General features: G+C 36.5%; 13 protein-coding genes and 2 long non-coding RNA genes across 16 annotated transcripts; 5 read left to right on the top strand and 10 right to left on the bottom strand.

Annotated features, from left to right (window-relative positions):
• Positions 1–11076: 11076 nt before the first annotated feature.
• LOC106160971 (beta-1,4-galactosyltransferase galt-1-like) lies at positions 11077–15094 on the bottom strand. Its single transcript, XM_086994427.1, has 3 exons — positions 14548–15094; positions 13701–14029; positions 11077–11855 (listed from the first exon to the last, which is right to left on the bottom strand). The coding sequence occupies exons 1-3, from the start codon at positions 15057–15059 to the stop codon at positions 11227–11229; spliced, it is 1470 nt and encodes a 489-aa protein (XP_086850553.1). The 5' UTR covers positions 15060–15094; the 3' UTR covers positions 11077–11226.
• A 10619-nt stretch (positions 15095–25713) lies between these two features.
• LOC147760246 (uncharacterized) lies at positions 25714–27985 on the top strand. The gene has a single exon (XM_086994415.1). It carries the CDS (start codon positions 25795–25797, stop codon positions 27391–27393), a length of 1599 nt encoding a protein of 532 aa, XP_086850541.1. The 5' UTR covers positions 25714–25794; the 3' UTR covers positions 27394–27985.
• Positions 27986–29839: 1854 nt separating this feature from the next.
• On the bottom strand, positions 29840–34613 carry LOC147760245 (uncharacterized; the record flags this gene model as incomplete). The annotated part of the gene is made up of 2 exons (XM_086994119.1): positions 29840–31025; positions 33029–34613. Coding segments are annotated over 2 exons (1764 nt in total), but the record flags the coding sequence as incomplete, so codon positions are not given.
• Positions 34614–46171: 11558 nt separating this feature from the next.
• On the bottom strand, positions 46172–50458 carry LOC147760244 (uncharacterized). The gene is made up of 3 exons (XM_086994417.1): positions 49029–50458; positions 47607–47701; positions 46172–46918 (listed from the first exon to the last, which is right to left on the bottom strand). Exons 1-3 carry the CDS (start codon positions 50299–50301, stop codon positions 46319–46321), a joined length of 1968 nt encoding a protein of 655 aa, XP_086850543.1. The 5' UTR covers positions 50302–50458; the 3' UTR covers positions 46172–46318.
• Positions 50459–55315: 4857 nt separating this feature from the next.
• LOC106165300 (uncharacterized) lies at positions 55316–59775 on the bottom strand. The gene has a single exon (XM_024075315.2). The coding sequence runs from the start codon at positions 59283–59285 to the stop codon at positions 57105–57107; it is 2181 nt and encodes a 726-aa protein (XP_023931083.2). The 5' UTR covers positions 59286–59775; the 3' UTR covers positions 55316–57104.
• A 5915-nt stretch (positions 59776–65690) lies between these two features.
• On the top strand, positions 65691–66790 carry LOC147760243 (uncharacterized). The gene is made up of 2 exons (XM_086994757.1): positions 65691–65924; positions 66136–66790. Exons 1-2 carry the CDS (start codon positions 65832–65834, stop codon positions 66658–66660), a joined length of 618 nt encoding a protein of 205 aa, XP_086850883.1. The 5' UTR covers positions 65691–65831; the 3' UTR covers positions 66661–66790.
• A 3408-nt stretch (positions 66791–70198) lies between these two features.
• LOC106180466 (uncharacterized) lies at positions 70199–174632 on the bottom strand. Its single transcript, XM_086994118.1, has 20 exons — positions 174492–174632; positions 161696–161770; positions 160659–160718; positions 159757–159882; positions 159491–159620; positions 147379–147519; positions 147054–147192; positions 145479–145634; positions 144873–145000; positions 144539–144694; positions 73923–74078; positions 73572–73609; positions 72578–72757; positions 72258–72428; positions 71949–72119; positions 71658–71828; positions 71355–71525; positions 71062–71232; positions 70768–70938; positions 70199–70290 (listed from the first exon to the last, which is right to left on the bottom strand). The coding sequence occupies exons 2-20, from the start codon at positions 161751–161753 to the stop codon at positions 70199–70201; spliced, it is 2586 nt and encodes an 861-aa protein (XP_086850244.1). The 5' UTR covers positions 161754–161770; positions 174492–174632.
• LOC106165301 (coadhesin-like) lies at positions 96396–100224 on the bottom strand. Its single transcript, XM_086994038.1, has 8 exons — positions 100032–100224; positions 99696–99866; positions 99385–99555; positions 99059–99229; positions 98372–98593; positions 97837–97944; positions 97213–97364; positions 96396–97010 (listed from the first exon to the last, which is right to left on the bottom strand). Exons 1-7 carry the CDS (start codon positions 100222–100224, stop codon positions 97216–97218), a joined length of 1185 nt encoding a protein of 394 aa, XP_086850164.1. The 3' UTR covers positions 96396–97010; positions 97213–97215.
• LOC106165302 (uncharacterized) lies at positions 102394–109299 on the bottom strand. Its single transcript, XM_086994037.1, has 11 exons — positions 109242–109299; positions 106843–106968; positions 106577–106709; positions 105987–106127; positions 105678–105816; positions 104933–105088; positions 104286–104413; positions 103895–104050; positions 103515–103552; positions 102495–102674; positions 102394–102398 (listed from the first exon to the last, which is right to left on the bottom strand). Exons 1-11 carry the CDS (start codon positions 109297–109299, stop codon positions 102394–102396), a joined length of 1260 nt encoding a protein of 419 aa, XP_086850163.1.
• Positions 134779–137153, top strand: LOC147760242 (uncharacterized). Its single transcript, XM_086994036.1, has one exon. It carries the CDS (start codon positions 134779–134781, stop codon positions 135892–135894), a length of 1116 nt encoding a protein of 371 aa, XP_086850162.1. The 3' UTR covers positions 135895–137153.
• Positions 174633–179032: 4400 nt separating the features above from the next.
• Positions 179033–193391, bottom strand: LOC147760241 (uncharacterized). Its single transcript, XM_086994117.1, has 6 exons — positions 193257–193391; positions 181850–182045; positions 181386–181607; positions 180915–181013; positions 179800–179951; positions 179033–179677 (listed from the first exon to the last, which is right to left on the bottom strand). The coding sequence occupies exons 1-5, from the start codon at positions 193389–193391 to the stop codon at positions 179803–179805; spliced, it is 801 nt and encodes a 266-aa protein (XP_086850243.1). The 3' UTR covers positions 179033–179677; positions 179800–179802.
• A 10549-nt stretch (positions 193392–203940) lies between these two features.
• LOC106153683 (uncharacterized) lies at positions 203941–205495 on the top strand. Its single transcript, XR_001237442.2, has 2 exons — positions 203941–204013; positions 205066–205495. It is a non-coding gene; the product is annotated as an uncharacterized LOC106153683 (long non-coding RNA).
• A 29853-nt stretch (positions 205496–235348) lies between these two features.
• Positions 235349–238111, top strand: LOC147760240 (uncharacterized). The gene is made up of 4 exons (XR_015335693.1): positions 235349–236401; positions 236824–236915; positions 237333–237436; positions 237619–238111. It is a non-coding gene; the product is annotated as an uncharacterized LOC147760240 (long non-coding RNA).
• Positions 238112–239511: 1400 nt separating this feature from the next.
• LOC106170800 (coadhesin-like) lies at positions 239512–247432 on the bottom strand. Of its 2 annotated transcripts, XM_087019203.1 has the most exons (9): positions 247195–247432; positions 244908–244945; positions 243274–243453; positions 242950–243120; positions 242621–242791; positions 241948–242169; positions 241469–241576; positions 240369–240520; positions 239512–240134 (listed from the first exon to the last, which is right to left on the bottom strand). In XM_087019203.1, the coding sequence occupies exons 1-8, from the start codon at positions 247299–247301 to the stop codon at positions 240372–240374; spliced, it is 1146 nt and encodes a 381-aa protein (XP_086875329.1). In that variant the 5' UTR covers positions 247302–247432; the 3' UTR covers positions 239512–240134; positions 240369–240371. The 2 variants fall into 2 exon arrangements, with proteins under 2 accessions (XP_086875329.1, XP_086875330.1); XM_087019204.1 differs by lacking the exon at positions 242950–243120.
• A 5825-nt stretch (positions 247433–253257) lies between these two features.
• On the bottom strand, positions 253258–282269 carry LOC147760239 (uncharacterized). Its single transcript, XM_086994035.1, has 8 exons — positions 282152–282269; positions 269829–269903; positions 268814–268873; positions 267912–268037; positions 267646–267775; positions 255283–255423; positions 254958–255096; positions 253258–253269 (listed from the first exon to the last, which is right to left on the bottom strand). Exons 2-8 carry the CDS (start codon positions 269884–269886, stop codon positions 253258–253260), a joined length of 666 nt encoding a protein of 221 aa, XP_086850161.1. The 5' UTR covers positions 269887–269903; positions 282152–282269.
• Positions 282270–288358: the final 6089 nt, after the last annotated feature.

The raw sequence follows: 288358 nt of genomic DNA, 5'->3' as shown, positions 1-288358 counted from the left end.
AAGTTTATTTTAAAAGTGACAAAATAGCGAAGAAAAAAAAACAGTTGTGACAGATTTACAAAAAAAAAAAAAAAAAAAAAAAAAAAATGCAAATTTTTAAAAATGGACGTAAAATTCAGCCATGTTTGACTTGTTTGAATGCTGCAATTTATAACATAAAGTGCAATGAGGTCAATAACATAGTAGACACATGGGGTCAATAAACACTTATTAAACAAATATTACAATAATAAAACATATATAAACATTCTGTATTCCACCACCTTTAATAATTTTCATGATAGCATGTAAACATTCCGCCAGTCTTCTTAAACCAGGCGTGCTTCCATTACTACTAGAATTATATTATTGTATATATTCTGTGCAAATCTAGATGAAGAAGTGAACATTTCATGTGGAACGTGAACAGGAAATAATATACACCACAATCATTAATATTTATTTTCGTAGGTAACACCACGCTGATTACATACCTCCATTATTTTGCCGTTTGCTTCTATCATGCAAGCATTATACTGGTAAATGTAGATGGTTTAAACAAAATCCCCACAGAACATGCAAAAAATGTTCAGAAGGTAGTTTTAAAGTGACAAAATGCTGCAATTTACAGATACCAAGAGAAAAAAATGTGACAGTGTTACTTCAAAGATAAACGTGTGCAGACTTTTAAAAATGGACGTAGAAAACTACGTTTGACTATGAATGCCACAATTTGTAACATAAAGAGGAACAAGCTCAATCACATGGTAGGCACATGGGATCAATAAACAATTATAAAAAGAAATATTACAACAACAAAACATAAAAATTCTGTAATCCACCACCTTTCATAATTTTCATGATAATATGTGGACATTCCGTCTCCCTAACCCAGGCGTGCCTCTGTTACTACTACAGTTTTATTATTGTAATACTATTTTGTACACATATATATGAATAAGTGAATATTCCGTGTGAATCGTGAACTGGAAATAATATACACCACCATGATTAACATCTATTTTTCGTAGGTAATCCCACGGTGATTTTATATTACAGGCCTCCATTATGTTGCCGTTTGCTTCTATCATGCAAGCATTAATTATCAACGCTTTAAACAAAATCTCCACAGAATATGCAAAAAATTGTTCAGCAGGTAACGGCAGAGCGTCCCAGGCTTGGGAGCATCCCCATACGCTTTTGACATTTTGTTATAAAGATGCACAGCAAAGGACTATTCGTTTACTTTGCCTTTATCAAGGAAACAATCTCGTGTAACATTAGGCCACTCAAAACGATAAAATGATTGCCGATACAAACGTCTGACGATGCATGACTTATCTTTCGATACATCTTCAAAACTGTTGACGTCACACATCCACTTGCTATGGTTTCTCGCCACACTGGTGAGAATTCGCGGCCCATTTGCCCCCCAACCTCTCTGCTTATAGTTACATGTAAGGAGGTATTCCTTAACCCCATAGAGCCTGGCAGCATCTGACCTAGAAAGTGCCCTTGGTCCTGAGCCCTCTACCCGGATGCACTCAGTTTTACAGGCGGCCTCATTTAATGAATGATAATGTATTCACTTCTTTAGAAAACACCTAAAAACTGTACATTTTTAGAAAGCCAAGAATGTAAGCTTTAAATTCATATCAGTTTTATTCACATTTGTTAACTTAGGTAGAAATAGCAGGAGTTTAAATATGAGACTTGCTTTTCTCGAAGAGAAGTAAAAAACAAAACTTTAATTTCAGCATGCACATTCTTTTTCACTTTACCAAATAATTTGTTGAAATTTTCTCATAAACATCCAAAATATGTTTTTAACAATGTCAGAAAATTTCAGAAAGATACCTTATTTAGTTTTTGAGATATAATAAATTTTCTGGGATGCGTGCTGTACCTAAAAACCTGCATCATGTCAGAGAGTTGCACAATATATATATATACAGGCAGGCTAGCTGACTAGAAGACTTCCACCTAATTACTTTTATAATTACAAATAGATTGTAAATTCAGTGCTTTTTACGATAGCTTTTCATAGTTTTTTAATCAACTGAACCAGGATACTCATAAAATTTTGTTTAGCACTCAAACCATATACAAGAATACAAACATTATCATGAGCAAATATCACACTTTCGTGAATAAAAATTACATCATAAAAATACAAGTAAACATGGCATTTGTACTAATACACAAGCAGGAAAAGATATGTTGATACAGCTCACTAGTATACATATTACATCTGTATTTATACACAAGCAGGAAAAGACATTTGTTGATGTAGCACACAAGTAAACATATGTCATTTGTACTTAGGCATAAGCAGGAAAGGACATGCTGATGCAGTACAACGTAACATATGACATTTGTATTTATGCACAAGCAGGAAAAGACATGTTGATGCAGCACACAAGGCAACATTTAGCCTGACTTGCCACAGTTACAGTCATTTTATCAGCAATATAGCCATTCCAATTACTATTGTCGTCTGCTTGGTGACTGCCGTTAGTATCATCAGCGTTTTTCATAAATCAAGCCCCACGTCCGAATCTGCTCTCTGACAACTCATACTAGGCAAAGGTACATCATCTTTGAAGTTATCGGAGTATCAAAATCTATCAAGGACTCTTCCCCGAAGTCTTAATTTTCTAACAAATCTAAAACATATATCAACCCATAACTTCTGCTGACTTCTCGTCGCCACTATGACTTCATAGCGCCTCGACAATGGTTGAAATTATCTAATTCTCGCTACACGTCTTTCAAAAGCCGGTAGTAAACAAAAAACTAACATTAAGTTAGTCTTGTGATAGAAGCATGAATTGTTACAAAAGACAGGGGACAGTACAAGCATGTAAACACAGAAACCGCGTATATGCGGTTCCCGGCACTGAGGACTTTTTAAAATGAACCGCATATGTGCGGTTCCCGGCGCTATGGGGTTAATACACTCACGAATAAATGGATTATTTTTATCAAATTTGACAACAGCGTTATTTAACACTGAGTTTCCTCTGTTTTCCCATGCAGTTACATTATTCAGAACTTTTTAACTCTTTACCAAAATGACATCAGTGTCCATGTAAACGCCACTGTACAGATATAACAATAGCAACCTGATCAAGTCACTTTCGTGAGCACACCAATTTGGTCCTTTTGAATTAACGGGTATTCTTTTCAAAAACGCTTTCGACCGACCTGCAAAGGTATCTGGTTCCAGATTTTCAATGCACCTTAGTAAATTTTCAAGAGTATAGTTCTCGACCTCTACTTGAAAACCTGCTTCATTGAACTCAGAAAACGCCTTCTGTGTCAAAACATTGCTTAAAATGCGTACTTTCGCGTTTGAATGATGGTAAAATATACTTTCGAGTGAACGGCGGTTCCGCTTTGTCTGATCATTCGTTGTGTACACTTGATAGAACATCGATTCAGCTGTTTCATTTTTGTTTAACTGCCTGAATGTTTTGAAGGGTGCGATCCCTAATGTCATCGCCGTTTCTCGCAATGCGCGGGATTTTCGTATCTCGCAGCACAAGGTGGCTCGAAAGCGCATGTAGATATCACGATTTGGGTTCATTTCCGGTTTGTCCCAATTAAAGTTGTCCAGGCCTAGGTAGGTTTTCATCTTGAGGTCTACGTACAGTAACTGTGTGAAAAAGTTCTGTTAAGCCCTCAGTTCGACGCACTCCACCTCCAGGTAGGCCATCAGTTTCCACAAAAACTACTGGAATCCCCAAGGAAGAGCGCAATCGATACTCGAGGTTATAACTAATTTTGCGCGTGAATATCTTTCCATCAAACTTTTTATGGCCTCGCAGCGTGTAAATCTATCAAATTTCTTCGAAATGGGCAAGTTATGGCTGACGTTTATCGCTGATTTTCCGTATTCGATATGGAACAATCAATTCTAAAGCGCGTTTGTTCACATCAACGACAAATATGCCCTCTCTTTTAATGGTGGGATTGGGATTGCGCATTAAAAGTGTCAAACAGCCCGATTTATATACTGAGAAATTTTTAGATTTTAAGAAATTAAAAGTGACGTCCTCACGAGCACCCACAGGGCCATGGTTCCGAAGGTAATTGCTGCCAGGCTCAGTTAGTAATTTCTCCCAGAAATTTGATCCAAAATGCATTCATAAAATCAAAGGGTTTAAATTAACTTTTGCTGGCCACATCATATTGCCGGCGTTATACCATCCATTAAGAAATATTGTGATTGCTTCTTTGAGATTATCGGTTTCTTTGGAAACAATGAATCCTCTTCTATGCTGATCTTTTGTAACTCTTGTGTAAGATTTGCCATGAGCTGCTGCATTTTGGGTCATGTACAAATACCAATTTGTTGCCTTTCCGTAACTTTCTCTTTTAGTATTTTCTTCCTCAAAATTGTCAGTATTCTCCGACTAAGTAAATGTCTTTACTACTCTGGTGACGTTCCAAGTATCCCTATCCACAAACAGGTCAACTGCTAGTGTTTGAATTTCATCGTTGATGTCTCTCGCCTCCTTCACTCGATTGTCAAAAGTTAGGATCCCAAAGCGTTCATCTTGCAAAAAGGGCAATACAGGATCTGTACTATTTTTTTCAATCTGTCTGTCATCTACCTGGCTTAGAACCTTTGACTTCAGTAAGACTGAAGCAGTGTCCCAATTTTGGATTTGACTTCTGCTGAGACTGCTGTAGGCCAACTGAATCTGGACCATGGCATTTTTGACGAACAACGAATGTCTTTCAAACCTGGACACGAATTGAAGAAAGGTCTCTAGTTTATCCATAAACGTTTGTGGAATTGCGGCATAATGCGACCAGACCATGACAAAATCGGATGTCATGCTGTGCTGCAGTTAGCGATTCCTCTTTATAGGATGTTGATGTAGGGGATTTGGAGCTACCAGTATTGGCTGGCCTGACAACCGACATTGCTTTTGTTAACTGGGAAGGAGAAAATAAGGAGGAAATGACCACCATAATACAGCAGCTGCACAATGAAAGTATGTTAAAATCGATTTACAATACATAAATGTTAGTTTTTTACTTATGTCTGACAGAAGATCGTGTCAAACCCTGAATTGCCGTAACTTCAAAATGCATATTTCCTAAAATAATGTTTGGAATAATTTCTTTCTATAACAGGGGGTACTGTTGCTTTCATGTGGACACTTTGGAGTCACGTAAACTATATTGAAGGTAGAGGCACGCTACTACTGGCCATGCATGACGACCAGCATAAGAAACTGCATAGCTACCTGTGCGTGCCACAAGTGTCAAGTCAATATTAGAAAAGTTAAAAACAGTGCTCCTACCCTCCACCCTATTCCTGTTAGCAGTTGTTAACCATGGGATCAGGTACGATATAACTAACCCTATAGGATTGTTCATGCTGTCAGTGCATCACGTATATCTAAAGAACACCTGACTAAGAAATCAAATAAGAACGACATAAGTGCAAAAATGCAGTTTTCTTACCTTTGGTTTACTCCATTATGGTTTATACCTATAATACTTATAATATGATCATTTTTTTTCTATTAAACATATGCTTTAATACAAAATTTCTATATTACAGAACACTACCAGAAGACGACGAAGATGAACCACAACTATCTACGAGTGGAATAAATGAAAATTAACCCAAGTCAGATTGAATAAAATTAATTGTCGTTCTTTCTTTGTTTTTGTTTACTTACTGTTTACTTTTCTATCCGTATTCAGTAGTTTTCTTTGATGATTCATGTTAATTCACCGTATATATCTTAAGGAAAATATAAGTATTATTACTGATGCATCTCTGAAGATCTACTTTACAGTTGTCAAATATAATCCAAGCTTTCGATGCATCAGTAATAATACTTAAAAGTTGTTTTCTTAACATGTAAAATAACGAACGTTTATTTCCTTATATTTATTCAAAAAGGCATTCAAAACCAATGATTAAGTCTCACGTGATCGATTGTGGACAATAACAACGATCATTTTGAAAGGACTCGGCATTTCAAAGCGGTCCCTCCATTTGAAAACTGGCGGTCCGGGGTCCCTACGTTTCAAAATGCAGTGCCCCCCGGACACTAGGATTCGGAACTTGCAGCCTGTCAGTTTTAAAACGTAGTGTCCGCCGGACCGTAAAAGGGTAGGACTCTCCTTTTCGTTACACCGGTGAGAGAAGCACTGGTGCTGAGACTGCTGATGTCTATGGCTGCGGGGGAAGACCGCTGAGACGAGGGACGGTGAGAGTCACTGCCGCTGCTACCAGGAGCCGCTGATGCTGCCGTTGAGAGTGCAGGCCGAACAGTAGAAAATGCCCAGGGCTCCGTATCTCGAAAGGTTCGCTATGTCGCGCACGTGCGTAAGAGTCTCGATTCCATAACTCGCCCATACTCGTCCCATATAATACATTGTAGCCTCTATTTGATATAGCGATTCGCAATACGCGATGCTTTCGAGATACGGGGCCCAGCTATACTTACATATTGAGCTGGAGCCTAAGACTGCTGCAGAACCGGTTGCAAAATGCCTTTGGTTGCAAAATGCGGATCTACTCCTTCTTTCTACGACCACAGCTATGCCAGTTTCCTGGTTGCAGAAAGGACGCAGACTGGACGCCGTCAAGTGTAAAAGGGGTTTTGTCAGTAGAGAGTTCACATCCTATCAATCAAAATTCCGTTTTATTTCTCTATGTATCTTTTTTATTAATATAGGAAGACACCGCTTTATGCATGCCATTGTGTCTAGATCTCCTCTACCACACTGAAGATAAACGTTACATGTGACAAATTAAGGCCCACGTAAAACAACGATTTCGTAATAATTTTCCCTAAAGACCAGTGAGGAAAAAACGTGCCGTACTCTGAAAATATTGAATTACGATGCTGTTGGAAATTAATATATTAAGTTCAGATTGACAAAGCAACACATATTGTTATGTGTTATTTTCTAAGTTTGATTCGTTTTGACACGTCACACGTCATACGACAAATTCAGGGATCAGTTGATTTTTTGAGATATTGATATTTATACATCTTTAAAAACTACAAGATGTCCTCTGTAAAATGATGTAAATATTTTCCTGTACCTTTTAAATTAAGTTATTAAGGTTTATAGTCAAATGTTTTAGTGGTAGACATTTTGAGAGAACGGCCATTAAAAATCCACTTGTTTTTTGTTATGTTTTAAACCTAGCTTTTGGAGTTTTTAGTAAAAAATTGCAATTAGTCGCCAGATCTCAGTTATTTTGGGTTCATAATGGGCATTATAAAGACTACCATTATTGCCAAACAAAATCACGTGTCAACTCTCCTATAATGTCTGATCCATTAAATAATAAAAGCCTTTGGGAGCATTCACATTGAGAACAGCCGAGGTCTAGTAAGGCCGCGACCTAAATATGGCGGACCTACATAAAAGGAAGACCGCTAATCTTGTTTATCCTCACCAGGCGTCGTCCCTGCAGAAGCACAGTAATTAAATCTCAGCTGAATTCAACCGGTCGATGGACAGCGCATGGGGAAGCGTGTGAGAAGCGGAGAGACCATACAAATATTAGCGGTCTTCCTTTCATGTAGGTCCGCCATATTTAGGTAGTGGTCTTACTAGACCTCCGCTCTTTTCGATGTGAATGCCCCCTTTTAAGGGGTACATGTATTCCACGGTGTCTGGTGTACCCAACCACGGTTATATTCACATGTGCCCAAGAATTAGACCCGATTCCCAGAGATTAGATCGATCCAACTACAGGCCTACCCAACTACCAGACTCGGCACCGAATGATCCTGAATTCACCGGTAGAACAGACCACACTACCCGTTTTCAAGGTGTGAGTCAGTACGCATTACACAGTATCATAACCTGAACAAGTGGTGACGCAATGCTTTTCAACCCCGCTGAGAATCGTCACTATCACATCGCGTACTAGGCAAGAGCGGTGTCGCGTCTGATATTGAAATTGAAATGCATTCGGAATTTTTAGAATGCTCTTCAAATATCCAGCAACGCACAAAGAATTGTCTTTCCGGCGGCTTTCTTGCTCATTCCTCCTCTAGTGTGACGGGGGTATAACAGACCGATGAATAGGCCTACTAGCCTTACGGATTTGCACGCTAAAAACTACCAGACGAGTCGAAGTTGCAAACCGCCCATTTTTTGTGTGATATGCATGGCTCACCGGGAGGATTTCATATACATTTATAATTGTATCATTTAACCGTACGCCTATTATTGGGTAAGGATAGGACTTTCAAATGGCCGGACTTACATTACTGTCATAGGTGTTACAGGAATAAAAGTCCACCAGTAATACAAGTCCTACCTACTTAAATTATGAGCCAGGAACCTAAGTCCCTGTAGGACTATTTTCCCTAGTAATGGTAGTCCCCCTGTGGAGCAGTCATTTTTAAAAAAGGCTCTCAACCTAATATCGCAAATTCGGCTTAACGGAATCGGCTGTCTGATTTTTAGAGACTTTGTAAGCTTAGCTAAAGAGCGAAATGAGCCCAGGTACCAAAATTATACAATTTACTAGTAGGGCATGGTTATGCAGGCGTCACTTAAAGGGGGCGACACAAGCAAGTATTTATTCACCTCCCGACAGATTTGGTGGAGCAAAAAAAAAAAAATAATAATAAAAATAATAATAATAAGATAAATTAAAAATTAAAAAAAAAGATTAATATAATAAATAAATACATAATACCTTATCATGACCGTGGCACAGAAATACATGAAACATGTGAAAGGGAAGAAGGTGGAGTATTAAAAATAGAGTTATAAAATGATTTTTTTCATATTATAGTTATGAAGTGCGACACAACTGGTAATTCGAAATGTTGAAATATATGACTATTTTTTCGAGACGACTTTATTTTTGTTTTCATTTATCTGAAAAAGCAGGTATTTAAAGACGAGTCATGTTTTTCTCTAAGAAAAAAAAAACATACATTTTCAGCGTGCCCCTTTTTTATTTTATCAAATAATTTGTTGACATTTTCTCTTGAGTATTCTAAACATGTTTTAAACAATGTTAGAACATTTTAGAAAGAGATCTTATTTACTTTTTGATTTTTTAAAATTAAATTTCCTGGGATGTATCCTGTACCTAAAAACCTGTAGGGAAAGAAGCATCATCATACTTACAGTGAAACCTCTCCGTCTTCGTCCCTGTTTAATGTATTACCGGCTGTCAAGGTGATGTTTTCTACACATACTCCAATATGACAGCTGCACGGTGATGCTGGTTATAAAATTTTGAACTGATTTATCTGGTTTGGCTTTAAGCATACGCACTGAATTGATTCACAAACAAATGCATATCTATGTTTTCAAGCCTCTACAGCCATTATAAGAATATGGGTATCGTGGTTCGAAATACGAACATTAAAGCCGTTACCGCGTTTCAGAGGAGGGATTACCATGCAATCCGCCTTGGGGGTACCTTGTCAAGGCCACAGTGTCAAGGTCACAGAACCTCTCCTTGCAAAACTAGGCAGTTGGAAAAAAATTGTATTCATTGGAGTTGGTAGACATCGTTATCGTTTCCTGTGTAGATGATTTCAACATGACTGTACAGTATGGTGTTAATCAAAAATTTAAAGGATTTCTATTCATTAGGAAAAATAATCGGATTAGACCTCTTTTGTGAAACGAACACCCACCATTTAAAATTGACTTTACAGATTTGTCCCACTCTTGCCCACGTATTAAACAAATGTATGAAATTAATTTGCCTTTAGTTATAACTCGTGTATCTAGGAATTAACTTCAGTTTGGGAATGGAGGGTGACATTCTTTGACATTGTGCGTTTTGACAGATTAATGGAATTAAGTTGACATCTCTTCATCCATTCTCACCAGCAGCTTATTAAATCGTTTTTTTTTTAATTCCCCAACACATTTATTCAGACACAAACTATATAAAATCCAATATTTGTAAATAAAATTGAACCACCATTCGACCATGTTGATCGGCATTATAACTGGAAGTGTTGTACACTGTCAATTAACATAAACAAGCTGATGACTGTCATTTAGTATAAGAAAGCAAACATATTAACCCTCAAGTGACCGAGTGGGGTCATTTACGACCCCAGCCATATGATTTAATGTGCCATCTCTTTATTTTTTATTCGAATTTTCTTTCCTTGGATGAGTTTGTCAGTCTACTCATCCTACACACTTTCATAGTTTTTTGTAGGGATCAACCAGTTAGTTTGGCGTATACATCAAAAACTCTTGTGGGGTCATTTATGACCCCAAAGAGAAGCATTGGTTTTTACATATTAATTTTTAAATTTTATTCAAATGTTTTGCCCACGCAACACTGACAGGAACATGTCACATGCATGTGCTTCATGCAACCAGCCAGTGTGCCCAAAACATAGGCACAAATAAGTGGTTTGTGGAGATTGTGCTTGAAGTGTTACTAATAGTGCATTGCTGAATCTAATTTCAGTAGCTTTGTTGGAAATTGTTCTCATAACTGGGTCTCTCATTTTGACGGTTACAATTTTCGGGTATTTCGGAAATCTAAAGAATTTTGCCGATATCATATTATACATATATTAACAAATTGTTTGTGTGGATTTTGTTTTATACACAGATGTGGTAGTAACATACATGTAGGTTGATTGAATGTGTTCTGAGTAGTATGACTTCCTTACCAGTATTAGGTATTCCTACTCGGCAAGTCTCAGCTAATTATTCTTATTGAAGTTAGCAGGATGCTATATCAACATAAGTCAAAATATTTTTACTCAAAGTAATTTTGTAATGCACTTTTTTCATTTAGTGTGGCAAATAAAAAGAGAAATATTTCTTCAAGTGGAAACTGGCAACGACTGTCTAAATACCGGTGTAATGTTGTTCTTAAAATCTGTGCTTGGTTATTTCATGCAATAAAAGTATTATTACCAAATACTTATTACATTAGATCCTTATAAAATACTTGTCTTAGATCCTGGGAGTAGTATAGGTGTGATAAACCCTCAACAGCCTTTTATAATAAAGATCCCTGTACAGAGCACAATGGGGTCATAGATGACCCCACTTGGTCATTTCAGTCAGTAAAATAGCTTGGTCTCTTGAGGGTTAAATATTTTCCAGGACATTCATCATGTCATCGCTGCGTAACGCTTTGTTGTCCATCTTACAATGAACTCGAAGGGGTTTTGTTTACCGTCCTATGCGTTCTGAGGGTGACAAAATTAGAAACTAACCACAGCATCATTTACTGTCAGAAAAGACTCAAGTCGTACGCCTCACATACTGAACTGCCCTGTCAATGTTTTCTAGGATATTTTCGCCGAATCTAAACATCGAGGTATCTATTACGATTCTACTCCCTTTTAAGTGTTGTCTAAAGTGATGCAACGACCCTAAGCTTCTATCTACGTTAAATGTGCTTTCCGAGGCGCGTTCGATCCAGTGGATATCCATCATCCATATTTTCTCTGGTTTAACGATAGTTTTGTAACAACACCTTTTTCTGAACGAATGGACCAGACGCGAGCGTCGTGAAGTTAAAAGACAGGCAGGGCGATAACTTAACAGCCTCGTATCCATTTCTCCTTTCACCGCGGGATATGTTTCAAAAGAAGCTCGACTTATTATGAACTCTTTCTTGGCGAATGCATACCCAGCACGGTCCTGCGGAAAACCTTCTAACAAAGAATATAAGTCGTTTTGTATGCTTGGCACGATGAACTCGTCCGTATCGACGAATACGACGTATTTAAAGTCATACATGTTACGGTACAGGCAGTCCTGGATTGAGGATAGTTCGGCGTAGTAGTGCACTCCTTCTGTGGCTTCATTGCCGACCGAATTTACACGAAGTTTTGGTGGTAAGTTCCAGGGAATTATTGTCATTATACCTAAAAGGAATAGTACAGTACAGTTAATTAAACTTAAGGTCATTGAGGCCTATCAGCTCATTAATAATAATAATAATAATAATAATAATAACAATTTTAATAATAACAATAAATAAATAAATAAATAAATCAAGCTTTTTAAAATGAAACAAAATACAACAGATCACATCGTAAGAGCAGAATTAAGAGAGGAAAATATAAATACATGTACGGTCGTAAGTATGGCCATTAGTTGTACCTTATAACATCAGTACCTTGAGATTCCTTTTAAACTCCATTATAGTGTTTTTTCTTATATTAGTTTAACTCTGTGTTATGTGCGCCTCAAGGTATAAAATTTTCCGGAAGCAGTGTTCAACAGTTTAACAGGTGAAGGATGCCAATTGCATTGCACCGTCTGTGTGAATAGTGCGCTAAATGTGACTTGAGGCGCCGTTCGTAAAAGTGCGATTCATGGTTTATTGCTTGCTTAACCAGTGGTAAATTGTCATTCATGTGCACTATAAAGGGTGTCATCGAAGCTGTGATGCTCTGCTGGCTCTCAAGTTGCTACCATGGCGAAGGCGTGAGGGTCAGTGATGAAAGAAAAAAATATCTGAGGGAGATGTCCCCCGGACAGACTGTATACAGGGTTTGCAGAAATGGGGGATATCGGTTATGCTCATAAGTGCCCACCAGAAGAAAACTAGTGCCAGAGACGACAGGGGGCTTTTAGTAATGTCAAGGCTTTGGGAATTTGAATCGTGCAGCGAATTAGCTTTGCAGTGATGGCGTAATTTGCATGTTGAGATTAGCAAAATAACTGTTCTGAGAAAGCTCCATGCTACAGAAATTCACACCAGGGTTGCCAAGAAAATAAAAATTCTAATCAACTTGGTAAACTGTCGAAGAAGAGCAACACGGGCTGCAAGAAGAATTGCATGGACTGTAGGTCAGAACTGTTTTGATGAGGCTTTCCCGTTAAAAACTTGGGCTCGCACATGAGTGTAAGGAGAACATCATCCACTTCTGATATGCCCGAGCATGTACACATTTCCTCACTAGACAGTCAACTTCAATAATGCTGTGGGGGTGCATCAGTCTCTCCGAAACTGTTGGACTGGTGGCGACAAATTGAAAACTGAACCACGAGCGTTACACTGAATTTCTGGATCAGCATCTTTTATATCAGTAGAAAAACATCTTTGGGGACATCTTTGGGGGCAAAAAGTTTCCACTTCAGGATAATATCGCTTCGCTCCGCATGGCTGTACAAAAGTGGCCTTACCGACCCGAAATCTGCAGGGTGGATTGTTCTGCCTAATTACCAGACTAAATTTATACCCCGATGAAAACCTGTGGAACTAGTTTGGATCGCCCCTTTTCTACAAATTCTCTTATCCAAGTTATTTTTAGAGCCTGGGTCAACATAGCCATCAACTGATAGTTGAATATTAAAAAGCCTTTGTCTAAAGGACGGAGGCCATATTGAAATCACGTTGCTATCCTACAAAAGTTTGATACTATCAAGATAATTAACACGCAAAGCAATTGTCTGTAAACTTAATGTTAAGATACTAACTTGACATTCGCTTTTCAATGAAACACTCATTAAAGCCCTTAAGATATCCCACTGTTGTTCAACTCCAAGCAAAATGGTTCGTGCAATACATTTGTTGCCCCATTGTATTTCCATGATATGTGCTTTATAATAATGAGGCTTTAGGAGTCTTTTTCTCATATAACTTTAGGAAAGGTAAAAGAGAATTGGAATACCTGTCAGATTTCTGAAGAAGACGAAAAAAGTAAAAGAAACGAAAAAGAAATGGATAATTATTCAAAGGATGGCCAAAATTATCCCCTCACCTTGTTGAACATACGCCCGGATAACCGGATTCATCACAGGATCACCAGTGTAATTATACAAGATGAAATGCTCCGCTCCAAGTGTCCGATAAACCTCAACAAACTCTATCAACCGCATGAAGTTACTATATTCAAAAAGGGCGGTCTCTACACAAACTCCAATCTTCCGTCTCAGCTTGTTCGCATCCCAATTGCTTGGCCTACTCTTGTCGATCACTTTGAGAATGGGGACGTTGTCTGTGTGAGCAGAGTGCCGGTCTTCCACCAGAGAAACGGCCAGCGGCTTTGGTAATCCTTTCACATCGCAATGGTAAAGAGATGCAGAATATCTAAAATGAATAAATAGAATAAACTGAACAGACCTCACATTGATCCTTTTTTCACACCTTGGTTTTCGAAAACAATAAAAAAGATGAACGAACAACTTAATCGAGGAATACATTGGTAAATGTACACATCTTTATTAAGAATGTCAGAACATGAGGTCAAGCAGATATTTGGTGGATCTTGGTAGAATTCACTAGTCCTGGATCCCCCTCGCAGACGTACACACACAGCCACCTAGAATCCCGGAGTTACCTCCGTCTCTTTATTCTCCCCATACCGCAATAAAGATAAATAAACAAAACTTCAACCCCTCCCCCTTGAAAAAGAAGAAGAAGAAGAAGAAGGCCAGCACTGGCAATTTCAAAGCTGAGGTTCTTTTTTTTTTCTGAAAATTATGAACCTTTTACAGTAGGCCCTATAAGCACAGACCTTGGATCAAATTTTGATTCAAACAGGGCCTTTCCCGTGCAAAAGCAAACTCCCAGACCATCCCTTCTAAATACGTGTCATGTCAGCTTACTTTCCCCTCTTTGGATTTCGCTCAAGCTTTGCCGGTCGCACTACACTTCCATTAGTAGACAGGTCACCACTGAGTCCAGTTTTACCTGCTTCTTGGTACCAAACTCTGCAGAATTTCGGTGGTTTAGTCTCTCTGTCTACAAGTGATACAATTCGAACGTGTCCTCCCTCGCGGTCATCGTAAAATGCTGAGAAAAAGTACTGTTTTCCACCTGGTTGTTCTTTCCACGTTAATTCCTCCTTGTCGGGAAGGCCAGAGGAGAGCATTTTAGGGGCAACGGGAAGTTGCGCAGTCGTGTTTACCGGAAATACAGAGTGCCGTCTGCCATGGGGTAAAATTAAAGAAAGTGGGGGTGTATATTGTAGTGTCAGTTGTTCCCCTAACGAATACGTATGATAGGGGGGATTTATGATTTCATTTCTCCTTCCTTTGAATAATAAGTGGAACACCAGTGCCATGAAAGTCAAAACCACAAAGACATAAAAAATGGACTTATTTTGCGTAGATAACATCCTTCAAAGTGTTGGATCACTCCAAACCGTCTTCTTCTTTTACTTTATAGTTGAACTGAAAAAATATGACGTTTGTTCAATATATATATTATTAGAAATTGTAGCTGTAATTTTAGATATTTGTATTATCCAGTGATTTCATTTTTGGACTTGTGTATTTTGATTTGGTCTAGTAGTTTTCCAAGATCGATTAGCCCAATTTAACTGTATACTGCAAAGCTGGAGGAACTGACTATAATAATAATAATAATAATAATAATAATAATAATAATAACCATGTTAATAACAATGATAATAACAACAACAACACCAACACCAACAACAGCAACAACAACAATAATGATAATATATCTACTTAAATCACAAAAAAGAAAAAAAATAATAATAAATAAATAAAAATAAATAAATCAGCACAGGAGTTTTCAATATTTTCAGTTCTAAAGCATTACACAACTCACTGAAGATTTTTTCTGGGTTGTTATTAAACTACACAGAATTGTGCTGAACAAAAAGTTTATAAAACATTTCATTCTTGGGAGAAAAAAATGCACTGCAAATTGTGATAGTTGTTATTCACAAATGCAAGTCCATAAGACCTCGGAAGAAATAAAAAAAATTTTGAAAGCAAGCCCGAATGTCTCTCCAAGTATCCAAGTATTGCATACTTTTATCTCAAATTCATGACAGTCTGTTTTTTAAATTTATGGATACTATGGTTCACATAAAAATCTTCTATTTCTCAGATTTCATCGTTTCATTTGCAAGAAAAAACTCATCTGCAATCAACAATAAATCAACAAACATAAATCTCTCTGGTCTTTAATATTTTAAACTTCTGCACACTTCTAGGTGGCTAAAGCAGTAACTCATGCTGAGAGATGCCATATAGTCATCTGTAGAGAAATCTTGCCGTGGTAAATTTGTGCAACCACAAAAAAAAAAAAAAAAAAAAAAAAATGTGCTCTGAACTGAAAAGCAAATTTTCATGGATACAACAAGGAAGGTTCTCTAAACTTAACCTCTTTCTGAGTCAACTCAGTGCAATCACACACACACACACACACACACACACACACACACATTTCTTTTTCAACTAAGCTGAAATACTATAGAAGAAATGTTTAAATGTATTCAAGTTATCATTGTCACAAGTAGAACCCATTATGATAGGTAGCGGATAGGATTATGCATTTGTGTATGTCGTAGATTTTAAGGTGTTTGTGTTTTCTTGCCTTGCATTGCATTACGAATTAGGGGAATACAGGGTACATGTAGTTCCACAGGCCCCATAAACTATAATTGCCCTCTTCTTACACGAGCCTTAGATTTTGGAGCACAGGAATTTACTACCTGCGCGTTCAATCAGTGGCGATGTCTCTGTGCTGCTGGAGTGCTCTATACACTATTGAACATGGTTTTAAGAAAAACCGCATGCATGAATTGAGTGTTGATTCAACATTAAACCAAAATGACACGACGATTAATTTCAGTTGCTACAGGTACTTGGTACATAATAAGGAAACTGCCAGTTGACATTAATTAAAGTGGTTGTATTGCCATAGACTGAATATGGGGACATCCACTTGAGACCTGTTTCACAAAAGGGTATTTTGTGCTCTTGGTCGAAGCCTAGGCTGCTGAAATTAGTTAGCCGGTTATGCAGCCAAATGTTATGGTCCTAGTCATTCCCCACTGTTCTTAGACAAAACAATTATTAAAACATCAACACCGAACAACTATTAGACTTGTGAAGATTCTTTTGTCTATAGCTATTTATATTAGTTTGATCTTACCATCCAATATTTCATCTGCTTGCAACACCAGGAACAGACAGGGCATTGTATAACATCAACAACCATAGGAGACATAATGATCTTGGAAAGAGAGCCACGAGATCTACACCGGAAAGTTCTTGAAGCAGTTAACATCCGCTTACATGGGGCCAAGTTGAATCGGAATGATGGGACTGAGCTACCCAACCTCTACCTACCACTCCTAAGGGAGGGGTAGGCAAGGGGGGGGGGGATCTGACCAAATAGCACACCAGAGGGGGTGACAGGTTGTCATACCTGTCACAACCTCATTCCCTGATGAAATCTGACTGCAAGCAGATGAAATATTGGATGGTTAGATCAAACTAATATAAATAGCTATAGACAAAAGAATCTTCACAAGTCTATTATAATAACATAGCTAATGAAACTGTTCTACACGAACAACTATTGCTTTGGCCATAAGGGGATAAAAGAACCTACCTCGATTTATAAGCAGTCCCACCGGTAACTCATCTAGTGAAAGGCTATGCGATATCATAAATAATGTAGTGGCGTACCTTTATGTTGTGCATTATATATGAATGATTTTATATGACTTTTGAAGATGGCGGCGTTATCTTATGATTTGTTTTAAGAGTAAATAAATTTATTTCAGTTAACGGCTAACATTGATATTGCTTACCACCAATATTTCCTTGTCTGTCTTGTACATCTTAGACTGGGTTCCCATAACCTTATCAAGCAGGATCTATCTACCTCAGCGGGGATTCTAGAGCGAGGTGAGAGCGGTCTTCCAAATACCTATATTGATGTTTTTAAAGTACATACCAAACCACGTATTGATACAAGTCCCCACATATCTTTTACCAAATATCAACAATATCAGTTCATTCCAAATTAACGTTATGGCTGTTCACATTGCTGTACGATGGTTCGACAGTGTAAGACGGGTTCTAAACACTATGCATCCTTCAACGGACTGTCAGTATTCATTGTGATAATTTAATTATTTTTATTCAAGAGAGAGAGAGAGAGAGTGAGTGAGCGAGAGAGAGACTCAATCAGCCTTTGTGTACCCTCTTCAATGGCCGCAGATTAATTATGTTTATTTTTCTTCAGCGCCCAAGATTATCAAGTGAAAAATCAACCTGCGGCTCTGGTAGAGGGTTTCCTGAATGTGTATGTTATGATTGTAGAAGTGGGAGCAGTTTTATAGCACAGTTATTTTCACTGGTCATCATTTTGTAAATCCAATTGTTTTCATGGCTGAGTCAGTGTTTATTTTAGCGCATTGTCGCAGTGCAATGTTCTATATATTTTTCACTGGAGTCGGTGACAATGCAGGATGATTGGCAATACATCAACCAACTGAGTAGATCAATGTGGATCAATGTGAAAATATTTCATCAACGGTGTTATGTTACCTGTATTAGAATGTGTTCTTTTCTTCAGTCAACAGCTTAATATTGAAAAAAAGTTTTTACTCCAATATTTCAATGTCTAGCAGGACAAGACAACATTGTCCTAAGACAATAGGTGTGTGTGTGTGTGTGTGTGTGTGTGTGTGTGTGTGTGTGTGTGTGGAGGGGGGGGCGAGTACAACTCCCCTGATTTGAGACTATTCACCTGGATAATTTACAATAATTTTTAATTACATACAACATTGGTCAAAAAGGTTGTCCCACCCCCATTTCCATGTACTTTTATTTACAAATGATCACTTCACAGCTGTAAATTGTTAGAAATAGTACTTTTTATTCCAGATACCGTGTCTTACATGATTAATGGTTCGGAAAATACAAAATAGTGGCGAAAATATGCACATTTTATACCATTTAGTCAACTTTATGACAGGTACCCCTTAAATTCAATGTTTCACTGTGATTTCCACAGATGTAAAGAAATGTCTATTAAATTTAAAAGACGTCATCAAATGTCACCAAATTTACACACAATTAGCATTATGATGTGTTCGTTAAAGGTCACGTGCCTAATAGCGTGTCTGCCTGCCGCGTACTGCAATTATCTCCTGTAGGCGGCGCGACAAGCCTTCAACCAGGGTAACAATTGTGTTTTGTGGGATATTGTCCCATTCATCCTAAAGAGCGTGGCGGTATTGGTCCAGATTATTTAGGAATTGGTTCTTCTCTGCATTGCACATTACAATTAATGCCACAGGTGCTCAGTAGGATTAATATCAGGACTCACAGACGGTTGTCCCATCCAACAAATCGCTTGACAAACGAGAACTGTGAGCAAGTGCGTTGTCACAATGAAGCCAGAAGCATCCCTGAAGTCACCTCTTGCAAATGGAGTGAGATTCTGCTGAGAATGTTACAGTGAAATGCCCCAGTTACGTTTTCTTTAAAAAGGAACAATGTACTAATACCATGGGCTGGGAATGTTCTCCAAATGCGGACTGATCTAACACCTCAGGCGATATTATTCTGCACACACCCTTCCAAGAGGCATTTTTCAACATGTCTACGGACCCTCATTTGACCATCGATGGGATACAAGAAATAACTTGATATTGCGTCAAAACCGACTTCCTTCCAGTGATGGATGGCCAGGTTCAGGTGCCTGTGGGATCACTGAACGTAGCATTCTCAGCTGTTATCTCACTCCATCTACAAGAACTGACTTTTGGATTAACTCCAGGCTTCATCATGACTGCACACTTGCTCACACCTCTCGCCTGGCAAGTGATTTGTTGTAGAAACACAATGCTCTAAGCATGGAACCACCATCTTTGAGCCCTGGTATTAACCTTACTAATCAACTGCGACATGAATTGGAGTGTGCAATGCAGAGGAGAACCAACCCCATAAAAACGAGGACCAACTCCCCAACCTGTTTAAGAAGAATCGGACAATATCACATAAAACAGAATTGTTACCAGTGTTGAAGGCTTGTCGCGCCGTCTACAGGGGGTAATTGCAGTACGCGGTAGACGCACACGCTATTAGGCACGTGACCTTTACCGAGCACACCCTAATGCTAATTGTGTGTGAATTTGATGACATTTGATGGCGCCTTTTTAATTTAATAGACATTTCTTTACATCTGCAGAAATCACAGTGAAACATTGGATTTGAGGGGGTACCTCTTATAAATTTTACTAAATGGTATAAAATGTGTATATTTTCACCACTATTTTGTATTTTTGGAACCATTAATCATGTTTAACATGATATCTGGAATAAAAAGCATCGTTTATAAAAATTTGCATCTGTGAGGTGATCATTTGTAAATATAAGTACATGGAAATGGGGGTGGGACAACCTTTTTGACCAATGTTGTATGGAACAAAGCAACATATACCAATATATTCACTTTTTCTTCACCCATCAAAATACACACACATGCACACACACACACACACACACACACACACACACATAAAGATAAGAAATAACGAAATCATTGTACCTACAGGCCTACGCCTCCATGAATGAAACGAACGTATACTTATTAATTCCAGTTATATATATATATATATATATATATATATATATATATATATATATATATATATATATATATATATATATATATATATATATATATTATTGTTATTTTTGAGTGCTAATTTAAAAAAAATTGGCTTGATTCATCAAAAAAGTATGTCAGTGAGTGATAAAAAATATCCAGTCTTCTATTGTGAGATATTTTGGTCAATAATATCAAATCTGACATAAGATGTCATTCAAAAGAAAGAACACCCCCAGAAAACCATATCAACAGTTTGATGTCAGTTTTAACTTTAACCTAAGATATTAATAAAAATGATAGCCTCCGGACAGTGATACGTTACACAGGCGAAGAACTCATTACAGTAAGTCATGAAAAGTCATCAATAGCGGGTATGACCTCCAGCAGCCGCTTGCAACGCTCTCATCCTACATGGCATACCCTGTGATAAGTTTTTAAGAGTTTGGATGGGGATATCATTCGACGTAGTGATATTTACCTGTCGCAGTCCATCACTATTTACCGGCCGATGACCATAGCTATCACAGTAATTCTGTAAGTTACTTCCGCCAGCAGATTTTCAATTGGGTTCATAGCTGGGGAGTTTGCAGGCCAGGACAGTTGCTGAACCCACCGGTTTTGAAGAAAAACAGTGATTCTGCGAGCTCGATGTGGGTGTGCGTAGTCGTTATGGTACACAAGTTGTTCCTGAAGTTGACACTTTCAAAGGGAAGCACTGTTTGCTGTAGAATGTCTCTGTAGGAATCCTGGTTGAGGTTGCCTCCTAGAAAAACCAACTGGTTCTGGGCACCGGTATGAAATGCTCCCCAAACAGAGACGAAACCACCCCCTGCTTACACCCTAGACAGTACGCAATCATCATTTTATGCCTCTAGTACACGTCGGCGGACACGGATCCGACCGTCAACTCCCAAAAATCCATATCTGGCCTCATCACTGAAAACGACGTGATTCCAGTTTTTTTGGCTGCAAACGCAAGGGGTCTCCAGCCCATTACGGACGTGCCTATATATGACTTGCTGTTAACAGTGGTTTCCCAACTGGTATACATGCAAAATAACGGTCTTGCAGTAATCTCTTTACACGATGGACCTTGAAACGGGCGTTTGAATGATATTCTGCCACTCTTTTTTTAGGACAATGGTTGTCTTTGTACGACCAGCACGGCACACTCTAAGGAGAAGGCGATCCCATCTTCTTGGGGTGATACGCGGACAACCCGATCGAGGTACTGAAGTAGGCGCCCCTGTTGTAGCATTTCTATGGAGTACTTTAGTAACGCTTCCTGATAAATGTTGAATTGCCTGACAATGGCTGTCCGTTTCTGGTCATTTTCTCTGAGAGCAAGAATCCGATGGTAAGCTGCGTTGCTTATCTGTCGAACCATATCTTCTCTAAGGTACCTGTTAAGGTTCAGAGCGATCCCTTTGTTGCTTCTCTAAACACACTCTAAAGATTGACCAAACGCATGCGTTCTTATACAAGGGCAAAAATTGCCGAAAAGACCACCCCTCACATATCTGACTTTAGAACATGTAATTGCATGCATCAATTGTTTCGAGAGTTGTGTGGTAATTAGGTAACACACCTGGCTACACATGGAGTGACACCTCAGTTTTGGATTTAATATAGTTAGAGAGAAAACAAATATTTCGTAGAAAACTTACTTGCCAAAAATTAATATTCCATATTAAGTAGTAACCCTGTATATATGTTTATTGTGCTTACTGGCATTTTACTATTTCTATTTAACGCTTTAAAATGTAACATAAGTAAAAATGCAATGTATTTTCTACCATATTGTCAGTAATACATTGTACGAACATTAAACTGAAAACGCTCACCGCATTGTGTTCATTAAAGACCACGTGCATGCCTGAAGTCATTTGTTCCACTCTATCACAATCATGAAAATCCACATAATGCAAACCGTGGCCAAGTTAATTGTTTGAATGTGTGTGCTAATAAGAAAAAAATCACAAGCTAAACAATTAAATAAAATTGAAACTATAAAAAAAAAAAACACAATGTAACGTATGCAGTGCATTGGAAAATGGATTGTTTTATCAGCTACATGTATTTTCCTTCAATCTTTTCTTTTAGTACCCCAAGAACAAAAGTAATTTCCAAATTGACTGAGATCTTAAGAATAAGTTGTCTTTATGTAACCTGTTCTTATATAAAAAAGTAAAACCAAGCAGTGGTGGATTTAGAGGGGTGTCGGGGAGGAGGGGGGGGGGGTCCTGACTCTCCCTTAGATTGCTGAAAACAAAACACACCGATAGTCTCCTCTTCAAATTAAACTTTTGGCTAGCTGAATCATACCAATGTACCAAAATGCACCGTTCACCCTCTAAAAAATATATTTTTTCGGAGGCCCAAACCTCACGCCAAGGAGGGAAAGGGGGAGGGAGGGTCGACTTTGCATCCACAGACACCCCCCCCCCCTTCAAATAATCCTGGATCCGCACCTGCGTAGTTAGTTGGACTAAGATAAACTCAAGCGACTGATACAAAGACACCAGTCCTCATAACGTTTTGATTAAACGGTTTGATAACATTGAAGATATCCAATAACTTATATTAGGTCTCTTTCTCATATTGCACTGGAATTTTCTAATCGATTTTTTTAATATTTTCAAATCGTTGGACATCGAGTATCTTTCATTTGCCACATGTAATGTTTATCTTCAGTGTGGTAGAGGAGTAATAGACACAATGGCATACATAAAGCGGTGTCTTCCTGTATTGATAAAAAGATGTAAAGAAGAATAAAACGGAATTTTGACAGAGAGGAAGTGAACTCTCTATTGACAAAACAATGGATGGCGTCCTTTGCGCGTTCTTTGTGCGACCATGAAACTGGCATAGCTTTGGTCGTAGAAAGAAGGAGTAGATCCGCATTTTGCAAGCAAACACATTTTACAACCGGTTCTACAGCAGTTTAAGGCTCCAGCCCAATTGTAAATATGTAGCTGGGCATTTTCTACTGTTCGGCCTGCACTCTCAACGGTAGCATCAGTGGGTCCTGACAGCATGCAGCGGCAGTGACTCTCGCCGACCCTCGTCTCAGCGGTCTACCTGGCAGCCTTACACTTCAGCAGTATCTCCAGCAGTGGTTCTCTCACCGGCTCTCCTCACAGCGGTCTACCCAGCAGCGGTATACCCGGCTACCTTCTGCGCCAGCTGTCTCACCAGCAGCGGTTTTCCAATTTGTATCGTTTTATTTTAATCGAGATTTTGTATTATTTTTTCTTTACTTTCAGAAGTGTATTATTTATTTTATTTATTTTTTTCTTATCTTCTTTAATATTTGATCCGAGCACCTGCTTTGCATACATGTGACCAAAAGCTAAGACAACTGGAGGCTTACTATGGTTACCGCCCATGCATCAGCGCTTGAACATGTTTTAAAATTTAGTATTTTTCTCCACAGGTCATGGGAAGCTATGGTAATAGTGTTGGAGCCTGCTAGGTTAACATCTAGTTTTTTTTTTTACTTATTCCAGCTATACATGTGTTTCAGTTTTATTTTATGCTCTATAAAATGTACATTTTTAATGTGTTTCGTTCTTTTTTCTTGTGGTTCAAAAATAATTAATTCATGAATTATACCACAAGTAGAGCGCCGTCTACTGTTACGTCTCCGTTTCACAGTTTTTCTTATTATTAGAACATGAATTGCTTTTCAACGTTTATTATTAATTGTACACATCATACTAGCAGCTACGACGTGCGCGAGACACGTCATTTAATCTGAGGATCTTGTCTCTAGGAGTTATCACTCCGGCAGCCTGCATGGTATATTGTCAGATGAGATCTACGGTGATGAGACTTCGCAGATGTCTTGGTCGGAGGCGGACAGCCCGTCTACCTGTACTGTTGTTAATAATATGGGCATTGGTTTACATCTTCGAATTCATGAACGGTTTTAAAAGTAAGCATTATTCGCCATTAAAGAGAGTACAGCTCATTCATAGCATGTATATATAAATCCTGTTTTTGGAGTCCTTAATCAAAATTTAATTTATAATTCTAATTATGTTTCTTGTAGATTTATCAACATTCAAGCATTGTGTGCAATCGGGCATATTTGAAAATACTTTTATTTATATATTAAAGAATACATTTTCAAGTTTCAATATTATTCATGTATTGAGGGACTAATCTTCATATATTTTAATGTCACTATCATATTATTATATATATTTATTGGTAATTCAGTCCTGTCGTCAGCAGTGGCGGGAGTTAACACGAGTGGGAAATTAGTGGCTATGAACAGGACTGTTACCTCCGGAGAAACCATCTACCGGGAGAATAAGAAGGGCCATCTTTCCCAGTTAACAAAAGTAATGCCGGCTGTCAGACCAGACAATACTGGTAGTTTCAAATCTCCTACGTCAGCATCCTACAAAGAGGAATCGTTAACTGCAGCACAACATCACTTGGGTCAACATCAGAATACGACATCAGACTTTGTCTTGGTCTGGTCGCATTATACCGCAATTCCACAAACGTTTATGGATAAAATTGAGACCCTTCTCCAGTTGCATCCAGGAAAACGCGTTGTAATTTTATGCGGAAGCAGTGGATGTATAGATCAAACAGACGCCAAGTCATGGAAACACGTAACAGTACTTCGTTTACTAATATCTGAGTTGACTCAGGGCACACCACTAGACGATTTTGTGTCTAAATCTGCCATTCTAAAATTGCTCATGGGTCGTAAATTTATGGCAGTCGTACATGAAATAAGTGTTTTACTTGCAATATGGAGATTTGGTGGACTTTACATGGATGTAAAAAGAACAGTGCCGTCAAATTTACCAGTTGAATATTTCACAGGGGAATGGATGTCCACTGAAGGCATCTTTTTCGTATCCAGGTTTGAACGACATTCGTTGTTCGTCAAAAATGCTATGGTCGAGATTCAGTCGGCCTACAGCAGTCTCAGTAGAAGTCAAATCCAAAATTGGGACACTGCTTCAGTCTTACTAAAATCAAAAGTTCTAAGTCAGGTAGATAAGAGACAAGTTGAAAAGGACGGTGCAGATTCTGTTACACCCTTTTTGCAAGATGAACTCTTTGGGATCCTAACATTTGACCATCGAGTGAAGGTGGCGAGGGACATCAACGATGAAATTCAAACGTTAGCAGGGCTACAATTTCTTCCCTTTGTTGACCTGTTTGTGGACGGGGATACTTGGAACGTCACCAGTGTAGTAAAGACATTTGCTCAGTCGGAGAATCCTGACACTTTTTGGGAAGAAAACACTAAAACACAAAGTCATGGAAAGGCAACAAATCCGTCCTTGTACATGACCCAAAATGATGCAGGTAATTCAATATCTAAAACAAGAGATACAAAAGATCAGCATAGAAGTGGGTCCATTGTTTCCAACGAAAGAGATAATCTCAAAGAAGCAATCACAATATTTCTTAATGGATGGTATAACGCCGGCAACATGATGTGGCCACCAAAAGTTAATTTAAACCCTTTGATTTTATCGATACATTTTGGATCAAATTTCTGGGAGAAATTACTAGCTGAGCCTGGCAGAAATTACCTTCGGAATCACGGCCCTGTGGGGGCTCGAGATGACGTCACTTTTAATTTCTTAAAATTCCAAAATATTTCAGTATATAAATCGGGCTGTTTGACACTTTTAATGCGCAATCCCAATCCAACCATTAAAACAGAGGATATATTTGTCGTTGATGTGAACAAAAGCGCTCTAGAATTAATTGCTCCATATCAAATACGAAAATCAGCGATATACGTCACCCATAACTTGCCCAGTTCGAAGGAATTTGATAGATTAACACGTTACGAAGCGACAAAAAGTTTGATGGAAAGATATTCACGCGCAAAATTAGTTATAACCTCGAGTATCCATTGCGCGCTTCCTTGCGTTGCCATGGGAATTCCAGTAGTTTTTGTAGAAACTGATGTCCTACCTGGAGGTGAAAAGCGTCGAACTGAGGGCTTAACAGAACTTTTTCACACAGTTACTGTAGACCGTATGATGAAAACCTACCGAGGCCTGGAGAGCTTTAATTGGGACAAACCGGAAATGAACCCAAATCGAGAAATCTACATGCGCTTTCGAGCCACCTTGTGGTACGAGATACGAAAATTCCGCGCATTACGGGAAACGGCGATAACATTTGGAATCGCACCCTTCAAAACTTTCAGGCAGTTCAACGAAAATGAAAAAACTGAATCGGTATTCTATCAAGTGTACACAACGAATGATCAGACAAAGTGGAACCGCCGTTCACTCGAGAGTATATTTTACCACTATCCAAATACGAAAGTATGCATTTTAAGCAATGTTTTGACACAGAAAGCGTTTTCTGAGTTCAGTGAGGCAGGTTTCCAAGTAGAGGTCGAGAACTATACTCTCGAAAATTTACTAAGTCGAATTGAAAATCTGGAACCAGACACTTTCGCAGGTCGCTCGACAGCGTTTTTGAAAAGAATACCCGTTATTTCAAAAGGACCAAATTGGTATGCCCATGAAAGTGATTTGATCAGGTTGATATTGTTATATCTGTACGGTGGCGTTTACATGGACACTGACGTTATTTTGGTGAAGAGTTTACATTTTTTGAATAATGTAACTGCCTGGGAAAATAGAGAAAATTCCAAGTTAAATAACGCTGTTCTAAAATTTGATAAACACAATCCATTTATCCGTGAGTGTATTAAAGAATACCTCCTTAACTATACGGAGATAGGTTGGGCGGCAAATGGACCGCATCTCCTCACCCGCGTGGCGAGAAACCATAGCACGTGGATGTGTGACGTGAACAATTTTGAAGACGTATTGAAAAATGAGTCATGCATTGTCAGACGTTTGTATCGGCAATCGTTTTATCCTATTGAGTGGCCTAATGTTATACGAGAATGTTTCCTTGATAAAGGCAAAGTCAGCGAAGATTCCTTTTCTGTGCATCTATATAACAAATTGTCAAAAGCGTATGGGAACGCTACCAAACCTGGGACGCTCTGCCGTTACCTGCTAAACAATTTTTGCATTTTCTGTGGAGATTTTGTTTAAACCGTCTGTAATGCTTGCGTGATAGAACAAAACGGCAAAATAATGGAGGCCTGTTATATAAAATCAGCTTGGTATTACCTACGAAAGTTAATATTAATGACGATGGTGTATATTATTCCCAGTTCACGTTTCACATGGATTATTCACTTATTTAAATAGATTTGAACAAAAGATTTACTTTAATAAAAGTGTAGTAGTAACAAAAGCATGCCTGGGTTAGAAAGACAGGTGGAATGTCTACATATTATGATGAAAATTATGAAAGGTGGTAGATTACAGAATGTTTATGATTTGTTTTAATATTTATTCTAATAATCGTTTATTGATCCCATGTGCTTACCATGTGATTGAATTTGTTAATCTTTATAGTATAAATTGCGCCAATCAATGTCAAACATCGCAATTTTCTGCGTCCATTTTTAAAAGTCTTCATACTTTTATATTTTAAGTAAACCTGTCACTTCTTTCTCTTCGTATCTGTAAAGGCAGCATTTTGTTACTTTCAAACTACCTTCTGAACAATTTTTGCATGTTCTGTAGAGATTTATTTTAAACCATCTACCAGTATAATGATTGCATGATAGAAGCAAACGGTAAAATAATGGAGGTCTGTAATATAAAATCAGAGTGGTATTACATACAAAAGTAAATGTGTATCATGATGGTGTATATTATTTCCTGTTCACGTTTTACATGAAATATTCATCTTTTCATGTAGATTTGCACACAAGATTTACAGCAATAAATTTCTAGTAGTAATGGAAGCAGGCCTGGTTAAAGAAGACCGGCGGAATGTCTACAAGTCTTCATGAAAATTATTGAAAATGGTGGAATACAGAATGTTTATATATTATTGTAATATTTCTTTATAAGTGTATATTGACACCATGTGTCTACTATCCGATTGACCCTGTTGCATTTTATGTTATAAATTGTAGTATTCATAGTCAAACATGGCAGTATTTTTCGTCCATTAAAAAAATCTGCCTATTTTTCTGATGCATGGATACAGGGGATATTTTAATGTGACTTGGGGTGTAATGAAACTGATACCCTTGGTTATACCTAATTGAGAGCCGCCGCAGAGTTGGACCGACCCAGCTAGTACGATGTGTGAATCTGAAGGCAGACTTCGAGTTTAATAAGAACACCAAATGCAGATGAAGCAGCAGACAGCACTTAAAAGCAGACCCTCAGCCGTATGCTTGAATATAGGTCAAGTTAATTAAAAACCCATTCAAGACTCTATACTCTCTGGAATCCAAGGGCCGAAGCCATGTTGTTCTTTAACATAAAACAAACATGTTATTTACTATTTTAGGACAATATATTTTTGTGTGTGTGTGTGTGTGTATAAAGACACAACAATTTAGTTGAACCTAAGTATGTGGGGCATTGAATGAGTTTTTAATTGGCTTCCTTAGCTTAAAGCCATGCATATGGCTGGAAGTGTTGTGTGCGCTGCTGCTGTTATGTTCCTTACTCTTAGGCTAGATAGTAGATCAAGAGCCGTACACTTTTCCGGTATCAAAAACGGAATCATTCTTAAAGTGATTTAAGTAAGACCTTTTTCTCTAGTGTCCAAATATGTGTGATAGCATTCTCAATATACTAGCTTTTAATGTGTTATCACACCTTATATAAACCTTCCCCGTCAGCAGCAAGTGCTTTTTTCAGAGGGGGAAGAAAATACAATGGGCTGTATCACAATCAGGGATACAAAACAGCAGTCACATTGAGAGAAAAAATGAACTCTGATGCATCTGTTTAATTTTGTAACAGATAAAAAGAATTACATCTTAACTATGACATCCACATTTTTAGAACACAATATTGATTACTTTTTGTGCTACGCTCAAATTAAAAGAACGCCCCTTAGGCTAAATATATGATCTGGGGGTACGGACACTACACATTCAAGTAACTGATACTTTTGTAACTGAAATATCATGTTGTTTACCAGTTATTTTTGCCAACATTCTAAAAAAATATCAAAATAAAGATATAACAGCAGTACTTTAACCAAAATAATACAAGTACATGTATTAATCAAAAAGTTTTTTGGAGAAACACTCAGCACGTTTTTCAGTGGATGCTGGAGCTTGGTTGTGTGCCATTCAGTTTGACTTTCATTCACCAGACTTTAATATAAACTTTTCTTTCTGTTGCTTGACCTTTTTTATTTATTCATTTTTGTTTGTTTGTTTGTTTGGTTTTTTTGTTTCAGTATTGATTCCTGTTTTTTGAGTCTTTTCTTCTTTTTTATTTCTCGTTAATTTGCACCTCTTGTTCTACTGTTTTCAGGATTGTTGGGTTTCTGCTTTTACTTGACTCTCTGTCAGTATACCCTAATTTCTTCTCTTTACTTTAGTCTTTCTTGCTGGGCCAGCCTATAGTGATTCTTCATTTTTTTTTTTTTTTTGCTTATCTGCTATGTTATGTGTGTTGCCGTGACCGTACCGTTAAAAACTCAAAAAGCGTTCTTGGTTTGAATAGATTGTATTTCGCTGAATAAACTGATGAAAACTGATGAAAACTTATGAAAACTAATGAAAACATAAAACTATATGATCCCGGAGACCCGTGTTGCTGAAACTGAAAATGTAAGGGCGGGATCTAAACTATATACCCGAGTGTCATGTGACATGAACACATCTCACTGACTACTCGCACTAATCACTGCTCCACGTGTTGCAGTTACATGGCTCCCCAAAAAATAACTATTTTTTTACATTAATATTACTTAAACATACATTATATTAGTGGCGTTTTAAATCAAATTGAATTGATAAGCACTAATAACCTTACACCATGGAATCCATTTACTAAATCACTAATGATTTTATATACCAGAAATATCTTTACCCTTAACCGTATTTGTAACCGTATATAAATTATAATAAACCGTAAATATAATTAATAAACTGTTTATAAAGTATGATAAACCGTATATATAATTAATAATCATATACCGTATGATATCATTGATATACAATAACATTTATTGACCTTTGACCGTTAGGATACCATAGAAATAGACATTAATAATGCTTTACAACTTCTACATTATTTAAGCATTGACCCTTTAACTGTGTGCACCAACATTACCTTATCTTCTAAAGAAGACGCCACAACTGTTAACTGTTCTATTATCTGAAAAGTTCTAATGATGATATGAATATAGATACATACTTTAACAAAAAACAAACGTCAAATATAGATAACCAATTAAGTATGTACAGTGTGTCCTTAAGACATAGCAATTACAATTTAAATTTGTTCATGCATGACATCCATATAAAATGATGATGATGCTTTGTAACAACTGAATTCCTTACTACTATACCATCAAACTAATTTATTAATCCAGCAAAATGCTATACTTAATTTGCAACGTATGCATTTAGGTTAACAATTGGCTCTTTGACGGGGATTAAACCCTGCAATAAATCATTAATTATTATCAGTGCTTGGAACTAAAAGTACCAACTTCTGAATTGGTCTGTCTAAAAACACACTTGGATCTAACCTTCGACCAGCAGAATCTAATGCATGAGTACTCATTGCTACTTTGACTTTTCTGACATTTCTGACATGCTCATCATCACTGGGATAAACATTTTCAACTCTTGCTAATGACCAAAGATTTCTTGGTAAATTCTCATCTTTAATCAAAACAATATCTCCAACACAGAAATTGCGTCTAGGCCTTAACCATTTTTGTCTCACTTGTAAGGTTTGCAAATATTCTTTGCGCCATCTTAACCAAAACTGATTGCATAAATACTGAACTCTTCTCCAGTGTTTTCTACAATACATGTCTGCTTTCTGGAATTCACCAGGAGGCGGGAGAATAACATTTGTTTTGGTGGTTAACAAGTGGTTGGGGGTTAATGGCTCAAGGGAACATGGGTCATTTAGGTTGTCAGAGGTAAGAGGTCTGCAATTAACAATTGCGGTCACTTCATGCATCAATGTCCGTAACGACTCGTCGTTCAATTGAGACTGTGACTGCTCAAGCAGAGAAGACAAAACATTTCTCACAGTTCGGATTTGACGTTCCCAGACTCCTCCTGCATGGCTGGACGACGGTGCATTAAACTCAAATTGAATGTAATCGCATTGTCGTTCCCTCAAAAATTCTGACAAAGTATGCTGATCCATTTCACCGAGTGCTCTTTTAAGCTCGTTGTTTGCTCCAATAAAATTTGTACCACAATCTGAACGCAGCAATCGGATCGGTCCACGTATTGCTTGAAATCGACGCAATGCGTTTATGAAGGAGTCCGTTGTCAACGCGGTTGCCACCTCAATGTGAATAGCCCGTGATACAAGACATGTGAACAGCACACCGTAACGTTTGACCTCCTTTCTTCCTTCCTTCACGGTGAACGGACCAAAACAATCAACGCCGACGTATGTGAACGGGGGGCTTTCTGTCAAGCGATCTGCGGGTAAATTTGCCATCCTCTGCTCTCCCACTGAACCTCTCGTCTTTTTACATGCAACGCAGTTGGATATCAGTTTCGACGCGGCTGAGCTAGCTGAAATGATCCATATGCCAGTTGACCTAAGGTAGTTAACTGTCATTCCTCTGCCTTGATGACCGCATGATCGGTGCGCGTGCTGTAAACATGGCGATGTAATATGATGAGATTTGGGTAATATAATAGGATGACGAATGTCGTAAGCAGCATAGGTGACATGCGAATTCGTCCTCCAACCCTCAGAAGTCCTTCCTTATCAAAGAAAGGGTTGAGCTTTCTCAGAGACTGTTCCTTATCTCCATTCGGGAATGCCTCGGCCTGCACGTGTTTGAAAATTTAATTTCGCGCTCCTTTTATATCGTCAACAGTGATTGGCGAGTGTGCCTTCTGACCCTCTCGACGCAAAATTCGGCGATAGCGTAGGCAGACGGCGATGGCCCGTTGCGCCTTGTACCAATCCGAGAAACGTTCAAGTCGATCCAGAATTGACACGTGGGATGACGTAGACAACGCTGATACTGCTTGCCTCACTTCTGGGTCGTCTTGGAGAAGAGAAAAATCATTTTGTTCCGTAGAAGCGATCGTTGTTTCCCATAAAAAGGAAGGTCCGTGAAACCAATGCTCATGATTAGCCAGATCGATGGCAGATAAACCTCGCGAGGCAACATCAGCCGGGTTGATCTCTGATGAAACGTACAACCACTGGTTTGGCTCGGTGAAGTCCCTAATCACTTGTACTCTGTTGGCTACGTAAGTGTGGAATCGTCGTGCCTCGTTATTGATGTACCCGAGTACTATCCGACTATCTGTCCAAAAGTATTCAGTCAGTTTCTCAAATTCCAGCTCGGAGCGTAGGAGAGACGCTACTTTCACAGATACGGTGGCTGCTGTCAGCTCAAGTCTCGGAATGGAAACGGCCTTAAGCGGTGCTACCCTGCTTTTACCCATGAGTAAACAACAGTGTATTTGTCCTCTTTCGTTCACGAGCCGTACATACGAACACTCTCCATAGCCTCCTGCGCTGGCGTCACAGAAATGGTGCATTTCAGCAATTGACACTGAACCAAACTCAGGCGGCTTGTAACAGCGTTTCAAACTGATAGATTCCAATGAGCGAAGACCAAGCCTCCATTGCTCCCACCGTGATCAAAAGTTGTCGGGTATGGGGTCGTCCCAGTCTAAATTCTCAGCACACAGTTCCTGTAGAATGCGCTTGCCGACCATGACAACTGGAGCAACAAATCCAAGTGGGTCAAAGATCGAGCTGATCGTAGACAATACACCACGTCGAGTTAATGGCCTATCCTTGAGTAGTATTCGGAACTGAAGCTGGTCAACTTCTACACACCATTGAACACCAAGGGCTCTCTCAGGTGAGTACTTGTCTGCATTCATATCAATGACATCACAGTCGTGTGCTCGATCACCAAGTGGAACTGATTGGATGACTGCATTAGAGTTCGAGATGACCTTGTGAAGACGAATGCCTCGCTTCCCACAAAGCTGTCTGGATCGGCGCAGAAGTTCTATGGCATCTGATTCAGTAGCAGTCGACTTCAATCCATCGTCCACATAAAAATTTCTGTGAATAAAGTGTTTCACATCGGAGCCGCATTCATGTTCGTGTAAACTGGCCATCTTTTTCAAAGCAAATGATGCGCAGCCGGGAGAAGAGGTTGCTCCAAATAAATGAACACACATGCGGTAGTCAACAGGTTCTGATTCAAAGTCATTGTCTTTAAACCACAGAAATCTCAAATAGTCTCGGTGTTCTTCGTTGACACGAAATTGATAAAACATTTTCTCAATGTCACACGTGAACGCGACCGTTTCATGGCGAAATCTCAGCAGAACACCAATTAGAGAGTTGGTCATGTCAGGTCCTTTCAGTAAATGTTCGTTCAACGACGTGTTCTTGTATCGTGCACTACAATCGAATACAACACGCAGTTTTTGTTTATTGTACACTCCATGGTGGGGAATATACCATGTACATTTACTGACGTCACTCGTGACTCTTTCAGCGTGTCCGTTGTCTATCAGCGTCTGCATGAATTTCGCGTATTCGCGAGCGTAGTTTGGGTCCTTTGTAAAACGCGATTGCAAAGACGACAAGCGTTTCACAGCTAATTCTCGGTCATTGGGTAGAACAGGATTTTCCTTTCTAAACGGCAACGGCATTTCGTAATGTCCGTCGTTCGTGACGTGGATGCCTCTCTCGAGTATGTCTATAAACCGGCAATCTTCACGGGAAGGCGCGACAGTATCAAGCCGTTGATCGTTAAAATCGAGTTCTAGCATTTGCGCAACGTGCTTTGGTACAAATATTTCCTTGATACGATTCGGTTTGCAGAAGATCACTTTCTCGTTCATTTGGTATGACGACTTGACTTCTGGGGACACTTCATGGATCATCACACGATGACTTATGAAACCTGGGTCACCATCGTAGTTAACGAGTCCCGTTCCCACTATACTCCAACCGAGGCTAGTACGAAGAGCGTAAGGGCCGTCATTCATAGGGGGTATGACCTCTCGCGGGAATAAAGCGGATGGGCAGTTGTACCCGATGAGTAAGCCTACTTCAAAGTCGCCTCGAGGAATCAATTTATCAGCAATCGGTTGCAGATGGGGCCACTGGCGGGCGATGCCGGGGGATGGAATATGATCGCGATTGGCTGGTATCACGTCTCTCGTGTAACAGGGTGGTAAGGTAATTCTCTCGAAACCGTCTTATGCACGCACGGATAAACCGGAGATCTTGCTACTGTCCAAAATCTGATTACACGCAGACATGGTTGACAATGACAGTTTAACAGGTGTGCCTTGTAACTGTAGGGAATCGGAAGTGTTTCTCAGAACAAAAGAAATACACTATAGCTAATAAGTCCCCGGTCACTTTAATAGCACACGCTGTCTACATCAGACGCGCTAATGCGCACGTCCCCGACAGTGTTAATGATAGGGGGATTACGATGGACAGCGCATGTTGCTCACAGCAGTAGGCACTGCCGCCGAAGTTAAACCGGTAATTAAGGCTTTAACTTGACTAAACATGTTTTGCTTTGTAACTTGCGTCCTTCAGTCTTGCTGTTGCGGAAGCGCCGGCGGGACATATCTCCACCTTGCCGATATTTATCCCGACTCTCGACTTTAAAAGTATTATTGGTTTTGATTTTATCAAAGTCTTATTATATCAGAAAACCTGCATATTTTCATACGTGAAGAGAATTATAGAAACTGTAGAAAAAGCTACTCGTACATCAGGGATAAAAAACAACACCTTGCAGCACTATTACCTATTATTCATCACCAGAAGTTACTGTTTCACTTTTTTCTCCCAAATTACAAAGTCTGATGACAACTGAAAGCCTTTAGCCCTTTAGGGCAGTGGGAGTAATAAAAGTATATTTTGAAGAATTTTCCTAGCCTTCGGCAATTTCCGCAAAGCTTCGGCATGCGCGGCAATACAGAGCTGTCGATATCTCTATGCGTGAACAATAGAATTGGTGGAACAACGGTTAACGTCGTTGAGTCGTCTGCAACCTACCCGACGGGAGTTCGTGTCCCTGTTGGTACTTTTGAAGATTTTGAAATTGTCATTATTATAAATATCTATTAATATATAAAGCAGTCGTGGCAAATTGTTTTTGCAACGGAAAGCACAGTAGGAAGGTTTGTTGTTATTGTTAAAGTTATTATTACTGGGGACATAAATAAGTATGCTAATCTCTTATCATGGTATAATGATTGATACGATGGGTATCAAATAGTTTTCCTTTGATATAAACAACAAAAGAGCGGCCTTCCAAATATCTTTGCTGAATGTTTATAACGTAGGTACTATTATGCGCAAAAATATTGATACATGACGCAAACGACATTTACTAATTTTGGTAATATCAATTTTAATTAAAATTAAATTTAATTGAAATTAAAATTAAAATTTGTCTAAACGTGCATATTACCATTCACCTTGTTTAAAGGGTTCGCAACACTTTACATTCTAATACATTTTGCCAATTTTCATGTTTGCTAGTTTATTTTGATTTGAGAGAAAGCGAGAGAAGACCCTCTACTAGGGCCGCAAATTAATTATGAGTATTTTTCTTCAGTGCAAGAGACTGTGAAATGAAAAATCAATCTGTAACTCTGGTATAGGGTGGCCTTGTGTGTGTAATAATATACAAGTAGGGGCAGGGGTACAGTTTTATAGTACAAATAGTCATTTTATACATCTTATTGATCTCATCGTCGGGTCATTGTTTACAATAGCGCTTTGTCGCTGTGCGAACCTTTTTGCATTTGAGTTAGACTCAGTCAGTAACAGCTGGTGATTTTGTCTTTTTTGCGTTTCATTGACAATATTTTGGCCACCTAAGTAGGGAAATGTGGCTCTTTGTTTTGAAATGACATTTCCATTGTTCCTTTGAACATGCAAAAGTCAACACACTTACGTCAACATACTTACTTTGTAATACCAACCCAGGGGAAGAAACAAAAGCCTCATAAGGTGTCGTCATTCACACTGTAAAAGGTGTTAATTTCATGCTTCTATTGTTTGCCCATGAATCATTATGACAAATTTGTAGGGTTGCCAGATCACTGGCGCTTCATTCAATTCTCTATATCTGCCCTGCAGCCTGGGATGAGTGATACTTGACTGACCTTTGTTTACATCTGGAGATTTTCTTTATAATTCGATCAGTGTGCATAAATTATGATATTTTCCATCAGGAAAAATACGTGATAATGTTACGATTCTTATTTTACGGATACATAATTACAAAAATTAATTCCTGATTTAATACCCCCTATTTCAGCGCCTATTCCTGGCTGCGTTAATTATGGGGGGTTGGAAAGTAATCCGTTAGAACGCAGGAGTGATGCTTGCTACTCTTACCAACGGTGCATCACCGATCAACTAATCTCAGCCACCTGAAGCAGAATCACCAACAAAAGACAAATTGGACTACATCTGCCTTCTTGTTGAGACATCTTATGTAAAAAAGGCGATAACGGTCAAAACATACGTGCTTCGTGGTTTATTAAATGTTCATCGTATTTTTTCGTTCGTTATTCTTATGAGTTAAGCAGCTTCACCTCCGTGACACCCTTTTTATTTATTTAAACCATTGTTAGATAAACCATGGGTTTCACTCCAGATTTCACGATCGAGCAGCTGATCATGAGGAGAGTGTAGCATGCTATAGTAAACTACCCCAAATAAATATACAACACCTCCAGGGTTTCACGATCGAGCAAGTGATCATGAGGAGAGAGTGTAGCAGAGAACTTCATTAATGGTCGTCATAATTGGTGGTTGCCTTGGGAAAATGAGTTACATGATTACATAATACAGATACATAATAAAATAAGATTAATACTAAAATTTTCCCTGATACAAAAACCCCTATTTGAGCGCTTATTCCTGACTGCGTTAATTACGGGTGATTAGAAAGTAATCTATGAGGACGCAGGAGCGATGATCGCTACTCTTACCAACGGTAAATCACCGATTTACTTGACTCCGCTACTTCGAGCAAAATCACACACCACCAAAAGACAAATTAGACCACGTTCGTCCTCTTATTAAAACAAAGAATGTAAAAATGTGATGTCGGTCAAAGAAGAGGCCTAGACTACGTGCTTCATGGTTTATTAGATAGGCCTATTCATTGGATTTTTTTATTTCATTATTATAGCTTCACCTCGCGAGACCCTTTTTTATATATTTAAAACACAGCACCCCACTGGTTTCGCGATCATGAAGAAAGGGAGTGTAGCAAAGAACCTCATTAATGGTCGTAATAATAGGTGGTTGCATTGTAGGCCTAACCTTGTTCATTTTAGTCGACAGACTAAGCTAGAAGAAAGAAAAGATCATTATCGCCTCTCTTTACTTAGGAACAATAAGGATGGCTAGTGGCAGCATTTATAAGTTCTTTTATTTAGAAACTTTCCGATCCTTTGTCTGGGACTGCGTCCGAGAAACGGCGATAACGACAGGGACGTCCTCGAACATTTTGGACTCAGTGCAAATAAAAAAAAAAATCCGTTAAGAAGTAGCCTTTAAATGTCCTGTCAAATAATTTTGCGATGGCTCAGAGAGTTCTAGAATGAATGACAAGCAACGACATTAGGGTTAATAATAGACTAAAAACTATCAGAGTGTAGGCCTGTCTTACTTCATTTCTAAGGCCATCTTGTGATACGAGTCATGATACACTACAAAAGAGGGGGTAGCAGTGTATGATTTAATACAGGGATACCATCGATAGTATATCAATAGAAAATCCCAATCCTCAAATGTTTTTTAATTCATTAAATATAAACGGTTTTTTCTCGTACAATGGGTCTGGTATAGTTGTATTGGCCTATCAGTTGGAAACACGTGGTTTGCAAATGGCGGAGGTGCCGTGGTAGTTATTGTCGTAAAATTAGCTGGATACGGTGCACGTGAGAAAATTATTCATTAAATTTAGTTTTCGAGCGTCAGCTTAATCTGGTAAAATGCGAGACGAAAAAAATGATAGATAGAGCCTTATGACCCACTGTAGAATGATGCCGAATAATACATCAACGACGTAGTTTATCGGCAGATAAACGTGTTTCCATTCTGGGCTGACTGAGGAAAGGTTTGAGAGAGCATTTAAAGAAGAGGCGGTCGAACCAATAGTGAGTAGGAAGTGTGCTGCAATCAAGACGAACAATACCGATCATAAGTGGACAGCTAATAACCCCTAATTAACCCCGGGTTACGCGCTGCTGTGTTGACTCCTTGCTGGGAAGGGGTAGCGGCCTCCTACTGCTGTGCGTAATCAAACATTGTCTTCTAACATGCGGCTACACGACGGTTGCATTGTATTAATAAAGTAATACCTATTCATAAGGAAGGGGGCGGATGGTAATCTTACGAGAATTAAATCAGTTATCGATCATACGCGTACCAATAGTCGTGTTTTTTTTAGCTATACGGTATCTGACTGAGTGTCAAGCATAGCGTAAATGAGCTGCTCTCTTTCTGGGTTACTTTCATGCGACATCCAAACTGGCACTATCATGGTTGACTGACTGACAGAAGTACTGTTTGAAGTATTGACAGCAGTATTGACCACATTGACCTTAGTAACTGCATTCTGGCGTTGAAAATCAGGGTCATGTAACGATGCAGGGTGTTTTTGTGACATTTTGAACAGGTAAGTTTATTAAAGCACCCTTTAGCAATGTGATTAGGCTCCAAACATGCCATGCAAAGACGTTTGCTGAATAAAAGTTGTTTTCTCTCGGATAAGGGCATTTCTAAGAAAGCACTACATTCATTCAGCTTGTGGGTTTGTTGACAATGGGGACATACCTGATCAGTGATCACAGCGAAACTTGAACCTGGTGGATGTGCACTGGTCCTTGGCGTTGGTGGATGTGACGTGTGAGTTCTCCTCATAGGTGACGTGCGTGCTGTCTTTGTCTGTGGAAAGCGAGTAGTCTGCACACTGGGACCTTCGGATTTAAGTGCCTCCCTTCCGAATACCGGGTCGTTGACTGCCTCCGATTCATGTTCAATAAAGGTGACCAAATCTGAAAACACTACAGACCTTTTTTCATCTCTGACAACCTTTGCAACAATACCCCTCCAACGGTTCTGGGAGTACATGGGAAGCTTTTTAACAATAGCTTGCATGTGTGGGGCATGATTGAGAACTTGTAAATTATGCAAATGAAGCATTGCTGAATGACACTTAACTAAATACACTGAAAGCCCCTTGAGACCAACACTATCCTCCGCTCTAACAGCGGACCATGCTAACAATTTATTCAAGTATGCCATTGAAATTTTGTATTCGTTACCATACTCTTTATGCAACAATTCACGTGCCCTTTTGTACCCATCTGGCATATAGAGACAACCACTTATCAATTCTTTCGGTTCACCATCTGTGTATTGATAAAGGTAGTACAATCTATCAGTGTTTGATGCAACTCTAGATTCTATTCTAGTTTCAAAAGAAATCATGAATGCACTATAAGTCAATACATCACCCTTAAACACTGGAATCTCTGGCTGCGGTAAAGGCGGGATGCACTGCACAAGATAGGGCACATCTTGTTGGCGAGGATAGAAGACGGACGTTCCGTGAGGATCATTTGGAAGGAATGCATTTGGTACCTCTGGTCCGCGAGAAAAGTAGCCGGGTGTACCGCGAAGATAATCTGGAAAGTCACTGGTCACGTCTTGTCGCGACTGGCGAGGAACAAAGTCTGACACACCATAGGTATCCGTATGGAGCATTTCACCTTTGGCACCGTGGGAATCCGCCGTGACAGCTACACCGTGAGGATCCTTGCCGTAAGTCACACCGTGGGGGTCCATTCTGTCAGCTGCACCATGGGGAACCTTGCCGTCAGTCACACTTTGGGGGTCCATTCCGTCAGTCACGCCGTGGGGGTCCATTCCGTCAGTCACGCCGTGGGGGTCCATTCCGCCAGTCACACCGTGGGGGTCCATTACGTCAGTCACACCGTGGGTGTCTGTGTTAACTTGACCTTGAACAGTTTCTACGTATTTTTCAGTCTTTGTTTTATCCATAGGCAGTCTAAAAAGTGATTCTAGATCAGAGTTTGAGCTATCTGAATCTGTGTCAAGGGCGGCGGCTTCTGCCGCAGCAGCTGCTGCATCCTTCTGAGACGAAATTAATTCAAATTCAGCGTCCATCAAAGCTCTTTGGCGTTTAATTTCAGTTTGTTTCTTCACATATTCCAAATTTACCTCTAAAGCTTTCGCCTTGGCCTTGGCTTTTGCATAGGATGAAGTGGACGCTCTTGACCGTGTTTTCAGCGAAGAGATGACAGATTTTTCCGTGTCTCCTTCCATATTCCCCGGGAATAGTTTTATTGTTGCCGTGACCGTACCGTTAAAAACTCAAAAAGCGTTCTTGGTTTGAATAGATTGTATTTCGCTGAATAAACTGATGAAAACTGATGAAAACTTATGAAAACTAATGAAAACATAAAACTATATGATCCCGGAGACCCGTGTTGCTGAAACTGAAAATGTAAGGGCGGGATCTAAACTATATACCAGAGTGTCATGTGACATGAACACATCTCACTGACTACTCGCACTAATCACTGCTCCACGTGTTGCAGTTACAATGTGCATTCAACGTCTTCCTTACGTGCTTCAGCAAGATTATTAGCATCTTTACGGATATTAGCTCTTTGACGTCTTTTTTTTTTCAAATTATTTTTTGCTGACAATAAAATTTTCAGGATCCCTTTTTCTTTTCCTATTTGGCTTTTTGTTTATTGTCATCCATATTGGATACTTCATTCACTGAGAGTATGATAAACGTACTGTTAATTATGCATGTATTGAAGTGTTCGTACCCCCTCAAAATATATCATACACATTAATCATAGAATATTAATCCATATACAGTTTATTATTTTGCAATTAGCTATATTTGGTAATATATTCAAACCAAGATTGCTAATTTTAAATGCAAAGAGTAGCATCCTTACTGATATTATTTCTTTGCAAAATTTCTTGCCTGACTCTAACTAATTAGTATCACTTCATCGAATATATATCAATATACGTTTTTTCTTAACGTCATAAGACATGAATGCATTTTATATAGTCTAGAACAATATTTTGTACCATATTTTGAAGTTTTATCATCATTGATAAGTAGCCAGTTATCCAATGGTTAATGTATAACTTGGGGGTACGGACACTACAGTAGGGGTACGGGCACTACATTTGGCACCAAATTCTTGCATATATTTTCATAATAAGGGGTTATGTGCTATTTTCTTCCTGCAAAATAAATGTCAGTGTGTCAATAAAATTAGACAGAATATGCTGTGATTACTAAATGAAACAGATAGGGGGGGGGACGGAAACTACAAAAAGTAGGAGACACCAAGGGGCTCATGATTATAAATATCATAGCATTATCAATAATGGTTACATATGCACAACTCCCTTGTTATGTTTAAGTTATTGCAAATGAACCAGCGTAACAGCTAAAATAGGTACTTTTTGAACACAGAATTTGCTATATTTTTGTAAATTGTAATCCAATTTTTATAATTCTTTTTTTAGTTTGCTCCTATGAACAGTGTCTTTGATATTAGTCTATCAGCAATCTCCCATAATACATTGTTAATTTATCAGACACTTGTAACATTAACCACATTTAATTGTTCACCCTGATTGTGAAACAGCCGAATGCGTGTATCAGTATGGTTAAAGATATACCGATGTATTACAAATCATTATGAGGGCAAAGGATAGGATATTTAATTTCATAAGTCATAGATGAATGACAATGAGTCAACCCGCACGAAAATGCAGTAGAATCGAAGTAGCAAAGAAGCATTAACGCAGTAGTGGTGTGGAGCATATTTGCAGTAGAAATGCAGTATGGCCTGCTGCAGTTCTACTTCAAAAAAAATACATAGGGTTGTACAGAGGAGGAGCATTAATGCAGTAGATTAGCAGCATGATAGAAGCATGTTTCAAATATGCTAATTAGCTCCCACATCGAAGCAGATTTGAAGCATGTTTGCAGTATGATTGCAGTAGTCTACTGCGCTGGAGTGTCTACTTCGTTTTCGTGCGGGAAGGGTCATTGATAGTGGGTCAGTGGTAAGAAGAGGTCACATTTTATGGATTTTTCATAAATTAAAACAAAAAAAATAACATAGTTTGAAGAAATGCTTTATTTGGTGAATGATTTGTGATCATGCTATTGTGAAACGCTTTATGTATAGATATGAGCTTTCTGCCATAAGTAAATGATACGTCACTAAAGATCATCAAAAGTCCACCTCTTGTCAGTGTATGCAAGCTGTATGGTGACTCCGCCAGGTTTCATTTTAGTTTTCCGTGCGCTGTGAAATCCTCAGAACATAATCTCCCCTTTCAATGTGTGCCTGCCTGATGTATTCGTCAAGTGTCAATGATTAATTTATATGTGATAGATACAATACGAGTCGCAGGGCCGTACGTGAAATAATACGAGTGCATTGGCGAGCCGCAGGCGTCTTTGTTTTGTTATACAGCTTACCTTAAAATGTTTCCAATGCTGCCTTAGAGGTACTGTGCCAGTATTTAGTCTATACGTTGTCATCGTCTCATTTATATTTTATTTCAACTGTTTATGGCCAGTAAGTCTATTTGGGCATGGGCAATATATTCATAGCAAGTTGAACAATATGCATGAACCCTACGTATAAATTCCTAATATATTGAAAGCAAATGTAGACCTGCTCACAACTTAGATATTTCCTTGTTATTTCTGAAATTAATTTTCTGATAAAAGTATGTCATCATATTTATTTATTTATTTATTTATTTATTTATTTATTTATTTATTATTTTTTGTTTTTTTTTTCCTGGATGGACCATCTGCGTGGTTGTCATTGGTAACAATGTAAATGACGCTGAAATTAACACCATAGCGTCCCCATGATGTGTTTTCGAATTTGGAGATTTTGCACAGTACGAGAAAGTTGCAACATTGTGCTGCTTGAAGTTTCAGGTCCTTGGACTTCTTGCATCCTGTTGACACAGGGGTAATTTCGTACTGAAGGGGGAATTGACTTGGCATCCCCATCTCCTTCAAATTATCTTGGATCCGCCCCTGTGAATTTAATTAGACTAAGATGAAGTCACGCGAGTAACACAAAGGGCCAGTCTTGATAAACGGTTTGATAGTATTGAAGATATCCAATTAGTTATATTATGTCTGTTTTGCATATTACACTGGTCTTTACTAATCAAATTTTTGAAATTTTCAAAGGGTTGGACATCGAGCATCTTTAATTTGCCACATGTAATGTTTATCTTCAGTGTGGTAGAGGAGATATAGACACAATGCAAATCTTAGCATGCATAAAGTGGTGGCTCTATTGATAAAAAAATATGTAAGAGATGTACGCAAAGAGGAATGAAACGGAAGTTTGACAGAGAGGGTGTGAACTCTATATTGACAAAACCCTTTAGTGCGTCCATGAAACTGGCATCGCCTTGGTTGTAGAAAGGAGGCACAGGCATCACCTTTGCTGCAGAATGATCGACCAGTTGTCAGCAAGTAACGTATTTATTTTACTCTCAAACGGGTTCGTGCTACGGGACGCAGAAAGGACACCGTCCAGTGTAAAGGGGGCTTAAAGACCATGCTGCTCTGCAATACTTCTCTCTAGTCACCCTTATCCGTAAACGAGGTCATGGTGTTATTGTAGCCTGTTCTACACTAGCTCCATATCTAGTCATCCCGTACCTTATCACCCTCTATTTCCGTTTCAGTGTTGTAAATGTATATATAATTGTTTGTATTGAGTGTACAGGTTCTGTTTTAGCATTTTTTTTAATATTAACTAAAAAACGACAAACTTTGAGGATGTTAATAATAAATATCCAGCATCTATTTACATTGATCCATTTGATCTAAATTCACAACTCATGTCAAAAATAATTTTCGAAAAAAGAAACCATCCGTGTTTTCAACAATCTAGATGCAGGCAACCCTGGGCCTGTCAAATTTGGTTTTACTTGACGAGGTTTATGTTGAAGCAGACGATACATGTGTCAGTGGCAGATTTAGAGGGGGGATCAGGGGGGTCCAGACACCCCCCCCCCCTTCGATTTTTGCTCCCCTCTTGAAATTAGAATTTTGACTAGCTGAATCATAGTCCTGAACCGCACCAAATGGCACTCTTCGCCCTCTAAAATATCAAAAATTTCCGAGGCCCTTCGGCGGGCCCCGAACACCACGCCAAATGGGTGGGTAAGGGGGTGGGGTCAGCTTCGCATCCGCCCCCCCTTCAAATAATCCTGGATCCGCCCCTGTGTGTTCCCTGTTCTAACCGCTTGAAGCTTACCCCCGGGGTAAAAAAAGAAGTGGGTGATATCAAACGTTCGTATTTGTTTTTAATTTACATCAACACGAGCACACAGACTTTAAGATGATCGAAAACTATGGACTTACAAGACAAATGATTATAGTTAAAACATAATTCATCCACCGTACGCTAAGCGACCATTATGACACATTGCTGCTTGTTAAATCTATAATTGATTAAATTCACAGAATGCAGAATATACCAGCTTATTTGTTATTAATTTCAAAAAAAAAAAAAAAATATATATATATATATTCAGACCGCCGTCGTGTTGATATACAGTACTGTTAATTAGCCTACAAAGTATTTATTTAAGCGCAAAAACAAATGTGCACCGAAAATATCGCTGTTACATTTTATTTTCATAATATAAAGCTGATCTTTTAGATTATAAGAACAGCAAACGCGTTTTACTCTCTTTTCACTAGGCAGTAATATTTACTTTTCACTAAAATTGTTTAATTAGTTTTCATCCACCTTTCAAAACCTTATTAATTCTATATTATGCATCGACATTTTCACCGGATACCCAATTTTCCTAATACTGCATTTAATAAGTGGCATTGGATAAATTGATATTTATCTTGAACAACGTTTCTATTCGGTTAAACGATTATGAAGAAATGCATTCTCCAAGGACCAACAGCAAGTTAAGCTACATTTAGCACTGTAACTAACAAGAAGTGGATGACGCAAATTTTATCCGTCATTTTCGTAGACTTCCTGACACAGTCTGCACTTATCTTTGAAAACACTAAGAAGATTGGGAACACCTGCGAAAGAAATCGTCAAATTACCAGGAAAGCTTATCAAATGATTAATCCCTCGTGTGATGAAGATAAAGATCTGCTGTGATTTGGAAGACGACTTATGGAGAAATGAAAGCTGCAGCAACACGTGCCCCATTGTCGCTGTAAGCTGATGTTTTTCTATTTTTGTAATTGCGTGACAGTTCTCGCCACAGCCTTCCATCCTTTGCAATCGGAGATTTGATAACCCGATCACATGTAACTTTGGTTTGAAAAAAAACACAACAACACATGATACAACTTTAGATATTTATTACACTCAGAGAACATGCTGGCAATTGGCGGGAACTGACTCATGGGACCTGGGCCGACCCCGTGACCAGTGAGGGGTATGAGGGGGGTGTCAGGGGGATCCGGACCCCCTTCAATTTCTGAAACAAAAACACAATAATACTCCCCTCTTAAAGGTAGAATTTTGAATAGCTGAATCACAGTTCTAAACCGTACCAAATGGCACCGTTTGACCTATAAAATAGCAACATTTCTCCAGGCCCTTCTGGGGGGGGGGAGGGGGGGGGGGAGGCCAAGGAGAAGGGAAGAGGAGGTTCTTTCCTAAAAAAAAGACCCCCTTCAGAAAAAATAATGGCTCCGCCCCTGGTGACCTCTGGACAACAGGCAGAAACCTTTCCCTGGTTATCTCGTTTTATGTCTGCTCAATTTACCACATTTTGTGTGTTGTCTGTGTAACGCTTTCTAAGACTCCCAGACCATATATTTTCATACTAATTGCACAAAAGCATATCGGATGAGACCCAGAACCGCTGACACAACGTGCACAAGCGCATCACCACTCAGACTACCCCTGGCACATGAGGACGCCGTGCTATTATCCCCGCCATGCACCTCTATCGGTGGTTTCTGTTGTGCCGCCTCGACGTCCACTGGGCAGCGGCCCGCGTCGGAATCCAACAAGATGGCCAGGTATTCTTTGTTGTAAAAGTTGACCGTCTCTCTCCTGGCCTTCAGCGTCCTAGAGAACTCTGCACGGTAGGAAGCAAACAGCTTGGAACCTTCACGATAGCCGCGTACCATTTTGGTTAATCTGACCTGGTAGTTGAAGACTGCCACCAGTGATGGGTTTGTTGCACTGCGGCTCATCTCTTTACAAGTCTTCCGGGGAGGCATATAGCGCCATGCACTGTCGCCAATGGATTTGAAAACCTCGTAAGAGAAGAGATAAGCTAAGTCTACGTCACAAATGGCTTCAGCTGCAGAAGACTTCTGTTCGTGTTCCGACATAAGCGCGATTTGGATGGTAAAATCAGTGTTGACCACATATGGAGTAAAACACTGGTCTTCTTCTTCGTTGCAAAGTGCCTGAAAAGCAAACGTTTCACCCAAGATATACACATTTTTTCAAAAGCGTTCTTGCAACTATAACTTTTTTTGTTTCAACTGGCATATTATTTATTTTCTTTAAAGTCCAGATACCATATGGGGCATGGCTTATTAAGTTTCAATAAGTCTTACCGGTATATGTGTACCGCCAAATCGGATGTTTTACAGGAATATTATTGAGGACAAAATGTTCAAAAAATTGAAAAAGACACCGCCAAATGTCGTTAAACGTTTACACAAGTAGTAATTCAGTAATTGTTTAATGGGGTCGTTGACTATTGGTAAGTACGGGAAAATTGCCGTTTTTTCCAGGAAAATCCAATTTTTGGCCAAAACGAACAGTTATTATGACTTTAATGTATAATCACAACACATTGCGAAGCGGGCATCACATTTTTGCTATCTGCAGCCACGTCTAATGATGTAAAGAAATGAAATACCATTTTTAATCAGCTTAAATGTTTTCCTCTAAAACCCAAATAGTATTTTTTACATGTACGTGATCCATATTGCTTGTGTTAACAATTAATTTTTCTATGTCCTCCAGGATTATGGTCCTGTCTCATCCGAATTCTGCTGGAGAGAAAGTCGGATTGTCACAAGAACATATCTAAAATTATATCTCTAAAACCTTAATTTCCATGGTTTCCTCGAATGAACGACTTACCTGGTCGCTGCTTCGTTCACATGGGTTCTTAAATCGCGCCCCAGAGGTGTCGATCTGGACAGTGTAACCTGGCGGATCGAAGGATTTAGTTGATGCTGGAAAGATAAAAATATACACTGAATAATACGGGAGGTTGCATGATAATAATAATAATAATAATAATAATAATAATAATAATAATAATAATATGCATTGTCTTTTGAGAGACGCAAATATAATAATATTTCCAAAGCAAAAACTTAAAAAAAATTACTAGGGTTTTCTTTCTCTTTAGATATCTGACTATAATCAGGATGGCTCCGTTGTCTTTGTACGAACATGGTGTCCCTACCTGTATGTAATAATCAGGGTGGCCTTAACAGCAAGATATTAAACAGTAAAGATATTGCAGCAAAACGGTAATTTAATTAGGTAACTGTAACCAATCCCGACACGTGCCCCTATAATCAATGTCCACTATCTACGTATTACCATTGTGGTCGATGACACTTCTATCGAGAAAATTTTAATCATGCTTATTTATTTTTTTAAACTTGGACTGATAAAGGTAACTGAAAAGCTTTTTGTATAATCAGTCCATCGACGTCCTTGTTTTCAACTGCATGTTTTTTCTTCAGTCGACGCGTCGAGCCTTGACCTCACCGAATTCGCAAATTTCTGACATTCATTTTTCACTTCATCACATAGTTGAGTGGATACTGTACATGGTTTACATAAAAAGCCTAAGGAGTGATAAATTATTCATTCATCTTGTGTCTGCAGTCAGGAGCGGATTTTCACAAACATTGTATTCAATACACGCATTACAATACAATAATTATAGCACATCCAAAACCATACACACAATACATATTGCTGTAGCAAACACTAGTAAGTAAAAAGCACAAGAATAGGGACTCTCGCACTCTCAGGCACGTCATACTGAAATTAAAAAGGGTTTTTACTAGACCCCCCACCCACCCAGTCATCAATCAACCCCCATTTTACACTGATCATTGTTCTCCTCATTGCTGGATTTTTTGTTCACTCCACAATACAATATATTTTAAATGGCCTTCATTCCCCGTAAGACCTTCGTGGGTGGGTTTTAGGATTTATCCATACACAGAATACAATCGGCGAAAGTCGGTCATAATTTTTGCGCGATTTTTGAGTGCGAGAGAATTGCTTATTTCTCGCCATGTCCTAGCAGTAACATCACATAAGCTTTTGGGTTCTGTAATAGCTTTATAATACACACATCTGGGTAGCTTCAAAATCAGGAACAGTGCTATATTATTATTATTATTATTATTATTATTATTAAATATTGAAGTGTTGAAAATACTTTTGTAGAACATGTTGTAGCTACTGTTTTACTTCTTTTATGTAACCAATGAACGTTTGCAATTTCTTCCAGCGACAAAAAGCAACAAGACTTACCTGGAACAGTACAATTTTTCATTTCTGTCACAATATTATCTGAATAACTACAAAGCCAACAAAAGGCATTCCTTGTGTAATAGTGCCACGACCACCTTTGAACATGAGTGACGGAAATTGGTCCTGTCCAACAAAGTTCTTTGAATTCTGGCTGGGTGTCTCTGTGACACTGCAATGCAGCGATGCGTCGACCCGATACTGAGGCAATTGGCATTAGGTTAGGTGGAATACACGGTCTTCCGGAAGTGTTGACTGGAGGGCGAAATAAGAAGCCACAGCCATCGGTCGATCTTGCCTGTGCCACAATGTCGTCTCCATTGATGATGTTGAAAACACTGTCAATGCCGAACGATAAGGATCTGTGACATGTGAAGTAAAAATCCCATTGTTTGACATCAGATATACCGTGGCACATTGCACAGTGTTCGTTACGAAATGTCAAGTTTGTTGCCAAGTCAGACACAGGAACCATGCGGTCAACTTCACTGGTATTATGCGGATATTCACATTTACTACGAACGGTATCATTGGGCCATTCATCTGGGCATGATGTCACCATCCAAAAGTGTTGAGAATTAAGTCCAAGAAAATGCGAGGTGGTCTGCATGATGCATTCAATATTGTTTGAGTTTAAGCGCGTGACCACCGATGAGGAACGCTTCTTACAATAGTCAGTGGCACAGCAGTCTTGGAACAAACCGCAAAAGTTGTCACAGAAGCACTCAGCTGTCTGAACTACTGTTCTCTTTAAGCAAAATGTTCTGGGTAGGTTAAGAGGGAGTGAAGTGCCATTCCAAAGAGTCACCATTGACTCACCAGCTGTTGGTGGGCTCGAATCGAAAGTTGAATTTGTGGAGTTCTCTTCTTCCCTTCTCGCATCGAACGAGAAAGGGGGTGTAGTTGCGTTCCGAGGGGAGTGCCTTTCGTCTGTGGAGACTTCCTCCAGTGGGGTATGTGTCACCGGTTCTTCCACATCGCCCTTGTCTACACCAGAAGAGGATCCATTGAAACTGGCCGCTGTTAAAGTAGGTTGGAAATGAAGCGGTGGATTCTCTTGGACATCAGCCTGGGGGGAAATTCCCGCTTCCGTTGAATTTTGGCTATCTAAACCAAAGCTAAGCGAGGTGGTGTCGCCGCGGTCGGGGAAGGTATGGGTGCTCGTTACGCTCAACCATGTCCGTGGGCTGACTGTCCCCATGCCTAAGACCCCTCGAATGAATAGATGGAGCAATAAAAAATACCGCTGCTTGTTACTGTACATTCGAGAACCCATTGCAAGAACTGCCGGCTGCAACCGAGATATTCCAAAGACTATTTCAGCATGCTTTGCTTACACTTTTATCTAAGTCGCCCTGCATGCTGTCGATAAGTCTTACCGGGCACTAAGAAGTTTATGGAAAAATTGCATAATCAAAAGCATTGATAATATCTTCGAACCAGAAGACAAAAATAAAACACAGGAAAGTAAGATAAATTACAAATTTTTTCTTACAGTAATATTTTACTGCACAAATCAAATTGTCCGTGTGCGCCAATCGAAATTGGTGGTGAAAAATTCATGGAATCGGTAACCGTAGTTGACGTATTGTTAGACAAGCAGCACGTCACGAGCACATTGTTTGAACGAAATTTTATCATTGCATGCAACACTTGCTGGTCATTGATAGTGTTATTCCAGGTTAATGTAATTGTTAACCTGGATTTAGCAAAGTCGGTCCCTTAATTTACTTTTCACCATGCTCCCGTAATGATATTACTAGGGAAGAAAAGTTAGTAGGTGTAATAAGAGGTCAGTTGGGCGGTATCGAAATGTTAAATTTAGGGATGTATAGAAATTAATTAATTGATAGAAAGGGAAGTATTCTCACAGAAACTACAAGTTAAGTTTGATTTTGATTTTGACCAGTTTTTGTCCATTCTAATTGTTGCTAGATATTAAAATACAAAATGCAATTAACATCATAACGTCATACGTGTGGGATGACCTCGTGCTTCTAGCTAAAATAAAAACAGCCTGTCTCATTTAGCGGGTTAATAATTTGTATTTAATGCATAACAGTTCTTGACACAATTTATTTATTTATTTATTTATTTGTTTTTAATTCAATCGTCCTCGTGTTTGACTATATATATACATATTAACAGTGAATTTATTTATTTATTTATTTATTTATTTATTTATTTATTTATTTACAGTTTATTAATTCATAACTTTATAGTCAATTTAATCTTCGTTCGTGTTTAGCGGGTCGCATGGCGAGTCCTGGTATTACGGGATAGTGGCATTGTTGTTTGTCACGCTTTTCATCCAGTTGCATAAGAGAGGTTAAATTGAGGTTGATTTCTATCCTTGGGGAATAGTTCAATAGATTTCTTTCCTGTGACAATACCAAATATGATACGTGAGATATAAATCGAACAATACAGTATTATTTAAATTCTAAGGGTTTACAAGGTCAGTGGTTTTACCATTAATTATATAATACCTTAGTTCAATCGTCCTCATGTTTGACTCTCTCTCTCTCTCTCTCTCTCTCTCTCTCTCTCTCTCTCTCTCTCTATATATATATATATATATATATATATATATATATTAGGTTACTTGCCTAACTTAAGTTAACAAGCGCTTAAACAGTTGGGCGAACAAAGCCCAAAAAACTTGGCAAAAGGGATATTCTAAATGATTTTGAAAACTTTGAAACTGTTTCCAACGGTCACAAAATTATTGTTCTAGTTATTCTGTATGAAGCGGATGCAGCTGTTATTAACTTCAAGCTAGAATAGATGCTACCTGGATGTCACGTAATTGATGAGTCACTCTAGCCAGACACAAATGAATAATGAAACATGCCGCTTCCCATGGTTATAAGAAGCTTATCTTCGGATTTGTTCCAAGACACAGATGTATTTGTTAATAACGTCGTGTTCATTCGTAAATAGAGCTGAGACGCATCTGTGCGTTTTATAAGAAGTGATTTTTATTTTTTTTAGTCTGAACAACACAAATTTGCAATTTCAAAAATATAAATATATAAATAAATAAATAAAAGATAAATAAACAATTAAAAATCAGAAATCGTCAAGTTATCGTACCCACAGGACTACGCCTTCATGTATGAAACGAACATATACTTATTATTTGGCGTGGTAATTATTATATATATTTTATTTATTTAATTTATATTTAATGAAATACGATCTGCCTAAAGCATGTTCATTTGTAACATTTCCACATTTACGGACCGTATCATATCAAGCATTGGTGGTCGAGGAGATTAGAAATACACAGGTGCTCAGCGTGTAGCTTATTGAAATTAAATATAAATTTCAAGCGACTATGGACTAGCACGCGAGTTTATAGATAAGATATTGAAGGTATATTTATGGCCCCATTCAGAATGAAGGACTCAGTAGTCCGAGGGTCAAATATGGCTACCCACTACAAAGCGTGCAGTCTGATCCGCTTATAGTCATTAAATAGATTTCTCGTTGGAAAGAAGTGGCGGATTTCTATTTCTGAAAAAAAAAAATCACAACAATGGTTTCCTCTTGAAATTGAAATTTTAACTGTCTGAATCTACGTTCTAAAACAGTACCAAATGACACCGTTCGCCTTCTAAAATACGAAAAAAGGTTTCGGCCCTTCAGCAGGCCTAAAACCCCAAGACAAAGGGGGTGGAGGTGGGAAGGGTTGGCTTGGCATCCGCGGCCTGTCATTCCTTAAAACAAGACCCCATTTAAATAATCCTGGATTCGCCCCTGTGAAAGTATCCAAGTGTGTCGGCCATATTTTACCCTCGGAATACTTATTCCCCTATTCTGAATGGGGCCTTAGATGGCAATACATGACACTTAACAAGACATGACCCCGGGATCGACGACAAAATAATAATGGACAGAGTGCTAATTTTATTATTAATACAATATATGCTATTTATTAATTGACCCCAAACACAATGCATTGGTTGGTCAAATCGATAAGACAATTTACGAACGTTAGTTCACATTCATGCTTTATCATGTTGGGGTTTGAAAATAATGTTCACGTTCGTATTTTTATTTCCCTTTTGAATTAAATTAGCCCTAGCTGTGCCTATAAAATAAAGAGACACCAGTGTTTCCTAGTGTGGTATTCATTAACGCACGCAATTGCTGCTATGTTAATTGGGGAAGGAAGATTTTTTTTCACTCATCCCTTTGACAGCTGGACAAGAGCTAAGTTGAACATAATTCAAGTGTATCTAGTTTTTACTTTTTAAATTATCAAACTACCTTACTCAATATCGAATAAACATCATACAGGTATCGAATAAACATTATATATATATATATATATATATATATATATATATATATATATATATATATATATATATATATATATATCGCCTCGGCGCTTTCTGAGAGCATTCCTTGTTTATTAGTTTTGTTTAACCTATATCCTGTTACATGTTATATCACAAAAAAAATATGTTTTTCAATTTTTAACCGGCATTGTAAAAAAAAAAAAAAAAAAAAAAAAAAAAAAAAAAAGGGCTCAAGCTGTTTAATTACACATAGGAGAGCGGTCACCTGTAAATGTGCTTGAGGAGCCGGGAGACCCAGCACATCTGATGCAACCTACATTTGCATAAGTGATAGCTTTTAGGTTAAGGGATACACCCATTAGTTTGGACGTTTCATGTCATTTAACTCAGTGTCTTCCGTAGGAAGAACACATAGTATATTCTTTCTTTTTGATCAGTTGTTTTCAGTAATGTTACTTCGAATTTATACTTTGAGGAATGGCAGAAATGTTTCAAGCTTCTTGTGCATTCCTACGTGAAATAAAATCAAGCTCTGTATAGCCCTTGCGTGCACTGTGAAGTAAAAAAACAAATGTATGTATATAATTTCAATTTGGACTTTAACGCCAACGCCTTCAGGACCTCGACATAAACAAAATATATTGTATTTTTGCGATTTTTAAAGAAGAGTAAACACGTAATCAAGGCGGAAAAGTAAAAATCCCTAAAATTATGTTTTGGGGTTTTACATGGGTTGACATTGATCAAAAACGAATCTTACAATGGCTATGTTTTTCAGCATAGACCAAAGAGTATGTATTTTGATGAGTTATTCAGCCTGCACATTCTGGCGAATGAGCCATGCCTCCGTTGTTAAGGGTCGTTGCCGTGAGGGGGCGGCCCAAAGTGAAAGAGCTTTAAGCCGATTGCATGTGCGGTAAGAGGCCGTAAGAATTACATCAGCTGAGCAGGAAGAAATCAATAGAGGGTACTGGAGGGTACAGGGGTCGTACGATCCAAAAATCCGTGCGTCCGGTTTTGACCGTGGCTTCAGCCAGGGAAAAAAGTTCGTGTTAAAAGTTCCTGGACGAGTTCGTTGTTGCGATGATCCCGGCTTCTAACCCTTTTATTTCGTTACCATGGTTTGATGATGGCTTCGAGTTTTTTTTTTCAACTGTACACGCTTTCGACTGGCCAGTCACCCTCCACAGGCATGCGTTTCCTCTTACAGTAATTAAACGCATTAAAAATATATATATATATTCTAGGAAAAGAAATTTACATCTTCGTGGTTCAAAGAAGTACTTTCTTTTGTGACTTACATATATTAGATGATCATATAGCATGTGTCAAAGATAACAGACATGCTTAATAGTAGCGTACACTTCTCGTTAGTACACTTTTCGTTCTTTTTAAAGTCATGAATATAAACAAATTTTTTATAAACACATTTCATCTTTTTGCCTTTTTTTCGATTTTTCCTCCGTACATACATTTTAGAAGAGCGGGGATTTTGTTTGTTTCACTTATTACAGTTGTAAGAGCGGGGAGTGGTGTTCGGGGACTCCAAATGTTTCAATTACCTCCGTCCTAAGCGTAGGACAGAAGTAATTGAACATTTGGAGTCCCCGAACACCACTACCCGATACCACTCCCTCTCACGACCCCTCCCTCTTGGGGTCCTGACAGTCTTGTACATATTAAAATATTACCGCACTGTCCTGAGGGCACTACGAAGATCAGTGCCCATGCAGTGAGAGAAAGCTCGGATCATGTTCGTGCTGTATTTTTCTAACTTGGCATCATATCTCGTAGTCCCCTCAAACCTCAAATTTGTGCAATATTTGTTTAGTTATGGCCAGAGCAACTCCACAGTCAAAAAAAAAAAAAAAAAAAAAAAAAAAAGGAAAAGACTACTGGAAACAAAACTTGTTCTGCTCGCGTACGCTTTTGTTTAGCTAAATTTCATTGCTTAGCAAAACAATAAAGAAAATTGGCATATTCAAGTCTCATTTGGCTTTATTTCAAATTGTATTTTAGAGTAGTACCTATAACAGACAAAGTCTTATCTTTATAGTTCTTGCTATATGCCATATTTATTATATGCCTGTAAACATTATTCACAAGGAAATAAAAAAAGAAGATAATGCCAACTAGTTCCATTAACAGACAAAAAAGGAGTCCACTGTAAAATTTAATTCTATTAAAGGGATAGTAACTCTTCGTATGAGATTTATATTTCACAATAAAAACATTGTGAATAACTCACAGTAATATAATATATTCTGTTTTACCACAAAAACGGCAGTTGTAGCTATTATTCTGATATCTGAGCTGGTCTTCAGACCACGTGACCTCCATTGACGGCTATACTCTGTTATAATCTCTTAAGAGATTTTAACAAAAAAACAAATTTTTAGAAAAAAAAAACAGGGACTAACTTTGAATGTAAAAATGGATTCATTAACCATTGGTAAGTATGGGAAAATTGTTGTTTACTCCAGGAAAATTCATTTTTTGGCCAAAACAAAGAGTTATTATCCCTTTAAGTAAAAAAAAAGTATATGTTTATTATATAAATTACATGTTGACCGCAGAGGGTAAAAACACTAAAAGCGATGAAACTGATAAAGACATACTGTATATGTCTTTACGCTGATATTTACCCATCCCCAGAAATGCACTGCATGTTCACTGCGCATGCGTGCATTTTTAACGAGTTGCTAGATTGCCATAGGGAATTGAATGGGTTCGTGATTCGTGGGTATTTCGTGATAATTGACAAACTAACGGCCTGATGCCGATAGTCAGCAACGCTGTGCTATGCTTCAAGCAACTCGTGACCAAATATCGCTAGGGTTTTTTTTAATTCGGTTGTACACACGTACTAAGAAGTTTGCCGTGCATTGCTTAGCCTACCCTCAGCAAAACGCAAATATTGTCAGAAATAGTGATTTTAGACGGTAGATTCAATCAGAAACAAAGGCAAACTAATTCGTTGCCGATAGCACCAGCAGATGGCAGCACAATACAGAGTCTGAATAAAAACTTTCATGGCAATTGAAGGACCATTACCACTGTACAATGGAGTCCAAAAATGATTAAAAAAGCACTTGGCACAAATGTAAAACTGCCCAGTGCAAGGCCAAGAATTTAATCAGTATTCTCAATCATATTATCAGATTCTACATAAATTGACTGACAATATCACTATTTAATTAATCTCTTAATCCAAAATTCCTACCATCATTTAGTAATTACAGTGTATGAAATTCAAGGAAATTACTAGCCAGACCACAGGGCAGGTAACTCTGAAAAGTTGCCAGCCCGGCCAGGTAGTTACCTGCCCTAGCTATGATAACCGCTAGAGTTAAGATAGTTAACATAGGTAGGGGATCTAGAATGCATTCTTGGAATGTAATTTGTCACCTGGGTCTTTTTTTGTGTGTAATCCGATTGCAGGGAATAAATAGGTGGGATTTGCCAGCTTTTGGTAGTCAACTTTGGCTTCTCGAGCACTTATCACAGAGTCTGTGTGAGATGCCATTGTTGTGCTATGATTGGCTGTTGAGTCACGTGAAGCCCTACTGTAGCGCCCTCGCGTATCGCGTATGCTGCGCATTTCTGGCCTTGTTATTCATTTAGAACTGCCGCATTCTTCCTGTTTATATATTAAACAAACATAGTGCTGGATAAATCTAAGACACGTTTGTAGTGTGTTCATTACACTTTTCACAGTGATTAGCATCACAATTCAAACATCATCACAGTGTCAAATCATAGTTCATTTCTAATCTGCATACTTATACGTGGATATTTCACATCCGTCAGTTCCAACGACAAGCTCCCCGTTACTGCTGACATCGACTGACAAAGGAGATCTAAGACCGTTATTCCTAGTCAAAACGTAACGTAGGAATTTCCCGTCTGAACCAAGGACAATCACCCTGTCATTTCGGCTGTCAGCTATGAATATGTGCCCAATATTATCTACGCACACTCCTCGTGGATAATCTAGTTGTCCATCTTCATTTCCACTCTGACATCGTGTTCCGTATTGGAATAAGACATCACCCTGGGGTGTCACTGCATACACACAGTGGGCACTGTAGTCGCTGACTATGATTGCATTGATGCCGTGGTGGTATGCACAGCGCTGTGAACCATCACTGCACATTGGGATACCGATTTTGTTCACAAGTTGAAAAGATTCCATACTGTACACACAGATGCACCGAGTATCACTATCACACACGTACACCTTGCCCTCTGTACGGTCCACCGTGACACCCCAGGGGTCAGACATATCACCCTGACCAAAACACCGTATAACCTGACCTAATGTTGAGTACAGTCTACAGCATTTATCTTCACATGTGACTACGAATCTATCGTTACTAACTGTAGTGATACGCCTTGCCCTTCCCTCTATACTGATCTCACGATTACATTGACCTGTGCTGGAGAATACAGACACTGTAATACCACGCACAACTAAAACACACCTGTCATCTGTCCACTGGACATCCCACGGCCAATCCTTTACTTTAAAACAAGTAACCCGCTCTGGCGTCCCCACCCACTTGGCTTCCATCAGCTGGCGAAGGTGCACTCTCTCTTTTTTCAAACTTCCAAAATATGCATCCAAAGGACCACTGTATGTTTTGGCCTTGATGGACACTGTTTTGATGGTCAGTGGCAGTGGTTCAGGAATTTTAGGAAACTGAAGCACAAGGTCCATGTCTGTTTTTCCTGGTGTAAATGTTATGTTGGTGATCTTAGTATCTACGGCAGGTTCTACTGTATGTAACTCCTGAATTCTAGTTTGGAGTTTTTTAGAGTGGGTCATGACCTCGATGTCGGAACCGGTGTCTGTGAGCTGCTGGGCGAAATCGCGAATGCTCTGAATGGAAATCTTGTTCATTTCTTGCTTGTCTTTTTCAGCCATTAAAGCCTTCACCTGCGTGGAGGTGAATGCCTTAACTTCGGTCGATAGTTCGTTGCTCCTACCATCAACAAATCGTTTCATTTCGGAGTAATTGGACTGCATCTTCTTTCGATATCTTTCAAAATGCTGTTTTACATTAGTCAAATACGTGGTAGTTTGTTCACGTACGTTCTTTTCTATTTCTTGGTAATTATCTTTGAGTTCTCTTTCAAGAATTTTAATGTTTTCATTAATCTCCTTTGCCATTGCCAATTTTTGAGAATCCACCAAACGAAGAACCTTCGACTGATTTTCTTCTAGCCTCTCTTCCGTTTGTACAGTGACCTTTTCTGCCTTCTCAAATCGAGACAATTTCTCGGTTGGGAGACATTTAAGCTTTTCTCGTATTTGCTCCCGTTGATCCCTCACTAGATCCCCTAATTTTTCAAAGTCGTGCTTACTGTGAGTTTCCAAAATACAATCTCTACATGCCACGGTGTCATCCTCTTTACAATAAAATGTCAGCAGTTCTCCGTCGTGTTTATCGCAGAATTGAGCTTTATCCAATACTCGACGTAATTGTTCCCGCATGCTAGCTGAGTTAACTGAGAAGTCGACTTGTGACAGAGCTATAAAGTGATGTCCAGTCAATGCTGGGATGCTGTCATGCAATTCACGACATGTAGCACACAGTTGGTTGGTTTTGGGACAACCTTGGCACAGCAAAGTGGCCTCTTTATGCTTACAGTACTCACAAAGTCTACCCTCGGGCGCTTTCTGGTCTTTTATGAAGTCTGTTATTTTTCTTAAACAGAAGTTTTTCACGAGAGTTTCTAACCCACCTGGTGGTACAGGGGCCTCGTTGCGACATACGGGACAGGAGAACTTGTTCTGGACACCATTCTTGGCAGCATGGTCAGCAATGCATTCCAGGCAGAACGTGTGGTAACAAGGGAGCACTCTCGGGTCTTTATATTCTTCCAGACAGATATGACACGTTAAAAAGTTCTCACTGAAGACGTTGTAAAGCTCTTTGGAAGCCATATCTACGGTAAAAGAGGACAGATAAGAAGCAGCGTCGTTCCCCTACTAGCTGGCTGATAAACTTCACCGTTGCTAAGGGTGTTGTGTGTGTCTATACATCTGTAATGTTAGTTAGTGACAGCATGCCGTGAATAAGAGCGGGGAGTGTTTAGTAGAGTAACTTAAGTTGATTGACATGCTCTTATGGTATTTATACAACTGCGCTTAGTGTAAACAGAGAGAAGGCCGCTACAGATTGCATGAGGTAGGAATAGAAATGAAGGAAGCGGCGCGGGTAATAACTGGACAGTAGTTCAATAAATAATAAGAAAGATAACATCTGAGTTGTATTTGCTACCTCGCGTAACATGACGAAGACAAGCCAACAACTTCGTCACAAATGGTGGAGGATGCAAAATATAAACATAGATGTTTGACATCATGAGTCTTGTCGGAAAGAGAGATAACGATCACCGGACGAAAATACGCAGGTGAACACAAAGTATCTAGATGGGAGATTGGAATTGGACAATGGAAGGTAAGACAATTGCTTTAAACGATTATTTTAGAAAATGCTTTTTGCGATATTTAGATGACTTTATGGTAGCCAGCCACAATTTCAAAAATTGCCTTAGTGAGGTAAACATAGTCTTACGAAGGCTGAGAAATGGAAACTTAGCATTATCTGAATAGTTTCATTGCGTGAGAAGAGGTCAGGTATTAAGGGTACATAGTTTCAGTAACTAATATTCGCGTTGACAAAGGTAATTAAGGCAGGGCCAGAATTCCATGCCCATTTGAATGTAATCGAATTTCTAGAAGTAATGAATTATTGGTTATTGAATTTATCCCCTAACAGATTTCAATTAAGCAGAGTAAAGGTAAACACCTCGCGAATGCAAACACGATTAGCCGCCGCCCTTACCACGAGGGAAACGTTGAAGAATAAGACTTAGAAAAACATATTGACCCTGCACAGTTTTTTAATGATGCATATTTGAACAGAATACATATGTTAGACGCTATCTTGAGACAAGTACTTTACTTTGAATTAAAACAGAGTGGCTACGAATTTAAAGGTCTGGAATGCTTTTAACAGTTAGTGAAAGGTGACAAAAATATGACATTGTCAAAATGTCAAGATTGCGAGGCATTTGTTTTAAAGAGGTATTGTTTTAAAAACTCCAACGTAAAGATAAGAACCTTGCGTCAATTATCACATTCTTGACATCAGACGAACTTCTACATAGTTGCAGAGGCGCTCGGCTTCTTGTTGTTAGAGATTGGAGATGACGTGATAATTGATGGCAGAAAATCACTCCACCCAGGAGCTTCTTTGCAACTTGTTATTTCATACAAGTTAGAGTACAAAGTTTGGTCTAGTTTACACGACAACGCAAGCAGTCATAAGGTTATTCAAAACACGTAGTTACCATTACGCACACGATTTTTTAGAAAAGGTCACTTACAGATGTCATTATGTTCGTTCTTGTGTTGAATGTTTGACAAGGAAAGTTCCTCCAAAATAACTCCAGGGCTTCGTTGCTTATTTGCCCATAAACAAAGAGAGTAAGAAAAAAATAGAAAAATGAAGAAAAACGAGAAAATGAGACTGCCGGACAAGCGAATTTGTCCCAGACCACTGATGAATTATTTGAAGTAGAAGCCTTACGAGGTCGCGTCAGATAAAAAGTTGAAGCACAGTCTCTTATTTAGTGGAAATGGATTCCCTTTTGGTTAGAATATTAGGGATCCAATTAAAAACTAAACGAGGCGAGGGGGATAGGCTCCCCGAAGCCCTGACGTCAGGCGAGGGGGATAGGCTCCCCGAAGCCCTGACGTCAACAGGCGGCAGTGGAGTCGCAAGGCTCTGGGGGCACATTAAAGACGTGCTATAGTGCTGTGGGAGAAGACTGAAGGCCCACTGTGTCTCAAATCCTGAATTAACAGGATACTGTGGTACCGTCTAGTCGGCTCAGTGTTAACGAGTTCACTGAGTGGTACGGGGACGACAGTCCTCACCTAGCCATGCGTAGTTGGTGCGGTTCCAACACGGTGGTGAACAGGCAAGGCTGGTGAAAACGGTCAAAGTTCCGATAACCCATGGCAGTGGGACCGGGATCAGACCGTCGGTTACTCCCTGGGAGCTTGGTAAGCTCTACGGGATTGAGTGATCGCTATCGACTGGGTCACCGGCCGGTTGGGTCGCAAAAGGCAGTAAGGCTTAAGAATAGCAGCCGCGCTCAGCTCAATGTACAGTCAGGCCCTAGCAAACTGAAAACGAATGAGCTAGTAAGTGAGCTAGTGGGAAAGGTACTCAGCCTAGGTTGCGCCCCTGGCAAGGAGGGGAGACTGAAGAGTATAAGCGTATCCATATACAATGAGTGGCAGATGACAATCGCTATGCACTGTCTAGAAGGACTGATTTTACACTATGTGCTAACTGAACTTTCGTGCTAAAATTCAAAATGGAGGATGCAACAGACTATACCAAATGGAACTTTTCATTTGAGTGGATATGAACTTTAAATTTTTACGAGTTAACTTTGAGTTATATGTTATTGCATGTGGTTATAACGACACATTAAGTATTGTGTGTTGAATATTAAATACGTTTAGTATTAATAATACATCTTTGTTCAGTTTGTCGGTCTTATAATTATTAGTTATTGATATTTAACTATACAGTTATTGGTACAGGAACAGTGTACTTAGCTTTTGCAAAGATAAAGACATGAAACTGATCATATGCATTAAGGAAGATTCTTACTTAATTATTTTTTCGGTATGTTTTTTTTTTTTTTTTTTGTTCAATCGTGGATTGGGTTTGATATAAAACGATTGTTTCTCTTATAGCCATCAAAAGAGAGCGCTACAGTGTGGATAAATATGAAGATGAAAAGGTATTTCATCATAGACGATGCGCTGGGCAACGCTGTGGTGAATGCTATTCATCGGACAGGGAGTAGCTAACCCTATTGTCTCACGTAGTGCATACTTTATCTGAAATAACAACTGGAAAAGAGAAACCGTATATGAAAATGTGTCAGAGCCATAATAAGAGAGTAACAGATTTTTAAAACATCTGCGCAGAGAAAACAATTAAAAGTATCTGTACTCTTGGGCCACACATGACAACATGTAAATGCACATCCACGAACATTTGTATTTTCATAAAAATTTATCAATCTATCTTCCTTTAGGTTATATTTGGGGTTTCATGTCAAATGTATTTCTATCTTATCATAGGTTTCTTATAAAATATCTATGTACTTAGTTTTGTTTTGCATGGATTTATGGTAAAAGAAAATGGAGTGTTTAAAATTTATTTCAATGTGAATTTTATTTTAAAATATGCCTAGGGACAGGCATATCGTCCCCGGGAGATAATGTAATGTTAGTTAGTGACAGCATGCCGTGAATAAGAGCGGGGAGTGTTTAGTAGAGTAACTTAAGTTGATTGACATGCTCTTATGGTATTTATACAACTGCGCTTAGTGTAAACAGAGAGAAGGCCGCTACAGATTGCATGAGGTAGGAATAGAAATGAAGGAAGCGGCGCGGGTAATAACTGGACAGTAGTTCAATAAATAATAAGAAAGATAATATCTGAGTTGTATTTGCTACCTCGCGTAACATGACGAAGACAAGCCAACAACTTCGTCACACATCGTTTTGTAGGTTATCTAAAGCTACTTCGCAGTCGTTTACCGATAAATCAAACGATGTTATCAATAACCAGTAAAGTAATATGCGTGGCATATCAGTATTAGTGTAGTGATAGAAATGTAGTACGATCAATTGCTCGAAGATTTGCATTGATAGATTGCGTTTTCGTTTATTAACAGATTTAAAGCGTCCTGAACTTAATATACTGTATGTCGGCCACTTCAAGTATAAACGCTGCGGTTCTCTTTCAGTGATTTCATTGACTGTTTTTTTTTTTTTTTCATATTGTCATCACAGCTAATATTATTCTAATTTTAGAATTTTCTTTTTAAATCTAACCCTTCAACTAGTTTGATTTTTCAAACCTTTTCGGTTGTTCGACATTAATATAACAATTAACGTGCGCGCGCGTGTGTGTGTGTGTGTGTGTGTGTGTGTGAGCGTTTGTAGGTGTGATAAAGATATCAGTAGGAGAGAGAGAGAGAGAGAGAGAGAGAGAGAGAGAGATCTGCCATTTTCCAGTTTCTCGTTCAGAATTTCAATGTCTCCCTCTCCTTGGCTCCCTTGCATGTAAAACTTAGCTAGAGAGCACATTATATTGAATGACTTTGATATCTTGCTGAGTATACCCCCCAGCTTTAATCCCCATATTTGTACCAATTGCTTCCATGACACAAGAGCTTCTGAGGTCGCCGATTATCAGCTGCGATGAAAAATTATACCTCGTTTTATTCCAAAGAAGACTGCATTCTAAGTAATCATGACGACTGAAATCATTTTTTACACTTCTTATCAGAAGGACGTGTATACAGTCTTACGGGGTTTGGATTATTTTAGTAATCGAGATATCCGAAGCCATTGGAATCCCCCTGGCGTTCAGTTTAATACTTTAATGAATCAGTTTATGGTAGGAATGTGGTAGAAGTGAAAAGATTCCTCTGGTTACTCATATAAATGAAGTTCGTACAACTGGCCCTTTTGACTTCACTTTCCTTGCGAAGATTTTGGTGAGAATAATCTGTTTTGCACACGATCAGTAGTATCTAGACAGGATAGAAGCATAATAGAGAAGTAGTGGTGTGGAGCATGTTTGTAGTAGAAATGCGGTATAGTCTACTGCATTTCTGCTACAAAAATCACATAGGTTTGTACAGAGAGGGGCATTAATGCAGTAGATTAGCAGCATAATAGAAGCATATGTTTCAAATATGCTAAATAGCTTCCGAGTTTACTCCGATGAGGTAGAGAAAAAAGCATTATGCTTATGCTGCACTGCACTGGCGCAAATCGAATAATTCAGCTATACTCCACAGAGGTAGTTTTGCAGTAGGCCTATATAGGAAAAAATGCAATGCCCGTGTATTGCTCAACGGAGGTAGTTTTGGAGTATATAAGACGTATGTGTATGTATATCAGTCTGGCCATAACTCTATAAAACTGTTTGGACCGTACCGCGTCACACAATAACCTAGATGACGACGTCGATCTTCTTCGGGCCATTCTGACACAGGTTAACATTTTTGTAAAACATTGCTTAACTCATTTTACGCACTGCGAAACCGACCGTTTGCATGCCAAATTTCAAATTCTTCTATGCAGTAGTTGCTGACATTTGGATGTTGATTTTATAGAACCATGCTTCCCCAACGTCAAGCTTTGACCAGCCCAAAGGAGCACTAACTGATTTAATTAATGCATAATTAAAACACAGTGCAACAAGCGGTCGGTTATCTGGTAGCGACACACCAGATTACACATTTCTCTATTCTTATATCTTTTATGTCGCCTTGATCGAAAAAGTTCAATACGATGTCGGTAAAAAGAAGCATTAAAGTGACAAACACAAGTATGATGTTCGAAACTTGGCCGATGCCGGCCGCTTTTATTGTGAATCCTTCTAATAAAATGAAATTAAGTAATTTTTTGATGCTAAAATTAAATAATTGTGACTGTGCCAAAATACGTAGTTTTTACGCCTGAAAAGACTATTTTATATATAATTCCCAAACAACATAGTGCATACGTTTTATACTATATACACTACACATAAAGCATGGAAACTGTGTTTAAAGGAAAATCAGTTGCACAGTGACTAAATAGGACGATCACTCAAAAACTTTATCCGATTTATAGTTCAGTACAGTCTTCTTTTATGAATAAAATGTTTTGGAAATCAACAGCACGTGCATCTATTCAGTATTGTGTACATTCACAATAGTTGAGATGAGCGCCTGCATGCTGTTTTTAATACCAGCATGTGTTGTTATATAGCTACAATGTTTTACATGTTGACCAGAATCATTTATCATAATTTATTGTTAACAGCATACGGGAAGACCATGTGTATTTGTTACTTAGGCTGTTCACAGCGAATTGCTGTCTCCTTAACCATAAGGCATTATACAGGTTTTTCAATATGGTAGCATTGTATGAAAATGTACAGTAGGTTGTTATCTGATTTTCCAGACACAGGGATCGAGTGTGGGGATAATGGATTAAGCCGATGCCGTAAAAGAGGAACGCCCAGTAATATTATTCGAGGAGTTGTGTCTTGATTCATAAGGTTGTTTTTCAGTAAGATAAAGGTGAATTTAAAATATCTGGATTTCATTCTGGATCTTAGTTTTTGGAAACATTTAAATCTTATCACCTCCTTAAAATGGATTGCTGTTGAGTTGACACTGGTGACACGAGCAGGCACGAATGCCGATTGGATTATCTTTTCCTTCAATCAACATCAACTACGTGTTCAAACCTGATTGGGTATCTTCCACAACATATCTGATGTTCTTGGGGGCCAACTGTCCATTTCAAGCATTAATTCAATCAACAGAACCTGTTTCGCACAGAAAACCGATCTATTTGTGTTGTAGGCCTATTGTTTAGCATACAAGAGAGATGTTTCTTCCACGTGTACTTTGGTTGTTGGCGGCGGTGGTGATTAATGATGTCATGGGAGAAGACGTCCAGTGCGCTTCGAATGGTCCTAAGGTAAGACATATAAGACCATGCACACATTTTATTCAAACTTTAAATAAACATGTACACTTATACTGCTTGTTACTCGGATTTTTACTATTCTTAATCACCTGTTGAGCTTACATAGCTACATTTGATGTTAGCTGATTCCATTCATACAAGGACGCCTTATCTAATTTGCCCTATTGAATTACTATTCCATGACATATTTTATAAACTTCAGAGGAAACTGGTTGCAGGAGATGAATGGCGTGCTAAAATATCCCGCTTTTTCGCTCTATTTGATGCTGACAATGACGGAATTGTGAATCGCCGTGAATATGTTGACGAGACTGTTCAAAGAGCGATAGGTAATTTCGGGGTGGATAAAATCAGCGGTTTCAATGATACTCTCACCAATGGATGGTTTGCATTTTGGTCCACTCTAGAAAACAACAACAAAGAGAACTTGACCGTTGATGAGGCCATTTCGATACATTTGTGTCTGTTCGGATACCATAAACTTGAAGAAACAACTGCTTGGGCATTAGGAGTATTCAAAGCAGCAGATGATGACGAAGATGAGAAGTTGAACGCCCACGAGCACAAAACCTTCCTTGAAGTATTCAGTGTTCAACAAGGCATCGCCGAGTCATTTAGTTATGTCGATAAAAACAGTAATGGCATCATCGAGAAAAAAGAGTTCCGCATTGCCCACTTTGATTTTTTCTACCACCGTAAGAAGGATTCTTTGTTTTTTGGGGCATAATTATTGATGATCAACTCCGTATTCATGATTTACTTTAAATTATATGCGGTTGTGGGAATTGAATTTTTTTTTAATCCTTGCTCAACATGGAACGGGTTTTGGAATATTATATTAAAATAATAAGCAGTTAGCAACGACAGATTGTGTTATTGTAATTATTTATTTATTTATTTATTTATTTATTTATTTATTTATTTATTATTATTATTATTAAGAGTATGGCAGCACATAAAGTGTTGAATAAATACAAAGATGTAGTGAAAAACAGTTAAAAACGACATTACTGATATTGATAAATCATGATATAATAAGTAAAGACAAAGAGAAAAAATGCTATTAACATTTAAACAGTCAACTTTGAAAAGTTTGACCTCTCTGCCAAGAGGGTTATGTTTAAGGTTATTTATTTTAGTTACCGGTAGTTATTTTGTTTATTTTTCTGCTGGCACATAATGCAAAAAAAAAAAAAAAAAATGCATCATTTACCTCACGTTATTTGCGACAAGTGACCTAATTAAACGTACTATTGGCTATTACCTTTAGATTTCAATATGGAAACTAATGTTTGCTAAATGCTCGATAATTATTTTTGTTTCGGATTTTGCTGTGTTTGAAATGGCTGCTATCTTCAGGATAACTCTCCAGAAGACAACGATTTTATAAACAGCTAAGCCCCCTTTATACTGGAAGGCTGTTGTACACGCGTTTCCGTGGCTAACTCATGGACATTAATGAATTCAGTCTTTTTCACCCTGGCCCGTACAGAAATACTATACTGTACTATACTATGGTACTTTTACAGTTAGATAAGAACAAAGGATTAGGGCTACGGAAATGGCAGATTTCAATATTTCTAATATTTACGGTTTTACTTGGCCAGATATCAAGTTTCGCTCTTGGCCAATCAGTTTGCAAGGAAATAATGCTAGTTTTGGACCAATGTCTGTCACTTTACATCAGAGGATGGAAATCTAATATACGTCCCTGTCTCACCATATTTGATTCTTACAGACATTTTATTTTGAATTCAACGAAACCCAGGTGCCTGATCTGGGTTTTCTATGGCGGACTGCATAGAACTTTTTTCGTTTATAACTTGAATTATTTGGATAGAAAAGGCACAAATCGTCAAATGTAAGCACAGGTTCGTGTCGAGCACCGGTCCAAGAGTAGGTGAAAATCAATTACTTTTAAAACTGATGAAGGTATAATATAACTATCAGCTTGCCAAACATACAGTTAGCAATAAGGTATGGAAAACAACCAAACAGAAGCATTTGCGACAGTTTTATTTGCATGACGTAGAATGACTTGTTTACAAGACAGCTAACCACTCCCTTATCACGACAAATGAGTGCATACGAATATTAAAGTGTGTAAATGTAATCTGAAGATCTAATGAGACGGATCAATTAACTAAAATATTAAATAACCGAAATGGTGCCTCTGGAATCTAGCAGGCTTACTTATCATTAAATTAATTAACCAACCCCCTTGTATTATTGGAATTAGGAAAAAAAAAACAATGATTTAAGGCATACTGAAACGACATCAGGCCTTCCTAGCAAATTAAATGTTTCCCATTAGTATTTAAATATTAAAACTAATAAATATATATAAATATTATAATATTTCACCCCATTATAATATTATTAAATTACATAAAGGAAACTAAAATGAGTACGTAATGACCTTTAACACAAGCAAGGTAAATTAAAGTTTTAAGTTAATTTGAGAAGTAAATGATGTTTTAGGAAATTGGTAAATAAGCAAGCTGCAACAGTTTTTCCCCCATGTTTTATAATTTTTTTGTTATTTTCAATCTGCTAACTAATAATCAGTGGGAATAATATACAACTGCATATTTAAATGCAGTCGAGAAATGTCTGCATAAGTCCGTTTTGTCCAGCATTTTTGAAGTCCTGGCGTATCTCTGTAAATATAAAGAAAGACATTTGATAAATACTTAAGCTTGGATTCCAAATGTAATATATCAGGTTCCAAGAGATATACTAAACTATTTGTAAAAATGCAAATTTGTGAAGTACAAGATTCAATGAAGCGTCGAATTCATAATCGTTAGTTTTATTGATCGTTTTGTCTCTAAGAGTCCCTCTATTTCCATAAACACTTACCATTTAATACAAGGTATTGCAACACATGTATTTTATCATCACTTGGCAAGGGCAGCCGGGAGGAGCAGGGATTGTCACTTGACAAACCCGACGTGATTGCTCGGTACATACGTCGGTCACGGCAGTCTGCACGTCAGCAACATAGGTCTCATCTGGAATATTTCCATTAGAGAAAAAGATAATTTAAACAATTTCTTCTGTATGGTCGTTTTTGAAGCTAAGACATATATTTTGAATATCTGTCGTATGGACTGATTTTGATGAAATTTTAAAAATGTGTTAGAAATGCGATTGGGTTTTGATGGTGATTCGGGTTTCCATATGGATCCAAGGCTTACAGCCATATCTTTTTTTTAAATATAATTCACGAGACTGTTAGGACTTATTCCATTGTGAGACAGTGACTGTTGACCTTGACCCAAAATATTCAAGAGAGCTATCTTAACTCGGGGAATGGGTGTGCTACCAAGTGCCAAAATTCATCAATTTGGCGGAGGCCGGCTCTCTACGTGCTTTTCGAGTAAGGATCTAAATAAAAAAATTATGTGATATTTTTATTTTGCTTCAAGTCTGTATACTCATTTATTCTATATCATAAACGGAATACCAATATATAGGAAAAAGAGATATAAAACAAAACAATCTCGACTTACCATAGTTTTGGATACTTTCAATCAATACAATCCCACATCTAAAGGTGACATACTTGTCATTTGTATTAGCTCCCCGGAAATTCACCCGAAGACCGTGAAGCCTATTTCCTAGAAATAACAACAAAGGGAAGAAGGGATCACCTTAAAATCATGCATCATGTACGGTTTTGAAATAGAACATGCCAGCACATAGAGCTTTACACCTTATTATAGCAAAATAAAAAGTGGTCTAAATGACACATTCCTAGGGATTTAAAGCCCTGGAGGTAATTACGTATATACTATGGGTATTGTATAGGGAAGTGTGATATGTAAACCCGGATTAAAATAATGCTTTTTTTTTTAAATTTTGAATCAATCCTGTAATTGAGTTAACAACTGTCTGTCAAATGTTACTGCAAACGGTAATAACAAAGAAAAAATACGTATATACTATGGGCATTGTAGAGGAAAGTGTGATATGTAAACCCGGATTTAAGTAATGCTTTTTTTAAAAACTGTCTGTCAAATGTTACTGCAAACGGTAACAACAAAGAAAAAATACGGGGATGTGAATCAAAAGTGTGCAGTCATACATGGGCCTGCAACAGAATCCGTTATTAGACAAGCTTTTTTGTCATGTTATATCCGAAAGTTACATGAGGATACTAACCTCTGTCGTGTTGGAATGAACCCGGTGATCCACCACTTGTTGTACAACACGGCTTTTGGGTGCAGTTTTCATATTCTTCCGGAAGTTGGCCACAGTCATCACCAGGACAATCTGGGTCGGGATATATACACTCCTTGGTACGTAGCAGAACAAGAAGACCACGGTAACCAATCGCTCAGATAACCATCCACTGGAACATAAGTATTAAAATTTCATCGCCGCCCTCAAAAGGATATAATGTTCCTATTGATATGTTCCGAATATTGGCTTATCACTTGTTTATGATGACGTAAGTTTGTTTGTTCGAAACATAACGCAAAACTTTTTGGACGAACCTTGATGATATTTGCAGGATAGGCCACATATGGACCAAAGAACAAATGAGTAGATTCTTTTGGGGGTGATGTGGACAAAAACCAAAACGGGCCCTGCGTCGAAACTTCACATGTTGTAATATCCACACCTTAATATATCTGCATTGTTTACGTCATGTACATTGCATCACACGTCGTCTGACATGACTTTATTAAAGTCCGAGCTCTAATGGTGTACAGGCTTTAGGCTATGTCTATAAAACATTTAATATATATATATATATATATAGAGAGAGAGAGAGAGAGAGAGAGAGAGAGAGGAGAGAGAGAGAGAGAGAGATGCATATCTTCACCTGGGCAACAGGGGCCACTACAATACTGTGTCTCGGTTGTCGCACCCACACAGGTGGCGCCACCGTAGGCGGGTTCAGGACACTTGCACTCCCTAGAGCGTGTCTGTGTGCCATTTTCACACGTCACTGAGCAATCACTCCAATCGCTGTACGTGCACCATCCGCCGTCAACTGGAGGGCAATAAAAGTACATATAATTAAAGGTTATAATAAGGTTTGATCTATGAATGTCTGTTTTAACTGAGATTTCAGAGAGAGAGAGAGAGAGAGAGAGAGAGAGGGGGGTTTCTTTACCTGGGCAAGGGGGGCCACTACAAGACTGAGTCTCGGTTGTCGCACCCACACAGTTGGCGCCACCGTGAGCGGGAGCAGGACAATTGCACTCCCTAGAGCGTGTCTGTGTGCCGTCTTCACACGTCACTGAGCAATCAGTCCAATCGCTGTACGTGCACCATCCGCCGTCAACTGGAGGGCAATATACATGTAAGTACGTATTGAAATGTTGTTTTAAGGTTTAGTCAATGAAATGTCTGTTTTAACTGCGATTTCAGAGAGAGAGAGAGAGAGAGAGAGAGAGGTTTCTTTACCTGGGCAAGGGGGGCCACTACAAGACTGACTGTCGGTTGTCGCACCCACACAGTTGGCGCCACCGTGAGCGGGAGCAGGACAATTGCACTCCCTAGAGCGTGTCTGTGTGCCGTCTTCACACGTCACTGAGCAATCAGTCCAATCGCTGTACGTGCACCATCCGCCGTCAACTGGAGGGCAATAAAAGTACATAATGAAAGGTTATAATAAGGTTTGGTCTATGAAATATGTTTTAACTGCGATTTCAGAGAGAGAGAGAGAGAGAGAGAGAGAGAGAGAGAGAGAGAGAGATGTTTCTTTACCTGGGCAAGGGGGGCCACTACAAGACTGAGTCTCGGTTGTCGCACCCACACAGTTGGCGCCACCGTGAGCGGGAGCAGGACAATTGCACTCCCTAGAGCGTGTCTGTGTGCCGTCTTCACACGTCACTGAGCAATCAGTCCAACCGCTGTACGTGCACCATCCGCCGTCAACTGGAGAACAATATAAGTACGTATTGAAATGTTGTTTTAAGGTTTAGTCAATGAAATGTCTGTTTTAACTGCGATTTCAGAGAGAGAGAGAGAGAGAGAGAGAGAGATAGGTTTCTTTACCTGGGCAAGGGGGGGCACTGCAAGACTGACTGTCGGTTGTCGCACCCACACAGTTGCCGCCACCGTGAGCGGGCGCAGGACAATTGCACTCCCTAGAGCGTGTCTGTGTGCCGTCTTCACACGTCACTGAGCAATCACTCCAATCGCTGTACGTGCACCATCCGCCGTCAACTGGAGTGCAATATAAGTACGTATTGAAATGTTGTTTTAAGGTTTAGTCAATGAAATGTCTGTTTTAACTGCGATTTCCGAGAGAGAGAGAGAGAGAGAGATGGGGAGGGAGAGAGGAGGAAAGCGTGGGGTCGTTACCTGGGCAAGGAGAGCCACTACAAGACTGAGTCTCGGTTTTGGCACCTACACAGTTGGTGCCACCGTAGGTGGGTTCAGGACATTTACACTCCCTAGAGCGTGTCTGTGTGCCGTCTTCACACGTCACTGAGCAATCAGTCCAATCGCTGTACGTGCACCATCCACCGTCAACTGGAGGGCAATGAAATACATAAACAAATGGTGTTTTTAGGTTTGGCCAATGAAATGTCTGTTTTAACTGCGATTTCAGAGAGAGAAAGAGGGAGAGAGAGAGAGAGGGAGAGATGGGGGGAGAGAGGAGGAAAGAGTGGGGTCGTTACCTGGGCAAGGGGGGGCACTACAATACTGAGTCTCGGTTTTGGCACCTACACAGTTGGTGCCACCGTAGGCGGGTTCAGGACATTTGCACTCCCTAGAGCGTGTCTTTGTACCATTTTCACAAGTCACTGAGCAATCAGTCCAATCGCTGTAGGTGCACCATCCGCCGTCATCTGACGGGTCTGTGAACGTATAATTATATATTTTTATTCCACATTAGCAGGTACAACACCATACGGAATAGTGGAATATTAAACCATTTGAGAAAAAAACGCTAATTTTGTTGTGAAGCAAAACAAATGTGGGAGCTTAATCTGTAGTGCATTACATGTTTAGCAATACAAATGCATTTGAAACGAACTGACATAGCAATCTATTCCACTGATTGAGACGGAGTGTGATCATGTAGTTTGGAAAGACATAATTAAATAAATCCTCAAGGTTAATTTTTTGCGCTTTCCGAAATGTTTATTTTTAACGTTGCGTACTGTGCTGTGATGAACCATCGGTCATTTTTGCCAAACCTCAATTATATAATTATGGTAGTGTCGACGCAGCAGTAATGTGTCATACATAAATATGTCATTCTAGGATAGTAAGCCAGCATATGTTCCACATTGATGTTGGAACCATGGTGACAAACGTTCCTCAACCAACTCCCGTCTGTTAAGATAAGAAAAAAATCCCCAGATGTTTTCCGATGACAGAGCCTCATATTTGACCAAAATCCAAAAGGGCTGCCATTAAATGAGGTGGGTCACTTTAAAAGATGTTTCAGCCTGAAGAAGGTGTGTTTTTAAAGCATTTTTTTATTTTGTCTGACAGAGTGATGAATTTGCTTCTTCCTTTGGTATGTCCTGAGGCTTATAAGTAACTATAAAAGCAACGGTTTAAATGAGGCAGTCCACATATAAATTTGAAACATAATCATGGGCACTGGTGTCCAATCTGGGTCCCCAAGTTGCAAATTACCTAAGTCGAAATATTACACATTACCTACTGTAAGTTTGTCACATAAGTATGGTCCAGAGCATCTGAAAATATAATATAATATAATATAATATAATATAATATAATATAATATAATATAATATAATATGTTGCAAATTCGTATATCATAGTCCTTTCTCTTCCTAATGAATATACAATAAGTTAGATCAATAGAAAAGATAATAAAATTTCTGAACATTCTAATGGTAAACGGTTGTTAATTACCGCCTAACAGCTTTAGTAGGCATGCCAGGCATCAGAGGCACTTAAGCCGACTACAAGTTTGCAATAAACTCCTGTAGTTGCTAGTTCAATTATGAGACATGAGAAGAGGGTATTCGATGAGTGTGAACTTACCTATCACTACCAAAGCCTTGATAACAAACCAAAGTCTGGCCAAGCTGTGCTGTGGTCGGAGTCCAGGTTATGCTTACAGAGGCCGTGGTACCATTTACAGTAACCATTGCACCCACATTAGCACCGGTTGGTGGAATGACGTTGATGGTATTTATTCTACAAGTGTAGAAAGAAGCGAACGTTATAATAATAGATACATTCATTGTCATTTAACGGGTCAACGATGTCGTGGCTATGGAGGAAGGTCATTTGGGCGCTATGCAGGGTTCGCTGGTTAACAAAACAAGTGAGAAAGGTAAACGCTCAATCGATGTCAATCAACGCTCCTTTACGGACACTGCATGGTTCTCCAATTTATTCCCAATAAAAGTGTTTGTATAAAACATTTGTATAAAGCTAAGGGTTTTCTTTTGCGTTGTAAAATTATCAGATTTGTAGAAGTAATAACTGTACCAGAGTTGGAATTGGAATTAGACATGGCTATGAAGATCTTTTGATCTTTTAAAATTGTTATTACTGGTGATGGAGCAAAGGTTTTTATGTAATGTTGTATCATTTGTACACAGGTAGAGGCACATTTTTGATGTTTGAAGATGAAGTGGTGTTGGTCGTTGAGCGTTATAATACATTAAATATATTAATATAAGTTTAAGCATCAGCTAATTAGAATATTTAATACATGGGTGTGGGTATTCGTTGTCAACCAAAGTTTTATCTACATTTAACACACACACACACACACACACACACACACACACACATATGAAAGATAGCCAATTGCTGTTGTCTGATAGAACATGGTTACGAAGTGCATACATGTACATACATACCCACTGGGATAAATGGCTATGAAGTTTTTCGTGAAAGTCTGCCCAACATATATAGTTCTTGTCTCTGGTGTAGTTGTGAAAGTTGGCCTGTTGGCACAGTTGCAATCCTTTATGCGAGCAAGATACTGAAATGTCCAATTTATTTCAGACATTCACATTACCAAAAAAGTTTCCGTTGTGTAACTATCAATACAATTATACTCAAAGGGATGACAACTGTTCATTTTGGCAAAAAAAAAAAAAATAAAAAAAAAAATAAATAAATAAAAGAAAATAAAAATAAAAATAAAAATAAAAATAAAAATAAATAAAACAATAAATAAATAAATAAATAAATAAATAATGATTTTCATGGGGTAAACATCACCTTTCCCATACCTACCAATGGTTAATGAATCCATTTCTACATTCAAATAAAACCCAAGCTTTTTTTCCAAAAAAGTTTCTTTCTTGCTAATAATCTCTTAAGAGATTATTACAGAATATATCTTCCTATGGAGGTCACGTGGTCAGATGGCAAGCATGTATTTCAGAGTTTTTGCTGTAACTGTCTTTTTTGTGGTAAAATAGAATATATCATATTTTTATGAGTTGTTCATAATGTACATATTGTGAAATGTAGATCTCTTATGAAGAGTTGTAATCCCTTTAATTAATAATTCCATGATTTCGTAAACGATCATAGGGTTAAGCATACCATCCTTTACATTTTTTTCTGGTCGTTGATGTTTTATTTATTTATTTTTTATTTCAACCTTAATATTAATAGTACTGACCTGCAGCGGGACCTTTGACAATGGAGTTGTTTCGTCTTTCTGCACTCCACCCTGTGTTATGTTTGTTGCGGGGAAATCTTCCAACATTATTGCTACTGCATAAAACCCACTACCGTAAAGGCTTCGCTTAGAAGACGGGATGATAAGGGTGCAGTTCTGAAATATATCGATTGATATTTTGCCCACTAAAGCGTTGAGTCCAATATGTTAGTTTTACACTACTGGGATGGTTAATTATTTCTGCTGGTTATAAGTGACAGAAAGACTACCCGCACGAAAATGCAGTAGTATCGAAGTAGCAAAGAAGCATTAACGCAGTAGTGGTGTGGAGCATATTTGCAGTAGAAATGCAGCATACCCTCCTGCAATTCTACTTCAAAAATTACATAGGGTTGTACAGAGAAGGAGCATTAATGCAGTAGATTAGCAGCATGATAGAAGCATGTTTCAAATATGCTAATTAGCTCCCAATGCGAAGCAGATTTGAGGCATATTTGCAGTATGATTGCAGTAGTCTACTGCGCTGGAGCATCTACTGCGTTTTCGTGCGGGTAAGTCATTTTGCTATATTTAAAAACATAATAACAGACTTGACATTTAAAATTGACTATTTTAGTTTCAAAGGTACAGTATGTCTAGGTAACATGAGTCATTTATTTTGAAAATGTGTATTTTACTGAACAGATTATTAAAAGTTACTAAAGCAGGAAATAGCAAAAGATAAACGAAAAATGATTTGGAAAGTATTTACCATATTTAATATCAAGTCTGTATTAAACCCCTCCCCCTTCGAAACCGGTGATAAGATAATAATTAGTGTATATAATTTAAAGCAATTTTAAGTTGGATTGACTAACCAAGTGAAAAGACTAAGATTGGGTTCCCTTACGTAGATCGATCGGACGGGATCGATCGATTTCCAAGGGGGTTCTCTCTTAATTGTTTTCATCGAATTCATCTGAAGCTGCTTAACGATAATTAATTACCCGTATAGCAGCTTCAGAATGCGTGTCAGACACCAAAGCCGCCAATTTAGCTAGAATCCACTTAGTCTTAGATCGATCCACAGTTAGTACGATAGGGTCTGGGAATGGTCCCTTACCCGAAAAAAGGTTAAGCAGTGCATATACTTTGTAAGGGAATTGAAAGCTTTAACCAGGTATACGTTATTTTAACTATCGATTACATTTACATTATAGATGATATGGTATTTATATGACGGAGAGAGAGAGAGAGAGAGAGAGAGAGAATTCACGTACTGGATACAAAGTTGACCCCGGAAGTGGCCCACACACGTTGCCGCACTCAGCATATCCAATTGCCCAGCGACATCTTACAATATCCCCATCTGCATCCGCATTCGGGATGTCAAATTGATAGCCACAGGTGATATCCATGCTATTGAAAATAAATATAACGACAACAATCATTTTAATTATAATATATTAACATACAGAACGTTGAACGAACTCTTCAACGGATCGATTACTTGCTTTGAGTTAATATTATACGTAGGTGTCAAAATTTAAGCGATGATCCGCGATAATTTACTTGCACTAAACACGCGCCGCGCCATCAAGTGACTTACTCTTGGATTCAAATTAACCCACTGATCTCCAATAAATGGATTTAAGAAATTGACCGACTGTTGATTCTCGACAAAACTGTGCTCCATGTGTTTTTCATCTAGCTTTTCTATGAAAGTTACAAGACAACATATTGAATTTTTCTTTTAGACGTCAAAAGGTGCAAATCTTGCTACATAATTCAAATACATCTGCTCCAATTCGTACCTTAAAAGTTTCAAACATTATCAGCATATCCAATTGCCCAGCGACATCTTACAATATCCCATCTTTAGACGTCAAAAGGTGCAACTCTTGCTACATAATTCAAATACATCTGCTCCAATTCGTACCTTAAAAGTTTCAAACATTATCAAACATGCGTTCTCAGGAGCAAAATGCGTAAAACCGCCTAAAACCATGTATCCGTATGTAGTATTCCGATAAATTGTTACCAGTCAGTTACATCCTGTGTTATAGTGGCCAAAATGCTGAAATTGAGTCAAACGTGGAAAAGCCTGTATTTACATTTAAGATAAGTAATATATGTAGACAATCATGGGTCTTTATTAGTTTTATCTGCAGTACTTGAACACTGTACTTACTTAACCAGGGGATTAGTTGTGGTTATGGGGCTTGCGTTTGGTTTCCCCGTGTCGTTTCGGATACCAGCATTATATTCGGTTATAACTTTTGTCATTTTACCGGCTCCTGTTTCCAGTGTTACCCAGCAACAGTCGACCATTCTAAAGTGTTAAAAATGGTCACCGTGAGACACAAATGCAAGTACCTGATGGATTCAATAAATAATCTGTCTAAATTAATCGAGTGATATTCTGCATCATTTGTTCATTTGCAGCATGCGTTTATTTGGGGATTTGCCCGAGTCATTTACAGTACAAGGGCTACTATTTATACTTATCGTCAGACGGTCGATTATCATTTCACAAACCTAATGAAAATTTACTATGCGTGGACCTCTAATTCTGGCTACAATGTGGATAGGATTTTTTTTTTTTTTGCAACAACCTTAATTATCGTTTGTTTCTGAGTATCAGGCCACTGTACAGCTTGATTGCTCACTATACCATTACAGGTGTTAGCTTTACAGTGCCCCTGAAGAATAGCGGCAATTTTGAGTATCCGTCAGTCAAATAAACTGTTCAATAGTGAATCTGCATGTTCACTGTTATCTGAAATTTCGTTTTGTCCATATCGAAGCAACAATGCATATCGTAGGGTGGATAAAAAGAAAATGTAACTTGAAAGGGATTTCAGGCACATGTCTTAGCATTCGAAATAAATTCGAAAAAAAAAATGCACACTGCTGCCCGATTCTGACTTATACACACTAAGTTAAAAGTCTTGCCTACGAAATGAAAAAAAAAATACACACATACGCATGCTTCTGTCTGTTTCTGCTAGATACTAGTATATCAATTGATGATGCACTTGTATAGGGAATATTGAACAAGGACTATTTGGGTGGTAGTGGAAGACACACCAAAATAGACTTACCCAAACGTAAACACACCAGAGTGCGGCACATCGTAATTAAACTCATTTCTCCCTTGTTGCCATTTGTCAACAGGGTCTACGCCTGTGACATAGTACTTAAGTTCAGCAACTGATACAACGGGACTGCAACCTGAAATTCAAAATAAGGGGGGATGACTGAATGTGTTATTGCGACGTCACCGCTTAGGAGTCTCCTTTGGCCAAACTCTACTCGGAAATGCAAACGTCATGTGATTAATCTTTCAGCATCAGTGAATTATACTAACCTCCGTAACACCACCAAGCTCCAATATACCTTGTGGCAAGTTGTCCTACGTTAGCCTGCGTGCAGGGGTCTTGGCACGGACCGTCATCTATCCTAAAGGCAGCTCTCCAAGCGCAGGTCACTTAGATGGAGGAAAACAGATCAGAATGATTATTAAAAATAGTATCAAAATTGACAGAGACGATTTAATTTCTAATAAGTTTGGTTGAACAGATTTCTATTCAACGTGATGAAATTGAGGCTGGATGATCCACATCTCTTAATAAACGGCGATTCGGGGTCTCACAATGGAATATACAGTTAATTACAATACGAATTCTGCTATCATTTGTCATTTGTCACAAACAAATAATTTGATTTGTTTATGTTTTGGAGAGCAAACAGTGCCCTTTGGTACGATTTAGAGGGGAGGGGTGTGTTTTATTTTTTCAGAAACCGAAGGAATCTAAATCCGCCACAGTACAGACCCATGTACCCAAGTCCTGAAATGGAACTTAAGGAATTCTGTCGAGAATATATTTGGAAACTATGACTACCCATGTGTGCAACAGTACGATAAATGTCCTTCGCATGCAGCCAATGCAGCTGCTGACTGGTGCTGTGCTAACAGATCCCCAGTGGCCAGCTCAGTTCCTAGATGGGAATCACATTAAAAATGTGTAAGGTGTCCTCAGAATGGATAAATGATAAATACTGCGTACAGAAATGGTCTCTGAACACCATCACTGAACGTTTTGACTCGAGGCAGAGACCGTCAGGTGCATCCTCCACTCCAGAAAGTACTGTTCATAGTACTAAAGTGTAATTTTGATTTTTTTCCTTGTGATTAACTAATTCATTGTTTGTACAATTGTTATTTATTTATGCGTATGATCCTCAATTGTTAACATTTGTACATACCAATCGGTTCGAGGTTTTTCGTCTTTTCTGTTGCAAATTAAAGCACCAAAATCACTAGTGATCACTTCTAAACAAAAAAGGAAGAAAATAATTTGGTACGTGGTTTAAACAAAGTGTTTTATGTCGATGTCAGGTGGTCTTGCTGACCTTGTCCTAATGCACTTGTGTGTCATTTTCAGTGACATTTTCTGAATCATTCTCTGGGGTTTTCATTAATCAATTCTATGTAGATGTGCAACTCAAAATCGCTATATAGACAAGCTTTTTTTAATTCCGCCAGCTTGCCTATCGTATCTTCAATGGTAATTAAATATTTAATGAGGCTCTCACCATTCCTTTTTAGCCAAATGTATGTTATTGTACAAATGTTTGTTACTGAAAACTACAATTTCCAACTTACCAACTGAAGCATTATCCGAAGCTGTCCTACAGCTGATTGTAGCATATCTGAAGTGCTTCCCTGAAATTATATATATATATATATATATATATATATATATATATATATATATATATATATATATATATATATATATATATATATATATATATATATATATATATATATCACCTCATTAACCCGAGTGAAAGTTGTATTCAGAAATAATAAACGATCGTTGACTTTGGCTGAGGCCAATGTGTTGTTTTGTTGACCTCAGAAAAGTTATATTGATAGAAATGTGATAATTCTTTTGACTATTTGAATGCTGAATATCATTTTAATTTGTAAATACTGGTAAATATAATCGACAAACCCTGTATTTTTTATCATTATGGAGTGGTGTAAAAAAAAGCGGGCTTGATGGCCAATTCTCAAACAATACTTCATCAATGTACAATCTTTAAAATATTATAATAATTTTTGGTGGGTACATTGAGTGAAAGTTTTTGGTAAATTATCGACATTTGCTATATCAAAGTCTTTCTTCCTTTGTTTGCTATGAATCATGAATATACATACCTGTCACGGGACTGCCGAACAGAAACAATGCGAAGATGTAGAATTGCAGTGGCCACATCGTAGATGTAATCGTTTCTGGAAAAAAAAAAAAAAAAAAAAAAAACACTTCGGTAGTCATTCATAAATTTAGCTTTACATATAGATTCTCCTATCAGGAAATCTATCAAAAAGGGGTTCATTTTATATTTGGACGGGCATGAGTGAAATGCTCCGGTCGCTTTCGCTATTTTCTCTCTGAAAAAGACTCAGAAACCAGAATATTAAGAAAACACACACATACACACACACACAAAAAAAAAAAAAAAAAAAAAAAAAAAAGAAAAAAAAAGTTAATTGAGGGACGCAGTTTTCGAAAGGTGTTGGATATGGAATACTTTGATGATTATTGAAAGAAAGTGTTAGATTTACACCTGTGTCAATTGAAACGATCCCATATTCCCCACACCCCATTAAACAGCAAGATCTAAGATTTGTCTAAAAGGAAGTGTGCTTTGTATAAAACACCAGCTCCGTTTATAAAGTGTTTAATTTTTTTGGGGGCGGTTTTGATGATTAAGAATTCGAAACACATTTTTTTTTATCCTGAAGGAGGCTAAAGATCCATGCTGTCAATCTGTTTAGTTTCAAGAAACTTTTAAATCTACGGGTATAAAATCAGGCCAAGAAAACAAATTAAATATTACATCGCTTTTGCAAATACATGGGCTATCTTATATATATATATATATATATATATATATATATATATATATATATATATATATATATATATATATATATATATATATATATATGAACTGTATGAAAAGCTTAGGATGCTGCATATTAGTATGCTTGGGTCATTTTAAAATATAACTTATAGTAACAGATCCCTGGGGGGGGGGGGGGATAAATGCAGCGTGTATTGGTGTGCGTTTTTCGAACTAAAAGTATACCAAATAAACTACAAATAAACCGTCAAAAAGTTTGTGATTTCATTAGCCGTTGTTTGAATCGTGAATATGACGGTCACCTCTCAGACCAGAGTTACTATATGCATTTGCTGATATATTCATAGTGCTTGGATGCAAGGTCGGAATCAATCGGTTTTTAAGAGTAGTGAAACTTCAAAAGGCTTTTGACAAAACCTGTAAACAAGTACATGATTTCCCCATCCGATTTAATAAACTCCATTGTGAAAAAGTATGCGTCTTTATATTAATGTGTGCACTGCATTCCACTGACCTTATCAGGTTTTCAAGAAACACGAGATTGTAGAAATGTATCCCGGATGGCAACTGAATATATACATTTTTTTGCGAGCAAGATTATGGAAGGGATTCGAGTTATTATTTACAACATATATGCAACATACACAGAACATTGGCGGTGAATTTAAAAGGTCCATGTAGATTGCATAAACAGACATTCTAAACCAATTTTACTCATGGCACACGGTACGTGGCGCTGAAAAACTGACAGTGCTGACGCATTCGTGATTCCTAATTTCATCTTGCGTTCAGTGCTTGACATTGGTCAAATGCGCTGATATAGCCTATATGATCCGTTGTATTTGAAAGACGAAACATCCGAGAATTAGCTGATTGAGTGTCTAATTAAGTCACAGATTTGTGGACTGAGATAGAGAACCAACTGTAAAAATGATCCGATATGGTGACTGGCATTTGAAGTAATGAGTAGAGAGTAACCAGAATCAAGGACATACAGTATGCTCACCATATTTTAACAGTTATGTCAGTGGTAATCGATGGGAGACGAGAGCCATATATTTTTTAGAAAGTGACGCCATAATTGAAAAAAAAATGTTCATTATGTTCAATGTACGGCAAATTCCTATAAGAAAACCAAAAAATGTTTAGGGGAAGTAATTATGAAATAACTGGACTGGATTATGAAGTACTGTTTCCTTTAATGTTATTATCGCAATAGTGTCCAAATAAAGTTTTGTTTGTAAGAAAACAATCAACATTTGGCTGCAAAACATAAAACACTGCTATATGCAAAGGTTTAGTTTAACTCTCATATGCTCCGTCGTCAACGCCATTTTTCAATTAGTGGTAAAACATTGCGCATGCGTTTTCAACACATTAAAAGTAAACGGCAGACATCGCTTATGGCGAATGTGGGTGGGGGCTTACTGCAGCTTGCCATCTCATATTCAATGCGATTGTCATCATTTACCAAATAAGCTGAAATCATGCGTCAGTAGTAAGATTTGATTATTGTTTGTCCTGGCTGTTGTGCTGGAGTAACAGTATCTCAGTTGCTAGGTTGTTTGATTTGCAACAAACGATGTATACCGAGGCTGCATGATGGATAGAGTTCAGGTCAAAGTAAATCAGCTGATATATTGCCAACAATATACATCGGTAAGGGTTTGATTCGTATCCCTACCTCCCTTCTTTGGCTTTTCCTCCTGTTTTAGTGGTGACCTCTGCAATCTGGCTGGGTTCAAACTGTTGGCATTATTAATAAAATAATTTTAATAATGCAATATCTGAAACATATAGTTCTTCCAAAAGGCTGTTGCAAATCAAGGGAATAAAGAGAAAATCAACAACGTTGAGTGGCCTGCGGTTTACCTACTTTATGTACACCCTCATTAAATACAAACAAACGGCTGAAAATGTAAAATCAATATGTTTCCATTAACTTTTCATTATGAAAATGGCGGTTTCCTCAGCTTACAGTATACTACAGCAGAGAAGAGGGTTTTAAAACTTGTCATAGAAGTTCATTTCTGATATTTTAGTTATTCATCGCCTGGAAGGGTGGGCTTACTGCAAAATAACATTCGATAATACTACGAAGGCAAAAGTTGACAAAAATTAAAAATAATACCATTTGGTACCAAATTCTGGACTTCAATTAAACCAAAAAACCTGTGGACTGAGATAGAGAACAAACTGTGAAAATGGGTCGTTTAGTAACTGGCATTCAACGTTATGGGCAAGAGAGTAGCTAGACACAAGTGTATATCGCACACACAACATATCTTAACAGTTATGCCGGTGGTAATCGATAGAAAGAGGAGGATCAATCTTTTTTAAGTGACGCCCCTTTTTATAGAAGAAAACACCCATCTTCTAATTTTAAACCAAATCCTTTTAAGAAAGAAAAAAAATGGTTGGTGGGAAGACTCGAAAGGGATTTCCCGCCGTCAGTGTTATGTGCATTTATTTATAAATGGTCACATCGCAGGTGAAGATTGCTATTAATACGTCATTCCATCTGCAAGAGGGGTCTTCGGGAGTAATCCAGGCTTCGTTATGACAGCACACTTGCACACAGTTCTCATGTGGTGAGTGATTAGTTGCAGAAACCCAATGTGCTGGAGAAACCATCTTTGAATCCTGATAATAAACCTACTGAGGACTTGTGGCATGAATTGAAGTGTGCAATCCAGAGGAGAACTAAACCCCAAATAGTCTGAACCAATTCCACCAAGCTTTTTTAGGAAACCTGGGGCAATAACCCACAAAACAGAATTGTTAACCTTGTTGAAAGCAGTGGTGCCGTCTACAGGAGATAATTTCAGTGCGCCGTAGCCACACACGCTAAAAGACACGTGACCTTTAACGAGCATCCCCTAATGCGAAATGCGTGTAAATTTGGTGACGTTTAATGGTGTCATTTCAATTTAATGGGTATTTCTTTACCTCCGTGGAGATGACAGTGGAATATCGGATTTAAATATGAATAAATGTATAGATATTGATCGTCTACGACAAAATAAATAAATGAATAAATAAATAATAACAATTAGTTACAACCACCAGCAGAGATTCTGACCATCAATTAAATCGAAATCTGTTGACTTGGATAAAGCACTAACTCCTAAAAGTAGCTAATGTAGTGGCTGGCATTCGGAGTTATGGTCAGGGAATAAACAGACAAAAGTGTGTGCAGTATGATCACCATATCTTAACAGCTATGTCAGTGGTAATCAATACAGAGAGGAGGACCAATATTTATTTTAAGTGACTCCCATTATTAAACAAAAAAGAAAACACACATCTTGCAATTATAAAGTAAAATCATTTACGAAAAAAAAATGGTTGGTGGAAGGAATTGTGTAATCATTACACTCTATAGGGTCATTATGTTATTTATAAACATTAAATGCTCTTGAGGATTTAGACAAGATATAGCGAGGTTCACAATTGTAGTACTTTTCCAATGGCTGAGCAACGTTCGGTAGTCCACCAGGTCACCTTTATTGTGCATTGATCATCTTAAAAAGAACTGGTGTACATATAAGCTTTATGCAATGGCAATATTTATTTATTTATTTATTCATTTATATATTCATTTATTTATTTATTTTAAATTTTCCGTAAAAGTAACAAAGAAAGCAACATTGATTTTAAAGAAATATTGGCATCACAAAAAAAGCTTTTTAATCGAACTGTGAATCTCACTACAACTTTTTTAATTCATTAAGGGCCTTATGTGTTAACAAACTACATAAGGTATAGTCCCATTTTTTTTTACAATTCTTTCAATAAAACATTTTTTATTTTAAAGAAATTTGACTTACACTGAGGACATGAAAGTATTTTCTTCGTTTAAAAAAAAATTAATCCTGTCTCTATCGATCACAAGCGACAGAGCGTGTGAGTACACTGTATACACGTATGTGGATACTGTCTGCCCATAACTTAGAGTACCAGTCACTAAATTGGCTCATTTTCAGATTTGGTGCTCTATCTCAGTTCACATATTTTCAATTTAACTGAAGCCCAGAATCACCGTCTATCTGTCAGTTGTTGCATGAGTGTCATCGAATGTTATTTTGCAGTAAGCCCACCTTTCGATAGGCGATGAATAACTATAAAATATCACAAATGAAGTTATATTTCAACTTTGAAAACCTCTGCTATATTATACTGTAAGCTGAAACCGTTAATGGGAACAGCTGTTTGTTTGTATTGAATGCGGGTGTACATAAAGTTGGAGAACTCAAGGCCACTCAACGTTGTTGATTTTCTCTTTGAACCTTGATCTGCAGAGTAAATCAGATGAGTTATATGTTTTAGGTTCTTAAAATCTGTGAAAAAATCAAATTATCAAAAAAACCTACAGTATCTTGCTGATGAATATCATTGGCAGTATATGACCTTATTCCCTTTGACCTGAACTCTATCCACCATGCAGCTTGGGTATACAGCGTGGGTAGCAAATAAAACAATCTAGAAATGACCTTGATAATGTTGCTCCAACACAGCAGCCTGGGCACACAGTGATAAAATCAGTGAAGTGAAGCAACGTACAAGCTTGTTTGTGGTGCCATTATTTCTTTACAAACAGAGTTGTTTTCTTTGTGACTTTTGTTGTTTGCTTTTCCTTTCTTCGACTACCGCATGACGTGATGATGCTTATATGAAACACTTTTATTAACTCCTCTGTGCTGTACGTGTCATCAACACCATTCTTCAATTTGCGCGAAAGATATGACTCATCCATTTTCAACACATTAAAAACAAATGACAGACAGTGCTCCTTTGGGTGGGGACTTTTTGCAGCTTGCAATTTAACGTTAAATGCGACCGTCATCATTTTTCCTAACGTGCTGTAACCATGCCTTTATAGAAATAGTTTATTACAGTGTGTCCCAGTTGATGTACATGTGCCAGATACTTGTGTGGCTCACTTTTTACTCTAATTCCATGCACTACTGTTCTTATCAGATATTCTGCTGGTAAGAAAACAAAGGAAGACATATAAACAACAACAGCCAAGTATACTATTGACAGCGTATAACTTAGATGAATATTCACGCTTAGATAAAGAAAACAAGTAAATGTGAACGATTTTAAGCTAAAGTTGGTGATGAAGAAGGTACGTGCTACCTTTGTAATTTTAAATATTTAAAGTAAACAAGATTGGTCCAATAGTTCCCAAACTATGGTTAGGGTCATTCAACATTTAACTCTAAAACCTAAAACACTGCTTTATGTAAAGGTTTATATTAACACCCTTATGCCCTGTCATCAAAGCGGTTATTCAATTTGTGAGTAAACAACGTGCATCCATTTTCAACACAATATTCTCCAGGCACTGTTTAAAACACTGCTTACTGCAGCTTGTAATCTTATTTAAACAGCGTTTGTAATAATTTACCAAACAAGCTGAAACCATTGTCTTAAAATAGTAATTTCACTGTGTGTTCTAGTTCCTGTGAGCTAGAGTTGTATGGTGGCCAATTTTTCCTAGAGTAAATGCACTAGTGCCTTTTCTGTTGCAAGAAAATATGCGAGGAACCGCTGGCGGCAACAGTCAAGATCAATGTAATACGTGTATCAGTTGGTTTCAAATTCCACCGGTGAGTCTGGACTTCAATTAAATCGAAAATATGTAGCCTGGGATAGAGCACCATACCATTGATATTGGTCTGACAGTGGTGATGGGGAGGGGGGGTCTTCTGCTATTTACACAATGTATGTATGTTAATAAGATTGGTCCATGGGTACCTACCACTGTAAAACAAGCTTAGGGCAAATTGACATTTGACTGTAAAACCTTCCACATTACTGGGGGGGGGGGGGAGGGGGGGGGAGGGGGTGTGTCACTGCAGCTTGCAATCCTACAGTGCGTGATGGTGGTCCTCATCTACCAACCAACCAATCCCTATAAAAATATTTCATTACTGTATGTCCCGGCTGCTTTGCAAGAAGGACATCATCAAGAGGATTTCTAGATTGTTTTATTTGCTAATCAAGCTGTATGCTAACTTTTTTTAACAGTTATGTCGGTGGTAATCGAAAGGAAGAGGAAGGCCAATCTTTTTTGACGCACATTATTAATAAAAAGACAACACCCATCATGTAATTGTAACGCAAATCCCTTTAAGAAATCAAGAATGGTTGGTGGAAAAAATTGTAATATTATTGGACCCTATATATCTTTATGAAATAGACGAGTTATATATAAATGTACACAGTCCAATAAAAATTGCAATTTAAGTATGTTCCAATAGCTGAACAAAGCGTGATCACGCAAACTGCCCATCCCCCCATAGGCAATGAATAACAATGAAATATCAGAAATACATTTCTATGGCAACTTTTAAAACCTCTGCTATATTATACTGTAAGCTGAGGCAACTCCATTTTCATCATGAAACCGTTAATGAAAACAGCTGTTTGTTTGTATTTAATGCGGGTGCACATAAAGTTGGAGAACTCAAGGCCACTCAACGTTGTTGATTTTCTCTTGATACCTTGATCTGCAGAAGCCAAACTCTTGCTGATAAATATAATTTGCAGCATATAACCTTATTCCCTTTGACCTGAACTCTATCCACCATACAGCTTGGGTATACAGCGTGGGTATCAAATAAAACAATCTAGAAACGACCTTGATAATGTTGCTCCAACATAGCAGCCGGGGCACACAGTGATAAAATCGGTAACGTGTAAGCTTGTTTGTGGTGTCAATATTTCTTTACAGACAATGTTGTTTTCTTTGTGACTTTTATTGTTTGCTTTTCCACACTGACAAAATGACAGACACCGCTCCTTTGGGTGGGGGCTTTCCGCAGCTTGCTATTTATCGTTAAATGTGACCGTCATCATTTATCAAACGAGCTGGTCCAGTTGTCCCCAAACTATGCTCAGGACCATTAGAAATGTAACTGTAAAATCTAGAACACTGCTCTATGTAACGTTTTATATTAACACCCTGATGCTTTGTCAGAGATATTATTTAATTTGTGAGAAACCATTATGCATACTTTTTTAATACAATTATCTCTAGACATTGCTTACTGCAGCTTGTAATCTAATTTGAAAGGCGTTCGTAAAAATTTACCAGACAAGCTGAAACCATGACTTTAAAATAGTGATATCACTGTGTGTTCTAGCTCCTGTGATGGATCAAAGTGTTGGCCAGCTTTTACTAGAGTTACTAGAGTATATATATATATATATATATATATATATATATATATATATATATATATATATATATATATATATATATATATTTTTTTTTTTTTTTTTTTTTTTTTTTTCTGTTTGTTTTTTTTCTTGTAAGAAAAAAATGCAAGGACACCTAGGCAGAAACAGTTGGTTTCAAATTCCACCGGGAGTCTTGACCTCAATTAAAATGAAATGTGTGGCCTGAGCTACAGCACCATATCCGAAAATTAAGCGATTAATATCTGATATTCGAAGTTATGGGCAGACAGCAACCAGAGAAGGAGTTGAAGAAGTGAAATTACTGGACTACAGGTAAATCGTGATGTAGTTGAAAAACATAAACGGTTGAATTAGACAAGTAATAGTGATTTTCACAGTTCAATAGAAATGACATTTTTATTATTTCTAATGGTGGTACAAGGCGTGATTAAGAAGGATAAAAATATTACTTAGTCCATAATATCATTGGATTTTTTTGGTCAGTTTTTTTCATGTTTGTGCAATTTTTTTTTTACCAGAACATTGACTTCATTCTCTTTTTTATTCCCTTCTAAGTATCTGGTTTATCATCAATCTTATCACCAGCTGTATTGCAATCAGGTCGTTTCAGTCCCCAACATGATTTCAAACTTTAAAGTTACCCCAAAATAGTCCCCTTCCCTTAAGGTTTGTTACCTGTAGTAGGTTTGCCTGAAAACTATGTAGTCTCGGAGATTACCCAGTCTTATACTGTATCTAAGTACTGATTTGGGATACTTATTTTGGGTGTACCGCACCATCTAAATTATTGAGCCCAAGCCTTTACACGGTCCTTTGAGTGTTTGATCCAGGAAAACAATTAAGGATAGAAAAAATGTTTGGTGCATGGGACACGCCGACATTTTCGAGTATTACATGATACTACAGAGAGCACAAGAGACCGCTAACAGCCCTGCTATTGAGAAACACTCATGGGCGTTGAGTTGTCTGGTGTTTTCGAATTAAAAGCACCCGCATATAATACCAGTAAACCATTATATATTTAAGGATAGTGTTTCCATTTGTCGTTTTAATGATGAAAATAACGGTCACCCTTCAGTTCGCACCGTGCTTAAGGATATCGTAACCCTGAATGCTGCAATGAGTTTTTCCTGCATCTAATTATTCAGTGGTGAATATTTCTGCATATTTAAACAATAAAGTCTCGAAAATACGAAATGCCGACTTGTATATTTTCGTTGCATAAGCATAGGCAACTCAAAGCTTAAATCGACAATTACCTCTCTATTTTGAATAGAGATTCAATCTCGTGCTGTCAGTTTGGTTTAAATATTTTTGTTATGAAGTTATGAGCCCCTTATTACATATGTATTTTCATTAAACAGAGGTATTATTTTGCTTTATTATTTATCTTTAGGAAAATCGCTTCAAGTTTTTGGAGTGCTAAATTGTGCCAGTAAAATGCTGTTTAAAAGGTGTCGTGGGTGCTTAGGTAAAAGAGAAATTTAAGAACCAATTTTCAGTTTTACCCCAAAATCGCAATGAAGCCGTCACCAGTAAGATGGCATGTGGAAATGTTAAATAATGTAGTCACTGAACACCATCTCTTCTCCAAAACAATGTACATGTGCAGGTAAGGCAAAGACTGTTTAGTTTTCGGAGAAGTGTGACAATACCTTTAACTGTAAAACACAGAACGTGGTTTTAAAATACATCATGGTGTTTAAATATAATTTAAATGTATTTTTGTATATATATTTTACAGCACTTGATTGCAACGTCAGGGTCATTTAGGTTTCACAACTTTTGACATAACTTCACATGTAAGTTACACATTATACATTATCAACATAATGTATGCATAGAAAATGTGCTCTTAAGCCACTGTGCATGCTACCCCTTGGCTTTTTTACACTACTGTGTAGCATACAGTTCTTGCATTTGTTTTTCAAATTTATTATTACAAAATTCCGTAATAGACATATACAAACTACAGGATTTTCAGTACGCTACACATTACTTATATGCATTGAACTAAAATAGATGAAATGCAGTAAATGGAATTATAGTATAATGGGTAATGTTTCCTGCAGGGGTTTACCTAATTACCGTCCACAACCGAGCACAACCGACTACAACCGTCCACTACCGTCCACAAGCACTAATTACCGTCCGCAAGCGTCCTTCCACAGGAATGAGTTTGAAAATCACTTAATAGTTAGAAATTTAACATAAGATGGTGTTTTACTGGACTTGGGCATGTGGACGTTTATAAAACATTTGTTGCACTAAAAAACACGTAAAACTATGTTTACTATTGTATACTAGTCTCCCAAAATACGAAAAAAGGAAACACGTTCATAAATATACAGTAATAAACATCGTATTGGCTAGGTTGCCTTCAGATTCAACAAACGTTTAAGGTAACAGTCGGGCGTTTGGAGAACGCGGGCTCTGCACATGGAAAAGTTACATTAGTGCACTGGGTGCGATTTCAATCAGAATCAAAATCAGATGTAGAATAATAGAAGTGTTTATTGTCAATTCATACCCAACAATGCATAACAATAGCATTAGTCGGTGTTACTTTCCTGTCAAAAGCTCCTTAATTTTCTAACATGTAAAATCTTTGGCACAGGACTAAATATCTTGTTGTAATATTCTTTATTAGCTAAAATATAACCTGAAATTTTGTAAGATGTTTTATTTGATAACTCTAGCAGCACCAATGTTTTTATAGCTCAAAAGTTAGTTTTGGAATTTGATTGCTTAGCAGTGCTCTCATATGCCAGTGTGAGTTTATAACTGAGCATAAAGTGGGAGCCGCAACGAATTAGTTGACAAACTTAACCAAATAGTTAAATTTATGGTTGTGGCAATTTTGAGCTTGCTCCATGGATTCAGAGATTTCGCGATGTGAATGCCGCGTGGTCAACAAGAATTGACACCCAAAATATAGGTTGTACAAAAAATGTATACAACATCGATCCAGCTTTTACGGAATACCATGCGATTGTGTATAGGGACAGAAAGCTGAAAATACTCAACACCCCCACCACAACCAAAACACCAGGGCAGGGAAAGCGACGCTGAAGCAAAAGAGCGCAACCGTAAACATGCACGCGTAAAATAATGACTGTTTCAATAAAAAAATAAACAATAACAACAACAACAACAACAACAACAACAATAATAATAATAATAATAATAATAATAATAATGACACACATAGATTATTTCTTTCTGTTATTTTGTGGGTTACCCTTGGCGTTTCCAAAATAAATAATATAAAATAAATACGTACAAACACGTAAATAGATTTTCCTGCCATTCAGAGCATACTGTGATCTGTTACATAAGACGATTGCTTGTTTTCTATAAAGACAGTCTTTATTCTTTTCTAGTCCATAACTTTTATTTTGTAACTAAAAAGTCATTTAGCCTAATTCACGGACAATTATAACTTAACGCAATAAAAACGCAATTATACCGCAATTATAAAATAGCCACTATATATGTTTATGAAGGGGGTTGAGCTCCTAGGCGGAGGTACAGGTATACTATTCTGTCATTTCATTAAATTTCACCTTAGCAGATACCCAGTTGTAACAACGTAGGTGTACTAGCTAACTGCCTTTGTATTTATTCGTTCTAAATGTCCCAAACATATAGTACATAGTATAAAGCGCATGCATCCGAACAAGCTCAATTCAACCCCCTTTTTTAAGGAGCTCATCAGTTGTCACTTAAAATACAGCAAGACATAGGTGTAGCACAGAATAAAAAAGGTTAAATCTTTCAAGGGTAAAACCAAGAAAACAAAGTAAGTCCAGTAAGGAACGTGTTTACATGAATGGGCTAGCTCTCATTAAAAAAGATTCATTATGTTTATAGTCTCTACTGTAATACAGAAAATAGAGCATATTTAAGCAACAACTTGCTATTGCATGTAGCAAATTTAAGGTCCACACTTACCAAGAGGTAATACCTTGCTCTACTCGGATGATTTGAGTAAATGTTTATTCTTCTTTGGAATGTCTTCTACACTGTGCGTTCTTCGTCTTCTTGGATGGCTAACGGACCCACGGCAGGTTGCGAATAAGTGAGCTGTCTGTGGCAGGTTATGTAATAATTATTCATATTTCAGCGATTGACAGCCCTCTTATTCATCACGTGATATTATCAATTGCGCATCTAGATTAACTGACGTACCCAAGACTGTGTGGTGGATAGTTAAGAGTTCAGGCACAAAGATCATAAGGTGATACAGACTTGACATTTAATATGGGATATTTTAGTTTTGAAGGTATGCCAAGGTAAAAATGCGTTCTTTCTTTTTAAGATATGTGAATGAAGAAGTGTGTAGTCAGGTATGTCGCTACCAATTAACTGACTACCATGCCTGTTGCACTGCTGCATTGTGTAATATACGGTGATTTAACTGGGTAGTGGTACTTTGGGCTGATGAAAGCTTGGGTTTGGCAAAGCATGGTTTTGTCAAAAAAGTATCCATATATCGGCAACTACTGTATGGAAATATTTTAAATTTTGCATACAAGCGGTCGGTTTTGCAGAGCGTAAAATGAGCCAAGCAGTGTATTAAAGAATTGTTAATCAGTGGCAGAATGGCGCAAAAAAAGACAGACATTAGCAAGACAGATTATTGCGCCAAACGGAACGGTCTGCACAGTTTTATAGAGGAATGCCCAGACTGATGTACTTAGACTGAGGTCTCGCCCAATGTATCGAAATCCTACCACCAGGGTACAGGACTCGCTGTCTTTCGGGATGTGCTGCTGCAACCAAACAAAAACCACCAAGTCCGTTCAGAATGAGGGGTAAAATGCCACCAAGACGCGTTTTTAAGGGCCCTTAGCGAATACCAATCTGGTCTTAGCAGGTTAGAATAACAGAACACCTCCGAGGAATCAACAGTAAACAGCAAAACATCGTCGTCTGTTTCTCTAATAAATTGGGGATCATTGCCGTTTCTGGGTAGAACATTGAAACTGCGTAGCTTTCTTTATTGAGGTCAGATTTCACCTGAACCGCTCAACTAGTCAAAACAGAGTTTACTTACATCCAGAAGAGGTTTACGGCGAAGCGTCTGCCGCGTCTAAAGTGACTAGGGTCACTGACAGCGTCACTTATTTGGAGTGGATACCACATTGGTGGCAAAACACCAATGGTCGTCATCGATAAAACCTGAACCAGATCAAATGAAGGAATAACCTGGGAACCATTTGACAATCATTTGATAGGGGGCACCTTAAGAACAATTCTGGGTTCTGCGGTGAGATTGCCGGTTCGCACAGAGCACTTTCAAAAGCAGATGACTTACAGAGCCAAGGGAATGAGCAGCTACCTTGGTCATCAAAATCGCCATATTTGAACCACATAGACAATATGGGTAGGCCATTACTCGCCGAATCAATGGCCTACATGTCCTACAACAAAATTGGACCAAATTGGACAAGATAATTTGATTATATTTATGTAGGGAAAGATTATTCTAATTTTGTTAATAATTTTGTTCCCCTTCAGGGAGCTGACCACATCAAGGTGAAAGCAGATGTTTGCGGCACTGATAGGCACATACATTTATCTGTCATGATCAATGTCATTGGCAGCTGTTTCTAGCGAGCTACATCAGTGAGAAGTCAGTCAGCTTTTAGCTCCAGTAATATTTTCCCGCATTCTTCTCTAGCTCAGTTATAGCAGCTGCACTAGCAATGTATTTATTGACATTAAACAGGTCAACAATGGAGTGTTTTAGGAGGAAGTTCACTCGGAAGTTCGGAAGTTATGCAGAAGGCGGTATAGTCAAACGGTGAACAAATCACGTGAGAAGGGGAAACGATCATTCGGAGTCGATTAGGGCTGGTGTGCAATCACTGGTTCTCCAGTTTATTTAAAGCTTGATTTTCATATCTGAAATTTACAATTTATGATACCAAAATGTTGGACGTAACAAAATAAGACAAAGCGTATGAATCGGACCCTACTGAGAAGAGTTTGAATAGCAAACGGTGAGTTAACCTAGGCTGACATACAGGGTACACGACGTACATTTTTTGTTATTGCAAAGGAATTGCTGTCGACATGAGCAAACAATAACGGGTTATGTTGTATCGATTGCAATAGACGTTCACTTGAATCATTTTAATGAGTCACAATTATTCATTTATTTATTTATTATTAATTAATTTATTTATTATTAATTTTATTATTATTATTATTATTATTATTATTATTAAGAGTATGGCATCACATTAAGTGTTAAATAAATAGAAAAATGTAGTGACACAGTCAAAAACGACATTACTGATATTGATAAATCATGATATAATAAATAAAGACAAAGATAAAAAAAATGTTATAAAAACTTTAAACAGTCAGCTTTGAAAAGTTTGCGCTCTCTGCAAAGAGGGTTATGTTTACGGTAAGTCATGTTAGTTACCGGTAGTTATTTTGTAATTTTTCTGCTCGCACATAATGCAAAAAAAAAAAAAAAAAAAATATATATATATATATATATATATATATATATATATATATATATATATATATATATATATATATATATATAATAATAATAATAATAATAATGAAAAAAATAAAATAATAAATAAATTACCCCACGTTATTTGCGACAAATGACCTAATTAAACATAATATTGGCCCTATCATTAAAACAGACATCACGCCATGTCGGCAATTGAACTGTAAAGTTTACAAGCAAGCCTTCTCCATGTGTCACCAATATAGTAAACATTCACATAACGTGTCATGCGAACAAGTTTCAGTTAAGTAAATTTTCTAAATACTGATTCCACAGATGTTTCAGATTTGACGGAATACTTTTAACAAATATTTCATTAAATCGAAACCAACTACGATGCTATAGGTGAGTGTTAGTAGTATACATAAAAACGAACAACGCGTTTCACTCTTCCGTACAAATGAAGTAGGTCCTGATGTTTTACCTTTAGATTTCAATATGGAAACTAATGTTTGCTAAATGCTCGATAATTATTTTTGTTTCGGATTTTGCTGTGTTTGAAATGGCTGCTATCTTCAGGATAACTCTCCAGAAGACAACGATTTTATAAACAGCTAAGCCCCCTTTATACTGGAAGGCTGTTGTACACGCGTTTCCGCGGCTAACTCATGAACATTAATGAATTCAGTCTATTTCACCCTGGCCCGTACAGAAATACTATACTATACTATGGTACTTTTACAGTTAGATAAGAACATAGGATTAGGGCTACGGGAATGACAGATTTCAATATTTCCAATCTTTACTGTTTTACTTGGCCAGATATCAAGTTTCGCTCTTGGCCAATCAGTTTGCAAGGAAATAATGCTAGTTTTGGACCAATGTCTGTCACTTTACACCAGAGGATGGAAATCTAATATACGTCCCTGTCTCACCATATTTGATTCTTACAGACATTTTATTTTGAATACAACGAAACCCAGGTGCCTGATCTCGGTTTTCTATGGCGGGCTGCATAAAACTTTCTTCGTTTATAACTTGAATTATTTGGATAGAAAAGGCACAAATCGTCAAATGTAAGCACAGGTTCGTGTGGAGCACCGGTCCAAGAGTAGGTGAAAATCAATTACTTTTAAAACTGATGAAGGTATAATATAACTATGAGCTTGCCAAACATACAGTTAGCAATAAGGTATGGAAAACAACCAAACTGAAGCATTTGCGACAGTTTTATTTGCATGACGTAGAATGACTTGTTTACAATACAGCTAACCACTCCCTTATCACGACAATTGCATACGAATATTAAAATATGTAAATGTAATCTGAAGATCTATTGAGACGGATCAATTAACTAAAATATTAAATAGCCGAAATGGTGCCTCTGGAATCTAGCAGGCTTACTTATCATTAAATTAATTAACCAACCACCTTGTATTATTGGAATTAGGAAAAAAAAACAATGATTTAAGGCATACTGAAACGACATCAAGCCTTCCTAGCAAATTAAATGTTTACCATTAGTATTTAAATATTAAAACTAATAAATACATATAAATATCATAATATTTCACCACATTATAATATTATTAAATTACATAAAGGAAACTGAAATGAGTACATAATGACCTTCAACACAAGCAAAGTAAATTTAAGTTTTAAGTTAATTTGAGAAGTAAATGATGTTTTAGGAAACTGGTAAATAAGCAAGCTGCAACAGTTTTTTCCCCATGTTTTATAATTTTTTTGCTATTTTCAATCTGCTAACCAATAATCAGTTGGAATAATATACAACATCATATTTAAATGCAGTCGAGAAATGTCTGCATAAGTCCGTTTTGTCCAGCATTTTTGAAGTCCTGGCGTATCTCTGTAAATATAAAGAAAGACATTTGATAAATACTTAAGCTTGGATTCCAAATGTAATACATCAGGTTCTAAGAGATATACAAAACGATTTGTAAAAATGCAAATTTGTGAAGTACAAGATTCAATGAAGCGTCGAATTCATAATCGTTAGTTTTATTGATCGTTTTGTCTCTAAAAGTCCCTCTATTTCCATAAACACTTACCATTTAATACAAGGTATTGCAACACATGTATTTTATCATCACTCGGCAAGGGCAGCCGGGAGGAGCAGGGATTGTCACTTGACAAACCCGACGTGATTGGTCGGTACATACGTCGGTCACGGCAGCCTGCACGTCAGCAACATAGGTCTCATCTGGAATATTTCCAGTAGAAAAAAATAATTTAAACAATTTCTTCTGTATGGTCGTTTTTGAAGCTAAGACATATATTTTGAATATCTATCGTATGGATTGATTTTGATGACATTTTCAGAAATGCGATTGGGTTTTGATGGTGATTCGGGTTTCCATATGGATCCAAGGCTTACAGCCAAATCTTTTTTTAATATAATTCACGAGACTGTTAGGACTTATTCCATTGTGAGACAGTGAATGTTGACCTTGACCCAAAATATTCAAGAGAGGTATCTTAACTCGGGGAATGGGTGTGCTACCAAGTGCCAAAATTCATCAATTTGGCGGAGGCCGGCTCTCTACGTGCTTTTCGAGTAAGGATCTAAATAAAAAAATTATGTGATATTTTTATTTTGTTTCAAGTCTGTGTACTCATTTATTCTATATCATAAAAGGAAAAAAGAGATATAAAACAAAACAATCTCGACTTACCATAGTTTTGGATACTTTTAATCAGTACAATCCCACATCTAAAGGTGACATTCTTGTCATTTGTGTTAGCTCCCCGGAAATTCACCCGAATATTGTGAAGCCTATTTCCTAGAGATAACAACAAAGGGAAGAAGGGATCACCTTAAAATCATGCATCATGTACGGTTTTGAAATAGAACATGCTAGCACAAAGAGCTTTACACCTTATTATAGCAAAATAAAAAGTGATCTAAATGACACATTCCTAGGGATTTAAAGCCCTTGAGGTAATTACGTATATACTATGGGCATTGTAGAGGAAAGTGTGATATGTAAACCCGGATTTAAGTAATGCTTTTTTTTTAATTTTTAAATCAATCCTGTAATTGAGTTAAAAACTGTCTGTCAAATGTTACTGCAAACGGTAATAACAAAGAAAAAATACGGGGATGTGAATCAAAAGTGTGCAGTTCTACATGGGCCTGCAACAGAACCCGTTATTAGACAAGAAGCTATTTTGTCATGTTATATCCGAAAGTTACAAGAGGATACTAACCTCTGTAGTGTTGGAATGAACCCGGTGATCTACCACTTGTTGTACAACACGGCTTTTGGGTGCAGTTTTCATATTCTTCAGGAAGTTGGCCACAGTCATCACCACGGCAAACTGGGTCGGGATATATACACTCCTTGGTACGTGACCGAGTCACTGTTCCTGGCAGTCCACAGGTAGCAGAACAAGAAGACCACGGTAACCAATTACTCAGATAACCATCCACTGGAACATAAGTATTAAAATGTCATCAAATGTCATCGCCGCCCTCAAAAGGGATATAATGTTCCCATTAGTAGGTTCCGAATATTGCCTTAGCGCCTGTTAAGGATGACGTAAGATTGTTTGTTTGTTCGAAACATAACGCAAAACTTTTTGGACGAACCTTGATGATATTTGCAGGATAGGCCACATATGGACCAAAGAACAAATGAGTAGATTCTTTTGGGGGTGATATGGATAAAAACCGACAACGGACTCCGCGTCGAAGCTTCACATGTTGTAATATTCACACCTTAATATCTCTGATTTGTTTACGTCATGCACATTGTTGTGACGTTACAACCTGATCTCTTGCTAACATTTTGCCTGACATGACTATAATGAAATCCGCGCTCTTGTGGGGTACAAGGTTTAGGCTATGTCTATAAAGCATTTCAGAGAAAGATAGAGATGGATGTATATCTTCACCTGGGCAACAGGGGCCACTACAACACTGTGTATCGGTTGTCGCACCCACACAGGTGGCGCCACCGTGAGCGGGTTCAGGACATTTGCACTCCCTAGAGCGTGTGTTTGCACCATTTCCACACGTTACTGAACAATCAGTCCAATCGCTGTACGTGCACCATCCACCGTCAACTGGAGTGCAATATAACTATATAATGAAATGTTGCTTTTTTGGTTTGGTAAATGAAATGTCCGTTTAAACTGCGATTTCAGAGTGAGAGAGAGAGAGAGAGAGAGAGAGAGAGAGATTGGGGAGGTTGGAGAGGGGGGAAGAGAGGGGTCGTTACCTGGGCAAGGGGGGCCACTACAAGACTGAGTCTCGGTTTCTGCACCCACACAGGTGGCGCCACCGTAGGCGGGTTCAGGACATTTGCACTCCCTAGAGCGCGTCTGTGTACCATTTCCACACGTTACTGAGCAATCACTCCAATCACTGTACGTGCACCATCCGCCGTCAACTGGAGGGCAATAAAAGTACATTATGAAATATTGTTTTCAGGTTTAGTAAATGGAATGTCTGTGTTAACTGCAATTTCAGAGAGATTGAGAGAGAGAGAGAGAGAGAGAGATAGAGAGAAAGAGAGAGGGGTGTCGTTACCTGGACAAGGGGGGGCACTACAAGACTGAGTCTCGGTTTCTGCACCCACACAGGTGGCGCCACCGTAGGCGGGTTCAGGACACTTGCACTCCCTAGAGCGTGTCTGTGTGCCGTTTTCACACGTCACTGAGCAATCAGTCCAATCGCTGTACGTGCACCAGCCGCCGTCAACTGGAGGGCAATATAACTACATAATGAAATGTTGCTTTTTTGGTTTGGTCAATGAAATGTCCGTTTAAGCTGCGATTTCAGAGAGATAGAGAGAGAGAGAATGAGAGAGAGAGAGAGAGAGAGAGATTGGGGAGGTTGGAGAGGGGGGAAGAGAGGGGTCGGTACCTGGGCAAGGGGGGCCACTACAAGACTGAGTCTCGGTTTCTGCACCCACACAGGTGGAGCCACCGTAGGCGGGTTCAGGACATTTGCACTCCCTAGAGCGCGTCTGTGTACTATTTCCACACGTTACTGAGCAATCACTCCAGTCACTGTACGTGCACCATCCGCCGTCAACTGGAGGGCAATAAAAGTACATTATGAAATATTGTTTTCAGGTTTAGTACATGTAAATGGAATGTCTGTGTTAACTGCAATTTCAGAGAGAGAGTGAGAGAGAGAGAGAGAGAAAGAGAGAGGGGTGTCGTTACCTGGGCAAGGGGGGCCACTACAAGACTGAGTCTCGGTTTCTGCACCCACACAGGTGGCGCCACCGTAGGCGGGTTCAGGACACTTGCACTCCCTAGAGCGTGTGTTTGCACCATTTCCACACGTTACTGAGCAATCAGTCCAATCGCTGTACGTGCACCAGCCGCCGTCAACTGGAGGGCAATATACAACATTGGTCAAAGAGGTTGTCCCAGCCCCATTTCCATGTACTTTTATTTACAAATGATCACCTTACAGGTGTAAATTGTTATAAACGGTACTTTTTATTCCAAATACCATGTCTAACATGATTAATGGTTCAAAAAATACAAAATAGTGGTAAAATTGTCAAATTTATAACAGGTACCCCCTCAAATCCAATGTTTCACTGTGATTTCTACAGATGTAAAGGAATGTCTCTTAAATTAAAAAGACCACATTAAATGTCACCAAATTTACACACAATAAGCATTAGGATGTGCTCCTCAATGCCCAGGATATTGTCCTATTCTTCTTAAACAGCTTGGAAAAGTTGGTCCACTTTTTTATGGGGTTGGTTCTCCTCTGCATTGCACACTTTAATTCATGCCACAGGTGATTAGTAAGGTTTGTATCAGGACTCAAATATGGTGGTTTCATCCTTAGAACATTGTGCTCTACAACAAATCACTTGCCAGGCAAGAGGTGTGAGCAAGTGTGCTGTTATGATGAAGCCTGGAGTTAACCCCAAAGTCAGTTCTTGAAGATGGAGTGAAATATCATCTGAGAATGCTACGTTCAGTGATCCCACAGGGACCTGAACCGGGCCATCCATCACTGGAAGGGAATTGGTTTTGCTGCAGAATCAGATTATTTTTGTATCCCATCGATGGTCAAATAAGGGTCCGTAGACATGTTGAAAAATGCCTCTTGGAAGGGTGTATGCAGAATAATATTGCCTGAGGTGTTAGATCAGTCGGCATTTGGACGTAACTGGGTCATTTTACGGTATAATTCTCAACAGATCGCTCACTCCATTTGCAAGAGGTGACTTCAGGGATGATACCGGCTTTATTGTGACAACGCACTTGCTCACAGGTCTCGTCTGGCAAGTTATTTGTTGCAGAAATACAATGTTCCAAGGATGGAACCACCATATTTGAGCCCTGATATTAACCTTACTAATCACCTGAGACAGGAATTGGAGTGTGCAATGCAGAGGAGAACCAATTCTAAAATAATCTGGACAAATTCGGCCACGCTCTTTAGGATGGATGGGGCAATATCCCACAAAACAGAATCATTACCCTTGTTGAAGGCTTGTCGCGCCATCTACAGGAAATAATTGAAGTGCGCGGTAGATGCACATGCTATTAGGCACGTGATCTTTAACAAGCACACCCTAATGCTAATTGTTTGTAAACTTGGTGACATTTGATGGCGTCATTTTAATTTAATAGACATTTCTTTACATCTGTGGAAATCACAGTGAAACATTGGATTTGAGGGGGTACCTGTTATAAATTTGACTAAATGGTATAAAATGTGCATATTCACACCACTATTTTGTATTATTTTGTGTCATTAATCACATTAGACATAGTATCTGGAATAAAAAGCACCGTGTATAACAATTTACACCTGTAAGGTGTTCATTTGTAAATAAAAGTACATGGAAATGGGGGTGGGACAACCTTTTTGACCAATGCTGTAAGTACATAAAGGAAGGTAATACATATAATAAGGTTTTACCTATGAAATTTCTATTTTAACTGCGATTTCAGAGAGAGAGAGAGAGAGAGAGAGAGAGAGAGAGAGAGAGGGAGAAAGAGAGAGAGATCATTACCTGGGCAAGGGGGACCACTACAAGACTGTGTCTCGGTTTCTGCACCCACACAGGTGGCGCCACCGTAGGCGGGTTCAGGACATTTGCACTCCCTAGAGCGTGTCTTTGTACCATTTTCACAAGTCACTGAGCAATCAGTCCAATCGCTGTACGTGCACCATCCGCCGTCAACTGGAGTGCAATATGAGTACATAATGAAATGCTGTTTTTTGGTTTGGTCAATGAAATGTCTGTTTAAACTGCGATTTCAGAGAGAGAGAGAGAGAGAGAGAGAGAGAGAGAGAGAGAGAGAGATTGGGGAGGGGTGAGAGAGGGAGAAAGAGGTGGGTTGTTACCTGGGCAAGGGGGACCACTACAAGACTGAGTCTCGTTTTCTGCACCCACACAGGTGGCGCCACCGTAGGTGGGTTCAGGACACTTGCACTCCCTAGAGCGTGTCTGTGTGCCGTTTTCACACGTCACTGAGCAATCAGTCCAATCGCTGTACGTGCACCATCCGCCGTCAACAGGAGACCCTGTGAATGTATAACTTGATATGTTTATTCCACATTTGCAGTGACAACATTATAAACAATACTGGAATATTAAACCATTAGAGAAAAATACTGATTTTGTTGTGAACCAAAACAAATGTGGGAGTTCAGTTTGCAATGCATTAAATGTCTAGCAATATAAGTATACTGTATACATTTAAACGAACTGACATAGCAGTCTATGCCATTGAACAAGACCGAATGTGGTCATGTAGTTTGAAAAGGCACAATTAGAGTAATCCTCAAGGTTAAATTCTTGCACTTTCCGAAATGTTTATTTTCAACGGGTACTTTCCCCTTGCTTGCTGTGCTATGATGAACCATCGGTCAAATTTTGTCAAATTATATAATTATGGTAATGTGTCATACACATCTATGCCATTCTAGTAATCTATGCCATTCTAGGATTGTAAGCGAGCACATTTTCCCTATCGATGTTGGAACCATGGTGACAAACGTTTCTCAACCAACTCCCGTCTGCTAAGATCAGAAAAAATCCCCAGATGTTTTCCCATGGCAGAGTCTCATATTTGACCAAAATCCAACATGGCCGCCGTTAAATGAGATGACTCACATTAATAGATGTTTCAACCTGAAGAAGGTGGAATTTTAAAGCATTAAAGCATTTATTTATTTTTTTTTTTGTCTGACTGAGCGATAAATTTGTTTTTCCCTTTGGCATGTCTTGAGGCTTATAAGTAACTAGAAGCAATGGTTTTAATGCTGGAGTCCATATATACATTTGGAACATAGTTATGGGCACTGGCGTCCAATTTGGTTCCCCAAGATGCAAATTACCTAAGTCGAATTATTACACATTACCTTCTGTAAGTTTGTCACATAGGTATGGTCCAGGGCATCTGTAAATATAATATAATATAATATAATATAATATAATATAATATAATATAATATAATATAATATAATATAATATAATATAATATAATTCGTTGCAAATTCGTATATAATAGTCCTTTCTCTTCCTCATGAATATACAATACGTTGGATCAGTAGAAGAGATAATAAACTTTCTGAACATCCTAATTACTGGCGCTGCTAAACGGTAGTTTATTACCGCCTAACAGCTTCAGTAGGCATGCCAGGAGCCGCTTAAGCCGACTACAACTTTGCAATAAACTCCTCTAGTTTATAGTTCGATTATGTGATATGAGAGCAGTGTCTTTGATGGGTGTGAACTTACCTATCGCTACCAAAGGCTTGATAACAAACCAAGGCCTGGGCGAGCTGTGCAGCGGTCGGGGTCCAGGTTATGCTTACAGAGGCTGTGCTGTCGTTGACTTTAACCATCGCACTGACATTAGCACCGGGTGGAGGGAAAACGTTGATGGCATTTATTCTACAAGTGTAGAAAGATGCGAACGTTATAAATAAAGATGTATTCATTGTCGTTTATTCTGTATGTGTGGAAAGAAATGGACGTTATGAATATAATATATGCATGGGTGTGGATTATGTGCTGTCATTTCGATACGCAGATCCGTCGTCAACTAAAGTCTTAATTACATGATATTTTAAATTGTTGCCTGTTTTATGCTGATCGAGCAAGGAAGTGCTTACAAGTGCAAACATACCCACTGGGATAAAATGCTATTAAGTCTTTCGTGAAGGTCTGCCCAGCACGTAGGTTTTTTGTCTCTGGTGGAGTTGTGAAAGTTGGCGGGTTGTCGCAATTACAACCATCCTTTATGCGAGCAAGATACTGAAATATCCAAGTTATTTCACACATTATAAAACCCCAATTTATGACAAATGAGAAATTCAGAAACACAATCGTCAATTCAAAAATCAATCAATCAATCAATAAATAAATAAACAGGTCATGTATGCCTGTGACAGTAAAAAGTAAAGTCAATCTATGAATATGTAGCGATATTAAGCAAGTGATATTGTTCATAAAGGGCCTTTAAAATGCGACTTTTCGCCGACCTGTGCTACAAACGGACACGTATAAGCGACGCGCGCTGCCACGTGTGGAAACAAAAGGCAGGTTCATTCTGGTGGATAATTATGGACAAAAAACTACAGGGTGCAGCGTGTTTGTAGAACTTTACTTAGCGAGCTGGCTACGCGTTATGTAAAAAGCATTGCTATTTAAATACTAATGCCATGGGGTCGGCAACTATGATAGGGTTAACCATACCGTCCTTACCGTTTTTTTTTCTGATCGCCAATGTTTTCATTTCTTTTTAATCTAAATACTTATATAAATTTTCCTGACCTGCAGCGGGACCTTTGACAATGGAGTTGTTTCGTCTTTCTGCACTCCACCCTGTGTTATTTTTGTTGCGGGGAAATCTTCCAACATTATTGCTACTGTATAAAACCCACTACCGTACAGGCTTCGCTTAGAAGACGGGATGATAAGGGTACAGTTCTGAAATAAATCAACTGATATTTTACCCACCAAAGCGTTGAGTCGTTTATTTTGAAAACGTGTATTTCACGTGGGCTGATTTCATGTGATTAGATCAATGTGTATTCAGGTGTGTCAGTAATAATAAACCGATTACCTTGTCTGAAGCACTGTTTACTTAAGCAACGTACGGCGATTTCAATGGGTATTACTATATGGGCTGGTCAAACCAGTTGCAAACCATGCAAGCCAGGTTGGTGAACCTGAACAGAGGCCACTCCCAAAACATCCAGAACTTAACACCGGGGAACAGGGCACATTGTTCTTACGCTTTTACTGCTATAAATAAGCAACCTCAAAAAGGTCCCTTCAGAACGAGGGGAAAATTATCACCAAAAAGCGCTTTCCAAGGCCTACTGTCATAGCGAGACTGCTCTTAGCATGTTACTATACCAAACACATCAGTGACCGTTGCTGAATTTAGACGCTGATATTGCAGCGATGATTTCTTTATGAAGTCCCATCTAATGCCATACTGAATGTTAGTATGTTCATGACGATAAAGAAGAAAAAAAAAAAAAAAAAAGAGAGAGAGAGAGAGTTTACGTACTGGATACAAAGTTGACCCCGGAAGTGGCCCACATATGTCGGCGCACTCATCCTCTCCCTTTGCCCAGCGACATCTTACAATATCCCCATCTGCATCAGCATTTGGGATGTCAAATTGATAGCCACATGTGACATCCATGCTATTGAAAAGAAAAATGACAAGAACCGTTATTATAGCGGATCAACGCGTTATTAACGAGTTCCCTAGCAAATTGTATTAACTTGTTTTCACTAATATTATACTTCTGTGATTAAAATCATGTGATGATCCGTAAAAAAAAATCATTTGCACTAAACACTAAGTACTTACTTAACCATGGGGCTACTTGTGGTTACTGGGCTTGCATTTGGTTTTCCCGTGTCGTTTCGGATACCAGCATTATATTCGGTTGTAACATTCCAGCTTTTTCGGTCTCCTCTTTCCATTGCTACCCAGCAACAGTCTTTAAATCTGAGATGTTTAAAAATGTGGAATAATGAGAAACGCAAATACAGGGGTACCCGTTGAATTAATTTGATAATTTGCTTTAAAAACGACCGAGTTATATTTAGGCCACGAGCCGTACACTTTCACTAATGGGCCTGATTTGGTCTTACAGTGCAATTCAAGACTAAAACTATTTTAGTCACCAACTTCACCTGTTGTAGAATACGAAAAAAAATCACATAGATGGGACACTAATATTTCAATACACCAACTAGACACTAGTATACCGATTAGTGATGTACATGCATGAAGGCATTTTGAACAATTTATGGTTGGTTGGTGGTGGAAGACAAACAAAAATAGACTGACCCAAAAGAAAACATCAGTATACCAATTAATGCTGTACACGTACGAAGGCATATTGACCAGGAAGTGGTTGGGTATTGGTGGAGGACAAATAGAAATAGACTTACCCAAACGAAAACACACCAGAGTGTGGCAGAGTGTAACTGAACTCATTTTCCCCTTGTTGCCATTCATCAGTCGGATCTATGGCTGTGACATAGTACCTATGAGGAGCAACCTCAGGGGTCTCGGATCCGCAACCTAAAGTTACAGATAAGGGATAGTTAAATGTGCTTTTGTGATGTCACCACTTAAGACTTTCCTTTGGCCAAACTATACTCGGCAATGTCAAACTCGTGTGAGTGATCTGTGAGAATCAGTGAATTGTACTTACCAGATAAACACTGCCAATAAGGAAACTTCCAAAAAGAAACTGAAAGTTTTTCGAATTTATCGGGCGTACAGGGGTTTCCACAAGGACCATAATCTAATCTCCAGGCCGACCTCCAAGCACAGGTCACTTAAAAAAAGGGAAACGACTCAGATATTAGTATCAACATTTGCAGAATCGATTTTATTTCAATATTCTGCTACTGGTTGACAGGACACACAGAAGAACAGGGCAAAACATGCATGGGGTGTTGTGGCTACTATGGTGTAGGCGAGATGGCAGTGGTCAACAGGAACCTTAACTCAGACCCATGCATCCAAGTACTGGAAAGGAACTTAAGGAAATCTGGTGACAATATATTTGGGAACTACGGCTACTAATTGATGCTTTATTATGACAATTTTACTCCACGCACAGTCAATGCAACAGTGGGCTGTTCATATGCAAACCAGATCCGGACCCACCATGGTCGATCAGCTCCAGCCCTAGATAAAAACCCCATAAGGAATGTGTAGGATATCCTCGGAAATGGATAACTGAGGGATAATCCTACATGCCAAAATTATTTCTTAAACTATCTTTGCATCGTATGTGGAATGCCTCATTGCACAAAGGTAATAATGTTTTTTTTTTTTTTTTTTTTTTGTCTCCACGGACAGACGCTTGCTCATCGTATCTTCATTGATAATAACATATTTAAAGAAACTCTCACCATTCATCAGGCCAACTGAAGCGTTATCCGGAGCGGGCCTACAGCTGATTGTGGCAAATCTGAAGTGCGACCCTGAAATGGTATAGCTAATTTTGTCTCCTCATTAACTCAAAAGAAAGCATAAGTAAAATGCAAACAAAATAACAATCTCTTTTAATTGAAAAATCTCTCTGTTAGAAGAATATTGTAATGTATTGTACATCATTGAATAATGTTGAGTAAATTAAAATCACGTAATTTTACATCATAAATATAAAATAATATCCAAACAAATAGTGCACAACCATGTGTTTTCACTTGCGCGGTTTCTTGTTTCATACTGGCACGTTGTTATATCAAACTAATCTTCACGTTGAGATGAGTCGCACTGTATACAGGAACTGTTAATATGTTCCAGGCGATCATATTGAACACTTCTTATAACAGATTTGTACAATCCATGGACAAGCTTTTCACTTTTTTTAATTAGATCTCATATATCTGTGAATGGAGAAGTGTGAGGTCAGGTGTGTCCCTTCCAATTAACTGAATAGCATTTTCTTTTTCTTTTTCTTTTTGCGCTGCTGCATTATGTTATATGCAGTCATTTAATTGGGTAGTGCTCCTCTGCGCAGGTCAAAGCTTGGCTTTGGCGAAGCATGGTGCTGTCCAAAAAGTATGTTGGCAACTACTGCACAGAAGAATTCGAAATTTTGCACGCAAGCGGTCGGTTTCGCAGTGCGTAAAATGAGACCTCTGAGGAAGCCACTGTAAACAGCAAGCAGCGTAGTCTGTTTCTCTAATGAATTGGGGACCGTTACCGTTTCTGGGTAGAACACTGAAACCGCGTGGCTTTCTTTATTGGGGTCAGACTTCACCTGTACCGCTAAACTGGTCAAAACATAGTTTACAGACATCATGAAGAAGCTTACGACGAAGCGCGTGCCACTTACTAAGTGACTAGGGTCATTGACAGTGTCAGCATTTGGAGTGGATACCACATTGGTGCCAAAACACCAATGGTAGTCATCAATGAAAACCTTAATCAGATCAAATAAAGGCATAATCTGAACACCATTTGACTGTTGTTTGATAGGGGGCACCTAAGAAACAATTTTAGGTCAAGCGTAACAGCGATTGTTGCTGTGACTAGATACTGACATGGGATGCCTTTGTGGGACGTGTAACACTTTTAAAGACAATAATTAGGAGATCCAAAATATCGGTTGTACTATAACTTAAAATAGGCAATGCATATTTGTATGCTTCACTGGCGAATTCAGTGAATGAACTGATGTCACAATGACATCGAATAGATTATCAAAAGTTATTAAAACACGTTTTTAATCCTTATTTTCATTTAGCAGTCAGCAAAATAGAAAAAAAAATGTTGAATTATGATTTGGAAAAAATATTCCCTATTAAGTGTCAAGTCTGTAATTCTTTTGGTTTTTTGAATACTGAATATTTTTTTTTAATTCGTAAATATAAGTAGACCTAGTCCTACAAAGCAAATAATTACCCTTTGTTATTCACTGGTTGTGTAAAAATCGGGATTAATTGTCCAGTTTTCAAACAATAATTCCACAACATATTTTCAATATTAAATTTGGTGTAAATACTTTTGCTAAATTATCACGGAGACATAGATAACATTTGCTATATCAAAGTCTTTCTTCCTTAGTTTGCCATGAGTCATGGGTATACATACCTGTCACTGGACTGTCGAACAGAAACAATGCGATGATGTAGAATTGCAGTGACCACATCGTAGATGACATCGATTCTGCAGCACAAAAGAAGAACAATGATAGTAATTCATAAATCTGAATTTACAGTTAGATTCGCTCTTCAAAATAAAAAAAATCGATCAATGGGATTTTTTTTCCAATTTGGACGGTTATTGTAAAAAAAATTAAAGAAAATAAATAAAATATATGATAGCTAAAGCTGTCTATATGCAGTGCCATTTTAATATCTTAATGTAGAAAGGAACATTCCTTGACATATACCCTGTAAACAACATCTAAAGCAAAACATCTAAACAATTTAAAAGAAAGTGTCTGAGTTTGTATAATACCAGCTCCTTTTTCAACCTACACGTGTTTCATCCTGAACTGTGCTATTGTTAAGGTGGTTTGTAAATGAGTGTTTTTTTTCCTATTTCAACTCACATTAAAATTTTGAAACACATTCCGTTGGTGACAAAGGAAGCTAAAGAACCATGGTGTCTTAATTTGTATAGTTTCAAGAAAGTTTTAGTTCTACGGGTATAAAGATCAGGTCAGGAAAACTTATTAAACAAATGCAAATGCATGTATTATCTGATTAAAAATAATATCGTATGAATAGCTAAGGATGATTTTATTTATATGCAGCATATAAGAATATTTATGTCATTAAAAAATATAGCCATGGTTTTATAATGGCAGGCACCTTGGTGTGGGAACTCCTGCAAATCAGGGAATTAAGACAAAATTATTAGCGTGGATTGGTCTGAAGTATTCGAACCACCTGTAAATAGATACCCGCATAGAATTCAAATAAACCGTCAACTAGTATTGGTTTTAAAGCTGTGTGTTTTCATTAGTCGTTGTTTTAATCTTAAAAAATGACGGTCACATTTTTTCGTCATAGAAATTCATTTCTGATAATTTAATAGTGCTTGGATGTAACGTCACAATCAAATAGTTTTTGGATCTTTAACATAACTTTTAACGGATCTTTTTTGACAAGACTTGGTAATAAATACATAATTTCCCCACCCATTTATTAAACTTCGTCGTGGAAAGGCGCACGTGTTTATATAAATTAGCACACTGTTACAGCAGCAAATGTACATGGACTATAGCATTTGAGTGATGCTATAACGTTTTCGAGAAACACAAGGTTGCAAAAAATACCCCAGCTGTTGGAGCTTACACAAGCGTTCCAGATGCAGGCAAAAAAAAAAATAGTCTGGAGGTCTGGAGGTCCGGAGGACCCCTGGTTTCTGATATGACAGTCTGCTTTGAAATACAGGGTCCCTCCGGACCCTGAATGATCTATGTTTAGAGTGTCTCCCGGACCATCTGTTATACCGGACCCTACGTTCCGTTACATATTAACGTCGACAAAAAAAATGTATTTATGTTAAAGTAATGAATATGCAACTCATAATATACTATTTTTCATTTTAATATACTATATAATGTGTCGTTTTACAGTCGTCATAATAAAGAATGCATATTGCCATTTGCACCAAGAAAATATGTACAAAGTGTGTACATTTTTGTTGCAAATTATTCACATTATTCCAATCAACCAACTCTACCGAAGGACAAGGCCAGAAGTGGTGATACAGTGTGCTATGGGGAGGATGACATAGAAAAACGTGTTCAGCTAGTATATTCTCGCCATGATTTCCATACACCACAGGCACAGGAAAACATACAATTTGCTCAAAAAAAAAATGTTTTGACTCTAGGCATGAAAATGGGATAATTGTGCATTAAATATTCCTCGATGTTCTCTTTTTAACAGCATGACATAATTAACATAAACATTCCAATCTTCAATTCTTTGATTAATTGTTGGAAATGCATCTCATAATATTTCGACATTTATAACGTCAATGCAAGCGATTCTTTCATTTTACAGGAAAAATAACCCCGGTGAAGTTGATTCCTGGTTCCTTATTCCTTATTCGGTTACTTATTCAAATGTGAAGTTGGTTACTTATTCCCGGTTCCTTATTCGGTTACTTATTCAACTTTTTTATGTTTTTTTATGATTTTGATGCTAGAATACCTGTTTCATCATACTAGCACCCCCTCTTCATCTAGATGACACCCTAAAATTGTTAAATATACCAATAAAAACACAAAATATAACCCATTCCTTATTCAAAAGTCCTGTTACTTATTCGGTTACTTATTCCTTATTCGGTTACTTATTCCTTATTCGGTTACTTATTCCTTATTCGGTTACTTATTCAACTTTTTTATGTTTTTTATGATTTTGATGCTAAAATACCTGTTTCATCATACTAGCACCCCCTCTTCATCTAGATGACACCCTAAAATTGTTAAATATACCAATAAAAACACAAAATATAACCCATTCCTTATTCAAAAGTCCTGTTACTTATTCGGTTACTTATTCCTTATTCGGTTACTTATTCCTTATTCGGTTACTTATTCAACTTTTTTATGTTGTTTTATGATTTTGATGCTAGAATACCTGTTTCATCATACTAGCACCCCCTCTTCATCTAGATGACACCCTAAAATTGTTAAATATACCAATAAAAACACAAAATATAACCCATTACTTATTCAAAAGTCCTGTTACTTTATTTTACTATTCTCGAGACAGAGAATTAATCATGAAACGTCATCCATTGCTAGGCTACTTTGTTCTTTTTGACAGATCATCGCCAGCTGTGTTTGTTTACATCTGGGGTCAAGGTCAGTCAGTAAAATTTTACAATCAGGTATTGAATTGTCCGAATGCGGTGTGCCATATTATTGACCTCATACCGCTTGAGAGATATCATGATTAAAATGTTATTTGTGCAATGCCGTTAAGATGGCATGCACGGGGAAGATTAGAGCCGAGAAAATCTACACCGTGCATATTTTCAATGTACGGGCGCCCTTTTGATTTCGCCCATAGGCGGCCGCCATTTAGGTTACTCTTAGGCCTATTCGGTTACTTATTCAAACTTATGCCCATATTTTCTGCTCAACATGCACTCTCCCATTCAAACTCCAATAAAAGTTGAATTTTGAACTTATGATTACATTCATATAGAGTGTTGCGCTTCTAAAGACAGCAAGGTTTCGTCAAACAGACTATAGCCTAGTTAATTTAATCATCAACAGGTTTATACTACCTCTCCTTTCATAGTCACCTGCCATCAATTTCCGTTTTAATCAATAATTAAAACCGGTTTTATGTCTTCCCTTGATTAAATACTGTTTATTTATCAATTTTACTATTGTAACATAGCCTTATTTGCAGTTTATACACTTAATTTCTCACACCCTTCTAATTCATCTACTGCTTGTATATTCTTGTCTCTTCAAAATACTGTTAATCAACCTGAAGTTGAATTACAAACAATTTCCTAAATTCATCTCCTTTTGTCTTTTGGATTTTATTGTGGGTTTATAGTTAGTCATGTGGGTGGGGAATCCCCTTTCAAAGCGAGGTTTGGGCTCTGGCGTCATAGTAAAAATGGGCATCATTGGATTTATATAGTTAGTCTTTAAGTGCTTTTTTGATCTCATATTTTATGGATTTAAATGGGAATCATGTCATAGTGTACCAATCAGCAGGCAGCAAGTCCACGGATGATCATTGTCACAATGACGTCAGAGCCTAAGCTCCTTGGAAAAAAGTAACCGAATAAGGAATAAGTAACCGAATAAGTAACAGGACTTTTGAATAAGGAATGGGTTATATTTTGTGTTTTTATTGGTATATTTAACAATTTAGGGTGTCATCTAGATGAAGAGGGGGTGCTAGTATGATGAAACAGGTATTTTAGCATCAAAATCATAAAAAAACATAAAAAAGTTGAATAAGTAACCGAATAAGGAATAAGTAACCGAATAAGGAATAAGTAACCGAATAAGTAACAGGACTTTTGAATAAGGAATGGGTTATATTTTGTGTTTTTAGTGGTATATTTAACAATTTTAGGGTGTCATCTAGATGAAGAGGGGGTGCTAGTATGATGAAACAGGTATTTTAGCATCAAAATCATAAAAAAACATAAAAAAGTTGAATAAGTAACCGAATAAGGAACCGGGAATAAGTAACCAACTTCACATTTGAATAAGTAACCGAATAAGGAATAAGGAACCAGGAATCAACTTCACAGGGGTGGAAAAATAACGAAAACGCAGTATATACTCCAGCGCAGTAGACTATTGCAATCATACTGCAAACATGCCTCAAATCTGTTTCGATTTGGGAGCTCATTAGCATATTTGAAACATGCTTCTATTATGCTGCTAATCTACTGCATTAATGCTCCTCTCTGTACAAACCTATGTACTTTTTGGAGTAGACTTGCAGTAGGCTATACTGCATTTCTACTGCAGATATGCTCCACACCACTACTGCATTAATGTTTCTTTGCTACTTCGATACCGCTGCATTTTCGTGCGGGTGGCGTTAGAGTGTTAAAACGCAACCTGCGGTAGGAGGATTGGAAGGGTGGAAATGTGCACAACGTTACCTGGGACCATACGTAGTAGTGGGAAAGGGTAAAACGAAGGGAATCTACATGTTGCGAGACAGATGTGGCGGGAAACTTAAGACCCCTGTAAATGATGCTACTCTTAAATTGTACCAAGAGAAAAGGTACTTCACATTGTTATATATATATATATCAGTTTTCCACTGATAACAAAAAAAAAAAAATATATATATATATATATATATATATATATATATATATATATATATATATATATATATATATATTTTTTTTTTTTTTTTTTTTTTGTTATCAGTGGAAAACTTTTCCGTGTTCAACTTCTCAAACGTGCACGTACACTATTCTGGACTATTTTATTTTATCCAACTACACATACAAATACCACTAACTGGCCCCCGCCCCCATAAACAAACACAGCCCTCCTTGCTTTTATTTTGCCGTTTCGAATCACTTGTTGCACACACTGAAGACCTAAGGCAATTATGATACCATTCATTGTATGATAATTTAAGCTTGCCTTCACATTTTACAGACAAAATTCTTCAAACCTTTCAACACTACCGGTGTCCTCGAGAATCTCCTCATTTAGGGACACATCTCCAAATTCCCTGATTCAGCATAAACACCCCCTTATTAATCAGACTTGAACGCATTGCGACAAAATGTGTCGCTAGATCTTGTAAACACTCAGCGAAATGCCCCCAGTGACTATATTCAGTGTGCCGTCACTTAATTGCTTTCTCGGTTTCATGAATTGACGATAGTAATTGGAGTGAAAAAAAGGAGGAAATGTGAAGACAAAACAACGTCGGGTCTTCGTGTGACTTTCTCCCTAAACACTTTCTTTGTTGCTGTCAAAGAAAAAGGAACCGAGATAGCGATCATTTAAACCGCAGCTGCTGCTTTTACAGGTAGACTTCCTCGTTTATCATTGAAATGCCCCCCTCCCCCAGCAGACCAAACTTGAGGAACGTCTTAGTAGCTACAGTGCACAGTATACCAAACCTCGGCCAAGTTATGAAAGGTTTAAGCACAAAACTATAATTTGAGGGTATTTTTTCATTCAAGACAAAATTCAGTATCTATGATGTGTGACGATACGGACTTTACAAAGCTTAACGTGTACTTAAATATATTCCAGTATTATATGGAGTTAGGCTAGCAACGTAATTGTTCCTCAAACTGAGGTATCCCCGATGAAAGCACCAGGATGAACACTGAAAAGCGGAGTACAATAATTAACTTTTTTAAATCCATCCAACATATCTATATTTGTTCTTTTAAAATAAGTGTCAGGTTAACACCAAATCAAAGCAAGACTGGTTTTGTAAAGCTAAAGCTAAATAAAGCCTGTTTCCAGTTCACAGTGTTTATCCCAGCTACATGTATAAAACTGCATGAAGAATATAACAAGACTCAGTAGCGAATTTACTTTCACAATGCTCTGTGCTTCAAGTTTCCAAGAGTACCGTGAAATACGATAACATCGGAGAGTATAGCCTGAGGCCGTGTATGAAAGATTTTACTTTTTAAAATTTCAAGAATTTAAACATGCTAGGTTCGTGCACATCACTGAAGTTATTTCACAAAAATTGCACCTAATTGTTTAGATTAACCTCTACTTTTATCGATGCCAGCGCCTTGTCTGATCCACCTGAAAGACATATAGTGAACATGAGGCAAACTAACACGTTTCCATGTAGGCGAAGGGGGTATACTTCAACATTGATTACAAACAATATCAACAGCGAATCAAGACCGTTGCCTGTCTTTCACACGTTTGTACACGAACACACGAAGGTCGCGTTGCGATATCTCTCTCTCTCCTTCAAACAAGCAAAGGCTGACCCGAAGTAAGCTTTCTAAACTAATTTCCTTTTGATTGTATATTGTAATTACTCCACTTGCTAGCCTCCATTGTCTCGTAAAAGTGACAAAGAATGTGTTGTTTTCACACTCGAGTGGATAGAACTTTACACAACTCCTCAAGGTTATAATCAGCGTAAAGAGGGTGCCTTTCCTCACTTAAAAAAGTCAGTTGATTTTCATACTGGTTGTTGATTAACTTATGCTAACCCACTTTGTACAAAGATTGGTTTCAATAAATCGACAAAATTATGACATTTATAAATGGGCAAGATGGATTACGGTATTAGTTACTATTTACCTTTGGCGTTAACTTCGCCCTGCTATATAAATGAACAGATATTGCAGATTGTAACAAAAGATTATTATACTGTTTTTATGACATATGCTTTACATATTTGATAGTGAAACACTCCTCGGCTTTAATGAATCACCTGACGTTAACTATGTCTCCCTCTCCCATGCCTCCCGAAAAACTGCTTCTTTTAATTTCGAAATAAATTGTTTTTAACCCTTTCACGATGCTGAAGCGGGGAATCAGGAATTTTGTCACTTAATGGGGAGATTCTCGAGGAGACCGGTAGTGTTGAAAGGTCTGAATAATTTTGTCTGTAAAATGTGAAGGCTAGTTTAGATTATCATACAATGGGTGGTATCATACTAGCCTTAGATCTTCAGTGTGTGCAACAAGTGGCACAACAAATGATAATAATAAAAAAACATCAGGAAGAAAACGAAATATAATATTTTGAAATTTAAACAGTCACTCTGGTGGCTTTGCGTCATGTCTATGAATCTGACATCGAATTTAGCCCAAAATCTAAGTAAATTCAGAATTAATAGCTAAAACGTAAATTGACATCTGCCCTTATTTGTCAGGTAACAAAAAACGCCGGTAATCCAAGCGGAGGATACATGTTAGTTACTCAACACAAACATACTGTGTGGATGGAAAGGATGTGGAAAACACTCAGAAACAAACTTGATTTGATAGTGGAAAATTAATCTTTCCAGTTGCCATTAGTGGAATCCCTAAGAATTCCTGTGGCACATGGCAGCCATCTTGGATTTTCCAAAATGCCCAAGAACACTTCGTAGTTACTCACCACAAACACATTATGTTGGTTTACAAAAATCTGAGAAACAGACTTAATTTGATTGTGGACAACGTATCTTTCTAGCTGGCATTAGTTGTGCACTAGTATTCCTACAGTAGAAATAATAATTATGTTTCCGTTGTACGACGTTTTAAAAGCGTCAGAATGTTTTAATCCCTATCCTGTGAATAGAAGGGGGCGGACAAACAATGTTAAGCCGTCTAATCCCTTCAAAATTCGAACGCAAAAACACAATAGTTTAGGCGTAATAACACACAATACCTTATGCGAGTGAACCCCATGACGCCTGTTTCTGTGGTCCAGCGCGAGCGCGACAATCCGCTGTGACTAGGTGTAGTTAACAGCAGGATACATCAGCCAGAAAGTGCCCATTGTTTGTTGCGGCGATAGGATTATAGCTTTAAGATGCTAGAACCCATGCTAACCCGTGCCACTCCCGTGGCCACCTATCCTTATGTTCACTAGCTTGGCACGCGCAGCTGATCATGTTTTAAGTGTTGCAAGATAACTGCTAGTTTAATTTGGTATCAGCTATTTAATTCAATATGAAGTGTTCTGTGGTCAAAAATTGAATTTGATAAACATGCATCAGCATCGTACATCAGCATGATCAACAAATCCCTCCGTCTCAAAAAGTTAAAAGATGCTCCGTACACAAATTTTCATCATCGCGACCTGTGTAAAAATAGATTACTGTTTAGAAATAACAAAGAAAGATACATTATTAAAACAATTTATTCACATTACAAGCTGACATTAAGTTACATTTTATATAAAATAATAGAGCGAATCCGTAAAAGGATAATAATAGAAAATCTTAATAAATAAATAAATAAACAGGCCCGCAGCCAGGGGGAGTTCAAGAGGTTCGAAAGAACCCCCTTTTGCTGAAAAAAGCTCCACTCTGGGTAAAATTTGACATAAGTACATGGGGATTTTTCGGTAAAAGGTCCACTTTTTCAGAAAAAGACCCCCCCCCTTTGAAATTGCTGGCTACGGGCTTGATAAATAAATAGATAAATTATTTAAAGAATTAAGTAAATAATTAGATGACATTAAGAATCAAATAAAAAAGATAAAAATTAGATGGTATAAATCATCAAAAAAAGGTAAATTATTTCAAATAATTTAATAGATATATTATGATTTAATAATTAAATGAATAAATCACTGTGAAGAAATATTCATTGTCGCAACTAACGCAGTGAGTGTCTACCCATTATCAAAGGCCACAGACAGATTTTCACTAGTTACCAGTATAGACAGATGTGTATCTGGTTATTTGATGGGACCTTTTGGCACCGCGTTAGGGGAACGAGCACATTAACTAACTTCTTTTAAGATTAAAGTGAGTGTCCTACCATTTGAATGCCAACAAAATATTTTATTCCACATTAGAGAAATTAGCCTCATAATTACATTTGTAATTTTATAACTGGGTTTATGTAACTCTTCGCTGTTCAGTAAGGAAAGTTAGATTTTGCTTGTATGAAACACACTTTTTATTTTGATAAAAATCGACTGCGCATGCAGCATATTGATATAAGGCTTTCGATGATGATTGTGCATGAAACGTCAAGTCATTTTTCCTTTTCATAATAGTGCTGGGCACCCAGGTGTTGAATCTTTTACTCGACGTGCATCTCCTAATATTGTATAGGCATGATTTCAGGTTGTTCGGCAGCGATGACGATTGCGTTCAAAATGGGTTGTTTGCAGCATAAGGCCGTTATGCTTTGTGATATATGTGAATAAACCTAGCTTACTAAATAACTATTACCAAAGTGAAGCATGGCTTTAGGTTTAACAGTCCAAGATTTATTCAATATGGGCAGTTAACTTGGACCAGTCTTGTTTCATTAACTTTGCGAATGGAAGTCTCCGTCGTCAACGTAAATTTCCAATATGATTTTACATAACTTATCTGATTTAACAATCTTATTGTTTAGGTTTTGTTTAAGGTTGTATGAGAAAAGATAATGATCGCGTTTAACAATAGATTGAGGGCTACAGTAAGTCCCTCCTTTTTGGGCGCTGTCGAAGACTGTTAATTCAACGTACTTTCATAAACATGTAGTGTGACCACACTGTCAGCCATCCACCTTGTTGCACGTTGCAAGCGATTTGTCTCATAACTATGACAAGGCGTTCTTTTTTCTCGTTGTTGTTTAAAAACGGACCACTTTGTCAAGGCTAATTGCTTAGCTCTTTGCGCGTCATATGTACTTAGCTCTTTGCGCGTCATATGTAAACGCTAACCCGCAAGAAAACGCAGTAGATACTCCAGCGCAGTAGACTACTGCAATCATACTGCAAACATGCTTCAAATCTGCTTCGAGTAGGGAGCTCATTAGCATATTTGAAACATGATTCTATCATGCTGCTAATCTACTGCATTAATGCTCCTCCTCTGTACAACCCTATGTAAATTTTGAAGTAGAATTGCAGTAGGCTATACTGCATTTCTACTGCAAATATGCTCCACACCACTACTGCGTTAATGCTTCTTTGCAACTTCGATACTACTGCATTTTCGTGCGGGTAAGATACGAATGTTATACCGGGTAGTTGATTGTTTTGCCCGGGCGCCGCACTTATGCTTTCTTACTAGAGCGATCTAGAACAACTAAGTCGCTAGTTTTCCCTGTTTGTAACTGTAGCAAAATATGTTCGACATGCCGTTTCTGCACGACAGCCGGAGACACAGTAATTGTATAAGGCATGTTTTAAGCTTGTTCGAGAGATAATAACAGTCGCGTTTAACAAAAGATAGTAAGACCCCTTCCTCTTTAACTGATGTCTTACACTGTTAATATTGACCGCACTTTCATATATTATGTAATACACTGTCAGACTTTCCCCTGTTGCACGTTGGCGTTGGATTGTACTTGTGCCTCTGTCAATGCACCTCATTTAGTTTAAATATTTTTACCGCACAAACCTTTGTGGTTTAGAGTTATTAGTTTAGTAGTAGGAATAGGATGCTTGGACAAAAAGCTTCTAGTCAACTCGCTTAGACCTAGGGTGTGATGCTGTTATCATCCGAGGAAACACCTACACTGAATCCTCTACCTGAAGTCCCTAGCTGAAACAAAAAATGCCCCTTCAACCGGTCCATTTTTAAAGCGTCGACTCATTTTCGATATCATTGAGCGTCTTTAAACGAAAGCTTTTAAGTGACAAAAACAGAACCGTGTGGTGATTATTTATTAAAGCGTAGGTTTATTCATCATGATCTATTTTGTAAACAATACTTGCCTAGATTTTACTTGGATTGATCATCGTCACTGTTTGGCTACTCGCCTATAATGCGTGCTGAACGACAGACAACTTATAAATATTATTTGTGTTACAGTGTATATGACCACGTTAAGTTAAAATAGAACGGTGTCGGTGATTTAAACCATCCAACATATTTATATTTCTCCTTTTAAAACCAGTGTTAGGTTAACATCAAGTCAAAGCAAGCCTTGCAGATTGATTTTGTTTAAATTTTCGTAAATTAAGTAAAGCTAAGTAAAGCCTGTTTTTAGTTCATCCACGCTATAAAACTGCATAAAGGATAACAAGTCTCTGTAGCCAATTGACTTTCACAATGTCCTGTGCTTTAGAGTCCCATGTTATACAATAAAATGAGTATGGCCTGAGAGAAATATAAATATGAGACCGTGTATGAAGATGTTTCAAATAATAAAAATCAAGAATTTAAACATGTTCGGTACCTGCACATCACTTAATAAGTCATTTCACAAAAATGGCATCTAATTTTTCAGATAAACCTCCACTTTTATCGATCTCAACGCCTTGTCTGATGTTTACATGTAGGCGGTATACTCCAATATTAATTGCGAACAATATCAACAGCGACTCGAGATCGTTGCCTGTCTTTCACACTTTTACACGAACTCATAAAGGGTTAATAAAAGGATTCGCGTTGCGACATCTATCTCTTTCTTTCGGACAAGCAAATTAAGGGCTGACCTGATGTAAGCTTTCATAACTAATTTCTCTTTGACTGTACAGGGGTATATTGTAATTACCCCACTTGGTCGCCTCCATTGTCTTGTAACAGTGACAAAGAATGTGTTTTCACACGCTAGTTTACATAACTCCTTTACCTTGTGTCTTTATCAAGGTTATAATCAGTTTGAATAGGTTGTCTTGCCTCACTTAAAAAGGGAGTTGTTCTTCACACTGGTTGTTGCCTAACTTATGCTAACCTACTTTGTACAATTATGGTTTTAATACATCGCCAAAATTATGACACTAGTGAACATTGTGTATCAAACGTTTTGATACGATTAAATAAATGTGCAGGAAGGATTACGGAATGAGTTACTATTTACCCCCCCCCCCCCCCACGCGCCCCCCAAAAAATGCTCTTTTGATTTCGAAATGAATTTGTTTTTAACGCAAAGAAGTCCAAAACCCCTTTCACGACTCAGTCATTGTACAGCATGTTGTAATCGATATTTAAAAAAGTTAATTTTTGTACCCCGCCTTTCAGTGTTTATTGTGGTGCTTGCTTTCATCGGGGACACTGCCTGTTGAGGTTACAATTACGTCGCTAGCCTATCTCCATAGGTTACTGGAATATATCTAAGTACACGTAAAGCTTTGTAAAGTCTCTTTTGTCACACATCATAGTTATTGAATTTTGTCTTGAATGAAAAAATACCCTCAAATTATCGTTTTGTGCTTAAACATTTCATAACTTGGACCGAAGTTTGATATACAGTGTACTGTAGCTACAATGGCATTCCTCAAGTTGGGTCTGCTGGGGGAGGGGGGCATTTAAATGGTAAACGAAGAAGTCCACCTGTAAACAGCAGCGGTTTAAATGATCGCTATCTCGGTTCCTTTTTCTTTGACAGCATCATAGAAAATGTTAAGGGAGAAAGTTACACATACCCACGGCGTTGTTTTGTCTTCAGCATTTCCTCCTTCTTGCTTACTGCAATTATTATCGTCAATTAATGAAACCAAGAAAGCAATTAAATGATGGCACATTGAATATAATCACTAGGTGCATTTCGCTGAGTGTTAACAAGATCTAGCGAAACATTTTATTTCAAAATAAATTTATATGTGATTTTACCTCTGTCGTGTGTGTTATTTCAAACAAAACGATTTCCTGAAAGACCAACTTTAAAATGTATGTCTATTCAGCAAAATAATGTAATTAAATACAACTATGAGTAATGTATTTAAACTACGGCCGTATATGCGATGGCCATGTGGGATTATAATTGCATACCTAGATGCAAAACAGTCTATTGTTTCTTCCACCGCGAGTCCCTTTAATTAATGTATTATATTACTCTTTACCCTTTTTATTTGACACTGTCTCCGTTTCTCTCCCCTTTTCCTTTCTCTTGTTAGAAGGAGGGCAAATAATTAAGCATTCGAAATATGCATCACCAATCTTCAGAAAAGAATGAGTGAATGAACCATTGGGCTGGCCCACAACGTCCGACACAGCAGAATAAATTAAGTAACAGCTTTCACAGATTTAACTGCATTTAGCTGTATAGCGTCACTATATACATAATCCACTGCACGCGCGAAGCTGTTGAACAAAAGGATAGTTCTCTATGGAAGACCTTTTGTTTACATAAGTACTCTAAGGGGGCGTGCCTACCCAGGCGACAAGAGGATAAGGCTAGTCACTATATTCCGTCAAAATCGTTTAGCGACCCTATCATTATCACACTCCCTCTATTGTATTTTCTGACGTTATAATTGTATCTAATCTTCTTACGTTAGATGGAATAAATGCACACATACATAATCTTATGACTGTACGGCTGTTTTTATGGCATATGACAGCCATCTTGGATTTTTTCAAAAAGTCCAAGGGAACTTGTATGCTATCTGACATATATGACTAAAATGGGTAATAAGGGTGTGGAGAACTCTGAGAAAACAATTTATTTGATAAAAATAAACATAGGTATGTACATATTTCTATAGAATTCCATAAATTGGCGGCCATCTTGGATTTTTCGACCAAACGGTAAATTGTTTTAGAGGGCTACGGCTCTAATTTGATTTAAACTGTCAACTACATGCCAAAGGTAACTACGAGCCAAATTTGGTGTTTTTATCCGCCATGTCACGATTTTTTCCTTAAGCCAGCGGACTATATTGTTATAAGGGTGTTGTAGTCCCCAGTATGATTCAGACTTTCGGGTCACCACAAACCATCTTTAAGCTTGTTTTATGTTAGCTTGAAAACCATTTAGCCTGGGAGATTATTCATTTTTATACTGTATTTTTGTACTAATCTGGGGTACTTATTTGAGGCGTAGCGTACCGTATTCTTAAACATTGAGCCCCAGCCTATACAGTTGGGGATGGTCAATGTTTGGTGAGTGGAACTCGTCAAAATGTTCGAGTAAAATGCTACGTAATGTTACAGGGAGCCCGAGACAATAATAACCATCCTGCTACTTCAGATAAAGGTAACTAAGAGTCAATCATGATCTTTGAGTTGCCTGCTATTTTTCGAATTAAGAGCACCCGTATAAAATACCAATCAACCATTATACAGTTGTGTGTTTCCATTAGTCGTTGTTTTAATGATAAAAATAACAGTCACGCTCTATTCCACACTATAATTTACTCTAAAGCTCAGGACGTGGTTTTTAAGTTTTTCGTAGAATATGAATATAACAGAAATGCATTTCTGATATTTTATTACGCTTGGTGTATCGTCAGAATCATTAGGTTTCGCAACTCCTGACCGAACTTCACGTGTAAAATGCACATTCTACATTATCATCACGGGTGCGTGCAGATAAACTGTGCGCTTAAGCTACTATGTATGCAACCCACGTCCAGTTTATACAAGGATGCGCAGTTTTACAGGGCCTATATACATGTACATCAAGAGAGTTGAACTCCTAGCCAGAGGTAGATAATTCAGCTGTTTTCACCATAACAGTAACACTATATCACGCTCGGCTGTCACCTTGATTGGATAGTAAACGGTTGTCGTAAAATCACTAAATGGTATTAAAACCGGGTGCATAAACTTGAAAACCACCTAGGACAACATTGGACTGCCACATTAATCCAATACAATGCAAAAATAAACTATAACAAGTGTTTTAAGCCTTCAAACTGAATGTCGTAAAGTCCCCATATACCTCCATAGATACAATAAATTAGAGTAAGCTTTTGAAACAAGATTCCACAATTTTTAACATAATAATCGAAATAAAATACTGCCGGACATCGGAGCGGCCTAAAACTTGGCACGCTTAGCGCAAATTTTTAGGCTGCTCTGATGCCCGGCAGTATTTTATTACGATTATTATGTTTAAATTTGTGGAATCTTGTTTCACAAGCTTACTCTATTTTATTGTCTCTATGAAGGTATATGGGGACTTTACGACATCATAAAATGATAAAATGATAGCCTCCGGACAGTGATATGTTACACACTCAAAGAACTCACTACAGGAAATCATGAAAAGTCAGTAATTGCGGGTATGACCTCCAGCAGCCGCTTGCAGCGCCCTCATCCTACGTGGCATGCCCTGTGACACGTTTTTTAGAGTTTTGGTGGGGATATCATTCCACGCAGTGATATTTGCCTGTCGCAGTTCATCACCATTTACCGGCCGAGGACCATAGCCATTAAGTATGTGAGTTACTTCCGCCCACAGATTTTCAATTGGGTTCATATCTGGATAGTTTGCCGGCCAAGGCAGTTGCTGAACCCATTGGTTTTGAAGAAAAACAGTGATTCTGTGGCCTCGATGTGGGGTTGCGCAGTCGTCTTGGTACACAAAGTTGTTCCTGAAGATGTCTCTTACCAATCGAAGCATTGTTTGCTGTAGAATGTCTCTGTAGGAATCCTGGATGAGGTTGCCTCCTAGAAAAACCAACTGGTTCTGGGCACCGACATGAAATGCTCCCCAAAAAGAGACGTTACCATCCCCTGCTTGCACCCTAGGTAGTACACAATAATCGTTTTATGCCCCTCGTACACGTCGGTGGACACGGATTCGAAGATCTACCCTAAAAATCCATATCTGGTCTCATCACTGAAAACGACGTGATTCCAGTGTTTTGGCTGCAAACGCACGTGGTCCCCAGCCCACTGCAGACGTCGCTGTATATGACCTGCTGTTAACAGTGGTTTCCCTACTGGCCTTCGTGCAAAATAACCGGATTGCAGTAATCTCTTGTTCACGAGGGACCTTGAAACGGGCGTTTGGATGACATTCTGCCTCTCTTTTCTGAGGACACTAGTTGTCTTTGTATGACCAGCACGGCGTCCTCTAAGGAAAAGGCGATCCTGTCTTCTTGGTGTGATACGCGGACGGACAGGTCGAGGTATTGGAGTAGGTGTCCCTGTTGCAGCATTTCTTTGGAGGACATCACAAACGGTTTCTGATAAATGTTGAATTACCTGGCAATGGCTGTCCGTTTCTGGCCATTTTCTCTGACAGCAAGAATCCCATAGTAAGCTGCATTGCTTCGCTGTCGAACCATATCTTCTCTAAGGTACCTGTCAAGTTTCAGAGCGATCTCTTTGTTGCTTCTCTAAACACACTCCAAAGATTGACCAAACCCATGCGTTTTTATACACGGGCAGAAATTGCCGAAAAGACGACCCCTCACATTTCTGACCATAGAACATGCAACTGCATGCCTCAATTGTTTCTAGAGTTGTGTGGTAATTAGGTAACACACCTGGCTACACATGGAGTGACACCTCAGCTTTGGATTTAAAGTAGTAAGAGAGAAATTAAATAGTTTGTAGAGAATTTACTCGCCAAAAAATAATATTCCATACTAAGTGGTAACCCTGTATTAACGACATTAATTTTGCCGAAAAGATGAAGAAAAAAACGACCTTACATTGATTGTTTAAAGTAAATAAAATTGGCCTAGTAGTACCCAGAATATTCTCTGGAGCAAATGAAATATAACTCTTAAATCTTGAACTATGCTACAATTATTTACAAGGGTTATTAAGATTTTTATTACACAGGAAATGCCAAGCACTAACCCTCCACAAATTGAATTGACATCAATTTCTAAACTAGAAAGAAAATAAAAATAAAAAAATCCCTCATCTTTCCATTGTACTAGTAAGCCATCTGCCTCTAAGATATTACACTTACTGTAGTATATGACCTTATTCGAAGCGCCTGTATGCTAATGCGATGGAAATTAAAAGGCAACGGTCGATTAACACCCCTATGCTCTGTCATCAACGGTAGGCTTCTACACCAATTTCTGAGAAAAACCATTTTGCATCCATTTTCAACACATTTAAATAAATGATAGACATCTCATCTGGAGGGGGGGGGGGTGATGCAGCTTTCAATCTAATGTTAAAAAACGCGTCACCATTTACCAAACGAGCTAAAACCATGTCCCAGTAGATAAACATTTACAACTGATTGCCGCGACTGCTGTACTGGAGCTCATAGAAGGACAATCTTTGTAAATATCATGTAGAATTACTATGTGTCCCTTTGTACAATGTTACCTTGCACAGACTTTACCTGAGTTTCATGCACTGCTGATTAAAATATATATATATATATTTCGCTAAGAAAGCATACGAGGACGCCCAGGCAACAAGACTCAAAAAGACCTTAATATTATTGGTTTCAAATTCTTCCAGAGAGACTTCAATTGAATCGAAAATGTGTTGCCTGGGATAGGGCACCAACTTCGTAAATTAGCCGTTTTAGGGACTATCCCCACAGATATTTGGATCAATCTATTTCCCTGGGGAGTCTCACTAAATTGCTATCAACGTAACCGGCTTAAATGTCTGTCACGCCTAGTATAGCTGTTAGGGGGTAATTATCTTTAAATTTGCCCAACCCCCCACAACACAACTATCCTAAAATTATCTGTCGGTATTCAGCATGCAGCTCAGCTGAGTCTCAAAGACGTTTATAGTCTATGTCCACATGCTCCAGATCTGTTGCTTCATTATTGCAAACTGAGGGTTAACTAAAACGCTTTTGTTCTACTAATATGTTGTTTTTTATACTTTTTTAAATGGCTGGGATCGATTAAAACATATCTCTTGTGTATAGATTGTGTGCTAAATCTTCAAAATTCGAGAAATGGATTTTACGTCACCAGAATCCTTTAACACCCCTATGCTCTATCATCAACGCGACTTCCAACAAGCACGACCTCCTCTTCAATTTCCAAGAAAAAACATTGTGCATCTATTTTCAGCACATTAAAAATAAATGATAGACATCGATAAACAAACTTAGAGCAAATTAAGATTTGACTGTAAATCCTTAATACTGTTATATGCAAAGGTTTATATCAACACCCATATACTCTGTCAGCAATGATATTTTTCCAATTTGTGATAATATTATTTCGAACTAGGTTAGTTGTTGCCAACAAAATATATCGGCAAGGAACTGGCTCGTATCTTCTCCCCCTCTCATTGGCCCCTTCCTCCTCTTATAGTTGCGCCCTCTGCAAGCTCCGTTGGTTTTGGATTATTGGTATTATCAATAATATGATAATTTGATTTTTAACAATGCAATATCTGAAACACATAACCCATTCGATCCGCTTCTACAGATGAAAAGAATTTTAATTCTCTTAAAAGAGAAAAGCAACAACGTTGAGTGATCCACGGTTTTCCAACTTTATGTACACCCGCATTAAGTACAAACAAACGACTATAGATGTAAAAGCTATGTGCTTCTATTAACGGTTTCAGGGTGAAAAATGACGGTTGCCTCAGTACAGAGTATACTATAACAGAGAACAGGGTTTTAAAACCTGTAATTGAAATGTATTTCTGACATTTTACAGTTATTCAGCGCCTATGGAGTGATGGGCTCTAAAATAATGAAAATTAGTCCATCAAAACCATTGTTTCCGGAGAAAAAAAGAATGGATGAAACTGTTTTTTTTTTTTTTTAACTCAAACTGTGTTGAAACTCTTTGACTCTTTTCTGTAAGTGTGAGAACCATAAGTAAAATTGTTTGCATTCATTGCAACACTGCCTAAATAAGCTTGTAAAAAAGATTGAATTTGTGAGAAAACATGCCACAAGCAGTATAACATTTATGCTTTCAGCTGTCCCTGGACATCGCTTCCAACCATTTCCGAGTGTAAAATCTTGTTCATAGTTTTGCTAAAAGAAGCGAGAATTGAGAAACGTATACCATTTACCACACTTAATGTGTCAAATTTTCGTATCGCGTGAGGAAAGAATAACGTTAAAGTAACTGTAAAGCGTTAACTTATCTTGGAACGTTGCCATCGGACATCTAACGGTCCAAAGCATTAACAAACCCGCGATAGATGTTGCAATATATTTAGTAAATTCAAAATAAATAATAATAATACATTTTAGTAACATTCAAGATATTATAGCACAATACATTGACAATAGGCACTCTCCAAAGTTCTGTTGATTGTGTTCTCCTTAATCGAGTTTTAGTGGTGCTAGCAGACTTAAGGCAACTTCCGAGGAGGCTAAGCTTCGTGGACTAGCAGATAAGTAAAAACTACGTAAGTGCCCTTTTAGATTTTTTGTGAAACGAGACTAAGTGACTTATGGTCTTTATTGCGCTGGTATCCAAGCTCTTTGGCAGGAAACCAGAGTGTTTATTTTTATTTATTTATTTATTTATTTATTTATTTTATGTGAAGAGGGGACAAGTGGTGTCCAGAATATGCTCAGGAGCAATAAACACTTAACTGTTTAACTTAATACAATGCTATATGCATTTTCAAGGGTTATTTACATTTTCATTGTACGAGAAAAGCTAAGCACTATGCCTTTAAAACTGAAGTGACATCATATTTTGAATGCATTAAATGAAATAATGGTATAATTCTCCTCTAGTCCAAAACTTTAATTTTGTATTCACAAATTCATTTAGCCGAATTCACATATAACCCACACTTTGCAAATTATCATTTCGTTCGAGCAAAATGTACATATGTAGCTATGTTTATCTCTTTTCATAAAAAAACACCATTTCCAACGACCTTTCTATTTCTTTGTTCTACAGTTAAATGTTCAGAAATATAGCACAGGGTACATAGCGCATGCACCTGGACGAGCCCCTATTCTAGGGTGCTCATCAGTTGTCACTTAAAACGACAGCAGCAATTTGGGTAGCACAGATTACATAGGTTAAATCTTTCTAAAGTCAGACCCAGAAATACAAAGTAAGCCCAGTAAGACAAGTCTTTGCCTCAATGGACTCGCTCACGGTTGAAAGAATTCCGAAACCATTCTCTCTATATTTTCTATCACGATACAGAAAACTGAGCAAAGTTAGGCATCGATTTGCTATTGCTTGTAGCAAAATGAAATAAAAATCCACACTTACCGAGAAGAATCTTTCCGTACTTGGGTAACTTGAATAACTGTGTATTCTTCTATAGATTGTCTTTACGCTATCTGTCTTCTTGGATGGCTAATGGACCCACGGCAACTGCCGAATAAGTGAGCAGCGATAAAATATATGTTTATATAACAGTGATTGGCAACCAGCTTATTCATCACGTGACACTGTCAAAGATGTTTCTAGATTAATTTATTTGCTCCCGACGCTGTGTACCCAAAGATGTGTGCTAGAAATTTATGATGGCTTCAGATACAAAGGTCGTTAGGCTATTATTTATTTATTTATTTATTTATTTATTTATTTATTTCTATTTCAAATTTTAAAATTTTAGCTATTCATATATTACCATATTTATAAACATTTATTACCATCTCTTCATTATTACCAGGGTGAAAGACACATATAGTGCATGCATGCAGTCGCACAAGTAATACACATAATAAAATCACGTAATAAAACCGTTAGAAAATACATTATAAAACGATCCTAAAAAGAACAAATAAGATAATTAATTGTATTTATGGAGGGAGTGATTACTAGTGGTTGTAACAATTAAATACATAAACATATTGATAGCGAATAGTCTTTGGAGCATGTATCTGCACATTTCGACCTTTAGGTAGCTGACCAAGCCTTGGTGACAACAGTTGCCCGGGGCACTGACATGTCTTAGCCGCTGTGTATCTAGGTATACACAAGTATTTGGTATGATCAATGCGTTTGGTAACTATTTCTATCGAGCTACATCAGTAAGAATTCATTTATGCAGCAATTTAGCTGCAGTAATAGTTACCCGCATCGTTCTCTATTGCAGTAGTAGCAGCTACACTGGAAGATTACTTTGTTATTTCATCTTTAAATGTGCACCCTCCAACATCTCCTGTCTATCACCTGCTTTCTTACTTTTTTTACACAACACAAGGGAAAAAATGCCGGTTTAATACTTATGTTTGACGGAACTTCGTCTTGTTTAGCCCTTGCAAACGCGAGAAATGAAGTAGCCCGTTTTTGTAAAGAATGGTATCCGTAGACCAGGTCGTTGGCGTCCGCAGCTGATACGGTCATGTAATCTGCGAACTAAGTAAGTACAGTATGTCACAGATATGTCCCGCCTGGAGCTGCTGTCTGTCCCGCCTGGAGCTGACGTCATCTACTGCAGACGAGACAAAGAAACAGAGTGACTGACGCGGAGTTTGAAGTTTGAACTTAGAATATAATCAGTGCCGCAACACAGGCACCTTTCTGGTTTAAAAACTGATTTTTGGTGTAGCCATTGCACAGTCATTTTAGTGGTCTCAGGTATACAGTGTAGCTGTCAAACTTTGCACACGTCAGTTGTGTTTATATCTTCAGGAGCAAATGTTTTGTTGAAAAAAAAAAAAAAAAACATCTGGTATATATATTTTCTTTTAAAACTATATTATTAATTTGTCAAGTTACGTCTCAAATACAGTAAATGAAATTAAATAAAGCAAAAGTGCATGTGCTTTACGTTTGACTTTGGACTAATGACATCTCACTGAAGACTCATTGCAGATCAGTTCCTGTGATTGGCGGATACTCAATATTGCAGCTATTCGTCTGGGGCACTGTAAAGCTACCCCATGAAAAGGTATGCATAGTGAGCAAACTAGCGTTATAGTGCCCTGACACTCAGGGCATGGTTTTGTTATTTACAGCGTAATTGATTATCTGCTTGTGATTCCCAACGTGCCATTTTCAAATTTCCGGGATTGTTAAGTCATGTTGAGAACAAACAAATTGATATGTTGATGTGTTTTTGAGGGCAAAGACTGCGAACTTTTATTATAGCGATGATTTTTTGTCAATGCTAGGTTTACAAGTTAGTTTATACCTTATGTCATTTGCTGCATATTTTTGTTTCTAAAGTAACATTGTTTTTATGCGTTATGTCCGAATGAAACACTCCTCTGCGATTTCAATTCCATAGCAGCCTACATAAATCTTTCCTCGTTTATAACGTAAGTTGTTTGGTTAGAAACGACATAAATCATCAAATGATAGTACAGGGTCGTCCCAAGCACCGGTCCAAGAGAAGGAGAAAATTAGTTACTTTATAAACTGATAACGGTATCGGGGAATTATGTGCTTACCAAACTTACAGTAAGCAATAAGGCAAGGAAAACAACCGAAGTGAAGCATTTGCGGCATTTTTATTTGCATAAAGTGGAATGACTTGTTTACAATACAGCTTACCACTCCCTTATCACACCAAATGAGTGCATACGAATATTAAAATATGTAATTGTAATCTGAATATTTAATAAGATAGATCAATTAACTAAAATATTAAATAACAAAAATGGTGCCTAACAAAGTACCTCTGGCATCTAGCAGGCTTACTTATTATTAAATTAATTAACCAACCCCTTGTATTATTGGAATTTAGAAAAAAAAAAAAAAAAAAAAAAAAAACAATGATTAAAGGCATACTGAAACGACATCAAAACTTCCTAGCAAACTAAATGTTTCCCGTTAATATTTAAATATTAAAACTAATAAATACATATAAATATCATAATATTTCAAACCACCAGAATATTATTAAATTACATAAAGGAAACTGAAATGAGTACATAATGGCCTTTAATACAAGCAAGGTAAATTTAAGTTTTAATTTAATTTCGGAAGTGAATGATTTTTTTATTAAATTGGTAAATAAGCAAGCTGCGACAGTTTTTTTTCCCATATTTTATATTTTTTTTGTCATTTTCAATCTGCTAACTAATAATCATTGGGAATAATATGAAACTGCATATGCAGTCGAGAAATGTCTGCATCAGTCCGTTTTGTCCAGCATTTTTGTCCTGGAGTATCTCTGTAAAATAACGAAATACATTTGATAAAGATTTCAGCTTGGATTCCGAATGCAATATATCATTAAAGGAGACCAAAGCTTCCAAGAGATATACGAAACTTTTTTGTAAAAATGCAAATTTGTGAAGTACTAGATTCAAGGAGTGTTGAAATTCACAATCATTAGTTTAACTGACCCTTTTGTTTCTAACAGTTAACCTCTATTTCCATAAACACTTACCACTTAATATAATTCATCGCAACACGTGTAGTTTATCATCACTTGGCAGGGGCAGCCGGAAGGGGCAGGGATTGTCACGTGACAAACCGGACGAGACTGGTCGGTACATACGTCGGTCACGGCAGCCTGCACGGGAGCAACGTAGGTGTCATCTGGAATATTTCAATTAGCAAAACCATAAATAAAACAATATGGCCCTTTTTTAGGGTAAGGAATGCTTTGCGGATATGTATCTTGAAAATGAAAATATAATAATGATGAAATAAAATTTAATAACATGTCAAAAATCTACGTTATTTAAAAAAAATCTAAAAACTATATAACATGATGAGTACCTACATACGATTCACGTTGGTTTTTAGATGCAATTTAATAATAAAATAAAATATCCATGTATTTTGAGTCTTTATTCCCAAAGTTATGACAATTTGATATTCCAATCGAAGTCCATGTTGGGCGCTTTATTAGTGTCTTTATAATTACCAAACAGCACATAAACATTTCCAACACAACTTCATATTTTGATTCAACTGTTATGCTTAAAATTGTTGTGCTCAGAATCTATTAAGTCACTTCTATTCCCTTAAAAAGTTTGTTCGTTCAGTCTATTTATTGTTTTGGTTGATATATTATTCTTCTCTTCTTTTAATCGGGATATCAATAAAGACCCTTGTGACACCATCTTTTTAGTTTTTATATATTTTGGATTTGGGCAGCTTCCTGATATTTAAGCTGTAATCCAAGTAGTACGTGCATATCAAAATAGTTATTTTTATCGTTTTTATTAGTTTATTTATTTTGTTTTCAATGTGAGATTTGGTTTTAATTTAGATAACAGAGGGATTTTGCCATTGATTCCACTATATATTGTTGATTCCATTTCATATGGTTTCAGTTTTAAAGAGAGAGAAAGAGAGGTTTCTTAGCACGTACAATGGACGTACTTTGGCGGAGGTCTGCCCTCTGAGTGCTAGCAAGTAAGGAACCAAACCAATCCTAAAATCATATTTTTTTTATTATTTTGCTTCAAGTCTGTATACTTTTTTATTTTATACCATAATAGGAAATCCATTATATATGGAAAAAAGTCTCGGCTTACCATAGTTTTGGATACTTTCAATCAATACAATCCCACATCTAAAGGTGACATACTTGTCATTTGTGTTAGCTCCCTGGAAATTCACGCGAAGATCATGAAGCCTATTTCCTAGAAATAACAATGAAAGTCACATTGTGAATACCAATTGTTTTGAAAAAAGGATCATCTTAAAATCATGTCACATGTACGGTTTTAAGATAGTACATGCCAGCACATACAGCTTTACACCTTATATAGCAAAAATAAATTATGATATGTAGAGCCGGATTTAAGTAATACGCTTGTCATTTTTGTATCAATCCTGTAATTGAGTTGAAAACTGTCCAACTTTACTGCAAACTGTAACAACAGAAAAAATACGGGGTTGTGAATCTACTGTGTGCAGGTATATTGTGTATATGGGCCTGCAACAGAATCCGTTATCAGACAAAAACTATTTTTGTCATGCTATATCCGAAGGTTACAATAGGATACTAACCTCTGTCGTGTTGGAATGAACCCGGTGATCCACCACTTGTTGTACAACACGGCTTTTGGGTGCAGTTTTCATATTCTTCCGGAAGTTGGCCACAGTCATCACCAGGACAATCTGGGTCGGGATATATACACTCCTTGGTACGTGACCGAGTCACTGTTCCTGGCAGTCCACAGGTAGCAGAACAAGAAGACCACGGTAACCAATTACTCAAATAACCATCCACTGGAACATAAGTATTAAAATGTCATCGCCGCCCTCAAAAGGATATAATGTTCCTATTGATATGTTCCGAATATAAGCTTATCACTTGTTTATGATGACGTAAGTTTGTTTGTTCGAAACATAACGCAAAACTTTTTGGACGAACCTTGATTATATTTGCAGGATATACCACATATGGACCAAAGAACAAATGAGTAGATTCTTTTGGGGGTGATATGGATAAAAACCAAAACGGGCCCTGCGTCGAAACTTCACATGTTGTAATATTCACACCTTAATATATATGAATTGTTTACGTCATGCACATTGTTGGGAAGTAACAACCTGGTCTCTTGCATCACACGTCGCCTGACATGACTATATTGAAGTGTGCGGTCTTGTGGGGTACATGGTTTAGGCTATGTCTATAAAGCATTTCAGAAAGAGAGAGAGAGAGAGAGAGAGAGAGAGAGAGAGAGAGATGTATATATTTACCTGGGCAACAGGGGCCACTACAAGACTGTGTCTCGGTTGTCGCACCCACACAGGTGGCGCCACCGTGAGCGGGTTCAGGACATTGGCACTCCCTAGAGCGTGTCTGGGTGCCGTTTTCACAAGTCACTGAGCAATCACTCCAATCGCTGTACGTGCACCATCCACCGTCAACTGGAGGGCAATATAAGTACATAATGGAATGTTGTTTTTTGGAAACGAGGCCGAGACAAGCACACACAAGGGTCAAAACCTCTCCGATAAAAGTGAGTTTTGAATACTTTTTGGTTGATCAGAAGGTATTAAAAAATGACTGGGTTACGTATAAATTATAAGTGAACCTTTTTGGAATGTCCTATAACGCTAAAAAGAAGAGGAAAAAAGAATCAAAATCTGGCAGTGAAGAAGAAAGCCTGAGTAGTTGTAACAAGATAGCGGCGATGAGCAATTCTCAAAGCAGTGAGGATTTCACGCTTGCACAGCTTTGTTCAACGCCTGCGGCGCCCAATAAGGTTATGAATAACAACGATACGTTCCGTGTGACGCCGGCAAACCCTCAAACAAAAACGATAAGTACTCAGCAAGCAGTCCATAACTCAAAGATTGAAGACATAGCACAAACTTTAGAAAAAATGTGCCAAAAACTTGAGAAATTAGACGTTATTGAAAGCAAATTTAACGTTTTTGAATTACGGATTCATAAGGTCACAACAGAAGTAGAAGATCTAAGACAACACGTAAATGAACTAGAGAAAAGTGTGAAATTTGCGTGTGACAAACTGGACGAGAATTACTTGAATAACGATGAAACAAACACAGTTTTAAAAGAGATACAAATAAATGAAGTAGAGCTGCAAAAAGAAAATGTACAACTCAGATCTGACATAGTGAATATGACTGAAAAACTGAATGAGTTACGTGATCGCCACGTGATGTTACAGGCGAGGTCGATGCGGGACAATTTAGTTTTCACCGGAATTAAGGAGGAAAACAACGAATTACCGGAAAATTTATTACAGAATTTCCTCAAAAAAGAGATGCGGTTTGACGAGGGCATAAACTTTGATCGAGTGCACAGGATAGGAAAGAAAATAAATGGTAGACATCGACCGATAGTAGCAAAATTTTCATCCTTCCGAGATCGGGAGATGGTGAGGAAAGCCGCGCCGCGCACTTTAGCTGGCAAACCCTTTGGAGAAAACGAACAATTTCTGAAGGAGATCAATGAAAAGAGAAAGCTTTTGATGCCCCATTTGAAAGCAGCAAAAAGGGATGGAAAGAAGGCTGTTTTGGTGATGGATAAACTATTTATTGACGATCGTGAGTTTATCCCACCCGACATGCATCAGAGCACGGCACGTGGAACAAATACTACTCAGCAAGATGTGATTCATGCCACGGGTCAACAACGCGCTCGCAGCCTGTCAGACCGTGCCGAGAGAGGAAGACGAGGGAGACCCCGCTAGTCATTGTTGCAGTATACTCGTCATATGGAATATTAATATAGCTAACAACTTGAAATGGTAGAAATTATCAGCGTAAACTGTCAAAGTATGGGGAGTTTTGAGAAGAGAAAAGATGTCTTTCAATATTTACGAAATTTGAAATGTAATATCCTTTGTTTACAGGATACACATTTTACTTATGAAATAGAAGCTCAGATAAGGAATGAATGGGGTTACGAAGCTTATTTCAGTTCTTATACTTCAAACGCCCGAGGCGTAGCAATTCTACTACAAAGTAACATAAATTTTAAATTGCTACAGGAATTCAAGGACGAATCCGGGAATATACTTATTCTGAAATTTGACGTTGATGATAAAATTGTAACAGTTGCAAATATCTATGGTCCTAACACTGATAACCCCGCATTCTTTGAAAATCTTTTTAAAAAGATCGATGAAATGGACAGTGAATTTCAAATAATTTGTGGAGATTTTAACCTGGTTTTGAATCCAGATACTGATTACTATAATTATTCACGGATAAATAACCCAAAGGCAAGATTAAGTGTTTTAAATATGATAAAAGAAAATGGCTATGTAGACCCATATAGAGAACTATATGGGAATGTGTCTATTTCACTTGGCGAAAAAGAAATCCAGTTAAACAAGCCAGGCTGGATTTTTTTCTCACCTCAGATAATTTAGTTCCAAATCTGGTCTCAGTTAGCACCCTAGTTGGTTATAGATCAGATCACTCACCAATTAAACTTCAAGTAAAATTTGACAGTTTTAAGCGAGGAAGAGGACTTTGGAAATTTAATAATTCCCTCCTATATGACATGACCTATGTCGAAAAAATTAATGAATCCATACGAGATTTTAAAAAAGAATATTGCATTCCTATATATAATCTTGAAAATGTTGACAACATTCCTGACCAGGAATTGCAGTTCATGGTGAATGATCAGATGTTTCTAGAACTTTTGCTTTTACGTTTAAGAGGAACGACTATTTCGTATGCATGTTTTAAAAAGAAAAAAAATACAAGAGGTAGAAAAAGGGCTTATGAAAGAAATAGAACAATTAACAGAAGATTATGAAAATTGTGATGCCCGTCTTCAACTAGAATTAGAAAGGAAAAAACAACAGTTAGTTGAGATGAGAAGTGCAAGGTTAAAAGGTAGTATTATTAGATCACGCGTGAAATGGTTAACTGAGGGAGAAAAACCCACAAAATATTTGTTTAGCCTTGAAAAAAGAAGATTTACAGAAAAAATTATTCCCCGACTACAGATTGGTGAAAATGATTATATTACAAAAAAGTTTTACGAAAAATTGTACTCAGAAAATACACAGTGTGCTAATATTGATTGGCAAACAAATTTAAAAGATTTTAACGTACCAAAACTGACTACAGATGAGAGGGAAAGTCTAGAAGGTCCAATAACTAATGTTGAAGCCAAGACATTCCTCACAAAAATGAGAAGTGATAAAAGTCCAGGTTCGGACGGATTTACTGTGGAATTCTTAAAGTTTTTTTGGGCGAAAGTAGGGACCTTTGTCATACGATCTTTAAATTATGGTCTTACACATGGGCAGCTCTCTGTCACCCAAAGGGAGGGAATCATAACATGCATTCCGAAGGAGGATAGACCAAAACAATTTTTAAAAAAATTGGCGCCCTATTACACTATTGAATACCGTTTACAAGATTGCCTCAGGTGTCGTATCAAGTAGAATAAAAACGGTATTGGATAAACTGATAAGTAAAGAACAGACTGGTTTCTTAAAAGGGAGATACATAGGGGAAAATACTCGTTTAATCTATGATCTCATGCAATATACTGAGGAAAACCATATACCTGGATTATTACTTCTAATAGATTTTGAGAAAGCATTCGATAGTATATCTTGGAACTTTCTAAATCAAGTTCTTATCTTCTTTAATTTTGGCCCAGACATAATGAATTACATTAAAACCTTTTATAAAAACATTACTTCAAGAGTAAATCAAGGCGGTCATTTATCCGAAATGTTTCAACCACAGCGTGGCCTGAGACAAGGTGATCCGATATCACCATATTTATTTTTGTTATGTTCTGAAATTCTTTCAGTAAGCATAAAGAACAACCCTCAAATTAAAGGAATACAAATTGGGGAAAATGAATACAAGATATCGCAATATGCAGATGATACGTCCTTAATCTTAGATGGTTCTGAACAGTCCCTTAACGCCTCCCTACAGGATCTAAGATGGTTTGAAAAAATTTCGAGTTTAAAAATAAATTATGACAAGACTCAGGTTATTTGGATAGGGAGTAAAAAGAATTCAAATGAGAAACTGTGCGAAAATTGGACATTAATATGGGGTGCAACGTCTTTTAAATTATTAGGTATTAAATTCTATGTTGAACTAGATACTATAAGTGAAAGGAATTATCGGGGAAAAATTGAAAGTACTGAACGATTACTTAATTTATGGGAAAGACGAATTTTGACCCCCGTCGGCAGAATTACAGTGATAAAAAGTCTCATAATATCGAAATTTAATCATCTTTTTATTTCACTGCCTAACCCATCTAACCAAATAATTAAGGAGCTAAAAAAGCTAATCTTTGGATTCCTTTGGAAAGGTAAACCGGATAAAGTAAAAAGGGAAATAGTATGTAAAAAAATAAAAGATGGAGGACTAAATATGATAAATGTAGAAGCTTCAATAATGGCATTAAAATTAACTTGGGTGAGACGGTTGATAAATACGGAGGGTATTTGGCAAAATATCATTTTGCATAGATATAAATTAGACTTGATGCTAAACTGTGGTTGTGAATATTTGCGCTTCTGTCAAACAGGCACACATAATTTATTTTGGAAGGATGTTTTTTTAGCTTGGCGGGAATTGTTGAAAAAAAAAAAAAAAGAACAAATGACTAAATTGAATAGAGTCCCGTTATGGTACAATGACTCTTTGAGGATAAATAAAGAGACGCTGTTCCATAAAGAGATGTATGGCAAAGGATATAGACAAGTGAACGATCTTATCAATGAAAAAGGTAGACTATATTCATAAAAGGAATTTTCTGAACTCGCCAATATCAAAATCAATTTTTTACAATACAATGGTATTATCGCAACAATAAAAGATCTATACAGAAAAAATGAAAATCCGCATAAAATCAAAAGGTACGGTCCGTGGCAACCAGAAAGTATACGAGTTATTGTTAGACAAACAAGGGGCTCAAAAGATATGTACGACATATTAAATAGCTCGAATACTAGGCCTACTTTTGAGGAAAAATGGTCAAATATTCTTACTCCTCGGGATCATAATTTTTGGGAAAAGATATATAAGAAAACCAATGTGTCGGTAAAGGACACAAAAATGCTGTGGTTCCAGTTTCGAATTTTCTATAGAATCCTCACCACAAATAACTTTGTATATAAAACTGGCCTATCTCAATCACCTATGTGTACATTTTGCCACGAGGAGGTAGAAACTATATATCATATACTTTGGGATTGCAATATTGTACAAAATTTCTTGCGCCAAGTAGAAGCATGGTTAATTTCTTGTAATATATATTTAAATTTCAGTAATATACAGTTTATTTTAATTGACATTAATGAACGTAATGTATCCAATATAATCATGACTATACATATTAAGTTTTTCATATACAAAACAAAATGTCAGAAAGACACACTGTTACTCACAAAACTTCAAATTTACTTAGAAAATATATACAAAATCTATAAGCAAAAATACATTGTATCTCAAGATGTAGATAAATTCAATGTTATATGGCAGAAATGGATAGGTATATATGGATTTGTCTAGTTGCATGTATACAAATTATTGACTGTAATTTTTTATACGTTAAATCCTTGTGGACTTTGGTATTGTAATGAATATTGTGTGCTTGTAAAATTTATGTACTTGCTTCTTTCTATTGCAATAATAAAAAAAAAAAAATAAAAAAAAAAATAAAAAAATAAATGTTGTTTTTTGGTTTGGTCAATGAAATGTCTGTTTTAACTGCGATTTCCGAGAGAGAAAGAGGGGAGAGAGAGAGAGAGAAGAGAGAGAGGGAGAAAGGGGGGGTTGTTACCTGGGCAAGGGGGGCCACTACAAGACTGAGTCTCGGTTGTCGCACCCACACAGGTGGCGCCACCGTGAGCGGGTTCAGGACATTGGCACTCCCTAGAGCGTGTCTGGGTGCCGTTTTCACAAGTCACTGAGCAATCACTCCAATCGCTGTACGTGCACCATCCACCGTCAACTGGAGGGCAATATAAGTACATAATGGAATGTTGTTTTTTGGTTTGGTCAATGAAATGTCTGTTTTAACTGCGATTTCAGAGAGAGAGGGGGAAGAGAGAGAGAGGGAGAGAGAGAGAGAGAGAAGAGAGAGAAGGAGAAAGGGGGGTTGTTACCTGGGCAAGGGGGGCCACTACAAGACTGAGTCTCGATTTTCGCACCTACACAGTTGGCGCCTCCGTAGGCGGGTTCAGGACACTTGCAATCCCTAGAGCGTGTGTTTGCACCATTTCCACATGTCACTGAGCAATCACTCCATTCACTGTACGTGCACCATCCGCCGTCAACTGGAAGGCAATAAAGGTTCATAATAAAATATTGTTTTTTAGGTTTGGTCAATGAAATGTCTGTTTTAACTGCGATTTCAGAGAGAGAGGGGGAAGAGAGAGAGAGAGGGAGAGAGAGAGAGAGAGAGAGAGAAGAGAGAGAGGGAGAGAGGGGGGTCGTTACCTGGGCAAGGGGGGCCACTACAAGACTGAGTCTCGGTTTTGGCACCTACACAGTCGGCGCCACCGTAGGCGGGTTCAGGGCACCTGCACTCCTCAGAACGTGTCTGTGTACCATTTTCACACGTTACCGAGCAAGCACTCCAATTGCTGTACGGGCACAATCCGCCGTCAACTGAAGAGTCTGTGAACGTTTAATTTTATATTTTATTCCACTTTTGAAGGGACAACATTGTAAGCAATACTTGCATATTAAACAGTTAGATAAATCATTAATTTTGTCAAGCAAACTAAGTGTAAGAGATCAATGTGTAATGAATAAGATGTGTAGCGATTCAATGTTATATCCAACACATGGCTGTCGATTGGTCGCGTCTTGACCGTGGCTACCGCTTGGTGGATGATGTGGTAATGGACGAGTATGAAAGAAGCACATGGCGAGTGAGATCCACGACACCTGGTCACTTAAGTGTTTAATTCTAAATGCAAGTCCATTTGAATGACAAAATGAATATGTTACTAACTGAAATGCAGATTATAAAGAGTAAGAGACAAAGTCCATCACTTAAGCAAATTTTAACCAAAGCAAAATTTGAAAACAATTCCAAATTTGGAAACTTCAACAATACGAGTACAGAAATGTGAGGTATCCAGGTGCAGCACCTGTCCACTAATTAAAGAGGGGAGCCACCTAACATTTAAAAAGGGACTTACATTTAGAATTAAACACCCATTCACCTGCACTAGCTCAAATTTAATTTATGTATTGACTTGCAGTGGATGCGGTGAGAACTATATAGGGTAAACCGGAGACACTCTCCGACACAGAATGACCGTTCACAGACAACAAATAAAACAACCTAAATATCAATGCACGTCTGTGAGTTGGCACATTAGGGAATGTTCTATGAACATTTAAACAAAGACACGGCCCAATGAAGCCAAAGAAAAAAAAAAAAAATCCACAAATATTCTCCCATGGCAGTTACATTTTTTGGCGAAAAAATTCAAAACAGCCACCTTAGAATGGGGTGGGTCACCTAACTTTACATATCTTGGTAACCAAATATACCAAGAACAATTCTACTAAATGAGGCACTACCAATCATTTACAACAGCTTTCAATGTCACCAGAGCTGAGTGGGAATCCTTTGCAACGTCTTTCAAGGTCAAAGGGGTCAATGCCAAGGTCAATGTATAATAAGTGTAACGAAATGTCATCTTCTCTATATTTAAGAGGCCAGGGCCGTGACCCAATTAATTTGACGGAACATTGATTTTACAGAAAACAGCATACAACATTGTTTTAGAATATTCCATAACAGATGGGTATCTGCATTACTGCTTAGTAAGTGCACCACTCCTTTACAATCAATGTATTTCAATTTTTTTTGTATTACTTCTTTCCATATTTGAAGACATTTAAGAAGATAAAACTTCACAAAAACGTGCAAAATGCTTTGGATATTCCACTCTAATATGTTTGTAAACATGGCAGTCTTAATGATTCACGATTCATTTAGAGCTCCATTATAAAATAAAATGAAACAAGACATCCCGTTCAAGTGCAAGCATGATTCTAGCAATGGTTCCCAAGTTCCAAGGTTGCAACCACCAACATCGAAATATTATACATTACCTACTACAATTTTGTCACAAAGGTACGGTCCAGGACATCTGTAAATATAATATAATATAATATAATATAATATAATATAATATAATATAATATAATATAATGTGCTGCTGATTCGAATTTTAATTGTTTCTAATGTTCCTTCTCTTTCTCATGAATATACAGTAAGATCAGCAGACGAGACAATTAATGTTTTGAACAGCCAAACGTCAATTTATGGCAATATGTTTTCATCTTATGTGATTTTGTTTTTCAGTATATACAACATAGGTCAAAAAGGCTGTCCCATCCCCAGTTTCATGTGCTTTTATTTATAAATGATCATATCACAGGAGTTAATTGCTATGAATGGTGATTTTCATTCCAGATACCGTAACTAACATGATTATTGGTACAGAAAATACAAACTAGCAGTTAAGATGTCCACATTTTATATCATTTATTCACATTTATCGCATGTACCTCCTCAGCTCCAACTGTCATTTCCACGGAGATAAAGAAATGCCCATTACATTGAAATGACACTACTAAGAGTCACCAAATTTAAACACATTTATCATTAGGGTGTGCTAGTTAAAGGTCACGTGTCTATTATCATATGTGGCCACTGCGCACTGTATTTATCTCTTGTAGACGGTGCCACTGCCTTCAACAGGGGTAACAATTCTGTTTTGTAAGATAATGCCCCATGTTTCCTAAAAAGCTTGGCGGAATTAGTCCGGACTATTCAGGGTTTGGTTCTCCTCTGGATTGCACATTTCAATGCATGCCAGTAGGTTAATTATCAGGATCCAGCCTCAGAACATTGAGATTCTGCAACGAATCACTCACCACATGATAACTGTGAGCAAGTGTGCTGTCATAATCAAACCTGGATCACCCCCGAAGTCCCCTTTTGCAGAAGGAATGAAGTATCATTTGAGAATGTTAGGTTCAATGACCCCAGTACTACCAGAACTTGGTCAACCATCACTAGGAACAAGTTGTTGTATGCCTTAAATGGTCAAATAAGGGCCCGTAGGCATGTTGCAGAATGCATTTTGGAAGGTTTGTGAAGGATAATATTGCCGAAGTGACACGTTTGGAGAGAATTGCAAGCCCACGGTTTGAGTGCATTGTTCTTTACGGAAAAGAACGTTGTTGGGGGAATTCACTGAAACGTCCTCAACAAATATCTCACTCCATTTGTAAGATGTGACTTCAAGGATACTGCAGGCGTCATCGTCTGCTGAGGGATTTGTTGCTGAAACCCAATGTTCAGAGGATAGAGCAACCACCTTTGAGCCCTGTTATTAACCTTACTAAACATCTGTGACATGAATTGAAATGTGCAATGTAAAGGAGAACCAAACTCCTAATAATCTTGACCAACTCCCCCAAGGTCTTTAGGAAGAATGGGACAATATCTAATCACACAGAATTGTTACCCTTGTTGAAGGCGAGCCCCGCCACCTAGAGAAGATAATTACAGTACGCGGTAAACACAAACACAATTAGACTAGGAGTTTTTAACGAGCACACCCTAATGCAAAATGTTTGTAAATTTGGTGCCATTTGGTGGTGTCATTTCAATTTAATAGACATTTCTTTACCCCTGTGAAAATCACAGTGAAACGTCGGATTTGAGGGGGTACATGTTATACATGTGAATAAATATTGATATCTTCACGGCTAGTTTGTATTTTCTGTCTGACTTATCATGTTAGTTATGGCATCTGGAATGAAAATCACTATTTATAGCAATCTTCACCTGTGATGTGATCATTTATAAATAAAAGCACACGATACCGAAGGTGGGACAACCTTTGTTCTTTACGGAAAAGAACGTTATTGGGGCAATTCACCGAAACGTTCTCAACAAATATCTCACTCCATTTGTAAGAGGTGACCAATATTGTATTGCAGTTTTATCACAATCACCCCCTTTATTCAATAACCCTTAGAGGGGTTTCCTGAATTGGAGCTCCGTCACTGCGCATCTTGATTCAACGTCAGTTTCAGAGCAGGAAGCGGCTGCGCATTCATTCACGAGTATTCTCAGGAAACAGGGAAGAGTATTTAGTACTTGACCATCTCAGTGTTAAGGCTCGGGCATTAATTCGGTAAGAGCCATTACAGACCATTGCCAGCTATCATGTGCAGGTGCTAACACCCTATTGTAATTTTTGACTGAACATAATTTAAACTGTAACGTGACAGAGTTTGGTCAATCCTGCTACGTCGACCTGGGGATGGGAACAGGGTCTTAGATGAGTCTGAACTTACCTATTAGCGCCAAAGGCTTGATAACAAATCAGGTGGTGTCCGTGCTGTGCAGGGGCCGGAGTCCAGGTTATGTTAACCGAGGCCGTGGTACCATTTACAGTAACCATTGCACCCACATTAGCACCGGTTGGTGGAATGACGTTGATGGCAGTTATTCTATATGTGTGGAAAGAAGTGGATGTTATGAATATAATATATGCATGGGTGTGGATTATGTGCTGTCATGTCGATACGCAGATTCTGTTGTCAACTGAAGTCTTAAATACATGGCATTTTAAATTGTTGCCTGTTGTAGGCTGATAGAACAAGGAAGTGCTTACAAGTGCAAACATACCCACTGGGATAAAATGCTATTAAGTCCTTCGTGAAGGTCTGCCCAGCACGTAGGTTTTTTGTCTCTGGTGGAGTTGTGAAAGTGGGCGGGTTGCCGCAATTACAACCATCCTTTATGCGAGCAAGATACTGAAATATCCAAGTTATTTCACACATTATAAAACCCCAAATTATGGCAAATGAGAAATTCAGAAACACAATCGTCAATTCAAACATCAATCAATCAATAAAAAACCTGTCATGTATGCCTGTGGCAGTAAAAAGCAAAGTCATTTTCTGAATACGCAAGTGATATAGTTCATAAAGGGCCTTTTAAAATGCGACTTTTCGCCGATCTGTCCTACAAACGGACACGTGTAAGCGACGCGTGCTGCCACGTGAGGAAACAAAAGGCAGGTTCATTCTGGTGGATAATTATGGACAAAAAACTACAGGGAAGCAGCGTGTGTGCATAACAGCGATCTGGCTACGCGTTGAGTTACTATCAAAACAGTGCTATTTAAATAATAATAATGCCATGGGGTAGGCAACAATGATAGGGTTAACCATACCGTCCTTTCCAAGTTTTTTTTTTTTTTAATTTAAATACTTATTTAATATTCCTGACCTGTAGCGGGACCTTTGACAATGGAGTTGTTTCGTCTTTCTGCACTCCACCCTGTGTTATGTCTGTTGCAGGGAAATCTTCCAACATTATTGCTACTGCATAAAACCCACTACCGTACAGGCTTCGCTTAGAAGACGGGATGATAAGGGAACAGTTCTGAAATAAATCAACTGATATTTTACCCACCAAAGCGTTGAGTCCAATATGTTAGTTTTGCACTGTGGGATGTAAAATATTTCTATTGATAATAACTCACAGACATAGCAAGTTGTTTTGTTATATTAAACACGTAATTACATATATATATATATATATATATATATATATATATATATATATATATATATATATATATATATATATATATATATATATATATATATTTGACCGGCTACGGTCTGCTCCAGTTTGAGAATGATAATTAATATTTTTCATCTTTAAATTGGAGTCCCTAAACAGCATAGAGACGATTGACAAACACCCTCATTGGTCTTTTAATTTAAGTATAAATGTGGACATGTACACATGCAAACTTCATGATTATATTTCATTGGGTAATGGTCATAAAAGTAGATCGTGGATCTTGATCACATTTGTGATTTAAGTCTCACCTCTGTAATTGGCTTGCTACATTGCATTATCTTGTTATCAGATGAGTTTGGATTGCACCTACCTGGCTTTATTAGTCACCATGCTTTTAAACCAATTATATATCAGTTCGACATATATCAATACAATCTTGGAAACGATAACAAGTACAGACAAAGGCCAGAGCCTATTAGGTAACAGAGAAAAGAAACTGAAAACCCAAAACAAATTACCACTTGTTGACGCAAGTCTATGTGATAGCAACTACAAGATGGAGGCAATGCTGTATCATAGCAACCACGAGGGACCGCGAGAAATTGCGTTATCCATGCAATAAAACAAAATAATTTCAATGAGGCACAGCGCGCGCTACCTTGATAATAAGTTGTTCAGGCTCCTGTGGAGCTATCAAAACAGCTTATCTGAGACAATGGGCGAATGTTTACCCAAACGCACATAGCTTCAAAGGAAGATGCCGCGTTTCACGTCCTTCTCTCATTATGTCCATGCCGTAATTCAGCCAGCAATGAAACCACACGTGTATGGCATTCGAAGTGCATTCTAGATGTTCTCACTATATTTAGACAGCATTAACGATATTCCTAATGTGTTCCAACTACTTTCGAGCTGCATTTGAGAGCTAATACAATACAACCGGAATGTGCACGAATCATTCCAGGTGGGTTCGAAGCGCATTGTGAGTTATTCTTACTGGTATTTTGAAAATTCTTCATTATGCCCCCGCCACACTAGAGGAATGAGCAAGAATGCCGCCGGAAAGACAATTCTTTGTGCACTCCTGGATAATCGAAGAGCATTCTAAAAATTCCGTGAGCATTCTAAATATTTTTACCCATTCTTGTGGCATCCCGAATGTTTTTGTCATGTCAAAAACTTTCGAAATGCATTCCAAGTGGAAATTGATTTATATATATATGACGATAAGGAAGAAAAAGAGAGAGAGAGAGAGAGAGAGAGTTTACGTACTGGATACAAAGTTGACCCCGGAAGTGGCCCACACACGTTGCCGCACTCAGCATATCCAATTGCCCAGCGACATCTTACAATATCCCCATCTGCATCAACACTCGGGATGTCAAATTGATAGCCACATGTGATATCCATGCTATTGATAATAAAAATAATGACAAGAACCATTTTAATTATAGTGGATCAATGCGTTATTAGCGAGCTCCCTAGCTAATTATATTAACTTTTTTTGCACTAATCTTATTCATCTGTGATTAAAGTAATATGGTGTTCCGTGAAAATTTACTTGCATTAAACACGTTTTGCGCCACCAAGTACTTACCTAACCAAGGGGTTACTTGTGGTTACAGGGCTTGCATTTGGTTTTCCCGTGTCGTTTCGGATACCAGCATTATATTTAGTTGTAACTTTTATACTTTTTAAAGATCCTGTTTCCAGTGGTACCCAGCAACATTCGGCAAATCTGAGATGTTTAAAAATGTGGAATAATGAGATACGTAAATACAACAGGGGTACCCGTTGAATTGATTTAATAATATGCTTTAAAACGACCGAGTAATATATGCATCATTTAGGCCATGAACCGTACTCTTTCACTAATGGGTCTGATTTGGTCTTACAGTGCATTTTAAGACTAAAACTAGTCTGAGGCGATCTTAAAGAAATAAGGGATAACAACTGTTCATTTTGCCCAAAAAATGAATTTTTCTGGGGTATACAGCAATTTCCCATATTTACCAATGGTTAATGAATCCATTTCTACATTAAAAATTGGTCCCTGTTTTTATTTTATTTATTTTTTTTCTAAAAAATATGTATTTATTGTGAAATTTAGATTTAATACGAATAGTTGTTATCCCTTTAAGTGAGGTGTCTTAATTTGATCTTAAGACTAAAAACAAACTGAAAGTCCAGTGAGTAAGACTGTAACTCGTCTGACTTCAACTGAAGTGGTAAAGCAGTTATCTCCCCTCGCACATTTATCGGAGCCTAAAATATAGCTTCAAAAGCAATAAAAAAGGTACATTTATTTTAAAACAAGATATGCCTTTTTATTTGCCACAAACATTCGAAAAGTCACTTCAATCTACCATAAAAATATTCAGTTTTAATTTTATTTAAAATCTTTTTATACTGTAGGGATCCATTATTAGAATTTCACACTTAAAACAATGTTTTCGTGATTTTTCGCTTTTAAAGTAAGTCAGACCAACTAGCCTCAGACTAGTTTTAGTCTTAAATTGCACTTTAATACCAAATCAGGCCCACTTGTGTTGACATAAAAAAAAAAAAAAAAAAAAAAAAGGACGAATTATCATAGTGATTTTAGTAAGGCCTATGCCTCTATTGTCCAAATATGTGGGATAGCAGTATATTGCACACCTTATATAACTCCAACCCACCAGTGGCAATTGCTTTTTTTTTCAGATGGGGGTAGGGAAAAGGAAATATGAGAACGATAAAGATATATTAATATACCATTAAGGAGTTAGTGTATGAGACATTTAATTCCATAAGTCAAAGATTCGTGACAATTAGTCAGGAGTCATTGATATTGGGTCAGAGGTCACAAGAGGTCACAGTTTATGAGTTTCTTAAAATTCAAACAAAAAAGTTTTAAAAAAACATTGTTTGAATAAATGTTTTAGCATTTGAGGAATGATTTGTGACCACGCTTAAGTGTAATACTTATGACAATTTAGAGCCTCAAGAATTTCATAAAATTATGAAAATGAATGTGAGGAGAACAGTCTTAATATCCCCTATTTGAAAGTTGGGGAAGGGGGGAGAAAGGGCTTACTACATCAACATGGTAAAATATATCAATGAATTATATATAATTACGGCAATTAGTCAAGGGTCAGTGATAATGGGACAAACGTCAGGAGAGGTCATATTTCATTGATTTTTCATATAATTAAGCCAAAAAATATTTTTTAAACATAACTTAAAGAAAAATGGTATAATTGGTATTTTGTCAATGAATCATGAACATGTTATACACCCAAACCCAATATAATGGTGCAATCGATGTCACAGGCATGCTCTTAAGAATATCCAGTGCATATATTGCAAACTATATTTGATTATTTTAGGGTCCCACATGAAGAAGTTTGTATCAAAGTTTCACTCTCCTGTAACAATGAATAATAATAAAGTAAATCATCATCTAACCCCACTTACAGTTTAAATATTTATAGAAACAGCCTCGTCATGTATAGTTTACCATGAGTGAAACACTACAAAATATATTGGAACGCAGTATAAAAATTAAAATTGAGCGACCCGGAACATACGTTAACATACGTTTCTGGAACACATATTACCATTTAGGGCTTTTTTGCAAAATGTAAAGACATGGTGAAAATTCAGATTTAAATTGAAACAGTCGTAGATTTTTGTTCTATACACGTAGATATTTTTAAAAAAGTGAATACAACTTTGAATTAATTCAATTTTATTTATGGACACATGTTTAATGCACCGCAATATTGGGTTTGAGTGCACCGTCCTAATATTATGTATGTGTACATGTATTCCATCTACCATAAGAAGATTAGAGGCGATTATAACGACAGAAAAAACAATAGAGGGAGTGTGATAATTATAGGGTCGCTAAACGGTTTTTGAAGGAATACAGTGACTAGCCTAATCCCCTGGTTGCCTGGGTAGGCACTCCCCCCTTAGAGTACATATGTAAACAAACAGTCTCTCGTAGCGAACTATCCTTTTGTTCAACAGCTTCGCGCGAGCAGCGGATTGTATTTGTAATGATACTATATAGCCAACGGCAGTTGAATCTGTGAAAGCTGTTATTTGATTCATTCTGCTGTGTCGGACGTTGTGGACCAGCCCAATAAATTTACTCTGTGACATGAATTAATTAATAAAACATGCCTGTTGAAAAGGGGGCTTTTCGTAACTAATACAGATTCACAGGTAAGTTGTTCAGAAAAACACCGTCACCGTTCAGCGCCGGTTTATTCAGGAAAGCGTATCCTCCGCTTGGATCACCGGCATTTTTTTTTATCTGACAAATAAGGGCAGGTGTCAATTTACGTTTTAGCTATTAATTCTGAATTTACTAATATTGTGGGCTAAATTCGATGTCAGATTCAAAGACATGACGCAAAGCCACCAGAGTGACTGTTTAAATTTAAAAATATTATATTTCGTTTTCTTCCTGACGTTTTTTTATTATCATTTGTTGCTTCACTTGTTGCACACACTGAAGATCTAAGGCAATTATGATACCATCCATTGTATGATAATCTAAGCTAGCCTTCACATTTAACAGACAAAATTACTCAGACCTTTCAACACTACCGGCCTCCTCGAGAATCTCTTCATTTTTTGACATATCTACTGATTCCCCGATTCAGCATAAACGCCCCCTGATTTATCAGACTAGAACGCAGGGAGATAAAATGTGTCGCTAGATCTTGTAAACACTCAGCGAAATGCACCCTGTGACTATATTCAATGTGCCGTCACTAAATTGCTTTATCCGATGGTTTCATGAATTGACGATAGTAACTGCAGTAAAAAAGAAGAGAAAATGTGAAGACAAAACAACGTCGGTCTTTGTGTGACTGTCAGAAAAAAATAAATAAATACATAAACAAAGGAACCGAGATAGCGATCATTTAAACCGCCGCTGCTGCTTTTACAGGTAGACAACCTCGTTTATCATTTAGATGCTGAGGGATATCATAGTAGCTACAGTAAACTGCATATCAAACCTCGGTCCAAGTCATGAAAGGTTTAAGCACAAAACGAAAAGCTGATGGTATTGTTTTTTTCATTCAAGACAAAATTCAGTATCTATGATGTGTGACAATAGGGACTTTACAAAGCTTTACGTGTACTTAAATGTATTCCAGTAACATATGGATTTAGCCTAGCGACGAAATCGTACCTCAACCTGAGGTATCCCCGATGAAAGCACCAGGATGAACACTGAAAAGCGGAGTACAATATTTTTTTTTTAAATATCGATTACAACATGCTGTACAATGACTGAGTCGTAAAAGGGTTAATGAACTTCTTTGTCTTAAAAACAATTCATTTTGAAATTAAAAGAAGCAGTTTTTCGGGAGGCATGGGAGGGGGAGGCATAGTTAACGTCAGGTGATTCATTTAAGCCGATGAGTGTTTCACTATCAAATATGTAAAGCATATGTCATAAAAGCACTATAATAAAATTTTTGTTACAATCTGCAACATCTGTTCATGTATATAGCAGGGCGAAGTTAACGTCAAAGGTAAAGCACAGAGCATTGTGAAAGTTACATGTATTTCGCTACGGAGTATTGTTATATTCTTCATGCAGTTTTATACAAGTAGCTGGGATAAACACTGTGAACTAGAAACAGGCTTTATTTAGCTTTAGCTTTACAAAACCAGTCTTGCTTTGATTTGGTGTTAACCTGACACTGGTTTTAAAAGAACAAATATAGATATGTTGGATGGATTAAATCACCGGCGTCGTTATATTTTAACTAAATGTGTTCATTTAAACAGTAACACATAATATTTATAAGTTGTCTGTCGTTCAGCTGTATGCTCCCCAGAGAGGTGAGACCGCCAACGGAGTGCACCAGTGCAAAAATAACCAGGCTTCCTTGACTTAAATATTCATATATGTAATTGTATAACTTCAACCTTCGGGTTGCGATTTCTCCAATAAAGATTATTATTATTATAGCTCGCATTATAAGCGAGTAGCCAAACAGTGCCGATGATCAATCCAAGTAAAATCTAGGCAAGTATTGTTTACAAAATAGACCATGATGAATAAACCTACGTTTTAATAAATAATCAGGACAAGGTTCGGTTATTGTCACTTAAAAGCTGTCGATCAAAGACGTTCAATGAAATCACAAATCATTTGACGATTAACAAACGGACAGGTTCAAGGGGCATTTTTGTTTCAGCTAGGGGGACTTCAAGTAGAGGGTTCAGTGAAGGTTTCCTCGGATGTGGTGGCAGTTGAATAGAACAGTTTTGTCCAAGCTTCCTATCCCGAACTACTGAGTTAGAACAAAGGTCTAGTTACACGTACTGTGCAATCACAATTAATAGATCAGTTGCATACTTGATTGTTTTCCACCCATATATCGCATGCATGCATTCTTACTTGAGTGATCTAAAACAAGTCGCTAGAGTTCACTGTTTGTAACTGTAGCAAAATATGTTCGACATGGCGTTTCTGCACGGCAGCCGTAGACACAGTAATTGTATGGGCATGGTTTAAGCTTGTTCGAGAGATACGAAGAGTTGCATTTAACGATAGATAGCGAGCTATGGTAAGACCTCCTCCTCTTTAACTGATGATTTACACTGTAAATTGACCGTACTCTCATGTATTGTGTGATCACAATGTCATAGCCCCCCTGTTGCACGTTGGAGTTGGATTCTCCTTGCGCCTCTGTCAGTGCACCTCATTTTATTTAAATATAATAATATAAATATAGTATAAGTAATATATTTGTCATGTATTGTCCCTTTTTTGAAAATGCCATTCGCTGTTTTTTTTTTTTTTTTTTTTTTTTTCATTATCCTTCATGTTTTATAAATACTTGAATCAGTAAGTATGTAAATAAATTATTCATTTATAAATTAATGCGATAAATTTTTTGAGGTTGATGCTGCCGCTCATGCATGTTAATCAAACAAACAATACTTAGTTCAATTTTTGACTACGGAAAAATTCATATTGAATGGAATACCTGATAACAAATTTAATTAGCAGTTTGTTAGCAACACTAAAAAGATAATGAACTGCGCGTGCCAAACTAGTGAGCAAAAGGACAGTTCGCTACGGAAGACGGTTTGTGGCACGCGGTAGCATGGGTTCAAGCCTCTTACAGCTATAATCCTCTCGCCACAACAAACAATGGGACTTTCTGGCTGATGTATCCTGCTGTTAATTGCACTTTGTTACAGCAGATTGTTGCGCTCGCGCTGGACCACAGATACCGGTGTCATGGGGCTCACTCGCCTAAGGTATTGCGTGTTATTACGCCTAAACTATTGTGTTTTTACGTTCAAATATTGAAGGGATTTGGACGGCTCTCCATTGTTTGTCCGCCCCCTTCTATTCACAGGATAGGGATTAAAACATTTGAAACGTTTTTAAAACGTTGTACAACGGACATATAATTATTATTACTACTGAATAGTGTTATGCTTTTGAACAAAGTTCGGAGCCCCAAGCGTCTTTTTTAGAAAAAAAATGTTTACTTATTGAATGTGAAGATATCAGTCACTCTTGAACGTTAGGGTGTATATACTTTTTCATAAATATTAATTTTAGCACCTTTTAAATGGAACATTTTTGAGGCTATAAAATTATTATTTGATTTGAGAAGCCTTCTTCACAGAGTCTGAAGTCTTAAGTCTCGTACAATTTGGAAGAAGTCAGGTAAATAATTATTGTACAATGTACAATATCTAAAATATATCCATCTATTCCTTTACTATTTATATAGAGCACATATTACCATGCATTTGTCGATCACTGATAATACTGGTAAATCAAGGGTCAACCATGCTCACTTTATAGAATTAAAATCTAAGCATTATTGGTGAATTTTAAGGTGAATTAATGACTTTTAGGTGATACTTCTCATTTACTAAATATATTTGGCTTTAGTTCTAAAAGGTTTTGTAAAGCAAAAAAACAAATTTTGAAATATGTCAGATTGAATACAACACCCTTTATGATTAGCATTGTGCTGCTCAACATCACACAGTATCTGGCCCCCCGTTTCACAAAGAATCTTAAATCCGTAGTCGACTAGCTCGAGCTGGGTGGCCTAGCTAGGTCGACTTATCTGAAGTCGACTAGGAGTGTTTCACAAAGAATCTAACGTCTTAGCTTGGCGTGCTTACCGTAGTCGACGCGCACGAGAAACTCTTCAAGAAAAGGAGGTGTAAAATTGCAAAAGTTTCACAAGACATGACGTTTCATGGCCTCTTTCGGCCGAGAACGATCGTTTATCAACAATAAAAGTCGACCAAAACACAAACAAAGTTTGTTTTTGAACTTAATTGATTAGATTAACTTCAATACAACTTCAAAGTAACAGTTAAACATTAGCTTGTCGTGGGACACTACTGAGGGACGTCTAGCGGTCAAAAACATAAACAAACACGCGATCGGCTGGGTAAAGTGGAATTTTATTTTTTATTTTAATATTCCATAAATGTCAGTGCTATTCAAGGATATTATAACACAATATCTTGAAGGAGGTATGTTCTTTCCAAATTTTTGTTGTTTATGCTCTCATTTACCGAGTTTTAGTTGAGCTTGCCGACTTAAGTCTCCTCCCGAGGAGGCTTGACATCGTCGACTTACAGCTAAGAAAAAAAACGACGTAAGCGACCTTTTAGATTCTTTGTGAAACGGGACTTAGTGACGTAACGACCTAATTACGTTGGTAACCAAGCCCTAAGTCAGGGAAACCGACTTAAGTTTTTTTTGTGAAACAGGGGCCTGATGTCCAGCGCTTTAAGGTGCTTTTTAATTCATTTTACACAACGGATATTTTTTCATCAAAACAAAATGTAGAAATTAGAAAAAAAACATTAATATGAAAATAGCAATTAAAATCAATTATAAATTATGCCAGTCACTGTGTAGTAAATGTGTATTTGAAATAAAATATCAAATTATATCTTATTTTATTGAAAATTTTAAAGACTAGTCTCTTAAGGGTATTGTAATTCTTTATTATCATCCAGATACCGAAATGGAGGATTTCCTGCATCTTATTATTCAAAAATGCATCTATCTTTGTGTTGATTTAAAACAATTAGAAACTCGAAAATATAAAATATCGGCGTTTATATTCCTTTTTGCAATGTATACATGTAAGCATAAGCAACTCTCGTCAATTTAACACCTTTGTGTTTAAAGGCAAGATAACAATTGTTACGGGGTGAGACTGCATCCCTGAGAAAGTATTTCATCACCCAAATTGGCAGAGCTGTCTAGAGTGTGTGGCTACAATCCCGTGCCGTCATTTTGGTTTGAATGTTTTATTATGGGTTTATGAGCTCCTAATTACAGATTTTCATTAAACAAAGGCATTAATTTGCTTTATCATCGATTAAAACTAACTAATACTTTTTTAAAGAAGGGTTTTTGGAGTACTAAATGATGTCATTAAATCGGTTTTGAAATGGTGACTGTGAGTGCTCAGGCAAAATAGACATTAAATGTTAAATTTTAACAAACTGATTTTCAGTTTTTAAGCCAACATTGCGATTAAGACGTTATCCGTAAGAAGACACATGCGTATATGTTAATTAACTTAGTCACTGAACACTGACGACGTATCTGTTACCCGAAGTAATGTATGTAAGGTAGTTTCACAAGGAGTTTTGGACGAAAGGTGGAAATAACCATGAATGCAACCAACAACTTCTACTGCCACCAGTAGATTGTTTTCCACATTATTTTTCCATTTCTTATGTATAAACCTTAATTGACAGATTTAGAATACCGAAACATTGGTTACAGTATAAAAAGTGAAATAGTGAATGTATTTTAATTCAGTATGGAAGAGATTAAAGTATCAATATCACTTATTTATAGTATCCAATGTTCAACCCAATAACTGATAAAAATGACAAAATACATTAAAATATTCAAATTTGTCTTAAGTCAAAGGATGTGGTTATATTTGTTAAGAAGCCTATCTCAATCTTTAGGTCGTGGGCCACATTTCTGCCTTCTTGTAAAGGACAAGGGCTGAATCTACTGAGTGAGAACATGTATGTGTACATGAGCGTGTGTGTGTGCGTGTGTGCAGGGGGTCATTGGGTCCTAGGTTTTCTTGATCGTCCTATGGATAAATCCAGGATATCATGGGTCAGGATGCTTACTGACAAATGGTGTGCCTTCTTTCCTATTATTTTGTACCTCTTCTTTAACCCCAAACCATATTTAGACTCTTATTCAATCAAATTGCCTGGTATTTAAGCCTTCAGTGTATATTTTAAACTTAAAAATTACCTATGTCCACCACATTGACTTATGAAAGTAAATTATCATAAAAATAAAATAAATTTGAATATTAACTAAATTGATCTAATTTACGTGTACACCAATTTCCATATAACCTTTGGAAATAACATGAATTTGGAAAATGTAAAAAAAAAACATAAATATTTTTTATTAAATATTAATATATTTATAAATTATTTCATATCACACAATACTTTCTATAAACACAACCGTTCACAGTCACTGAAAATGAAAATGAAAACTATAGTTTCCAGTCACAACATTTTTCAATAAGGGTGCATGTATGTTATAAAGTAGATATTTGTTAAAATTCTTCTCTAAAGCTCGGTTGCACTTTTCAGGTCTGCATTTGTTTTACCTTTATCTCCTCCTGATATTATATTGAAGCAGATTGAATATTTGTCATTTTCAATGTACAGTGTCAAAATGATACAGAATAAAAAGTACAACAAAATAATTAAGTAAAGTTATGTTCCTGCATGTCAGTGTTAAGAACAATCCCTTTTTCCTTGATTACTGAATCAGAATAAACAATATAGGCTTTTGGGGGAAAAGAGTGACTGAATGTGATATCTAGCCTCGTGTTATTGACCCATAAATCAAAAATTATACATTAAGTAGTAACAAAGATGTAAAAAAAAGATAGGGGTAATTGGTTTACTTGCAAAATATAACCAGTATTTAATCTTACAAATTACAATATAGGATACAGGATTATCTTTCTCCAATACTCCATTTTACAGAAAGACCCCACTGATATGCAAAAACAAAAGGAAAGAAAGAAAGAAAGAAAGAAATAAAAGAAATGATAAAATAAATAATAAATTCTGAAAAAGGTTCATATTCACAAGAAAGCTTTAAATTTGACCTTGGCTGACAATTTGACCTATTTCAAATGAGGCATGACTCTGTTTACAGGTGTCTGAATTATGAAACCTATTGATATATCGTAAAACTGCATAGAAGTTTGCAGTATACACTATATTTTCTTCAAAATTAAATCGAACGCAAAATTACATTCTGCCGACAGCCCGCTGATGTTGCTAGACGCTGATTCTTTATTAATCAAATAAACTGTATTTACCATTTTACCGTAACTACTATACCTCTATGTATATATACTATAACAGTTTTCATCAAGCCCAGAGGAAAAACAGAGATGAAACCCACGGAGTTCCTGGGACAAAATAAATAAATAAATAAATAAATAAATAAATAAATAAATAAATAAATAAATAAATAAATAAAACTGGGCATAATTGAATTTAATATTATTTAATGTAATATTTTAGGGAAAAATAATCCCGCCCTTCTGCAAGCAGGCTAGAAAGTCACCACTATTACCTCTATCCTCCCTTTTATACCACCCACGCCAATCTTCATTGCACGTACATTGAACTATTACTCATAACTGTACCTCATTATGTCATCCACCCAAACATCTCCAGGTACCTTCTTTTTCATCACAAAACGTGAATGCAATGATTTTCCGCTATACTAACGAAACGCAGAAAATATTAATTGTGTTGCTGTATCTTCATCTGTCTTTCAATTATGAGCAGTTTCTTTCCCCTAATCCAAATTCAAGAGGGCGTATTTTGACTAATATTTTCACATTCCATGAGTAAACTCATTCCCCCCCCAAAAAAAATAAAAATGCTTGAGGCTCGTAGTTTTATTCAAAAGCATAACACCATAACGTGTTGATGATCCATTCACCAAATTCTAATTTCTTACTCAATATTTTGATAACAGTTGTTGGCTCAAATTTATGAAAAATACATGACATATGACCTCTTCTGACATTTGCACCATTGTCAATGACCCTTGACTAATTGTCATGTATTTGTGACCAACAGAATTGATTGTCCTATCCCTTACATCTTTTATTATATGTTATCCATTGATATATATTTCTATATATTGATGTAGTAACCACTTTCTTTCCCTACCCCCACTTTCAAATAGGGGATATTTTGACAGTTGGGTTCACGTATAATTGCATAATATTCTGAAATAAGATACTTGAGGTTCCAGATTTTCTTCATAAGCTTTATATTAGAGCATGGTCCCAAACCATTCACCAAATACCAAAAAATATTTGTTTAAACAATGTTTTTTAAAAAACTTTTTTGATTCTAATTTTTGAGAAAACCAAATGTAAACTGTTGTGACCTCTGATCCATTATGAATGACCCCTGACTTATTGTCACGCATCTTTGATTTATAAAATTTAATGCCTCATCCCTTGCGTTCAAAACGATATATAATACATTGATATATCTTTATGGTTCTGATATGTAGTAAGCGTTTTCTTCCCCATACCCTATTCTGAAAAATAAATAAATAAATAAATAAATAAAAAACTTGCTGCTGGCGGGGTGGGGTTATATAAGGTGTGATAGCACATAAAATGCTACCAGACTGAGAATGCTACCTCGCATATTTGGACACTGCAGACATACAGTACCTGTAGGCCTTGCCTTTGCCATATACTATACAAGTGGATCTAATGAAAATGAACGCCAGACGGTCTCTCACTTTTCCATAAGCCTAGTGACTACTTACTTTGCGTCAACCGCTAACCTTGGCTACTTTCTGAACAGGTAGGTTTTTTTTTTTTTTTTTTTTTTTTTTTTACAACAACCTTAATTCCCTTATGTCCACAATATGCTATATTTGATCAATTTGCTAGCATTGTCATACATAAATCGTTATAATAAGAGAAGCACTATGATCAATTCTTATGAAATTTGTGGGTTAAAGGCAACAAAGGTAAAACATTTTTGTACAGCCATTTATTTGATTTGTCACCTTACAGGATCAAGTAATAATGGTTTTGAAACAGCCGAGAAAAAAATTTGAGAACCCACAACAAATCCCCTTTCAACCAATCTAGCTTTACCTATATACAATATATTTTAGTATAAGGCACACTGTTATCTTAACATTTGGTTTGCCCATATTGAAGCAATAATGCATAATGTCTACCAGCATAAGCACCATCAATTTGAATATCATGATGTCAAGATGTCATGAATATCAAGAAAATGTTACTGATACAGGGCTTCGAGGACATGCCTTAGGATACAAAATGAAATATCCCTACAAAAAAGCACAATGTTGACACATTTTTATTTTTAGTCACCAACTTCACCTGTTGTAGAATATCAAAAAAAAAAAAAAAAAAAAAAAAAAAAAAAAAAAAAAAAAAAAACTCACATAGATGACACACTAATATTTTAACTCACCAACTTAACTTGCCATTAATGTTGTATGTGCGCTTCTGTCTGTTTGCTCTAGACACTAGTATACCAATTAGTGATGTACATGCATGAAGGCATTTTGAACATTTTATGGTTGGGTGGTGGTGGAAGACAAACAGAAATAGACCTACCCAAACGAAAATGCACCAGAATGTGGCAGAGTGAAACTGAACTCATTTTCCCCTTGTTGCCAATCGTCAGTCGAATCTATGGCTGTGACATAATACCGATGAGGAGCCATGTTCAAAAAGAAACCGCAGCCTAAAGTTAAAGATAAAGGAGAATTATCGAATGTGTTATTGTGACGTCAAATCTTAGGACTCTCCTTTGACCAAACTATACTCGGCAACGTCAAAATCATGTGAGTGATCCATGAGCATCAGTGAATTGTACTTACCAGAGAAACACTGCCAATCAGCAAAACTCGAAGAAGTAACTGAAAGGTTTCCTACATTAGCCTGCGTACAGGGTTTTTCACAAGGACCAAAATCTAATCTCCAGGCAGATCTCCAAGAACAGGTCACTTAAATCAAAGGAAAGGACTCAGATTAGTTATAAAGATATTAGTACCAACATTTGCAGAGTCGATTTTATTTCTAGAACTGTCTACGTCGAATGGGATGGTGTACCGAAAATGAGACATAGACACCAACTTATAACTTGGCAATAATACTTTTACCAGCTGAGGGAAGTTTAAGCGTTGTCAGAATGTATGGACACGCAATGGTTTAGAGAATAGCAGATAAGCAATTTATTTTCAATTTTCTGCTACTGGTTGACAGGACACACAAAACAACATCGCAAAACATGCATGGGGTGTTGTGGCTACTATGGTGTAGGCCAGCTGGCAGTGGTCAACAGGAACCTTAACACAGACCCATGCATCCAAGTACTGGAAAGGGATTTAAGGAAATCTGTTGACAATATCTTTGGGAACCAAGACTACTTATTGATGCTTCATTATGACAATGTTACTCCACGCACAGTCGATGCAACAGTAGGCTGTTCATATGCAAACCAGATCCGGATCCATATTGGTCGATCGGCTCCAGCCCTAGATGAGAACCCCATTAGGGATGTGTAGGATATCCTTGGAAATTATTTCTTAAACTACATTTGCATCGTATGTGGAATGCCATCACTGCGCAAAGGTAACATTGTTTTTGTCTCCACGAACAGACGCTTGCCCATCGTATCTTCAGTGATCATTACATGTTTAAAGAAACCCACAATTCATCAGGCCAAAATGAGTTTTATTAACAACTGACTAATTCCTGAGAACAAAAACGTCCAACTTACCAACTAAAGCGTTATCCAGAGCGGGCCTACAGCTGACTGTGGCATATCTGAAGTGCGACCCTGGAATGGTATAGCTATTTTTGTCTCCTCATTAACTCAAGCGAAAAGATAAGTAAAATGAAAACAAAATAACTGTCTCTTTAATTGAAAAATCCCTCTGGTAGAAGAATAATGTAAAGTTATTATACAACATTAGATATTATTGAGTAAATTAAAATCACGTAATTTTACAGCATAAATATAAAACAGAATTCCAAACAAATAGTGCACAACCATCTATTTTCATTTGTGCAGTTTCTTGTTTCATACTGGCAAGTTGTTATATCAAACTAATCTTGACGTTGAGATGGGTCGTACTGTATACAGTAACTGTTAATATTTTCCAGGCAATCATCTTGAACACTTTTATAACAGATTTGTACAATCCATGGACACGCTTTTCACTTTTCGTTTGCTGATTTTGTAATAGAAATGGAAAATCATGGATGACGCTCTGATTTTTTTAATTAAACAATACACACAGACCGTTAGAGTGATTGAAAGCGTGTTATAAAATCAAATTGAATGTACAAATGTGGATATCTGTCACCAGAGGACCCAATATGTAGTTTTTCTAACATTAGATAATTGGCAGTCTCGAAACATGATTCTTTTGGCTTGTTGAATACTGATTATATATATATATATATATATATATATATATATATATATATATATATATATATATATATATATATATATATATATATATATGACTAATTCCTGAGATATATATATATACGTAAATATAAGTAGACCTATGCCTACAAAGCAAATGCTTTCCCTATGTTATTCACTGGTGGTGTAAAAAGCGAGATTAATTGGCCAATTCTCAATAATAACAATAACAAACAATAATTCCTCAACATTTTTTAAATTAATTTTTGTGGTTGGTGAAGTAAATAGTTTTGGTAAATTGTCTCGGAGGAGGCATAGATAACCTTTGCTATATCAAAGTTCATTTTCCTTTGTTTGCCATGAATCATGGGTATACATACCGGTTACTGGACTGTCGAACAGAAACAATGCGATGATGTAGAATTGCAGTGACCACATCGTAGATGAAATCAATTCTGCAACACAAAAAAGAACAGAGTCGTAGTAATTCATAAATCTAGATTAACAGTTAGATTCGCTCTTAAAAAAAAATAATAATAATATTTGATGATTGAATGATGATTTTATTTATATGCAGCATATAAGAATGTTTAAATCATTTTAAAATATAGCCATAATTTTATAATCGCAGAGACCAAGGGGAATTAAGACAAAATTATTACTGTGGATTGGTCTGCGGTTTTACCACCTGTAAATTGATACCCGCATAAAATACAAATAAACCGTCAACTAGTATTGATTTTCAAGCTGTGTGTTTCCATTAGTCGCTGTTGTCATTGTAAAAATGACGGTCATCTTTCAGGTCAGGGTATACTATAGAAGAGTACAGTGTACGTGGTGTTTCTTATTGTCATAAAAGTTCATTTCTGATATTGCTTGGATGTAACGTCACAATCAATTGGTTTAAGATTGATTTTTTAAAGAGAAATTCGAATTGTTTTTGACAACACTTGTAAACAAATGCATGATTTCCCCATCCATTTATTAAACTTCATCATGGAAAAGTACATGTGTTTATATAAATGCGCACAATGTGACAGCAGCATATAAACATACATGTAGATTGTAGCATTTGAGTTATCCCATAACGTTTTCGAGAATCAAGAGGGTGTAAAAAGATATCCCAGCAGATATCCTGTTGAACTTACACAAGCGTGTCAGAGGCAGGCAAAAAATTACATTTTTAAGTCAACGGTTTTACTCCACTGCATTTTTACAAGCGCTTTGGCTTAACCAGTCAAGTTTGTACCCATAGAAATCCACAGGGTGACTAGGTAGTCTTCAATGTTTTCAATGGATGAACTAGCATGAGACAACTTTAGGAACATCCCCACGAATAAATAAATAAATAAATAAATAAATAAATAAATAAATAAAAGTATAAACAATATTGGAACAGTCATCTGCAGAGTCAGTGGAAAAAGGAGGTAAAAAGAAAAGGAGGTAAAAAGAAAAAGTTTGTGATCGAAGGATAACTTTCGACAGAAAGTTTAAAAAGCTATAAAGTAAACACCAAAGGGATAAACAGAATGAAATAAGTCGACTCTGCTTTGAAAGTCAACATAATTATTGCGAATTCTGGAAACAAATAGGAAAGTTGGATATAAAGAGCCAGAGGCGCAACAGGGTACCCTGGGAAGTTGTTGATGACAAATAAATAATAACTGACAAAAGGCAAGTGCTTGCTAGAAGGCAAAGAGACTACCAGAAATTCTTTGATAATGTTTCACCCGACAGTTTCGATGATTAATTCTTAATTTTGGTTATCACGCTTATGCTCAAAAATTAAGCAACACCAAAGTTTTTTTCAAAGGATTCTTCTATTACGACAAATAGTGCAGTTGGTATTGAGATTATGCGTATTTTTTATATTTAATAAATACCTAAGTCAAGCTGAGTAGTCTGGTAATGAAATGGGCACCACAGTTTATTGCAATAAGATGTATGCTCACACAGCAAAACGAACGTGCTCATTAAAGTAGCTTATACGGAGGACCTGTTTAAGGACCCTAGCTCTCCAAATGAAATCTGGGATCGGCCAAAAGAGTATACTTTTTCAAAAGCAGTGGGAAATAACATATAAGCAGACACTTGGCTTCAACATTTTCGGTCTTTGTTAGAAATAGCTAAGCACCCTATTGATCCCGTGTTCAAAAATGAAGCTAAACAGCTTATTGATAATCTGGAAACATTTGAAAATGAAGACATTGATAATTTAGAAGATGAAAAATAAAAAAAAAATAAAGAAATAATTGCTGCAATGAGGTAATTGAAAAATAATAAATCGGGAGGACCTGATGGCTTAGTGGTCGAGATGTTTAAACATAGTGACATGCTTGTCCCCTGTTTATGTTCATTATATAACCAAGTTATGCAAACTGGGGTCTTCCCGGCAAAATGGGGAGAGGCTATTATATGCCCAATCTATAAAGAAGGTAACAAAAAAGATCCAAATAATTACAGAGGTATTTCTCTATTAAACGTAGTGGAGAAAATATTTACAAAAGTCCTTAATGAAAGATAAGTAAAATTGGCAGAAGATACAAGTAAGTTTTGTGAAGAACAAAGTGGGTTTAGGAAAGGCTATAGTATAATAGATAATTGCTTCACATTGTAAGCCCTAATACAGAAGCATCTTACAAAAACAGAGAGGAAGATGCTACTGTATTTTCATTGACTTTGCTAAAGCCTTTGATTGCGTTGACCATACATTATTAATATATGTTTTATTGAAAAACTAGGTTAATACAAAGATAGTCAAAGTCATCCAATCTATGTATAAACAATTAAAGACAAGTATACAGATGAAAGATGGTATATCTGATTATTTTGATTGTACCATAGGCACCAAACAAGGCTGCGTGTCAAGTCCATTTATGTTTTCTCTATTTCTTAATGAATTTGTTCATATGTTAAGAAATGATGAAAGCTGCAAAGTCATTTTTGGTAAATGAAGATGCACCTAGCATCTCACATTTTCTCTTTGCGGATGATGCAGTAGAGATAAGTGACACGGTTGGTAGCTTGCAAAAGCTTATGGTAAAATTAGAAAAATTCTGAAAAAAATATGGCATGATGATCAACGAAGATAAAACAAAAATCATCGTATTCAGACGAGGTGGTTATTTAAATAAACATGAAAAATGGTTCCTAAATAATAAGGAGGTAGAAATTGTTAGCCACTATAAGTACTTAGGGCTGGTATGCTCTGCTTTCTAGTCCTGGAGCAAAGCTAAAAGTACCCTAGCACAGCAAGAAGAGAAAACCATGATTATCCTGATATAATAATAATAATAATAATAATAATAATAATAATAATAATAATAATAATAATAATTTATTGAGCACTAAAATGTTTCAGTACATTTTGCAGAGCTTGCTATAATATGTTGCGTACACTACATGAACATGGAAGGACTCACTGGGTGACTAAAGTAAAACAAATAATTTATATGTATGGTTTTGGTTATGCATGGATAGCACATGTGTTTATATCGTGATATAAATACCTTTGTAAGCCAATTTTACTAAACCTGAAGGACTGTGCTAGACAAAATTGGGTTGAAAGTATACAAAATAGTCCAAACTTTTTTTAAAACTATGCATTGTTTAAGAGTTTGTTAGAACCTAAATTGTTTATTTGATGTAAATATTATGAAACACAGAATAGCATTTTCAAGATTCAGAGCTTCAAATCATAGACTTGCAATAGAAACCAGTAGACATGAAAATTTACAAAAAAATAGATAGGTTGTGTAAATATTGCTTAGAGAAAATTATTTACGAAATTAAAGATAAGAAGCATTTTACTAGTTTGTCCACGTTATGTGCCCTGAGTGTCAGAGTCACTGTGAATCGGTCTTCAACAGTGACTCTAAAGAACAGCAACCGTGTACAATTTCCGTCAATCAAAAAGAGAATCTGCAGTTAAATGTTATTAGACCAAATTGAACCGTAAAACAGATTTAATTCTGCTTTATTTAATTTTATTTGCTATTTTTAAGATGTAAAGTGAACAATAAATAAAGTTTCCAAAAGAAAAATATATATCCAATTTTTTTTTTTTTTTTTTTTTTTTTTTTTTTTTTTTTTTTTTTTTTATATATATACTTTTTGCTTACCAAAAAAATATTTGCTCCTGAAGATGATAAAAACAATACACGTGCTTGCCGTGTGCCAAATTTGACAGCTACACCAGTGTATGCCTGATACCACTATAAGGGCCACGCAATGGCTAGACCAAAATCATTTTTTGAAGCAGAATGTTGCTTGTGTTGTGGTTCTGACTGCAAGATATTCTTAGTTTAAAACTTCAAACTCCGCATCAGCCACTTTACTTCTTGTCTCGTCTGCACGAGATAACGTCAGCGCAAGGCGGGAATGCAGCTCCAGGCGGCACATGGCTGTGACGTACAAAAATTGTGACTTCCAAATATGGAAGCGCCCCAGGAAGAATTTCCCCGTACAACGCCTCCAAGTTGACGGTATTCACTAGAGTCAGTTGATGTATTTGCTATGGGCCGGTGGCCTTTATCAATTGAGTAAAGCATAGGATCATAAAAAAATAAGATTTACGATTCAATCAATTAAGAATTGGTTTAAATAAAAAAAGACTGTAGATAACAGATGATTAATCTTCTATTATGGAGTCAATATCGGGTGTGTCCTCCCTGGTTCTGAACAACAGCTTCACGTCGTCTCCTGCAACTTGCAACCAAATTATGTAAATCTTGCATTGGGAGCCGGTCCCATTCTTCAATCACAGCCTGCTTTAGTTCTCTAATGTTTCTCACTGGAGGTTGTCTCTCATTTACTGCTCTGCCAATCATAAACCAAGCATGTTCTATTACATTGACATCTGGTGAATATGCCATCCAATCCATAACGGAGATGCCATGCTGTTGCAGCGCGTCTTCCATGACCCGTGTTTTGTGAATGGGCGCTTTGACCTGCACCAAAATGCTGGATTTGTTAGAATGTATGGTTGAATGCGCCTCAACAGAATTTCGTCCCCATATCGTTGACCGGTGAACCTCCCTTAAATGACGTACAGTGGCAATTTTTCTTCATATGAGAAACCGCCCCAGACCATGACGTATCCTCTACCACCCTGAACACCTTAACCTTGTCATTCAAATAGACGGACATTTGAATGCTTTTAATGGGTATGAAACGTTTATATTTATTATGCAAAACGACCAAATACAATTTTATACAGCAAGACAAGTACACACAGTGTTGTGGAAAAGAAGCAAAGCTAACAATAAAGTGTGTTTGAAAAGTTTTATATATAATGTCCTTTTTATGTGTTTAATTGATAAGTTGTACTTTTAAAAAAATATATGGATTTTAAATGTAGTACCACAGGTTCTAGTCTCTCATAACCCTTGGTAAGGTGGGTTTTATTTTATTTTATTTTATTAACAAGAGACGTTAATACAATTGTTTTTTATTATTAGTAGTAATAGTAGTAGTGGTATTATTCTAGGGATATCCAAAAACAGACAAAACCAATAACATAAGACAGCTATGGTCAAACATGTCATCACCCACTAAATACAAAAGTCCAACACACGTACTGAGTGACGACGACACAGCACTTCCCCACAAGCTGAATGAATTTTACGCTAGGTACGACATTGCCAACAACTCGGACTTAAGATCGGTTCCACTGAATGCACATCCACATGACCTACCGCCCTTTTCTGTTCAGAAATGGCAGGTTCAGTGTCATTTTATGACATTTAATTTGTAACCCGAATAACAGTCCAATTTCCGTTTTATATGAATTTTTATATTTATATATTAATGGCTGAATAAACTCTTATCTCTTCATCTTGGAGTTCATTGAAAAAAATGTGCGATCTTCTGTGTTATCTTTTGTCACCAAAACAACACCAGAAAATAATCAATTTTCACCCCCCTCCCAAAAGGAAACAATTGATATTGGCGTCCATTTCTCCAAAAATTATATATTATTCTTCATTTTTTTTAAAGCGTCATGCGGTCAACTTTACCAACAGAATGGGAAGCAGTTGTTTAAAACCGTTTCCAGTTTCATGGGTTAAATTCTCTTGATCGGTTTTGCTTAAGGAAGAATATGTTAAGGCTCAGCTTATGGACTAATTGGCACCTTACAGATAAGGTGCGGGAAAACATAATGGCGCTTAGCACCCACATTCAACATAGAGGTGCAATTGAGGTCACAGGCATGCTCTTGAAAACATTTAATGCACAGATTGCAAACTAAGTTTAATTATTTTAGGGTCCCACATGAAAAAGTATGTATCAAAGTATCACTCTGTTGGAAGCATGAAAAAAAAAATTCATCGTCTATCCCCAAAAAGAACTGACAACTGACAAAACGTCCAGCTATGAAACCTTTTATTTACTTTAAATGCAATCATCACTGGTTTTGTTCTTTGATTCAACTCCCTCAAGTATAATGTTGAAAAAGAATAAAATAACCTTCCATATAGAGCAGTTAATTGCTTTTGAGAGACTTTAGTTTGCTTGTCACTGAATGTTAAAAAAGGAAGATGCACTGTACCCACAGTAAAATAAGCAATACCTATTTTCCCTCATGATCCAACTACTATACCAGAAATGCCAAACAATCATGGAATCACATTTTTTTTAAATTTAATTTAATTTTATTTATTTTATTTATTTATTTTTTTTTGCCTTAATCTTTTTTGATATTTTTTACTGGGGAACATACGTAACCTAGTATTTGCCACGACACCAAGCCCCTTGAGTTAAAGTTTAAATACCTATATGAAAAAAAAATCTTACATCACTTGTTTAAATAACCATGACTGAATCACAAAAATATATATCGGAACGCTGCAAAAAAATGACCCTGAACATACATTATCATACAACATTGGTCAAAAAGGTTGTCCCACCCCCATTTCCATGACCTTTTAGTTACAAAAGATCACTTCACAGCCGTAAATTGTTAGAAATAGTGCTTTTTATTCCAGATACCGTGTCTAACATGATTAAGGGTTAAAACAAATACAAAATAGTGATGAAAATATACACATTTTATGCCATTTAGTAAAATTTATAAGAGGCACCCCCTCAAATCCAATGTTTCACTGTGTTTTCTGTCAGATCGCATTACACAGTAGCATATCCTGAACAAATTTTAAGTGGTGATGCAATGCTTTTCAACCCCGCTGAGAATCGTCACTATCACATCGCGTACTAGGCAAGAGCGGTGTCGCGTCTGATACTGTGAAATGCGTACTGATACACACCTTGAAAACGGGTAGTGTGGTCCGATTTGCCGGTGAATTCTGGATCATTCGGTGCCGAGTCTGGTAGTTGGGTAGGCCTGCATGGTTTTAAACTCATTAAAAGCAAATGTCTAAACACTGTTTAAAGGCACTTCTTACTGCAGATTGCAAACTCTTATTAAAAGCGCTCGTTACCATTTGCCAAACAATCTGAAACCATGCCTTAAAATGATTGTTATCAGTGTGTACCCCGCCCCTGTGCTGGAGCGGTATGTTGCCTTAGGCAGCCTTTACCTGAGGTTCATGCACTGGTGACTGTTTAAAATCCTTCTTCTAAGAAAACACACCATGAAACCCAGACAACAACAGTTATGAAGAACATGATATTGATTAGTTTCGAATTATACCGGAGAGCCTTGACTGCAATTAAAGCGAAAACGTGTGGACTGAGATTGGACACCAACTCCGTTAATTGAATTCAATTGAATGGCCGGTATTTGTAGTTTTTGACGAAGGAAAGAACTGAAATAATTGTAGAATTACTGGACTACACTGGACTACATTATAATGTAGTGTATAAACATAAAATGTTCTTAATGAATTAGGCAAAGTTCAATAATCTCAGTTATCATTAATCTTATCGCCAATTGTATTATTATAAGGGTGTTTTAGTCCCTATATGATTCAAACTTTAAACTCCCGTAAACAGTTGAGGATGGTCAATGTTTGGTGCGTGGTACTCGTCAAAATGTTCTACTAAAATCCTACGTAATGTTTCAGGGAGCCCGAGAGAAGACTAACGGTCCTGCTACTGCAGATCAAGGTAACTCAGAGTCAATCATGATCTTTGCGTTGCCTGCTGTTTTTCGAATTAAGAGCACCCGTATAAAATACCAAACAACCATTATAGAGTTGTGTGTTTCTATTAGTCGTTGTTTTAATGGTAAAAATAACAGTCACGCTTTATTTCACAGTATAATATACTCTAAAGCACAGAACTTGGTTTTTAGGTTTCTCATAGAATATGAATATTATATAAATTCATTTCTGATATTTTATAACGCGTGGATGTAACGTCAGGGACATTTTGGTTTCGCAACTCTTGACCGAATTTCACGTGTAAGGTGCACATTCTACATTATCATCATGGTTGCCTGCAGATGGTTGCCATGGTTGACTGTGCGCTTAAGCTACCATGCATGCTACCTTTGTCTTATTTACACTATGATGCAACATACGTTTCTTACATCTGTTTATTATTAATTTATCATAATAAAATTACGTAGTACACATACACAAACTATATGCTTTTGATGTTACGTTTAAGCTCACTACACATAACTTACATGAATTGAACTAATTTAGAGGAAATGCACTAAATGATTAGATGGTAAAATGGGTAATGTGTCCTGCACTATGCTACATTTTGTTCAAAACATGCTCTATCTCGCTGCATAAAATGATTGGTTGTTTTCGATATGAGCACCTTTAATTTTTCCCCATTCCATAAGTGTTATTTTGTATCCTCAAATTCATGTAGCTGAATATACAGGTAAACCACACTTTGCAAATTATCCTTTCAATTGAGCAAATTGTACACATGTAGCTATGTTTATCCCTTCGTACTAAAAAGAAAAAAAAAATACAATTTCTAACATTCGTAAATATTTCCCGAATGTTTAATTATCGTAGATATATAGACATTGATTTGCGATATTTTTGACCCATGAATATTAAAAGTTCTCAAAAGAAAATTCAGCTGTTACGTTCATTATACACAAGGGCCTATATACATGTACATCAAGAGAGTTGAACTCCTAGCCAGAGGTAGATGACTCTGCCATTTCCAACATAACAGTAACAATATACGTGTACGGGGTAACTTCCTTTCTATTTCTTCGTTCTAAATGTTCCAAAATATAGTGAAAGTGTTTGCCGCTGATCGAGCTTTTAGTTACCGGTATTATCCTATCTTCACAGTTGTCATTTAAAACGACAGCAGGACTTAGAGTTGGCAAAGAAAGAAAATATTAAATATTTCTAAAGTCTTATCCAGGACACCAAAAATAAGCCAAGTAGGTGCTTACCGATCCGCACTTCACCGATGACGATTTCTTTGTAAGGTTCCGTTTCTCGAAAGACGGCTTCAGCTACTTTATTTACTTATTACTATTCTTTATCATTTTATCATTATTTATTTATTTATTAGTTGCTTTTTTTGGTAAATTGTCACTTAGATCAATAGATTGGCTTAGATCAAAACATCCACATGCAGTGATAATGTCCATATGCACTGTTGCGTGATTGAAGTTGACCAGTTGACCCCAATTATACAACATTACTGAGGCGTTTATGACGAGGATGGTGTCACAGAGGCCTACTTTAACCAATGAGGAGCTCCTTTATGTCAGTGTCCCTTACCTAAAGGCTGACAAAGTAATTCCTTATACCCCCTTTACACTGGACGGCGTTCTTTCTGCGTCCTTTCTGCGACCATGAAATTTGGCATCGCTGTGGTCTTAATAAGGAGGTACGAGCATTGATTTTGTATCAGAATGAATGCTCAATGATCAGCCAGTTGTCGGGATGTAAAATATTATAATTTTTTAACTCTAAAATGGGGCCGTACTGCTGGACGCAGAAAGGACGCCGTCCAGTGTAAAGGGGGCTTTATCAAAGGAGAGGCTAAAGTGTGGTCTTAGAATACCATTTCGGGGGGGGGGGGGGGGGGGTAGCAAACCCACTCACGCGGGTCAAGGCAATTAAGGCAAAATAAGCGTGGACTGCTCCGCTGTTTTCGAACTAATGGATACCCGCATAAGCCACAAATAATCCGTCAACTAGTATTGAATTTAAAGCTGAGGATTTCCATTAGTCGTTGTCTTAATTGTTAAAATGGCGACACCTTTCAGGTCACAGTATAGTATAGAAGAGTACGTGATGTTTCCGTTTGTTATATATATATATATATACCCCTGTATATATATATATTTCAGTAACATTCAAGATACCCGCACGGAAATGCAGTAGGATCGAAGTTAGCAAAGAAGCATTAACGCAGTAGTGGTGTGGAGCATATTTACAGTATAAATGCATTTTAGCCTACTGCTAGCCTACTGCAAAAAGTACATAGGTTTGTACAGAGAGGAGCATTTATGCAGTAGATTACCAACATAACAGAAGCACGCTTCAAATATGCTAATTAGCTCCCAAATCGAAGCAGGTTTTAGGCATGTTTGGAGTATGATTGCAGTGGTCTACTGCGCTGTAGTATCTACTGCGTTTTCATGCGGGTATTGTAGCACAATACATTGACGGGATGTACTTTCCAAAGTTATGTGATTATGTTCTCCTTTACCGAGTTTTAGTGGTGCTAGCAGACTTAAGGCAACTCCCGAGGAGGCTTAGCTTCGTCGACTAGCAGCTAATTAAAAACAACGTAAGCGCCCTTTTAGATTTTTTGTGAAACGAGACCTAGTGACTTATGGACTTTATGACGCTGGTAAACAAGCTCTTTGGCAGGAAACCAGACTGTTTTTATTTATTTATTTATTTATTTATTTATTTATTTATTTATTTATTTATATGTGAAGAGGGGACAAGTGGTGTCCAGAATATACTCAGGAGCAATTAACACTTAACTGTTTAACTAAATACAATGCTATATTATTGCACGAGAAAAGCTAAGCACTATGCTTTTAAAACTGAAGAGACATAATTTTTTAAACGTCAAAGTGAATAAAACCACCCATCTTCCCATTGTACTTGTAAGGCATATGCCTTTGAGACATTCTATTCACTGTAGTAAAAATCTCTATTAATCAGAGCTAATGTGATTAAAATCCTTAAAATAAATGCAAAGTCCCATTAACACCCCTATCGTTGTCATCAACGCTTGTTTTGTCTTCAGTTTCTCAGAAAAACGTGCATCCATTTTCACAACATTCAAAATAAATGATATACGTCGCTCAAAGGGCGGTGGGGTTGGGTGGGGGGCTCGCTGCGGCTTGCAATGCTAAATTCTATTGTCGTCATTTTTTATTAAGCGTCAAGGCTGCAGTTCTGGAGCTAAAAAAAAAAAGGGGGGGGGGACTACTGCAGCGTGCAATCTAATGTTAAACAATACTTTTATCATTGCTCAAACAGGATGAAATCGTCCTTTAAACCCAATGACGTTCAGCTTAAAAAAACACAAATTAAATTTAATAAATATTACAAAAAATATTGATAGTAATAATTATATATCAACGATATTAATTTAACAGTGATAATGAAGAAGATATGCTTTGCCATCTATACTGATTTTGTTAAGTAAATAAGATTGGTCCGGTGGTACCCAAAACACTCTTAATTGTAAAACCTATTAAAAATACGCTTTATATTAACTCCACTATGCTCTGTCATCAACGCCATTTTCCCTTATGTTCGGAAACCATTGCGTTTCCATTTTCAACACACATATAGCAAATGACAGACATCGCGTATAGGGGTGGGGGGGGGGCTTACTGCAGCTTGCCATCATATCTTAAATGCAATTGTCACCATTTACCATAAGAGCCGAAATAATACTCAAATAGAAAGGTTTATATTAATGTGTGTCCTGGCTGATGTACCGGCTCTTTATGTTACCCAACTTTTATTACAGTTACGTGCACTGCTGAACCTTTCTAAGATTCCGCTAGTAAGAAAACAAACCAAGACAACCGGGAAACAAAAGTCAAGTAAAAAATTGACAGCTTACCTTGTATAATTTAGTGGCATATTCACATAATGGCGCTCAGGTAAAGAAAACCAAATGCATTGTAAAAAGCAAATATGAACGGATTTTATTTAACGGTGGTAAAGAAAAAGAAACGTGCTGCCTTTTAAATCAAATTCTGTTAAGTACAATGCTTGGTGCCTGGGACACGGCAGAATTTTCGAGTAAAACTACTACTTGATGTCACAGGGAGTCCGGTACTGCACTGCAGATCAAGGTAACTAAGAGTCAGTCATGATCTTTGAGTTGCCTGTCGTTTTTCGAAATAAAAGCACCCGCATAATATACCATTTACCCATAATAGATATAGGAGTTGTGCGTTTCCATAAGTCGTTGTTTTAATGAGAAAAATAACAGTCACTATTCAGTTCACACTATACTTTAATTTACAACACAGGACGTGATTTTTAGGTTTGTCGTAGAATATTAATAGATAAGAATTACATTTCATATATATATTTATAACGTTTGGGTGATTTAGGTTTCACAACTCTTGACCGAACTTCACATGTAAGTGTATAAAATACATTATCATCATGAATGCTTGCGTTGAAGCTACTATGTATACATTTCTTACTCAATTTCTTTTTTATTATTACAAAATTACGCAGTACACATACACAGACTACAGGTTCTTAGTTTTAGCTTCAAGCACGCTCCTTATAACTAATGTACATTGAACTAAATTATAGGAAATGCATTAAATGAAATAATGGTTTAATTCTCCTCCAGTCCAAAACTTTAATTTTGTATTCACAAATTCATTTACCCGAACTCACATATAACCCACACTTTGCAAATTATCATTTCGTTCGAGCAAAATGTACATATGAAGCTCTATATATCTCTTTTCATCAAAAGCTTCTCCAACTACCTTCATATTTCTCTGTTCCACAGGTAAATGTTCAGAAATATAGCACAGGGTACATACTGAATGCAGCTGGACGAGCCCAAAGCTATTCCCCTATTTTAAGGTGCTCATCAGTTGTCACTTAAAACGACAGCACCAAAGTAAGCCCACTAAGACAAGTGTTTCCCTCAATGGACTCGCTCAAGGATGAAAGAATTCCGAAACCATTCTCTTTATATTTTCTATAACGATACAGAAAACTGAGCAGAGTTAGGCTTCGATTTGCTATTGCATGTAGAAAAATAAAAAAAATCCACACTTACCAAGAAGAATCTTGCTTTACTTGGATAACTTGAATAACTGTGTATTCTTCTATAGATTGTCTTTACGCTATCAGTCTTCTTGGATGGCTTAATGGACCCACGGCAACTTGCAAATAAGTGAGCAGCGATAAAGTATATGTATATATATAAAAGTGATTGGCAACCAGCTTATTCATCATGTGACACTGTCAAAGATACTTCTAGATTAATTTATTTGCTCCCGATGCTGTATAGCCAAAGCTGTGTGCTAGAAATTTATGATGGCTTCAGATTCAAAGGTCGTCAGGCTTATATTAATAAATTAATTAATTTCTTTATTTCTTTATTTCCATATTTATAAACATTTATTATCATCTCTTCATTATTACCAGGGTGAAAGACATATATAGTACATACATGCAGTCGCAAAAATAATTCACATAATAAAATCACGTAATAAAACCGTTAGAATATACATTATAAAATGACTCTAAAAAGAACAAATAAGATTTAATAAGTTATATTTATGTAGGGAATGCTTACTAGTGGTAGTAACAATTATATATACATAAACATTATATTGATAGGGAATAGTCTTTGGGGCATGTGTTTGTTATGATCAATGTGTTTGGTAGCTATTCCTATTGAGCTACCTCATTAAGGAGCCATTTATGCAGCATTTTACAGGTAGCTGCAGTGATATTTACCCGCACCGTTATCTAGTGCAGTAATAGCTGCTACACTGGAATATTACTTTGTTATTTCATTTTTATTTGTTCACCCTCCAACATCATCTGGCTATCACCTGCTTTCTGACCTTTATTTATTTATTTATTTATTTATTTATTTATTTATTTATTTATTTATTTATTATTATTGTTATTACTTTTTTTTGCACTATTCTGAGCCTTTAGTTAAGGTTTGTGCCAGCTTTTGTTGTTTCACACAGCTTTCATGCTGTCAATTTTCTTAATGTAGGTTGCACTCATTAAACCAAACTTTGTTATTAATATTACTATAGTTCTTTAGAATGGGTATCTATGATAATCCCCCAATTATGTAAATAAGGTGGCCTTGTATGTATCAGTTGTGTTAGCTTTTTGCTTCTATGGCTGTTGTTGTTTCACATATTATTTTAATTAATATTGGTTGTACTCAATAACCCACTTTATCAACGTTATGTTATGGCAGTTATATAGTACTGGGGATGTATAATTATCCATCTATTTTGTAACTTTCTATGTTATTATCCTTCGTCATTAATAATTGACCGTTTTCACTCATATGGACTCTTAGCATTTCAGTAAAACCAGCTTCGTTGTGGCTGTGAACATTTATATAGCCACATAAATGTGGTCAGGTTAAAAAATATTTATTGGACAAAAGAGTATTAGTAATGAAAAAAATACAAAATAAAAGCTATTGCAAACTTTATTAAAAATCCAATACTCTCATTTAAGCCTGACGACGGATTATGACGGGTATGGGTATGAGTATTATAACTTAAAGGCATAATAACTCTTTGTATGAGACCTATATTTCACAATAAAAACCTTGTGAATAACTCATAGAAATATAATATATTCTGTTTTACCACAAAAACAGCAGTTATAGCTTTTATTCTGATATTTGAACTTGTCTTTAGACCACGTGACCTCCATTGATGTCTATACTCTGTTAAAATCTCTTAAGAGATTTTAACAAAAAACCAAACTTTTTAGAAAAAAACCAGGGACTAACTTTGAATGTAAAAATGGATTCATTAACCATTGGTAAGTATGGGAAAATTGTTGTTTACTCCAGGAAAATTCATTTTTTGGCCGAAACGAAGAGTTATTATTGCTTTAACAGATTGACATAAAAGATAAAAAGCCGATCAATTAAAGTATATTGATGGACATTATCTGTAGAAAGTGTACGTGTGCCAATTGATCACTGTTGTTTAGTACGTGTGTACGTGAGTCAGTGGCTAAAGCTCTTTTGAACCACAATACTGTTGATGTGGTGATAGTATGACTGCACTTATGAATAGCTTAACTTGTAAAGGGTGAGAGGTGTGAAACCTAGGGCAAAGACCCATTAAATGTGAGGTTTGTTTGTTTTGTAGTCAATCGATACTCTTTATCTGCTAGGAGGCAATGCATAAGGCATAAAGAACAATATTTATATCTGGTAGATGCGGGGAAGCTGACACATGGATAGGTTGGTTTGCTCGAACTTATATAGTTGGGACAAGTAACACATTCGATAAGTGGTACGTCTTCGTAGCGTCGCTGCAAGGAGGCACGTCAATTGGAACAGCAGCCGACCTAATAGACCTTGAACGGTCAAGCGTACTTAGCCGACACTGCACGTCATCTTTTGTATCGATCGAGGCAAAGAGAAGAAGCCAAGTGCTGTGATATAAAAGTAGACGTTGACCCGCTATCTAAAAGCGCGAGTGCTTTTATCTTGTCATTCACTCTCACTGTAACAATGGGCAAAGTCACAGAGACCGATGCTGTAAAAAAGCACGCTGACGCATTTAAATAACCCTCCGCCTCAATTGACCGAACACTAATATTAGTCACGATCAACATGAATTGTTTCGGAAAATACGTGAAGTAATCTCGAGTGCTAATAAGCACAACCGGACACTTTGCACATGGGGAATAGGGTCCGCGTCTAAACAATTGAAACATAACTTGCGTCTGTTCACCAACGCGATTCGCGCTGACACGTCCATTATCTTGAAATCGTCACACTGACAAACAACACAAGGAACAAAATGCCGGTTTAATACTTATGTTTGACGTACTTCGTCTTGTTTAGCCCTTGTAAACGCGAGAAATGAAGTAGGTAAAGAGTGGTATCCGTAAAGCGGGTCGTTGGCGTCCGCAGCTGATACGGTCATGTAATCTGCAAACTAAGTACAGTACGTCACAGATCTGTCCCGCCTGGAGCTGCCTTTCCCGCCTGGAGCTGACGTCAACTAGTGCAGACGAGACAAATAAACAGAGTGGCTGACGTGGAGTTTGAAGTTTGAACTAAGAATATAATCAGTGCCGCAACACATGCACCTTTCTGGTTTAAAAACTGATTTTTGGTGTAGCCATTGTGCAGTCATTTTAGTGGTATTAGGCATACAGTGTAGCTGTCAAACTTTGCACACGTCAATTGTGTTTATATCTTCAGGAGCAAATATTTGTTGAAAAAAAAACATCTGGTATATATTTTTCTTTTAAAACTATATTATTAATTTGTCAAGTTACGTCTCAAATAGAGTAAATGAAATTAAATAAAGCAAAAGTGCATGTGCTTTACGTTTGACTTTGGACTTGTTACTGAAGATCCATTGCAGATCAGTTCCTGTGATTGGCGGATACTCAATATTGCTGCTATTCGTCTGGGACACTGTAAAGCTCCCCACGAAAAGGTATGCATAGTGAGCAAACTAGCTTCATAGTGTCCTGACACTCAGGGCATGGTTTTGTTATTTACAGCGTAATTGATTATCTGCTTGTGATTCCCAACGTGCCATTTTCAAATTTTAATTCATGTTGAGTACACACAAGGTGACATGCTGATGTGTTTTTGAGGGCAAAGACTGCGAACTTTTATTAAAGCGATGAGTTTTTGTCAATGCTAGGTTTACAAGTCAGTTTATACCTTTTGTCATTTGCTGCATATTTTTGTATCTAAAGCAACATTGTTTTTTTATGCGTTATGTCCGAATGAAACACCCCTCTGCCATTTCAATTCCATAGCGGCCTACATAAATCTTTCCTCGTTTATAACCTAAGTTGTTTGGACTTGTGAAGATTCTTTTGTCTATAGCTATTTATATTAGTTTGAACTTACCATCCAATATTTCATCTGCTTGCAGTCAGATTTCATCAGGGAATGAGGTTGTGACAGGTGTGACAAACTGTCACCCCCTCTGGTGTGCTATTTGGTCAGTGCTCCCCCCCTTGCCTGCCCCTCCCTTAGGAGTGGTAAGGACAAATTAGACCCAGCAGAACAGTATGGAGTCGTATACCAGTGTGAGTGTCAGGTGTGTGAAGAGAAATACATTGGAGAGACAGGACGTTCCTTAACAGAAATAATCGCTGAACATCAAAAATCGATAAAAAAAAAAAAAAAACATGATAAAAAATCTGCCCTCAGCCAACACCAGGAACAGACAGGGTATTGTATAACATCAACAACCATAGAAGACATACAGTAAAGATCTTGGAAGAGAGACACGAGATCTACACCGAAAAGTTCTTGAAGCAATCAACATCCGCTTAAGCCTGGGTCACACTGCACTTGCAACCTTTTGGAAACCTCTTTGCAACCTCAGTCGCAAGGAGGTTGCTATAGGTTTTAAAATGGTTGATAACAAGTCTATTACAATAACATATCTAATGAAACTGTTCTACACTAATTTGTTTGGTTAGAAACGGTATAAACCATCAAATGAAAGCATGAAGAGTAGTACAAAAATTAGTTACTTTATAAACTGATAACGGTATCGGGGAATTATGTGCTTACCAAACTTACAGTTAGCAATAAGGCATGGAAAACAACCGAAGTGAAGCATTTGCGACAGTTTTATTTGCATAAAGTAGAAAGACTACTTTACAAGACAGCTAACCACTCCTTTATCACAACAAATGAGTACATACGAACATTAAGATATGTTATTGTAATCTGAATATTTAATAAGATAGATCAATCAACTAAAATATTAAATAACAGAAGTGGTGCATAACGTAGTGCATTTGGAATCTGGCAGGTTAACTTATCATTAAATCAATTAACCAACCCATTGTATTATGGGAATCAAGAAAAAATGATTTAAGGCATACCTAAACGACCTGAAGCCTTCCTAGCAAACTGAATGTTTCCCATTAATATTTAAATATTAAAACTAATAAATACATATAAATATCATAATATTTCACCCCACTAGAATATTATTAAATTACATAAACTGAAATAAGTACATAATGACCCTCAATACCAGCAAAGTTTCAAGTTAATTTGAGAAGTGAATGGCGTTTTAAGAATTTGGTAAATAAGCAAGCTGCGACAGTTTTTTCCCATATTTTATATTTTTTTGTTATTTTCAATCTGCTAACTAATAATCAGTGGGAATAATATACAACTGCATATTTAAATGCAGTCGAGAAATGTCTGCATAAGTCCGTTTTGTCCAGCATTTTTGAAGTCCTGGCGTATCTCTGCAAATATAAAAAAAATGCATTTGATAAATACTTCAGCTTGGATTTCAAATGCAATATATCATTAAAGGAGACCAAAGGTTCCAAGAGATATACGAAACTCTATTTCCATAAACACTTACCATTTAATATAATTCATCGCAACACATGTAGTTTATCATCACTTGGCAGGGGCAGCCGGAAGGGGCAGGGATTGTCACATGACAAACCGGACGTGATTGGTCGGTACATACGTCGGTCACGGCAGCCTGCACGTTGGCAACGTAGGTCTTATCTGGAATATTTCAATTAGAAAAACATAAATAAAACGATATATTCCGCATGGGCCTTTTTGAGGGTAAGGAATGCATAGTGGATATGTATCTTAAAAATGCAAAAATAATAATGATGAAATACAATTTAATAACATGTCAAAAATATACGTTATTCAAAAACTTTTTAAAAGCAAATTAATAAAAAAAAATCCATGTATTTGGATTTCCATAGTTATGACAAATTGATGTTTCAATCAAAGTCCATATTGGGCATTTTATTAGTGTCTTTATAATTACCAAACAGCAAATAAAAAATTTCAACTTCATACTTTGATTCTACTGTTATGATAAAATTTTTGTGCCCATATTCTATAAAGTCGCTTCTTATTCCTTTAAAAATTGTTAGTTCAGTCTTTTTATTGTTTTCATTGATATTCGTATCTTCTTTTAATAGGGATACCAAGAATGCTCCTTGTGGCACCCTATTTTTAGTTTTTATGTATTTTGGATTGGGCAGCTTTCTGATATTTACGCCGTAATCCAAGCAGTACATGCACATCAAAATAGTGGTTTTTATCGTTTTATTAGTTTATTTATTTTGTTTTTAATGTGAGAATTATTATTAATTATGATAGCAGATGCAGTTTGCAATTGATTCCTCTATATATTGTTGATCCCATTTCACGTGGTGTCAGTTTTAAATGTGTACTGCTGTACATTATGGTCACTTTATTTCCGACGCCAATGGAGACCGATTTTTTATTTTTGTTCGTCACCGAGCAAAAAAAAAAAAAAAAAAAAAAAAAAGGAAAGGTTTCTTAGCTCGTGCAATGGGCGTACCTTGGCGGAGGTATGTCCTCTGAGTGCTAGGAAGTAAGGAACTAAACCAACCCTAATATTTTATTTTTATCTTGCTTCAAGTCTTTACATTTTTAAACCATAATAGGAAATCCATTATATAGGAAAAAACAGTCTCGACTTACCATAGTTTGGGATACTTTCAATCAGTACAACCCCACATCTAAAGGTGACATTTGTGTTAGCTCCTCGGAAATTCACGTGAAGATCATGAAGCATATTTCCTAGAAATAAAAATGAAAGTCACATTGTGAATACCAATTGTTTTGAAAAAAAAAGAAAAATCTTTAAATCATGTGGAATGTACGGTTTTAAGATAGAACATGCCAGCACATACAGATTTACACCTTACATGGCAAAAAAGTAATTATGATATGTAATGCCGGATTTAAGCAATACGCTTGTTATTTTTGTATCAATCCTGTAATTGAGTTGGAAACTGTCCAACTTCACTGCCAACTGTAAAAACAGAAAAAAATACGGGGATGTGAATCTACTGTGTGCAGCTTTGTGTAGATGGACCTGCAACAGAACCCGTTATCAGACAAATACTATTTTTGTAATGTTATATCCGAAGGTTACAATAGGATACTAACCTCTGTCGTGTTGGAATGAACCCGGTGATCCGCCACTTGTTGTACCACACGGCTTTTGGGTGCAGTTTTCATATTCTTCTGGAAGTTGGCCACAGTCATCACCACGGCAATCTGGGACAGGATATATACACTCCTTGGTACGTGACCGAGTCACTGTTCCTAGTAGTCCACAGGTAGCAGAACAAGAAGACCATGGTAACCAATCACTCAGATAACCATCAACTGGAACATAAGTATTAAAATGTCATCGCTGCCACCAAAAAGGGAAATAATATTATAAATGCCTGTTTATGATGAAGTAAGTTTGTTTGTTTGTTTGTTTGTTTGTTTGTTTGGACGAACCCTGACCACATATGGACGAAGAACGAATTAGCAGATATATATTTTGGGTGATATGGATAAAAAAAAAAAAAACAAAACAGAGAGAGAGAGAGAGAGAGAGAGAGAGAGAGGCATATCTTTACCTGGGCAACAGGGGCCATTACATGACTGGGCCTCGGTTTTCCCACCTACACAGGTGGCGCCACCGTAGGCGGGTTCAGGACACTTGCACTCCCTAGAGCGTGTCTGTGTGCCGTTTTCACACGTCACTGAGCAATCGCTCCAATCGCTGTACGGGCATAATCCACCGTCAACTGAAGAGTCTGTGAAAGTATAATTCTATATTTTTATTCCACTTTTGCAGGGACAATATTATAAGCAATACTTGGATATTAAACAGTTACAGAAATTATTGATTTTGTCAAGCAAACTAAGTGTAAGAGTTCAATGTGTAATGCATAAGATGTCAAACGATACAATGTTATAACCATTCCATGGCGGGCGATTTGTTACGTCTTGACCGGGGCTACCACCTGGTGGATGCCCGCACGAAAACGCAGTAGATACTCCAGCGCAGTAGACTACTGCAATCATACTGCAAATATGCTTCAAATCTGCTTCGATGTGGGAGCTAATTAGCATATTTGAAACATGCTTCTATCATGCTGCTAATCTACTGCATTAATGCTCCTCCTCTGTACAACCCTATGTAATTTTTGAAGTAGAATTGCAGTAGGCTATACTGCATTTCTACTGCAAATATGCTCCACACCACTACTGCGTTAATGCTTCTTTGCTACTTCGATACTACTGCATTTTCGTGCGGGTGATGTGGTAATGGACAAGTATGAAAGAAGCATGATTGAAGAACCAATGTACACTAGACCAAAGAAAACAATCAAAATGCCAGGTTACATAAAAGACGCGACCAATCGACAGCCATGTATTGGATATAACATTTCTCCCAACCTTATCATTATTCTTAATTTTAATACAGCACATAAACTAAAAAAAAGTATTTCAAAAACATCATTATCCTTGAATATTCTGAATCTTAATGAATTCTCAGTTTTCATATTGTATAAATTCATAATAGTCACAAATCTTGAGTGCTATATGCTCTGGTATTTGATCTAAATAGTAAATGTCTATTAAAATCAATAAAACTAGTATGATAATTAATTTAAAAAAAAATTCAGATGACGATCAGCCTTTATCCTGATTACATATAAATTGTCTCAGATTATTTTTTTTCAGGACAGCGATCCGCCTTCATCCTGATCACACACACACACACACACACACACACACACACACACAGATATATATATATATATATATATATATATATATATATATATATATATATATATATATATATATATATATATATATATATATATATATATATATATGTAGTCCTGCTTCCAGCAATAGGTAGACCATTCGCACTTAAACGCCAGCATTACGCAGACCGGAATTTGAGGCAGACCGCAGCCGGTCTGCCTAACATTTCCCCCCTACAAAAATGTAGATAAAAGCAGATTGAAAAAGTAATCTGCTGTCAGTCACTTAAGGGTACACCGATGTCATTGTTTACATCGATTATATATTGTTTGCGAAGCCCATTTTAAAATAAATCAAATGCGTTTTTGCAACCGTGTATATTTACGATGTATACCAAAAACTTATGAGACACGCTACGGCAGACCGTTGGAAAATCGACGATAGTTTTCAAGATACGCTATATATCGAAATTATCTCTTGGCTTCTGTGTTACTTAGCCACATAGCTATCCATTCGCACAATCAGTTTCTTACAACGCGAATTTTTTACAAGACCGATATTTGACATGCCACCTTTTTCTCCTCCTGAGAGAGAAAGTCAGCAATGACCTTGATATAGGTCTCTGGCGCGCAATGCATTTGATGGCATGGCTACCGGTACGTGACTGCCACACAAGATGTCACTTCTGAGAGGAAAACAGTTGGTGAGTTCACGTTTTCATCGTATCTTTATAATTAGAGAATGTGAGGAGATTGACTGCGTGTTAATGATCGACTTCTGTGAAAATATCGTAGTATAAGATAGAGGTAATGCCGGCTATGGCGAAAAGGAGAGTCCTGAAGACTGATAATAAATGAAAATGTAATGTATTTATTCCTTTTAGATATATTTTATCCGTGTTTATATTTGAAAAAAATAAGCTTAAACTATTAAGCCGATGAAATTCTCGGTGGTTGGCACAGCGACCTCATGGACGAGTGGAACAGCGTCAGGCGCTTATGGCTAATGTAAGTAGAGTATAGGCTGTCTTTGTGTTTCGTGTTCGATCCCTGAACCTCCTTTATATAATTGTTGTTTATTCATTTCGTTGCCAGTACAATTTTTCAATTTTTAATAATATATCCAAATATATTCTAAAGTCCTATAGGCAAAACTAATGTCATCGGAGAAGGAAATTGTATCCATCACTTCGAAATAGAGGATTCAAATATGTTATAGATATATGTGCTTTTATTCTTTCATTGGCCTGGTCTGCCGAAGACACAAATATGTTCAGAGACCATTTTTGCCATATTTAAGTACTCACCTAGAGGCTGCGGATAACAAAGGAAGGCTTCCAAGTAAGCATATTTTATTGACTCGATATTGTCATTTTCATGCATAGTACCTCTTAGATATAAGAGTCTGTTTTTTTCTTTCTTTCTTTTTTTTTTTTTTTTTTTTTTTTTTTTTTTTTTTTTTTTTTTTTTTTTTTTGTAATGACTAGAAGAATTAGACAATATGGTTCAAGGTGAACTTGTAACAGAGTGCAGCCAACTTTTTTCGTTTGAAATCATACGTGCAATTTTATTGAATAGCCAATTAGTACATGTCTTGTTACATTGTAGTTGTGTACATTTAGAACTACAGGCATCATCCAATTTTTGTCCAAACTGTATATCTGTAGAGTTTCATGTACAAATATCCAATGGCATTTTTTAATAGTTATTGAAAAGATGACTCTTTTTTTTTCTTTAAACTGGAGGAGAAAATTAGAATTATGTTGCCACGAAAATGCAATTTTTGTGAAAATTTGTATTGCTTTTGGCAGAAGTCGTGTAAACAATATCAGATGGACGAAAAACATTGTGTACTTAAGGAAAATGAATATCTGTATCTAAGTGGAAATAACTTACTTTTAAAATCCAGGCCCACAAACTAAAAATAGTAAATTGCACATAATTTTTCTAACATCTTATTTTCCAAAACTGTAACGGGGACGTAAGGAGGTCAACCAATGACATCATTCAGCCTAGCAAAATTTTGTGATTCATGGAGGCTTTGCTAATGATATTAATATATATTTTTATTTACTTTGAAGGTAAAAAAGAAATAATGACATTTCTTGAGGGCCACATGCCACACTGCCTTAAGAGTTTGGAGTTACAAGAGGCCTACAAAAAGACCAGGATAAAGATATTCAATGAGAGAAAAACAATTAGGGAAAATGTTAATGAAAAACTTCAAAGAATATAATGCAACTGTTGGAGGATGACTGTTCTTGAAATGGAACACCAAAGTTTCATCAAACAACAGCAAAGTATATAAATATTACCTCCAATATTTCAGTTGATGAAATTCTTCTCAAAGATTGTTCTCCAAAATATTGGAGATAATATTTCACATACTTAACTGTTGCTTGGAGAAACAATTTGTTCCATTTCAAGTTCATTTTACAGTTGACTAAGTTTTTCACAAAGATTGCTCTCCAAAATATTGGAAGTAATATTTCACACATTTAACTGTTTGAAGTAACAGTGAAGTTCCATTTCTTGAAGATTGTTCAATGATGTAATGTGCTTGGTGGCAGACAAGTTACACTTAAATTGTGTCCATTGTCTGTGTTTTTTTTTTTCTATGCTTATGTAGATTGGTGCATGTTATTCATCCAGACTGTTCAATGTTGTGACCTCAATAAATATGTTAAGACCTTACATATCGTTTATATTAGTTGTTTTTCATGTCACACAAAAAAAAAAAAAATCCAATAACGGGTAATATTAAAATAAAGTGTGGGATTAGGTCAAAATTTTATTTTGCTGAAATTATCCTTGCTCTTTGGTTGAAAAGCAATGGTATGTTACAGCACTCATAAATTATACTCATAAATTGTAAAAGTAAAAATATACAACATACAGTCCCACAAATGACAAAAAATAGATAACATGAATAATTAAAATGTGCCAAAGTGTTGATTGTTCTGAGTGGTAAACACTCTGTGTTGCAACATAGTGCAAAAATAAGTAAAAATGTAGTTTGATATAAAGTCTGCCTAATGCTGGTTTATATATATATATATATATATATATATATATATATATATATATATATATATATATATATATATATATATATATATATATATATATATATATATATAGTGTGAATGGTCTGCTTATTGCTGTTTAGTTACATGTATGCCAAATAAATTGTGGTTTGTGCTCAAAACTTAATGTTAATTTGCTAAAATTATCCGGGCTTTTTGGCTGTGAAGACATTGCTTTTTAAAAACAATCCCATTAATTATAAAAGCACAAATGTATACAACGTATTGTCTCCCAAATTACACAGAATAGCAAGATTGCATGAACAAAAATAATTAGTTTGCTAAACTGTTGGTTGCTGTGAGTGGCAACATTAATAGCAAACAAATGTTTACTTTAATATAGTCTGCATAATGCTGGACTTTGATATATTTATTCAAGTACATGCGGTCTACTTACTGCTGGTAAAATATGCATATACATTTATGTATATTTCTGGTCTGCGTTATGCTTGTCTGCCTAATGCTGGTTCTGTCCTTACAGAAACTTAGGCAGACCAATTTTTTGGTATATTTTTTGTTGTTTATTTCTGTGCCTCAATAATCATTGCATGTGCATAACATTCATTAAGTGTTAAAATAAAGTTATTTTTTCAATTATAAATGATCATTTAAAACCTATATACACGATGGCCTACTTAAAACTGCTTTTTCTGGAACTAGACTTATATATATATATATATATATATATATATATATATATATATATATATATATATATATATATATATATATATATCAAAGTTCCGGATCATGCCATACAAACAAACCGGCAGCTTGGCCAATTAACTTGGTCATTTAACTTGCCCATTATGCTGTTAACAATGCAAAGACACCATAAAGAATGGGCCCAGCCAGGGCTGTAATAAACATGGGGTCTGGGCTTTTTTGCATGGGACTAGATATGATGCGGGCCTATGACAATTTTTTTTTGTAGAACGGAATAAATTTGTGTAACTTGCTTATAGTGCTACAGTGCTTACTTTGCTAAACCTCATAATTATGTTATTTAAGACGCAGCAGCAATGTGATAATGGAAAAATGGTGACAAAGGTATCTTGACTGATTCCCGTCTGTTGAAGGCCCAATGAAGCCAAATTAAAAAAAAAATCCCAATATATCCTCCCGTGACAGTGTCATTTTTGGCGAAAAAATCCAAATGACCGCCTTTGAATGGGGTGGGTCACCTAACCATACATATCTTGGTAATTAAATGCACCAAAAACATATTTTAAATTCTACTTAGTGGGGCACTAGCAATCATTTGCAACAACTTTTAATGTCACCAGAGGTAAAAAAATGTTAATAATTTGGCAGTGCAGTATCTCAGAAACATATTCAAAGTATCAACTCTTATATTGTGAAGTACCATCTATTACTTACAACTGTTTCAATGTCACCGTATGTCAAAGTCACAAACTAATTATAAGGTCGAAACTTTATTTGAGCAAAATTGCCAAAATGTCACATTTTGGTAACCTAAGATACATATTTTAAGTATCTACTCTTACTGAATGATGTACCGCATATCATTTGCCGCTATCTTAAGGGTCACCAGAGGTCAAGGCTACATCCAAGTTAACAAGTAAAATAGACAACTAAATTTTTTTCACGTGAAAATCCATTTTATCTATAGCACAGTAACATGTTTTAAGTATCAAATCCTCAGCTGAGTGGTGTTCTGCCAATCATTTGCAACTTCTTTCAAGGTAAAAAGGGGTCAATCTCAAGGTCAAGGTATAATAAGTGTAACGAAATGCCATCTCGTCTATATTTAAAAGGTCAGGGCCATGACCCAATTAATTTGACGGAACATTGATTTTACCGAAATCAGCATACAACATTGTTTTAGAATATTCCATAGCAGATGGGTATCTGCATTATTGTATAGTACAGGTACGTACATCACTCCTTTGCAATCAATGTCTTTCAATTTTTTTTTTTTGTATTACTTCTTTCCATATTTGAAGACATTTAAGAAGATAAACCTTCACAAGTACGTACAGAATGCTTTAGATATTCCACTCTAATATGTTTGTAAACCCGGCAGTGTAAATGATTCACGAGTCATTTTGAGCTCCATTATAAAATAAAATGGGACAAGACACCCCTTTCAAGTGCAAGTATAATAGTTCCCAAGTTCCCAAGTTGCAACCACCAACATCGAAATATTATACATTACCTACTACAAGTATGTCACATAGGTACGGTCCAGGACATCTGTAAATATAATATAATATAATATAATATAATATAATATAATATAATATAATATAATATAATATAATATAATATAATATAATACTATGTGTTTCTGATTCGAATTGTAATTGTTTCTAATGTTCCTTCATCTTTCTCATGAATATACAGTAAGACAAGCAGACGAGACAATTGATGTTTTGAGAGGCCAAGCGTCAATTTATGGCAATATGTTTTTATCTTATGTGATTTTTTTCAGTATATACAACATTGGTCAAAAAGGTTGTCCCACCCTCAGTTTCATGTGCTTTTATTTATAAATGATCATAACACAGGAGTTAAATGCTATGAATGGTGATTTTCATAGATACCATAACTATCATGATTATTGGTATAGAAAATACAAATTAGCAGTTAAGATACCCACATTTTATACCATTTATTCATATTTATTGCATGTACCTCCTCAAATCCGATGTTCCAATGTCATTTCCACGGAGATAAAGAAATGCCCATTAAATTGAAATGACACTACTAAAAGTCATCAAATTTAAACACATTTAGCATTAGGGTGTGTTCGTTAAAGGTCACGTGTCTATTAGCGTGTGTTGCCACCACGCACTGTAATTATCTCTTACAGACGGTGCCACTGCCTTCAACAAGGGTAACAATTCCGTTTTTGTGAGATAATGCCCCATGTTTATTAAAAAAGTTTGGCGGAATTGGTCCGGACTATTTAGGGTTTGGTTCTTCTCTGGATTGCATACTTCAATTCATGCCACGGGTGGTCTGTAGGTTTATTATCAGGATTCAAAGATGATTTATCCAACCTCAGAATATTGGGTTTCTGCAACAAATCACTCACCACATGAGAACTGTGAGCAAGTTTGCTGTCATGATGAAACACTGATCACCCCCGAAGTCCCCTCTTGCAGATGGAATAGGTATCATTTGAGAATGTAAGGTTCAGTGACGTTAGGATTACCAGAACTTGGTCAACCATCACTAAGAACAAAATGGTTTTGCTGAAGAATCAAGGTATTTGCTGTATGCCTTCGATGGTCTACTAAGGGCCCGAAGGCATGCTGCAGAATGCATTTTGGAAGGTTTGTGCAGGATAATATCGCCAGAAGTGTCAGATCAGTCCACGTTTGGAGAGAATTGCAAGCCCTTGGCTTTAGTGCATCGTTCTTTACTGAAAAGAAGGTTTTTGGGGCAATTCACTGAAACGCTGTCAACAAGTATCTGACTCCATTAGTAAGAGGTGACTTCAAGGATACTGCAGGCGTCATCGGGGAAATGCACTTGCTCACAACTCTCGTCTGCTGAGTGATTTGTTGCTGAAACTCAATGTTCAGAGGATAGAGCAACCACCTTTGAGCCCTGTTATTAACCTTACTAAACATTTGTGGCATAAACTGAAATGTGCAATGCAAAGGAGAACCAATCTCCTAATAATCTGGACCAACTCCCCCAAGGTCTTTAGGAAGAATGGGACAATATCCCATCAGATAAAAAACCGTTACCGTTGTTGAATGCGAGCCCCGCCACCTACAAGAGGTAATTACAGTACGCGGTTAACGCGGTAAATATAAAAACAATTAGACAAGGTTACTTTAACGAGCACACCCTAATGCTAAATGTTTGTAAATTTGGTGACATTTGGTGATGTCATTTCAATTTAATACACATCTCTTTACCCCTGTGAAAATCACAGTGAAACATCGGATTTGAGTGGGTACAGTTATAAATGTGAATAAATGGTATTAAATGTTGATATCTTCACGGCTAGTGTGTATTTTCTGTCTGACATATCACGTTAGTTATGGTATCTGGAATGAAAATCACTATTCATAGTAATCTTCACCTGTGATGTGATCATTTATAAATAAAAGCACATGATACCGAAGTTGGGACAGCCTTTTTGACCAATATTGTATTGCAGTTTTATCACAATATTCCCCTTTATTCAATAGCCATTAGAGGGGTTTCCTGAATTAGAGCTCCGTCACTGTGCATCTTGATTCAACGTCAGTTTCAGAGCAGGCAGCGGCTGCGCATTAGATGCATTCGCGAGCATTATCAGGAAACAGGGAAGAGCATTTAGTACTTGACCATATCAGTGTTAGTGCATTCATTCGGTCAGAGCCTTTACAGTTTCATTGCCAGCTATCATGTGCGGGTCCTATCACCCTATTGTATTTTTTGACTGAACATAATTTAAACCACTTTAACGTTACAGAGCTGGGGCGATCCTGCTAGTTCAACTTGGGCATGGGAACAGGGTCTTAGATGAATCTGAACTTACCTATTACCGCCAAAGGCTTGATAACAAATCAGGTGGTGTCCGTGCTGTGCAGGGGCCGGAGTCCAGGTTATGCTAACCGAGGCCGTGGTACCATTTACAGTAACCATTGCACCCACATTAGCACCGGTTGGTGGAATGACGTTGATGGCATTTATTCTGTATGTGTGGAAAAAAAGTGGACGTTATGAATATAATATATACATGGATGTGGATTATGTGCTATCATGGCGATACGCAGATTCCGTTGTCAACTGGAGTCTTAACTACATGGCAATTTAAATTGTCGCCTGTTGTATGCTGATAGAACAAGGAAGTGCTTTAAAGTGCAAACATACCCACTGGGATACATTGCTATTAAGTCTTTCGTGAAGGTCTGCCCAGCACGTAGGTCTTTTGTCTCTGGTGAAGTTGTGAAAGTTGGCGGGTTGCCGCAATTACAACCATCCTTTATGCGAGCAAGATACTGAAATATCCAAGTTATTTCACACATTATAAAACCCCAATTAATGACAAATGAGAAATTCAGGAACACAATCGTCAATTCAAAAATAAATAAATAAATAAATAAATAAATAAATAAATAAATAAATGAATAAATAAATAAATAAACCTGTCATGTATGCCTGTGATAGTAAAACAAAGTCAGTCTCTGAATACGTAGCGCTATTAAAGCAAGCGATATTGTTCATAAAAGGGCATTTTTCAAATGCGACTTTTCGCCGATCTGTCCTACAAACGGACACGTGTAAGCGACGCGTGCTGCCACGTGTGGAAACAAAAGGAAGGTTCATTCTGGTGGATAATTATGGACAAAAAAATACAGGGAGCAGCGTGTGTGCAGAATTTTACTCGGCGTTGTGTAACTATCAAAACATTGCTATTTATATCATAATGCCATGGGGTCGCAACTATGATAGGGTTAACCATACCGTCCTTTCCAATTTTTTTCTGTTTGACAATGTTTACTTTATTTTAATTTAAATACTTATATAAAATTTCCTGACCTGCAGCGGGACCTTTGACATTGGAGTTGTTTCGTCTTTCTGCACTCCACCCAGTTTAATATTTGTTGCGGGGAAATCTTCTAACATTATTGCTACTGCATAAAACCCACTACCGTAAAGGCTTCGCTTAGAAGACGGGATGATAAGAGTACAGTTCTGAAATAAATCAACTGATATTTTACCCACCAAAGCGTTGAGTCCAATATGTTTTGTACTGCAGGATGGTAAAGTATATCTATTGATAATTACTCACAGAAAGAGTAAGTTGTTTTGTCATATTAAAAACGTAATTACAGACTTGACATTTAAAATGGAATATTTTATTTTCAAAGGTGAGTCCAGTCGTTTAATTTGAAAATGTGTATTTCATGTGGGCTAATTTCATGTAATTAGTTTTATGTGTATTCAGGTGTGTCAGTAACAATAAACCAATTACCTTGTCTGAAACAGTGTTAAATTAAGTAACGTACGGCGATTTCAATGGGTATTACTATTTGGGCTGGTCCAGGTATGAGCATGGCAAAATATGATTCGATCAAAACACTTTCAATATTTTGGCATTCATTTTTTAGAGGTATTTAGAATTCTGTATACAAGAGGCGGATATTAGGCTGCGTAAACTGTGTTACAGTATTGTTGTTCTGCGCCAATATTGTGCAAAACAGGTTGGTGAGCCTGAACAGAGGCTACGCTCAAGACATCCCGAACTTAACACCGGGAAACAGGACAATTGGTTCTTACGCTTTTACTGCTACAAATAAGCAAAAACAAAAAGGTCCCTTCAGAACGAGGGGAAAATTATGACCAAAAAGCGTTTTCCAAGGCCTATTGTCATAGCGTGACTGCTCTTAGCATGTTTCTACACCAAACGCACCTCTATCCGTTGCTGAATTTAGGCGCTGATTAAGGGACGTGTACGTATTGCTCTTTCACACACAGTAAATTGGAAATAAGATAGCGAAATAGGGCTTTTGCTCGTTGGTGTTTGACTAAGAATCAGCCACGTATAGTGTTTGCTTAATTAGGCAAATTAAATTAAAGAACAGACGTCAAAGGTTCATTGAATAGACAATTGAAAGTTAAATAAACAAAATTTGATACTTGCTTTTATTTAGAAGTAAAAAAAAATGATTTGGAAAACAATTCCATTTTCAATATCAAGTCTGTATTAAAAGCCCTTTGAAATTTCAGATCGTTTAACCAAAAAGAAGTATATATATATGGCCACCGCTCACTGTAATTATCTCCTGTATATGATGGGTTTCTGCAACAAATCACGCATCACATGAGAACTGTGAGCAAGTGTGCTGTCATGATGAAACCTGGATCCCCCCCCCAATTTACCCTCTTGCAGATGAAATGACGTATCAGTTGAGAAGGTTAGGTTCAGTGACCCCAGGACTACCAGAGCTTGGTCAACTATCACTAGGAACAACTTCGTTTTGCTGAAAAACCAAGGTATTTCTTGTATGCCTTTGATGGTCAAATTAGGGCCCGTACACATGTTGCAGAATGCATTTTGGAAGGTTTGTGCAGGATAATATGGCCAGAGGTGTCAGATCAGTCCACGTTTGGCGAGAGTTCCAAGCCCATGGTGTTAGTGCATTGTTCTTTCCGGAAAAGAACGTAATTGGGGCAATTCACTGAAACGCTCTCAAAAAATATCTCACTCCATTTGTAAGAGGTGACTTCAAGGATACTGCAGACGTCATGTGGAAAATGAACTTGCTCACAACTCTCGTCTGCTGAGTGATTTGTTGCAGAAACCCAATGTTCAGAGGATACAGCAACCGCCTCTGAGCCATGTTATCAACCTTACTAAACATCTGTGGCATGAATTGAAGTGTGCAATGCAAAGAAGAACCAAACTCCTACTAATCTGGACACACTCCCCCAAACTATTTAGGAAGAATGGGACAATATCCCATAAAACATAATTGTTACCCTTGTTAAAGGCAGGCTGTGCCACCTACATGAGGTAATAACAGTACGCGGTAAACACAAACGAAATTAGCCAAGGATCCTTTAACGAGCACATCCTAATGCTAAATGTGTGTAAATTTGGTGACATTTGGTGGTGTCGTTTCAATTTAATGGAGATTTATTTACCTCTGTGAAAATCACAGTGAAACGTTGGATTTAAGGGGGTACATGTAGTATATATGAATAAATGGTATTTAAATATTAATATTTTCACGGCTAGTTTGTTTTTTCTATCTGACAAATCATGTTAGTTATGGTATCTTGAATGAAAATCACTACATATAACAACCTTCACCTGTGATGTGATCATTTATAAATAACAGCACATGATACTGAAGGTGGGACAACCTTTTTGACCAATGTTATATATATATATATATATATATATATATATATATATATATATATATATATATATATATATATATATATGAGGTTTATTTGAAAATGTTTTTTTAGCCGTTTTTGTACACGGCGTGACGACAATTACGTCGCACGCCGCGTTAGTTACGTCACCTTATGCCGACACATGGTAATTATTTCAGTTCTTTTATATAGAGTGTCTGGTGTTATCATTATTAACAGTTTTTCGTCCAAGCAAAGGTTGCATAGAGCTGATTTTTCCTTTGCTGCGATGATTTCTTTATGATGTCCGATCTAATGCCATACTGGGTGTAAGTATATTCATGACGATAAAGAGGAAATAGAGAGAGAGAGAGAGAGAGTTTACGTACTGGATACAAAGTTGACCCCGGAAGTGGCCCACATATGTCGGCGCACTCATCCTTTCCCGTTGCCCAGCGACATCTTACAATATCCCCATCTGCGTCAGCATTCGGAATGTCAAATTGATAGCCACATGTGACATCCATGCTATTGAAAATAAAAATGACAATAACCATTTTAATTATAATGGATCAATGTGTTATTTACGAGCTCCCTAGCGAATTGTATTAACTTGTTTTGCACTAATATTATATTTCTGTGATTAAAGTCATGTGATGATCCGTGAAATTTTACTTGCACTAAACATCAAGTACTTACTTAACCATGGCGCTACTTGTGGTTATTGGGCTTGCATTTGGTTTTCCCGTGTCGTTTCGGATACCAGCGTTATATTTGGTTGCAACATTCCAGTTTTTTTCTTCTCCTGTTTCCAGTGTTACCCAGCAACAGGATTTAAATCTGAGATGTTTAAACATGTGGAATAATGAGACACGCAAATACAAATACAGGGGTACCCGTTGAATTAAATTTCTTTAAAACGACCTAAGTTATATTTGGGCCATGACCCATACACTTTCACTCATGGGCCTGATTTGGTCTTACAGTGCAATTTAAGACTAAAACTAGTCTGAGGCGATCTTAAATAATTAAGGGATGACAACTGTTCATTTTGGTCCAAAAAATAAATTTTCCTGGGGTATACAGCAATTTTTCCATATTAACCAATGATTAATGAATCCATTTCTACATAAAGAATTAGTCCCTGTTTTTATTTATTTATTTATTTATTTATTTATTTATTTATTTATTTATTTATTTATTTATTATTTTTAAAGGGCTTTTACAGAGTGTAGCCATCTGTGGAGGTCGCGTGGTCAGACTTGGACTGACTTGGTTGGATAGACTTGGTTGTAGAAGTACTAGTGTAGCATGTTTTAATGTTTTTACATCAGAGCCTAAAAATATAGTTTCAAAAGCAATAGAAAGGTACATGTATTCTAAAATAAGACATGCCTTTTTATTTGTCACACACATTTGAAAATTCACTTCAATCTACCATATAAATATACAGTTTTAATTTTATTTAAAATCTTATAACACTGTAGACATCCAATATTAGAATTTCACATTTAAAACAATATTTTCATGAATTTTTTGCTTTTGAAGGAAGTCATGGCAATTATAGTGTTACTCACTGGACTTTCTGTTCGTTTTTAGTCTTAAGATCAAATTAAGACTCCTTACTTGATTTTTGAGATCGCCTCAGACTAGTTTAGTCTTAAATTGCACTTTAATACAAAATACAAAATTAATACAAATTAATACAAAATTAATACAAAATCGGTCCCACTAGTGTTGATATCAAAAAAGGAACAAATTATCATAGTGATTTTAGTAAGGCCTATGTCTCTATTGTCAAAATATGTGGGATAGCAGTATATTACACACCTTATATAACTCCATCCCACCAGTGGCAATTTTATAACAACAACCCACCAAATTGCGTTTTTTTAGATGGGGGTAAGGAAAATAAATTGCTTACTATATCATAACGATAAAGATATATCAATGTATCATATACTATTATGGAGGCATTGGATGAGACATTTAATTTCATAAGTCAAAGATTCGTGACAATTAGTCAGGAGTCATTGATATTGGGCCAAAGGTCACAAGAGGTCACAGTTTATGGGTTTCTCAAAATTCAAACAATTTTTATTAATCATTGTTTGAATTAATTTTTAAGCATTTGAGGAATGATATGTGACCATGCTAAAATGTAATACTTATGACGATTTGGAGCCTCAAAATTTTATTTCAGAAAATTATGAAATTGAATGTGAGGGGAAGTCTTAATATCCCATATTTGAAAGTTGGGGAAGGGGTGAGAAAGGGCTTACTACATCAACATGGTTAAATATATCAATGAATTATATATACTTATGGAAGTAAGGGATGGGACATAGAAACATGGCAATTAGTCAAGGGTCAGTGTTAATGGGGCAAACGTCAGAAGAGGTAATATTTCATGGATTTTTCATTAAATTAAGGCCAAAAAAATTTTAACATAACTTGAGAAAAATGGTATAATTGGTATTTTGTCAATGAATCATGAACATGTTATACATCCAAACCCAAAATAAAGGTGCAATCGATGTCACAGGCATGCTCATAAGAATATCCAGTGCATAGATGGCAAACTACATTTGATTATTTTAGTGTCCCACATGAAGAAGTTTATATCAAAGTTTCACTCTCCTGTAACAATGAACAATAATAAAGTAAATCATCGTCTAACACCACTTACAATTTAAATATTTATAAAAAACAGCCTCACGTCATGTATAATTTACCATGAGTGAATCACTACAAAATATATTGGAACGCAGTATAAAAATTAAAATTGAACGATCAGGAACATACATTAACATACGTTTTCGGAACACACATTACCATTTAGGGTTTTTTGAGAAATGTAAAGACATGGTGAAAATTAAGATTCTATACACATAGGTGTTTTTAAAAAGTGAATACAACTTTAAACTAGACTACAACAGGCTGAAGCCAGTGGCGGAGGATTCCCCTGCAAAATCGAGGTGGAATGACCTTGAAAGAAAAAGGTCAATTTCAAGGCCATGTGTTAAATCTGATCTCATATTCTGAAAGAAAATGTGTGGATTAGGGGAGGTGGATCAACAATACATCAGTTTTAGCCCAAGTGAATATGTCACCTTGAAATGTCCAAATAACCTTGAAATTGAAGGTCAAGGTCAGATTTCACATTTGATTTGGGGAGGTTGGATATAGGTTTGAGTGCAACATTATAAATATTTTAAAATCTATATTAAAAAAAAAGGCATCATGCAATTGCTACAAAAGTTCAGTTTATTTTAGATATAGTTTAGATAACACTATAAGGCATTATTCTATAATTTAGGCTGTGGGCATCCCGGATTTTGAGATATGGGAAAGAAACCTGTTTTAAGGCAGATTCGTCATTAGCGACCATAACCTACTTTCATAAAAGTAGGTCATTATCTTGGGATTTACATTAGTATTATTGGCCGTAAGGCCCTTAGCCATAATTATGGCCCATACTTTAGGCATAATTGCAATTTCAAATTTTACAAATTTCGTCTTTAAATGCCCCTGTGACCTTGAAAAATGGGTCAAGGTCACTATTATTGGGTGTATAGCATATTCTGACTATAGGCTACCTATGATAATTATTTCAATTTTTTTGCGAAAAAAACATGTGGAAAGAAAAATGTCCAAATGACCTTAAAATTGAAGGCCAAGGTCAAATTTGACATTTGATTTGGGGGTTGGGTATATGTTTGTGGTAGTATTCTATAGCTTGTTATTACAAAAAAAATCAGGATTTCATGGAGAAATTGACAGTCACTAATTCTGTGAAATTATTAATATTTAAAAATTTATATTAAAAAAAAATAATCAGTCAATTGTCAATATTTTAGCGATTGCACTGGATAGAAATACCGGTTAACTTTCTACATTGGCTCTGTGACATCTGGTTTACCCCCTGCCGAATGTCAACCATATGGAGTATATCATGTAATAATTTTGACCTTGACTTGACCTACTTTCCTAAAATTGGATCACATGATATAGAACCATTGTGTGACCTCACCTATGAAAGATTTTGTCAAAATGTTGAAAATTCTAGGAGATATTGCATTTTGAAATTTGCAAAATTTCCACTTTAAAAGGCTCTGTGACATTGGAAATTAGGTCAAGGTCAATGAAATTGGGTGGACCGGAATAACTTTTCATAGGCTATCAGTATGATTTTTTTTCAGTATGAATTTAGTTCTAAAAGGTTTTGTAAAGCAGAAAAACAATTTTGAAATTCGTCTGATTGAATACAACACCCTTTATGATTAACATTGTGCTGCTCTACACCACACAGTATCTGATGTCCACCGCTTTAAGGTGATTTTTAATTTAGTTTACATAATGGATGTGTTTACATTAAAACAATCTGTAAAAATTATTAAAACAATATAAATATGAAAATAGCAATTAAAATTTATTATAAATTATATCAATCACTGTGTAGTAACTGTGCATTTGAAAAAAAAATCAAATTATATCTTATTTTATTGAACATCTTAAATACTAGTCTCTTATAAAGGTATTGCAATCCTTTATTTCATCCAGATACAGAAATTGAGGGTTTTCCTGCATCTAATTATTTTAAAAAATGCACCTATCTTTGTGTTAATTTAAAACAATAAAAAACTCGAAAATATAAAATATCGACGTTTATATTCCTTTTTTGCAATGTATAAGCATAGGCAACTCTCGAATCGTCAATTTAATACCTCTGTGTTTAAAGGTAAGATAACAACTGTTATGGAGTGAAACTTCATCCCTGAAAAAGGATTTTATCACCCAAATTGTCAGAGCTGACCAGAGTGTATGGCTACAACCGGCATTTTGGTTTGAATGTTTTTGTTATGGATTCATGAGCCTCTAATTATAGATTTTCATTAAACAAAGGCATTGATTTGCTTTATCATCGATTAAAATTAACTAAGACCTTTTTAAGAAAAAATGCTGTTTTTTTAGTACTAAATGATGTCATTAAATCGGTTTTGAAATGGTGACTGTGAGTGCTCAGGCAAAATAGACATTTAGCAAAACGATTTTCAGTTTTTAACCCAAAATTGTGATTATGACGTTATCCGTAAGAAGGCACATGCCTATATGTTAATTAACTTAGGGCGCATTCCCATAGATTTAAGATCGGTCTATCTCCGTGGGGATCTCACTAGATTACTGTCAGATAATCCGGCTGAAATGTCCGCCCCGCCTACTACAAGCTGTAAGGGGGTAATTAACTTACGTGCTCGCTCAGCTGACAGCTATTTTAATATTTAGCGTGAACCCCCAGGGAGTTAGGTCGATGTAGTTGGATCGATATAAATATCTGGGAATGGAGTCAAAGTCACTGAACACTGACGACTTATCTATTACCCGAAATAATGTATGTAAGGCAGTTTCACAAGGAGTTTTGGACGAAAGGTGATAATAACCATGAATATAACCAGAAACTTCTACTGCTACCAACAGATTGTTTTCTACATTATTTTTTCCACTTCTTATATATAAACCTTAAGTGTGTGTCCACCAGAAAACCAGACCAAATGTAGAAAATGCGGCAAGGTGGGGGTGAACGGATTTACATCATATTTGATGTGTTTGAACCTTTATATGAACAATATCTGAGGCTGAAGTATTTCCTGAAAAAAATCCCTACTTACAGAGATATGGCCAGTGACAATTTGGGGGTATTGTCAACCAAAAATTCTTCTGAAAAACAGGGTTATATTGGTTGGCCTTAAAGTTTATACAGCCCCCACGAAAATGCAGTAGTATCGAAGTAGCAAAGAAGCATTAACGCAGTAGTGGTGTGGAGCATATTTGCAGTAGAAATGCAGTATAGCCTACTGCAATTCTACTTCAAAATTTACATAGGGTTGTACAGAGGAAGAGCATTAATGCAGTAGATTAGCAGCATGATAGAAGCATGTTTCAAATATGCTAATTAGCTCCCACATCGAAGCAGATTTGAAGCATGTTAGCAGTATGATTGCAGTGGTCTACTGCGCTGGAGTATCTAGTTCGTCTTCGTGCGGGACAATATAACAAATGCTAAGGAGATGCATGAGGCCCTAGTTTCTGCAGTTAGAGCCATTTTCTACATCCAGCTAGACAGACATCTTCCAAACCTGCGTGGACTGGAGTGTCCAATTACAACAATTTAGCTTTCTTGATTCCTACAACATGAGAAAAGGTGTCTCCCTTCCTTGAGCAGTTTTTACATGAGTGATACTGATGTTAAAGTTAATTTGGGTTTTTCTGAGGCAAATGTGCCAACTGGGACTATACCAAGCAAGATCACAAACAAAGACATTTTTCTTGTCCAGAGAAGTCTTGTCTGAAATATTTTGCTACCAAGACTGAAGAGTAATTGTAAGGTCCTTTTTTGAGACCACAGTTATGAAATGTGCCAAAAAACAGCTTTTGATCAAATTAGTCTAGTGGACCAACAATCTGACTAAAGAAAAACTTAAAGCACATTAGCTGTGAGAGAACTCCACCCTCTTGAATATCCCACTGAGTTACACAATGGATGAGATTTAAAGTCGTCTAAACCTTTGAAACTATATTCAAATAAAGTAAAGGAGTTTTTACTGAAGGAGTTTAGATTTACAATTTAATTCAGTATAAGGCACGATGTTATCTTAACATTTGGTTTGCCCATATTAAAGCAATTATGCATAATGTCTACCAGCATAATCACCATCAATTTGAATATCATGATGTCAAGATGTCATGAATATCAACGATGTTATCTTAACATTTGGTTTGCCCATATTAAAGCAATTATGCATAATGTCTACCAGCATAATCACCATCAATTTGAATATCATGATGTCAAGATGTCATGAATATCAAGAAAATGTAACTTCGAGCACATGTCTTGGCATACAAAACAAAATATTCTCAGAAAAAAAAAACAATGTTGACACATTTTTTTTTATTTTTACTCACCAACTTCAGAATACGAAAAAAAAAAAAAAAAAAAAAAAAACTCACATAGATGACAAACTAATGTCTCTGCTCATCAATTTAACCTGACGTTAATGTTGTATGTGCCCTTCTGTCTGTTTGCTCTGGACAGTAGTTTACCAATTTGTGATGTACATGTATGAAGGCATTTTGAACAATATGTGGTTGGGTGGTGGTGAAAGACAAACAAAAATAGACTTACCCAAACGAAAACACACCAGAGTGTCGCAGAGTGTAACTGAACACATTGTACCCTTGTTGCCATTGGTCAGTGGGATCTATGGCTTTGACATAGTACCTGTGAGGAGCAACTGAAGGGGTTCCGTATCCGCAACCTAAAGTTACATATAAGGGGGTAGTAAAATGTGCTTTTTGTCATGTCACCACTTAGGACTTTCCTTTGGCCAAACTTTACTCGGCAATGTCAAACTCATGTGAGTGATATTCAGAATGGTTTCATTTATGCTAGATCCTGAAATTTGATTTACCTGTTGGCTGTTTCGTCTGTTCACTCTGACAGACTTGGTCACAACTGTCAACAGGTAAATCAAATCTCAGGATCTAGCACAAATGAAACCATTCTGACTATCAAAACTAAGATCCAATGAAACTGTTTTCTCATGTGAGTGATCTGTGAGCATCAGTGAAATTTACTTACCAGAGAAACACTTCCAAGCACCAAAATTCAAAGAAGTATAGGAAAGATGTCCTATATTAGCCTGCGTGCAGGGGTGTTCACAAGGACCATAATCTAATTTCCAGGCAGAACTCCAAGCACAGGTCACTTAAATAAATAGTCCAATAATTTGATGCAGAAAAAAGGGTGAATTGTGCATTTTTAACCTACAAGCATAAAATTTGGCACAGTTGTAGAGAACGGGATTCTAAGCTATTTTGGATACATGGACATGTCGGAAAATTCCAATATGGCCGCCAAATCCAATATGGCCGCCACAAATACTCTTTAAAATTAAAACTTCTAATATATAATCCTATAATGGTTTAAAATATCATTTTATAAATAGAAAATACCATGCTAAGAATGAATTATCAATATCCGCTTCTTAAGGAGGAAAGAAATCCAAAATGGCCACCAAAAGTAAAATAACTCAAAAATATACTCAAAATATGCAGCAGTATGGTGAATTCATGAAGCTCCTACAACCCAAAGCATAAACATTGGCACAGTTGTGGAGATCATGATTCTAAGCAACGTTGGATACAGGGGCCTGTCTGAAAATTCCAATATGACAGTCAATTTCAATATGACCACCAAAATGCCTTTTCAAGATGAAAGTTATTTATGTATAGTCTTTTATAAAAAAATATAATTTAGTGATTAGAAAATACCATAGTATGTATGCAGTATCAGTATCTGCCTCTTTATGACTTAAATTCCAAAATGGCCTCCAAAAGTCAGCGGGCCACATGTATTAAATTGTAATCACTCATGAATAGGAACGTGGGCTTTGCGAGTACCTGTATAATCAGTAAATTTCTACTTGTGCAGTAGTTTGCAAAGAGTTTGCAAAAAACACTGCAGAGTTTGTAAAAAATACCAAGCATGATACATTTATTATCTATGTACTGAAACAATGCTTAATTATAATCAGCAGTTTGACCTTTTACTCTGGCTTTTCATTAAGATCAGTTAGCGTTTTTATTTTAATGGCACTCATAGGCGACTTCCCCTTTATAAGAAAAAAAAAAGTATCATGTAAAATCCATAAAATGTGAAAGAAACACCAAAGTAACTAGTCTCAAAGAGGCAAATTGGGGTGTTCCAATTTTGTCTGTTGGTTATGATTCTTCAGTTGGATCACTGCATGGTGCTTCCCAATAAAAATACGCTGTAAGGACGAATTTTTTATCACCATTCATGATCAAATGTTTACAAATATACCCTTACGAAAATTTCCTATAGGAAATCCTATAGGATCCTATAGGAAATCATATAGGATCCTATAGGAAATCTTATAGGAACCTATAGAAATTCATATTAACTGCTTTGAATATTTTTACAGCTTTTTATATATTGTTGGATCTTTGGCAAAATTGGTAATAAGCACTGGTCCCTCAAAACAAAAGATAATATCATGTTTACATTCTTTATTCAATATGTATAAATGTGTATGTTTAAGGAATTTTAATAAGGTTGAATGAAAAATAATGAATCTGGTTTAAATATCAGTATATGATTTTGATTTTTAATTTATGTTCAGACCATTACAAAAATTCCTATAGGAAATCTTATAGGAATTTCTATAGGAACCTATAGGAAATCCTATGCAAATTCATACAGGGAATTTTTATAAGGCCGGGTTGAATAAAAATAATGAATCTAATCTAAATATCATTATATAATTTTAATTTTTAATTTATGTTCAGACCATTCTAAAATTCCTATAGGATCCTATAGGAAATCTTATAGGAATTTGATAGGAAATCCTATGCTAATTCATACAGTGATTTTTTATAAATCAGTGATTTTTTATAAAGCCGGGTTAAATGAAAAATAATGAAACTGGTCTTAATATCAGTATATAATATATTTTTACTTTTTGTGTGATCATAATATTCACTTACTTCATATTTCTTCTATTATATTGAAAGTCAACCTTATCTAATCAGATTTTACCTGACCTTGGCTGTTTTAAAAAGTGAAAGTGCAATTCTGCCTAATATATAAAATATAATGTAAAATCATAAGTGCGAACAGCATGGGTATAGTACTGTCCCTCATAAAGGATGGGAAACGAGGATAAATTAATATGTTTATATAAAAGACACATTTTATTATAAACCATGCTCAATCACTTGTAAGGTTTAACAGTCAACTGATGTTAGCTAGACAATGCCCTACTCCACCAGCCATAACCACAGATTCAACAACTGTGAATTTCTTTTGTTAGCCTGGCACCTATTATTAGGTCACTACTCCTGTAGCTATTGTTACACTAGTAACAGTAACCGCCTATTAGATATTATCAGATGTGTGGTATCCTGTCTAAGTCTTTGTTTATATGAGACTTGCACCAAATGAGACAGCTATCAAGACAGTTTAAATTCAAAAGCATAGGGGAAGGATACAGAGTGTAGAAAAATCTGATTGAGGAAGGTATGTATTACAGTAATGCATTGGATCATTTGGGCATCTAATCAAATTGAAAATGAGATAATTATTTGATCTAATTTGTAGTTTACCTTGTAAACAACATATCTATATTACATTGAACAAGTTATAATTTATAATGAAGAAACAAGGATACATAATGCAATCATTGTTTAGTCTCTTTATTTCTTATTAAAACTGTGATCAATTGCTCATATTTCTTTAAATGCAGTTGAATCTAAAAAAACTTTACATTTCATTTAACTTTTGGTTTGTGATTTATTAAAAATTATCTATTTAATGTTATCCACAACTGCCTCCAAGGGACCATCATGATATATATAACTGAAAAGGACCCATGCTAATAAATAACATACAATTAACATGTCAGGGAGGCTGTCAGGGCAAATTTCATTACCTCACATGTTCTTCAGGATCGTTTATTTGCCAAGTTTTCTTTCCCTTTAATTTCTTTTCAACCCTTAATGTAAGGTAAACACCATAGTTTGTTTTAAAATATTTTTTGCTAACCTATACATAATGGAAATGAAATGTGCATTGTGAAAATCTGGCCATTTTGCTTACATAAAAGCTATAAAATTTAATTTGGGGGTTGCTTTTTTGTGGTTTGGACTGATGATTTAGATCAAGCAAAGACTGGTGAGAATAGGGAATTACCGTTTACCCTCGGAAATGAGTTTTCTATGAGTTTTTGGGACTTTTTTGGCCCTGGCAGCTCTGTAATGGCCCAATTGCATATTTAACCAGAGTAGAGTTTTCTCCAATGCAAATTTCCGCATTTTAAAATGCGTTTCTGATTGTTCCTGTGGACTTGGTCCTATGAAATATGTTCATGTTCTTTATATTTTTTTTTTACAAATTATCCAGCTTTAATACCTTGTCTTTGAAAAAAATTCAGTTAACTAATAAAGGCTATGAATTGCTCAAAATAGAATTGGTGCAATGATTATTATTGATCTCAGAAATTTTTTCCTTCATCATTTTGCATTTTTGTAGACATGTACAATTAATTGAAATTCACAATGTCTTTCTTTCAGAATACGTCTGCAAATGGTTCAACGCAACTCAGACGGAGGTTAAGAAGGTTATCACAGTAAAGTTGAACAATGTGCAAAAGACTTATCACAGTAAAATTGAACAATGTGCAAAAGACTTTTGTCTGAAATTCTTCAATTATTAAGTGACTAAAGCAGTATGCTGACAATGGACACGGTCTGGCCAAGGGAGGTTTTAGCCACTTATTCTGGCAGGAGTTCGAACTCACAGAAGAAAAAGACAGTGACTCCACAGCTTGACAAGACATATTGCATACTTGTGATAACTTTTAGAACTTATAATTAAAAAGCAGTAGCAACACCATTAAATTTGCAAAAATCTATGAAACAATTCTCTAGTAAGCTGGATGCATATCATACTGTGGAATATGTACATACATTTATACATATTGAATAAAGAATATAAACATGATATTCTCTTTTGTTTTGAGGGACCAGTGCCTATTACCAATTTTGCCAAAGGTCCAACAATATATAAAAAGCTGTAAAAATATTCAAAGCAGTTAATATGAATTTCTATAGGTTCCTATAATATTTCCTATAGGATCCTATAAGATTTCCTATAGGATCCTATAAGATTTCCTATAGGATCCTATAGGATTTTCTATAGGATCCTATAAGATTTCCTATAGGATCCTATAAGATTTCCTATAGGATCCTATAGGATTTCCTATAGGATCCTATAGGAAAAAGGGACAATTTCCTATAGGATCCTATAGGAAATCCTATAGGATCCTATAGGAAATCCTATAGGAAATCTTATAGGAAATCCTATAGGAAATTTTCGTAAGGGTAACAAAAATAACAGCTAATCATAACAGCTAATCAAACAGGTCTCAACAATTTGGTGTGGTACATTGGTAAAGTACTAAATACAGTAGCACAGTGGCACTTGGCAATCTCAAGATGTTATTTTGTGCTTCAAAAGTAAATAAGAAACATCAAATTTCAGCTCTAAGAAATGGATTTAGTACATTTGCAATAATGGCTACCGAAAATTTAGTGAATATTCATGAGCAAAGAAATATGCTGGAGGGCAGTTGTTAATACGTGCTCTATTCAAGAGTTGTATTGCAGACTTCCAACTTCGTGCACGCAAAAAGCAGTAGGCGCCAAACTTGGGTTTTCATTTGCTCATTTGGCAACTTGATTAGTTACAAACGTATACTTCCAAATAAATGAACATGATAATAAAATAATTAAAGTCCTATAGTTAATACAAATGAAGCTTCAAAAATCCACGTTGTATTCTGAGGATTATACCAGGAAATTAGAGCAATATGGTCTTTGAAAGGTAAAAATTCATCGGGGTTTCCGACATCATTGTCTTTGTGGGACAATCCAGAATGAAGCCATGGGGAGTGCTCACTTACCCAGATAACAAAACTTACCTTTCGCAGGTAGCTACTATCACATTTGTTCGTAGTTTTGTGTGCAATTGCTAACTGTGGTGAGGGGAGTCAGAAGCATAGGAAGACTGGTCCTATGGGGGTTCACACTAATAACCTACATCTATTAGTATGCACTGCCAAACCACACTCACATTCCTGTTGTCCCTTATGCTTGTAAACTGATGCTTTCTGGTGTTAAAAATGACAAATGCCTCTTGGTATTTTGTTGGGAAAATGGATTACATGTTAGAGGTATAGCTTTAGGCAAATTCTGAGAAAGCTGAGGGAAACTCAACTAAAACTAGGCACATTTGAATGAATGAGAATTATTTAACCAAATAAGTAGAAACGTAAAAATGTGACATTCAAGTTCCATGCAAATTGTCCATTGACTACAGTAAAAGGATGATTAGCCATAATAGGTGCAAGGCCTACTTGACAGAATAACTTTCGTTACTTTAAAACTAATTTGTGAAAATACCTTGACAATTTCATACCCTGTGGCACTATAGAATTGCTGCATGTAGCTGCATGTAGTGACTTGACCAAAAAGAGTCATTTTGGATCTTAATGTAACTAAAGGAGCAGCTTTTTGATAATTCTGAGGTGTTTTCAAACCAAAAACATAAAGGATTATTATTAGATTATGAAGTAGAATTTTACTTTAAAAAAAAAAGTTTTGGTGGCCATATTAGAATTGTCAGACATGTCCCTATATCTAAAAATTGCTTAGAATCCTGTTCTCTACAATTGTGCTAATTTTCATACTTATAGTTTTAAGTGCATGTTGAATTCACCATACTGCTGCTGCGAGTGGCCTGGATTTGGATTTTTATACACCTAAAGAAGCACATACTGATTACTTCTTACCATAGTTTTGAATGGCCATAAAATGTTATCTTAAGCTACTATACGAGTTTTGAACGAGTATTTGTGGTGGCCACATTGGATTTGGGGGCCATATATTGTAATTTTTAGACATGCCCATACATCCAAAATTGCTTAGAAACCCATTCTATACAAACATGCTTGTACTTTTTGATGAATTCACCATTCTGCTAGATATCTTGGATTAGTGGAATGCTACTTATTATGGCGGCCTTTTTGGATTTAATATACCAAAGGAAACAAGTACTGATACTGAATTTATACCGTGGTGTTTTCTAACATTTATATGATATTTAAACCATTCTAAGACTATATACTGAACGTTTAAATTTGAAATAATATTTTGGAGGCCATCTTGGATTTGGCAGCCATTTTGGAATTTTCGGACATTTCAATGCATCCAGACTTGCTCAGAATTTTACTGTCCACAACTGTGCCAAATTTTATGCTTGTAGTTTTAAGCGTATTATGAATTGACCATTCTAAATGATATCTTGAATAAGTGGACCGCTTTTAACTGTTGACGGCCATTATGGATTTTATACACCTGAAGAGCTCATGCCATGGTGTTTTCTAGCCTTCATATGATATTTTAAGACATTAAAAGACTATGTACTTGAGGTTTTAATTTGAAAGGGTATTTTGGTGGCCATCTTGGATTTGACGGCTATTTTGGAATTTTCAGACATGGCCATATATTCAAATTTGCTTAGAATTTCATTATGCACAACTGTGCCAAATTTCATGTTTGTAGGTAAAAAATGCACAATTTTTCACCAAATTCCTAGACTAAAAGGGAAACAACTCAGAGTAGTTATAAAATGTATCAACATTTGCAGAATCGATTTTATTTCTAGAACTGTCTACGTCGAATGGTATGGTGGGAATGTGACATGGACACCAACTTGGCAATGATACTTTTACCAGCTGAGGGAAGTTTAAGCGTTGTCAGAATGTATGGACACGTAAGGGTCTAGAGAACAGCGGATAGGCAATTTATTTTCAATTTTCTGCTACTGGTTGACAGGACACACAAAAGAACAGGGCAAAACATGTATGGGGTATTGTGGCTACTATGGTGTAGGCGAGCTGGCAGTGATTAACAGGAACTTTAACACAGACCCATGCATCGAAGTACTTGAAAGGAACTTTAGGAAATCTGTTGGCAATATCTTTAGGACCCACGACTACTTATTGATGCTTCATTATGACAATGTTACTCCACGCACAGTCAATGCAACAGTAGGCTGTTCATATGCAAACCAGATCCGGACCCACAATGGTCGATTAGCTCAAGCCCTAGATGAGAACCCCATAAGGAATGTATAGGATATCATCGGGAATGGATAACTAAGGGCTAACCCTGCATGCCAAAAGTATTTCTTAAACTTTATTTGCATCGTATGTGGAATGCCATCACTGCGCAAAGGTAACATTGATTTTTGTCTCCACAAACAGACGCTTCCCCATCGTATCTTCAGTGATAATAACATATTTAAAGAAACTCTTACCGTTCATCAGGCCGAAATGTGTGCTATTAACAACTGACTAATTGCTGAAAACAAAAACGTCCAACTTACCAACTGAAGCGTCATCCGGAGCGGGCCTACAGCTGATTGTAGCATATCTGAAGTGCGTCCCTGAAATGGTATAGCTATTTTTGTCTCCTCATTCACTCAAGTGAAAGTATAAGTAAAATGCAAAGAAAAATAACGGTCTCTTTTATTGAAAAATCCCTATGGTAGAGGAATAATGTAAAGGCATTATATATCATTAGATAATGTTGAGTAAATTAAAATCACGTAATTTTACAGTATAAATATGAAAAAATATCCAAACAAATAGTGCACAACCATGTATTTTTATTTGTGCTGTTTCGTGTTTCATACTGGCACGTTGTTATATCAAACTAATCTTCACGTTGAGATGGGCCGTACTGTATACCGGAACTGTTAATACACTGTAAAAACAGTGTTTAGCATTTAAATACATACAACACACGTTAGTCACCTATACGCATTTAGAAATCTGTGTAAATGCTAAACGCGTATAGCTTTTCAAACGTTTCACAGAAGAAAAAGCTAGACACGTTGGCAGTATTACACGTTTAGCTATGTGTTTAGCTTCACCGGCATATGATTCTTTAACAAGTCTATCACAAGCTAAGCACATTGGCTAAGCACTTCCCCTGCTAAGCGCGTGAGCTTGCTAAACATATGGAGCTGCTATAGGTGTGGAATTCCTTAACGCGTGGAGCTGCTAAACAACATGTTTAGCTTTTCAAGCTCGTCACAGAAAAAAATGCTGCACAATCCCATATATACGATCCCATAACAAGTTTATTACAAGACTCAACAATTTTGCTTAACACTTTCCCTTGTAAACATGTGGGGCTGTTGGAGGCGAGAAGCAGCCTGCTCAAACGCGTTGTGTCCTTCCTTGCAGTAACGTGTGATTATTTAAAATAGGCCTATTAAGTAATAATCCAAATAACAAATAACGTTTTCACGACTTTATCAGCTGGTTACATGATGGTGATGGTATAGAATAACGTCTTGGTAACGTTATGGGTGTTTTTAACTCCATGCAAAATGATGCCCTTGCAGGTTCATAAGCGTTTTATAACATTCTGGAAAAACATCATTTAATGTGTTGAAAACTTTTTTTATTTATCACCAAAACACGTCTTATGCTGTATGATCTACAGTTAGCGGTTAATTCCAAAATGGGCTTGGGTTAGTCGGCGACTAGAGCGGTGCGACTTGAAAAAATTTCGGACTATCGTTACCAAAATAACCAGCATGTGATGAAAGCTTAAATAAACCATTATAATGAATACCCCACCATCATCCTGATGTTCTATTGTTCATTACTTCCGGAAAAAATAAATGAACATAAATACCTTAACGCATTTTATCAAAATATGAAAAAAATGTTTTTAAGTAAAAGTGATAGTTGTTTCCTGTCTTTAGTAAACTAGTGAATTTTCCTAACTTGTTTTTCAGAAATATATTCCAATTAACTTCCTCGCAAGGTCAGCTAACACAAGGATGAATAAGTTCCGCTGTAAAGATGATGGTATGAATCAACTATGTTGACAGTTCACGGAACCCTGTTATAGGTAGAGATAACTATAGCAGTTTAAGGCGACCGTGACTTCGCGCGCGCGCGCGCGTGTGTGTATGTGTGAGAGAGAGAGTGACTGAAACAGTTGAAAACGTTACAACCTTAAAGTTAAACAAATACACCCTACATTTATTAGGCGTCAAGCACGTCAAAGCGTGTAACATGTTAATAGGCTAAACGTGCTTAGGTGCTAAACGCGTGGAAAAAATGAGACAAAACAGGCGCTTAGAAATGTGTCTCAGAGCTAAACACTGTTTTTACAGTGTATTTTCCAGGCGATCATCTTGAACACATCTATAACAGATTTGTACAATCCATGGACAAGCTTTTCACTTTTCGGTTTCTGATTTTGTAATGGAGATGGACAATCATGGATGACTCTCTTAATTATTTTTAAGTGAACAATGCGCACATGCTGTTAGACTGAATGACAAGGTCCTATAAAACAAAATGTGGATAGTTAAATTCATCCGTCAACAGAGGACCCAATGTGTATTTTCGCTAACCTCAGATATGTGGTATTGACAGAAGCGCAACATACAGACTTGACATTTAATGTGGAATATTTGTTTTAAAGGTATACCTAGGTAAAAAATGCATTCTTTTTTTTAATAAATTAGATATCATATATCTGTGTATCGAGAAGTGTGAAGCCAGGTGTGTCTCTTCCAATCAACTGAATTTTTTTTTTTTTTTTTGCACTGCTGCATTATGTTATATGTAGTGATGTAGTGATTTAATTGGATAGTGCTCCTCTACGCAGGTCAAAGCTTGGCTTTGGCAAAGAATGGTGCTGTCAAAAAAGTATCCATATGTCGACAACTACTTTATAGAAGAATTTGAAATTTTATACCCAAGCGGTCGGTTTTGCAGTGCGTAAAATGAGTTAAACAGTGTTTTGCAAATTTGTTAAACTGTGGTAAAATGGCACGAAAAGCACAGACATTGCCAGACAGATTATTGTGTCAAACGGAATGGTCTACACAATTTTACAGAGTAATGCCCAGACTGTTGTACCTACACAGAGACCATGCCCAATGCATCGACGTCTTATCACCAGGGTACAGGACTCACTATCTTTCAGGATATGCTGCTGCAATTAAACCAAAACCACCCATTCCGTTTTGAATGAGGGGCTAATTTTCACCAAAATGTGTTTGCCAGAGAACACCAAATTGGTTTCAGCAGTTTAAGATACCAGATGACCTCTGAGGAAGCCACTGTAAACAGCAAAGCAGTGTAGTCTGTTTCACTAATGAATTGGGGACCATTACCGTTTCTGGGTAGAACACTGAAACCGCGTAGCTTTCTTTATTTGGGTCAGATTTCACCTGTACCGCTAAACTGGTCAAAACATAGATTACAGACACCCTGAAGAAGCTTACGACGAAGCGTGTGCCACTTCCTAAGTGACTAGGGTCATTGACAGTGTCAGTATTTGGAGTGGAAACCACATTGGTGCCAAAACACCAATAGTAGTAGTCGATGAAAACCTGAACCAGATCAAATAAAGGAATACTCTGGTAACCATTTGACTATTATTTGATAGGGGGCACCTACGAAACAATTTTCGGTCAAGGCTAACAGCCACTGTTGCTGTGGCTAGATACTGACATGGGAGGCCTTTGTGGGACGTTTAACACTTTTAAAGACAATAAATAGGAAAATATGGAGATCCAAAATATCGCTTCCAACGAATGTAATATAATTTAAAATAGGCAATGTATTTTTGTATGCTTCACTGGCGAATTCAATTGATGAACTGATGTCACAATGACATCGAATAGATTATCAAAAGTTATTAAATAGTTATTAAAAATAGTAAAATAGAAAAACAAACTGTTGAATTATGATTTGGAAAAAAAAAACATTCCATATTTAATGTCAAATCTGTGTTTCTTTTGGCTTGTAAAATACTGAATTTTTTTTTTCTAATTGGTAAATATAAGTAGACCTAGGCCTAAAAAACACTTTGTTATTCATTGGTTGTGTAAAAAGCGGGATAAAATATCCAGTTTTCAAACAATAATTCCTTAACATATCTTTAAATAAATTTTTGTGCTTGTTGAAGTAAATACTTTTGGTAAATTATCACGGAGGATACATATATAACATTTGCTATATCAAATTCTTTCTTTCTTTGTTTGCCATGAATCATGGGTTTACATACCGGTCACTGGACTGTCGAACAGAAACAATGCGATGATGTAGAATTGCAGTGACCACATGGTAGAAGACATCGATTCTGCAACACAAAAAAAGAACAGTGATAGTAATTCATAAATCTGGATTAACAGTTAGATTCGCTCTTCAAAATAAAAAAATCGATCAATGGGATTTTTTTTCCAATTTGGACAAGTATTGTAAAAAAATAAAGAAAATAGATAAAATAATATATATATATATATATATATATATATATATATATATATATATATATATATATATATATATATATATATATATATATATATAATAGCTAAAGCTGTCTGTATGCAGTGCCTTCTTAATATCTTAATGTAGAAATGAACTTTCCTTGACATATACCCTGTAAACAATCGTTATCAAAACATCTAAAAAAATCCAAAAGAAAGTGTTTGTATAAAACCGGCTCCTTTATCAACCTTAACGTGTTTCATCCGGTGCTGTGCTATTGTTGAAGTGGTTTGTAAATGAATGTATTTTTGCTTATTCAACGTATATTAAAATTTTGAAACAAATTCTGTTGGTGCCAAAGGAGGCTAAAGAACCATGGTGTCTTAATTTGTATTGTTCCAAGAAAGTTTTAGTTCTACGGGTATAAAGATCAGGTCACGAAAACTTATTAAACAAATGCAAATGCATGTATTATCTGATTAAAAATAATAGTGTATGAATAGCTAAGGATTGTTTTATTTATATGCAACATATAAGAATATTTAGGTCATTAAAAATATATAGCCATGGTTTTATTATCGCAAACAACTTGGTGTGGGAACTCCAGAAAATCAGGAAATTAAGACTGAATTATTAGCGTGGATTGGTCTGCGGTATTCGAACCACCTGTAAATAGATATCCGCATAAAATTCAAATAAACCGTCAACTAGTATTGGTTTTAAAGCTGTGCGTTTCCATTAGTCATTGTTTTAATTTTAAAAATGACGGGCACATTTTTTCGTCATATAAATTCATTTCTGGTATTTTCATAGTGCTTGGATGTAACGTCACAGTCAAATAGTTTTTGGATCTTTAACAGAACTTTTAACGAGTCGCCTTTGACAACACTTGTAAATAAATACATTATTTCCCCACCCATTTATTAAACTTCGTCGTGGGAAAGTACACATGTTTATATAATTAGCACACTGTGACAGCAGCAAGTATACACGGACTATAGCATTTGAGTGATCCTATAACGTCTTCGAGAAACACGAGGTTGCAAAAAATTATCACAGCCTGTTGGAGCTTACACAAGCATTTCAGAGGCAGGCTAAAAATTGAAATTTTACTCAAACGCATTTTTACAGGCGATTTGGCTTGACCAGTCATGCCTGTACCCGTGGAAATCCACAGGATGACTAAGTAGCCTTCAATGTTTTCAATGGATGAACTAGTATGCGAAAATTAAGGAATACAAATTGTTGCTTAACTAATGAGCATCAGTTTAGCCTCGTTACAAGCTAGAGCTGGAAAATCCTTTCTCGGTGTGCGTAAACAACTTCACTCCGACGAACTTCACTCCGCTGTGGAAACGTACCCCTCAGATTGGAAAACGTGTGTTACTATAATACGCCACTTATGAGCGCCTACGCATTAATTGATCTTCAAACGAAATAGAGTGTGAGGAACATCTTTAATAAACTGCGAGCTCTATAAAAAACATTAGAGGAGAACTTTTTAACCTTGCAAATCAAAGGCGACGAACATTTTATGCTTTTAATGACTATGGACAGTTCATATTTTTTATGCAAAACGACCAAATATAATTTTATACAGCCAAAAAAGTAAGTACACACAATGATGTGGAAAAAAAAGCAAAGCTTACAACAAATAGAGGGTTTGAAAAAAATTATATATGATGTACTTTACATGTGTTTTATTGATAAGTAATACTTTTAAAGAACTTTATGAATTTTAAATGTAGTATCACATGTTCTACTCTCTCATAACCCTTAGTAGGGTGTTTTTTTAACGTGATGCGTTAATAAAATTATTATTATTATTATTATTATTATTATTATTATTATTATTATTATTATTACCACTTTAGTAATATCCATCTTGGAATTCATTTAAAAAAAAACCGTACGGCCTTTTTTTGTTATCTTTTGTCACCAACAACACCAGAATATAATCAATTTTCAAACCAACCAAAAAGGCAACAATTGATGTCAGCGTCCATTATCTCAAAAAATGATAAATTAGTATTTTATTTTTTTTTTAAGCGTCAGGTGGTCAACTTTATCAACAGAATGACTAGAAGTTGTTTCAAACCATTTCCATTTTCATGAGTTTAAATTCTCTTGATCTGTTTTGCTAAAGGAAGTAGACGTTAAGGCTCAGCTTATGGACTGATTGGTATAGTTTAGATGCGCGAAAACATACTGACTCTTAGCACCCAAATTCGATATAGAGGCGCAATTGAGGTCACATGCATGCTTTTTCAAATACTAAAGGACAATGAACACACCGCCAGAATGGCCTGAACGAAACATATTATTCAGAAAACATGCCCAACTAACGATATCTTCATCCAAATACACAAATTAAAAGCTCATTGAGTAAATTTTTGGCTTTAAAAAAACGTCCTTTTTGCTCGGCCTGGGAGTTAATGAGCTACGTGGTCACGTGGTCCGATGACGACAATCGTGCCACCGGATAACAGAGCGTGCTTAGCTGTCAAACTGAGCTGCATTGTCTACCTGTAAGATGACTTTCCGGCTTCTGATAAAAGTTTATACTCATTCAAATATCTTACCCGAGGGGTCTAAATCCTTAGGAAGCTGTGTAAAACCATTTCCCGTCTAGTTAATTCCTAACAAGCATTGAATTATGGTTATCCCAAGTTGTATAAAACACTGCATTTGAATGAGTTAAGGGTAATGTTGATTATTGCATATGAGGTCCATGTTATTTGTAAAATTCAATTTATTTTATTAAACCGCTGACACCCCGTCTTGTATACTTTTTATTAAACTGAGGTAAACCTTTACAAGTCCTATCTTAATCATCCATCTAACTGGAACTTCCTTTACCTCTTAATTAGAGGGTTAAATGGCATTCAATTTTCCTGTAGCCTCTGTCTTGCGAGTATCGAACACACTCTCGCTGGCGATATTTATCTCAGGTAAAAATCTACCTGTGCGTTAGTTTCAAAGAGCAGCTCCCGCAGACCTGGGGGTTCTAGATAAAATATGAACACCTTGTTTATCGAGGAGCTAGAGAAACAAAGGAAGGATTCATGGGAATATTAACACGGACTTGATCCAGCTTAGTTAGCCTCCTTTTAAATAAATATACCGTTTTGGGTAAATTAGAACATTTATTAAATCGCGGGAATATTTTTGCCTTAAATGATGATTTTATTATTAATGGAAATTAAGCTACTATATGAGTTATATTTGCTGTGATTATGCTGTCATTCATGTTTTGCATATGCCTACATTTTGCTGTACGTGCTTGTAATTTTTTTTTTAATCTGTGCGTACAATTTTTGCAGGTCTGGTTACGCCCCTGTTATGTAATGAAAGTCTAAATTTGGCAATAATTTCCTTAGCTTATTTAAAAAGAATTACAGTGTAAATTTTTCAACAAGATGTTGGCGCAATAGCCCTTTACTCTTTGTGGATATTTACCCAGTCAAAGTTTGTCTAAAATTATATTTCAATCTTTACTCTTTACTCTTTACTCTTTCAAGGACACTATAAAGATACATGTATCTGACATATTTTCGTGAAAACTTATTGACAACCCAAGTGTCTCCAGTTCAAACCGTACTCAATTTTACCCAAGCAAATTCTTTTCTTGAGTAGATCTTTTAAGCACGGTGTTAAAATACAATTTTTGGAAGAGGGGATTTAAATCAATATTTAAAAAAAGGTGTAGCTTCGTACTTAAAAGAATTGGGTATCTCCCGCTTTGCATAATATACTAAGTTATATACAATGAACTAAGTTATCAGTAGTGATCTTTTTTACAGCCAACATTCTTTAAATAAGGTGGCGCCACACTTCTGAGCAGACAGGCTGTATGTAGCTCTCATATATTTTCTGCCTATTTTAATAGTGTTTATGCAGTTTTTACTGTTGATACTTGTGAAGTGGTTTAATGAATGCACCAGGACCACATGTGGACAGTGGAAAAGGTTGATACAGTTTTGACATTTGTGAAATTTGAGGATATGTGTTGTGCACCTTCTACATGTGAAATCATTGACTTCACTCCAGGCTACAACCTGAGAATTTATACCACTCGTCACTTACCTTGTTACTTAAGTTTCAACAAAAGAGACAATTATATTAGATTATTTGAATGTGCCACAGGACAGCTACTATTGTGCCCAGCTCTGCACAGGTATACAGGTATGAAAGACAGCAATTAATTGACATTCGGCTCCAGGGGAAATTCATTTTGCTTGACAATGTTATGTCACTTTTGAGAACAGTGAACATCATTAGGAAACATAGAGGCAACCGTGGTGGAGTACATCACAGGAGGAAAATACTCACAGTACAAGCGGATCATAAAAAAAAGAGACAGCATGGCAAAAAATATCCCTGGTCCCAATCCAGCAAATCTAGTAACTGTCTTCAACCCTATTCAATGGGATATACCTGCTCTGCTAAATACAAATGCACGCTCGCTATTGAATAAAGTTGACGATCTATACGTTACATTAAATCAGTATGATGTAGACATCTGCTGTGTATCAGAGACATGGGCTTCCCAAGAAGTCCCAGACAGTCACCTTCATATGCCTGGATACATCTGTGCACGCCGGGACCGTAAAGAGAAAAAAAGTGGAGGGGTGGCCTGGTATGTTAAGGAATCGGTACCTTGTAAAGTGTGGCATTCATTGAGAGACGATAATACTGAATCTACATGGATGACAATCAGGCCAAAAAAATACCTCGACAGTTTAGTTGCATAGCTGTAGGGGTGATATATCACCAACCCGAAAAAAAAAAAACAAAACTACAGTGAATCATATATTTGCGAGCCTTGATCAAATACCAGGCAAGGATCCCAATGCAGGCATCATCCTGACCGGTGACTTTAACACACTGAAGTACTCTCAGTTTAAAAACAGTTATAATCTAAAACAGATTGTGAATGAAGGCACACGGAAAAATGCAATTTTGGATAAAATATACACCAACATGGGAAATTTGTTCAGCGAACCACAAATTTTATGTCCACTTGGAAGCTCAGACCACAATACTGTGCTTTGCTTACCATCCACGGGAGGCGGCTTTGTTCAATCAGAAAAAAATCCGAATTGAAAAGAGAATATCTGGAAAGAATGAGAAAGCATTGTTTGCTGAAGCTCTAAGTAAAGTTGACTGGCGGCCACTCTACAGTATGGTAACATGTGAATCACAGTTTACTATCTTCCAGTCGACTATCACTAGTCTGCTAAATGAGCACCTACCAATAAAGTCAGTGCAAAAGATGAACAATGAAAAGCCAAGGGTCAATGATCAGTTTAGGGACTTAATTAAGAAGAGACAACGTGCTTGGATGGGAAATCAGACTAACCTCTACAAACATTACAGAAACAGAGTAAACAGACTTACATGTACCAAAACTCTGCGGAAAAGCTTCTATGAAGGAAAACTGAAAGACATGTCTGACGGTACATCAAGGCAGTGGTGGAAAGACATTAACTTGCTTACAGGGCAAACAACACAAAATAATTCCTTACTGGGCTTGGCTAACAGTGAGTGCAATGGTGATTTCAGCTTATTAGCCCAGAAAATAAACACTTCCTTTCAATCTGTCACGAATGACTTTGTGCCACTTGAACCGAAACACGTGGAAGCAGCAGACCCTGTACCAGCCACATATATCTTCACAAAACAAGATGTCGAAAAAGCCTTGATCCAGGTAAACGTACACAAGTCCACAGGTCCCGACGAAATTCCAAACTGGATCCTACATGACCTAGCAGAGTACCTAGCTGCCCCAGTATGTGCTATATTCAACTCATCAGTTCGTGAAGGATATGTCCCACCACTCTGGAAACATGCATATGTGTCACCACTACCTAAGTGCATTCCTCCAAAGACCATAGAGACAGACATTAGACCCATATCTCTAACTCCAGTGCTCTCTAAGTTATTGGAGGGTTTTATTGTTAAATGGATTTGGGACATTGTGACCAATAAGATTGACCTTAGGCAGTTCGGCAGCATGAAGGGGAACTGTACGACATACGCTCTGATCAAAGCTATTGACCTTATTTCAAGGCAGACTGACACTCTAGGACAATATGCCAGAATGCTTTTGGTCGATTATACCAAAGCATTCGATAGAATAGACCACACCTTGCTTTATCAAAAACTGTCTGAATTAGGTATTCCATGAATTATTTCAAACTGGACTCTTGCTTGTAGAAGAGATGCATTGCACAACATGTACTCTCTACAGAATCCATCATTTTCTACCAGAGATAAATGAAAGTTCCTACACTTTGCGCCGGGTTTGTAAGTACACTGTGCCAAAACTGAGGACTGTACGATCGTCAAAAACTTTTATCACAAATTTTAAGAACTGAGGTTTTTATGAACTTTTAATGTGTATCAAATCATTTTAACACTTACAAGTATATTTTAAGATTGTGAATCTCACGACTATTTGTTTTTATTGTGAAATCCAATTTTTTAAGTTGCAAATAAATACATATTATTATTATAAAAATCCGTTTGTGGCTTTCTTATAACCCTTACCAGGTTCAATCCATGCATAATTTAAAATATACTAACGTACGTATAACTGCACATTTAGTAATCACATTAAATAAATGATTTTTTTCCATGCTACTAGTAGCAAACAATGCTCTTTAACCTTGATCTGCTACATGTTTTTGGGTTTGACAAAGCTAACAAATTTGCAAAAAGTTTTGCGTACAGACGCAGAACTTGCATTTCAAGTTATAAAATGATAAATCTTTTAAATTATTTAATATTTCAGATGAAATAACCTTCAGAAACAAATCCTCAAAGCATAAACGAATTAGAATTACGAACCACTTTATTACAGCAGTTCCCATTTTTTCTTTAATATAACGCTCTTTATCCTGTTCTTTCCTCAACACGTTTTCTTCCACGGAAGTAATACCTGGGCATACGCATGCTTCAAGATACCTTGTGAGCAATTTCTTTTATTAATGTTCTCGACCGTGTTTGAAGTTAATTGATTAAATATTGTTATTTAACATCATTTACAAATACCAATAAATTAACCCCATGAAATAAATGAGATATATTGAAAAATATGAAAGCACACCATGACGAGTTTGATACCTGTCATTACCTGGCTTGGGAATTGCAGCGGTGCATAATTAACATGTGTTATTGTTAAGGAACTCTTGGTCAACTACAATGCATTTAAAATGCATCAGCAATTAGTAAGCTTGCCAACTGATGACAGTTAATATAAAAGACTATCAGTTTTTGAAACGATCTAAAACACCTCAGGTGACCGAGATCTCGAGCATCGCAACTATTGTCACCGAAGTTAGTGAGTAAGTCACGGTAGACAGTCACAGACAAAGAAAGATTGTCAAGGAGTGCTGCAATTTTGGTGAATCCCACGGCAACACACTGAGACATAACGAAAACTCAACTCCCTTCAACACAACTGTCCTTTCAACTATTTTGTCTGTATGCACCATGCAGCTCAGTCTCATAGACCTTTATCCTCATTGTCGTCACAGTATCACGTGACCCAAATATGTTGTATTATTCATGCATATTGAGGTGAGGTTCACTAAAACGTATTTTTTCTACTAATAGATTGTTTTTATAATTTTTAAACGGCGGGGATCGATTAAAACATACCTCTAGTGTATAGATTGAGTGCTGATTCTTCAAAATTCGAGAAATGAATTTTTATGTGTCTATTGTCCTTTAAATGCACAGATTGCAAATGTCTCATTAATTTAGGCTCCCACATGAAGACGTCTGTATCAAAGTTCCACTCTCTTGGAAACATAAATTATATATATATATATATATATATATATATATATCCCCAAAACGGAACATACATTACTGTCACAAATGCAAAACGTTCAGCTGTGAAACGTTTTATTCACTTAAAAATGTAATCATCACTGTTTTTTTATTCAACTCCCACAAGTATAACGTTGTAAAATAATATAATAATCTTCTATATAGAGCAGTTAATTGCTTTTGAGAGACTTAAGTTTGCTTGTCACTGAAAGTAAAAAAAGGGAAGATGCGATGTTTTCTACTGCACCAAGTAATTAAACAAAATGAATTTTTTGGGAGGGTAGTGGGAACATACGTTAACTATTATAAGCCACGACGCAAAGCCCCTTGAGTTATACGGGACATAAACGTTCCCTTTGCGTGATTTTATTTTGAATATAAATTGAGACATTCTTGGATTTTTGTTCTATACACACATATGTCTTAAAATATATTGCAACTCTGAATTCATTTAACTTTCTTACTGCAGCTTGCAGTCATATATCAAATGCGATGTTCATCATTAACCAAACGAACTCAAACCATGCCTCTATAGTTATATTTTATTATTGTGTCCCGGCCGTTGTGGTAGAGCGCTTTGTTGCCCAACTTTCACTTGAGTTTAAAGCAGTGCTGATTTTTTAATGTTCGAGTAAAATGCTGCGTAATGTTACAGGGATCCTGAGAGAACACTAACGGTCCTGCTACTGCAGATCAAGGTAACTCAGAGTCAATCATGATCTTTGAGTTGCCTGCTGTTTTTCGAATTAAGAGCACCCGTATAAAATACCAATCATCCATTATAGAGTTGTGTGTTTCCATTAGTCGTTGTTTTAATGATAAAAATAACAGTCACGCTCTATCCCACACTATAATTTACTCTAAAGCACAGGACGTGGTTTTTAAGTTTCTCGTAAAATATGAATATAATATAAATTCATTTCTGATATTTTATAACTCTTGGATGTAACGCCAGGGTCATTTTGGTTTCGCAACTCTTGACCGCACTTCACGTGTAAGGTGCACATTCTACATTATCATCATGGCAGATAAACTGTGCGCTTAAGCTACTATGCATGCTACCTTTGTCTTATTTACACTATGATGCAACATGCATTTCTGACATCTTTTTTTTTTTTTTTTGTTTATTTATCACAAACTATATGCTTTTGATATTACCTCTAATCTCACTACACATAACTTACATGAATTGAACTAAATTAGAGGAAATGCACTAAATGAAGTGATGGTATAATGGGTAATGTTTCGTGCACTATGCTACATTTTGTTCAAAACATGCTCTATCTTGCTGCATAAAATGATTGGTTGTTTTCGATATTAACACCTTTAATTTTTCCCCAGTCCATAAGTTTTATTTTGTATCCACAAATTCATTTAGCTGAATATACAGGTAAACCACACTATGCAAATTATCCTTTCGATCGAGTAAATTGTACACACATGTAGCTATGTTTATCCCTTCGTACCAAAAAAATAAATAAATAAATAAAAAATAATAATAAAAAATACAATTTCTAACATTCTTAAATATTTCCCGAATGCTCAATTATCGTTGACATATAGACATTAATTTACGATATTTTTGACCCATCAGTATTAAAAGTTCTCAAAAGAAACGTCAGTGTTACGTTCATTTTACACAAGGGTACGCAGTTATACAGGGCCTACATACATGTACATCAAGAGAGTTGAACTCCTAGCCAGAGGTAGATAATGCTGCCGCTTCCACCACAAAAGTAACAGTATGCGTGTACGGGGTAACTTCCTTTGTATTTCTTCGTTCTAAATGTTCCAAAATATAGTGAAAGTGTATGCCGCTGATCGAGCTTTTAGTTAACCGGTATTGCCCTATTTTAAGGTGCTAAACAGTTGTGACTTAAAGCGACAGCAGGACTTCGGGTGGTACAGAAAGAAAATATTAATTATTTCTAAAACCATATCCAGAAAACCAAAAATGAGCCAATTAGGTGCTTACCGCAATGAAAGAAAAAAGAACCACCGAAACATTATATTTGTAGTGTCTATAGCAATATAGAGAAGAGTGCAGAGTATACATTATATTTGATATTGCGTGTCACCAAGAAGTACAGACTTGACATTTAATATGGAATATTTTTTCCAAGTCATTTTTCATCATTTTTTTTCCTATTTTGCTGACTGATAAATGAAAATGGGGATTAAAATCGTGTTTTAATAACTTTTAATTATCTTTTTGATGTCATTGTGACATCAGTTAATTAACTGAATTTCGCCATAGAAGCAAGCAAAAATACATTCCCTTTTCTATGCCATACGACAACCATTAAAAGAGACATTTTGGATCTCTATAATTACCAAATTATCGTCTGTAAAAGAGTGTCACGCTCCACAAAGGACCCTCATATTAGTGTCTAGTCACAGTAACGGTCGCTGTTACGCCTAACATGTTCTGGCTGCTACCAGCGCTCTCAAGCGGCAAGGCATCCCTTGGCATAGGTTTTTAGAGTTCAATCTGGAATAACATCCCAGGCATCGGTCAAAATCTGCCCAATTTAGTCCAGTTTTGTTGTAGGACATGCAGGCCGTTGAATCGGCGAGTAATGGCCTACCCACATACTGTCTGTGTGGTTCAAATATGGCGATTTTGATGACCAAGGATCTGCTCATTCCCTTGGTTCTGTAAGTTATCTGCTATTAAAAGTGCTCTGTGTGAACCGGCATTCTCACCGTACAACCTAAAACTGTTCCCCCTAGATTAAGTGATAGTCAAGTGGTTCCCAGATTATTCCTTTATTTGATCTGGTTCAGGTTTTCGTTGATGACTATCATTAGTGTTTTGGCACCAATGTGGTATCCACTCCAAATAATGACGCTGTTTATGACCTTAGTCACTTTAGACGCGGCATATGCTTGTCGTTGGCCTCCTCTGGATGTCTGTAAACTCTTTGTGGATTAGTCGAGCGGTACAGGTGAAATCTGACCTCAATAAGGAGAGCCATGCGGTTTCAGTGTTCAACCCAGAGTCATCCAGGGTCCCCAATTCGTTAGAGAAACAGACAGGGTGTTTTGCTGTTTACAGTGAGATTCCTCGCACTTCGTCTGGTATTCTAACCTGCAACAACCATTTTGTTGTTCGCTAAGGGCCTTGAAAAACGCGTTTTGGTGGCAATTTACCCCTCGTTCGAAGCGGACTGGGTGGTTTTTGTTTAGTTGCAGCACCATATGCCGAAAGACAGTGGGTCCCGTACCTTGGCGTTAATGTGACCTCTGTGTAGGTACATCAGTCTGGGCGTTACTGTATAAAACTTTGCGAACAGTTTCTTTTGGCACAATTATGTGTCTGGCAATGTCTGTCTTTTTCGCGCCATTCTGCCACAGATTAACACATTTGTAAAGCGCTGCTTAGCCCATTTTACTCACTGTAAAACCGACCGCTTGCATGCAAAATTTCAAATTCTTCTATGCAGTAGTTGCCGATATGTGGATACATTTTTGACAGAACCATGCTTTGCCAAAGCCAAGCTTTGACCTGTCCAAAGGAGCACTACCCAATTAAATCACTGCATATTACATAATGCAGTAGCTAAACAGACTGGCAGTCAGTTAATTGGTAGCGACACGCCTGACTACGCACTTCTCCATTCACATATCTAATATGAGATAGGATTTTTGGAAAAGAGAACGCATTTTTACCTAGGCATACCTTCGAAACTGAAATATTCCATATTAAATGTCAAATCTGTAATATCTTGCTCTACTTGAGTAACTTGAGTAATTGAGTATTCTTCTATAGATTGTCTTCTTGAATGGCTAATGGACCCAAGGCAACTTGCGAATAAGTTAGTAGCGATAAAACATATGTATAAATAACATTGGTTGACTGCCAGTTTATTATAACGTGACTTGGCAAAGATAATGATTCTATATTGTTTTATATTCCTTCGATCCTGTATACCCAAAGTTGTATAGTAGAAAGTTTTGAAGACTCCAGGCACAAAAGTATATTTATTTATTTAATTATCTATTACCGTTTTTTTTTTTTTTTTTTTTTTTTTTGCCAACTCACCATTATTAGATACGTACAATCGGGGGAAACCCTAGAAAACCCACTCACGCGGGTCAAGGAAATTAAGGCAAAATTGGTCTGCTGTTTTCGAACTACCTGTAAATGGATACCCACATAAACTATAGATAAACCGTCCACTAGTATTGAATTTAAAGTCTCGTGTTTCCATCAGTCGTAATTGTTTTAATTGTGAAAATGACGGTCACCTTTCAGGTCACAGTATACTATTGAAGAGTATGTGGTGTTTCCGATTGTCATAGAAATCCCATTTCTGGTATTTTCATAGTGTTTGGATGAAACGTCACAATCATATGATTATCGGACTTTTTTATAGACCTTGGAATTGTTTTTGACAGCATTTGAAAACAAATACAGTAATAACCCCACTTATTAACCTGTTTATATAAATGCGCTGACTGTTATGTACAGCATCATGCATACACTGTAGCATTTCATTGATCTTCAAGAAACACGAGATTGCAGAAATACGTCTCTGCAGGTAATTACAGAATTCCCCTTGGAGCTAACACAAGTGCTTCAGCGACAGCAAAATAAATGCTTAAATCTGTTGTCGACGGTTTTTATCGACTGCATTTTTGCAAGGGATCTGGCTTGTCCAGTCATCGTTTGCTGTAGAATGTCTCTGTAGGAATCCTGGTTGAGGTTGCCTTCTAGAAAAAAAAAAAAAAAAAAAAAAAAAAAAAAAAAAAAAAAAATTCTGGACACCGGCATGAAAGAGACGCTACCACCCCCTGCTTGCACCCTAGGCAGTATACAGTCAACCTTATATGCCTCTCGTACATGCCGGCGGGCACGGATTAGATCGTCAACCCCAAAACTCCGTACATGACCTTATCACTGAAAACGACGTGATTCCAGGGATTTGGCTGCAAACGCACCTGGACCCTAGCCCATTGCATACGACGCTGCATATAGCCTGCTTTTAACGGTGGTTCCCCTACTGGTCTTCGTGCAAAATAACCGGCTTGCAGTTATCTCTTGTTCACAAAAGACCTCGAAACGGGCGTTTGAATCACACTCTGCTACCCTCTTATCATGACACTTGTTTTTTTTTTTTTTTTTTTTTTTTTTTTTTGTTTTTACGACCAGCACGCATCAGCCTAAGGAGAAGGCATCCCTGCCTTCTTGTTGTGAGGACACACGGGTCGAGGTCTTGGAGTAGTTTGGCCTGCTGAAGCGTTAATTGGAGGACTTTACTAACGGTTCCAAGATAAATGTTGAATTGCCTGGCAATGACTGTCCGTTTCCTCTGAGAGAAAGAAGCCCATACTAAGCTGCGTTACTAAGCAGTCGAACCATATCTTCTCTAAGGTACCTGTAGCTGTCAATTCTCAAGTCTTAGTTGCTTCTCGAAATACACTCCGAAGATTGACAGAAATTGCCGAGAAGACCACCTCTCACATTTCTAACCAGATAATATAAACTGCATGCATCAATTATTTCGAGAGTTGTGTGGTTATTAGGTAATACACCTGTCTACACGTGGAGTGACACATCAGTTTCAAATTTAAACTAATTAGAGAGGAAATAAATATTTTTGTAAACTATATAAGACTGAGGTTATGGAGCTCATGGACTAACTGGCAGCTTAAGATACACACAGACATAATGTCACTCGAATCAAGGAATAAAACCATCGATTGTAGCAAGGTCATATTAAAGACAATAGTTTTGCAGAAAAGATGAAGAAAAAACTACATTACAATTGCATAGATTGTCTGAAGTAAATAAAATTGGCCTAGTGATACCCAGACTATTATATCGAGTAAATAAAACATAATTATATATATATAAGTCATCCATCTTTCATTGTACTAGTAAGGTATATGCCTTTAAGATATTACATTTACTGTAGTAGAAAAACCCTATTAGTCGAAGTCTGTATGCTAATGCGATCGAAATAAAAAGGCAAAGGTCGATTAATACCCCTATGCTCTGCCATCAACGGTAGGCTTCTACATCAATTTCTGAGAAAAAAACATTTTGCATCCATTTTCCACACATTGAAATAAATGATAGACATCTCATCCTGGGGGGGGGGGGGGGGGGGGAATGCAGCTTGCAATCTAATGTTAAACAACGCGTCACCATTTACCAAAAGAGTCTCAGTAGATAAACATTTACAACTGAGTGCAGCGACTGTTGTGCTGGAGCTCATAGAAGGACAATCTTTGTAAAATATCACATATAACTACTTTGTGTTCCTTAGCACAATTGATTTTACCTTGCACAGCCTTTACCTGAGATTCGTGCACTGCCGGCTTTTTTAAATCTTTTCACTAAGCAAGCATACGAGGACGCCCAGGCAGCAAGAGTCAAGAAGACCATAATATTATTGGTTTCAAATTCTTCCGGAGAGACTTCAGTTGAATGGATAATTTGTAGCCTGGGATAAAGCACCAACTTCGTTAATTAACCGTTTGAGGGACCTTTCCCACAGATATTTGGATCAATCTACTTCGCTGGGGAGACTCACTAAATTGCTATCAACGTAACCGGCTTAAATGTCTGTCACGCCTAGTATAGCTGTTAGGGGGTAATTATCTTTAAATTGTTTTCCTTTAATGGTCATCATTGCATAACTGCCTAAAATAAGCCTTTATAAAAAGATTGAATTTGTGAGAAAACATGCGACAAGTAGTATAACATTTTAACATGTCTGCTTTTAGCTGTCCCTGGACATCGCTTCCAACCATTTCCATTTTAGCGAGTGTAAAATCCTGTTAATAGTTTTGCTAAAAGAAGTGTGAATTGATAAACATTGTAGACAATTTACCACAATTAATGTGTCAAATTTTCGTATCGCGTGAGGAAAGAATAACGTTAAAGTAACTGTAAAGCATTAACTTATCTTGGAACGTTGCCATCGGACATCTAACGGTCTAAAGCATTAACAAACCCACGATAGATGTTGCAATATATTTAGTAAATTAAAAATAAATAATAATAATACATTCTAGTAACAAGCAAGATATTATAGCACAATACATTGACGGTATGTACTCTCCAAAGTTCTGTTGATTGTGTTCTCCTTAATCGAGTTTTAGTGGTGCTAGCAGACTTACGGCAACTTCCGAGGAGGCTAAGCTTAGTCGACTTGCAGCTAAGCGCCCTTTTAAATTTTTTTATGAAACGAGACTTAGTGACTTATGGTCTTTATTACGCTGGTAACCAAGCTCTTTGGCAGGAAACTATCTGTCTTATTTATTTATTTATTTATTTATTTATTTATTTATTTATATGTGAAGAGCGGATAAGTGGTGTCCAGAATATGCTCAGGAGCAATTAACACTTAACTATGTAACTTAATACAATGCTATATGTATTTTCAAGGGTTATTTACATTTTCATTGTACGAGAAAAGCTAAGCACTATGCCTTTAAAACTGAAGTGACATCATTTCTTTAACGTCAAAGTGAATAAAACCACCCGCCTTCCCATTGCACTAGTAAGGCATATGCAATTGAGACATTCTATTCACTGTTGTAAAAATCCATATTAATCAGAGCTAATGTGATTAAAAACCTTAAAATAAATGCAAAGTTCCAATAACACCCCTATCGTTGTCACCAAAGCTTGGTTTTGTCTTCATGCAGTTTCTCAGAAAAACGTGCATCCATTTTCACAACATTCAAAATAAATGAAAGACGTCGCTCAAAGGGCGGTGGGGTGGGGGTCACTGCAGCTTGCAATGTTAAAAGGAAGGGGGCTACTACAGCGTGCAATCTAATGTTAAACAAGACTGTTATCATTTCCCAAACAGAATGAAATCATGCTATGAACCCAATGACGTTCAGATTAAAAACATTAAATAAAAAAAGAAACAAAAAAAAAAAAAAATATATATATATATATATATATATATATATATTAACAATTATATATCAACGATATTTATTTAAAAGTGATGATGAAGAAGATATGCTTTGCCATTAACACTGATTTTGTTAAGTAAATAAGATTGGTCCTGTGGTAACCAGAACAATCTGAGGGCAAATCAACATTTGGTTGTTAGACCTATTTAAAAAAAAAACTTTATATTAATCCACTACGCTCTGTCATCAACGCCATTTTTCTTTATGTTCGGAAATCATTGCGTTTCCATGTTCAATACACTCATATAGCTTATAGGGGTGGAGGGCTCACTGAAGCTGGCAATAATGTCTTAAATGCAATTGTCACCATTTACCATAAGAGCTGAAACAATTAATACTCCACTAGAAAGGTTTTTTATAATGTGAGTCCTGGCTGATTTGACGGCTCTTTATGTTGCCCATCTTTTACTGCAGTTACGTACACTAATGAACCTTTAAAATATTCTGCTAGTACGAAAACAAGACAAGACAACCGGGAAACAATAGTGGAGTACAAAATTGACAGGTTTTAATTTAGTGGCATATTCACATAATGGCGCTCAGGTAAAGAAAGCCAAATGGATTGTAAAAAAGTAAATGAACGGATTTTATTTAATGGTGGTAAAGAAGGAAAAAAACGTGCTGCATTTTAAATTAAATTTTGTAAAGTACAATGTTTGGGGCGTGGGACACGGCAAAATTTTTGAGTCAAACTACTACATGATGTTACAGGGAGTTCGGTAAAACGCTCACAGCTAATGCAGATCAAGGTAACTAACAGTCAATATTGATCTTTGATTTGCCGGCTGTTTTTGTAATTAAGAGCACCCGCATAATATACCGTTAAACCATAATAGAATTGAGAGTTGTGCGTTTCCATTAGTCGTTGTTTTAACGATAAAAATAGCAGTCACTATTCAGTCCACACTATACTTTAATTTACAGCACAGGACGTGATTTTTAGGTTTGTCGTAGAATATTAATATATAAGAAATGCATTTCATATATATATTTTAAAACGCTTGTTGTAACGTCATTTAGGTTTCGCAACACTTGACCTAACTTCACATGTAAAGTACATATAATACATCGTCATCATGGATGCGTGCAAATAAACTGTGAGCTGAAGTTACTATGCATGCCACCCTGGTCTTATTTACACTTGCAACATTTCTTCTACAATTGTTTTTATTTATTTTTTTAATTTATCATCACAAAATTACGCAGTACACATACACAAACTTCAGGTTCTCAGTGTTAGTTTTAAGCACGCTACATATAACCAATGTACATTGAATTAAATTATATAAAATGCATTAAAGAAACAATGGTATACTTCTCCTCCAGTCCTAAGCTTTGATTCTGTATTCACGAATTAATTTAGCCGAATGCACAGATAACTCACACTTTGCAAATTATCATTTTGTTCGAGCAAAATGTACATATGTAGCTATGTTTATCTCTTTTCATCAAAAGCTACCATCTCCAACTACCTTTATATTTCTCTGTTCTACAGGCAAATGTTCAGAAATATAGCACAGGGTAAATAGTGCATGCAGCTGGACGAGCCCAAAGCTATTCCCCTATTTTAAGGTGCTCATCAATTGTCACTTAAAACGATAGCACCACTTCGTGTAGCACAGACTAGGTTAAATCTTTCTAAAGTCACACCCAGAAAAACAAAGTAAGCCCAGTAAGACAAGTGTTTACCTCACTTGGCCCGCTCACGGATGAAAGAATTCCGAAACCATTCTCTTTATATTTTCTATAACGATACAGAAAACTGAGCAGAGTTAGTCATCTATTTGCTATTGCATGCAGCAAAATTAAAAATCCACACTTACCAAGAAGAATCTTGCTGTACTTGAATAACTTGAATAACTGTGTATTCTTCTATAGATTGTCTTTACGCTATCTGTCTTCTTAGATGGCTAATGAACCCACGGCAACTTGCGAATAACTGAGCAGCGATAAAATATATGTATATATAAATATGTTAATATAACAGTGATTGGCAACCAGCTTATTCATCACGTGACACTGCCAAAGATATTTTTAGATTAATTTATTTGCTCCCGACGCTGTATAGCCAAAGCTGTGTGCTAGATATTTATGATGGCTTCAGATACAAAGGTCGTTAGCTATTATTTATTTATTTATTTATTTATTTATTTATTTATTTATCTTTTTCTATTTCAAATTTTAATTTTTTAGCTATTCATATATAACCATATCTATAAACATTTATTACCATCTCTTCATTATTACCAGGGTGAAAGACATATAGTGCATGCATGCAGTCGCACAAGTAATTCACATAATAAAATCACGTAATAAAACCGTTAGAATATACATTATAAAATGATTCTAAAAAGAACAAATAAGATAATTAATTGTATTTATGGAGGGAGAGATTACTAGGGGTAGTAACAATTAAATACATAAACATTATATTGATAGGGAATAGTCTTTGGAGGCTGAATCTGCACATTTCGACCTTTAGGTAGCTGACCAAGGCTCGGTGACAACAGTTGCCCGGGGCACTGACATGTCTTAGCCGCTGCGTATCTAGGTATACACAAGTATTTGGTATGATCAATGTGTTTGATAACTATTTCTATCGAGCTACATCAGTAAGAATCCATTTATGCAGCATTTTAGCTGCAGCAATATTTACCCGCATCGTTCTCTATTGCAGTAGTAGCAACTACACTGGAAGATTACTATGTTATTTCATTTTTATCTGTGCACCCTCCAACATTCCCTGGCTATCACCCGCTTTCTTACTTTTTGTTACACAACACAAGGGAAAAAAAAAATGTCGGTTTAATACTTATGTCTGACGGAACTTTGTCTTGTTTAGCCCTTGCAAACGCGAGAAATGCAGTAGCCCGTATTGGTAAAGAGTGGTATCCGTAGACCGGGTCGTTGGCGTCCGCAGCTGATACGGTCATGTAATCTGCGAACTAAGTACAGTATGTCACAGATATGTCCAGCCTGGAGCTGCTGTCTGTCCCGCCTGGAGCTGACGTCATCTACTGCAGACGAGACAAAGAAACAGAGTGACTGAAGCGGAGTTTGAAGTTTGAACTAAGAATGTAATCAGTACCGCAACACATGCACCTTTCTGGTTTAAAAACTGATTTTTGGTGTAGCCATTGCGCAGTCATTTTAGTGTCATCAGGTATACAGTGTAGCTGTCAAACTTTGCACACGTCAGTTGTGTTTATATCTTCAGGAGCAAATGTTTTGTTGAAAAAAAAAAAAAAAAAACATCTGGTATATATATTTTCTTTTCAAACTGTATTATTAATCTGTCAAGTTACGTCTCAAATACAGTAAATGATATTGGATAAAGCAAAAGTGCATGTGCTTTACGTTTGACTTTGGACTTATGACATCGTACTGAAGACTCATTGCAGAACAGTTCCTGTGATTGGCGGATACTCAATATTTCTGCTATTCGTCTGGGGCAGTGTAAAGCTACCCCATGAAAAGGTAAGCATAGTGAGCAAACTAGCTTTATAGTGCCCTGACACTCAGTGCATGGTTTTGTTATTTACAGCGTAATTGATTATCTGCTTGTGATTCCCAACGTGCCATTTTCAAATTTCCGGGATTGTTAAGTCATGTTGAGTACAAACAAATTGACATGTTGATGTGTTTTTGAGTGCAAAGACAGCGAACTTTTATTATAGCAATGAGTTTTGTCAATGCTAAGTTTACAAGTTAGTTTATACCTTATGTCATTTGCTGCATACTTTTTTATCTAAAGCAATATTGTTTTTTATGTGTTATGTCCGAACGAATCACCCCTCTGCGATTTCTATTCCATGGCGGCCTACATAAATCTTTCCTCGTTTTCTTCCTGGAATCGCACATCGAATAATACCTCTTACTGAAGCTACCAAGGGCAAAGCCAAGACTTTGCAGTGGACCCCTGAATGCCAATTAGCATTTCAGGATGCTAAAATTGCTCTTGCTTCTGCAACTATGCTTCATCACCCTGAACCACAGGCAGCAACCAAGACATCAGTGGACGCTTCTGACACCACAATAGGAGCAGAACTTTCCCAGTTTCAATCAGGGATGTGGAAACCTATTGCTTTCTTTTCTAGAAAACTCACACCTACCCAGAAACGATACTCCACTTTTGACCGTGAGCTTTTGGCAATTTACAGTACCATCCGCCATTTCAGATATTTTTGGAGGGAAGACCATTCACCATTTTCACTGATCATAAACCTCTCACTTTTGCGTTCAAGAGTACATCTGACAGCTAGATCACCACGTCAAGAGACATAATTATCATTTATTGCTGAATTTACAACTGATATACGACATATCAGTGGAACTGATAACATTGTCCCAGACACTCTGTCCAGAGCCCCAGTGGAAACTGATGAGCCACTTATTGCCCCCACAGCTACGATGCCGACAATTGACCTTACACAGTTAGCAGCATCACAAAAGACTGACACTAAGATGGTTGAACTGTGTGCCAATCCAGGATCTTTGAAGTTAAAGGAAGTCAACTTTGGTGAGGTTAAACTTCTCTGTGATACAACCAGTCGACCTCGGCCAGTAGTTCCACCTTCAATGACAAAGATCGTTTTTGAGGCAATACACAATCTTTGTCATCCTGGAACAAAACCAACAATCCGTGCCATTTCAAGTCGTTATATCTGGCCTGGACTCAAAAAAGACATTCGTAATTGGGTTAAATCTTGTCATGCCTGTCAAACAAGTAAAATTGCACGTCACACTAGAGCACCGTTAAACACCTTTGATCCACCAGATAGACGATTTGGTGATATTCATGTTGATTTGGTTGGACCTCTTCCTCCTTCAGAAAATAACAAATATCTTCTGACAATTGTTGACAGGTTTACAAGGTGGCCAGAAGCTGTACCTTTACCGAATGCAGAAGCAGTTACTTGTGCCAAAGCTATTTTATTATCATGGATATCGAGGTTTGGTGTTCCAGACTCCATCACATCAGATCAAGGTAGACAATTTACAAGTGAACTTTGGCGTGAGCTTAACAAGGTGCTTGGCATTCAACCTAACACAACAACAGCCTATCATCCACAATCCAATGGCATGGTTGAAAGATTTCATCGCAGATTGAAAGAAGCCCTCAAAACACGTTTAGACAATGCAAGATGGATGGACCAGTTACCAATTGTATTACTAGGTATCCGGTCAACATGGAAAGAGGACATTGATGCATCACCAGCACTTCTTACCTATGGTACAAATTTAAGAGTACCTGGTGACTTTATTCCGAACACTACTGATGACAAATTTCTTCCTAACAATTAATTTGTGCAAGAACTTCAACAAACAATGCAGAAATTGGCTCCTGCTCCTCCATCTAGACATGGGCAGATTTGTACATATGTACCGGTTGACTTACAACAAGCTGAACATGTATATGTAAGACATGATGCTCATCGAGGTACATTGATTAGACCATATGATGGTCCTTACCTTGTCATTTCACGTTCCGACAAATATTTTGATATTTTAAGGAATGGACAAACAATTCGTGTCTCGGTTGACAGACTTAAACCAGCTTATAGCAATCCGGTTTTAGTGCACAATCAGACAGTGAATCCACAAACAAAACCAGAGACATGTCTTTCACCTTCTTTAATTAAAACACGTTCCGGTAGAATAGTTAAAAAGCCGGGAAAATTTTCAATAATTGATTATATTAATTTAATTTTAGTAAATGTTTTCCATGTTCTGGGGGGAGGTATGTAGAACTTACATAATGGCTATGTGATAACATCTCTAACAATTATGGTAATGTGTTGCATTGCAGTGGTTATGCAGTGGTAAACTAGCCAATCATATTTATTGGACTCGTAGCATTGGGTCATTTGCATAACTGGTACTATAATAAAGAGCTGCACAGGAAGTGCAGTGGTTAGTTATTGTTCACTTGTGTTAGAGTTACTTACTTCAGGTGTCCAGGTAGACTTCAGCAGATATTATTAGTTTGTAAAAATACCAAAATATTCAGTGTGCTACATTAGGTTATAAACGAGGAAAGATTTATGTAGGCCGCCATGGAATAGAAATCGCAGAGGGGTGTTTCATTCGGACATAACGCATAAAAAACAATGTTGCGTTATATACAAAAATATGCAGCAAATGACATAAGGTATAAACTAACTTGTAAACCTAGCATTGACAAAAACTCATCGCTATAATAAAAGTTCGCAGTCTTTGCCCTCAAAAACACATCAACAATCATATTACTTTCTTACTTCAGGTGTCTAGGTAAACTTCAACAGATATTATTAGTTTGTAAAAATACCAATATATTCAGTGTGCTACATTGGTGACCCCGACGTGATCAATAGATTCAGATGGAATTAAACAGCTGGCAGATGCTATCAGACAACAAACCCTGGACATATATCAAGGTTCTACAGTGCAAACAATATCAGCTGTTTCATTTAAAGCACCACCATTTTGGAACACAAACGTATCTGCTTGGTTATTACGTCTGGAATCATCCTTTGGAACACACCAGCCAGCCATTACAAATGACTTGACTAAATTTCATCATGTAGTGCAACTCCTGGACTCATCAACCTCCAGACGTGTTCAGTCAGTAATTGAGAGACCACCTCAGACAGGAAAGTATGAAGCACTAAAGCATGCACTGTTAGAAGCCTATGAAGCCACACAATACTAAAAGGATACAGCATTACTTAAGAGCGCGTCCATGAGAAAGCCAGACAGATCGGTCAGAAGGCGGCAAGGTGGGGGTCAGCAGATTTTAATAATTTTTGGTGTGGTAAACCATCAACATAAAAGATATTGTGAGCCACTGGCTTTCTTATTTTGGATCATTAGTTTTAGAGATATGGGGGCAGATCTTTTATTGGCAATTTTGCCAAAATATAGCATTTTTTAGCTCTTGAAAAGTTATAATATTAAATATTCTTTAAAAAAATCATGTACATCATAAGAAAATATTTAGGTAAGCCACATGATAGGTTAAGGAAAGACCTTTAATACCCAGTACAGATTTTTTGAAAAGGCACTGTCATGACCACACAAGGTTGATTCTAATAAGGCATGTTTTCCGTATGCTTGACCCCCTCCCCTTCTTTAAATGCACACAACTTCTTTTTTGCAGGTTGTATCCATATAATTTTGGTATGTGCTGATAGAAAAGGGTTGAAAAATAAATATTGTGAAATAAAATCTGTGTTAAACCTTGTAAAATAAGAACTATAAAAAATTTTAAAAAGGGCCTAAAAACGAATATTTTTAAACTACTTAAATGCTAAACTGTTTCTTAAACTAAATTAATAAGTCTAAACCATGTATAGGTTTGTGAAAAGCCCTTAAAATAATTATTTTTGCCCTGCAGACGAACTTATGAAGCAAAAATAGATTTTTTAAATTTGTTTATGTTGTAGAAACTAAATGTAAAATAACGATGCTAACTCTGTGACCTATTTTCAACATGGCGGGTACTAGGATTACCACCGGAGCAACTGTGGAGCAAAGCACATCGTCTTTACAGTGTGAAAACATAATGCTTTCTTAATTTTATGAAGAACACGCACTAGAAATGCTTAGGTACATCTCAGAAGGATTGGTGTGCACCAGAATATCACAAGAAATGACCATATCTGCAGTTGGTCGTCCTTAGAATGTACATTTTTTGTTGAACCACTTCAGACTGTTGTCAGGCTTGGGTTCCTCAATATATCCAGCTCACCGATTTAGCTCTGGTTGTTTGTTGTAAGGTAAGTGATCATATATATATATATATATATATATATATATATATATATATATATATATATATATATATATATATATATATATACACAGACAGACAAAGTCGGTTCTGTCACTAATTCAGGTACTGTCTTCTATCAAGGAGTTATAACAGATCTGTTATAACTCCTTGCTTCTATGTAGTAATAACCTACCCTGTTGTTGGCCAGTGGTGGCATACATATACTGGAATCAGATACACTAAAAACTCAAACCAGTTTAAATAATAAGTTTGAATATTTTAAAGTAATATAAAGAATTAAAAGATGCACTGGTGTATTTCAATTCATAGAATTTTACTTGATTTCTATTTCATTGTAAATATGTCTGCTGAAAAGAATCAACTGTGTATCTAACTTATGAAGTATGTTTGTGCATTAAATTCTAGGGCTTTGTTACTTGTGTTATCATAACACAAACAGTTAAGGACAACTGAGCTTGTAGACAGCTTCATTAGAAATTCCTTACCCAGAATCAAAGGTATGTAACACACATTCAGTTTCAAGTATTGGCATTTTAGGGGATGTTACTTGTGCCAGTTTTTTATGTTTTAGTTTCAGATTTATGTGTGTTTACAATGAAGTTGAAGTTAACCACCTACTTGTAGCTTTATGTGACTTTGTAACACACTGTGCTTCAATTTTTAAGACTTACATATTACACAGAACACTTGTACAACTAAAAGTACTTTAGTAAAATCAGGAGCACTTTGCAGTCCATTATGTTGTTCATGTTGCTTTGCAAGGGGGTGTGCCAGACAATTAAGCTGATTACAACGACTGAGCCTGAGTGTCTTACTCCGCTGAGATGGATTGATCCTGCTACGGTAGTTTCTATTCTGAACACAGTAAGCCTTTGTTGTTGTAAAACATTTATTGATGTTATGTTTATTTTCAGATTTTACATCCTAGGCCTGGATGTAAACCTTGACCTGGACAATCTTACAGACAATAATAGAAGAGTCACCTGAAATTGCACAGGCAAATTCATCAGATTCAGATGTGAGTACCAGCTCTGTCTTTCTATCATGAAATTCTGGTAGCTACATCATTCATATTTGATTTCATTTTCAATCATTGTTTTTACTTGTGCAATATGTTTGATCAGTATATTATTTAGTCATTGTTTTTATACAGCAATTAACATTAGTTTAAAATATGTTAAACACATTTTCTTTTGACAGCCTGTCCTACCATCTTCAGGTAGACACAGTAGTGGATATCCTGGCAAACCTTTATTGGACTTAGAGCCACCTTGGGACAATCCCCCATAACAAATGTGCATCTTAGGCTTGGCAATCTCAGTCAGTTTTGTAGGAAAGGAGGATTGGCGCCATTGAATTGACAAATATTGACAATTGACAGTTCAGTCACACTAATTTATAGTGGCATGTTGCTTCAAGTTACCACACTTATTCTAAGATTGCTGAATTATCATTACTGTAGGAGACCCTGGACATCTCAACCAGAAGAAGAAACTTGGGGATCAATCAGTTATAAGATTAAAATCTGTGGAACACTACCCATCACTGTTGTGTTCAGTATATGGAAAATATTACCGTGATATTGGAACCTTGGAGATTCATAACTTGATTTCACTCCTGTAAAAAGTAACTGCTTTGTTCTTTTACTGTCCAATTGATAATATGAAAATAAAGTACTCCTCCTGTCATTGTATGTTGCTGACTCTGTTTTAATTTTCTTTATAGAAAAAGAATATAAATATCAAGAAATCACATGTATTTACAAAGCCTATGAATCATTTGAAAGGAAAAAGAATGGTTGAAAAATGCAATATAAATCATTTCAAGTGGATTAATTAGTGTTGCACTTGAGAAAACTGATAAAATGAGACAGTCATTCCCTTTTACCTTTAGAAAAATCAATTGTAATTTTTTTTTTCTCTATTGCTCCCTGAAAATAAGGTATATACACAATGCTGATGACATTGGATATGCACAGTAATAACTTATTAAATGGGGGGGGGGGGGTTTGAATAACTTGTCACTAGTAATTTATTCAGAGGTTGTATGGCTCTGTTTGAAAAGACTATTATTTGAGCAATCCTGTATTACAGATCTCAAAATAAAAAACCTGCAAAAATGGGCCTCTTGATTATTTTGAGGAATTAGGGTAACTGTATTTTGGGACAGATTTGATGGCAGCCATCTTGTATTTATAAAAATTGGATAGATTTGCCCTTATCAAAGCATAGTTTGAATTCCTGGCTGTGAGTCTTTGATTAAATTTGATTATTGGAAGGTATTATCTCAAAATGTACTGATATCTTGATTTCGGATGTTTGGTTTTCTGCTAAAATTGCTAAAGTTTGAGGCACTTTTTTAATATCTTCTGTTGTGTTTAACACACTTTTTGAATTTTGTATGATGAGACCAATATATGCTTAGGATCCCTATAAAATTTTATGCCTGTCAACCCTGCAAAAAGAGAGATATGAATGCTTGAACATTGCTTGGTAGAAAAATGAGTTTGGGGGGTGGGGTTATAAAAATGGGCGTAGCTCGTACATTTGTGGGTTAAACTGAAATTTAGTAACATATTCTCAATGGCAAATGGCTGGTTTAAATAGGTAAATTTTCAATTAATTTTAAAAAGTCATCAGTTTTGAAATATTTGCTTATGAAGTGGCTTTATTGACCGAAGCTGAAAATCAAGCCAAAAATGGCCAAAACATATAATATCATATTATAAATATATCCAATGATTTCTTTTGGGATTGTTGCCTTCAATCTTAATATCTCCTATATATGCAACAATATTATGAATTTGGTTGAAATCTGTTGACCCCCACCTTGCCACCCTCTGACTGGTCCTATCATGGACACACACTTAATATAAATGGTCTAGGAGACAAACGACCTACGGAACTATTGATGCATATGAGCTCTATAAATGCAGATTGGTCATCAAATGATAGTACAGGGTCGTGCCGAGCACCGATCCAAGAGAAGGGGAAAATTAGTTACTTTATAAACTGATAACAGTATCGGGGAATTATGTGTTTACCAAACTTACAGTTAGCAATAATACATGGAAAACAACCGAAGAGAAGCATTTGCGACAGTTTTATTTGCATGACGTAGAATGACTTGTTTACAAGACAGCTAACCACTCCCTTATCACACCAAATGAGTACATACGAATATTAAGATATGTTATTGTAATCTGAATATTTAATAAGATAGATCAATTAAGTAAAATATTAAATAACAGAAATGGTGCACAACGAGGTGCCTTTGGAATCTAGCAGGCTTACTTGTCATTAAATCAATTAACCAACCCCCTTGCATTATTAGAATTTAAAAAGTGATTTAAGGCATACTGCATCGACATCAAGCTTTCCTAGCAAACTAAATGTTTCCCTTTAATATAAAATATTAAAACATAATAAATACATATAATTATAATATTTTTTCACCCCACTAGAATATTATATAAAGGAAACTGAAATGAGTACATAATGACCTTCAATACAAGTAAGATAAATTTAAGTTTATAATTAATTTGAGAAGTGAATGATGTTCTATGAAATAAGTAAATAAGCAAGCTGCGACAGTTTTTTTTTCAATCTGCTAACTAATATTCAGTGGGAATAATATACAACTGCATATTAAAACGCAGTCGAAAAATGTCTCCATAACTCCGCTTTGCCCAGCATTTTTGAAGTCCTGGCGTTTCTCTGTAAATATAAAGCATAACGTTTGATAAATACTTAAGCTTGGATTCCAAATACAATACATGTATAGCATAAAAAGAGACGAACGATTCCAAGATATAAGATATAAGAATTTTTTTGTAAAAATGCAAATTTATGAAGTACTAGATTCAAGAAGTGTTGATCGAAGTTCACAATCATTAGTTAAACTGACCATTTTGCTTCTTACAGTAAACCTCTATTTCCATAAACACTTACCATTTAATACAATTCATTGCAACACATGTAGTTTATCATTACTTGGCAGGGGCAGCCGGAAGGGGCAGGGATTGTCACGTGACAAACCGGACGTGATTGGTCGGTACATACGTCGGTCACGGCAGCCTGCACTGCAGCAACATAGGTCTCATCTGGAATGTTTCCATTAGAAAAACATAAATAAAACAATATCTTCCGCATGGTCCTTTTTTAGGGTAAGGAATGCATTGTGGATATGTATCTTTAAATGCAAAAAAAAAAAAAAAATATGATGAAATAAAATTTAATAACATGTCAAAAATATACGTTATTTAAAAAACTGTATAATATGATGAGTACCTACGTAGGATTCATGTTGGTTTTTATATGCAATGTAATGAAAAAAGATATCCATGTATTTGGGGTCTTTATTTCCAAAGTTATGACAATTTGATATTTCAGTCGAAGTCCATATTGGGCACTTTATTAGTGTCTTTATAATTACCAAACAGCAAATAAATATTTCCAACATAACTCCATACTTTAATTCTACTGTTATGCTTAAAATTGTTGTGCCCAGTATCTATTAAGTCACTTCTATACCTTTAAAAGTTTGTTAGTTCAGTCTATTTATTGATTTGATTGATATATTATTCTTGTCTTCTTTTAATCGGGATATCAATAATGATCCTTGTGACACCCTCTTTTTAGTTTTTATGTATTTTGGATTTGGGCAGCTTCCTGATATTTAAGCAGAAATACAAGTAGTACGTGCACATCAAAATAGTGATTTTTATCATTTTTAATAGTTTATTTATTTTGTTTTCAATGTGAGATTTGGTTTAAATTTAGATAACAGAGGCATTTTGCCATTGATTCCACTATATATTGCTGATTCCATTTCATATGGTTTCAGTTTTAAAGAGAGAGAAAGAGAGGTTTCTTAGCTCGTGCAGTGGACGTACTTTGGCGGAGGTCTGCCCTCTGAGTGCTAGCAAGTAAGGAACTAAACCAATCCTAATATAATATTTTTCATTTTGTTTCAAGTCTGTATACAGTACTTTGTTTTATTTTATACCATAATAGGAAATCCATTATATAGGAAAATAGTATCGGCTTACCATAGTTTTGGATACTTTCAATCAGCACAATCCCACATCTAAAGGTGACATACTTGTCATTTGTGTTAGCTCCCTGGAAATTCACGCTAATATTATGAAGCCTATTTCCTAGAAATAACAATGAAAGTCACATTGTGAATACAAGTTGTTTTGAAAAAAAAAAAAGGATCATCTTAAAATCATGCCACATGTTCGGTTTTAATATAGAACATGCCAGCACATTCAGCTTTACACCTTATATAGCAAAAAGAAATTATGATATGTAAAGCTAGATTTAAGTAATACGCTTGTTTGTATCAATCCTGTAATTGAGTTAAATACTGTCCAACTTTACTGCAAACTGTAATAACAGAAAAAATACGGGGTTGTGAATCTACTGTGTGCAGGTATATTGTGTATATGGGCCTGCAACAGAATCCGTTATCAGACAAAAACTATTTTTGTCATGCTATATCCGAAGGTTACAATAGGATACTAACCTCTGTCGTGTTGGAATGAACCCGGTGATCCACCACTTGTTGTACAACACGGCTTTTGGGTGCAGTTTTCATATTCTTCCGGAAGTTGGCCACAGTCATCACCAGGACAATCTGGGTCGGGATATATACACTCCTTGGTACGTGACCGAGTCACTGTTCCTGGCAGTCCACAGGTAGCAGAACAAGAAGACCACGGTAACCAATTACTCAAATAACCATCAACTGGAACATAAGTATTAAAATGTCATCGCCGCCCTCAAAAGGATATAATGTTCCTATTGATATGTTCCGAATATTGGCTTATCACTTGTTTATGATGACGTAAGTTTGTTTGTTCGAAACATAACGCAAAACTTTTTGGACGAACCTTGATGATATTTTCAGGATAGGCCACATATGGACCAAAGAACAAATGAGTAGATTCTTTTGGGGGTGATATGGATAAAAACCAAACGGGCCCTGCGTCGAAACTTCACATGTTGTAATATTCACACCTAAATATATATGAATTGTTTACGTCATGCACATTGTTGGGAAGTAACAACCTGGTCTCTTGCATCACACGTCGCCTGACATGACTATATTGAGGTGTGCGGTCTTGTGGGGTACATGGTTTAGGCTATGTCTATAAAGCATTTCAGAAAGAGAGAGAGAGAGAGATGTATATATTTACCTGGGCAACAGGGGCCACTACAAGACTGTGTCTCGGTTGTCGCACCCACACAGGTGGCGCCACCGTGAGCGGGTTCAGGACATTGGCACTCCCTAGAGCGTCTCTGGGTGCCGTTTTCACAAGTCACTGAGCAATCACTCCAATCGCTGTACGTGCACCATCCACCGTCAACTGGAGGGCAATATAAGTACATAATGGAATGTTGTTTTTTGGTTTGGTCAATGAAATGTCTGTTTTAACTGCGATTTCCGAGAGAGAAAGAGGGGAGAGAGAGAGAGAGAGAGAGAGAGAGAGAGAGAAGAGAGAGAGGGAGAAAGGGGGGTTGATACCTGGGCAAGGGGGGCCACTACAAGACTGAGTCTCGGTTGATGCACCCACACAGGTGGCGCCACCGTGAGCGGGTTCAGGACATTGACACTCCCTAGAGCGTGTCTGGGTGCCGTTTTCACATGTCACTGAGCAATCACTCCATTCACTGTACGTGCACCATCCGCCGTCAACTGGAAGGCAATAAAGGTTCATAATAAAATATTGTTTTTTAGGTTTGGTCAATGAAATGTCTGTTTTAACTGCGATTTCAGAGAGAGAGGGGGAAGAGAGAGAGAGGGAGAGAGAGAGAGAGAAGAGAGAGAGGGAGAGAGGGGGGTCGTTACCTGGGCAAGGGGGGCCACTACAAGACTGAGTCTCGGTTTTGGCACCTACACAGTCGGCGCCACCGTAGGCGGGTTCAGGGCACCTGCACTCCTCAGAACGTGTCTGTGTACCATTTTCACACGTTACCGAGCAAGCACTCCAATTGCTGTACGGGCACAATCCGCCGTCAACTGAAGAGTCTGTGAACGTTTAATTTTATATTTTATTCCACTTTTGAAGGGACAACATTGTAAGCAATACTTGCATATTAAACAGTTAGATAAATCATTAATTTTGTCAAGCAAACTAAGTGTAAGAGATCAATGTGTAATGAATAAGATGTGTAGCGATTCAATGTTATATCCAACACATGGCTGTCGATTGGTCGCGTCTTGACCGTGGCTACCGCTTGGTGGATGATGTGGTAATGGACGAGTATGAAAGAAGCACATGGCGAGTGAGATCCACGACACCCGGTCACTTAAGTGTTTAATTCTAAATGCAAGTCCATTTGAATGACAAAATGAATATGTTACTAACTGAAATGCAGATTATAAAGAGTAAGAGACAAAGTCCATCACTTAAGCAAATTTTAACCAAAGCAAAATTTGAAAACAATTCCAAATTTGGAAACCTCAACAATACGAGTACAGAAATGTGAGGTATCCAGGTGCAGCACCTGTCCACTAATTAAAGAGGGGAGCCACCTAACATTTAAAAAGGGACTTACATTTAGAATTAAACACCCATTCACCTGCACTAGCTCAAATTTAATTTATGTATTGACTTGCAGTGGATGCGGTGAGAACTATATAGGGTAAACCGGAGACACTCTCCGACACAGAATGACCGTTCACAGACAACAAATAAAACAACCTAAATATCAATGCACGTCTGTGAGTTGGCACATTAGGGAATGCTCTATGAACATTTAAACAAAGACACGGCCCAATGAAGCCAAAGAAAAAAAAAAAAATCCACAAATATTCTCCCATGGCAGTTACATTTTTTGGCGAAAAAATTCAAAACGGCCACCTTAGAATGGGGTGGGTCACCTAACTTTACATATCTTGGTAACCAAATATACCAAGAACAATTCTACTAAATGAGGCACTACCAATCATTTACAACAGCTTTCAATGTCACCAGAGCTGAGTGGGAATCCTTTGCAACGTCTTTCAAGGTCAAAGGGGTCAATGCCAAGGTCAATGTATAATAAGTGTAACGAAATGTCATCTTCTCTATATTTAAGAGGCCAGGGCCGTGACCCAATTAATTTGACGGAACATTGATTTTACAGAAAACAGCATACAACATTGTTTTAGAATATTCCATAACAGATGGGTATCTGCATTACTGCTTAGTAAGTGCACCACTCCTTTACAATCAATGTATTTCAATTTTTTTTGTATTACTTCTTTCCATATTTGAAGACATTTAAGAAGATAAAACTTCACAAAAACGTGCAAAATGCTTTGGATATTCCACTCTAATATGTTTGTAAACATGGCAGTCTTAATGATTCACGATTCATTTAGAGCTCCGTTATAAAATAAAATGAAACAAGACATCCCGTTCAAGTGCAAGCATGATTCTAGCAATGGTTCCCAAGTTCCAAGGTTGCAACCACCAACATCGAAATATTATACATTACCTACTACAATTTTGTCACAAAGGTACGGTCCAGGACATCTGTAAATATAATATAATATAATATAATATAATATAATATAATATAATATAATATAATATAATATAATATAATATAATATAATATAATGTGCTGCTGATTCGAATTTTAATTGTTTCTAATGTTCCTTCTCTTTCTCATGAATATACAGTAAGATCAGCAGACGAGACAATTAATGTTTTGAACAGCCAAACGTCAATTTATGGCAATATGTTTTCATCTTATGTGATTTTGTTTTTCAGTATATACAACATAGGTCAAAAAGGCTGTCCCATCCCCAGTTTCATGTGCTTTTATTTATAAATGATCATATCACAGGAGTTAATTGCTATGAATGGTGATTTTCATTCCAGATACCGTAACTAACATGATTATTGGTACAGAAAATACAAACTAGCAGTTAAGATGTCCACATTTTATATCATTTATTCACATTTATCGCATGTACCTCCTCAGCTCCAACTGTCATTTCCACGGAGATAAAGAAATGCCCATTACATTGAAATGACACTACTAAGAGTCACCAAATTTAAACACATTTATCATTAGGGTGTGCTAGTTAAAGGTCACGTGTCTATTATCATGTGTGGCCACTGCGCACTGTATTTATGTCTTGTAGACGGTGCCACTGCCTTCAACAGGGGTAACAATTCTGTTTTGTAAGATAATGCCCCATGTTTCCTAAAAAGCTTGGCGGAATTAGTCCGGACTATTCAGAGTTTGGTTCTCCTCCGGATTGCACATTTCAATTCATGCCAGTAGGTTTATTATCAGGATCCAGCCTCAGAACATTGAGATTCTGCAACGAATCACTCACCACATGATAACTGTGAGCAAGTGTGCTGTCATAATCAAACCTGGATCACCCCCGAAGTCCCCTCTTGCAGAAGGAATGAGGTATCATTTGAGAATGTTAGGTTCAGTGACCCCAGTACTACCAGAACTTGGTCAACCATCACTAGGAACAAGTTGTTGTATGCCTTAAATGGTCAAATAAGGGCCCGTAGGCATGTTGCAGAATGCATTTTGGAAGGTTTGTGAAGGATAATATTGCCGAAGTGACACGTTTGGAGAGAATTGCAAGCCCACGGTTTGAGTGCATTGTTCTTTACGGAAAAGAACGTTGTTGGGGCAATTCACTGAAACGTCCTCAACAAATATCTCACTCCATTTGTAAGATGTGACTTCAAGGATACTGCAGGCGTCATCGTCTGCTGAGGGATTTGTTGCTGAAACCCAATGTTCAGAGGATAGAGCAACCACCTTTGAGCCCTGTTATTAACCTTACTAAACATCTGTGACATGAATTGAAATGTGCAATGTAAAGGAGAACCAAACTCCTAATAATCTGGACCAACTCCCCCAAGGTCTTTAGGAAGAATCGGACAATATCTAATCACACAGAATTGTTACCCTTGTGGAAGGCGAGCCCCGCCACCTAGAGAAGATAATTACAGTACGCGGTAAACACAAACACAATTAGACTAGGAGTTTTTAACGAGCACACCCTAATGCAAAATGTTTGTAAATTTGGTGCCATTTGGTGGTGTCATTTCAATTTAATAGACATTTCTTTACCCCTGTGAAAATCACAGTGAAACGTCGGATTTGAGGGGGTACATGTTATAAATGTGAATAAATATTGATATCTTCACGGCTAGTTTGTATTTTCTGTCTGACTTATCATGTTAGTTATGGCATCTGGAATGAAAATCACTATTTATAGCAATCTTCACCTGTGATGTGATCATTTATAAATAAAAGCACATGATACCGAAGGTGGGACAACCTTTGTTCTTTACGGAAAAGAACGTTATTGGGGCAATTCACTGAAACGTTCTCAACAAATATCTCACTCCATTTGTAAGAGGTGACCAATATTGTATTGCAGTTTTATCACAATCATCCCCTTTATTCAATAACCCTTAGAGGGGTTTCCTGAATTGGAGCTCCGTCACTGCGCATCTTGATTCAACGTCAGTTTCAGAGCAGGAAGCGGCTGCGCATTCATTCACGAGTATTCTCAGGAAACAGGGAAGAGTATTTAGTACTTGACCATCTCAGTGTTAAGGCTCGGGCATTAATTCGGTAAGAGCCATTACAGACCATTGCCAGCTATCATGTGCAGGTGCTATCACCCTATTGTAATTTTTGACTGAACATAATTTAAACTGTAACGTGACAGAGTTTGGTCAATCCTGCTACGTCGACCTGGGGATGGGAACAGGGTCTTAGATGAGTCTGAACTTACCTATTAGCGCCAAAGGCTTGATAACAAATCAGGTGGTGTCCGTGCTGTGCAGGGGCCGGAGTCCAGGTAATGTTAACCGAGGCCGTGGTACCATTTACAGTAACCATTGCACCCACATTAGCACCGGTTGGTGGAATGACGTTGATGGCAGTTATTCTGTATGTGTGGAAAGAAGTGGACGTTATGAATATAATATATGTATGGGTGTGGATTATGTGCTGTCATGTCGATACGCAGATTCCGTTGTCAACTGAAGTCTTAACTACATGGCATTTTATGTTGTTGCCTGTTGTATGCTGAACAAGGAAGTGCTTACAAGTGCAAACATACCCACTGGGATAAAATGCTATTAAGTCTTTCGTGAAGGTCTGCCCAGCACGTAGGTTTTTTGTCTCTGGAGGAGTTGTGAAAGTGGGCGGGTTGTCGCAATTACAACCATCCTTTATGCGAGCAAGATACTGAAATATACCAAGTTATTTCACACATTATAAAACCCCAATTTATGACAAATGAGAAATTCAGAAACATAATCGTCAATTCAAAAATCGATCAATCAATCAATAAATAAATAAAAAACCTGTCATGTATGCCTGTGACAGCAAAAAGCAAAGTCATTTTCTGAATACGTAGCGATATTAAGCAAGTGATATAGTTCATAAAGGGCCTTTTAAAATGCGACTTTTCGCCGATCTGTCCTACAAACGGACACGTGTAAGCGACGCGTGCTGCCACGTGTGGAAACAAAAGGCAGGTTCATATTGGTGGAAAATTATGGACAAAAAACTACAGGGAAGCAGCGTGTGTGCATAACAGCGATCTGGCTACGCGCTGTGTTACTATCATAACAGTGCTATTTAAATAATAATGCCATGGGGTCGGCAACAATGATAGAGTTAACCATACCGTCCTTTTTTCGATCGCCAATGTTTTCATTTTTTTTATTTAAATACTTATTTAATATTCCTGACCTGTAGCGGGACCTTTGACAATGGAGTTGTTTCGTCTTTCTGCACTCCACCCTGTGTTATGTCTGTTGCAGGGAAATCTTCCAACATTATTGCTACTGCATAAAACCCACTACCGTAAAGGCTTCGCTTAGAAGACGGGATGATAAGGGTACAGTTCTGAAATAAATCAACTGATATTTTACCCACCAAAGCGTTGAGTCCAATATGTTAGTTTTGCACTGTGGGATGTAAAATATTTCTATTGATAATAACTCACAGACAAAGCAAGTTGTTTTGTTATATTAAAAACGTAATTACAGACTTGACATTTAAAATGGAATATTTTAGTTTTAAAGGTATGTCCAGGTAAGATAAGTCGTTTATTTTAAAAACGTGTATTTTGTGTGGGCTAATTTCGTGTGATTAGAATAATGTGTATTCAAGTGTGTCAGTAACAATAAACCGTTTACCTTGTCTGAAACACTGTTAAATTAAGTAACGTACTGCGATATCATTGGGTAGTACTATTTGGGCTGGTCCAGGTATGAGCATGGTAGAATATGATTCGATCAAAACACTTTCAATATGTTGGCATTAATTTCAAAGAGGGATTTAGAATTATGTATACAAGAGGCGGATATTAGGCTGCGTAAACTGTGTTACAGTATTGTTGTTCTGCGCCAACATTGTACAAAACAGGTTGGTGAACCTGAACAGACGCCACGCCAAAGACATCCAGAACTTAACACCGGGGAACATGACCCATTGCAAAAACAATCAATTCCCTTCTGAACAAGGAGCAAATTATCACCAAAAAAAGCGTTTTCCAAGGCCTATTGTCATAGCGAGACTGCTCTTAGCAAGTTTCTATACCATATGGTGGTGCACTGACCGTTGCGGAATTGAGACGCTGATATTAGCGTCCTTTAAGGAACGTGCACGTATTTCTCTTTCACATAGTAGGCTTGTTAAGGGGTCAAACGCTGCATTTTATAGTACAAATGTCTAACTTGGCATAAATGTTCCTTGGGCCAAAAAATTTTTGAGACACGCTCTATCGATGTATTAATTAGCGAAAATTATGCAAATTAGGTGCCAAATATATAATATTTCATATATCCATTAATTTTTGGCCTAGAAACATGTATGGATTATCAAACCTGACTAAATTAGAGACAAGGAACATATTTTTTGATAATTTGGAAGCAATCGGTGGCCATTTTGTGCTTCAAATCCAAGATGGCCACCACTCACCATTTGAAAGTGGACATAAGTTTTCTATTTTATGTTGAATTTTGAAGCGTTTGGTCTATATATACTTAATATATATATTGATTCCTACTATTTTGGGGGTGCAAAAGTCATTTTTATATTGTTTTTTTGATAGTAGGTGATTTGAAGGGAAAAAGAGGGTGTTTTAAGTGCCTACCAAGATATATGTGAACGCTGCAAAACCATGGATATCGAAAACCCGTATTCAAATATATTTCAATGCAATTTTTTGTTATATACTATCGATATTGGACTAAATTATCAGCAAAAAACCTATTTTTTACCGTTATGGAAGCCATAGGTGGCCGTTTTGTCCCTCAAATCCAAGATATCCGCCAAAAACCATTTTGAAATTAGGCATAATTCGCTATTTTGATAGTATATGTATTACATCTTTGTAAATGAGTTATACGTTGTTTTATATTTTCTGGTGCAGAATACATTATCAGTCTCATAAAATGTATTCCTCAAATCCAAGATGGCCCTCATCCCCATTTTGAAATTGAGAAGCATTCACCATTTTGAAACTATCACACCTTCAAAGCGAGCCATACACCATTTTTGATAGTTCCCTGGTGCAGAATACATTTTCGGTTTCATAAAATGTAAATAGAAACTTTTATAAGCCTCCAAATAAATACAGGATTCAGTCGTCACATGGGCTTGCAGTTTGTATGTACAATTAGTAGTCTAATTAGTACAAAACTATGTGCTTTAACATATTTTAAGGATTTTGCTCGATCTATAAAACAAGTGTCAGCAAACAATATGGCTGAATTAAAGCAAAATAATACATCTTTGACCGCATGAGGAAAATTGTTAGCCATTATTTTGATAAAAAACAATTATTGGTTGCATGCCGCTATTTTAATAATTTGGTGTAATTTATAATCTTTGAATTGTGGGACCCTCATACGCTTGTATTAGGTAAAATGGTACTATTCTGGGGGTTCAAAAGTAATTCTCTGGTGCTAATTTGGTGACGGAAGATAATAAAAAAGGTAATATAAGGTTGTAAAATAAATTCCAATATGAGTTTCATTGAGTCTGTTACAAAAATGTGGAACCCGTACCACATGCTCAAATATATCATCTAGATTTATCTGAAGTGACCATCCACTAAAAGATACTGAATAATTTAAATGTAAGCAATATATATATATATATATATATATATATATATATATATATATATATATATATATATATATATATATATATATATATATATATATATCGTGTATAACAAAGTCACAGTCACCTCAACCTGTCTATCTAAAACAGTTTACCAAGAACTGTTAACTCAATCACATTTACAGCAACTTTTTCATCCTAGTGTTATATGACCTTGCAAGGAATTCAGTTTATTGGAATGTATTTCTGAATAACAAGTAAAGAAAATTCTCTAGTTAACTAGAGACACAAAACAACTGTCACTTTTACTTTATAACCGTTTTGTTATTATTTTGATAAATTTGGTTACAGTATTGATAAACAAAGTATCACGTTTTCAATAAATAATATTTTAAATTACAATCGATAACTGCAAGGTTGTGTCATTGACCAAAATACAACGCTGAGTCAATGTCACATTATGACGGTGTTCCGACGTGGCTGGATCAACTTTGATTGTAAGTTGAAATTAGGTAGATCAACGGCAATTCAACGTATCAACCTGTTTTCAACATTGATCCAACACAACTTTGCCTGCTGGGACATTCCCAGGCATTGATGTTTCTCTGGAAACATGATTTTAATATATTGTTTGGCTGTTCCTCATAGGACACTGACAAAAGCTCAATTCTTACTGGCTGTTGTCGTATTGGCCTACCAGAGCTGATCATGCATGTTTCTTTTTGCTGTGCTGCTGGATGATTTTTCATACGAGATCTGGAGCTATTTCAAAGCAGTCCAAGCAGTCCATTTGCTTGTCTTTCACGGGCATTTACGCATCAACAAAACTAACCAAGTTCCATAGTATTATAAGACGACACATTTTTCACGTTTTCTGACGTTGATACAACGTTGTTATCTGAGTTTGACACAACTTTCAAATCCAACGTTTATTCAATGTCTTCTCAACGTTATGGTTCAACGTTGTTTCAACGTTAAAACAACATAATTTGCCCGCTGGGATGTCGCATCAGAGGAAAGTGGCATCTTTACACAAAAGAAGGAATCTGCAAAACCAACTAGAAAGCAGCAGCTGCACAGGTAGGCAAGAGGGATAATGCAAAAAAAAGTCCAGGAAGCAGCCTCCTTTCCTAGTTGACAGTGCCAGTGAGCCTTCCTAGCATGATTTGGCTAGACAAGTCATCTCACTACCAATAGAAACCCACAAGTCGACTACATAGTTCTCATTGTTTCCAATGGACGAACAAGCACAAAACATCAACAGCATGTCACAACTACAGGCAAATTCATCTTGGGATCATCTTAAAACACCTTATGCCTTTTTTATTATCCTCTGTCACCAGAACAACCACCAATGGCTTCCATAATGGTAAAAAATAGCTTTTTTGCTCATAATTTAGTCCAATATCGATAATATACAACAAAAAAATTGCATTGAAATATATTTGAATATGGGTTATCAATGTCCATGGTTTTGCAGCGTTCACACATATCTTGGTAGGCACTTAAAACACCCTCTTTGTCCCTTCAAATCACTTACTATCACCAAAACAATATCAAAAATGAAATTTGCACCCCCAAAATAGTAGGAATCAATATATATGTCAAGTATATATAGACCAAACGCTTTAAAATTCAACATAAAATAGCAAACTTATTTCCACTTTCAAAATGGTGGGTGGCGGCCATCTTGGATTGAGGTACAAAATGGCCACCAATTGCTTCCAAATTATCAAAAATGGGTTCCTTCTCCGTAATTTAGTCAGGTTTGATAATCTATACATGTTTGTAGGCCAAAAATTAATGGAAATATGAAATATTATATATTTTGGCACCTAATTTGCATAATCTATGCAAATTTATGCATCTAAAGAGCGTGTTTCTTTGGATAAAAAAAAAAAAAAAACACTTCTTTTGGCCCAAGGAACATTTATGCCAAGTTAGACATTTGTACTATAAAATGCAGCGTTTGGCCAACTTTTGGTCCTTAACAATCCTACTAATACTAGGGGTGGGCAAATGAAAGCTTTTTTTGGAAAATTTAATTTCAGACAAGTGGATTCTGAGGCCATTTTGGCTGCTGAATACAAATCTAATAAATATTTTCTTTTTAAATTACATCTGATATTGGTATCAAGCAATTTTTCAAAATATTGTTACTCTTTATTACCATCCAGATACCGAAAATGAGTTTTTTTCCTGCATCTAATTATTCAATAATGTATCTGTCTTTGTGCTGCTTTGAAATAATGAAAAAAACTCTTGAAAATATAAAATATCGGCGTTTATATTTTTTTCTTTGCAATGTATAAGCATAGGCAACTCAAAGCTTTAATCATCTATTTAACAGCTTTCTTTTTTGAGGTTAGTTAGCAATCCATATGGGGCTTAACTTCATCCCTGAACAAGATATTATCAAGAAAATTGGCCAGTGGACCACAAGGGCATGAGCTACAATCCCATGCCAACATTTTGGTCTAAATGCTTTTGTTATGGAGTTATGAGTCCGTAATTACAGATATTCTTAAAACAAAGGTATTATTTTGCTTAATCAACGATCAAATCTGAACTAAGGCTTTAAAAAAATCGCTGGCAGGGTTTGGGGGAACTAAATGGTGTCATAAGATCGGTTTTAAATAGTGATCACGGGTGTTCAGGTTAAACAAAAATTTGAGAAACCGATTTTTCAGTTTTTATCCCCAAACTGCAATTATGCTGTCACCTGTAAGATGACATGTGTAAATGTTAATTAGTGTAATCACTGAACACTTAAAATTTATTTATCACCAAAAAGAATGTAAGGCAGTAAATAATGAGTTTTTGGTGAACGGTGACAATATCCTTATTATCTTCATTTATAACCTAGTCACACTAGAGGCGGAATGAGCTACAATATAGTCGGAATGAAAATTAACCTCGGTTCCTGGGGGACTTGGATTACTGTTACACCGGCTCCATGCTCCAGTCTGAGAATGATAATTATTATTTTTTAAACTTTCAATATGGGCTCTCATTGCAATATGGCACCACACACGCATTCGTTACGCACAAAAACGCAATTGCGAGCCTCTTAATATTCTTTTATCAAAGTTGACATTAACACTGCTCTGAAGTATATATATATATATATATATATATATATATATATATATATATATATATATATATATATATATATATATATATATATATATTACCGGCTACGGTCTGCTCCAGTTTGAGAATGATAATTAATATTTTTCATCTTTAAATTGGAGTCCCTAAACAGCATAGAGACGATTGACAAACACACTCATTGGTCTTTTAATTTAAGTATAAATGTGGACATGTACACATGCAAACTTCATGATTATATTTCATTGGGTAATGGTCATAAAAGTAGAAAACTAGATCGTGGATCTTGATCACATTTGTGATTTAAGTCTCACCTCTGTAATTGGCTTGCTACATTGCATTATCTTGTTATCAGATGAGTTTGGATAGCACCTACCTGGCTTTATTAGTCAACATGCTTTTAAACCAATTATATATCAGTTCGACATTTATCAATACAATCTTGGAAACGATAACAAGTATAGACAAAGGCCAGAGCCTATAGGTAACAGGGAAAAGAAACTGAAAACCCGAAACAAATTTCCACTTGTTGACGCAAGTCTATGTGATAGCAACTACAAGATGGAGGCAATGCTGTATCATAGCAACCACGAGGGACCGCGAGAAATTGCGTTATCCATGCAATAGAGCAAAAGAATTTCAATGAGGCACAGCGCGCGCTACCTTGATAATAAGTTGTTCAGGCTCCTGTGGAGCTATCCAAACAGCTTATCTGAGACAATGGGCGAATGTTTACCCGAACGCACATAGCTTCAAAGGAAGATGCCGCGTTTCACGTCCTTCTCTCATTATGTCCATGCCGTAATTCAGCCAGCAATGAAACCACACGTGTATGGCATTCGAAGTGCATTCTAGATATTCTCACTATATTTAGACAGCATTAACGATATTCCTAATGTGTTCCAACCACTTTCGAGCTGCATTTGAGAGCTAATACAATACAACCGGAAAGTGCAAGAATCATTCCAGGTGGGTTCGAAGCGCATTCTGAGGTATTCTTACTGGAATTTTGAAAATTCTTTATTATGCCCCCGCCACACTAGAGGCGGAATGAGCAAGAATGCCGACGGAAAGACAATTCTTAGTGCGCTCCTGGATAATCGAAGAGCATTCTAAAAATTCCGTGTGCATTCTAAATATTTTTACCCATTCTTGTGGCATCCCGAATGTTTTTGTCATGTCAAAAACTTTCGAAATGCATTCCAAGTGGAAATTTATTTATATATATATGACGATAAGGAAGAAAAAAAGAGAGAGAGAGAGAGAGAGAGAGAGAGAGAGAGAGAGTTTACGTACTGGATACAAAGTTGACCCCGGAAGTGGCCCACACACGTTGCCGCACTCAGCATATCCAATTGCCCAGCGACATCTTACAATATCCCCATCTGCATCAACACTCGGGATGTCAAATTGATAGCCACATGTGATATCCATGCTATTGATAATAAAAATAATGACAAGAACCATTTTAATTATAGTGGATCAATGCGTTATTAGCGAGCTCCCTAGCTAATTATATTAACTTTTTTTGCACTAATCTTATTCATCTGTGATTAAAGTAATATGGTGTTCCGTGAAAATTTACTTGCATTAAACACGTTTTGCGCCACCAAGTACTTACCTAACCAAGGGGTTACTTGTGGTTACAGGGCTTGCATTTGGTTTTCCCGTGTCGTTTCGGATACCAGCATTATATTTAGTTGTAACTTTTATACTTTTTAAAGATCCTGTTTCCAGTGGTACCCAGCAACATTCGGCAAATCTGAGATGTTTAAAAATGTGGAATAATGAGATACGTAAATACAACAGGGGTACCCGTTGAATTGATTTAATAATATGCTTTAAAACGACCGAGTAATATATGCATCATTTAGGCCATGAACCGTACTCTTTCACTAATGGGTCTGATTTGGTCTTACAGTGCATTTTAAGACTAAAACTAGTCTGAGGCGATCTTAAAGAAATAAGGGATAACAACTGTTCATTTTGCCCAAAAAATGAATTTTTCTGGGGTATACAGCAATTTCCCATATTTACCAATGGTTAATGAATCCATTTCTACATTAAAAATTGGTCCCTGTTTTTATTTTATTTATTTTTTTTCTAAAAAATATGTATTTATTGTGAAATTTAGATTTAATACGAATAGTTGTTATCCCTTTAAGTGAGGTGTCTTAATTTGATCTTAAGACTAAAAACAAACTGAAAGTCCAGTGAGTAAGACTGTAACTCGTCTGACTTCAACTGAAGTGGTAAAGCAGTTATCTCCCCTCGCACATTTATCGGAGCCTAAAATATAGCTTCAAAAGCAATAAAAAAGGTACATTTATTTTAAAACAAGATATGCCTTTTTATTTGCCACAAACATTCGAAAAGTCACTTCAATCTACCATAAAAATATTCAGTTTCAATTTCATTTAAAATCTTTTTATACTGTAGGGATCCATTATTAGAATTTCACACTTAAAACAATGTTTTCGTGATTTTTCGCTTTTAAAGTAAGTCAGACCAACTAGCCTCAGACTAGTTTTAGTCTTAAATTGCACTTTAATACCAAATCAGGCCCACTTGTGTTGACATCAAAAAAAAAAAAAAAAAAAAAAAAAAAAAAAAAAAAAAAAAAAAAAAAAAAAGGACGAATTATCATAGTGATTTTAGTAAGGCCTATGCCTCTATTGTCCAAATATGTGGGATAGCAGTATATTGCACACCTTATATAACTCCAACCCACCAGTGGCAATTGCTTTTTTTTTTCAGATGGGGGTAGAGAAAAGGAAATATGAGAACGATAAAGATATATTAATATACCATTAAGGAGTTAGTGTATGAGACATTTAATTCCATAAGTCAAAGATTCGTGACAATTAGTCAGGAGTCATTGATATTGGGTCAGAGGTCACAAGAGGTCACAGTTTATGAGTTTCTTAAAATTCAAACAAAAAAGTTTTAAAAAAACATTGTTTGAATAAATGTTTTAGCATTTGAGGAATGATTTGTGACCACGCTTAAGTGTAATACTTATGACAATTTAGAGCCTCAAGAATTTCATAAAATTATGAAAATGAATGTGAGGAGAACAGTCTTAATATCCCCTATTTGAAAGTTGGGGAAGGGGGGAGAAAGGGCTTACTACATCAACATGGTAAAATATATCAATGAATTATATATAATTACGGCAATTAGTCAAGGGTCAGTGATAATGGGACAAACGTCAGGAGAGGTCATATTTCATTGATTTTTCATATAATTAAGCCAAAAAATATTTTTTAAACATAACTTAAAGAAAAATGGTATAATTGGTATTTTGTCAATGAATCATGAACATGTTATACACCCAAACCCAATATAATGGTGCAATCGATGTCACAGGCATGCTCTTAAGAATATCCAGTGCATATATTGCAAACTATATTTGATTATTTTAGGGTCCCACATGAAGAAGTTTGTATCAAAGTTTCACTCTCCTGTAACAATGAATAATAATAAAGTAAATCATCATCTAACCCCACTTACAGTTTAAATATTTATAGAAACAGCCTCGTCATGTATAGTTTACCATGAGTGAAACACTACAAAATATATTGGAACGCAGTATAAAAATTAAAATTGAGCGACCCGGAACATACGTTAACATACGTTTCTGGAACACATATTACCATTTAGGGCTTTTTTGCAAAATGTAAAGACATGGTGAAAATTCAGATTTAAATTGAAACAGTCGTAGATTTTTGTTCTATACACGTAGATATTTTTAAAAAAGTGAATACAACTTTGAATTAATTCAATTTTATTTATGGACACATGTTTAATGCACCGCAATATTGGGTTTGAGTGCACCGTCCTAATATTATGTATGTGTACATGTATTCCATCTACCATAAGAAGATTAGAGGCGATTATAACGACAGAAAAAACAATAGAGGGAGTGTGATAATTATAGGGTCGCTAAACGGTTTTTGAAGGAATACAGTGACTAGCCTAATCCCCTGGTTGCCTGGGTAGGCACTCCCCCCTTAGAGTACATATGTAAACAAACAGTCTCTCGTAGCGAACTATCCTTTTGTTCAACAGCTTCGCGCGAGCAGCGGATTGTATTTGTAATGATACTATATAGCCAACGGCAGTTGAATCTGTGAAAGCTGTTATTTGATTCATTCTGCTGTGTCGGACGTTGTGGACCAGCCCAATAAATTTACTCTGTGACATGAATTAATTAATAAAACATGCCTGTTGAAAAGGGGGCTTTTCGTAACTAATACAGATTCACAGGTAAGTTGTTCAGAAAAACACCGTCACCGTTCAGCGCCGGTACATTCAGGAAAGCGTATCCTCCGCTTGGATCACCGGCATTTTTTTTTTTTATCTGACAAATAAGGGCAGGTGTCAATTTACGTTTTAGCTATTAATTCTGAATTTACTAATATTGTGGGCTAAATTCGATGTCAGATTCAAAGACATGACGCAAAGCCACCAGAGTGACTGTTTAAATTTAAAAATATTATATTTCGTTTTCTTCCTGACGTTTTTTTATTATCATTTGTTGCTTCACTTGTTGCACACACTGAAGATCTAAGGCAATTATGATACCATCCATTGTATGATAATCTAAGCTAGCCTTCACATTTAACAGACAAAATTACTCAGACCTTTCAACACTACCGGCCTCCTCGAGAATCTCTTCATTTTTTGACATATCTACTGATTCCCCGATTCAGCATAAACGCCCCCTGATTTATCAGACTAGAACGCAGGGAGATAAAATGTGTCGCTAGATCTTGTAAACACTCAGCGAAATGCACCCTGTGACTATATTCAATGTGCCGTCACTAAATTGCTTTATCCGATGGTTTCATGAATTGACGATAGTAACTGCAGTAAAAAAGGAAGAGAAAATGTGAAGACAAAACAACGTCGGTCTTTGTGTGACTGTCAGAAAAAAATAAATAAATACATAAACAAAGGAACCGAGATAGCGATCATTTAAACCGCCGCTGCTGTTTTTACAGGTAGACAACCTCGTTTATCATTTAGATGCTGAGGAATATCATAGTAGCTACAGTAAACTGCATATCAAACCTCGGTCCAAGTCATGAAAGGTTTAAGCACAAAACGAAAAGCTGACGGTATTGTTTTTTTCATTCAAGACAAAATTCAGTATCTATGATGTGTGACAATAGGGACTTTACAAAGCTTTACGTGTACTTAAATGTATTCCAGTAACATATGGATTTAGCCTAGCGACGAAATCGTACCTCAACCTGAGGTATCCCCGATGAAAGCACCAGGATGAACACTGAAAAGCGGAGTACAATATTTTTTTTTAAATATCGATTACAACATGCTGTACAATGACTGAGTCGTAAAAGGGTTAATGAACTTCTTTGTCTTAAAAACAATTCATTTTGAAATTAAAAGAAGCAGTTTTTCGGGAGGCATGGGAGGGGGAGGCATAGTTAACGTCAGGTGATTCATTTAAGCCGATGAGTGTTTCACTATCAAATATGTAAAGCATATGTCATAAAAGCACTATAATAAAATTTTTGTTACAATCTGCAACATCTGTTCATGTATATAGCAGGGCGAAGTTAACGTCAAAGGTAAAGCACAGAGCATTGTGAAAGTTACATGTATTTCGCTACGGAGTATTGTTATATTCTTCATGCAGTTTTATACAAGTAGCTGGGATAAACACTGTGAACTAGAAACAGGCTTTATTTAGCTTTAGCTTTACAAAACCAGTCTTGCTTTGATTTGGTGTTAACCTGACACTGGTTTTAAAAGAACAAATATAGATATGTTGGATGGATTAAATCACCGGCGTCGTTATATTTTAACTAAATGTGTTCATTTAAACAGTAACACATAATATTTATAAGTTGTCTGTCGTTCAGCTGTATGCTCCCCAGAGAGGTGAGACCGCCTACGGAGTGCACCAGTGCAAAAATAACCAGGCTTCCTTGACTTAAATATTCATATATGTAATTGTATAACTTCAACCTTCGGGTTGCGATTTCTCCAATAAAGATTATTATTATTATAGCTCGCATTATAAGCGAGTAGCCAAACAGTGCCGATGATCAATCCAAGTAAAATCTAGGCAAGTATTGTTTACAAAATAGACCATGATGAATAAACCTACGTTTTAAAAAATAATCAGGACAAGGTTCGGTTATTGTCACTTAAAAGCTGTCGATCAAAGACGTTCAATGAAATCACAAATCATTTGACGATTAACAAACGGACAGGTTCAAGGGGCATTTTTGTTTCAGCTAGGGGGACTTCAGGTAGAGGGTTCAGTGAAGGTTTCCTCGGATGTGGTGGCAGTTGAATAGAACAGTTTTGTCCAAGCTTCCTATCCCGAACTACTGAGTTAGAACAAAGGTCTAGTTACACGTACTGTGCAATCACAATTAATAGATCAGTTGCATACTTGATTGTTTTCCACCCATGTATCGCATGCATGCATTCTTACTTGAGTGATCTAAAACAAGTCGCTAGTGTTCACTGTTTGTAACTGTAGCAAAATATGTTCGACATGGCGTTTCTGCACGGCAGCCGTAGACACAGTAATTGTATGGGCATGGTTTAAGCTTGTTCGAGAGATACGAAGAGTTGCATTTAACAATAGATAGCGAGCTATGGTAAGACCTCCTCCTCTTTAACTGATGATTTACACTGTAAATTGACCGTACTCTCATGTATTGTGTGATCACAATGGCATAGCCCCCCTGTTGCACGTTGGAGTTGGATTCCCCTTGCGTCTCTGTCAGTGCACCTCATTTTATTTAAATATAATAATATAAATATAGTATAAGTAATATATTTGTCATGTATTGTCCCTTTTTTGAAAATGCCATTCGCTGTTGTTTTTTTTTTTTTTTTTTTTCATTATCCTTCATGTTTTATAAATACTTGAATCAGTAAGTATGTAAATAAATTATTCATTTATAAATTAATGCGATAAATTTTTTGAGGTTGATGCTGCCGCTCATGCATGTTAATCAAACAAACAATACTTAGTTCAATTTTTGACTACGGAAAAATTCATATTGAATGAAATACCTGATAACAAATTTAATTAGCAGTTTGTTAGCAACACTAAAAAGATAATGAACTGCGCGTGCCAAACTAGTGAGCAAAAGGACAGTTCGCTACGGAAGACGGTTTGTGGCACGCGGTAGCATGGGTTCAAGCCTCTTACAGCTATAATCCTCTCGCCACAACAAACAATGGGACTTTCTGGCTGATGTATCCTGCTGTTAATTGCACTTTGTTACAGCAGATTGTTGCGCTCGCGCTGGACCACAGATACCGGTGTCATGGGGCTCACTCGCCTAAGGTATTGCGTGTTATTACGCCTAAACTATTGTGTTTTTACGTTCAAATATTGAAGGGATTTGGACGGCTCTCCATTGTTTGTCCGCCCCCTTCTATTCACAGGATAGGGATTAAAACATTTGAAACGTTTTTAAAACGTTGTACAACGGACATATAATTATTATTACTACTGAATAGTGTTATGCTTTTGAACAAAGTTCGGAGCCCCAAGCGTCTTTTTTAGAAAAAAAATGTTTACTTATTGAATGTGAAGATATCAGCCACTCTTGAACGTTAGGGTGTATATACTTTTTCATAAATATTAATTTTAGCACCTTTTAAAAGGAACATTTTTTAGGCTATAAAATTATTATTTGATTTGAGAAGCCTTCTTCACAGAGTCTGAAGTCTTAAGTCTCGTACAATTTGGAAGAAGTCAGGTAAATAATTATTGTACAATGTACAATATCTAAAATATATCCATCTATTCCTTTACTATTTATATAGAGCACATATTACCATGCATTTGTCGATCACTGATAATACTGGTAAATCAAGGGTCAACCATGCTCACTTTATAGAATTAAAATCTAAGCATTATTGGTGAATTTTAAGGTGAATTAATGACTTTTAGGTGATACTTCTCATTTACTAAATATATTTGGCTTTAGTTCTAAAAGGTTTTGTAAAGCAAAAAAACAAATTTTGAAATATGTCAGATTGAATACAACACCCTTTATGATTAGCATTGTGCTGCTCAACATCACACAGTATCTGGCCCCCGTTTCACAAAGAATCTTAAATCCGTAGTCGACTAGCTCGAACTGGGTGGCCTAGCTAGGTCGACTTAGCTGAAGTCGACTAGGAGTGTTTCACAAAGAATCTAACGTCTTAGCTTGGCGTGCTTACCGTAGTCGACGCGCACGAGAAACTCTTCCAGAAAAGGAGGTGTAAAATTGCAAAAGTTTCACAAGACATGACGTTTCATGGCCTCTTTCGGCCGAGAACGATCGTTTATCAACAATAAAAGTCGACCAAAACACAAACAAAGTTTGTTTTCGAACTTAATTGATTAGATTAACTTCAATACAACTTCAAAGTAACAGTTAAACATTAGCTTGTCGTGGGACACTACTGAGGGACGTCTAGCGGTCAAAAACATAAACAAACACGCGATCGGCTGGGTAAAGTGGAATTTTATTTTTTTTTATTTTAATATTCCATAAATGTCAGTGCTATTCAAGGATATTATAACACAATATCTTGAAGGAGGTATGTTCTTTCCAAATTTTTGTTGTTTATGCTCTCATTTACCGAGTTTTAGTTGAGCTTGCCGACTTAAGTCTCCTCCCGAGGAGGCTTGACATCGTCGACTTACAGCTAAGAAAAAAAAAACGACGTAAGCGACCTTTTAGATTCTTTGTGAAACGGGACTTAGTGACGTAACGACCTAATTACGTTGGTAACCAAGCCCTAAGTCAGGGAAACCGACTTAAGTTTTTTTGTGAAACGGGGGCCTGATGTCCAGCGCTTTAAGGTGCTTTTTAATTCATTTTACACAACGGATATTTTTTCATCAAAACAAAATGTAGAAATTAGAAAAAAAAACATTAATATGAAAATAGCAATTAAAATCAATTATAAATTATGCCAGTCATTGTGTAGTAAATGTGTATTTGAAATAAAATATCAAATTATATCTTATTTTATTGAAAATTTTAAAGACTAGTCTCTTAAGGGTAGACTTGCCCTTCAAGAAATCGACGGAAAATAGCTCTTTTTCAATTTAGAATGGGCACTGTAGAAAACATATAACAGCTAAAGCTCTCAAATTAAGCACATATGTGTGATATCATGTGAAGAATAAGTTCTGTAAATTTCAATCCAAGCAGTTGAGTACGTTTTGAGACAGAACGCTTTAAATGTGCAGCAAACCGTAACGCTAATCCCTTCAATTGCTCGACGAAAACCGAAAGTGCGTCATGACGTCACTCGCTTCTACTTGGAAAGCTGCTGGGTGATTTTCCGATGAGAAATACTTCGTGGCTCATACAAATGTTCGGAAAATGACCATGCAGATAAAAGAAAATTCACTAATCAAAATTGAAACTGCGTAATTACATAGAAAAACATTGTGCATTCCTGACCTCGACTTGTCAGTGTAAACAAAGTGTACTGAACGCATCGCAAGCAAGCACGTGAATGCCGCGTTTGATACTTTGTATCAGACGCTTCGTTTTACTTGACAACACATTGTTTACGATGGGCATGACAGGAAAAACAGTGCAAAAAACACGCACTTCCGGTTTTCGTCGATTTCTTGAAGGCGTCGATTTCTTGAAGGGCGAGTCTATTGTAATTCTTTATTATCATCCAGATACCGAAATGGAGGATTTCCTGCATCTTATTATTCAAAAATGCATCTATCTTTGTGTTGATTTAAAACAATTAGAAACTCGAAAATATAAAATATCGGCGTTTATATTCCTTTTTGCAATGTATAAGCATAAGCAACTCTCGTCAATTTAACACCTTTGTGTTTAAAGGCAAGATAACAATTGTTACGGAGTGAGACTGCATCCCTGAGAAAGTATTTCATCACCCAAATTGGCAGAGCTGTCTAGAGTGTGTGGCTACAATCCCGTGCCGTCATTTTGGTTTGAATGTTTTATTATGGGTTTATGAGCTCCTAATTACAGATTTTCATTAAACAAAGGCATTAATTTGCTTTATCATCGATTAAAACTAACTAATACTTTTTTAAAGAAAAAAAAAATCGCTGGGTTTTTGGAGTACTAAATGATGTCATTAAATCGGTTTTGAAATGGTGACTGTGAGTGCTCAGGCAAAATAGACATTAAATGTTAAATTTTAACAAACTGATTTTCAGTTTTTAAGCCAACATTGCGATTAAGACGTTATCCGTAAGAAGACACATGCGTATATGTTAATTAACTTAGTCACTGAACACTGACGACGTATCTGTTACCCGAAGTAATGTATGTAAGGTAGTTTCACAAGGAGTTTTGGACGAAAGGTGGAAATAACCATGAATGCAACCAACAACTTCTACTGCCACCAGTAGATTGTTTTCCACATTATTTTTCCATTTCTTATATATAAACCTTAATTGACAGATTTAGAATACCGAAACATTGGTTACAGTATAAAAAGTGAAATAGTGAATGTATTTTAATTCAGTATGGAAGAGATTAAAGTATCAATATCACTTATTTATAGTATCCAATGTTCAACCCAATAACTGATAAAAATGACAAAATACATTAAAATATTCAAATTTGTCTTAAGTCAAAGGATGTGGTTATATTTGTTAAGAAGCCTATCTCAATCTTTAGGTCGTGGGCCACATTTCTGCCTTCTTGTAAAGGACAAGGGCTGAATCTACTGAGTGAGAACATGTATGTGTACATGAGCGTGTGTGTGTGCGTGTGTGCAGGGGGTCATTAGGTCCTAGGTTTTCTTGATCGTCCTATGGATAAATCCAGGATATCATGGGTCAGGATGCTTACTGACAAATGGTGTGCCTTCTTTCCTATTATTTTGTACCTCTTCTTGAACCCCAAACCATATTTAGACTCTTATTCAATCATAATGCCTGGTATTTAAGCCTTCAGTGTATATTTTAAACTTAAAAATTACCTATGTCCACCACATTGACTTATGAAAGTAAATTATCATAAAAATAAAATAAATTTGAATATTAACTAAATTGATCTAATTTACGTGTACACCAATTTCCATATAACCTTTGGAAATAACATGAATTTGGAAAATGTAAAAAAAAAAACATAAATATTTTTTATTAAATATTAATATATTTATAAATTATTTCATATCACACAATACTTTCTATAAACACAACCGTTCACAGTCACTAAAAATGAAAATGAAAACTATAGTTTCCAGTCACAACATTTTTCAATAAGGGTGCATGTATGTTATAAAGTAGATGTTTGTTAAAATTCTTCTCTAAAGCTCGGTTGCACTTTTCAGGTCTGCATTTGTTTTACCTTTATCTCCTCCTGATATTATATTGAAGCAGATTGAATATTTGTCATTTTCAATGTACAGTGTCAAAATGATACAGAATAAAAAGTACAACAAAATAATTAAGTAAAGTTATGTTCCTGCATGTCAGTGTTAAGAACAATCCCTTTTTCCTTGATTACTGAATCAGAATAAACAATATAGGCTTTTGGGGGAAAAGAGTGACTGAATGTGATATCTAGCCTCGTGTTATTGACCCATAAATCAAAAATTATACATTAAGTAGTAACAAAGATGTAAAAAAAAGATAGGGGTAATTGGTTTACTTGCAAAATATAACCAGTATTTAATCTTACAAATTACAATATAGGATACAGGATTATCTTTCTCCAATACTCCATTTTACAGAAAGACCCCACTGATATGCAAAAACAAAAGGAAAGAAAGAAAGAAAGAAAGAAATAAAAGAAATGATAAAATAAATAATAAATTCTGAAAAAGGTTCATATTCACAAGAAAGCTTTAAATTTGACCTTGGCTGACAATTTGACCTATTTCAAATGAGGCATGACTCTGTTTACAGGTGTCTGAATTATGAAACCTATTGATATATCGTAAAACTGCATAGAAGTTTGCAGTATACACTATATTTTCATAACTGTACCTCATTATGTCATCCACCCAAACATCTCCAGGTACCTTCTTTTTCATCACAAAACGTGAATGCAATGATTTTCCGCTATACTAACGAAAAGCAGGAAATATTAATTGTGTTGCTGTATCTTCATCTGTCTTTCAATTATGAGCAGTTTCTTTCCCCTAATCCAAATTCAAGAGGGCGTATTTTGACTAATATTTTCACATTCCATGAGTAAACTCATTCCCCCCCCCCAAAAAAAAATAAAAATGCTTGAGGCTCGTAGTTTTATTCAAAAGCATAACACCATAACGTGTTGATGATCCATTCACCAAATTCTAATTTCTTACGCAATATTTTGATAACAGTTGTTGGCTCAAATTTATGAAAAATACATGACATATGACCTCTTCTGACATTTGCACCATTGTCAATGACCCTTGACTAATTGTCATGTATTTGTGACCAACAGAATTGATTGTCCTATCCCTTACATCTTTTATTATATGTAATCCATTGATATATATTTCTATATATTGATGTAGTAACCACTTTCTTTCCCTACCCCCACTTTCAAATAGGGGATATTTTGACAGTTGGGTTCACGTATAATTGCATAATATTCTGAAATAAGATACTTGAGGTTCCAGATTTTCTTCATAAGCTTTATATTAGAGCATGGTCCCAAACCATTCACCAAATACCAAAAAATATTTATTTAAACAATGTTTTTTAAAAAACTTTTTTGATTCTAATTTTTGAGAAAACCAAATGTAAACTGTTGTGACCTCTGATCCATTATGAATGACCCCTGACTTATTGTCACGCATCTTTGATTTATAAAATTTAATGCCTCATCCCTTGCGTTCAAAACGATATATGATACATTGATATATCTTTATGGTTCTGATATAGTAAGCGTTTTCTTCCCCATACCCTATTCTGAAAAATAAATAAATAAATAAATAAATAAATAAATAAAAAACTTGCTGCTGGCGGGGTGGGGTTATATAAGGTGTGATAGCACATAAAATGCTACCAGACTGAGAATGCTATCTCGCATATTTGGACACTGCAGACATACAGTACCTGTAGGCCTTGCCTGTGCCATATACTATACAAGTGGATCTAATGAAAATGAACGCCAGACGGTCTCTCACTTTTCCATAAGCCTAGTGACTAATTACTTTGCGTCAACCGCTAACCTTGGCTACTTTCTGAACAGGTAGTTTTTTTTTTTTTTTTTTTTTTTTTTTTTTTTTTTTTTTTTTTTTTTTTTTTTTTTACAACAACCTTAATTCCCTTATGTCCACAATATGCTATATTTGATCAATTTGCTAGCATTGTCATACATAAATCGTTATAATAAGAGAAGCACTATGATCAATTCTTATGAAATTTGTGGGTTAAAGGCAACAAAGGTAAAACATTTTTGTACAGCCATTTATTTGATTTGTCACCTTACAGGATCAAGTAATAATGGTTTTGAAACAGCCGAGAAAAAAATTTGAGAACCCACAACAAATCCCCTTTCAACCAATCTAGCTTTACCTATATACAATATATTTTAGTATAAGGCACACTGTTATCTTAACATTTGGTTTGCCCATATTGAAGCAATAATGCATAATGTCTACCAGCATAATCACCATCAATTTGAATATCATGATGTCAAGATGTCATGAATATCAAGAAAATGTTACTGATACAGGGCTTCGAGGACATGCCTTAGGATACAAAATGAAATATCCCTACAAAAAAGGCACAATGTTGACACATTTTTATTTTTAGTCACCAACTTCACCTGTTGTAGAATATCAAAAAAAAAAAAAAAAAAAAAAACTCACATAGATGACACACTAATATTTTAACTCACCAACTTAACTTGCCATTAATGTTGTATGTGCGCTTCTGTCTGTTTGCTCTAGACACTAGTATACCAATTAGTGATGTACATGCATGAAGGCATTTTGAACATTTTATGGTTGGGTGGTGGTGGAAGACAAACAGAAATAGACCTACCCAAACGAAAATGCACCAGAATGTGGCAGAGTGAAACTGAACTCATTTTCCCCTTGTTGCCAATCGTCAGTCGAATCTATGGCTGTGACATAATACCGATGAGGAGCCATGTTCAAAAAGAAACCGCAGCCTAAAGTTAAAGATAAAGGAGAATTATCGAATGTGTTATTGTGACGTCAAATCTTAGGACTCTCCTTTGACCAAACTATACTCGGCAACGTCAAAATCATGTGAGTGATCCATGAGCATCAGTGAATTGTACTTACCAGAGAAACACTGCCAATCAGCAAAACTCGAAGAAGTAACTGAAAGGTTTCCTACATTAGCCTGCGTACAGGGTTTTTCACAAGGACCAAAATCTAATCTCCAGGCAGATCTCCAAGAACAGGTCACTTAAATCAAAGGAAAGGACTCAGATTAGTTATAAAGATATTAGTACCAACATTTGCAGAGTCGATTTTATTTCTAGAACTGTCTACGTCGAATGGGATGGTGTACCAAAAATGAGACATAGACACCAACTTATAACTTGGCAATAATACTTTTACCAGCTGAGGGAAGTTTAAGCGTTGTCAGAATGTATGGACACGCAATGGTTTAGAGAATAGCGGATAAGCAATTTATTTTCAATTTTCTGCTACTGGTTGACAGGACACACAAAACAACATTGCAAAACATGCATGGGGTGTTGTGGCTACTATGGTGTAGGCCAGCTGGCAGTGGTCAACAGGAACCTTAACACAGACCCATGCATCCAAGTACTGGAAAGGGATTTAAGGAAATCTGTTGACAATATCTTTGGGAACCAAGACTACTTATTGATGCTTCATTATGACAATGTTACTCCACGCACAGTCGATGCAACAGTAGGCTGTTCATATGCAAACCAGATCCGGATCCATATTGGTCGATCGGCTCCAGCCCTAGATGAGAACCCCATTAGGAATGTGTAGGATATCCTTGGAAATTATTTCTTAAACTATATTTGCATCGTATGTGGAATGCCATCACTGCGCAAAGGTAACATTGTTTTTGTCTCCACGAACAGACGCTTGCCCATCGTATCTTCAGTGATCATTACATGTTTAAAGAAACCCACAATTCATCAGGCCAAAATGAGTTTTATTAACAACTGACTAATTCCTGAGAACAAAAACGTCCAACTTACCAACTAAAGCGTTATCCAGAGCGGGCCTACAGCTGACTGTGGCATATCTGAAGTGCGACCCTGGAATGGTATAGCTATTTTTGTCTCCTCATTAACTCAAGCGAAAAGATAAGTAAAATGAAAACAAAATAACTGTCTCTTTAATTGAAAAATCCCTCTGGTAGAAGAATAATGTAAAGTTATTATACAACATTAGATATTATTGAGTAAATTAAAATCACGTAATTTTACAGCATAAATATAAAACAGAATTCCAAACAAATAGTGCACAACCATCTATTTTCATTTGTGCAGTTTCTTGTTTCATACTGGCAAGTTGTTATATCAAACTAATCTTGACGTTGAGATGGGTCGTACTGTATACAGTAACTGTTAATATTTTCCAGGCGATCATCTTGAACACTTTTATAACAGATTTGTACAATCCATGGACAAGCTTTTCACTTTTCGTTTGCTGATTTTGTAATAGAAATGGAAAATCATGGATGACGCTCTGATTTTTTTAATTAAACAATACACACAGACCGTTAGAGTGATTGAAAGCGTGTTATAAAATCAAATTGAATGTACAAATGTGGATATCTGTCACCAGAGGACCCAATATGTAGTTTTTCTAACATTAGATAATTGGCAGTCTCGAAACATGATTCTTTTGGCTTGTTGAATACTGATTATATATATATATATATATATATATATATATATATATATATATATATATATATATGACTAATTCCTGAGATATATATATATATATACGTAAATATAAGTAGACCTATGCCTACAAAGCAAATGCTTTCCCTATGTTATTCACTGGTGGTGTAAAAAGCGAGATTAATTGGCCAATTCTCAATAATAACAATAACAAACAATAATTCCTCAACATTTTTTAAATTAATTTTTGTGGTTGGTGAAGTAAATAGTTTTGGTAAATTGTCTCGGAGGAGGCATAGATAACCTTTGCTATATCAAAGTTCTTTTTCCTTTGTTTGCCATGAATCATGGGTATACATACCGGTTACTGGACTGTCGAACAGAAACAATGCGATGATGTAGAATTGCAGTGACCACATCGTAGATGAAATCAATTCTGCAACACAAAAAAGAACAGAGTCGTAGTAATTCATAAATCTAGATTAACAGTTAGATTCGCTGTTAAAAAAATAATAATAATAATATTTGATGATTGAATGATGATTTTATTTATATGCAGCATATAAGAATGTTTAAATCATTTTAAAATATAGCCATAATTTTATAATCGCAGAGACCAAGGGGAATTAAGACAAAATTATTACTGTGGATTGGTCTGCGGTTTTACCACCTGTAAATTGATACCCGCATAAAATACAAATAAACCGTCAACTAGTATTGATTTTCAAGCTGTGTGTTTCCATTAGTCGCTGTTGTCATTGTAAAAATGACGGTCATCTTTCAGGTCAGGGTATACTATAGAAGAGTACAGTGTACGTGGTGTTTCTTATTGTCATAAAAGTTCATTTCTGATATTGCTTGGATGTAACGTCACAATCAATTGGTTTAAGATTGATTTTTTAAAGAGAAATTCGAATTGTTTTTGACAACACTTGTAAACAAATGCATGATTTCCCCATCCATTTATTAAACTTCATCATGGAAAAGTACATGTGTTTATATAAATGCGCACAATGTGACAGCAGCATATAAACATACATGTAGATTGTAGCATTTGAGTTATCCTATAACGTTTTCGAGAATCAAGAGGGTGTAAAAAGATATCCCAGCAGATATCCTGTTGAACTTACACAAGCGTGTCAGAGGCAGGCAAAAAATTACATTTTTAAGTCAACGGTTTTACTCCACTGCATTTTTACAAGCGCTTTGGCTTAACCAGTCAAGTTTGTACCCATAGAAATCCACAGGGTGACTAGGTAGTCTTCAATGTTTTCAATGGATGAACTAGCATGAGACAACTTTAGGAACATCCCCACGAATAAATAAATAAATAAATAAATAAATAAAAGTATAAACAATATTGGAACAGTCATCTGCAGAGTCAGTGGAAAAAGGAGGTAAAAAGAAAAGGAGGTAAAAAGAAAAAGTTTGTGATCGAAGGATAACTTTCGACAGAAAGTTTAAAAAGCTATAAAGTAAACACCAAAGGGATAAACAGAATGAAATAAGTCGACTCTGCTTTGAAAGTCAACATAATTATTGCGAATTCTGGAAACAAATAGGAAAGTTGGATATAAAGAGCCAGAGGCGCAACAGGGTACCCTGGGAAGTTGTTGATGACAAATAAATAATAACTGACAAAAGGCAAGTGCTTGCTAGAAGGCAAAGAGACTACCAGAAATTCTTTGATAATGTTTCACCCGACAGTTTCGATGATTAATTCTTAATTTTGGTTATCACGCTTATGCTCAAAAATTAAGCAACACCAAAGTTTTTTTCAAAGGATTCTTCTATTACGACAAATAGTGCAGTTGGTATTGAGGTTATGCGTATTTTTTATATTTAATAAATACCTAAGTCAAGCTGAGTAGTCTGGTAATGAAATGGGCACCACAGTTTATTGCAATAAGATGTATGCTCACACAGCAAAACGAACGTGCTCATTAAAGTAGCTTATACGGAGGACCTGTTTAAGGACCCTAGCTCTCCAAATGAAATCTGGGATCGGCCAAAAGAGTATACTTTTTCAAAAGCAGTGGGAAATAACATATAAGCAGACACTTGGCTTCAACATTTTCGGTCTTTGTTAGAAATAGCTAAGCACCCTATTGATCCCGTGTTCAAAAATGAAGCTAAACAGCTTATTGATAATCTGGAAACATTTGAAAATGAAGACATTGATAATTTAGAAGATGAAAAATAAAAAAAAAAAATAAAGAAATAATTGCTGCAATGAGGTAAATGAAAAATAATAAATCGGGAGGACCTGATGGCTTAGTGGTCGAGATGTTTAAACATAGTGACATGCTTGTCCCCTGTTTATGTTCATTATATAACCAAGTTATGCAAACTGGGGTCTTCCCAGCAAAATGGGGAGAGGCTATTATATGCCCAATCTATAAAGAAGGTAACAAAAAAGATCCAAATAATTACAGAGGTATTTCTCTATTAAACGTAGTGGAGAAAATATTTACAAAAGTCCTTAATGAAAGATAAGTAAAATTGGCAGAAGATACAAGTAAGTTTTGTGAAGAACAAAGTGGGTTTAGGAAAGGCTATAGTATAATAGATAATTGCTTCACATTGTAAGCCCTAATACAGAAGCATCTTACAAAAACAGAGAGGAAGATGCTACTGTATTTTCATTGACTTTGCTAAAGCCTTTGATTGCGTTGACCATACATTATTAATATATGTTTTATTGAAAAACTAGGTTAATACAAAGATAGTCAAAGTCATCCAATCTATGTATAAACAATTAAAGACAAGTATACAGATGAAAGATGGTATATCTGATTATTTTGATTGTACCATAGGCACCAAACAAGGCTGCGTGTCAAGTCCATTTATGTTTTCTCTATTTCTTAATGAATTTGTTCATATGTTAAGAAATGATGAAAGCTGCAAAGTCATTTTTGGTAAATGAAGATGCACCTAGCATCTCACATTTTCTCTTTGCGGATGATGCAGTAGAGATAAGTGACACGGTTGGTAGCTTGCAAAAGCTTATGGTAAAATTAGAAAAATTCTGAAAAAAATATGGCATGATGATCAACGAAGATAAAACAAAAATCATCGTATTCAGACGAGGTGGTTATTTAAATAAACATGAAAAATGGTTCCTAAATAATAAGGAGGTAGAAATTGTTAGCCACTATAAGTACTTAGGGCTGGTATGCTCTGCTTTCTAGTCCTGGAGCAAAGCTAAAAGTACCCTAGCACAGCAAGAAGAGAAAACCATGATTATCCTGATATAATAATAATAATAATAATAATAATAATAATAATAATAATAATAATAATAATAATAATTTATTGAGCACTAAAATGTTTCAGTACATTTTGCAGAGCTTGCTATAATATGTTGCGTACACTACATGAACATGGAAGGACTCACTGGGTGACTAAAGTAAAACAAATAATTTATATGTATGGTTTTGGTTATGCATGGATAGCACATGTGTTTATATCGTGATATAAATACCTTTGTAAGCCAATTTTACTAAACCTGAAGGACTGTGCTAGACAAAATTGGGTTGAAAGTATACAAAATAGTCCAAACTTTTTTTAAAACTATGCATTGTTTAAGAGTTTGTTAGAACCTAAATTGTTTATTTGATGTAAATATTATGAAACACAGAATAGCATTTTCAAGATTCAGAGCTTCAAATCATAGACTTGCAATAGAAACCAGTAGACATGAAAATTTACAAAAAAATAGATAGGTTGTGTAAATATTGCTTAGAGAAAATTATTTACGAAATTAAAGATAAGAAGCATTTTACTAGTTTGTCCACGTTATGTGCCCTGAGTGTCAGAGTCACTGTGAATCGGTCTTCAACAGTGACTCTAAAGAACAGCAACCGTGTACAATTTCCGTCAATCAAAAAGAACTGCTCTGCAGAGAATCTGCAGTTAAATGTTATTAGACCAAATTGAACCGTAAAACAGATTTAATTCTGCTTTATTTAATTTTATTTGCTATTTTTAAGATGTAAAGTGAACAATAAATAAAGTTTCCAAAAGAAAAATATATATCCAATGGCTGTGACGTACAAAAATTGTGACTTCCAAATATGGAAGCGCCCCAGGAAGAATTTCCCCGTACAACGCCTCCAAGTTGACGGTATTCACTAGAGTCAGTTGATGTATTTGCTATGGGCCGGTGGCCTTTATCAATTGAGTAAAGCATAGGATCATAAAAAAATAAGATTTACGATTCAATCAATTAAGAATTGGTTTAAATAAAAAAAGACTGTAGATAACAGATGATTAATCTTCTATTATGGAGTCAATATCGGGTGTGTCCTCCCTGGTTCTGAACAACAGCTTCACGTCGTCTCCTGCAACTTGCAACCAAATTATGTAAATCTTGCATTGGGAGCCGGTCCCATTCTTCAATCACAGCCTGCTTTAGTTCTCTAATGTTTCTCACTGGAGGTTGTCTCTCATTTACTGCTCTGCCAATCATAAACCAAGCATGTTCTATTACATTGACATCTGGTGAATATGCCATCCAATCCATAACGGAGATGCCATGCTGTTGCAGCGCGTCTTCCATGACCCGTGTTTTGTGAATGGGCGCTTTGACCTGCACCAAAATGCTGGATTTGTTAGAATGTATGGTTGAATGCGCCTCAACAGAATTTCGTCCCCATATCGTTGACCGGTGAACCTCCCTTAAATGACGTACAGTGGCAATTTTTCTTCATATGAGAAACCGCCCCAGACCATGACGTATCCTCTACCACCCTGAACACCTTAACCTTGTCATTCAAATAGACGGACATTTGAATGCTTTTAATGGGTATGAAACGTTTATATTTATTATGCAAAACGACCAAATACAATTTTATACAGCAAGACAAGTACACACAGTGTTGTGGAAAAGAAGCAAAGCTAACAATAAAGTGTGTTTGAAAAGTTTTATATATAATGTCCTTTTTATGTGTTTAATTGATAAGTTGTACTTTTAAAAAAATATATGGATTTTAAATGTAGTACCACAGGTTCTAGTCTCTCATAACCCTTGGTAAGGTGGGTTTTATTTTATTTTATTTTATTAACAAGAGACGTTAATACAATTGTTTTTTTATTATTAGTAGTAATAGTAGTAGTGGTATTATTCTAGGGATATCCAAAAACAGACAAAACCAATAACATAAGACAGCTATGGTCAAACATGTCATCACCCACTAAATACAAAAGTCCAACACACGTACTGAGTGACGACGACACAGCACTTCCCCACAAGCTGAATGAATTTTACGCTAGGTACGACATTGCCAACAACTCGGACTTAAGATCGGTTCCACTGAATGCACATCCACATGACCTACCGCCCTTTTCTGTTCAGAAATGGCAGGTTCAGTGTCATTTTATGACATTTAATTTGTAACCCGAATAACAGTCCAATTTCCGTTTTATATGAATTTTTATATTTATATATTAATGGCTGAATAAACTCTTATCTCTTCATCTTGGAGTTCATTGAAAAAAATGTGCGATCTTCTGTGTTATCTTTTGTCACCAAAACAACACCAGAAAATAATCAATTTTCACCCCCCTCCCAAAAGGAAACAATTGATATTGGCGTCCATTTCTCCAAAAATTATATATTATTCTTCATTTTTTTTTTAAAGCGTCATGCGGTCAACTTTACCAACAGAATGGGAAGCAGTTGTTTAAAACCGTTTCCAGTTTCATGGGTTAAATTCTCTTGATCGGTTTTGCTTAAGGAAGAATATGTTAAGGCTCAGCTTATGGACTAATTGGCACCTTACAGATAAGATGCGGGAAAACATAATGGCGCTTAGCACCCACATTCAACATAGAGGTGCAATTGAGGTCACAGGCATGCTCTTGAAAACATTTAATGCACAGATTGCAAACTAAGTTTAATTATTTTAGGGTCCCACATGAAAAAGTATGTATCAAAGTATCACTCTGTTGGAAGCATGAAAAAAAAAAAAAATTCATCGTCTATCCCCAAAAAGAACTGACAACTGACAAAACGTCCAGCTATGAAACCTTTTATTCACTTTAAATGCAATCATCACTGGTTTTGTTCTTTGATTCAACTCCCTCAAGTATAATGTTGAAAAAGAATAAAAAAACCTTCCATATAGAGCAGTTAATTGCTTTTGAGAGACTTTAGTTTGCTTGTCACTGAATGTTAAAAAAGGAAGATGCACTGTACCCACAGTAAAATAAGCAATACCTATTTTCCCTCATGATCCAACTACTATACCAGAAATGCCAAACAATCATGGAATCACATTTTTTTTAAATTTAATTTAATTTTATTTATTTTATTTATTTATTTTTTTTTTTTGCCTTAATCTTTTTTGATATTTTTTACTGGGGAACATACGTAACCTAGTATTTGCCACGACACCAAGCCCCTTGAGTTAAAGTTTAAATACCTATATGAAAAAAAATCTTACATCACTTGTTTAAATAACCATGACTGAATCACAAAAATATATATCGGAACGCTGCAAAAAAATGACCCTGAACATACATTATCATACAACATTGGTCAAAAAGGTTGTCCCACCCCCATTTCCATGACCTTTTAGTTACAAAAGATCACTTCACAGCCGTAAATTGTTAGAAATAGTGCTTTTTATTCCAGATACCGTGTCTAACATGATTAAGGGTTAAAACAAATACAAAATAGTGATGAAAATATACACATTTTATGCCATTTAGTAAAATTTATAAGAGGCACCCCCTCAAATCCAATGTTTCACTGTGTTTTCTGTCAGATCGCATTACACAGTAGCATACCCTGAACAAATTTTAAGTGGTGATGCAATGCTTTTCAACCCCGCTGAGAATCGTCACTATCACATCGCGTACTAGGCAAGAGCGGTGTCGCGTCTGATACTGTGAAATGCGTACTGATACACACCTTGAAAACTGGTAGTGTGTTCCGATTTACCGGTGAATTCTGGATCATTCGGTGCCGAGTCTGGTAGTTGGGTAGGCCTGCATGGTTTTAAACTCATTAAAAGCAAATGTCTAAACACTGTTTAAAGGCACTTCTTACTGCAGATTGCAAACTCTTATTAAAAGCGCTCGTTACCATTTGCCAAACAATCTGAAACCATGCCTTAAAATGATTGTTATCAGTGTGTACCCCGCCCCTGTGCTGGAGCGGTATGTTGCCTTAGGCAGCCTTTACCTGAGGTTCATGCACTGGTGACTGTTTAAAATCCTTCTTCTAAGAAAACACACCATGAAACCCAGACAACAACAGTTATGAAGAACATGATATTGATTAGTTTCGAATTATACCGGAGAGCCTTGACTGCAATTAAAGCGAAAACGTGTGGACTGAGATTGGACACCAACTCCGTTAATTGAATTCAATTGAATGGCCGGTATTTGTAGTTTTTGACGAAGGAAAGAACTGAAATAATTGTAGAATTACTGGACTACACTGGACTACATTATAATGTAGTGTATAAACATAAAATGTTCTTAATGAATTAGGCAAAGTTCAATAATCTCAGTTATCATTAATCTTATCGCCAATTGTATTATTATAAGGGTGTTTTAGTCCCTATATGATTCAAACTTTAAACTCCCGTAAACAGTTGAGGATGGTCAATGTTTGGTGCGTGGTACTCGTCAAAATGTTCTACTTAAATCCTACGTAATGTTTCAGGGAGCCCGAGAGAAGACTAACGGTCCTGCTACTGCAGATCAAGGTAACTCAGAGTCAATCATGATCTTTGCGTTGCCTGCTGTTTTTCGAATTAAGAGCACCCGTATAAAATACCAAACAACCATTATAGAGTTGTGTGTTTCTATTAGTCGTTGTTTTAATGGTAAAAATAACAGTCACGCTTTATTTCACAGTATAATATACTCTAAAGCACAGAACTTGGTTTTTAGGTTTCTCATAGAATATGAATATTATATAAATTCATTTCTGATATTTTATAACGCGTGGATGTAACGTCAGGGACATTTTGGTTTCGCAACTCTTGACCGAATTTCACGTGTAAGGTGCACATTCTACATTATCATCATGGTTGCCTGCAGATGGTTGCTATGGTTGACTGTGCGCTTAAGCTACCATGCATGCTACCTTTGTCTTATTTACACTATGATGCAACATACGTTTCTTACATCTGTTTATTATTAATTTATCATAATAAAATTACGTAGTACACATACACAAACTATATGCTTTTGATGTTACGTTTAAGCTCACTACACATAACTTACATGAATTGAACTAATTTAGAGGAAATGCACTAAATGATTAGATGGTAAAATGGGTAATGTGTCCTGCACTATGCTACATTTTGTTCAAAACATGCTCTATCTCGCTGCATAAAATGATTGGTTGTTTTCGATATGAGCACCTTTAATTTTTCCCCATTCCATAAGTGTTATTTTGTATCCTCAAATTCATGTAGCTGAATATACAGGTAAACCACACTTTGCAAATTATCCTTTCAATTGAGCAAATTGTACACATGTAGCTATGTTTATCCCTTCGTACTAAAAAGAAAAAAAAATACAATTTCTAACATTCGTAAATATTTCCCGAATGTTTAATTATCGTAGATATATAGACATTGATTTGCGATATTTTTGACCCATGAATATTAAAAGTTCTCAAAAGAAAATTCAGCTGTTACGTTCATTATACACAAGGGCCTATATACATGTACATCAAGAGAGTTGAACTCCTAGCCAGAGGTAGATGACTCTGCCATTTCCAACATAACAGTAACAATATATGTGTACGGGGTAACTTCCTTTCTATTTCTTCGTTCTAAATGTTCCAAAATATAGTGAAAGTGTTTGCCGCTGATCGAGCTTTTAGTTACCGGTATTATCCTATCTTCACAGTTGTCATTTAAAACGACAGCAGGACTTAGAGTTGGCAAAGAAAGAAAATATTAAATATTTCTAAAGTCTTATCCAGGACACCAAAAATAAGCCAAGTAGGTGCTTACCGATCCGCACTTCACCGATGACGATTTCTTTGTAAGGTTCCGTTTCTCGAAAGACGGCTTCAGCTACTTTATTTACTTATTACTATTCTTTATCATTTTATCATTATTTATTTATTTATTAGTTGCTTTTTTTGGTAAATTGTCACTTAGATCAATAGATTGGCTTAGATCAAAACATCCACATGCAGTGATAATGTCCATATGCACTGTTGCGTGATTGAAGTTGACCAGTTGACCCCAATTATACAACATTACTGAGGCGTTTATGACGAGGATGGTGTCACAGAGGCCTACTTTAACCAATGAGGAGCTCCTTTATGTCAGTGTCCCTTACCTAAAGGCTGACAAAGTAATTCCTTATCAAAGGAGAGGCTAAAGTGTGGTCTTAGAATACCATTTCGGGGGGGGGGGGGGGGGGTAGCAAACCCACTCACGCGGGTCAAGGCAATTAAGGCAAAATAAGCGTGGACTGCTCCGCTGTTTTCGAACTAATGGATACCCGCATAAGCCACAAATAATCCGTCAACTAGTATTGAATTTAAAGCTGAGGATTTCCATTAGTCGTTGTCTTAATTGTTAAAATGGCGACACCTTTCAGGTCACAGTATAGTATAGAAGAGTACGTGATGTTTCCGTTTGTTATATATATATATATATACCCCCCTGTATATATATATATATATATATATATATATATATATATATATATATATATATATATATATATATATATATATATATTTCAGTAACATTCAAGATACCCGCACGGAAATGCAGTAGTATCGAAGTTAGCAAAGAAGCATTAACGCAGTAGTGGTGTGGAGCATATTTACAGTATAAATGCATTTTAGCCTACTGCTAGCCTACTGCAAAAAGTACATAGGTTTGTACAGAGAGGAGCATTTATGCAGTAGATTACCAACATAACAGAAGCACGCTTCAAATATGCTAATTAGCTCCCAAATCGAAGCAGGTTTTAGGCATGATTGGAGTATGATTGCAGTGGTCTACTGCGCTGTAGTATCTACTGCGTTTTCATGCGGGTATTGTAGCACAATACATTGACGGGATGTACTTTCCAAAGTTATGTGATTATGTTCTCCTTTACCGAGTTTTAGTGGTGCTAGCAGACTTAAGGCAACTCCCGAGGAGGCTTAGCTTCGTCGACTAGCAGCTAATTAAAAACAACGTAAGCGCCCTTTTAGATTTTTTGTGAAACGAGACCTAGTGACTTATGGACTTTATGACGCTGGTAAACAAGCTCTTTGGCAGGAAACCAGACTGTTTTTATTTATTTATTTATTTATTTATTTATTTATTTATTTATTTATTTATTTGTTTATTTATTTATTTATATGTGAAGAGGGGACAAGTGGTGTCCAGAATATACTCAGGAGCAATTAACACTTAACTGTTTAACTAAATACAATGCTATATTATTGCACGAGAAAAGCTAAGCACTATGCTTTTAAAACTGAAGAGACATAATTTTTTAAACGTCAAAGTGAATAAAACCACCCATCTTCCCATTGTACTTGTAAGGCATATGCCTTTGAGACATTCTATTCACTGTAGTAAAAATCTCTATTAATCAGAGCTAATGTGATTAAAATCCTTAAAATAAATGCAAAGTCCCATTAACACCCCTATCGTTGTCATCAACGCTTGTTTTGTCTTCAGTTTCTCAGAAAAACGTGCATCCATTTTCACAACATTCAAAATAAATGATATACGTCGCTCAAAGGGCGGTGGGGTTGGGTGGGGGGCTCGCTGCGGCTTGCAATGCTAAATTCTATTGTCGTCATTTTTTATTAAGCGTCCAGGCTGCAGTTCTGGAACTAAAAAAAAAAAAGGGGGGGGGGACTACTGCAGCGTGCAATCTAATGTTAAACAATACTTTTATCATTTCTCAAACAGGATGAAATCGTCCTTTAAACCCAATGACGTTCAGCTTAAAAAAACACAAATTAAATTTAATAAATATTACAAAAAATATTGATAGTAATAATTATATATCAACGATATTAATTTAACAGTGATAATGAAGAAGATATGCTTTGCCATCTATACTGATTTTGTTAAGTAAATAAGATTGGTCCGGTGGTACCCAAAACACTCTTAATTGTAAAACCTATTAAAAATACGCTTTATATTAACTCCACTATGCTCTGTCATCAACGCCATTTTCCCTTATGTTCGGAAACCATTGCGTTTCCATTTTCAACACACATATAGCAAATGACAGACATCGCGTATAGGGGTGGGGGGGGGGGGCTTACTGCAGCTCGCCATCATATCTTAAATGCAATTGTCACCATTTACCATAAGAGCCGAAATAATACTCAAATAGAAAGGTTTATATTAATGTGTGTCCTGGCTGATGTACCGGCTCTTTATGTTACCCAACTTTTATTACAGTTACGTGCACTGCTGAACCTTTCTAAGATTCCGCTAGTAAGAAAACAAACCAAGACAACCGGGAAACAAAAGTCAAGTAAAAAATTGACAGCTTACCTTGTATAATTTAGTGGCATATTCACATAATGGCGCTCAGGTAAAGAAAACCAAATGCATTGTAAAAAGCAAATATGAACGGATTTTATTTAACGGTGGTAAAGAAAAAGAAACGTGCTGCCTTTTAAATCAAATTCTGTTAAGTACAATGCTTGGTGCCTGGGACACGGCAGAATTTTCGAGTAAAACTACTACTTGATGTCACAGGGAGTCCGGTACTGCACTGCAGATCAAGGTAACTAAGAGTCAGTCATGATCTTTGAGTTGCCTGTCGTTTTTCGAAATAAAAGCACCCGCATAATATACCATTTACCCATAATAGATATAGGAGTTGTGCGTTTCCATTAGTCGTTGTTTTAATGAGAAAAATAACAGTCACTATTCAGTTCACACTATACTTTAATTTACAACACAGGACGTGATTTTTAGGTTTGTCGTAGAATATTAATAGATAAGAATTACATTTCATATATATATTTATAACGTTTGGGTGATTTAGGTTTCACAACTCTTGACCGAACTTCACATGTAAGTGTATAAAATACATTATCATCATGAATGCTTGCGTTGAAGCTACTATGTATACATTTCTTACTCAATTTTTTTTTATTATTACAAAATTACGCAGTACACATACACAGACTACAGGTTCTTAGTTTTAGCTTCAAGCACGCTCCATATAACTAATGTACATTGAACTAAATTATAGGAAATGCATTAAATGAAATAATGGTTTAATTCTCCTCCAGTCCAAAACTTTAATTTTGTATTCACAAATTCATTTACCCGAACTCACATATAACCCACACTTTGCAAATTATCATTTCGTTCGAGCAAAATGTACATATGAAGCTCTATATATCTCTTTTCATCAAAAGCTTCTCCAACTACCTTCATATTTCTCTGTTCCACAGGTAAATGTTCAGAAATATAGCACAGGGTACATACTGAATGCAGCTGGACGAGCCCAAAGCTATTCCCCTATTTTAAGGTGCTCATCAGTTGTCACTTAAAACGACAGCACCAAAGTAAGCCCACTAAGACAAGTGTTTCCCTCAATGGACTCGCTCAAGGATGAAAGAATTCCGAAACCATTCTCTTTATATTTTCTATAACGATACAGAAAACTGAGCAGAGTTAGGCTTCGATTTGCTATTGCATGTAGAAAAATAAAAAAATCCACACTTACCAAGAAGAATCTTGCTTTACTTGGATAACTTGAATAACTGTGTATTCTTCTATAGATTGTCTTTACGCTATCTGTCTTCTAGGATGGTTAATGGACCCACGGCAACTTGCAAATAAGTGAGCAGCGATAAAGTATATGTATATATATAAAAGTGATTGGCAACCAGCTTATTCATCATGTGACACTGTCAAAGATACTTCTAGATTAATTTATTTGCTCCCGATGCTGTATAGCCAAAGCTGTGTGCTAGAAATTTATGATGGCTTCAGATTCAAAGGTCGTCAGGCTTATATTAATAAATTAATTAATTAATTTCTTTATTTCTTTATTTCCATATTTATAAACATTTATTATCATCTCTTCATTATTACCAGGATGAAAGACATATATAGTACATACATGCAGTCGCAAAAATAATTCACATAATAAAATCACGTAATAAAACCGTTAGAATATACATTATAAAATGACTCTAAAAAGAACAAATAAGATAGTTATATTTATGTAGGGAATGCTTACTAGTGGTAGTAACAATTATATATACATAAACATTATATTGATAGGGAATAGTCTTTGGGGCATGTGTTTGTTATGATCAATGTGTTTGGTAGCTATTCCTATTGAGCTACCTCATTAAGGAGCCTTTTATGCAGCATTTTACAGGTAGCTGCAGTGATATTTACCCGCACCGTTCTCTAGTGCAGTAATAGCTGCTACACTGTAATATTACTTTGTTATTTCATTTTTATTTGTTCACCCTCCAACATCATCTGGCTATCACCTGCTTTCTGACCTTTATTTATTTTTTTTATTTATTTATTTATGTATTTATTTATTAATTTTATTTATTATTATTGTTATTATTATTTTTTTTTTCACTATTCTGAGCCTTTAGTTAAGGTTTGTGCCAGCTTTTGTTGTTTCACACAGCTTTCATGCTGTCAATTTTCTTAATGTAGGTTGCACTCATTAAACCAAACTTTGTTATTAATATTACTATAATTCTTTAGAATGGGTATCTATGATAATCCCCCAATTATGTAAATAAGGTGGCCTTGTATGTATCAGTTGTGTTAGCTTTTTGCTTCTATGGCTGTTGTTGTTTCGCATATTATTTTAATTAATATTGGTTGTACTCAATAACCCACTTTATCAACGTTATGTTATGGCAGTTATATAGTACTGGGGATGTAAAATTATCCATCTATTTTGTAACTTTCTATGTTATTATCCTTCGTCATTAATAATTGACCGTTTTCACTCATATGGGCTCTTAGCATTTCAGTAAAACCAGCTTCGTTGTGGCTGTGAACATTTATATAGCCACATAAATGTGGTCAGGTTAAAAAATATTTATTGGACAAAAGAGTATTAGTAATGAAAAAAATACAAAATAAAAGCTATTGCGAACTTTATTAAAAATCCAATACTCTCATTTAATTAAGCCTCACGACGGATTATGACGGGTATGGGTATGAGTATTATAACTAAACAGATTGACATAAAAGATAAAAAAGCCGATCAATTAAAGTATATTGATGGACATTATCTGTAGAAAGTGTACGTGTGCCAATTGATCACTGTTGTTTAGTACGTGTGTACGTGAGTCAGTGGCTAAAGCTCTTTTGAACCACAATACTGTTGATGTGGTGATAGTATGACTGCACTTATGAATAGCTAAACTTGTCAAGGGTGAGAGGTGTGAAACCTAGGGCAAAGACCCATTAAATGTGAGGTTTGTTTGTTTTGTAGTCAATCGATACTCTTTATCTGCTAGGAGGCAATGCATAAGGCATAAAGAACAATATTTATATCTGGTAGATGCGGGGAAGCTGACACATGGATAGGTTGGTTTGCTAGAACTTATATAGTTGGGACAAGTAACACATTCGATAAGTGGTACGTCTTCGTAGCGTCGCTGCAAGGAGGCACGTCAATTGGAACAGCAGCCGACCTAATAGACCTTGAACGGTCAAGCGTACTTAGCCGACACTGCACGTCATCTTTTGTATCGATCGAGGCAAAGAGAAGAAGCCAAGTGCTGTGATATAAAAGTAGACGTTGACCCGTTATCTAAAAGCGCGAGTGCTTTTATCTCGTCATTCACTCTCACTGTAACAATGGGCAAAGTCACAGAGACCGATGCTGTAAAAAAGCACGCTGACGCATTTAAATAAGCCTCCGCCTCAATTGACCGAACACTAATATTAGTCACGATCAACATGAGTTGTTTCGGAAAATACGTGAAGTAATCTCGAGTGCTAATAAGCACAACCGGACACTTTGCACATGGGGAATAGGGTCCGCGTCTAAACAATTGAAACATAACTTGCGTCTGTTCACCAACGCGATTCGCGCTGACACGTCCATTATCTTGAAATCGTCACACTGACAAACAACACAAGGGACAAAATGCCGGTTTAATATTTATGTTTGACGTACTTCGTCTTGTTTATCCCTTGTAAACGCGAGAAATGAAGTAGGTAAAGAGTGGTATCCGTAAAGCGGGTCGTTGGCGTCCGCAGCTGATACGGTCATGTAATCTGCAAACTATGATCTGTCCCGCCTGGAGCTGCCTTTCCCGCCTGGAGCTGACGTCATCTAGTGCAGACGAGACAAATAAGCAGAGTGGCTGACGTGGAGATTGAAGTTTGAACTAAGAATATAATCAGTGCCGCAACACATGCACCTTTCTGGTTTAAAAACTGATTTTTGTTGTAGCCATTGCGCAGTCATTTTAGTGGTATTAGGCATACAGTGTAGCTGTCAAACTTTGCACACGTCAATTGTGTTTATATCTTTAGGAGCAAATATTTGTTGAAAAAAAAAAAAAAACATCTGGTATATATTTTTCTTTTAAAACTATATTATTAATTTGTCAAGTTACGTCTCAAATAGAGTAAATGAAATTAAATAAAGCAAAAGTGCATGTGCTTTACGTTTGACTTTGGACTTGTTACTGAAGATCCATTGCAGATCAGTTCCTGTGATTGGCGGATACTCAATATTGCTGCTATTCGTCTGGGACACTGTAAAGCTCCCCACGAAAAGGTATGCATAGTGAGCAAACTAGCTTCATAGTGTCCTGACACTCAGGGCATGGTTTTGTTATTTACAGCGTAATTGATTATCTGCTTGTGATTCCCAACGTGCCATTTTCAAATTTTCGGGATTGTTAATTCATGTTGAGTACACACAAGGTGACATGCTGATGTGTTTTTGAGGGCAAAGACTGCGAACTTTTATTAAAGCGATGAGTTTTTGTCAATGCTAGGTTTACAAGTCAGTTTATACCTTTTGTCATTTGCTGCATATTTTTGTATCTAAAGCAACATTTTTTTTATGAGTTATGTCCGAATGAAACACCCCTCTGCCATTTCAATTCCATAGCGGCCTACATAAATCTTTCCTCGTTTATAACCTAAGTTGTTTGGACTTGTGAAGATTCTTTTGTCTATAGCTATTTATATTAGTTTGAACTTACCATCCAATATTTCATCTGCTTGCAGTCAGATTTCATCAGGGAATGAGGTTGTGACAGGTGTGACAAACTGTCACCCCTCTGGTGTGCTATTTGGTCAGTGCTCCCCCCCTTGCCTGCCCCTCCCTTAGGAGTGGTAAGGACAAATTAGACCCAGCAGAACAGTATGGAGTTGTATACCAGTGTGAGTGTCAGGTGTGTGAAGAGAAATACATTGGAGAGACAGGACGTTCCTTAACAGAAATAATCGCTGAACATCAAAAATCGATCAAAAAAAAAACATGATAAAAATTCTGCCCTCAGCCAACACCAGGAACAGACAGGGTATTGTATAACATCAACAACCATAGAAGACATACAGTAAAGATCTTGGAAGAGAGACACGAGATCTACACCGAAAAGTTCTTGAAGCAATCAACATCCGCTTAAGCCTGGGTCACACTGCACTTGCAACCTTTTGGAAACCTCTTTGCAACCTCAGTCGCAAGGAGGTTGCTATAGGTTTTAAAATGGTTGATAACAAGTCTATTACAATAACATATCTAATGAAACTGTTCTACACTAATTTGTTTGGTTAGAAACGGTATAAACCATCAAATGAAAGCACCGGTCCAAGAGTAGTACAAAAATTAGTTACTTTATAAACTGATAACGGTATCGGGGAATTATGTGCTTACCAAACTTACAGTTAGCAATAAGGCATGGAAAACAACCGAAGTGAAGCATTTGCGACAGTTTTATTTGCATAAAGTAGAAAGACTAGTTTACAAGACAGCCACTCCTTTATCACAACAAATGAGTACATACGAACATTAAGATATGTTATTGTAATCTGAATATTTAATAAGATAGATCAATCAACTAAAATATTAAATAACAGAAGTGGTGCATAACGTAGTGCATTTGGAATCTGGCAGGTTAACTTATCATTAAATCAATTAACCAACCCATTGTATTATGGGAATCAAGAAAAAATGATTTAAGGCATACCTAAACGACCTGAAGCCTTCCTAGCAAACTGAATGTTTCCCATTAATATTTAAATATTAAAACTAATAAATACATATAAATATCATAATATTTCACCCCACTAGAATATTATTAAATTACATAAACTGAAATAAGTACATAATGACCCTCAATACCAGCAAAGTTTCAACTTAATTTGAGAAGTGAATGGCGTTTTAAGAATTTGGCGACAGTTTTTTCCCATATTTTATATTTTTTTGTTATTTTCAATCTGCTAACTAATAATCAGAGGGAATAATATACAACTGCATATTTAAATGCAGTCGAGAAATGTCTGCATAAGTCCGTTTTGTCCAGCATTTTTGAAGTCCTGGCGTATCTCTGCAAATATAAAAAAATGCATTTGATAAATACTTCAGCTTGGATTTCAAATGCAATATATCATTAAAGGAGACCAAAGGTTCCAAGAGATATACGAATTTTTTTTTTTTTTTTTTTTTTTTTTTTTTTTTTTTTGTAAAAATGCACATTTATGAAGTACTAGATTCAAGAAGTGTTGCAATTTACAATCATTAGTTCAACTGACCATTTTGTTTCTAACAGTTAACCTCTATTTCCATAAACACTTACCATTTAATATAATTCATCGCAACACATGTAGTTTATCATCACTTGGCAGGGGCAGCCGGAAGGGGCAGGGATTGTCACATGACAAACCGGACGTGATTGGTCGGTACATACGTCGGTCACGGCAGCCTGCACGTTGGCAATGTAGGTCTCATCTGGAATATTTCAATTAGAAAAACATAAATAAAACGATATATTCCGCATGGGCCTTTTTGAGGGTAAGGAATGCATAGTGGATATGTATCTTAAAAATGCAAAAATAATAATGATGAAATACAATTTAATAACATGTCAAAAATATACGTTATTCAAAAACTTTTTAAAAGCAAATTAATAAAAAAAACCATGCATTTGGATTTCCATAGTTATGACAAATTGATGTTTCAATCGAAGTCCATATTGGGCACTTTATTAGTGTCTTTATAATTACCAAACAGCAAATAAAAATTTTCAACTTCATACTTTGATTTTACTGTTATGATAAAATTTTTGTGCCCATATTCTATAAACTCGCTTCTTATTCCTTTAAAAATTGTTAGTTCAGTCTTTTTATTGTTTTCATTGATATTCGTATCTTCTTTTAATAGGGATACCAAGAATGCTCCTTGTGGCACCCTATTTTTAGTTTTTATGTATTTTGGATTGGGCAGCTTTCTGATATTTACGCCGTAATCCAAGCAGTACATGCACATCAAAATAGTGGTTTTTATCGTTTTATTAGTTTATTTATTTTGTTTTTAATGTGAGAATTATTATTAATTATGATAGCAGATGCAGTTTGCAATTGATTCCTCTATATATTGTTGATCCCATTTCACGTGGTGTCAGTTTTAAATGTGTACTGCTGTACATTATGGTCACTTTATTTCCGACGCCAATGGAGACCGATTTTTTTATTTTTGTTCGTCACCGAGCAAAAAAAAAAAAAAAAAAAAAAAGGAAAGGTTTCTTAGCTCGTGCAATGGGCGTACCTTGGCGGAGGTATGTCCTCTGAGTGCTAGGAAGTAAGGAACTAAACCAACCCTAATATTTTATTTTTATCTTGCTTCAAGTCTTTACATTTTTAAACCATAATAGGAAATCCATTATATAGGAAAAAACAGTCTCGACTTACCATAGTTTGGGATACT

This window comes from Lingula anatina, chromosome 8, assembly GCF_051362555.1.
Source record: "Lingula anatina isolate TDL-2025a chromosome 8, LinAna3.0, whole genome shotgun sequence".
Taxonomy (NCBI): Eukaryota; Metazoa; Brachiopoda; class Lingulata; order Lingulida; family Lingulidae; genus Lingula; species Lingula anatina.
This window is presented reverse-complemented; position numbering and strand designations above follow the sequence as displayed.

Bases quoted from the DNA above. Each gene is read 5' to 3' on its own strand.
- LOC147760243 (XM_086994757.1), top strand. From the start codon at position 65,832: ATGTTTCTTCCACGTGTACTTTGGTTGTTGGCGGCGGTGGTGATTAAT. The intron at 65,925-66,135 runs GTAAGACATATA...TATAAACTTCAG, and splicing joins GCGCTTCGAATGGTCCTAAG to AGGAAACTGGTTGCAGGAGA.
- LOC106160971 (XM_086994427.1), bottom strand. From the start codon at position 15,059: ATGTTATCTACGCAAAATAAGTCCATTTTTTATGTCTTTGTGGTTTTG. The intron at 14,030-14,547 runs GTAAGCTGACAT...TATTCATTTTAG, and splicing joins CGAAATCCAAAGAGGGGAAA to ATATTCTGCATCTCTTTACC. The intron at 11,856-13,700 runs GTGAGGGGATAA...TATTCCTTTTAG, and splicing joins CCGGGCGTATGTTCAACAAG to GTATAATGACAATAATTCCC.
- LOC106165301 (XM_086994038.1), bottom strand. From the start codon at position 100,224: ATGTACTTTTATTGCCCTCCAGTTGACGGCGGATGGTGCACGTACAGT. The intron at 99,867-100,031 runs GTACCGACCCCT...ATTGCCCTCCAG, and splicing joins TAGTGGCCCCCCTTGCCCAG to TTGACGGCGGCTGGTGCACG. The intron at 97,365-97,836 runs GTAAGTCGAGAT...GAAATATTCCAG, and splicing joins TAAAAGTATCCAAAACTATG to ATGAGACCTATGTTGCTGAC.
- LOC147760241 (XM_086994117.1), bottom strand. From the start codon at position 193,391: ATGGCTCAGAGGCGGTTGCTGTATCCTCTGAACATTGGGTTTCTGCAA. The intron at 181,014-181,385 runs GTTAGTATCCTA...TTTTATTTCTAG, and splicing joins TTCATTCCAACACGACAGAG to GAAATATGCTTCATGATCTT. The intron at 179,952-180,914 runs GTAAGTCGAGAC...GAAATATTCCAG, and splicing joins TGAAAGTATCCCAAACTATG to ATAAGACCTACGTTGCCAAC.
- LOC106180466 (XM_086994118.1), bottom strand. From the start codon at position 161,753: ATGTGGTCACTGCAATTCTACATCATCGCATTGTTTCTGTTCGACAGT. The intron at 159,883-160,658 runs GTAAGTTGGACG...CTTTGATTTAAG, and splicing joins TCTGGATAACGCTTTAGTTG to TGACCTGTTCTTGGAGATCT. The intron at 71,829-71,948 runs GTAAAGAAACCT...ATTGTTCTCCAG, and splicing joins CAGTGCCCCCCCTTGCCCAG to TTGACGGCGGATGGTGCACG.
- LOC147760239 (XM_086994035.1), bottom strand. From the start codon at position 269,886: ATGTGGTCACTGCAATTCTACATCATCGCATTGTTTCTGTTCGACAGT. The intron at 268,874-269,828 runs GTATGTATACCC...ATACCATTCCAG, and splicing joins GTTCGACAGTCCAGTAACCG to GGTCGCACTTCAGATATGCC. The intron at 255,424-267,645 runs GTAGGTCTATTT...TAAACATCTCAG, and splicing joins TCTGGTGCATTTTCGTTTGG to ATTTGCCGAATGTTGCTGGG.
- LOC106165302 (XM_086994037.1), bottom strand. From the start codon at position 109,299: ATGTGGTCACTGCAATTCTACATCATCGCATTGTTTCTGTTCGACAGT. The intron at 106,969-109,241 runs GTATGTATACCC...CCTTTTTTTAAG, and splicing joins GTTCGACAGTCCAGTGACAG to TGACCTGTGCTTGGAGGTCG. The intron at 102,675-103,514 runs GTAATGTGTAAT...ATACATTCACAG, and splicing joins ATGTGACAAACTTACAGAAG to GGTCTCCTGTTGACGGCGGA.
- LOC147760246 (XM_086994415.1), top strand. From the start codon at position 25,795: ATGATGTGGCCACCAAAAGTTAATTTAAACCCTTTGATTTTATCGATA.
- LOC147760242 (XM_086994036.1), top strand. From the start codon at position 134,779: ATGTCCTATAACGCTAAAAAGAAGAGGAAAAAAGAATCAAAATCTGGC.
- LOC147760244 (XM_086994417.1), bottom strand. From the start codon at position 50,301: ATGGGTTCTCGAATGTACAGTAACAAGCAGCGGTATTTTTTATTGCTC. The intron at 47,702-49,028 runs GTAAGTCTTGTT...TTATCTTTCCAG, and splicing joins GAAAAATTGTACTGTTCCAG to CATCAACTAAATCCTTCGAT. The intron at 46,919-47,606 runs GTAAGTCGTTCA...TTTGCTTTTCAG, and splicing joins GTGAACGAAGCAGCGACCAG to GCACTTTGCAACGAAGAAGA.
- LOC106165300 (XM_024075315.2), bottom strand. From the start codon at position 59,285: ATGGCTTCCAAAGAGCTTTACAACGTCTTCAGTGAGAACTTTTTAACG.
- LOC106170800 (XM_087019203.1), bottom strand. From the start codon at position 247,301: ATGGTTACTGTAAATGGTACCACGGCCTCGGTTAACATTACCTGGACT. The intron at 242,792-242,949 runs GTATCAACCCCC...ATTGCCCTCCAG, and splicing joins TAGTGGCCCCCCTTGCCCAG to TTGACGGTGGATGGTGCACG. The intron at 241,577-241,947 runs GTTAGTATCCTA...TGTTATTTCTAG, and splicing joins TTCATTCCAACACGACAGAG to GAAATAGGCTTCATAATATT.